General features: G+C 42.7%; 3 protein-coding genes across 12 annotated transcripts in view; 1 reads left to right on the top strand and 2 right to left on the bottom strand.

The window, feature by feature from the left end:
* Nucleotides 1-10173: 10173 nt before the first annotated feature.
* TUB (TUB bipartite transcription factor) lies at nt 10174-152518 on the top strand. Of its 4 annotated transcripts, none has more exons than XM_063158520.1 (13): nt 10174-10293; nt 106161-106212; nt 107545-107707; nt 118753-118890; nt 127238-127405; nt 131668-131739; nt 132640-132761; nt 133535-133726; nt 134302-134414; nt 135408-135522; nt 140274-140372; nt 140774-140945; nt 141360-152518. In XM_063158520.1, the coding sequence occupies exons 1-13, from the start codon at nt 10238-10240 to the stop codon at nt 141491-141493; spliced, it is 1596 nt and encodes a 531-aa protein (XP_063014590.1). In that variant the 5' UTR covers nt 10174-10237; the 3' UTR covers nt 141494-152518. The 4 variants fall into 4 exon arrangements, with proteins under 4 accessions (XP_063014590.1, XP_063014593.1, XP_063014589.1 ...); XM_063158523.1 differs by lacking the exon at nt 10174-10293 and adding an exon at nt 78712-78852; XM_063158519.1 differs by lacking the exons at nt 10174-10293; nt 118753-118890 and adding an exon at nt 104078-104151.
* Nucleotides 152519-156099: 3581 nt separating this feature from the next.
* Nucleotides 156100-173256, bottom strand: RIC3 (RIC3 acetylcholine receptor chaperone). Of its 2 annotated transcripts, none has more exons than XM_063158517.1 (6): nt 173126-173256; nt 167254-167477; nt 166574-166652; nt 165031-165124; nt 160201-160349; nt 156100-159091 (listed from the first exon to the last, which is right to left on the bottom strand). In XM_063158517.1, exons 1-6 carry the CDS (start codon nt 173253-173255, stop codon nt 158604-158606), a joined length of 1164 nt encoding a protein of 387 aa, XP_063014587.1. In that variant the 5' UTR covers nt 173256; the 3' UTR covers nt 156100-158603. The 2 variants fall into 2 exon arrangements, with proteins under 2 accessions (XP_063014587.1, XP_063014588.1); XM_063158518.1 differs by having other exon boundaries at nt 160201-160346.
* Nucleotides 173257-211525: 38269 nt separating this feature from the next.
* Nucleotides 211526-222334, bottom strand: part of LMO1 (LIM domain only 1) — a 62059-nt gene continuing 51250 nt past the window's right edge. For all 6 annotated transcript variants that reach the window (XM_063158515.1, XM_063158512.1, XM_063158511.1 and 3 more), the window contains 2 exons: nt 216491-216616; nt 211526-211973 (listed from right to left, as the gene is read on the bottom strand). In XM_063158515.1, coding sequence (XP_063014585.1) covers nt 211868-211973; nt 216491-216616 — 232 coding nt within the window. In that variant the 3' untranslated portion in view covers nt 211526-211867. The remainder of the gene's footprint in view (nt 211974-216490; nt 216617-222334) is intronic.

Genomic DNA, 222334 nt, shown 5'->3' with positions numbered 1-222334 from the left:
AAATAGGGGTCATGGGAGTGCTTGCTTCATTACTGCACTGACCACAGCAGGGCAGCAGCCTGCCAAAACATGAAGGCTTGAAATTGTCAAGATGGGCTCTTGCTCAGGGCATGCTGGATGGGAAATGCACTGTTTATCACTTTGTAAGTGTGGCTTTTTCTGCCTTCTTACCTGGGTCTGTTGTAAAGTCAAGTTAAAATTGCAGGCTTGAAGCAAATTCTGGATTTTGCTTGGTGGCAAGTAGAAATCTTAATCCCAAAGTTGTGTACACACTTGGAAGGCCAGAAAACTTTAAAATTCTTGATCCTTAAATATCCTTGTAGAGCTCTGACCATGGGAACACTTGGATGCAACAGGTCAGGTGCAGAAATGAGGATGGGGGTATTTAGAGTAGCCTTTAGCTGGGAAGATAAAAAGCTTTAAATGAGAAACCACAGATGTGGAAAAGGCAAGGGATTAAACCACAAGGAAAACTTAATGTTTGGGGACAACATTGTGAATATGTGCTTGGCTTGCTTTCTGTTCTAGACTTTGCTGTTTCTTGCTTGCTATTCTGGAATTTAAGACTTGATTTATTAAGGGTTTGAGAGACTCTTACTTATTTATAGTGACCTTAGCACTCTTAAATTACTGCATTTAAAAAAATGCTTCTGACATTGTAGAGGGAGAAATTAACAAGCAAAGTGCAAACACCAAAAATTGCAAGTAGAGACAGTGATTAAACCTCATAATTCCCTATCTCTTAGAGCAAAGCGTGGATTAGGGTGTGCTAGATGCAGTTTTCACATCAATTAAACCGAACAGAAGAGCAGTGGAGCACAATGACAGCTCTGAACGCCCCGGGATCTCCTTCAGCCCACCACGAGATGGCACCAGGGGCAGCCCTGATGCAGCTGGAAGTGCTGCTCTCCCGGGATCCTGCACACAGCCCAAGTGCCTGCTCCTACAGACAGGGTAGGAATGCAAAGCTGTTGATCTGTAGTTAAAAGGGACCGTGTGTCAGGGCTATTTCAGAGTAATTATTTTCCTTGCATTCTGTAAAATCTGGATGGTCTGTAAAAAAAATCTGGATGCATTCTGTGAAATTACCTGGGGAGAAACAGTGGGTTTATAAATAGTGGTTCTGAAGAAATTGGTTTGAAAAGCAGGAAGGATGCTTCCAAGTCTAAAACATTAGATGTTTGTTAATTAAAACATTGTACAAATTCTTAATTTCTTAATAGTTTGCCAGCTTTTATAGTTGCCAGCTGTGTGGGGAATATCAGAGACAAGGCAAAAATGAGTGATATTTGTGTATCGTTAGTAACAATAATAACAATGAACATACGATTTGCAGTCAGAAAGTTATGTATAAACACTTCATGTTCAGCTAAATAATGCATCCATGATTACTGAAACTAAATTTTGTTTGTAGGGTATCTGGGAAGGCATCTGTCACTGCCTGGCTCTAAGGTTTGGGCTCTTCCATTGCTGCCAGGAGCTACTTTGTGATGATTTCTTTCCAGCAGTATTACTTGTTGAATGTCCTTGAAGGGCTGTGGAAATAGAAAATACACACCTGTTGCTCACTTGTAGCACCAGAGCAACCCCTTAGAACTCCTTTTTTACATCTTGATATTGCTAGGACTGAATGTGACATATTCTAGACCATTCCCCTCTGTCTTTCAGGAGTTAGGTGCTGGACGAGGAAGATGGGGAGCTGTTGCTGGGTGATTTAGTGACAGTAGACACAGTACCCAGATGTCTCTTGACTAACCTGGTTTCTAAGGTCTGTGTGAGGAGGTAGAATGAGGACAGAAGAGGCAGGAGCAGTGGGTAAGGATCAAGGCAAGGGTTATTTTGGAGGACTTGACCCATACAAATGCACAGGGACCTGATGGAGCCCATCCAAGATGGAGAGAGAACCTGCTGATGCCCTCTGGGACATCTTTCATGAGCATCTTTAATGGAAATTCCATTGGGAACTAATGGAAATTCCAGGGAAATTCCTGGTGGCTGGAGGAAAGCAAGTGTTGCCCCCCTCTTCAAGCAAGGCCTGGGAAACAATGTAGAGCACTGCAGGGAGGCATCCTTGCTTCGTTGCATGGGAAGTCATGCAATGAATCCTCCTGGAACAAGTTTTTGGGCAGATAAAAGAAGTGGTTGGGAATGGTCTGTGTAAATGTATGGATTTACTGGAGTCTGCCCCACCTGCCCACCAGGATTGCCCTCTGTGATGAAGTGACTGAACCTGTGGGTGAGGAGAGAGCAGTGTATGCTTTTACCTCAGCTCAGCAAGCCTTTCAGCACTGTTCCCACCCTGTTTTGATATCAAGGTTCAGGGTGTTGTGGGCTGGGTAAAGCACTGACTGATGGACTCAGAGGGAGTGGAGGCCCTCAGTGTGTGCCAGGCTGACCTCCAGGCAGAGTCTGGTGACAAGGGAAAGGCTGCAGGGTCTCACCTGGCTTCCTGAACATTTTCCCAGTGATCTGAAGGAGCCAACTCGGTGCACTCTTAACATGTTTGCAAGTGCCACCATGCTGGGGAGAGCCAGCTGGTGAACTTGGGCATGGGGCTGCTGGAGGAACGGGTCAGTGGGAGCCCATGGAATTTTACAAGGACAAAGGAAAAGACCTTTTTAAATTCAGAAGTTTTCTTTAAAGCAGCTTAGAACTCCAGCAGAGCTCTGTGGCTTACCTGGGGGTCAGGTTTGTGCTTGTGCATGCCAGAAGGTTGTGCTGGACCATGGTGGCTGCCCAGAGCATGCCAGGCTTGCATTGCTGGCTCCAGCTCATCAGAGATCCAGAAACAGGAGCAGTGGCTTGTGCAGCTGATGTGTTTTAGGGGGTTAATCAGATACCTCTGTTATATTTTAGAATGTGTGAAATGCTGCTTCCCATTTCAGAGGAGCTGATTGTTGAGTGGGATGTCAAGGAGACAAATGGTGAAGTCTTGCAGCTCAGGCTCAGAGGTTTTAAGTGAACCATGAAATAGGTATTGTACCTTGTGTGCAGAAGGACAAGGGGCTTTGGTCTTTAATTATGAGCTGCTGCCTATGAATGAGGAATAAATACATTACAAGGCTTTTGCAGTTTGGTTTCCAACTGATCACCTGCCAGAAGATTCTGCTTTAATATCCAGACATGGATCCTCTGAAATAATGCCCTGCACAAGAGCAGACCTCTACTGTGGTTTTATGGTCTAGTGAAGGATTTTGTAATTCAAAACTCCTCTCAGCCTGAGCAGCATCAAATGACTTTTTCTTCATATCTGGCAATTACATTATTAATTTCAGAACAACATTAAAAGCCTGGCAAGCATAAGTGTTGTGTTCCAGGGTGAAATCTGTCACTGTTTTTCACAAACCTGAGATGTGAAAGGGTTGATGGCTGCAGGGAGATTTGTTGATGCTTTTTTGCCTGCTCTACTGAAAATGACAGTGTTTTTTGCCCTTTCAACTGTGGTCACCACCTAATTTTTGGCTTGTGTCCCTACACTGAGGTGACAAAATTCCCACTTTCCAGTAGAGGGCACAGCCTGATGAATGTGGGGCATGTGTCTGGATTTCAAAACCACTTTTTGGTATTTTCATGTTATGTTTACCTAAAGTAATCCAAATTTCTCATGACATTTAAACAATGATCATGTATTTTGTAAGCTTTACAAATTAAATTTTAAAAGAGTAAATTATTGGATTTTTAATTTGTTTTGCTATTTCTGCCCCCCCCCCCCTTCTTTCTGATTCTGATTTATAAAGCCCGAGGAGCCTTTTTTAATGCTCCTGGTAGTGAATTCTTTCTCTACCAAAATGCCTTATGGAAGAAGGTATAATTCTTTACTGTGAGGATGTTGAGGCACTGGAACAGGTTGCCCAGAGAAGCTGTGGTGCCTCTTCCCTGAAGTGTTCAAAGCCAGGCTGGCCTTGAGCAGCGTGGTCTAGTGGGAGGTGTCACTGCCTATGGCAGGGGGTTGGAATGAGATGCTCTTTGATTTCCCTTCCAACCTAGACCATCGTATGGTTTAAAATCTCTGTGGTAGAAGCCAGTGTCAGTCCTTGTTCAGGACAGGCCTGCCTGGCTGGCTACTTAGCCACTGTCTGTGGTAGCTGCAGAAATCTGGGAATGTCAGTATCTGTTTGAAGAGACAACCAAACAAGGCATCAACAGTTTCCTTCTGAATGCTGGAGCCAGCAGGAACCAAGGAGGATCAGGAATGGGAACAACACAGGTAGTGCAGGGCAGGGATTTAAAACACCTTTACTAACACCTGGTTCTGTACTGGGGCTGATGCCATTGATCCTGTAGCATAAGTTGGGAAAAAACCCAACTATTGTCATTTTGTTGGACCTGAATTTCAGTTTGTGAAGCTCACAACTTCCTTTCATGGATAGGAGAATGCTAGTCCAGAGGGATGAATGCAATATAAAAATCCCCAGCAGATGGGGACTGGAATTTCCCAAAGAGTGGCACTGCCAGCTGGCTCCTGAGGGCTTTCAGGGCTGACACAAGCTGCTGCTGCCTTGAGGGAAGCACTGGGAGGCTGCTGGTGTCCCAGAGAAGGGGAACATGGTGGGTTGGAGCATCCTTGTCCAGAGCTGCTTTGTGCCTTCTTTAACACAAGGGAAACTCCACATTGTCAGAGCAATTTTTATATTTCAGCTTTTTATTTTTATTGATTAACAAAGCAATACCTGACAGAAGGCCACTATACTTCTCCATTGGCACAGTCTTGTGTTTTATGTCCCACCATTTCTGTACATGTGGGAAATCAGGATATATTTCAGAGAGGAGTAGAGGATGAAAAGAGCTAATGAATTACTAAGAGATTGCCTTAGCAGTTCACAGTGTACAGATGGATGAAACCACCATACTGTCCTTGCAGCAATATGGTCCATGAGGGAGACTGAGCCTGCTACAAAAATACAGAGCAGCACCCACACTGCTGTGGACTTCCTCTGCTTTAGTAATTATAGTATTTTCTATAGAGCAAGTATAGCATACACATCATATATATATATACATATATATATGTGTGTAGTAAATACAGTATTTTCTTGCTCTTAAAAAGAAGGAAAAAGTTGAGCTCCCATGAATACAGAGCCACTCTCTTACACTTGTGAATACTGGGACTTTAAAACCACCATGGATGGCACGGTCAGGTTTCTAAACACTTGCAGGCAGATTTCCAGAGGGTTGGGTCATCCTGTGGCTGTGTAGGAATGGGGGCATTGCAGTGTGGAGGCTGCAGGGCCAGTGTGGGTGTCTCCCAGGCTGTCTTGGTTGCTGCTAGGAAAGCTGTGCTGCTTCAGGTTCCTTTCTGCAAGATGTAAATTGTCGTGCTGGCTTCTTTGCAAAATGCCTGGAGCCTGACAAATGAAGTTGTTTATTGTATCAGGAGCAGCATAAAATCATAATGGCTCTTGGAAGGAATTTTTAGAAGCTGCATTATCCTTTGAAAGGAAGATGAAATACAGAATTATGCCAGATGCTCTTAAGGATGTAAATACCCTCTTTTCAGGCAAAATCGTTAAGCCCAACTTTCATAAGCTTTACTTTGGCAGGGTAATGTGAGGGAAAGTGGAAAAGCAGACAGGCACGTTCCTCCTTCCTGAGTTCCCTGCATAAAGCATTATGTCATCCAAGGCACTGGCTTATGGAGTCCCAGCAGGGATGCTGGGTGTCCTGGAGTCACCACTGCCTGTCCCATTGCTGTGTGTTTCTCCTCAGTTTAACAAGCTGCTCCACAAGCCTTTTGTACTGTTGTCTTCTTTTTCTAAATTTTAAAATTTTGTAGTGTTTTTTTCACAGGCATCTCATGCTTCTTGTAAGGCAGCAGAGCTCCTTTGGGGTATGCAAGCTCTGCAGTGCTGTTCCTGTGTCCGTGGGCCCAAATCTCCTCCTAAGCAAGGTCCAGGTGTTTGTTCTGCAGGGGAGTGCACTGTCCAGGTGTGAGAAGGTTTGTAACTGGTTTTCCTGGAGGTTTTCCTGGAGCAGTCTTAGAATCTGTCTGGTTACCAAATGAGAACGGGCATGTTTTGTTCAAGCCAGCCTGACTCCTCTGGAGCTGCCTGGCAGGCTGGGCTGCTCTAGTCTACTGGGGTCCCCAAATGTCACCCTGGCACTGCCCCCAGCTGGAGGCAGCGGGTGTCTCACATCATGGGACAGTGGTATTCTCAAAAATCCCCTTACAATGGTGCTTAGAAGACCAAATCTCCCCTATCCATGCTCTCCTCCCACCTCCTCCTCACCTGCAGAACGCAGTTTGAACCCGGGCAGCCCCTCGGGAGGACAGAGGAGGAACTTTTTTGTCGAAGCAGCGGGGCAGGGACATGAATGGGCGACCCTGTGGCAGGGCAGCAGAGCCCGGAGCATCCTCACCTCCAGGCAGCAGCCCCGAGGGCTTGGAGAAATCCCTGCTTGCGTCAGCACTAATTAGCGCCGCTGAAGGACTGCTAATCTCATTGAGCAACTGTTTGGGGTGGTGGGGGCAGCGTCCGTCCTGCAGATACAATATAGAGATACATAATCGCAGAGTGGGCATGCCCAAAAAGCACACTTAAAACCCAGAGTGTTTCTGGAATATCTAATCTGGAGTTTAGGTTGCGTTCTTGACTCTGCACTGTTAAACCTGTTAGGCTCCATGCAGTGACTCAGCAGGTACTTTGGCATTTGTCTGCAGGGAAATGCAGCAACAGCCTGCTTGCTGCAGCCCTGCTGCTGGTTTAATTTCTGTGGTATTTCAACAGCTCAAGTCAGTATTCCAGATGACATTTATTTGGGTGAATAAGTGATTTGCCATGTTCTGAACACCTGAAGCAAGGAAGATTTTGTATCTTTTCAGTGCTCAGTTCCAGTCTTTCTCCCAACTGGGACTGGGATGGGGATTCTGTGGGGCAGCATCTCAATGTTTTAAAAAATAACAGAAATGTTATTACTGCTCCAGCATTGATATGCTGTAACCCAGAAACCCAGTCCCTTGTTCCCCCTGGATTAAACATGCTTGCTTTGAGATGTCCCTGCATCTGCAGTGGTCAGAGGGAATCTCTGGAAGCAGGGAGCAGACTGACTCATTTTGGATGTGTGTGGATGCAGCCATGCTCAAACACATGGTGACACATGCCCTGAGGCACTGGGAGCAGAGCGAATTACAAGGAAACCACTTCTCTCTGACTCAATTCCAGCATGGATCTGAATGACAAGGAAACCATTTCTCTCTGATTGAATTCCAGCATGGATCTCATTTGTGTCACTGCCCCTTGCACGGGCTCGTGAGTGCCCCAGCTTCGCCATCCAAACCTTTCTGGAAAGTTCAGCTTTGAAGTGCTATGGTCAGCAATGCAGGCTGTGGGGTCAGGGGCAGGAGCAGAGCTGGGAAACTCACAGAGCAGTCACTGTCCAGCAGCAGGACCTGGAGCTGCTCACAATCCATCACAGGCAAAGGCTTCACTGTCAGTCACGTTTGACTCAGTTTCACTGTCAGTCTGTTCTGAGTTAGTGAAACAAGAAATTAACACACTCCTGAGCAGATGGGTTGGGAGATGGCATTCAGGGAGCTGTCAGCCACGTGCAGGAAGCAGGGAGACACCTGTGTCCCAGGAGGCTAAGGCTGCTGCCCAGAGTATGTTCCTGAGGACTCTCAAGCTGTTGTTTACCTGCAGCAGAGCAGTGGTGACCACACTTGGCTCTACTCTGGAGCACCTCTTCTGCAAGGATGTGTGTGAAGGGGTCCCCTGAGGCAGGCACAGGCAAGTTCTCCAAGCACTACTCTGCCAAAATTTGATTGGGGGCGGTGGTGGTGGTTTTGATGTGTTACCTGTGTAGAGAGGCTGTGCTTGCCCTGAGGTTCAGAAGGGTGAGCCCCAAATCTTTGCATCCCACCTGCCTCAGCCTGCTGGGACAAGACAGCTCTGGCTGTATGGCTGTGTTTGCACTGTCAGGATGAACCACTGTGGCTGACATTCTCCTGCGCAGTGCTTTGGTCCAGGATGAGTGAGAAGGAGCCTGAGGTGCCAGGGAGCTACACTTTGAATGAGACCTGTGAAGAGGAGATCAGCCAGCCTGTGCTCCTTGCTTTTGTTGATGTGCCTTGAGGGGTTTGTTTCTGACAGAGGCTTCTCTGGGCTGCAGGGGCTCATCAGTATGATTTTCAGCTGCTCCCATGTGGAAAATGTTGGCCTGAGCAATGCCACAGACAAGCAAATGGTTTACAGTTTGCCCATTTCCAAATGTCTCACTTTGAGCAGAGCAGGTAGGTGGAGGAATGGGCTGTAACTCTGCTTTCCAGATGGTCCAGTTCATCCAGGTCACTTCATGTGGATTATGAAAGAGATAAACGGGAATGCACTGTCTATGTATCACATCAACAACAGGGTATACGCAGTTACAAGGAGCAGGGCTCAGGTCTGGGCACTTTAATTGCCATTCCGAGAAACCCTGTTTGATGTTTTCCCTGTTTGAAAGAAGTATGGCCAAATACCACCCTATTCAGGAAGGGTTTGATTTGGGTTAAAAATGGTACATGGAAAAAACTCTTGGGGTTGTTCTGCCTGTCCTGATGCAAAGGGATTGAGGGTTTGGTCTATTCACCCTTTGAAAATAAAGACTGGGAATTTAAAGAGTGATGGCAGATGTTAATTTATTTGACCTAAAGGAACTGAATGGTGCAAGAACGATTGGCTGACTGATGTCCATGAATGCCTTTGAGCTAGGAATGGGAAGTCTCTGTCAGTGGGGTGGAACTCCAGGCATTTCAGCTGCTTTCTGGAGCTCTAGGAGCTCTTCACTAACAGCCTTGAACCTTCAGCATGAAACCCTCATCAGATACAGTGGTTTGTGAGATGAGTGATGGGGCCTGATTCACTCAAGTGCCTTCTAGTCCTTATTTATGTATCCTTGGGATTTGTATACAATTTCTTATGAGAGACCTTACACAAAAGAGCAGGGCTGGGCACCTGGCTGGCCAAGCAGTGATAGAAGGAGCCAGAAGATATTAGCACAGGCCAAAGAGTTGGGACTGTCTGGGAGAGGTTTGAGAGCAGTCCCCCAGCTCTCTGTGTGTCTGTAGCTATCCTGTATTGCCCTGGGGCTGACTGTGCTGACACCTGGGACTGCTTCTGGAAGCTTCTCCTTTGGCCTAGGGGTGGTCATGCCCTCTGGGCAGCCCCATGTGCTGTGGTGTTACAGGAGATGGAGTCACGATCCTGCTGTCTCTGACACTGCACAGCCATGCAGCCAAGCCTCAATCATGGGACTTTGGGAAGCAGACCTGGTTCCCAACACTGGTCAGGTGTGGGCACCTCGGAGCACCACAGGCCCTGTGCTGCCTTCAGCTGAGGGAGGTGACAAACAGAGTGCTTGGCACAGGCCCTGGCACTGGACACTGTCATCTCCACCAGGGATGTGTGTGCAGGAGCTGTCAGGAATGGTTTGGCTTTCGCTCCCAGCTCAGGAGTAGCCACCTCGAGGCTGGAGCGCTCTCACATCCCTGCCCTGGGTGAACTGGGACCGTGCACTGTGCCAAGCCAGTGACTGGAACGGGGAGTGCAAGGCGTTTTTCTGCACTCCGAGTGCCCCCTGCCCACCCCCTGCCATCCAAAGGGGTCGCAGCGGGTGAGGCCGCGGCCCTGAGGGGTCGGGCGGCCCTGAGGGGTCGGGCGGCCCTGAGGGGTCGGGCGGCCCTGAGGGGACGGGCGCTCCCGGCCCCATGGCGGGCAGCCATGGCAGCCGCGCGCCGCCTGGCACAGCACGCCGGCCAGACCCGGGCCCGGCGCTGGGTGGGAGGCGGCTGATGTCAGCGCAATGGGCCCGTATCTGTGGCAACAGCGATAAATAAATAAATAAGGCTCGTGTGCCGGAGCAGGAGGCGCACAAGCCGCCGCGCTCCTCAGCACAGCCCCGCCGAATATCCCTTAAGCGGCTTTAGCGGCCGCGCTCCCGCTTGTTACCTTCGCGTCTCCGAGCCCGCCGCTGCCTCCGAGCGTCCAGCCCCTCGGCGGGGACCCGGGAGTCTCCCCTCCTCTTCATCCCTCCCTCCCTCCTCCTCCTCCCTCCCCAGCACCGGCAGTGGTTCGCTCCGAGCAGCAGAGCTCGATGCGAAGCCGCCGCGGGGCGGTGAATCCCGGCGGCGCCGCGCAGGGCCGGAGGCGGCTGCCCCCGGCGGCGGGGCGGGTCCGGCCGCAGGCAGGTGTGTGAGCGCCCGGCCCTGCCCTGCCCTGCCCGCAGAGCCCGGCCATGCCGGCAGCGCTGTAGCCCAGCGGAGATGGACGGTGTCAGCAGCAACAGGAACATGTCTTACAGTAGATGGAGTTACAACAGGTATCGTCTGTCTTGTTCTGGTTTGCTGTTTTCTTGTTTTTATTATTATTTCTTTTCTTTTTCCCTTCCTGATACTGTAAAACCATCACGCTGTTTATATAAACCGAGATGGGGGAGCCTTCTTCAGGGAAGCAAAACCCTTTAGTGATGCTGCTTTTCCAGTCTTGGGACACCCTGTGTTCCCAGTAACTCCGGCAGCGGTGTTTGATGATGTTTAGCGGGTGTTTTTCTGGAAACCCGGGCAGGAGTTTGACCTGGGGTGGGTGGCCAGGCTGGGGATGCTCCCAGCCCTGAATGCGAATGTTCCCCTCTGAGCAGGGTCTGAGATGCACTGATCACCTCAGCAGTCACCCAGACTTCCGAAAGGTGGTCTGTAGAAACTGCTGCTCAAAAATTTTAACAAATATAAACTAAAGCTTGGGAAAGGGAGATGGCAGGGAGCCAGGATGTGGCTAAGGAGTGATGTTTTGGAGTAAGCACTGCGTGCAGCCCGGGTACCACAGAGCTGAGCGGGCTGAATTTGGGAATATTTCAAATTCCAATTTGAAATATTCCCACTGTGTTTCAAACCAGCATGCATGCTTTTCCTCTTCCTGGAAACAGAAATTTATTGCAGCATTAGTTTTGTTTTATGTGATTCACGGCTGTGACTGACATGTTCTTCAAGCCTGGATCAAGAAAAAAGGTACAAATTTCATACTATTTTAATGGTTTTTGTTTGTTTGTTTATAGGGGGTTTTTTTGTTGTTGTTTTTTTCTGTACACCTGAAATGCTAAGCATAAGTAGTGTTAGCATCTCACTGAATCACCACCACAAGCCACCACGATATTCTGGAGAAATAGCCCTTGGAAGTGGCTTTCAGGGGTTAACCAGGTATTCAGCATTGCCCACGCTCCCTGGATGCGTGGGTATGTATGTTTTATATGTGCATCCAGAGAGTTTCACTCATTTTTGGTGCATTTCCACTGCCTCAGCAGTAAAAATACAGATATAGTGGTGCCAATGGAACAATGTTTTCTTTAAAAAGGAGGTGTATGTGTTTATGTGCATGTAAAACTGAGTTATACAACAAGCTGTGGTTTTATGTGTGCATTGTCCCATGGCAGAGGATCTTTTCCATCTGATGGCACATCCTTAAAGAGCAGCAGTGAGACCCTGAAGAGCTCAGTCTGTCCCATGCAGCCCAAGTTTACAGCAGCTTCAATATTCTTACCCTACAGTAAACAACCTAAACATTTCACAGAAACTCCTCTTGGAGGTTTTCTCCTGGTGCTATCACATTGTGATCTAACCTTATCTATTACTTGCAATCTGTCTCTCCAGTTTTCAGTCTTCCTGACCCTGACAGAGAAGTCACTGATGAGTGTTTGTCAGCCTTCACCTGGGAACATTCTGCACTTGTGTGTTCACCCTGCTTGGCTCTCCTGCATCATCTTGGGGCATAAATACAGTATTTCAGTGCCCAGGCTGGTTTTTTGGTGGCCAGTTCTCAGATTTGGGGGTTTTTCCTAATAAATCTAACTATGTACTGTACATATATATACACACACCTATTTCAGCGCTGTGAGGATGAGGAGTCCTTTGAGGAATCACAGCTTTTACTCAGTCTTCTTCTGAAAACCAGTGCAGAGTTGCTCTCTCAGGCTGAACCTGCCCTTCAACACCCATCTTGTGCCCAGGTTCCTGGCAGAGAAAGGAGCTAACTCCCTTTTATCCCAAAGGATAAAAGGAGAAGGAGCTAACTCTCTTTTATCCCAAACCCTGGCGGCTGATGTTTGCTTTTGGATCATGTCCCAGCTTTGGTCTCGCTCACCAGTGGCCACAGGAGTCCCAGTGGCTCTAAGGGGTGGCAGCTCTGTGGCAGAGACATGTGGGACAGCCCTGTGAACAGCCAAGCACTGTGTGAAGGCCAACATCTTTTTCTGGGGGAAAAAGCACACCCAGGTACTCTTCTGCTGTTGGCATCCATGAATCAGCATTGCAGGAATAGAGGGACAGGGCCAAAGGAGCAGGTGCTGCCTCCCTTACAAACAACTGCAGCCATGATTAAAAAAGAAGCCAGGTATCATCTATTAAATTAAACTGATTAAACAAAGGGTTTGGCCTTTGGACTCCATAAGATGCATGCAGGGATTTTTCCCCATGGAAATGAGGGGAGTTGCTGTGTCCCTTGTGTGTGCAGCTGGCAGGTATTTTTCTAACGGGGTTTATTTGACATTTGTTGTGTGTCTCAGCATTTGGCCCTGTGACTGTGGTATTCCCTTAGGCTTGCTGCCCAGGATATCCACAGGTTGTTCCTGCAGATAATTTGTGCAACCCAGAACAAATCCAATCCCTTGGAAACTCAGGGTGAGGGAGCCCTGTTGAGCACAGCTCCCCTCAGCTGCTCTCCTAACCAAGGGGAAGCTTCCCCCACTCCCCACCCCAGTCTAGACCAGTGTGTGTGTGAGAAAGAAGCAGGTACAATTGGAAAAAGCTCTTAATGATCACATTGGCATTTCCACAGCTGGCTCCAAAAAGCTGGCCTTGTCTTCTGCATATCTTTGCCTTCCTCCCATTTTAGTGCTGTTGTAATTCCCTGGTCATTGTGAACACTGCCAGCTGAAAGCACAGGACAGGCAGCAATTTAAACAAAAACTGGGGATATTTTGATGATCCTAGAAACACTCAGGAGCTCTGGGTTCAGATGGCTAACTTCTAGAGTAAAAAAACCTTCTCTTTAATCTTCTGCTGTTTATTGGACAGTTTACATTCAGTTTCTGTTTGGCTTCTCCTCTTGAGCATCATGCTACCTGCTCATTGTGCCTGTGGTCCCTGGGTGTGCAGAAATACTCATCTTCCAGGGCAGAGTGAAACTTGTTCTCCTCCAAGCTTCCAGTGTTCAGTGCTGGTGCAGGTTTTGGCAGCTGGGCTGGTGCCCATCAGCACTCTTGCTGCCTCCCCCCAGCTTTCTTTGGGAGCCCTGCAGGTCCTTGCTCTTGGAGATGCTTGAAACCTCCTCGTGTTGGTACTATCTGCAAATAGAGGTTGCAAGTGGAGGTTTTACCCAGTGCTTCTCATCATTCCCAGGTGGAAATGAAAGCTCAGAGAGAAGAGTCATTAATATGATAGGAAGGTGAAAATGGGGAACAGTTTGGCTGCTATAAAACTGAAGAGCCATTCTCATGAGCTGGAACACCTGAGTCCTTCCTAGCACTTACAGCAGCTGGTGACCAGATTGTCAAATGCTGAAACCTCAATAGCACAACCCAAATTTGACCACTGGAGGTCAAAATGGTGCTCATGAAGGCTTGAGGGAGCTCTGATACCATTCATGTAGTTGAATTCAATTGAAGGCACAGTTTAGGACAGTGTGCAGAATTCAGTCAATCCATGGGCACAGAAGATCTGTTTGAAATCAAATATATGGGCAAGTACTGCAGAATGGGAATCTGCAGTACACATTTGGAAAAACTGCAAGGACTCAATGGTTCTCCATGATCTTGCAAGGTTTTTTCATGGAGGTGTGGACTGTGCTTAGCTCTCATGGCTACTCCAGAAGGATTTCTTCAGGAGCAGCAGAAGTTTTGCAGAAGGAATGGGTAACCTTCACACCATACCTATGCATGAACAAAGATTTTTTTTTACAACAAAACCAACTAACCAACAAGCCACAGCAAAATACCAAATGTGAAGTCATCCCTCCTTTCTCACATCTCTTCCTGACACCAACACATCCATAGTTTTTCCACCTTTTTCTCTTTCTGTTTTGTCTCCAGACTTACTTTCTATTTCTTCCTTGGAGGACTTCAGTGCAGCCATCCTGACCTCAGTAATTACCACACTGTGAGTGATGGAGGTTTTATCCAGCAGCATTTGGAAGTCTGTTTTGGGAAACTTGCTCTCAGGATGTTTCTACTGTTGGAGACAGCTTGAAACTTTTTTCCATTGATCTGTATTTTTGTTCTATTCTGGATATCAGTGTTGTTTTTTACTTCCTTTTGAAGCTGCTATTTCTGGTTTTGTGGTTTTTTTTAGCCTATGTTAAAAAGCTGACAGTGCATCTGGGTCATGGAGTTGGAGGGTTTCTATCTTAGATCCTTGTTTTTGAAGGTTTTTAGACTCCTCTGTCTTGATTTTTCTGGGACGTGCTTTCATCAATGAGTAAATAGGGCTGTCCTCCAAACTTCATCCAAAAAAGTTCTTAGAGAAACTTAACTTTCTTTTTCCTTCTCTCCTTTGAAGCAGCATCTGTGAAATCCTGAAGCATGTACAGGTTTGCTGCAGTGAGTGCACTTTAACCCCAAAGAGCAGCTCCTCTCTATTTGCAGCCAAGCCACCCTTCTCTCCTCTGCCTTCTTGTGTCTTCAGGTGTTTCCTCCTGGTTGAGGTTCCTTTAAAGCTGTAAGCACTGGACAAAGGATCTGGGAGGGCAGACAAGAAGAGAAAGTTGTTCTGCAGGTCAAAAGGAGAGGTAGAATGAGCCAACCCTCAAGTGGAGCCAGAATAAAACATTCCTGTGACAGATACAGAAATCCTTATACTGTATCAGTGTTGTGCATTTAGTTTTCTGGAATTAGGTTCTTTGCTTTTCTTTCATAATAAAGCATCTTAATTTCAATGACATAGGAGAAGCTAGAATTTGGGAGTGATGTTTCTTGCCTTAAACCAAGGCACTAGGAATGATCTGAGGTGAGTTCGTGTGCATCCTCTTATGCTTAAGGGTGAATGTTTTGTGTTGGTTGGCAGCACATCCTTGGAGTGTGTGAATCCTCCAGAGACTAGTGACAGCCTTGCAGAGATGTGTGAGAGAGGAAACTTCAGCTCCTGCTTCCGTGAAGAAGAAATTTTAAAGCTTCTTAAGCAAAAGTTGACTGAGAATATAGTTTAAACCTACTTAGCTCATGTATAACATGACAATCCTAACAAATGTAAGAATTTCTTCACTGAAGGAGTTGCAAGCACTGGAACAGGCTGGCCAGGGAGCTGGCTGAGTCTCTGTCCCTGGAGATATTTAAAAGCCATGTTGATGTGACACTTGGGGACATGGTTTAGTGGTAGACTTGGCAGTGTTGGTTTAATGGTTGGATTTGATCTCTATGGTCATTTCCAACAAAAATGATTCTGTGGTTAGTGTTTGGAACAGTAAAGATCACAGCCAGCAGCTCTTAGTGAGAGTGAAGGGTAAAATTTTAAAGGAAAGTCAGTGCTACATCTGGTTTTTGGTTTATCTGTAGTAATGTTATATATCCAGGTAACATAAGCTAGGAATTTTCAGTAAGAAGGAGAAAATCACTTGAGTCTTAGCTTGCAATAAAAATTGACACAGAATATACACATCTTTTGTCAGTATGGTTACAGACCTCTGTTAAAGTTCCAAGGTCTCTGCAATGCTTTGTGCTTAAAAATCCTGCCTTCAGGTTGTCTCTTGAGCCATAAAGATAACTGAAGCATTTCTTCAGGATAGAAGGAGGAATAGGAAACCAACAAAACTGTCTGTGAAGAGTGATGTACCACAAGAAATGGCACGTGATATACCACAAGAAGTGCTGCTCTGGGTCTCTTATTAGCACTTTTCTCTTTCCTTGCTCTGTGGTCTCATCGCACGCTCCTTGTGAATGCCTTTTGTTACCATGTCTAAAAGACACGTCAAGTGCCTCATCCCTGGTGCTGGAGCATGGAATTGGCACTCTCTGCTGTGCCTGCATCCATGCAGAGTGCAGGGGAGATAGAGCACTGCAGCTCTGAGCTATCAGACACTCTTTGTGCTCTCACTGCAGCTCTCAGCCTTAGATTATATCTGAGAGAAAAATCAACCGTGTCGCTCGTGATCTGCATTATCATAGAAAGAAAACCCTTTCTCTCTCCAATATGTAATTTGTGTGAATGCCACTACTAGTGGAAGTCTGACGAATAATGTTCATGGCTGAGCACCAACAGAGATGGTTTTGCCCTTCAGAAATGAGTCAGGACAGAAGAGCCATCCCAGCTGTTGACACAGTGGGATGGCCACTGAGATGACCAAGCTGAGTTCAGCCAGCAGCCACCTGTGTTTGTAGAAGAGGGATGTTAGCCAGTGCTTGGATGTATCTGGAATGCTTGAATGCTGAGGTCAAGAGCAGGGGAAGATTCCAGGAGCTTGTATGAAAACAAAGATGCTCCCAGAGGAGTACAGGTCTTTGAACAGCTAATTGTCAACAAATCAGCTCAAAATGAATTTCAAAAGTAATTTTTAATTTGTAATTTGTCTCTAGAAGTATACTACATAGGTGATTAGGCAGGTAAGTCACCTTGCTTGAAAAAAAAAGTATTATTTCTTTATTTTTATGAGCTTGCTGTGTTGTGTGTTTGATTCCTTTTATCCTACTGGTGCTGTGGTGTGTTAGGGTCCTATTACTGTGACAAACTGCCACGCTGTGTCAAACATCCAATTACTTACTTACCTGTCTGGTAAATGTGCCAGCTCAAATTCCTGCACCAATTTGTGGGTCCTTAGGGAGACAAGATCATGCCTAGATGTAATTCCAGAGGCGGTGCTCTTCTGTTTTGGAAACAGTCCAGTTTGTTTTGAAGTTTCACTGTTTCACCCACCCCCAGCACCCTCCTCCTCCACACTTGCATTTCTGCTGCCTGGGAACACAAAGGACTGTTGGGAGGGTGGAACAGTTCCTCATGGCTCCTCTAGGCACAGATGTCATTGATATTAACGTTGAACTATTCATTTGTTCTTGAGGAATTGTGTGCAAGCTCACCTAGATTCACTCTTGTCTTTGCAGAGTTTGATGGCAATCCTTTAAAACATACTTCTCAAAGTGAAACTTTTCCAACTTGAAAATTCTGCTCAAACATCTTCTGCTGGGACTTCTGGAGTATCAAAGCCAATTCCTTACCGTGGCTTTTCTAGATGTGCTCTCACAGGTTGTTTTGCAGAGCTGTAACCTAAAATCCCTGGAAGCCAGGGAATTTGCTGGTTGGTGAAAGATGCTCCCAGAGAGTTTTCTGAGGAAGGCTGTGTAAGGGAGAGGTCTGGAGGAATTTGGCAGGAGCTGTCAGTCAGAGAGTCAGTCCAGGAGAGGCTGGCTCCACACAGACTGTTTTGCCTGTTTGCAGGATGCTGTGGTTTCTAAGAATATAACTCCATTCTTTGAATTTTGTTCTTTTTTAACACAGTGCTGTTTAAGTACAGCTGAATGGGCTTTCCCAAACTGGTTTCTGCTTAGTTTATCCCTCCATCATATTTATTTTCATCTTAGTTAGGAGTAAATAAAAGTGCTCTGCTTTTTAGTATAATTTGGCTAGTTTTAAGAAGAATAATGAAACTTGGGCTTTGTAGCAAGGTCTAGTAGAATGGAGTTAACATCTGGATTGTGAAACAGTGCACTCAGACTAGAAAAGATTTTTTTGTAGGAAGGTGCAGATGAATCATAAGCAAGAAATGAAGAGAGGGGCCAGTAGGGAAACTGGGAGCTGTTCATTATGAAACATTGTAGAGCAGGTGAGCTGATTTTTATGTACATGTGAGGCAGTGCTGTGACCAAGAATGACATATGTGGTCAGTGGGTTTGGTTAGGTTTATTTAGGTGGGTCTGACTAAATCTCAGAGGAGCTCAATTGCACAGAGCAGATTTCTGGAGGAGGGGAAAAAAAGCAGATTTCTAAATAGTGAATAGTTTATAGCTTGTCTTACTAGCAACAAGTGAGCAAAGGGTAAATGCTGAGAGGGAGCTGGGAATCAGTGGGATTGGAGCAGGACTCCAGTGTGTTGGGTGAACAGAGGACTTGAAGGTCTTGACAGTAACTTTCTTTCCATGGCATTCTGTGCTTCAGCAGGCCTAAAATCCAGACACTGATGGGTAAGTGTCCTCGTCTCTTGGAAGCTTGCTGTGGTTCTCCCCAGCTGTGTTCCATGTGCACAGATTCCCTGCCACATTTTCCCAGTAACTGCATTACCCACATCACCACCACCTCAAATTTCACTCTCTTTTCACCTTCACAATATGCTATATACACCTTTGTTTCTCTCTGGCATGCTTCATTTTTCTTCTCACCTTCCTAGAAATCCCTTGCATGTATTTACTTAGCAAGGATTTTGAGATTCAGTGTGGGTCACTCATGCAAGAAGCAGAGGAGCCAGCCTGGGCTATGAACCCTGTCTGAGGCCAAAGCCCACTAAGTCCCTCCTTACAACCCTTCTGTTCTTCTGCTAATCACACTAAGAGGATTACCTCCAGGAGTATGGGATGCTGGATACTACAGCCAAAGATGTTCATATCAGACTCCGGGCTATTTTCATTCATCCTTTTGCAAATGTAAAATGATTCCTGAAGCAATGGGTGTACTGAGATCCAAGGAAATTGTGCTTGGAATGCAGGTGTATGAATAGCAGGGAAAGGAGCTTTGAACTAAAAAATAAGAACTAGTTTAAAATCAGAGCTGAGAATGAATGTTCCAGACTTGTTGAAAACCAGAGATTTTGATTCCACTCTCCACTTGTATTTGGTAATTGTATTACACAGATGTTGCTCTCTCTTAAGAAAATTAATGAGCAACCACAGAATAATATACTGGGATTTTTTTGATGTCTGAATTATAGCTCAGGTGAAGGTGCACTCCTCCCATCAGCTCTGGCTGCAGGTGAGCTGCTCTTTGCAAGAGAGCTGAGGCTAAGCCACAGCTATTTATGTTCGTAATTTTCGGAGCTCCTGGGGCTGAGCTTCAGACTGACTACAGGGATTATTAAATATATCATCTCAAATACGGCATCATTAAGTGCAAATATATTGCTTTTTGCCTCTGAGACTGGGAAGGAAGGTGGTGATATTTTCCTGATATTTACTGTCTCCCCTGGGCATGAGGTCTTGGCTGCCAATAAGGCAAAAGGCCCTGCTGCCTGCAACCCCACTCTTTGCTCCTGGGGAAGTGAAGCCAGGATTTGTCCACTGGGCATTCTCTTGGCCGGGCTGGGCCTGCAGGCAGCTCAAATGTGCCTGGGAGGGAAACTGAAGCTCAGATTTGGTGATCTAACTCTGTTTTGTTCACTGTCATGTCTTTATGATACATTATATGCATTTGATTCATTCACTGGGCAATCAGCATGGAGTAATAGCTTGTTTTAAATTGTAATTCAAGTGAAATACCTGCAGAAGCAGAAGCATTTGTTTTGCTAATCCCTTGCAGTGAGGTTTTCCTGTTGTCTTGGATGAGCTGTAGGTTTGTTAGCATAAAGCAAAGAGATGCTGAGTTAAGAGTCCAAAGAAACCTGGCTCTAAGGGTGGGAGACAAGGATCTGTTCCCATCTCAGTACACAAAAATGCACTTGTTTAGGTGCAGGTTTCCTTGTTAATTAACAAGGGTGAGTGCTCTGCAGTGCTTCTCTGCCATCCCATGTGGAGCATTCCCAGCCAGCCTGGGGAAGCTGTGCTGTGGGAGCAGCCCTGGATTGTGGGAGCAGGGTGAGGCTGAGTGCAGTTCCTATTATGCTAAACTCTCTTGATAGAGGAAAGTATGCATATATTTTTGACTCAAATTGATTTTTTTTTTTGGCATTGATGATTATCTTCCTGCTAAAAATCTCTTTTTGCTCTCACCTTGCCCCTATTGACCTGTGGGATCATCTCCATGCTATGAAGCATGTGCCTAAATCCCTTTCCTGTGGTTCTTATGAATCATGCCAAGAACAACATTGCAAAGAATATTGATTTGCATCTTATCCTTTACCTTCCTGCTGGTTATTTGATCCAGACTTTGTATCAAAGAGAAGCTGCTGGGATTTTTATGCACATATTCTTCTGATGTACTGTGCAGCATAAAAGTGCTTGTGCCTTTTGATGCTCCAGCAGTGGTGTGAGGCTCTGAGTGTATTTGAAACTCTGGCTTCTTTACCAACAACTGCTTTTTTTCCTACGTTTGCAATGTCCAAGTTTATCTTTTTGATGGCATCTCAGTCACAGTGCAGCTGTACAAAAATTCTGAATTCTTTGTACAGTAAATGAAGTATGAATGTTTCAACGTCAATGCTGGAAATATAGAATCTTTTTTTTCTTAATTAAGTTTCTCTTCACCACTCTTGTGTAGGTAGTTGGCAAGTCAGGGTAGATGACTTGGATAAGAATAGGTACGGAGAGAGGGAGTAATAAAACAGATTATTTGGCAGAGAACAATACTAGAGCCCTTTAATGAGCCTCTTCTGAAATATCTCAGATTGAGTCTTTAAATATGGTGCAGAAATTATGCAAAAAGTTTTCTAATGATCCCTGAATTGCGTCCACAAGTACTGCCAACTTTTTTCATTCAAAAGTTACCAGAGGTCTATAAATTATAACTTATGCACCATTGTAACTTAGGCACTGTCAAGTTTTTCTGTGCATGAAGTACAGCAGATTTATAACTTATAACTTTTTTTTTTTTTTCTTTGAGGGGAGACAAATGAAAACCCCTTGTGCAATGAACTATTCAAATATATGCTCAGATCCTGATGTCTGTGATATGAGGAGACTCTTAAATGTTTGTTAGTCTGACTTAAAATTCACCTTTGCCTGGATGCTGTGCATGAGGCTTTGCTAAATGAAAGAGAAAGAGCACAGGTACCAGGGAAAGGTCTCCCTGCAGAGGTGCTGATTGTTTAAATTTGAGTTCAGCTTTGCTCTGGTTACAGCCTTGTGGGCTGACATTTAACTACAGCCTCGTGCTCTCTGCCCTGGCCCCAGATGGGCTTATGAGTACTCCAGCCTATGGATGTAAAAAAGAAAAATAATCTATAATGGAAGACACAGAACATGGCTGAGGAAACAAGAAGTGTTACCCATCATGTTTTAGGGAATTGGATTGCTGGCATCAACCAGCTACCCTCCATCTTTTGCTCAGCCATGTGTAGGAAGTATGTTCCTTACTGGATGTGGAAGGGGGAAAGTCTCTAGAATTAGATGTGAACTGAACTTCACTCCATGACACTCCCTGAGAGCTGCCAGGGTTCTCCTTGCTCTGCCATCTTGTTTGTTCTGTGACTGGGAACTTCACCTTTCTTTGCTGCTTTACAGACACCCTCTGTATATTCTAGGAGATTTTTAGGGCCACTAGATGAGGGTTTTTAACCAAATCCATATTCTTATCCCTCAGTCTGGAAAGGTGTTGGTGCAGGAAATACAGGAAGTTTAGAAAGGTGTTTTGTTTACTTCCAGCTCTTTCAGCTCCTCTCCTTTATATTCTTTTTTTTTCTGCTACTTTACCATCTTGTCTTTTCTTTCCAGTTTTACTGCAGTCACATCATTGGTGATGGACCATAATAAAAAACCCAAATGGGTATTATTTTTCATTCACCTGAGCAGTGGACAAGGCTGGAGAAAATGAGGGAGGATCTTCACAGCTTTTCACTTCCCTTAGCTGTTTCCTGAAGGATGCAACTGCCCGCTGTATTAAATCTGTGCTGTCTCGATAGTGCATTATCTGAGCATTGGCCAGAGAAATAGGAGCTGCTATTTTGAGGTATTTAATCACATTCTGAAATGTTATTACTGTGTGCTGGTTGTGCAGTGAGAGCACAGCTTTGCAGAGCTGAGCCTTGCATGTGCAGTGGCAGGTGAGCAGCCAGGCACCCCTGCAGCACAGGAAAGCCCAGCTGAGCAGATGGAGAGGAGCCCTGCTGAGAAGGATGTGGGGATAACGATGGGTGAGAGGCTGCACATGACCCTGCAATGTGGAAATGTGCACTTGCACCCCAGAAATTCCCCAGATCCTGGGCTGCACCCAGAGCCCCGTGGGCAGCAGAGTGAGGGAGGAGGTTCTGTCCCTCTGCCCTGCTCTGCTGAGACCCCATCTGCAGAGTTGCCTCCAGCTCAGATCCCAGCAGAGGAAGGACATGGAACTGTTTGGATAAGTCCAGAGGAGGCCACCAAGATGATCAGAGGGATGGGGCCCCTCTCCTATCAGAAAAGGCTGAGAAGATTTGGGTTGTTCAGTCTAGAATAGAGAAGGCTTTGGGTGACCTCACTGTAGCCCTCCAGTGCCAGAAGGGAGTCTGTAACAGAGATGGAGAAGGGCTTCTCACAAGGTCATGTAGTGACAGGACACAGGGGATGACTTAAAAATGAAAGAGCTCTTTTATATTGGATATTTGCAGGAACGTTTTTACTGTGAGGGTGCTGAGGCACTGGCAGAGGTTGCCCAAAGGAGTTGTGGATGCCCCATCCCTGAAAGTGCTCAAAGTCAGGTTGGATGGGACTCTGAGCAACCTGGTCTAGAGGAAAATGTTCCTGGCTATGGCAGGAGGGTCAGAATGAGATGATCTTTAAGGTCCCTTCCAACCCAAGCCAGCCCATTCCATTTCTTCTGTGATTCCCAATATAGGAAATTATGTGGGCAAAGGTGCTGATGTCCTGCCTTTCCTCTCCCCACTCTCAAAGTACCTGTTAGCAAAGGGGCAGAGGGAATGGGGAATCTTCCTCCCAAACATGCATACACTTCCTACTCCTGAGTTCAGCTCTGCTAAGCTCATGTAGCCCCCCTGCCTCAAATCCTGCACTTGCATTCCTTTTTCCTCTCTACCTACCTAAATATGTCATATTCACCTGCCTTGCTCAGTGTTGCAAGACATAATTCCTTCCCATTTTTAATTAAATCAATCCCAAAGCTCTAATTAATGGAATAAACACACCTTTCTATTTGCTGGCTTAAGACATTCATCAGAAACAATATTTTCATCTCGAAGTGAGGTCTCTTCCCAGGAGTTTGCATCCTGAAATCCCCAAATTTCAGGTCCCAAATTTCAGGTCCCAAATTCCCAAATTTGAGCTCTGGAATTTTTCACCAAGGATGCCCCAAATTCCCAAATTTGAGTTCTGGAACCCTGAATTTTGGATTCTGACCCCTCAAATTTTGGGGTTCTGACCCCTCCAGTCCCCCAAAATTTCTGCTTTCTCAATTTGGTGTCCACACCCTCCCGTGTCCTCAAATTTAGTGTCTTGAATGCCTGATTTAGGGTCCAAAACTGGGTGGTTTTTTAGGGCCCTGGACCTCCCAAACCCCCTAAAATTTGAGGTCCTGACCTCAGATTTTGCGATTCTGATCCCTCCAATTTTCTGCCACCCCCAGAGCCCCCCAGTTTGGTATCGCAGCTCCCCCAACCCCCAATTCGGGAGTCCAAAGCCCAACAAATCCTAAATTTGAGCTCTTCAACCCTGAATTTTCAGATCCTAGCATCCCAGATTTTGGGGTTCCGACAGTAGTGATGGTGGGGAGGGCAGGCAGCTCGTGGGACATGTCACAGCCATCGCTGGGGCTGCTCAGCACTCTTTGAGGCAGAGCTGCTTGGAGATTTAGGAAACATGTCTACAAAAACTATCCTTCACCCTCCAGCTGCTGTGAAGCTGTGAGGAATCCAGTCTTGGGCAGTTTTCCTGCACATTCCCCCCATTTGGGGTTTTTATGAGCAAGCCCCCGAGCGGCTGTTCCGTTCCCAAGAATAAGTGTTCCCATGAAGTGTTACTCCAGAGTGCTCAGTCACTCTGCACTGAGCCCCTGTGTGGCAAAAAATAGCTTTATGTAGATTGCAGGAGGTACTGAGAGGAAGCTGAATCCCCTGGGGCTCCTGTAGGAGGGGGAATGAAAAGGCTTTTTTGTCCAACTATGTCATACTCATGCAGTCACGCCGAAGCGCAGAGGTGCACTGCTCCTGCTTTTCAGAGGCCTCCAGATGCATTGTTTGTCTCCAAAAAACAAGATAGCTGGAAATCATGGTGATAAATGACAAAGCAGGTTTTCCTCCCTCCCTTCAGGTCAAGCCTTTCCAAAGAATAAGGAGGCTGCTAACATGGGGCTGGGATTTCTTCCTGATACCTGCCAGATCCAGAAACTTTTTTTTTTTTCCTCACTTAGTGCATTTTTTCCCAATAATAGAAACTGTCACCTGTAATTGAGACTATCACATTGAAAAGTGAGAATGGTGCAGAAGTGCACGTAATTTAACTTATTCTGAGCCTGCTCATCCCCCTTGCTAGAACAGACAACATTTTTAGTAACCCTATCCAGTTCCAGTCCTTTCCAGCCAGCTGTAGGTTTTCCTATAAAATCAAGGCAAATCTCCACCACTTAAACTGCAAGGCAAAGGAGGGATGGTGGACACTGGGCTGCCTCCTTCAGTCTGAGCTGTGCCTGTGAGCCTTAGTGGTCATGGAGATTTGCCTTTTTTTTTTATTTTTTATTTTTAAAGCACAGAGCAGCAACAGTGCAGGTGGATGATGCTACATTTTAATGTGCCATCGTGGCCCCAGCACAAACCTCGATTTTTTAAACATGTTTTTTAAAATGTTGTTACAGAGCTTGGGGTTTGTGTCCAGTGGATTTCAGGTGGGATTTGGATAAGCAATTTAATGCACCTGTTACTGTGTGTAACTGCATCAGATTTGGCTGACTGATGTTGGTAAAATGCCATCCCTTTCCTACACCATGTACTAAAGGGCTGGACAGATAAAATAACTAAAACAACAATTTTTCATGGGTTTATTACCACTCTGGTATCTATGACCCAATAGAGGTTTTTTATTAGCCCTCCACAGTGTGCAGATTTAATAGAGTACCATTTTCTTTGCTGAGGTTTCAGTGTATTTCAGATTTCCAAGAAATGGCCCTTGAACTCCAGTTCAGCACTGGCTGCATTAAAGTTGTTTGTTACTAAGTCATTGTGAAGGAGTGGAGGATAACTCACATTCACCTTGTAAACCCTTTTGATTTTGCAAATGCAAAAGGCAGAAAACTTGAAGCAGACAGAAAGAGCATGGCATTGTATTCAAGGCTTGGTGGCATTAACAAAAATGCCACTTTTATCATCACAAAATCATTGAGATGCTTCTGAAATATTTTTTCAGCTCATAATCTCTCCTATGTGGAATGTGAAATGGCTTCTGTTATTTTTATGATCTTTTATGATCTTTTATCATAAATATGTTTGTCAAGTCACCTAGAGCTGTTTGCCAGATACACACAATAATGCTTGTTTTGGTGTTTAACAGCAAACTGATGAGATGCACATTGCTTTACTGTCACTAATTAGGTAATTGCTTCATCTGGGAGATATGTTGCTTATTTTTCAGATGCTTGATTTTTCAGGTGAGTTGACTTTAAATCCAGGTCGCTTGAGTTGACTTTTTTAAACCATGGTTGATTTAACAAGTTTGCAAGTATTGGTCCTGTTTTTTATGACAGATTTCCCATCCTGTTATGATTGATCTGTGATTTAAGCAGAGCATCAGTCTGCTAAACAAATCCAGGTATGTTTTTCAAATTCTAACTGTGGCATATTGTGAGTGCATTTAGTTGATCAATCTTCATGATTCTTGATATAAAAAGCACATGCAGGATTAAAAAAAAAAAGTTAACAAGAGATCTAGTATTTTAAAGGTGTAGGAAATTGGCAACACTTTGGCTGAAGGCTGAAAAAATCCCAATTTTTTTAGAGAAACACTGAAATCCCTCAGTCTCCTGAAAATACTGCATGCAGCTCTTCATGTGTTATTCCTGATGTCATTCTCCTGTGTCATTCCTGATTCTCTGATAAAGAAAAGGTAAGCCTGATACTTGCACACACAGGTTGGAAAGGAGAAATATGAAAATAGGCACAAGTCCTTGTGAGAATTGAAACATAGCAGTACAAGTGACATGGCTGATGCTGTGCTTGGTGGCCTGTGGAGCCTGAGATTGGTAGGTGAGATATCTTGCTATGCTCAGCTGGCTTACAAAATAGACAGAAAAATTATTTATTAAGGACCCCCCAACTCCTTGTAAGGGAATGGCTGAGCCCTGACAGCCCTGCTGGTCAACTTGTAATGGACTTTGGGGCAATTAAAAGTGACTTAAACTGGACCCTTGCACCCAAATAATGATGAGCAATAAGAAAAATTGTGGCAAGTGAAGCTAAACTAGAATGTGACTGCATTCCTAATTCCATAGGAAAATGTTTCACCGAGCAGCCTCTTGCTCACATTAAAAACACAGAGGCTTTAAATCAGAAGCTTCAGTGAGTTTGTGCAGTCCCTCAAGAAATAAGGAAATTTCAATCCAAAATCTCCACTGGAGCAGGACAGATCTATAAGAAAACAGGGCCATGCTGGAATTTGGCAAAATTTGTCAGAGTTTGTAAGAGAGCAAAATAAACCAAAAGCCTTCACCCCAGTTCCATCCCAAATCATCCACATCCTCAAAACAGTTAAAATCCACTTTAAAATGCAGAGAGATGGTAAAGCAAAATAAATGGGTATTTTATTTAATTATGATTGCACGGCTTGAAATACATTGGGGAAATGAATAATTAATATCTTGTAAGACTGGCTAAATTTGGAGGGGAAAAAGTTCAAATATTTTCAAGGGCCTATAAATTAGTTTAAATAAAGCATGACTACATACTACTGTGATTTTCCTTCCTCTCCCCACTCATCCTTCAATACATTTTAGGCATGTATTTTCTTAGAATGCAAATATTCTAAAAGAAAACATAGTGGAAGAAATGTTTAAAATTGGAAAGAAACACAAGTGCCTTGCTCCATCAGGAAATGGAGAGCAAATTCTGCATGAGCAACAGAGTGAACTTCCTCCCACGTTGCGTCAGTGATATCCCCCAAAAGATGGTGACAGTGTAAACAGAGGATGCTGTGTGCAAACCATGGAAGGGCTGCACATAGTCATGTTTTATGGATTCTATCAGGCTGAGACAGGATTATTTCTTTTGCCAAATTCTTAACAATCTCCGTGTGGAGTAACTGTACTCAGCTTTTTGAGGTGGGCAAGTGCAAAGTCACTTTGGCTTTCCATATACCCTAGTCAAAGATTTTATCCCTTAACCTGGCAATTTTTTTGGAGTGTGGCCTTCCGTGTCCGCTGGCTTGTGCTGTTCAGCACGTCCCAGGTATGACCAGAGATTGTTGCCCTGACAATTCACTGCTGCTGAATCAGACTTGTTGTCTTGGCAACTGCCTTCAGCTGGAAAACCATGAGTTAAAAACAGAATCTTAACAGTGTGAGCTCTCCAAGGGTGGCCTCATCAGCACTCAGGGCTCTCCTAAACCTTAATTTTTACAGGTGTGCTCAGTAAGGATGCAGTAAGAGAGCCTGAGGGGGAATATGGCATCAAGAAGGGCTGAGAGATGATTTCCTGCAATGGAGAGCTGCTGCCTCCTCCACAGCCAGGGAGGAGGGGGTGGATCTGACTCCTGGGCAGGGACTCCCGATCCCCTTGGGAGGATGCAGAAGGTGGAGTGGCAACACCAGGTGCCCTCTTGTGCCCTGCAGCTGTCTGGCATTTCACTCAATGATATAAAATGTCAAACCCCTTCCCATCTGTTAAAATTTGTGTACTGGGCAGAGCAGCCTTTTATAAGGTCCAGCACAGACAAGGGAGGTGGTGTGCCAGCAGCTGGGCCTGACCCATGACTGTGCTGTCATACTTTTGAGGATTATAAAAAAGAGGGAGAGCAAATTTTGACATGGGCTGGTAGTGATGGGAGAAGAGGGAAGGGTTTTAAACTAAAAGAGGAGAGACTTAGATTGGATATCAGGAAGAAATTCTTAACTGTGAGAGTGCTGAAGCTGTGGCACAGGTTGCCCAGAGAAGTTTAGGCTGCTCCAGCCCTGGAAGTGTTCAAGGACAGGCTGAATGGGGCTCTGAGTAAACTTGTCTGCCCATGCCAGGGGCTTGGAACTAGATGATTTGAAGATCCCTTCCAACCCAGGCTTTTCTAGGATTGTCAGCAGAGTTCTCAAAAAAAAAAAAAGAGAGAGAGAATGCAGTTTCTGGCTTTTCAGTGTGGATGAAGACAGTGTCCTGCCCCTGTACAGTGCTGAAGGCATGTTCCACTCCCAGTCCTGAGGTCACCCTGGTATAAGGGAAGAGGACAGAGGACACAAAGAGATTTCCTTGTTCTTCTTTGATACACGCATATTCAGAAAAGGTTACAAATAGCCTAGCTGCTCCTAGCATAGTTGCTCATTCAGAATCACATGAAATTAGCTCTGACATGAAAGTTTCATTGCAGGTGCTTTTGAGTGCACAGCTGGGCAGCTGTGAAATAGCATCAGCCAGGAGTACTGGAAAACTCAGTGAATGTGGGTGCGTTCATACTGACCTTTGGCAATTCTGGCTTTGCACTGTGTACCAATGTGTGAACTGATGAATAATAATTTCAGGAATTCCTGTGAGTGATAGAAAAATATCACTTCCCTCTCCTGAGTCTGTGGCTGTTCTGAGGGTGTCTTTTTCCAGACTTGAGCTCTACCTGTGAGGGATCAGCTGTGGGACCTGCAGAGGGTCTGTATGAGGGAATTCATGGGATGATAATGGTATAAACCAGAGGTGCTGGGGCAGAGAATGCAGGTGAATCCAGCAGGGTAAGGAGTGAGATACAGGAAAATGGATGAGCAAGAGCCAAAAAAACATCCAGCATCCTCTTGTAGAGGTTTAAACACAGCTTCCTCCCTGGGGCTGCTCCATCTCCAGGGCCTCAGCTCTTTACTTCTGCCACTTGTAAGCATCAATGGAAATAAAGAAAATGTCTTTTTTTAAGAACCTGCACTACCTACTGAGTGAAACTTCTAAGCTTCCATGATGCTTTGTCCCAGTAAATATGATCTCTCCAAATTTATGCCAGATGTCTGTCTTCTGCATTTGTGTTGAAAATCTGTGTGGCCAGACAGACACTGTAGTATGAGCCTGAAAAGAGAGTCATAAAAATGGAGAAAAAGATGGTCTCTGGGAATAGAATAATAATATTATAGAACAGTTTGGGTTGGAAGGGACCTTTAAAGCCTAGCTCATCTTCTTCAAGCCTCCTGCAATGAGCAGTCTTGAACTAGATCAGGTTGCTCAGAGCCCTGTCCAACCTGGCCTTGAATGTTTCCAGGGATGTGGCAAATAAAATGCGACCACAACTATCCCCTGTAACAAATATTTTGATGTAGACAGATGAGGTGTATTCTGTATAAACCTGTAGAAATTGTTACCTGAGACCTCTGAGGCAGAGCAGGTTTTGCTGCTATGCTTCTACCAGAGCCATCAACAATCTTGGCAGTTTGGGTTTTCTGCTGAAATTGAAATGTTTTGTGGGAATTGATTAATTACTGCTAATAATCTTGACAGAATGCTGTCAAAACATGTTGTTTTGATTTCTATGGAATATAGGAAGCAAGTCAAAATGAATCACTGCTGCTTGAAACAGCGCATTTTGGCATTTTAAATTTAGTGTTCTCAGTTCCTCATTAGAATGAGTTCTTAGCAAAACAAACTTGAAAATTCTGCAATAACGAATTTTTGCCATTTGATTCCATCTCATACTTGTCTTTCCCTCTCAGCTTGTATTTTAAGCAAATATATCCAAGGCATATAAAAGAAAATTTTAAATGGAGATTATTGATATGTGTAAAACCTTTATATGAATGTACAATTAGCTCCAGACTTAAAGCCTTAAAACATATTGGATATTTTAATGGATGCTGAAGTTCAAAATAGTATGTTTATCACATTTAGGGGGGGGAAATAATCATCCTTTTCTGGTCACATCTACTGAAATTTTGGAGGGCGCTCCTAGGAACGTGCTATGCCTGAGATGCTGAGAAAGATTTTGATTCTGCTTTTCAAAGACAGCAGATTAATTTTTTATCTAGAAAAAGATGCTACAATAGACTTTCTCAAATGTGTTGCTGATTTCTTTATCAGGAAAATGTAGCCTGTTGTGGCACAGGACCCCATCCCAGCTGTAGTTCCCTGATGTACTATAAGAGATTTCATGGGATCTGAAAGGAAAACAAAGGGGCTCTCCTTTTTTCTACACTTCAGTGTTAATTTTGCAATGAAATAGGTGCAGAGGAATGATGCAATTAATATTGGAAGAGATGAGGGAGAATGGGAAAATCTAATTGTGGCTGGGAATGTGTGAGCAAAGTGCAGGAACAGCTCAGGACCTGCACCCACAGGGGTCTGCCACTTTTCAGACAAACCCAGGCAGCACCAGCTTGCAAGTTTTAAAAGTTTGGTTCCTTTGTTGAGCTCAGAAGGGTCAGGCTCCCCTTGCTATTTAGAAATTTCTTCCCCTGTTGCACTCCCATGGTAAATACTCCCCTGGCTGGAGTACCTGTGCTCAGAGCCAGATTTCAGCAAAGACCTGGAAGGGTAACACAGGGGTCTGTCTGTCAGAATCTCCCATGTTCCACAATAAAAGATATTTCACTTTTTGGAACAGTGTATGCACTATGCATCAACAAATACTGGATTTGTCAAAACAGAAAGTGCAAAAGGAAATGGTTTGGCTCATTCCACGGGGCTGAAGTCTGTGGAAGGAGATTGTTTATTCCTCTGGGCATGAGGAAGCATTTTGTGCTGATTTGCTTTAGACTTCTGAACAAAAATGACAGAACCACCTGGGTATCACTTTTTCTTGAAAAATCTCCATGAGAAATGAGAATAATTTATGGCAGCATTTAATTGTAACTATAAACAAGATTTATTCAGCATCTTTACAGCCATTTGCCTTTTTAAGACATTTTTGTATCTGTAAACATCTCAATCTGTTTCTGTGACCCGTAAAGCTCACACAGCATTTCCAGACTTCCCATGAAGGGCAGCTGAAGAGGCCAAGCACAAAGATATTTAAAATATCACTGTGGCTCATACAAAAAATCTGCAGGCATTGTGGCAGGGCAGGTATGTTATCAACATGCTCCCTGATGCTTAGCATGCAGACAAATGAATCCAAACTAATTTTCTGCTGCCATTAAAGTGGTGAGGGAGCTATTTTGGCCCACTTTAACAAATACTCTGGCATTCTGCATGCTGTACTAAGGATTAGGATAATGTTTGTCATTGTAATCATAGCAGCCATTATTATTTACATTCTGGAATTGATTTTCCCAGTTTCACTTCATTGCTTGACAGCTTTATTTACTTTCTACTTCTCTGTGTTGTTTTCTAGAGACATAATGAGAATTGTGATTTTCTGGGTTAGTGTCAGTGTGAATTAATCTAAAGGAAATTTAGGTGTAGAAGCATAACTTGTTGGATATTGTGGTCTATCAACTAAGTCAAATTGCAAGGTGGGATGCAGGAAATTTGGTGTACATAGAGAGGAAGGAGAGAAGGAAATATTCTAAAATCCAGTCTACATTTTAGGACAACCCTAATTTGTGTTTTCTGCACATATCTAATGCAAGACTGTTTTAGAAACCAGTGTATTTACATGGAATGTAATCTGCATTCCTTTCAAAATTAACATGTTAGCATTTCTATTAATAGGGGAGAAAATGAGATCCCATATTGAAATATATCAAATATTTAATATCCATATTTTAAATCTCCTTATGCCTTCAAACTCTCCTGCAATGCTCCAGCTGCAGAAAAACTCACTTATTGTTCCAATTGAAGTAAACAGCACTTGTCATTATAGGCAGACTGTGCTGCCAGAGAGTTTTTAGCTGGAGCATTTGCCACTTTTCCTAGCAAAGTTTGGTTTCATGACAGAGTCAAGAGGTGGCTGGGGCAAGCACTCAGGCAGCTTGGTGCCTACCAGTTCATGGCAGGCCCCTATCTGTAAAGCCCATGGAAACCCACAATTCTGGTGGGGAGGGAGGGAGGGATGCTGTGGGGTCAAAAATTGTCACTCTTGTCAGCTGCTGATATCTGGAAGGGGGTGTAAGGGGCTACTTGTTTTATTTGGGACTCCAGACAGTTATTCTGAATGTTAAAAAAACCAAACCCATCTTTGTGTCTAAGGCTGTTAAGAACAGCATTTTGTGCAAACTTCAGCTCAAGCAATTGAAAGGGGATTTTCCCCCTCATTGTTTTCCCTTGGTATTTTCAGAAAGCATAATTATTGTACATAAATACTTTCTCTCAAAGGATTTGTGGGGTTTGTCAAGGTCTGTTTGCTTCTCTTATTTGGGGAAGGGGGGAAAAAGAGAGAGAGAGCCCTACATATGATAAGCTTTTCCTTTCCTCCCAGTTTAGTGTGTCCTTAAGCCTCAAACTGTTTTGTTGTACAAGAACTAGGAGTCAGAGCAAACCAAGCTGGTGGAAGACATGATCAAAACTTTTTTTTTTTTCACGGTTTAAAAATTTTTAAAATTGTTATTTCAAGACATATATTTGCCTTATTAATTTTTTTCTCTGTGTGTCCACGTTTGCTTGTGCTGCAGAGAGGATGCTGAGCATTTCACACTCTGCAGTGTTAGTGTTTCCATGGCTTTTATGGAAACAGAATAACACCCCAGAGGTAGCAGCATGCCAGCATGTGCTGATGTAATCCCTCTGAGATGAAAGGAGCTCTTTAAGTAAACACAAAGTCATGCTCTAACCTAGCACTTGTGATGAGACAGTGAAATGATTTACAGGCCAATAAATGTGAGTAACTCCCAGCTAGCAGTTCTCCTGCAGATATCCACACTTCAGGCAAACCAGCATTGTTCTCTGTAGCTCATAAATTCTCACTGAAATAATAACTGAAAGTGGTAAGGCTCTTACCTGGAAATCTCTGTGTGGACAACAAAAGCTGCTTATTTTCCAGACATAAAGAAAGAATAGCTATTCAACTTGTCAAGTTGGGGAATAAACACAAACAGCATGGACAGAGTGGGATTCTGTAGTGCTGGATAACCCCTTCTAGATCCTTGTGGGCTTTTTCCATGCCTCTGTGTCCTCCTTCACTTCCACCTGACTGTTCCAGTGTCAGCAAGAAATGGTCATGATCTGGAAATAGCACTTGTTCCATGGACAACTTTTCCCTCTCTGCCCCCTTGGTTTGCAGTCTGGCCTCACACCAGAAGGATGCTCACTCACTTTGCTGTTCAGGGCAATTCCAGTGGAATTTGATAGCCCTGTATTTGGAGAGAAAGCTCCAAAAGCACTGCTCAGAGTCCAGCAGGGTGCAATCTGCAAGACTCTGCTCCCATTCATGGTTATTTCCCACTCATCCAAATACTTGTCATCTTAAACCTCTGTGATTAACTACATGTGCCATTTATAGACAAAATGAGTTTATTATTACATGGAGCCTGGCTTTGCTTTCCTGTCTCTTCCATAAAAATAGGGATGAGTGCAAGCAGGCCATAAACAGGAGCTGTTCCCTCATCTTGAGCTCACATTGTGGCTGAAAATACCCAGACACCTCTTTGATCTGCTTTTGGTTTGAGTTATTAGTGATATTTAATCAACAGGTGTGTTTGTCTGACAAAGTATGAGCAAATGATGCATAAATTACTTTTCCAAAAAAAATTAGGGAATATATCACAGCCTGACTGGATAGGCAGGAGGGCTGCTGGTTTGTGTCAGGTGTTTCTCTTAAAGGACTGATTATGGAGGAGGACCAAATTCTGCTGTCTTCACAGGGGTAGGTGGGAAATATGGCATGTTATTCCTGCTTCTCTGGAATAGAAGGATGCAACCTGAGGAGATTAATTGCTAGTTAAGGTATTGAATATTTAAGTATAAAGCAGAATAAATTAATACAGTGCACAGAAGGAGTATGAGAGGTGGAAGAGAAGCAGCTCAAAAAGGTAAGAATATTTGGCAACTCTTCTGGAGGCTGATACCTGGGGAACATCTCACTTTATCCATCACAGGGAGAGGGTTGGCAACCGAGCCCTGAAAATGCAAAAAGGTGAGTTGCCTTCTCTGTGCTCAAAAACCAAGAGGAAATTAGTATCATATTTCCCCTTCTGTTGCACTGTGATTGGAGTTCTTCAAAATGCTTCTTTTGCTTGGTGGGCAGGAAAATACCAGGAAATGTCTAATAATAACAGGACTTCTATACCAAGCTTTTCCAAGACTGGATAGAGATGCACTGGTTTTATCTATGCTTTTGTTATTTGATATGATAACTTCTGTAGGGACAAGAAATCTCAGCTGTGGAGTCAGGTTCTGTTGCCCTCCATGCTTTAAGAGCAGCCACACACAAAAGTTTCTGTAACAGATGGGTGCTTTAGGAAGAGAGGAACAAAAAATAGAAATTGCAAAGTCATGTGAACATAGTCTGCATATTTGTACGTCCTTCTGCCTCTGTGAGAACACAAAAAAAAATCTGCGTTTACGTCTTTTGTCAGGGTCATGGCACAGCCCTTGGATCAGAGGCCAGCAAATTAATGAACTTCTGAATTATGGCCTGTGGGTCTTTCCCTCCTTGTCCCTGCTACAGGAGGGCAGAAGGCTGAACCCAATAAATAAATGTGCTCTTTGGTGCTCACTGCAGCTGTCACAGGACAGGTCATGTCCCACAGGTGCACAGTGATGTGTTGTGATGTGCTGCTGCAGAATCTCTGCCAGCATTTAGCTCATGTGCCTCTCTCAGGAATAATAAAGAATTAAAAGCTGTGACACCAGTAGGGTTGTGGGTCTAAAAATCTGGTCTTTAGCATGTGAGGACATTTTCCTTTTGCTGCAAAGGCAAAAGGCCAATTTTTGGAAGGCAACTCAAATGTTGAAATGTTGTCTGCTTTTGCTTTTATATTTCAGCACTAATTTTTCTTCAGTGTTTATTTGCTGATTTCAAACACTACCTATACCTCAAATGCACCAAAAATTTGAGTAAATTACTGGAAAAATACCGTGACATTGATCAAATTAATGATGTATTAGTGCTGCAATTGGGTGCATTCAGGTATAGCTGGAAAGAAATTGAGTGCCTCCTATGCTATTAGTGTAAGAGCCTACTCTCTTGGCATTACAAACAAATCTAATTCCCAAACTGTCTTTACCACCCTTTAATGCTGTTATTGATTTAGTTCCTAGACACTGGATTATTTTTATTTTGAGCGTGGAGAGGGGGATTTGTTTCTTAAAATTTCACTGTTTTTGAAATTCAAATATTGGACAGATCTCATTATGTCAGCTGAGACAGATGAGAGTTATTTTGAAGAATACACAAAAAAATTTAGGCTTTTTAAATGGAAGGATGTAGGAGCTTAAATAAACACATAAACGTGTTCAGGGGCAGAGCAGCACTCTGCTGTGCTCTGTTAGGGACAGGGTGGTGCTTGTGTTTACAGGTGGATTCGTGGTTACTGTTTGTCACTGGGGAAATTTAACTCATTTTGTCCACAGAAATTCGTGTATGTGCCACTTCATTTGCATTAAGTATTGCATACAACCATGGAAATGACCTTTTTTAATTTGCTAGTCAACTTCAGTAAACCTAAGCTGGCAAAACACCTGCTCTAGCTTGATAGCAATGAGAATTTTACAAATTCAACAGTAAAGTTCTCCCAGTGCTTTTCCCTTGGTTACAAAACACATGCATTTGGGCACTTGCTAGTAGAGAGAGTCAGGATTAGCTGGAGCATAGCTGAGCATAGTTCAGGGCAGCAAATCAGGGACTAAAACTTATGAAATACAGCTGGTGTCACCAGGCATTTGATGGAAGGAGGCTGCAATGCAAAGATGTAGGACAGCTCACCACAGCAAACAAATGGGGTTTTTTTGCCTTGGTAGACCTTAAAGTACAGGATTTAGGATATTCCTAAAGCAGGGTCAAAGGAGATGAAATGGCCAAATGTTACTGATATTGATGAAGCAAACAACATTTAGGTTTCTGCTGTATTTCTTCCCTGATTTCAGTCTTTTCTAGACAAAAGGCAGTGTGTAGCAGCTGAGTACCTGTCTCTTCATGTCCTTCTGAAGGAACACAGATGTTTATTGTAGGGCTGCTCTGCAGCCAAATGCTCTTAGGGCTGACCATGCTTTGTCATGCTCCTTAAATTAATCCCAGCTGAACTGGTCAAGGCCAATACTGTTTCTTGGAAGCAGCTGAATGGGTGAGTCCTTCTTCAGCTGAAGAGAAAGAAGAAAACATGCATCTGCCCTGCAAGTAAACATTTATTTCAGCTTGAACCTTGGGATATTAATGTTTTGTTTGAGTTGTGGCCTGACCTCAGTCACTTTGTGTCACTGATCAGATGGGCACCAGTACTTAACAAGTATAACTTATATAGTGACAAGTGTTTATGGAAAACCAGGAAAAGGAGACTTTTAAAGAAAATGTGTCCAAGTAGCTCTTTTACCTGTATTTATTGAGGGTGCTGTGATGTCAAAGAATATATTTAATGCTCAGGTTGCTGTGGAAGCTACAATGCAAGTTGTGAATTGAGCTACCTGCCTTAAATGTATCCCTCAAAAATGAGAGGGGGATTGGCTGCGGGTTGAACAGTTTTATAGAACAACTCATACTTTCAGAATGGCTATGATGTTGGGCTATATCCTCTTTCAGAAATTGTGTGTAATCTCTTAGGGAACACAGACTTAAGAAATATTGTCTTATACCACACTATTGATTGGAAAAAATACCTAAGCATCAAAAGATGTTGAAGAAAACATATGATTTTGCCAGATAAGATATTGCTGTACTTGGATGTTCCAGTTTTCATGAACTTATTGCTTTCATCTTTTAGAAACTGATTTATCTAAAGATCTCTCCCCTCTCTCTTGTCTTGATTTGTCTTTTCTCAGTGAAGCTATTTTTATTTCACTGTGAAATAAACTTGTTCAGATGTGTATTTTTATCAAAGATTGATGTTGGTAAATAAGCACAGGCAGCTTCAAGCAATTTCTATTTCTGGTTATCTAACAGGTATTACTAATTGAGGTAGGAAAGCGCTGCTAAGAGGGAAGTACTTCAGATGTAAAGAGTGTTTGCAGCTTATATCAGAGATTTCTGCTCTGTGTATTTCAGTGCTTTCTATCTCTTGAGCTGTATGAAGCACAGAAAATTCCTCTAGCTGTTAAATGTTGCAATGCTGATGCTTATGAATCAGCAGTGGGTTTTTGTGCTGTGCACTCATGTGGCAAAAAGCCTGTAGTGAGGTCTGCAAGAGCTGAACTTGTGATTAATGGCTCTTGCAGCTTGAGCACGGCTGTGGATGACATTACAACAGCATGGTAATCCTGCATGCAGGTCCTGTAGTGTGCTGCAAACCAGCAGAACAAACAGCATTTTCTCATCCAGTGTTGGAAGCACTGGAAAATCATGGCTATTTGTAAGATCATCTGCTTTTCTGGAAAAGCAGCCCTTAGCAGGAGGGTGGAAGGCTGAGAATACATGCTATGGTGTGGTGCTTTGCATCCCTGAGGCAGGAAAGGAGTTTCAGGAAAAGCTGGCACGTCTTGATTTTTTTTCATATACTTTCTTGTATACTTTTTTCATATACTTTCTTGTTTTGTGACTTTGAAGATCCAATTATAAATATATGCAACATTTCAGAGTGTTTTTATAGCTGCTTATCTGAGAAACATCTGTCCTTTTAGGCATTCTTATGTTCTAGCCTGTGGTCATGATCAAGTGGCACTTTACAGAGCATGATCGTGACTCAGAAATTTCCTTTTGAAGGTTTCAGCCTTCTGTTACCTGCCCAGCAGTGAGGCAGTGGGAGCATCAAGAAGAATTTATCCTCCTGTACCTGGTGGTGCACAAAGGGAAACTGGAGGTGGCTGCTGCCTTGTGCAGGTTGCTGTTTGGATGGAGGAATGCAGGAGAAGGTGTCAGCAGCTGATGGGGAAATGAGAATGGATGTTTTGTATCTCTGAGCTTTTCTGGCAATAGAATTACAGTGGATTGCACAGAAGGGCAAGGCAGGAGTGGGAGTGAAGGCAACAGGGAGAGGATGATAAATAGCTGAAGACAGGAAAGAAAAACAGAGATGTTGAGACAAACAGGGAGAGATAAAATTAAAAGTTTATTTGCAGCTATCCCCTGGTATCTTCCTGGTTATGTGGTGGGGTTTTTGTTTTGCTTTGTTTCTCCCCTGCAGAAGCTGAGCTGGCTTTGCTCCCTGTTGGCTTTTGCACCTGCTCAGAGGTGTCCCATGCTCCCACACATCCCAGGCACAGACCCTGTCCTGCCCTTGCCCAGCAGCAGCCCTTGTCTAACTCATGTTGGAGTGGCACCCCTGGCTGCCAAACTGCAACTGGGAATTAGTCTCACATTAAAAAAGAGAAAAGCTATGTGGGAGTTTGTCACTTTAAAACATTGAAATGTTACTTAAAATTCTTATAGCAGAGGAATCCATTGCAGGAAATGGTCAAATCAGTCTTCAGCTCTGTGTATCTTCTGCAGTTTGGTTATAATTTTTTTAATAGTCAGTCTAAAGTGAAAACCTTTCCAATCCATGTATCTATTCTTTGTTTGTATTCTTGGAACCAGACCCTGTAAACATTATACTTTTGCTGATGTTTGCTGATCTCTTCTCTTACAAAATCAAATTCTCTAATTATTTCTTCAGCTATCAATTTTTAGCATCTGAAATAACATTGTCTCTTTCAATATTACTAGGTCAAGAAAGAAGTTATTCCTTTTATCTTGTCTCTTTGATTTGGGATATAAATGTAAACTAGGTTGTCAGGACTTTTTTCCAGATTATAAAATCTTTGGCTCTGATGAATCAAAAATACAATTGTAATGTTGTGTCTATCCCAAAGGATTTAAAATTATACATTCGGGTCAGATTTGAGTACTTAGTGAAACTATTTTTATTTTCTGTAAACACCAGTGGTGTTTTTCTGTGAACAGAACTGCAGCTTCAATGTACTTGCAGCAATTTGCCTCCTAGTCCATTTGGGCTAACAGGGTAACCTAAAGTTGTTTTTTTTTTCTCTCAAATTGAGCTATAGGTAGAGTGTGAATGTGAGCCTAGAGCTGTGTGGGACACTCCAGATTGCTTTGATTCACAGCATCCTTGAGCCTGACTCCATGCTTTTCTCCTTTTGGTCTAGTTGCCTTACACTTGCTATAGCTAAATTTAAATTCTGCCCTGTTTCTCAGGGTCTCCATAAGGATTTAAGACCTTGCAGATGGTTAAAAAAAAACCCACAAATGACACCTTACAGTTCACAGTAATTTTCTGTGTGAACTGAGTGAAGATGAAGGAGAATCTCCCAAACACAAAGGGAGGCCACTTCATCCAAGCTCCACATGGACGCACACAAAGGAAGCCAAAGCATACATATGGGAGGGAAACAAACTTCATTCCTAGTGGAAACAACATGGTTTTGTAGGTGAATGGGACTTAGTGTGACCAGGCACTTCCTACTACCTCTGAAGGACATTGGGAGCTTTAATGTTGGAAAGACTGAAAGGTTTAATACATAAAATGTTAATGATAGAAGGGGAGCAGGTGTTTTTTTCTCTCTTGGTAATTCATAATTAATGTTTACAAGGCTTGAGAATGTAGGGGGTTTTGTTTGGGTTTTTTCCCTCTCTTTTGAACTTGGGGAATTTCAGGGCACAGTAAACAATGGGTTTTCCATTCCAGTGAACAAGCTGTTCTGGGCTCTCAAGCTGCAACTTTTAGCCCACGAGGTTGAATTCTGCTGGAGTGATGGATGCTGCAACCACCATTCAGCTGGCAGCCTGGTGTGTCTCCATTCTTAATTAGTCAGGGAAATCAGCTCCAAAGGCAGCAGTTGCCTTGACAGAAGCACTGAGAGAGGCTGGTTGTCAAGTGTTGGGGTTTTCATGCAGTAAATGTTTGGCTCCCAGGGGGTGACAGTTGGCTGGAGCCTGGAGCAGAGGAGGTAGAAGGGAGTGTGAGCACTTAGCCAAGAGGTGTGGGAAATCCTCAGAGTAAGGAGCAAACAGGATTTGGCTCTGGTTGGCTGGCACAAGCCTACCAACCTCAGAGCAGGATTTCAGGAGAATATTGGAGATGGACATGTTGCACTCTGGCCTGGTGTTCTGAGCAGCTGAGTGCTTTCCTTGCTCCAGCACACAAACTAGCTGTGAGATAACACTGGAATTGCATCAGATGATGATTTTTAATATTCCCAGTACACTCCTGGGCCAGACACCAGCTGGTTCTGGTAGTTTGGCTTCATAGGGATCGGGTCCAGATGGTGAATCATTTAGAGATGGCCATATCCTGTGCCCACCTACTCCTTGGCTGCTCTTCGGGAAAGACTGGTCTGTCCCAGCCTCAGCCAGCTGAATACTGGCTCTGAGCACAAGATACTGTGCTGACAGTGTGCTCTCCTTGCAGATAAGGCAAACAGTGTTCTGGGCTGCCCTGGGACTGGGAGGAATGTCCCCAAGCAGACCAGGGGAGGTGTTGATCTCCACCTCTTGTGTGGCCCTGGCCCAATCCAGCTCTAAGGAGGTGATCCCTCAGTAGCTGCCTCTGGCAGCAGGCTCTCTGCTTTTATGTGCCTTGCAGTGGTCAGTGCTGCTCACTCTGGGCTGGAGAAGCATGAGATTGCTTTGCAGGGTACATAAAGGGCTCTGTTTTCTGGCTAGCTGTTGTCTTCTGATCTTCATTCCTTACCTGTCTCCATTTCAGGTCTTCCATAGAGACTTTGAGCAAGTCCCAGAGGGCTCAAGCTCATCTGGTGTAAATTGTTGCACCAGCATTTTGGTTTAAAAAAACCAAAGCCCATTTAAAAAAACGCCTTCCCCATTGTAGTCCCTGTGTAGAGTCCTTGCTGCTGGATATGAGGTGGCAGAAGACACATCTGCAGCATAAGCAAGGCAACAGATTTAACAACCACACTAATTAAAGCAACTCTTCCAATGATGTCTGTCTAAATTGCACTCTTGGGTAATTAACTCTTTATTGTTATTATACTTTTTCCAAAGCATCTCCTCAAATAGAGGACTTCCTTCTGCCCATGTTTTTCAAGACTAATATTCTCATGGATCAGCAGAAACAATTTTCATCCATGTTCTAACAGAAAATCTCCTGTTATTAATCACATTTGGGATTTTTTTGGGGGTGTGTGGGGGGGGATCCTGTTATTGCCAGCTTTTGGACTGGTCTCCAGCAGTATCTTCATACACCAGAGCATGGCTGTTTGTAAGATCATCTTGCCTGTGAGCTGTTGTGAGTGGGTCTGAAGAGACAAGTGGGTTATGCCTGAACTAAAAAAGCTTCTGTCTTTTGGGTTCTTTGCCTTGATCCTTGATTTTTATCAGGTCTTAGTCCCAGGTGTCCCTTTCCATCAGGGTTTTGCACTGCAAGCTCACTCCCACTGCTTGCTTGCTTCCTGCAGCTCACAGCCACACTCTTAAGAGCAATTAAGATGCTGAAGCCTTGAGCAAAGGCCTTTTTAGCTAAGGCAAACTCCTAAATTCTTCAGGACCTCAAGGCAATTTTGCTAATTGGTGCTAGAAACACTCCAGTGAAGGCAGAGAGCCTGACACCTTCTGCCAGAAAATATCTGAATAGCACCACACGTGAAAACACCCAAAGGGCGGTGTAGCCCAGCACACTGTTTTGAAACAAGGAAAATGGCTTGTGGCAATGCTAGACTGGAGCTAAGCAAAGCTGTGAAACTGTCAAGGCAACAAAAGATGGTCAGGCAATGGACTTCCCTGAGTGCTGCCTTGTGAGGCCTGCTGGAAGTGACAGCTATAAAGCCACGCTGTTTGGTGGCAGCTTGAGTACATTTTGTTTGCTGCTCAGGCAAAAAGGTGGCCTTATCATAGTTATAAACGTTGACACAAGCAGTTCACAGGGAGTCAGCAAGACAAGTGCAAACAGAGTTAACAGCAGAGCATACCCAGAGTAGCAGGGGAGGCAGTTCCTTTAGACGATATTTGACAGGGTGACCCCTCGTGCAGGGAGCAGGAACAGCCTGCAGACAGACACCAGGTTTGCAAACAGACTTTGGTAACTACAAAAGCATAAATTTTCAACCCTTTGGTTCTGCTTAATCAGCTCCTGGAGAAAACCAGTCTGTGTCTTTTGTTCCCAAAACTAACTGTTTAAATGTTCATTGCTCACAGTAGGAGCTGCCTGAAAGTAAGGCTTTGAAATGAAATTAATTCTTTCTTATCTCTTTTGTATAAATTTGACTTATAATCCTGTGGTTTGTACATGGATGTTGTACACCACAGCCTGTCAATGTTGTCACCCTTGGCAGGGCAAGCCTTTTAAGCACAAATGAAAACCCTCACTGTAAAGAAATCAACTTCCCCATAGAACTCCTCAACTTTAGCTTGACTATGGCTTAGAGGGGTTCACAAGAACAGTCTAATAATAATCTTTTTTTCCTCCCAGTATCCAATAATTTTTGCAACATTCTGTCTTGTAGAAATGCAGAACTCCCATAAAAAACTGCTTTCCTACAGAACCAGGGGAAAAAAGCTTTCTTAATACAATGTACTGTGTTACATTTTAGAGCACTCATGATTTTTATTTCCTTTTCTGCCATTTATTGAAAATTTAGGAATGGGACAGTATTAGTTTGACAGGTATATTTCTCTGTATGGTGTCCTCCTAAGGCATGTAAAAGGCAAAGAATTTTCCAGAATGCTGGAGTAAAGTAATTACTTTTCATTTAAAATTCACTTTTATTTCTAATTATTGAGACCCTTCTGGTGTTTGTTTTCAGCTCATAATCTGAAGTCTAGAAGCCAGTCTATGTTTTTGCAGCTCCATCCCTAGGCCTTTGTTTATCACTAAGATGCAAGACTGGATAATGGCAGTTAAGAACCTTTATCAGAGGGGGGTGTACAGAAATTTCTGGGAGGCAGCTACACCCTAATGTGCTCAAAGACAAATTTCCCTTTGCTGTAAGAATGAAGGAAGATGCTTCAGTAATCCCTGCTGTCAGCCCGGGCTCTAAAAGGGGACAAATATCGCCATCTTGAGGTTACTGCTCTGTATGGAATGGGTAGAAATACTCAGCTACAGCTAATTTAAAATAAAACACCTTATATTCTGCTTAAAAGGCTCTGATGGAACACAAAAATAAAGTTGCTGCAATAGAGAAAACCTGATTTCTCTGTTGCTGTTCCCTCTTTATATAAAGCAAAAAACATTGGTGAATAGCATTTGTCAGGCTGTCAGAATCCTATTGAAATAGTAAGTGTTCTTTTGTTAAATAAAAGGAAAAAAGCCCAAGTGATATATTAGACATATTTCTTAATTTTAGACAGCCTAACTACCACTTGTACCTTCATCTAAAAATGCTGCATTCATTTTTACAGGCAAAGAACCACAATAGGTTCAGGTTCTTAGCAATTGCTATCATGTAATTTTGTGTGTTTTGACTGTACAAGATGATTCTCTTTTGAGAATTGTAACTGTGTGTAAATCTACTATTCCTAGAGCCAAACACACACAAAAAATGATGATTCTACTTTTTATCACCCTGACACTGATCTATTACACACACATAGGGGTGGTTTGCTGAAGGCCTGAGCTGCCAGGACAGAGCAATGTAGTCTGAAATATATTCCCAATTCTTTCAGTTATTGATTTAAATGATCCAAGATCTAGGTGAGCAAATGGAAAACAAATGTTACACTCCAGCACTTAAATTGCTTGTAATTTCAGCACAATGTGTGTGGGGTTGAAGTCCAACAGGATTTCACAATACTTCAAAGGCAAGCTTGCAGTGCTTGCTTCCTGATGAAACTAAAAGATCACCTGGGAGTGATTTTACAGCTCTTTCTTACGTTCTTGACCTGGTTGCTGGCTTTCTGATTAACTCTGAACCTGTTGCTGAGTGCCTGTGTTCGACCTTCTTTGCCCATAACAAAGATGATTTGCTGCCTGAAATGCATAAATGAGAGGAGATAGGCAGTATGTGCTGAATACAGAAACTGGTCAATTTTACAGTGGAATAGCTTCTCTCCTTCCCTGTGCTCTGCATTCCTCACAACTGATAGCTACTGTGATTTTTAAATTTTTTTTTTATATGGGGAATGGTTTCTTCAATATCCTATTTAGTGCAATCATTTCTGCTTGAAAAAGAAAGGAGGGGGTGGAGGAGGGAAGATACTACTCCAAATAGAAGCCTTAGAAGTCCTGATTTCTGAAGGTTTAGGGCTGCTTCAGGTCACAGTAGAGGTCTGACTAGTCCACTAATTTTTTCTGACAGCCTCTAGGAGAAGATGCAAAGAGAACAGTGTGAGAAGCAGCCAAGAATATTTCACCACCCATTTTTTCCACTCAGGCTATCAAGTCTGCTGATGAAAGAGCAAAGCAGACGTATTCATGTATTTATATTCTCACACACAAGACTCTGGTTATAGAAATAGCTCAGCCATGCCAAGAATCAAAGTCATGGCATGGAATTTAAAGAAAAACACTGGTGCTCTCTGGCAGGTGACTGTAAGTGTGAATGTCATCTTCAAACAAGCAGTGCTGGCTGGGCTGTGGCACCAGCTGGGTCTGGGGTGCACTGGGAGCTCCCTGTACAGGCAGCTAAATGAAACAGCCACTCACAGTGCATAGGGGAGACAATCTGGGGAAAACAGGTACAACTTATGAGTTGAGATAGAGTTCGATAGGACAGAAAAGGAAGGGAAAATAATAATAATAAATGAATGCATAAAGAAGTGATGCATGATGCAGTTGCACATTGCCCACTGACCAATGCCCAGCCAGACCCTGAGCATCAGGCTGACAGCCCCTGTTCAACTGCCCTCAGATTTATTGTTCAGCCATATGCTGTGGAATATCCCTTTGGCCAGTTTGGGCCAGCTGTCCCAGCTGTGCCCCTTCCCATCTCCTTGTGTCCCCAGCTTCCTTGCTGGCAGAAGCTGAAAAGTCCTTGGCTTGGTGTAAGCTCTGTTTGGCAATGACTGAAACATCAGTGGTTATCAACATTATTCTCATCCTATACCCAAAAGGCAGCCTGTACCAGCTACTGGGAAGAAAATTAACCCACACAAAATCAGGACAGCATGGTCCATTCTGGAACTCTCTTTATCTCAAATTGTGTGAAGGGGAGCCCTGGAAGAGTTCAAAAGCTGCATGGATGTGGCACTTGGGGATATGGCTCAGTGCTGAGCACAGTGATGCTGGTTAATAGCTAGACTCAGTTTATCTTGGAGGCCTTTTCCATCCTCAGTGACTCTTTGATTTTTTGTGAGTGCCTGGAAAGAGAATGGAGCAGCTTTTGAGTGAAGGCTCTTTCTTTTGAGCTTGCCATCCCAGATATGACCGAGTTTCTGTGGCTATTTGTCTCAGGAGATGCACAGCCAAGATTAGAGCCATGCCTGTGAAGGTGTGACTCAGTTCTCTCCTATAGCCCCTGCTTTTTTGCTCCTAGAAATCAGAGTGAAGCAGAACTGGCTCATGGTAATGAAATAACACAAATCTGTTGTAATGTGTACGAAACTAAACTAAAAGGATCAGCCCCATTGGTTTCTGTGTTCTTGCTTTCTGTCCTGTCAGGGCAAACTCTGATCCCTCTACTGTTCTTGGATGTTGCTCTCTAGATGGCAAATAAACTGCTGGGTCTGAGAATTTATGTATCAACAGTAAGGATTCTTTGTTTAAACAAAGAAACAACCCTGAGTTTAAAAATTAATTTTGATGCTTTAATTTGTTCCTAGATTTTTTAACACTTTAGAGGTCTTGGTTTTCAAGCATTCCTCCGTAAGCCTGGTGGCAGAATGCTTTATAGGAAAGTGGATCTTCTTAACCAGAAGCCCTTCTTTAAGGAAAAAGGTTAAACATCCTAAGAATCTGGATGAATATGTTGTTGTCCAAGCTTGTAGTTTTTAAGAGCTTCCTCTTTTCCCTTTAAAGGAAATGACACATACTCCTCAGAACAACTCTGCTCTACTTAGAGCTGACTCTGCTCTTAAATGTGTTTGTCCATGTTCTTGGCTGTCCTGCTTGGAGACTTAAGGGGCTGTGCTGAGGGTCAGAGGGATTGGCCCAAGGCTGTGCTCAGTTCCAGCCCTGCCTGCTGCCTGGGTCGTGTCCTGTGCATGCTTGCTCCAGGCTCAGGGAGGAGCACTGAGGATGCACTAATGGTGCCCTGAGCAAAGCTGTGCTGTTCCTTCTTCTGAGACTCCTGCTCCAGCTTCCTGGCAAACCAGGTGGTGCAGAGCTCTGCCTTTGTGGTGAGTTTTCCAGCCCAGAGGTGTTTTCCTCCTGAAGAAAGGTAGCTGGAATTCCAGCTCCTCCTGGCCCCCTGAGAGCATCAGCTGTGCACAGAGGGGGAGGGAGGGAGGGAGGGAGCTGAGTGTGCAGGGCTGTTGGAACTCGTTCCAAGCCACTCACTTTGCATTTTCTCCTTTTCTTGCCAAATTATAGATCAAAGTACAGGCCTGAATATGCATGTTAGGAGAGAGCACTCGGATAACTTCTCCTTAATTATGTTACAGCCCGTTACTGCATTAAGACATAATTGTCAATTTCATTAGAGTTAATTGTTGCAATTTTAATGTCACTATCAAAGTGAAGTATCCTGGCTGTAAGAAGCAGCACATCATCTTCTTTTGTGTAATGGCCCACGTGTTACTACAAGCCTGAGATCAAGACTTGGCCATATTTCTAAAAGACAGATTTGAATTTAGCAACAAACTGTCTGGGGATGCTCTGAGTCTCTCCAGGCAGGAGGTCAGAACAGCTCTCCAGGGCCAACCTGTCTGATTGTGGTGAAGTTGAGATACCTGTGGTTCTTTTTGTGCTGCTGTTCTTTTTTTTTGTTTGTTTGTTTTTCCCTTTAAAGGGCAGCCGCTCAGCTGTGCTAATGTGTTATTAAGCAGTTAGACAAGCAGCTCCCAGATCTTTCCACGGATATTGAATTGCCAACTGGATATTGATACTGGATTTTGTATTCCCAGAAGATGCCTTGGGGCTGCTTTGTTTTTGGATAGTACCTCATGGGAGCAGGAGATGCACTCCCTGAAGTGGCTTCCACCAAAAGCTGCCTCTGGCTCATTGTATGAAATATACAATAATTTGATACTTTGGATCAGTGCAAGATCAAAACCAAGCCATGGTAGAAATGAAATCACATGTTATTTAGACAGGTCAGCTTATTATATTGTATAACCTTATAATTATTTGTAGCATTGTTGACCCTCTACAAAAGACAGAATAATTAGATGATATCTTTGTTAAGGAATAGCGTACTACTACTTCAGCTCCTGAACAGCAGGCAAAAGATGTTAAATATGATTTAGAAGGTACTTAAAATTGTATAGCAAAGTTGCTCCTAGGGGTACCTATGATAAAATGGTCACTTAAGGCTAAAATTATTTTATCTCAATAAAGACCAGGATTTACTCTTTTAATGGCTTTTAGTGCCCATTTCCTTCTCAACTAGGCAAAGAGGCAGTATAGTGGGATGGAAAATCCATCCAACTGAAAGAATGAGCCCAGATGTTCCTGGGAAGGTGTAGGGAAGCTTGTGACTTATTTTCCTTTATTTTTTTCCTTGTTGACTACTTTGGGCATGCACTACTGAGGTGTTCCCCCTCTGGTGAAGTCCTGGGAAGGATGCCTGTGTGAGAGGGAAGGAGCAGGTGGCCCATCTGCATCCACAGAGCAGCATCTCCTGGGCTTTAGCGGGCACAGAGCCGGCAAGATCTCCTGCACCAATGTTTGCATCTCTGTCAAATTTGGATTTATTCAGGCACAGATTTTCCTTGAAATAACTAGTCTAAAGACAACAGCTAAACATAGAGAAAAACACAGAATATTGCCAAGGAAATGCAGTTCCTGTGGGTGGGATACCACTGGCTAACTGGCAAGCCTTCCTTCCTGCAGGCCTGGGTGCTTGCTGCATCGCTTCCTTCAAATCAAACCAAGTGCCAAACTAAGGTTGGGGATTTTTAATGTTGTTTCTTTCTCAAAAGGCTGAATTCAGAAAGCACAGCTTGGCAGAGGGAGGAGGTGGCCTTTCAGAGGGAGCCCTGGCTTGTAGCTAGCCAAACTCCTGATGTCTGGGCAGCCCCAGCAGTCAGTGAAGTGCAGCAGAGCGAGGCAGTGTCTTGAGCCCTGGCAGGGTGTCTCAAAAGCTCAGTGCAGTTACAGGAGGCCAAGTTGCCTCCTCTTGGGAAGTGGGGAACTCTGTGGGTGCCTTCTAGGTTAGGAATCAGCACTGCAATAACAAATCACTTCTGTAATTGGCAGCAATTGCCCCAGACAGCCCTGCCCTAAGCACCCCCTGCAGCACCTATTTGCCTTCTGCAGTTCCCTCCCATCAGGGTGTCACTCAGCCCGAGTCTGCTCTGCCAGCAGCTACACCGTGCCTGGGGATGCCAGCACAAGGAGCAAAGTGGCATTTTGAGAGAGATGTCATTTCTTTTTCAACACTGTAAAACATCCACACATCTGTCACAAACATGTCTTCCTTCCCGGCACTCCGGCACCTCTGCATGTCACACACAGAGTACAGCTCAGCACTTTATCAGCAATTAATCAAGTTAATTTTATTGTTCATATGCCAGTTTTACTTGGGAACTCCAGAACCACCTTCCTTTCACCCCTTTCCATCAGGCTGGGGCTTTTATTTTAAGCTTATCCTAGAGAAAAGAGCTGGAGAAAACACAAGTGGGGAAATAGTGCTGAAGCATCTCTGAAAGATCAAGCTGGCTTGCAGACAAACTGAATGTCCATGTCCTGAAGGCAATCTGCTGTCAGATCACAGAGTTGGAGGTAGAACTCTTGAAGCTCTGTGGAGCTGGTTGCTCTCCACATCCTTCCACAGGTCTTTTTTTTTTTTTTTTTTTGAAACTCAGCCTGGCATGTTTGGTTTGTATTAGGAGATGCTGATCCCTCACAGGAGAAAAGTGACTTGTCTGGCGAGCTGTCACACCAGTAGCAAACCAAGCAATCTTCATCCTGTTCATTCTGGAAATCTTGTTGACCCTAGTTAAACACTAGTTACCCAGAGCAATTCCATTGTTATGGTACTTATGAATAACTTCACTTAAAAACAGATAAAAAATACATAAATACATGGTGCACACAGACACTGTCAAGATCATCAACTTACTGGTTTGCCCAGATGTTGCTGCCAATGTTTTCCATCCAACCCTTATGGCACCTTTAGAAATATTGAGAAAAATTTTATTTCCTTTGTTGGATATTTATATGTGTGCTTTGGCTACCTGTGTATGACTGCTGAGATAGAAATCAGCCATATCAATTCTGGAGCAAATTCATTCTCCTTCTGTCACAGTCACCTAGAAAGCTGGTTTCTAGAAGTTGGATTGCACTTGTCATTCTGGGAGTGCTGCTATTTTGTCAACAAGATAAAGTGAAAACGGGGATTAGTGAAGCTCACACGTGGCTTATCAGATAATTCAGTGTATTCATGTTAGCTTCAGAGAACTATGGAGGATGAGACCAGGACGTTTATGCCTTAAGCCTTTGCAAACTTGAGTTTCTTTGGAGCACTCATCCTGATTGGAGAGGAGAACTCATCTATGTACTGGTGGCTGTCTGTCATGGGCAATGTGTCTTTATTAAGCTTGTTGAGCAGACCAATAGGGCAGCTCCAAAGGCCTCAGGAAGTTACTTCTCCACTCCATCAGCTTTTGGACTCCATCTCATATGGAGGGACCCAATTCCTGCTCTTACAATTCCTGCCCTGAGACTGAGGCGTCAAACCTGATGGCAAACAGTGAGGTGGTTCTGTCACTCCTAAATCATGAAAACTTTTGGCTCTTGATGTTGGAAGAGAGATAACAAAGAGATTCAGCCCTATTTCTCTGATAAGAAGTGGGCATGTTCCATGCCCCAGAGATAGGAAGGAGATGCACCAACAGAAGGCAGATTTTTCTTGCTTTTTGTAGAGTCTGCTGCCTGAAAAAAAAAAAAAAAAAAAAAACAAAAACCCAGAATTGTTTGTATCTCTGAAAATCTTTTCCTGCCAGAGCAGCAGAGGACATGGAAACTGGCCAGAGAGTTCAGACCAGATTGCACTGAGGTTTATTACTGCGACAGTGGTCCATCTGGACTAAAGAGATGGGCAGGCTGTCTTCTTGGAGAAAAAAAACCCCAAAGGACCACTCCAAAACCCCTCGATCATTTTATCTCCACTATTTTAATTGGCATATCTGAGTGATGGCCAGAATGTGAAAATAGCATACTCAGAATTTGCTACTTTTGTAGTAATAGATCTGTTGCCAAACTGCCAGTCAAATCCTGTTAGCTCCAAAGAAAAGTGTGGAGACAGCTTTTCTGCAATTGAGGCTCCATTATCCATCACCTGAATATGCTACCCAAACAATGCAGCATCCTTCAGATGTCCTGAATCCTTTTGTAGGTATATTTTGCTTTTGACTAAATCATCATAAAAAAATTCTAGTCGTCACTGCTAGGAAAACATAATTCTTTTTAACTTAGAGAAGAGGATGCAGCACTCTCACCATCTCAGAATATCTTTAGAGATATAGAAAATGCTTTATGCCAGGTTATTTACTGCACCATTTAATGAACTGTCTGAGGGAGAAATAGAAATATTGATTGTGGGGCTTGATGTTATGTAAGGGAGTACAGGTGGAAAGCTGATGGTTTGGGAGGGAGTAGTTATTTGTCAGGGATCTGGAGTGCAAATATGTAGAAATTTCTGAATTAGGTCTCGCATCTCATTGTCCTCATTGTACAGTGGCCAAGTGGACTGAGCCATTCTGGTGTTCTGGAATGTGATATAGGAGGAAATGACCTTCTACTCAGGACCCAAACACAGTTAATGCATGGCTATGGCTAAATTCTTGTTGCAAATAAACCTGATGCTTGATCCCATTTGATTAAATACCATTCCCAGATTTAAATTCTTCTGAAGGATGATCACTCAGACTTCCTTCAATTTCCCTTTCCAGCTGGTCTGGAAGTAAAATGCTGCTTTTGAAAAATCTGTGTGATTTGGTTCCCTCATGTTAATTTAAAAACACTTAAAGAATGTTTTTTAATTTCGATTTCGGAGGGTGGACAGACTTAATTTGAGAACTTTAATTTACTCCTGCCTAAGCAGCTTGCTGGCTAATTCAAATGCTGAATGTACAATTTAATTCAATAATGACTTCCCTCAGATGAGTGCTGAAGCATGTTATGTTTTAAAAGTCTTAATCTTTTAAAACATAACATGCCTTAAGCTTTTCTAATTTAACAATGAACAGTCTATGTTTGAGGGTTACAATAACTTCATCTGGACTTCAGATGGGGATATGTGAGACAGGAAGGTTGTCACAAAGATATCTCTATCAATAGAAGAGAAGTGGGATTCCACCAAGCTAGGAGAAAAGAAGGTGTATTGTGGGAATAAAGAACTTTACACATTAGTTCAGAAAGCAGCACATGAGAAAGAAGACAGAATCTCCTCAGACAGTCTGGAACTGGAAGCACTGTGCTAGAGAAACAAGTTCAGGGAGCAAGTGTGGTTGTTAAGAAGTAAAGAAGATGATTTTGCTAATGTCAGTTCAAATTTGGTGACCAAAGCTAATGAGAATTCTAAAATTACTCGAAAAAAACAAAGAGAGAAAATGAGATAAAGTTTATAGTGCCCTGTTTCTGTTCTGTTACCCACTTTGCATAAACTGGAAAACAGCAGAAGTTTATTATTCTCTTGCATATTCTATTTATAAAGTCAGAAAATGTGGATAAAAGTCTTGGCTGAATTCAAAAGATCTATTTTCATTCCATTTCTGTGCATCTGTTCAAAGTTGTTGCTCTCTTTTCAAGTGCACTAAAAATTGTTTTCTATAAATATTTTTCATTGTTTCTGGTGGCAGCTGTTAGCATTTTCTCACACACAACCTTAACAAAGGAATCCCAAAGCAATCCTAAATAAGACAAGTTATTGCATGTGTGAGTAGAAAGCAGCTGTTAACACTAGTCTGGGTGAAGATGCTACAGTGATGGAGAGGTGATTAAAATCCAAACATCTTGTTTAGCTTGTGTCAAAAATTGTGTGGCCAGCAGGAGCAGGGCAGGGATTGTCCCCTGTGCTGGGCATGGTGAGGCTCGAGTGCTGTGTCCAGTCCTGGGCCCATCCGTTCAGAAGGACATTGAGGTGTTGGAGCACGTCCAGCGAAGGGAAAATGGGAGCTGGTGAAGTGTCTGGAGCACAGGTCCTGTGAGAGCAGCTGAGGGAGCTGGGGGTGTTCAGCCTGGAGAGAAGGAGGCTCAGGGGTGACCTCCTCGCTCTCCACAGCTCCCCCCAGGTCAGGGGTGGTCAAGAATTAATGGCCTCAAGATGCACCAGGGGAGATTCTGGTTGGACCCCAGGAGGAGTTTCTTCATGGAAAGAGTTGTTTAGCACTGGAATGGGCTGCTCAGGGCAGTGGTGAAGTCGCCCTCCCTGGAGATGTTTAATAAACTACTGAAAGTGGCATTTGGTGCTGTGGTTTTGTTGACAGCTGGTGATTGTTCAGAGGTTGGACTTTATCACCTTGGAGGTGTTTTCCAACCCAAATATTTCTGTGATTCTGTTTTTGAACACTGTGACTTGGCTTTAAATGCTGTGGTCAGTTTGAGTAGGCCCATGTTAAGAATTCTTTCAGTTTATTCTAACAATTAAGAAAACTTGGAGAGGTCTGGTTGGGCTGATTTAGATTGCAATGTAGTTAAAGCAGTCAGTGAAATAGCTGAATTCTTGTATGCCAGACCACAGACTCTGTAGACTGTCAGCACTGAAATACTAGGTTGGGAAATCCTTTTCTGGGACATTCTGATACAGTCCACTTGGAGAAAACCAAGCTGTTTTTTTAATAATTTTCGTCATCTAAGACTATAACATAAAATGGTGCTGCATGGCAGGTCAGGAAAAAACCCTATCCCCATCTTTTTTACTTCATTTATAAAGCTTGAAGCAACATCTGAAAATGTAGACTGTAGATATTTGGAGAGTCGGACAAAAATAGGAATTTAGATTGGAAGTTATTATTTCTGATTCAACTTCTTTTTCTATAGATTATTGAAAAGGAAATGTGAAATGCATACTAATTTGCTATTCTTAGCTTTTATTTTTGAGTTTTGTTCTTGCATGCAATTGTTTTGAACAGACGAACTATAATCCTCCTCCTGAAAATTGTAACTGCAGAGAATTATAACACTTAGTTTTATCTAAAGAATATCCAAAATTACAGATCAGTATCAGCTGAATTATAACCAAAGGTTGTAGACACTTATTGTAAATTGAGAAAATTAGCATCCTGAAAAAAAAGTTTAATTACCTTATCTATGGAGAAACATTTAAAAGAAGGTACGTGAGGAAAATCCCAGAAGGTTTCTGCTGAGAAACAAATCAGAACTAGTTATCATTAGAAACCAGTAATAGGCAGTAGCCCTGTGTAGGAATAAAAGCAAAATTCACTTACAAAAGCCTGTGTCTGGCTTTTCAAGATGCCTGATGCTGTTTTCTTTCCTTTAGTATGCTATTTCCAAAATCTTCTAAGCCTTTGGAATTAAAGGCCATACTTTGGCTGATAGCCAGATTTTTCAAAATACTGCATGTTTCTGAAAGTATCAATATTATGTGGCCAGTGGCACTTTACCATAGGATTATCTAGATGAGGCTCTTGCCACTTTAAACTGAAAAAGCATGAGAACAGCTTGGTAAAGTGATTCCTGATTTATGTATGCATGTCAGCACTTCACAAGTACTAAAATATAGCATTTGCTGATCTGCATGCTGATGCCTGAGCTGGAAGATATCAATTTAACTGCCACTGCTTTATTGGCTGCTGGGTCAAGCTTCTCAATACGTTTTATAAAAGTGAAACTGTTTAATCAGTCTGCTCCTTTTTTTTATTCACCATATGGAAACTAATATGATTGTTCTCTTCAGCACAGTGTCACTGTGTGCATGAGCATTGCCTGAAACACCACACATCTGAATTTTGCAGCTGACTTGGCTCATCTTTGTGTCTAAATTTGTGCCCTTAACCAGCAGTCCTGCTGTTCAGAGTCATGACTGGGCAGGTCACTACTCCAGCTGTGCGGGTATCTTGTCACAGGTTACTCAGAAGCACAGAGTGAGGTTTTCTTGCTCTGTTGCTCCCTTTAGAACTCTGAATACTCCCCAAGGAGGTGCTTTGCAGCAGTTGTGCTGCACAAGGTTGGGTGTGTAATGCAAGAGAGCTCCTGTTTGCTGCTTTTCCAGAAGAAGCCTCCAGATTTAAGTGCTCTGCTGATTTCATTCAAGCACTAGAAATGCTTTCATCTCTTTGGCATCCAGCCTGTTTTTCTCTGCTGTGCCACCTGATGGTGCTTCATCAGGCGAAGGGCTGAGCTGAAAGGATGTGAAGGAGGCGCAATTAAACTGTGCCACAAAAGAGTATGTTCACTGGGCTGAAACCAAGACAGAGATTTCAAAATAAAATATCACCTGGGAGCTGGGGTGTTGCAAGAGCTGGTATACCTTTATTTCTGAGGGAATGCACGGTATTGTGGTTGCCAAAATAGTTTGAGTTTCAAACTCCAGAGTTCAGCTGAGCAACTCACGTGGTTAGAGGCTTTAAAAATGTATGATAGAACAAACTCTACTGGGTGTTCCTTATTTAGAGCTAATTAGGCTACCTTGACCTGCAAAGAAATTAGACTAAGAGTTGCTGGGAACAGAGAAAGTATTTTTGTTTCAGTTTTTGTCCTGGAGGGACAGTTTTTACATGACACCCTTCCATAACATTGATCTTGTTGAATATATTCTTTTTATCATGCATTTATCATTCTGATTTACTAATTATATTACTGTAGCTCTAGAAGGTAATCAAGCTGCCTGATTATTCACTTTTTATAGCCACAGTAGAGTTTGAGAGAAAGAAACAAAACCCTCAAGCAATCTGTAAAATCTTCTGTGCAGTCCACTTTTTCTCTTGCTCCTATTCCTCTTTGCAATGCTGGCAGTGATAAATGGGGAGCAGAGAAATTAATGAAACTGGGTATTTTTGAGAGCTTGTTACTCTCTATTACACCCATCTGGATTGCTTAGTGTGGCAAAAATAAAAAATACTGGGCTTAAACTAGACAAGTTTTAAAAGTCGAATCATTTTACAGTCAATGAAAAAAATCGGAGTGCAATGCAAAGGAGAAATATTTGCTGACACATTTATAAAATGCAAAAAACCAACCCACTAGTAACAATGTTGGAGACTGTATACATACATTTGTAGTGATCTGTTCTCATGGCTAGTTGACCCATCTTTAAAATATGAATAACTTTTTGGCTTGGCAGAAGATGTGAAAATATTTGGGTTTGTGTGTTTTGGGTTCATTGCTTTGATTTTTTGTTTTGATTGGGTTTTTTTTCCCATTTGTCCTTGCTTGGTTTTGTTTTCCAAATTACACTGACAGAGGACAAATTCTCCACTTTGCTTCATTGTGTCTTTTCTAAGAAATCCAAATCCATTGTGGCACGGATTTGCCACAAATTTATATTTTTTTAGCTGTCTTTCACTATTTTTGGAGGCACATAACATCATCATGATAAACATTAAATTATTTTTTCTTAATCAAATTTTTAGAGACAGAGATCAGAAACAGGTTCTAGTGTTTTTAAAATCAAACATTTTTATTTTGCCATGAGGGCTTCCCTTCCAATATCTTTTCCAGTTTGCTGTGTGCTTTTGGGATCAGGAGAGCTAAGACTGAGCATGGTATTTGAAATATGGGTGCAACATATATGGGGTTATTGAGGTAATGCTGTTTGTACTTTCTATTCTATTTATTTTCTTTTAAATTCAAACCATCTACTGACTCCCTCTTTCACAAAGTTTCTTTGAGACTTCACTAATTTATAATCATCCAAGACTACTTGTTGGTGTAAACAATGGATTATTTTTCCAAGTTGAATTCCTATTCTAGGGCTCTCATCCCTGGCTTTTGTGGGCTGTTCTGAAACCCAAGAGACTGCTACATCTTATCTTGTGCTCACCTGAGATTTATTCTGTGTCTAATGGATTTAAAAGCATGGCTATGAACTTATTTATTCCTGAAAGTGTTAGTTAATCCATAAAATTAGCATTACTTTACTTGAGTAACATAAAGTGACTGTTTTTAAGCAAAAACAATTAAGTATTTTTGTAATGCTAATGCAAGCAGCAGAAACTCCTAATGAGTTTTTCACAGGAAGGTAACTGACCAGGAATGAAATTCTTGGCTTGGTGAAGGAAACAGCGATGTTTCCATTGGTCTCTGGGATGTGTTCCCTGTGAGCTGCTGAGTAATTTCAAAATACTAAAAGGGTTTCTGAACTTTGTGGTTGTCAAATGTACCTTTTGAACAAGGAAAAGACAAAATGCCCAAATTTGTCTGTCTCCCCCATGGGCCCGTGGTGAGGGCACTGACAAAGCCCAAGTGAAGTGGTCACAGTGCTCCCCCCTCTCTGTAAACTCAGTTCCCAAAAACCCAATAGCTGAGCATTGTCAGACTGAGCCAAACTGCAGTGATGGGGTGATATTTATTTAGGGCAGCTCTTGGCACCCTGTCAATTTATATGTTCTCCTACTTAAGGATTTGCTCTTCAGTAGAAAGCAGCTCATTAGAACACTATGGGGAAGATTTTGTGTTCTTCTTTGAAACATGTTGAACATTTTGAATAAAAGAGTAATTATAGTTGTTAGAGTCGGCAGAACAATGTGAAGTCATTTTACTCAGAATGATATGCAAGCACTTGTCAGCTTGCCATTCAGAGGAACCTCTTAAAATGCCACAGTAGTTACTTTCTAATTGCATAAATATTAAGTCACTGGAACACAATTAAAACAATCATATTCAGGGAAAGATTCTTGTATTTGGGTTTTGACCACAAAATCTGTGGCAGAAAATCTACGTGTTTCTAGAAAAGCACTAAAATAACATTCTATTTAAGACAGATTTCTTTCTTAAATGGCTGTTAAAAAAAAAATCTCATGCCAATCACCCTCTCCAGTTCTGCTATAATATTGTACTGTCCATACTAGTGCTTGACAGTAACCTATTTTAGAAAATCCTTATGTCAATGCATCCATTGTAGGAATGTCCACAATGTGTAGGAAAAGCTGTATTTTGTTCCAGTGGTTTGAGGGTTCTCTGTTTGCAGTTTGCCACCTGTGATGGATCCCTGCACTACACTGAGCCAGCACTGGGAAGCCCCAGGGTACTGAGCCATGTTGAATGCATTGTGCTATTAGATTCTAAAATGCCTAAATACCAAAATCACTGCTGGCCCTCATTTTCACAAGTCAGGTATTTCTGTGTGGTATTATCCCACTGATTGTTGCTGAGGGCACATAATACAGGAGGATGGATTTTTAATCCCCATTATGTCTGTGTAAATCCAGCCAAAGTTTATTGAATTCAGTGGACTTCCTGGTGAGATTTTCTCTTGTACAACAGGGCAGAATTTGGGTTATGTTCTCATTTCCTGCAGGCTTCTGTGCTGCTCCATGCTGGCTGTAAAAAAGGCACTGCACCGCTCAGATAGTGCATCCCAAAGGCAAAAGTGCTCCTTGACATTTGAGCTCCAGCTCATGGAGGTTTTGCTGCCTTTCTGCTCTCCAGTTTCTGCAGGCTGACTGCAGATCATCAGGATGCTGTATTATAAAAATAGACTGGTTACTAACACATCCATAAGTCACTTTATTTAGGAACAATACATGGACTTTTTTGGTGGGGATTTTGGGTGAGTGGATAGAATTGCATGAGAAAACCCCAGGGCTGTTTTGGTAGAGTATCAGCTTGGCTTTCAGCCAGACACTCCTGAGACTGGAGATGTAAGTAAAGCTGCTGAGCTCATTTTTCTGTGAAATATACTTGAGGTTGTTGGCTCTTTAGAGGATGTTTGCCAAAGCCACTACCTTTGGATGAACCCTTGCCAAACCCACCCTGTTCTCAGCTACACGACATCACGTGCAGTCTTTTCCCCAGTGAAAAAGGAAAATGTGCAGTTCAGACATCCAGAAACCTTTCAGCACACTGTCAAGGCATTGCTGTCATCAAAAGTTAAACCAGCTCCATATCCAGAGGGAATGTACCCTGAGAATGAGGTAGTTATTATGTTTAGTACAGTATTGTTTTTATCTTGAATGGTAGCACTGAGTTACTGGTCTGTATTTATGCGCAGGTGTGAGAGTACTTTTTTGGGGACAGGGTAATCTGTGGGTAGCACAGATAGGTTTGCATGCAGGTGTTAAATATTATTTCTTACAGCACACACACCCCCCAATAAACGTTGACTGCAGGAATGAGGAGGTTCTTTGTGAAAACACGTTGAAAAACTGAAGAATGTCTTCCCATTAGAGAGCCTACAGCAAATTACCTGACACCCAGGCTGTTAATTAGGAGTCTGAAGCAAGGCACTATGTTTAAAATACTAGTCATGATATTACTAACCTATTTTTTCACACAAAAAGCTCGAGGATTTTTCCTATTCACTGAATAGATGAATGAAAAATCATGCAGTTTGAGGTTTACACTCATGCTTTTTTTTTGCTGTTAATTAGAAAGCCACATTACACTTCATGATAATTTTCATAAAATTCCCTGAAATTCAGCTTTAATGAGTTAAACTGGGGCTTAGTTTAAGTTTGTGCTTTTTGGGTCTCTGCAGGAATGTTGGGACAGATGGGAAGGGATATGAGAGCTCAATGACCAAAAGAAATAGAAAAAGTGGCTATGGAAGCAAGAAAATTATTCATTAAAGAACAAAGCAGGGTCAGCTTATCAGGAAGGTCAGAAAAGTGCCCTTTGAGGGATTTGTTTGACAATGGCATGAAGACAAGTCCTTGTGAGGAATACTGAAACCTAAGTGTGGAATGTTTGTACAACACAGCAATTTCTTACATCAAAAGTGAAAATGGTGCTTTTATCTTGGGTGAATGTGTTTTGATTAATCAAATTTTTTCTTTACTTCACTGGCACAGTATCTTTCCACATGGTAAAACTTGACTGTGTTACACAAAACAGCAGGTGTGGCAGGGCATTGGGAATATTCAACTCTATAAAAGCAAGGAAGATCTATAGTTTTAAGCTTTATAAGAGTTCTATGGGGAGAATGGTGTGGCAAGTGTTTCTGGTTCTGGAAAGTATGTGAGACTCCACCATTTTATTTATTTTTTAAATGGAGAATGAAATAGGCAATCTCACAGGTGTAGTCTGTGATTGTATGTAGGGACAAAAAGTGTATCCTGCCACCAACAGTTCACCAACAGTGGTAGATTTATGTATTTAATGCATTGCTTTATCTGCCTCAGGGGAAAGAATATAATAAACCTCAAGAATATAATAAACCTCATGTCTTTAAAAAGAACATGCCTTTGTATTTAGCCCACAGACAATCCCCTGAGGTCTAACTTCATCAGAGGCTTTCAGCTGCTGGAACATTAATCAGGGCAGGAATGAACCCAGAGCAGAACATAAGCAAATGGGGAGAGTCTGAAATATTCAGGGTGTAGTTGGGAAAACAAGATCAATGCTGATGTCTGTGGCACTGTTAGCTTCCCTCAGTCTGTCTCTCTCTTTTTCATGTTTTTTGTTCTTATGGCTTCACTTCAGGTCAGAGAATTCTTTAAAAAAAAGAATCAAAACCTTGGCCAAGTTTATAAAGGCTTTATTTGAATTATTCCTTTAAACAAAATATTGTGCTTTAGATTATTAAGGTTCATGGCCATTCTTTCTTCTCTAGCCTGTGGAAAATTGTGCTGCCTACACTTATTGACCTGTCTGGCATCAGCTCTTTTGGGATCATGACAAGTAAATTCAGAAAGCTCTGAATAAAGATGAAATAGTCTGGTATTGAACATGATATTCCACGTTGTATCTTTGCCACCAAGCTCCTTTTCCACTTGGTCTGAAGTGATAAAACTGTAATTTGGACAGAACACAGCTGGTGAATTGATTCCCAGTCCTAGCTGTGGATCCAAGGCACAGCATCACAGTGGGCCCTTGAGTCCCTGAACTGCAGCAGCAGCAGCTGCTAAAGGAGGCACAAATTCTTCTCCCTGAGCTTGTATGGACATTCCTTTCTGTAGTGCATTCAGTATTGCTGCTCCTCCTGCATATTTACAGCTTCCCTTAAATCCAGGTTACATAAAGCACTGCGCACCTCATTAAATGCAGGAGGAACCAACCTGGTCCTGAGTGTACAAAATGGGCACACAAGGAGTAAAAACTTGTTCAAGGTCAGTGTCAGCCTGTGGCAGAGCCAAGAGGAGAATTCAGGTGTCCTGATGCACAGTGCAGTGCTTTTCCACTAGGATGCAACATCATTGCTGTGCAGATAATGCAGTGAGAAAATTAAAGAGAAAAGATGAATCACCTCTTTTTCAGCATTAGATGAATAGCAAGGTACTGCAACAAGGCAGTGAGGCAGTTGCCCATGCTTTAGGTATGTGTGTTACTGCTGGTGCTTTTAAAATACAGAAGAGAAAGGGCCATGCAGACTTTTCTTGAAGCTTACATGAATATTTTATTTTAATGTCAAGTGCATGTTTTGATCTGTTACAATTCAGCATCCACTTGCTGATCTTGTCCTTCATACCTTCTCAAAGACTGATGGGAATACCTTTTACCACAGTATTGCAGTGGCATCACACTACCACAGTATTCCTGGATGATATTATGGGATTTCAATAAGAACATGGTCTTCCTTTCACTTTTTTTAAAGAGAACAAAATTCAACAAGAGCAACTTTATAGCAGTGATGACATTTAGCCAACATTTTCTAGGCCTGTGTCCTCATCAACTTGACATGCCTCAATTTGAGCAGAAATTGCTCTTCATTAATGGGATTGTTTGAGGTTAACTAAGACAGACCAAAGTATTTGAAAATGACACTGTGGCAGCTGGGTCACCTGAGGATGTCTCTGTCTTTGACCATGTGTTTGTCACAAAGAGACACGTGAGGCCATGTTGTAGGTGCCCCTTATAGTTTTGAGTTTCAAAAGCTTGTGTCCTGAAATGGTCTATGACTCACCTGTATCTGCAATGCTTGCCCTTGTGACCAGAGGATTTTATTATTTTAATGTCCTTCTAAGAGAGCTGCCAGCAATTCTTCTTCAGAGTTTCTCATTTGTCCGAAATTCAGCTGTCTGCTTCCTTGCTGAAATCAGCAACTGTGCCTGTTGTGCTGTTACACGGACAGATTGCCTTTAAGCTGCCCCTTTGTTTTTTGAAGACCTTAATGGATATGCCACTTGGTTTTGTTTATTTTTCTTTGAGCCTTTTGCTTTGAGATTTGCCTTCTAGCGATGTCAGAAGAGTTAAGAACCTAAAGCTGTATTTTGTCTTCTGTAGCTTCTAGGAAATTCATTTACCTTCAACACAAATGTTGCTGTATTCTCTCTGCTCTCTGCCTTACACTCTCCTGCATCTTTCCACACTGATGATTGCTGAATGTGCATCAAGTTTAAATGTAAAACTTGTGCTTTATTCACACTTCTCTTCGACAGGGAGGTGTTTTAAAAACAGTCATTACACTTCCTAATGGTAGAGTAGGCCAGAATAGTCCTTCAGGCCAAGAGTATGAAGTAACCAGAACTGTTAGTTTAGAAAATGGGCCATGAGAGTCAATTTTGACCTAAGTTTACAAGAGGCAGAGTGCAAATGTGTTACTAGAGGTGGATGTTAGCCTCAGAACCTGGAACTTCTGGAATCATTCTAATCTTAGAACAATTTACCGTAATTTTAGAATGTGTAGCTCTTTAGGAGAAGCAAAGTTCTTCTGTAGGATTTTGGTTGACTGATTTGGTAACAATCTCAGGGCTTGGTTTAAAGGGGACTCCGAAATTTCTTATCCTAGAGCAGGCAAGAATTCGGATTCAATTGTCCTTGATTGTTCAGTAGCTGAGCAGGTGACAGGCACAGTCATTACCACCATTCAAGTTTTCTCACTATGTAACCATCTCAGGTGAGTACCAGAAGTGCCCACTGCCTTTCAGGCTTCCTTTGTCTCCTGCAGTTCCGCTCAGCTCCTGCAGGCTTCTCCTGAAGCTTGGAAGTGCCTCAGGCTTCCAGTACTGAGACTGTGCTATCGAGATAAGGAAAGAGAGTAGAACAGCATTTGAACAGCCAAATGACTTCCAAGTTTAAAACAGGAGTGTTGAATGTCAAGATTGGCAACCCTTGGAAATCTGGAGGTGAACCTCTGACCTGCATTGCCTTTGGGGATGCTGGCACCATCGCATTGGTTTAACTAAAGCCTACCAGTCCAACGCCTGCCAGTGCCTGTGTTCTACAGAGCAGGAGCCCAGCTCACTTCTAATTAAAAATCAGGATTTAATCAGAGTGCAGATGAGCCAGAACAGTCTTCTTACTTCCTTTCTACCTTTAGTGCATTTCTCTTTCATTTATTCTCATGGGATCTGTTCAGAGGTGAAGCAGGTGGGTGGCAATCGTGGGATCCCAGATGTGCATTTTATTTGTAAATATTTCCCAGAGTTTTGTTTATTGCTTCATAGTTCTACTGCAGGAGTGCCTCCACTCGGTTTTCTCTTTAGGAAGGGGACAATCAAACTGCTTGGTGAACAGCTGAAGGATGCTTTCTTTGTCAGTGCAACTGTACCCACTGAGAGGACCAGAGCAGATTGAGAAGTGACCATATTTTGAACATGTTACCTATTTCTTTGAGCTGTGAGTAACCTCCTGAGGGGTGACACACTTACAAAAGTAGCTCTCCATCTTTTTTGCCACAAGCACTGTCTTGCTGAAAATAGAATCCTCAGGAAAAGCAGAAGACAGTGACTGCAACTGCTCGGAGCCGCCTCACACCATCCACAGAAAATACAAAACCCACAACGTATGCTCAGCTGCTGGTACCAGCTGTCACATTCATTATAGTAATTGCTGCCATTAGTGTGCTATTAATATTTCTCTTACAAAATTGTTCAAGAAATCGAGTGAAAATGCAAAGTCTGCTCTGTCTGCAACCATTTGTGTTCTTTGTGGGTCAAATCTCACCAGCCACAACTCCTAGCAGTGCTGTCCTCCAAGGAAACAGTTCTTAGGAGGAACTTCATTTCCCTGAGTTGCTGGTGCAACTTTCATTTTGTGCTGCAGAAGAGAGGCAGCACAAAATGTACATTTGGGAGGGCACAGGGATAGCTGCTGCAGGATCTGCTTGTCTGTTGCAGCAAGGCTGTCACCTTGCAACAAGCAGCAGGGAGATTTCTGGGCCTGTTCTGCCTTTGGTGTAGCTTTTTACCACTTGAAGACCCTGGAGCTGGCAGCAAATGCAGCCTTTTACCAAAAGGGCCATGGCCAGGTCTGAATAGGTGGCTTAGCGTCCAGGCTGGAGAGCATGCCAAACCACCCTCAGATGGGGATCTGAGGTAATGCCAATCTGATCATTGTGAAGTACTCCTATTTAGCTCCTCAATATCAACATATTCCTAGTAGGGCTTTGTTGTGGATCAGGATTTGGCCCTTTTTTGGTGGGATTTTACCTTCTCTATCTCTGATCATTCTCATTTCTTTGGGGAAATTCTCATCTATGAAAGTGCCATTGAGTCAGCACCTTTCAGCTCATGAGTGCTAGCACTTGACGACAAGTAGCTGAAAAAAAAATGTTCATTTCAATTTTCTTTTTTGATATGAAATATTACAATGGAGAAAATTGCTGGCCTAAATGACATGTTCATCTGAACTATGAATGTAGCTGAGAAAAGACTAGTGAATTTTTCTAGTTCACTTCACAAGAAAATGCAAAGTACTGGAGAAAGTTGCTATATTGGTGGTTTGTGGTCTGCGCCACTTTCCACTGCTGTGGAAAAAAAGATTTGATCAGAAGTATCTTGGAGGTGAATATTAATTACTTTGAGATCAGTTAATGACTCAATTAGTTAATCAATAACTCAATCAGGTAATGAATTGTCTGCTGTGGAATACATGTGCTAATGCTGCATCCATGTGGCTATAACATGGCCAGTTCAGGGTGACTCTGCATTTGGGTGCACTTGTGCTCTCTTAAGCCTGTCCATTTACAGGGAAAATACTTCCAGCACTCCATGTTGTTCATAAAATGTGAAATGCTGAATTCTAAAGATAAAATCCAAGAGGCAGATCAAAACAGCCTCAGTTTATTGGGGAACAATAAAGTTTCCAAAGCCAGTGCTGCAGCATAGGAGAAGCATGGCACAGCTTAGGGATGCACGGGCTGCTTGGTGCAGCTGCCATTTTCATAGTGCTGCTTCCAAGCACTAAGAAGCAGTAAGTGTGATTTTATTTCTTTTAACTTCTAAGGATGATTGGAGCCTGCTTAAACGGTGTGGTTACTCCTGCACATATAGGTGTCCATCCTTTATTTGGCAGGGATACTGTGTCTCCAAGGCGTGTGAAAGTGCCATTCCCACGCTCTGTTCATTCTCTTCTCCTCTCTGCCTGGAGGGCAGAGGAAAGGAAAGGAAAGCTGGTTCTGGGAGTTACCTTCTTCATTATTCTGGATTTCCCCTCCATCCTCGCCCAGAGTCGGCTTGTTCACCCTCTGGGCTCAGTGAGAAGGAACTTGTTTGCCCATCAGATAACCCAACTCTCACAGGAATTTCATGCACCCTCAGAAGTGGAGGAAGGCTGTACTCAAAGAGACCTCTAATCTAGGACTAGACCTGAGTACATAATTTGTCCCAGCCAAAAAGCAATCACCTCAAGGAGAAGCAAAATATAAAATTTGATGGATTCGAAATGAAAGCAGTTTATTCCAGAAGTGTCATACATAGACCTGATTGAAGCAACGAGGTTTGAGGGAGACCCTGGTTGAGTTTCAGCAGCTCATCATTAGTACTGCATCTGTCATGTTTTATGATGACTCAGTATTACAGAAATAAGGGACCAAGCTCTCAGCTGATGTAAATCTTCACTGCTCACTCCAACTCAGTGAAGTTCTGCTGGTCCCTTTGGAAATCTGGAGTTTTATTTGCAGTTTTATTGTTAGACACAGTATTTTCCCTGCTTGCAGAGGCTTTGCAGTATGTATTTCAACTAATATAGACAATGTTGATAAATTCATCTGAATGCAGAATCTTCTCTGCACATTAATAACATTAATTTAATCTCACCAAAGGAGGAGTACCTCACCTTGCATTGCTAATGCAATTAAAAATACTGAAGAGGTCTTGGTACAGTATTAGCTGTTAGCACTGCAGTTCTTCCATCAAAAATGTAGCATGATGTTTATGCTGCTGCAGAAAATTCAGTTCTATTAATTCCCAAGTTACATCCTTTCCATGTGAGAATGCCCATCAATTTGTCTTTGATCATCAATTTGATGATTTCTGCTTCCTACTAATATTTATGTGCAGTGTCTTAGATCCGAGAAGTTGAACTGATCTGTTCATTTGCAAAATGACATTTGTTTGATGTGACCTCTGCTTCACTTCTGTCATTATATTTTCATCCCACTTCTTCCTACAGTTCGTTGATCTGAGCCAGGATTGTAGAGCTTGATTATCAGGGCACTCTGCTTCTGAGATGGGAGGGGACAGGGACATTGTCAGTCACCCCTAGCTGGGAGTAAAAGGAGGAAAAACTCAGCAACATTCACAAATTTGGCCTAAAGGAGAGACCTGAACATGCAATGGTGTGCCCTGGCAGCCTGTCTTCAAATAGATCACGCCGGTCTTAAATCCAAATCCTGTGTGCCAGCATCTTAGACAAAGAAATTGAAAAGCTTTAGGCTTTAAATCTGATTTAAATTTAAACCATAATTGATTTTTTTTCTCATTTTGATTTTTATGAACAGATGGACTATAGCTAGCAGTTGCCCTTGAGGAGTCTTTAAAAATGTAGTTCTGTGAACTGTTTCCCTGAAGATTGATACAGCTGCTATTTCTTCAGCTATCTCTGAATCATCCTCAATTACTATATGTCTTTATAAAATAATTATAGGTTTTATCCAGGAACTGAGCTTGGCTCTGTACTTTTCATAAAACACTTATGCAGAGTTGGTTAGCAAAAGAGATGATTTAACCCAAGTTTTCAATTGCTTAGCTTTGAATTTTATTCTCTTATTCAATGTTTTGCTATTATGTAGAAGCTATATTTTCTTGAAGCTGAAATGAAAAGGGTTTTGGCTCCTCTATCCATCTCTTTACACTTACTAATTTGTCTGTCAGAGTAAATCACATACAGAATGAACTTTGGAGAGTTATTAGTTCAGATGAAGCTATTCAGACTCAAACGAATAAATAAATTATGATCTTACCCTGCAATGTCTCTGCTCGTGCAAACGTCAGTCCACTCTTCCCCTTTCCCTCTTCATGTGTAATAGGGAAATGCTTTGTAGAAAAAGATCAGCTGTAGGAAAATGCAAGCTGAGAATGAACACAATGAAAGTGCTTGGCATTAGCTGTGGATGACAAGGTGATGGAAGCTGGGGGGCAGCCATGTGAAAATGTTGTACAAAGGTGCAAACTCAGTTCACAATTTCATCTGGTCCTTGCCCCTCTGTACCTCCAGATACATCTTTGACAGTGTCCTGGGCAGTGACAGAGGGGAGGGCAGCAGGTGAAGCCTCTGACACAGTCAGATGTCCAGGCAAGACAGCTGCTCACACATTAAGGCTGGCAGGCCTCTCTCTCCCTGCAGGCACCCTAGGACATTTGGGCTGGAAAGCATTTTGCTAAGAAAATGTTTTGTTCCCTCTGCACCTTCCAGTTTTTTGCTGCCCTTAAGGACATCTTTTACTCTTGGCAGAGATTGGGCTAAAGCACCAATCTTTCTTCTGGAGAAATGTGAGGAATTTGGGAGCCATATAGCTTCCATGAGCCTTTACAGAACGGCACAGTGGGGATTGTTCTTATTTCAAGGTGAGTTACAGATTATCAGAAGTGTTGTCGGTAAAGGAGATTTTCAGCTTAATAGAAGTTGTATCTCCATCTTTGTTTTCTGTATTATTTTGATGCACATAACCTGTAATTTACAGGCACTGTTAAGGAGGATTGCATGTGCTAATCTTTTGCCTGGAGGAATTTTCAGTGTGCATCTCACTGAAATGAAGAATGGAAGGAGTCTAATCCCTAGCTTGCTTTCAGTCCATTGTGCCCAGTGGCTGCTGCTGGAATTTTGCAGGGCTTCTTAATGGAAGTTGCCACTTCCATCTGTGTACAGATGTGTACAGAATAACCTCTGGATTCTGGTGTTTCTAGTATCTGCAGTCCATCAAGAGTGAGTGCTCAAAAGGGACATTAGTGATTTGGGCCTTCCTAAAAACCTCACAGAATTTACTTAAGTACAATGGCTTACAAGTTCATCTTAGCATAAGTGATCCAGTATATTTTCCATGTTTGCTTTTTGTTTGTTTATTTGTTTTGCACAGCTCCTCCTCCAGATAATGGCACTGCAAGGGTAGACAAACACATTTGGGGGCTGTCCTGCATCACACTTTGGCTGCCTTATGTGTTTATGCTGTAAACATTGCACAAGGGAAGAGAGACATAAGGGTGAGGTGCCTTGTTCAAAGTCACATAATCAGGTCCTGGACTCATTCAGCTGAAATTCAATCTCATATTCTCCTGCAATTAAATTGCAGTTTGCTGCCTCCTTTGATGCTTTGCTTTGATGCCTGGAGTTTTCCTACTCTTCAGGGACTACAGGTGTTCATAACACTACCTTTGTTCATTAATATTTTCTTTTAAATAAAAGGGATATAGATTGCTTCAGAGATGCAGCTGATCACAAGATATGAAATGTAACTCGAGCACCTTTAGAAAGAAATATGTGATGTTGAAAATTGGCATTTTTCAGGACAAATATATTGAATCAACTCTGCTCTTGAGATTGCAATTGAGACAGAGGCACATCTCCCTCTGTACCTGCTTAGAATTCATTTCATGTCAGTGGGGAATGAAAATAAGTTATGTTCAGGGCCTCAAACCATTGATTGGTAGGTGTTAAAAGAGCCCAGGCTTTCCATTTTAAGTTTGGTCAGAATGTGCCTGTGTCATGTAAGCAGGCAGGAGTACTCATACCACTCAATATTTTTTACAGCTGCTGCTCTGCAGGAGTAAAGTACACTGATCTCAGGGTAGGGGATATATGCACAGAGGCACCCTCTGTTTTACTGACACCCTAAAATCTCACTGGTGGACAGAGAAGTTTTGTTAAACAGGATCCCAATATGAAAACCTAAAAAAATTTCCAGTATTCTTTTTCTTATTTTTATAAGCCAAAGGTTTCATTTAGAGGAAAATCACATTTGCTGAATCTTTCAAATATTTGAATTCATTAACAATTTTCTCTAAATGTTCAGTGCTAATTGCAAAAAATTAAAAATTGTATAAGGGAAAGATGGCACTTACTGATATTAGGAGAACATGGGGTAATATATTTTGAGTTGGGGTTTTCCTCCTCTCAGAACCCCTACCCTGATCATGTCAGGCTGACCACAGGCTATATTTGCAAAAATAATTCCACCAGTTCCAGTGGAAATTCTGGAAATGTCTATTTATTGGCAGCTATTTCCTTACAAAACATAATTGTTATCTGAGTCTGCCCTACAGTGTCTTCTTTCAATGTTATAATGCATTTAGGTCAGTTGAAATGCCTGCACACAATGTGAGTAGCAAAGGGAAAGCCAGGAACTCTTCAAGTGTTTTTTGACAGCTGGGGCAATCAGCAGGGAAACACGTGGTACTCTGTGGGGCTGGGAACTTTCAGCAGAAGTTAGCACCAAAATATATTTTTTTACAAACTGTTTTGTTTTTAGATGACAATCTGAAGTGAAATCTGCTGTTCAGAAAAATATGCAGTATGTTTCCTTTCAAGGGCTGCTCATTTACTGTATGACTGGCACGTGCTGTGCAACAAAATTCATTGCCATAAAACAGTAAGAAATCAGAAAATAAGATAAGAAAGTATCAATACCCACCAGCTGCTTCTGTCTAATTCACATCCCTTTGCAAAAGTAATCTGTGACACTTTTCTAATTGAATTACTTACTCCAAGATCCTGTATGTGGTATTCTTGGAGACTTGTATTGTTGTAGGGTTGTTGTGGGTTTTTTCCCCCCAGCCTGCTGATATATGGACCTTTTGTGTGTAGTTTCTGTATTTAGTCCATTAACTCCCACCCTGTCTTTTAGATCTGGGTCTCCTGTTTTCTGTGTTTATTTTTATACAATTTCCCTCTCTGTCTTATTCTGTCCTTTCCCGCAACAATTTGGCTATTACACCTTCATGAACTTTTTCAATGTTTTCTGGATTTGCTGAGTTTCTTTCTGTTTCTTCTTGATTTAACTTCCTCCACTGAGTCTTGCTTTTGCTTTAACATTTCTGTATACAGGAAGGCTCTTCTTGTTGAGCTGGGTCTGGTAGAGAGTTAAATAGGAAAACAAGCCAAAGAAGGCACAGAAGAGAATTTCTCCAGGTCTGTGTGTCTCAATATCATCTCTCTCACACTTGAGTACAATGCAGCACTGGCTGCAAACAGGCTGTTCCATTACCACTCTCCTCATGTAAAGGAAGACAGCGTGGACAAGGATCAATAAATAGCAAATGTCAGAATGAGGAAACTGCTCAGCATTTCCTGAGGAAGAGGCTGTGCTTTGGGCACAGTGGGTTCTCAAGGACACTGTTAAATTTGCACTCCATGAGAGGGAGGAGAATCACACAGCAGGTATAGCAGATTATATGTGTGTGTATATATCTATATATCTATATATCTATATATCTATATCTATATCTATCTATCTATCTATCTATCTATATATATATAGATATAGATATATATCTATAGATATATATATATATATATAGATATATATGAATGAATATATCAGGTATAGCCAGTGCCATCCACTACATACAACTGCTTCATTATGGCTGCTAGAGGTACAACACGTACATACATTGTATGTATATAGAACTCAGCTAAATATACTACTGCTTTCTGGGAAAGGGGCCATCAGTGGTTTTTGAACAGTTTCTTAGTAAATGCAGAAAATCTGGTGGCTTCTGTAATGCCTTCTTCCCCCCAGCTCTTTGCTATTCCTTCTTGTTCCTCTTCCAGTCCAAGCCTGCTGACCTTCAGAGGTTAACTGTGCTGTGCAGAGACCAAGAAATCCCTTCCTAAAGACCTGAACCTCTGTCTTTCCTGAAGAATCTTAATTCTTTAGATCCAAGAAAATGGGAGAGAGCTGTGAAAGGAAGAAATGCAAACTGAGACACTCCTACACCAGTCATACAGGAATGGGAATGATGGGTGGTACCAGCAGGAAGGCAGTCAAAGGTTCTGATGTCCTGAGCTCTCATGCCCTTTACCTTTGTCCTCCTCTCCTCAGCTCTCTCACTAAATCCAGCCTTGTGGCTAAGCTTACATAATTATTATGGTTTTTTTTAAGTGAATACATCAGATCTTTTCCCAGTTCAGATCATCTCCCTGGTTTCTTATTCTCCATAGCATGTATCTGTGCATTCACTGAAGGAGAGTTGCATTGTTCTCAGAGTCTCCTTTTGATCTAGTCATAAATAATACATTTTGTGTGAAGCTGGAATCATCCCTGCTTTCAGGCAGGGATAATTTGTAACTTGTTGCACCTGAAGGGGGATTGAAGGGCATGGCTGCCATCGTTTTACCAATGTTATGACCCAGGCTGGAATAACAGTGTTTGGTGCAAGAGTGAATTAGGTACATGAGCACAGTAGGAAGGATGGAAGGAAAAATGCAGTATCCATGCAAGGAAAGTGTAGCAGGATTTGGCTTGGAAGAAGAACAGAGAACTGTTAAAGGAGGTGCAAAGAAATCCCAAAGAGTCAAAGTAGCAATTCCGGAGTCGGATATTAAATAAAATATCCGTAAATATCTATCCACAATGATTTTGGATAAAGTGGATGTTGTCTGAAAAGGTTCTGAAAGGCTGCCCAGCAAAGAGCAGTTAAACTTTGACAGCCACACAGTTTATTTCAGTAAACACTGAAATAAAGCATTTTATAAAAACATGCTGAAACACAGAAAGAAAAGGACTTTTTAGGCTGGACCACATTATTGAACACAGTGTCTCACATTTAGCTTCTGCTGAGCTATTTGGCCACTGCTTCAGTCATTTATCGAGGTAAAGTGAAAAACTGTGTGCTGAAATCAATAACATTAATAGCGTTTGCAAACAGAAATTCTCAGCCAGCAGTTTAAGTTAATTTAGTGTATCTGTGCATTTGAAATTATTACCAGTTCCATTAGATTTGTAATTTAGGGAAACAACACTGAGTAAGCAACGAGCTCTCATCCTGTCCTTGTTCTGGTGACCATGGAGGGCTCGGGAGGCGCCTGGCACGCGCTCCCCAAAAACTGATTTGTATGCACTGGGGATAGGCATTCTGGGGAATCAACTGATCATCCCCAGCCCATCCACAGGCTTTCTGTACAGCTGCAGCCAAACCAAATCATCCAGCTCTTGCCTCAGTGTGTCACCTCTAACGTGAATGTGGCATTTTATGGCGTTGCAAAGATGATGTAAAGTGCTCATATTACAAATAGTGTCACTGATTGGCCAGAAGTGCAGATGATTGCAGTAAGCCAACTTAATAAGTTGCATAAATTCTGAAGGAAAATCAGGTGTTTCCATGGCAAAATCAAATATATTTAGCCCATTCTACTAGAAAGACTGCAGAAGGACAATAATTTAAATACTTATTTCTGGTCCTTTTGAGAAGTTTTACCAGCTAGATCATTTTAAAGACAGAAAATAAAAATAATAACTTGATAGTATTTAATCTTAAATATAATCTGAAGACTTTGAAGACGTTAGAATGTTTTCTCACTATAAAAACACTCAGCTATTCTAGAGCTGGTTTCCAATTTTCCACCTGCTTTGATTCCAAACAAAACCATTCAAATCTTTTTTCTTTGTACAGTGAATTCAACCTCATTTTAATTTGATTGCAGCTCTGTGCTAAAATGTAACGGAACGTTAATTCTCTTAAAATCTGAGGCTTTTTTTAAAAAAAGAAACTGACTTCTTTGAGTAATCATGTTTGATGGAAGAAATCTAGAGGGTATAAAATGAGAAGGTCATTATCATGATGTTCCATCCGAACACCTATGGCAAAGCACTTCTGGTTCTGCTTACAAGTTCTGCTGGGAGCATTTCAATTTTCTGGCTCATTGTCAGGTGAAGTTAACAGCTTTTAAGGGCAGATAAGTCATATCTGAATTTGAACTATCTGTGAAATGGAAACATCCCAGAAATTAGGCAGGATTTTGTCTGCTTTTTTGTTTCACTCTCCCACAGCTAAATATGAACATTTAGAACTAAACTTTCAGCTGGGTAGACAGTTTTAGATGTATAATTTCAATGTTTGGGTGGGTTTTTTTTTTTTTTAATAATAACTGGAAGTAATTCCTATGTATAATTTCACAGAATAGTTATGAAGGATGTGCTTAGCTTTAGGTTAATCTTGGGGTTTCGCAGTACTAAGTACAGATGCTTCCTCACCATGCTGCAAAGGGAGGAGTGTTTAATATGAAGAAACAGTCTGAGATGTATCCCTTTAGCAGGATAAACCATGCTACCATTTGCTAACAGCTTGCAAGAATTTCAGCATGGCTCTGCCAGTCTGAGTTGGAAGATCCTACTTTTGTCCTGGACAAGGACACCTCAGGGTCCTCTACACTTGGGACAAAGGGAGATGCAATATTTTCCCTCTTGCTGGCTGAGTGTAAAATGACCTCCAGAAATGAGATTCTTCCATTGCCATATATCCTGTGATTCCATGAAAACAAAACAAAAATTAATATGATTCTTGACTTTTGGAAGGCAGAAACCTACCCCAAATGACACAATTTTCATGGACAGTAAACCTGCATTTGGTTTCCTATGAATTTACACCTGTCTTATAGGGAAGAGACATGTACTTTGGGCAGGAGGATTTTGTTAAAATATGTCTTTTTTGTTTGGTATTATAAGTGCCTTGATTGATATGTAAATAGTCTAAATGGTTCAGAAAAGTCCAAAGAGCATAAGTGCTAGAAATGAGAGCAAAATTACAGTGCAAAATTTGGTGTAATCATAAATAAAGGAAAAATAAACCTTTTAAAGCAAAACTTAAAAAATAGTATGCTGAAATGGCATAGAATTATCCAATTTTGTATTTAAGCACTGTCATAGAAAATTCATCCTTCATGAACAATCACTTTAGGTATCAGGATGTAAGAATTGTGTTAGAGGGCAGTCAAGCAGGGAGTCTGAAGGGAATATGAAACAGAATCCACTTCTAGTGGCCCCACTGGATTTAGGTAATTGTTCAATGGGACAACAATTCCAAAGATGACAGGAGCTTTGACTATGATGATACCAGATTCTCACTCAATGACTGCATGTACAGCACTGACATAGTTTGGTTTCCTCTCAGTAACAGGATTTTTTACTTACACTGGAAAACAAGAACACTGGATGTACCCAGTGCGAGGCTTTGAGAGAGATGTTGAGTGTGTTACAGGATGTGGCATCAGACTGAATTAAAACTTCTTTAGAAGGTGTTGAAAACAGGCCACCATTGTTGAAATCAGACTACCCACACAAGGACAGTGACATATGAGGTTTGATTTCTAGTGCTGGCAAAGGGAGCTTAACAGCTTTCCCTCCTCAAAAGTTAGCATTTTCTCATACTTTCCTATTCTATAGGAATGTGTAGATGTAGGTGTCAGCTTGATGTTTACTGTTAAAGAAACTGGTATTAGACAGGATCTCCTGGAGCTAGGCAAGCTCAAACTGAAGTGACTAAAGTGAAGAATTACCCTAGGTGGCAAGGGAACTCTGTTCTGTTATTGCAGAATAGATTTTATTTCAGGGTGTTACTGATAAGTATTTATACTTCACAGCCTCACAACAAAGAAGCAGGAATGAACTTATTGGAATGAGAATAGATGAAATACAATAAGAAAAGGTGAGCTTTTATGGAGAGATGGAGAAGATCAACCATGTAAACACTGCAATTAGTCTTTCATGTACCAATCTGCTTCCTCCCCAGAGTTTCATCTCCAAATTGTTCACCTTTACAAAAAAATTTTATTCTTACTATTATTATATTTGACATTAGGATATCAAAAATAATGCCTTTTTATTTTTTTCTTACTAGGGGAACAAGATCTAACCTGGGCTTCTTTCTGTTTAAGGCACAAATGACAGTGAACTTGGTGTAAGCCTCATCCAAAGACCACAACAACAGGCAGAATTACCTCTGTCATGTCTTTGGTATTACTGAAGTGTTTAAGGCCAAAATTACTACTTAGGGCTATGCTTTTTTTCATTTTTTGAGAGGATTTTCTTAGTTTTTGATTTGGGAAAATGTTAACACCCTTACTATCATCCCAAGAGTTTATTCTGTATTTGATTCAATGCATTTTAGGACTCATTGGTTGGGAAAAATTACACTGACCCTGATGAATATCAGCTTCACAAAACCTTCAAACCTTCAGCTTTTGCATCTGGTCCTGGTTAGTTCCACAGTTTGATTTTCAAACAAGCAAACAAAATATCCTATATATTCTCACAACTGATCTGAGCTTTATACAGAAAAATCCATGAACATTTTTAGGAAGTCTCAGTTTGTAAGGAGTACAGATAAATTTTATCTGGTGTGGTTTAACTTCAAATATGATCACTTGATACATTGGAATGGAAAAATCTAAACACAACCACTTCTGTAGGCATGCCAGCATAAACACATCCTTCATTATTCCTTGTCAGTTGGAGCTTAAAATTAGAAAATTTCAAGCCAATAAATGAAAGCTCAGAATCTTTACACATTTATGCTAAATCTGTTCTGTTTGTGCTACTACAAGATTAAAAAGGCTGGATAGAAGTGTTTCTGCAGTGTGCTTGAGCTGACCCAGAGGCAGCAAACTGGCACCTCATGCCCTTTTAAGAGACCTGAAAAGTAAAGATTGTTTTAGTCTCTTATGTGTCTCTTGAAAGGGTTGGGAACTGTGAGTTAGGATGTGTGTTACACCCCAGCACAAACTGAGGACAGGTTACTGAGTTCATTAATAACACTTTCCCTTTGCTAAAATCAGCCTTTGTCCAGGTCAGCTGAAAAGGCAAACAAGGCAGGAATTTAATTCAATACATAACCTGAGTCTATTGTGGCAGCTCTGAGGGGGTAGCAAACCTAAGGCACAGGACGTGCAGACCTTTCTCTCTGCAGCACACGAGCTCTGAACAGTGCCGTGCTCAGCAGTGCAGATGTAACAGTGGGCCTAGAAAGAAATACAAAAGACTATAGCTAGATAAAAACCACTCTATAAAAGATACTCTATGCTCTTTTTCAAATCAGTATATACATTTGCTACTTTTTTTTTAATGGGCTAAACAAAAAAAAAATTATTTCACCATCATGGGAAAAATAGACTTAAAAGAAATGAGTCTGTGCATTTAGGAAAGAGCTTACATCAGTTTCTTATTTTACTGCTTTTTTAGGTTCTCCAGGCTTTCTTTCAACAGTGTTTCTGCTTTGATGTCTTGCTCTCTACCCAGATTGCCAGAAGGCTTTCTGTTGCAAATGCAGGTGTTTTCAACTGTTAGATACAGTTGTGTTGTATTATTCTTCACCTGGATATAAAAATGTATTAGTGGGACACTTATTTTACACAGAGGACAAAACAGGGATAATTGGAAAGATGGCAGACTGTATATAGAGGAAGATGTTGCTTAGTGAGACATGTTTGGCAGTGGAGGAGACAGGTTTGCATCTGCCTTGCTGCTGTTTCATGTATCAGTCCTTGAACCTTTAAAGCACAGCTTTTCTAACAGGCTGCCTTGCCCATCAGGCTGGCATCTCAAACTAATTAAACATGGCTTTTGAGAAGTACAGCTCTATTCACAGAGAGCACCTAGAAATCATCATGGTATGTCAGGGTTATTTGTTACATGCTGGTGCTTTTTCCTGGTTTTAGTGCTTGGTGAAGACCTGTGTATGTGAGGCCAGGACTTCCTTGAGCTGCTGGGAATTACCAGAGATGCCAGTGATTGGATCTGCATGTCAAGGGCAATCTTGAGGCTTGTTACACAGTAAAATGAACACCTCAGTCCTGCTCCTGACAAGGATTTCTCTGTAACACTTGCCCTGCCATTCAGAGATAGCTCTGTGTGCCACGCAGACAAAGCAGAAGGCTGGCGAGTCGTGACCCTGCTCAGAGTTAGAGAAGTGCAATAACCCTGCTCATAACATCGTCAGCTGCAGAGGATTGGTATTCACCTTTCACTACTCTCAGCTTCTTCAGAAATGGAGGCAGAATTTCTCACTCATTGCTGATGAGAAAGAACCAAACCTGGACAGTGAAACTATATAAAACATATTTACCAGAGATGGTAAAGGGATGAAGGAGAATAAGGTGGGGAAGGATGAGGAAAAGGGCTGGGGGCATAAGTAAACCATTCAAAAGCAGATAAAATGCCAGAAAACTGTTTTCCCTTTCTTCCCATAAAATATTTATCTTTTTTCTCCTCTGCCAGCTTTCCCTGGATGGACATTATGCTTGGTGCATGTCCATCTTTCAGGGCACCCTGGCAGTCTCATTTTGAGCACCTGGTAGCTCTGTATGCTTTGTATCTGTGAATCCAAACATGATCTTGGGCTGTTGAATGGGCAGTAAGGCACTTTCATGTTTTGTATCACTCCAAAGTTCAGAGGCATCTTTTTGATGTGTGTGCATTTGCTCATCTACCAACCTTTACACTTGTGGCTTTTTGAAAATAGATATTCTAATCATCAGTCCTGAGAACTTTTGTCTCTGAACACAGGGAGCTCTTCTTTTGTCTTTCATCTCTTCCGAAGAAGCCTCAGTGCTTAAAAAGCAGGCAGCTTAGCACCAGGAGCTGGGAGTCTCTCCTCAGCCGCCTCCTCATGCTAATAGCACTGCCAGGTGGTGATGAAGCTGTTGTTTCACAGCTCCAGGTTGTGCCTGACTGCAATGGAGAGAGGGAGGTCTGTCAAATCCAAAGCAGCACATTTTATTTGTATGGATAGGAGAGAATTCTTCCTTAAAAGCAGATCTTGTTTGGACTTCTGGAACAGGTTTAAATTCTGGTTTCTGGATTTAAAATAGCCTCTGACAGCTCATGAGAGTGAGGAACATGGTAACGTTTGTGTTGCCAGCTAAGCATGCCATCTTCTGTTGACTCTGCTGGCTTCCTGGCCCTGGCCATGATCTTTGGTAGTGCATCCAACCCTAGAGTTGAGTGAAAAAGTATCTCCTTCAATCTGTTTCTAATTTTCCAAGCTATAATAGTCTCCTTGCTTTTTATGCTATAAACCCAAAATGAGGGTTCTTTTTCTGGTCAACTCTACCATTTCACGTACCTCTAAACTCCCCATCTCTATTTCCTTAGATGAAGCTTTTCTTTTTTTTTTTTTTTTTTTTTTTTTTAACTCTCTGCTCAGATGAGCATCTTTGCAGAGCCTTAATCATTCATCTTTCCTTTTAATTCTACAGTCCTTGTGATGGGATAACCTGTACTGTAACCTTCTTCCAGATGAGTTCACACATCAGGCAGAAGAGCAGTGTTGCAATTTGGGTATGGCTTAGCAGGTCAGAGCTTCACATCTTTGTCACTAAGGTGCCCCTTATTATCTAAGCCTTTCCAAGGTACAGTGAGTGCCACATTTAACTATTTGGTTGTTTATTTCCCAACACCTGTTTTGGGAGAAAAGATGACTTCAGTTAACTTGTAAGTTGTCTTTAAATATCTCCCCCATATGCGCTACAAATGTTACCTACAATAGAAGTTGTGAGATACTAAGGTCCAGACTGGCATTATTCAAAACAAATAGAGTTAGTATTTTTCATTAATCCTTATTTTTCACTAATTTTTTTGCTCAGGTCATGTTTCTTCCATGCAGTCAGTAACTGTTTCTATAAGCTTATAATCTGACACGGGATTTACATGGTTTAAAAGGGTTTACTTCTGCTGTGGCTGTAGTGCTGGAGCAGAGCTGGTCTTGCTGTGCAGAAAGGATGGGGTGGCCTGTACTACACCCATCCGTGTAGCAAAAGGTGGGTTCCTCAGGGCGCTGGGACTGTGCTCTGCTCCCGCCAGCCTCAGCTTCCCACTATGGTTTTCCTAGGAGAGCTGCCGGCACTCTCAGCCGTGCCAGGGCCAGCAGGGGCGGCTGCGACCACCAGATCCCAAAAGCTCTCATCGCCGCAAGGCATCCGCCCGCTGTTGGCAAACCGAAACCACGGATTCTGCCTTAAGGGCCGCGGTAAGCTCTTACTGACAGCCCCCAGGCCGTGCTTCCCCGACCATTTTGGGCTGAGTTGCTGCAGTTCATACATTTTGGCGGTGGGCCGGGCTGAGAGGAGCCTGCGCGCCGGCTGCGCTCTCCTCGCACCTCTCCACGCCCGGGTCAGCCGAGAGCCGCCCGGCCAGCGCCCGACTCATGGCTCGGTCTCTGCCGCTGCCAGGGCTCGCCGTGCCGAGCCGTGCCGAGCCGAGCGCAGCCCGTGCCCGTTCCCCGCGGCGGCGCGGCTGACGGGGCAGGGGCGGGCCCGGCGCGGAGGGCGGCTCGGCTCGGCTCGGCTCGGGGCGGCAGCGGGTCCCGCCTCGCCCGGGCGATGCCTGAGCGCGGCGGCGGCAGCGGGGGGGCGGGCGGGTAGCGGCAGCGGGGACGCGGCGCTGCTGCCCTGCCTTTCCCTGCCCGCCGCTGGCCCTTCCCCCGCCCCTCCCCGCTCCGGTGCGCGACTGAGCCGCCGCTCCGGGCAGGGAGGAAGGGCTGGGAGCCGCCTCCCGCTGCCCCCGGCCGCCCCCTCCCCATGCAGCCCGGCCCGCCGCTGGGAGCCCTCCCCGGGGGGATGTTTCTGCGGCCGCTGCCGGGATAACCGGCGCGCCGCCCGCCCCCGCCCCGGACGGAGGATGCTGCCCGCGCCGTGGCGGGTTCCGACTCGGGCAGCAGCGGCCGCGTCCGCCTCCTCGGCTCCGGGCAGCGTCGCCGGGGAGAGATGAGTTCGCGGCACCAGGCGGACTGGATCCCTTACAGGTAGTGGGAGACCCCGGCGGGTGGGGCGGAGGCACCGGGGCTGCCCCTGGGCAGGAGCCGCTGCCCCTCGGGGGTCCCCGCCGGAGCCCGCGGCTCGGTGCTCGGTCGCGGGGCCGGGGCGGCCGGACCCTCCCGGGGCGCGGCGGGGCGGCGGTGGGTCCCGCCGGGGGGAGCGGATCGCGGGCCGGCCCGGGCGGGCGCTCCCCGGAGGGGCACCCGGTCCCGCCTCCCAACTTCGGGCCGGTGCCGCTGCGCGAAGTTCGGGGGCTGCTCTCGGGGCGAGCTGTCAGCCCCGCGGGGAGCGGGCGGAGCGCGGAGCTGTCCTGCCCTGCGGCCCCGGCGGGCGGGCGGAGCGCTGCGCCCTCGGTGGCGGCTGCCGCCCTCGGGCTCGGCCGCGCTGCCCCCGGCGGCGGCGGCTCCGGGAGCGCGGCTGCGGGCGGGCGATGCGCGGGGCGGCCGCGGCCGGCGGTGCCGCCATGGCGGGGAGCGGGATCGCCATGGCAGCGCCCGGCCCGCCGCTGCCATTGGCTCCGCCGTTGCCATAAGCTACGGGAGCCGCGGCACGGCGGCGGCCCGGGAGCCCCGTGCGTCAGCGGAGTGGCCCCGGTGCGCGGAGCCCCCTGCACCGCCAGCACCCCGGCCGGGGCGTGCAGCGGGAGCACCCGCGGCTGGAACGAGGGAATACTTGGTGTCAGACTTGCCGGACCGAGGGGAAACCGAGCCAAATATTTCCCTGCGAGCGGGATGGGCTATTCTAGTAATAGACCCCTTTCCGAGCCTGCTATCCAGAGTACATTAACATTGTGGGCTAGTTTGTTTGTTTTTATTTTTAGTTTTCGTTAAAGTGTCTTTTTCAAGCTGAATTTTTACAGACGGAAATCACGCGGCGTTTAACAAGGCGCTCTGAAAACGACAGAAAGCATGTTTGTTTCATTTGTTTGGTTGTAAGTGAAACAAGGTAGATACAGTAACAAAGAAAACGAGGACAGAGGCTTATGGTGCGCCAGGGGAGGTTTAGGTTGGACACGAGGAAAATGTTCTTCGCTAAAAGGATGATTGGGTATTGGAATGAGCTGCCCGGGGCGGGGGTGGTGGAATCACCGTCCCTGGAGGTGTTTAAGGAACGACTGGATGTGGCACTCAGTGCCGTGGTCTGGTTAACACGATAGTATTCAGTCATAGGTTGGACTCGATGATTTCAGCGGTCTTTTCCAACCTAGTTGATTCTGTGATAAACCTTTTATTTTTGTTGTCGGTAGAGAATCATGAAATTAAAAATATGTACAGAGTGCGTTTTTAAAGAAATACAGCTGCTTGAGCAGGTTAGTTTAGTTTGCCACATTCTCAATGACAGTGTTTGTAGCAGAGGTATGCCTGCCACAACAAATGCAACGTGAGCACAAATGCATTGCTCCTTAATACAGAGGGGGAAAAAAAACCCCAAGACAGCTGCACAAGTGGAAATCTGCTATTTTGGTATGTGCACATCATAGTTCAAATCAGTAGAAGAATTAGAAAGAAAGAAACATGATTACAATGAATCTGAGAATATTGCCACTCTCTCAGCAATAGCACTTTTAGCCTATGCGTTTTGAAAAGATGTAAGGAATTGGCAATAAGGCTTCAAAAATGACTAGTGGATGCATTCTGATGCAATTTAAAGCCTTGTAATGAGGACAGAAATACCAGAGGAACAGCTGTTCATGGCTCATCCCAGCAGCAGTGGAAGAGTTTTTCTGTTCTCTCACTGTACACAAGGCTCTGCAGAGGCCAATGCCAAAACTTTACTGAGGGGTTTCATAGCAGTGGCCCCAAAGAAGGAAATAAAACATCTCTGCTTCTGCTCAGTGCAGCACAAACAGAAGGAGGCAAAGCAGCAAATCTCAGATAAATACAGATTTAATGATACTCATATCTTTTCTAATATGATGTTATTCTTGAATGTTAATGATGTGTTTATGGTCAGAGACTGCTGAAGACTGCTTAAAACCAAATGGTAACCAAACCACGGTTCTGCTCTGAAGTGTCTTTATTTAGGCTTCTAGCAGTGTTCTCTCAAGAAGCTGACTTATTTTTCAGTCTTCAGAGGTAATTCTTGATCTAGAGGTATATTGTTGCAAATCTTATTGGACTTGTGTGCGTAAAGCATCCTCCAGGATCCCCTGAACATACTTGCCTGGGAAGCAGTGGTTTGTGAATGCATATGTGACTGAATTTACACATGAAAGCACTGTGTGAGTAAATTAGGTCAAAGTACCATTTCGAGGGAGTGAAATATGCAAGGAGGAGGAGAGACCTGATGTGCACCCCTTGGAACAGATCATCTTCTCTCTGGGAGCAAAATGCCCCGTGCTTATCTGCCCTCTTGCTTCACATTCCTGTTTACTGTGGTGAGTTCAGTGGTTGCTGACTCTCAGAGCCTCGAGGAAGGTTCAGCACCTTCTTTGTGGTCTGGGTGGCATGTGACAGCCAAGGGTGTCACTGCTGCTCGTGTGGGGGACAGAGCACGCTGAAGTCTGGAAAGATGTGTCCTTCTAGCAGCGGAACATATGTGCAGCTATATATCTGAATTAACTCAATCAGAGAAGGATTGTATTTCTGCTAGTAAAATGTCATAATTTTCCTTTGAAGTGAAATGAGCCAGAGGGAGTCAGTTCCACGTGTGTCATGTACAATTCAGTAAGCAATCCACCTGCATGTCCACAACTCACAAACTTACACTTCCCCTTTTAAGGTGCTGAGAACATTTTGAGTGAGTTAACAAAAAATAGTAATAGTAGGCAATTTTTTCAGTGTCAGTGCTAGCCCGTGCTGAGATCAATAAAAGGTTTGTGAGTTTGTGATTTCAGTGTTTTGCCCTTATCTCTTTTCATCCTCTCTTAAGTATTCTGCTTTTGACATATTGATAATCATAAGATGAGATTTCAGTTCGCTAACATTATGAAAAATAGTTAGGAAGCTGTTTTTAAAAAGTAAATATATTGAATTTATTTTTATGGAACACATATCATAGAAATTTAAGCACATGATTAAGCACTTACTGAAGCTACACATCAGGTACAATGAGCTAGGAATTCTTTAAATTGTATTCATTTTTAACAATGTCTCTGCTCTTTTATTATAAAGAGTCAAAATAGTTTAGATGCAATTAAAAAAATAATCATTTGCAGTCCATGTAGCTGCCCCCAGCCCAAAAGTGGTTTGCAATGGAAGTTAAGAGTAAGATGTAGCTTCTTGAAGAATTACGTTCTCAAGCACAGTAGTGTTTTCCTTTGGTATCCTTCAGCAGTTTCCAGTAGAAAATACAATGCAGAAGTGTCTGGGAATCATTACAAATTCACAGGAGTTCCGGTTTTTTATTCAAAAGTATGTTTTTGTTTCATATCTTTTTCTTGAACTCATTTTTAATTTATAGCATTTCTTAAATATAACATACTCATTTTTATTTTATGCTGGTGTGTCTTGAATAAGTGAAGACATTCCTCATACTATAAAACTGCAGTCAAATAAAACTGCTGCTAGATAGGATGAAAGTATCAGTAAGCTCAGTTACAGTAAGGCCTCTGTCTCTATTATTATTATTTGTTCTTATGTTTTCAGCTGCTTCTTTAACAATAAATCTTGATCCTGTAACTTTAAAAGCAGCATTTACACAACCAGCTAAACTGTTCCATGAGAAATATCTGAACACCACCAGCTGAACAGCCCAATCCACACAGGAATCAATTTAATACAAGTCCCCAGGGTTCTCTGTGAAGTGTCTGTGTGATGCTTGGTTTGTGTGGATCAACCTGCCATGGCCAGAGGGGATCCCATGAACTGTGCCCTGGGGAGGGCTAGCACTTGGCACTGAGGGCACTGAAGGCACTGAAGAGAGCAGATCACACAGCCACACAGCCTGCATTTGCAGTGGCATGATATGTCTTGATAAGTACATGATGGTGGTAATAATGCACATTATTTTTGTTTGTGACAGGATTTATTATGCTCAATTTTTGTAGCTTTCATGAATTTGCTCTGAAGTTTTAAGGCTGTGCTTAGATATTGCAGCTATAAACAGTCACAAGTTATTTACTTGCACAGGGGAGGATTACAGTTGGAAGAAAATTGTGGAGCACAGCTGGGTTGTAAATTCATGAATCATCGCAATTAGGGCAGATAAGAAGATTTCTGAAAGTGTGATGTGTAAACAAGTCCTGGAACAAGAAGAGCCTTGAACACCAAGGTATCCCACACTTGTTTCTGAGCATGTTGTTGAGGCAGTGGGATGTTAGAAACCCTGAAGTTTTGGCAGTGTGAAGGCAGCAGTGCAGCGGAGGCTCACCTTGCTGCAAGGTGCATCTGTGACTGAGAGCATCCCAATGCAGGCAGGCTCTCTCCCAGCCTCCTGCCGTGGGGAATGGCATGGATAATTCACAAGAGCTGCTTTTTTAAGGAAAAGAGTTCAAAGACTGTGTCTGTCCTCTTCTCTGAAACAGGCTGTCTTGTCTCAGGCTATTCAGTGTATAAAATTAGCCTGGTCATGTGCTTTTAAAACATTGAAGTTAGAGCTCTCCTTTAATGGAACTCTGTGCTCTTGCATGGAGTGCTCCTGCAGAGATCAAAGGTGGTTTGCCCAGCATCAGTGTGAGGGAGATGGCAGAGGCAATTGCTACCCCGAAGCTGGTAGCCTAAATCAACCAGGCAGAAAGGAGAGGTGAGGAAAATAAGTATCCCAGACCCTGGATGTTGGGGGGTGTTGGTTTAAATGGAAATGGGACAAGGCTTAAGGGAGATGAGCTGCAGAGCCGGGTGTGAAACCTCGCTGTGTTGTGCTCTGCAGTGTGCCAGAGATGGATTTACAAAGGGGCTGAAGGGGCCTTGCCACCCCTTGCATGGGCATTATGACAGTGAGTGATGCACCAGTTGTCCCTGAGCTCTGCCACCCCCCACCACCTTTGTGGTCTCAGTAGCCAGATTGAGATGAAAACTGATTTTTTCACAGGCCAGTGGGTTTCTGGTAGCAACAATCATTTGCAGGTTCCTGGCAGTGACAGTCATTTACAAGCCATCTGTGCCAGATTTGGATCACAGCCGGGAAGTGGATATGAAATGTAATGTCTCTCCTCTTGCACTTCCCTGAGTTGGACAGCTTTGATTCTCATGCCTGAGGGTGTTTGGACATTCCCTGGAGTGGCATCTATTTAGACATGCAAGCAGCAGTTTTTCTGGAAGGTGGTACTTTTTATTTAGTAACCAAAAATTGCCATTCTAGAGAGCTGGATTCTTTTCACACTTCCTCCTCATTTTTCTTCCTCTCACACTAATGACTTATTTTCTAATTCATGCTTTTCTGTTCTTTCAACTGATGAACAGATTTCTTTTTGCCATTTTTCCCTACATCAAGCTCTTCTTGCCTCTTTTTCTGTTCTCTTCTCTTTCCTACTTCAAGATTATTCACAAAAATAGAATTCTGTCTTGCCAGCTGTATGGTGCCTGCAGAAGATACCCTTCTCTGTAAACATTTGCTATTTAATTTTTATTTTATTGTTTGTAGCTTTTAAAGAAATCCATCCCAACTTCTCATTGTGTTACTTAAGTACTTAGTACATCTGTGATTTTTAAAAGCTGAAATTATTTATTTTGCAGATTATTGAGAATTAATTTCAGTGTTTGCAGTGGTGTATTCAAAGATTAATGCCTTAAGCATGGATATTAAAATTGGTGTTTATTTTGTATCTCACTTACTGTTGAACATTTTGTTCCTGTAGTATGTGAAGGCCAGTCACTGGGACTAGGAATGCCCTTCTTGGTGACAGGTCTGTGTCATGCACAGGGGGTGGCAGGGATGGAAGAACTGTTTTCCCACAGTTTTGCAATCTCTTTTATCTTGATGTAATGTCAGGGTGATGATGATACCAGCAAGTTCTGAACATTCTCAGATGGGAATGTAACACCTCTTTGGGCCCTGCTGTCATTTACATAATGCTAATAATATGCAGGTATACAGCAAGGCAGCATTCAGGCTGGAAAATTTTCTGTTTAGGAGGCAGGCACAAGAGAGGGGCACAAAATGCAAATGGAAAGCTCAGGGGTTTTTGTTGCTTTCATTTTTGAAGCAAGCATATGATCATTATCTTCTTTGGACTATCTGTTCTTAAGAAAATGGGAAGTTAGGGGATATTGACTTAGAGAAGGAAATGTGCTCTCAGGGAAGGGTGTATTGAGTGTACAAAGGCAACAGTGGGAGAAGGTGGAAAGACTGGAATAATTATTTTGGAAGAGTACACATCATAGAAGATGAAACTTTTTTTCCTGGCATAGTTATTTTATGCCAGGTTGTTTCATCTACCACTTGATGGCAATGTAATTTTTGTAGTTTATGTAGCTTTTGTAGCTTTGTGACACTTTAAAAGCTCAGTTTGCTCCATAATTAAATTACTTTTTAGATGGTTTTGTATTTTATTCTTTTATATTAATAAGAAGTGAAATGATATCTTTCCCTTCCCTTTCAGTGATTACAGCAGAAGTATGTTTCATACTTTTGTATTGCTAATAACTTGAGGGATTACATATTTATATATTTTTTATCCCTAAAGAGAAATGGTGACCCAGTTGAAAACACGTCCTCCTTCAGGGTAATGCAGTAGGCCCTAGAGAGCAGAGGACAGTAACTGCTTCTGCCAGGACAAGAACTCTGCAGCTTTGGGTGCTGATTTGGTGCACTGAGACCAGCATCCTTCCCCCTGAAAGCAGGGATGCTGTAGAGACTGAGGCTGCCCTCTGCCATCCGTACACTTGTGTGGTTGCTTGCAGGGAGCTGTCACAAAGAGGTGGCACCAGAGCCTTTCTAGTGACTTTAAAGGAGGTTGGATTGGTGCCATCCCCTTCTCTGAGCTCAAGTTTTAGCTGAGCAAATAAGGGCAAGCAGTGTGTAATGCATGAATATGCCAGTGTGCTTGTGAGTGACACTCTTATCTTTGTTTCTGACAAAGCAAGTGCCCCAGTCATTCTTTCATGAAGTTGAGTTCTAGCTTGGATTCTAAGATGTTTATGAAAATTAAGTCTTGAATTGCAAATTTCAGTGGAAACCTCGTGATCCCTGTTGTGATGCATGTTAACACAAGCCTGTGAGTATCATAATTCATGATTATTGTAACTCATTTGACACAGGTAATGAAACCACAGCATGAAGTTTTTAATGGTAATTTCAATTCCAATCACAGTTCTAACTACCGGCAGATGAGATATTACAAGATGAAGAAATTCCTTGATTAGCTGCAAATGATGACTAAGATGGAAATTGTATTTGCAAGTGAAATACAAGTACATTGGTATTTGATCTACAGTTAGGAAAGGGATCTGAAGAGTTCTGTCTTTCAAATTTGGTATCAGTTGGAAAGCAAAATGAAGTTAAAGGCTAAGTATTTGCATTAGTTATTCCTGTTCCACAGCAAGAAGCATAAGGAAAACAGGTCTGTTTTTTTTCAGAGCAGGTTGTTGCTAGCCCATATTACTACAGCAGCATTTTCACTTGGCTGCAGTGACAGCAGCAAAATCAAATTACATTGCATCATGTAGCAATTCTCACTTCTGAAAATTTGAGGAAATTATTGAATGCACTGTGGAAATTAAAGAGTAGATAACTTGTCCAGACAATGACTGTTCGGATCAGGTTGAGTGGAAACCGAAAGACTAAGACACATACTGTACCCTGGAATTCATCCCACTATTTTTGGCAGATATAAATCCCAATACTCAAGCCAGGAGTGTGAATTTCCATTAAACAGTGTTTTGCAAACCTAGGGATTGCTTCAAGTTTTCTGTGCTGAAACTTAAGCTCAGTTGTACGGGTGAATAATGCTTCTTTTGGGACACTGCATCTGTAGAGCAATGTTAAATTACTTTAAAGGTGCCTCTACACACCATTGAGTCAGACCTTGATAATTGATTCTTCCAGGTTACTGAATCTTAAATCACTCCACTGGCTATTGCTGCAGATTTAAAAAGTAAAGTGTAAGGTTTTAGAGAAACTTTCAGTGCTTGCCCTAGAATAACATTGACATTGTTTCATTGTCTGTCCTTAAGGCAGAGCTCATGAGCCTCTGTGTGTGGCATGCTGTTACATCTCTGCAATCATAAAATCATTTGGTCAGAAAAGATCTCCAAGATCATCAAGTCCAATCATTTACCCCACATTGCCAAGTCCACCACTAACCCATGTCCCCAAGGGACACACCCACACAGCTTTTAAATACCTCCAGGGATGGTGACACCACCACTTCCCTGGACAGCCTGTTCCAATGCTTGACAAATGTTTCAGTGAAGAAATTTTTCCTCATATCCCATCTAAATCTGACCTGGCACAACTTTGAGGCTGTTTTCTCTCATCCTGTTGCTAATTACTTGGGAGAAGGTGCCAACCCTCACCTGGCTACAGCCTCCGTTCAGGTAATTGTGGAGACCAGTAAGGTCCCCCGGAGCCTCTTCCAGGCTGAACACCCTCAGCTCCCTCAGTTGCTCCTCACAGGACTTGTGCTCCAGACCCCTCCCCACCTTTGCTGCCCCTCTCTGGACTTGCTCCAGCACCTCAATGTCCTTCCCAAAGTGAGGGGCCCAGAACTGGGAACAGCACTTGAGGTGTGGCCTCACCAGGGCCCAGCACAGGGGACAATCCCTGCCCTGCTCCTGCTGGGCACACCATTGCTGATCCAGGCCAGGATGCCACTGGCTGCCTTGGCCACTTGGCTCACGTTCAGCCTGTGTTGCAGCACCCCCAGGTCCTTTTGCACTGGGCGGTTTTCCAGCCACTCCTCCCCCACCCGCAGCACTGCCTGGGGTTGTTGTGGCCCAGGGAGAGGATCTGGCACTTGGCCTTGCTGAACCTCCTGCAGCTGTCCTCAGCCCATCGATCCAGCCTGTCCAGATCCCTCTGCTGAGCCTTCATCCCTCCCACCCAGCTTGGTGTCACCTGTGAACTGACTGAGGGAGCCCTCAATCCCCTTTTCCAGATCACTGGTAATGGGCCACATCAGAAATGCACAAGTGATTCACTCCTTCCAGCAATGGTGCAGTTCAGTCTGGCAGGAGCTGGGGACTGCCACATTGAAATTGTTTCCAGTACATGTGTTAGATTGTTCACAGCTAGGAGTTGTTTACAGCTGGGAATCTGCCACAGCACAGTTCACAATGGGCATAAACCTTTTAATGTAGAATTCATTATCTGATCTGAAATAAGAATATTCATTTTTGGCTATTAAAAGGGGACCAGCCACCTATGAGCCACCTAATCTAGGCTTTGGCTTTTCAGAACACTAGGATAATTCTTGGATCTACCAGATATATTAATTAAGAAATACTTTATTAATACCCAGAGAAACTTGGCCATGGTATCAGAACAAAAAGATTATGACATTGCTAGAAGTCTGAGGCATCCTGGAAGATGCCTTTGAAATGTTGCTTATTTCAAATAATGATATACTGTAGTATTCTGGCAGTATTGATGCAGCTTGAAAAATTCTTAATTGCCTCCTTGGGGCTTGAATATCATTCTCAGATTTTGAAGATCAAGAAAAACCAGCACAGGAGAAATTTAATTGAAATTAAAAGTCCTTCCTAACTTCCTTCCTTCCTTTCCTCTGTCCTTCCTTTCCCCCCTTTTTCCTTCCTGTTATTGTTCCTGAGCACCTACTGGTTTTTATTAATTTAATGTTTTTTGCCTTAGGATTTGCAAGATGTAGGTTGTTCTGAGTAGTGTTGGAAGGAAAAAAGTTCTCCTATCCTGTGCACCTTGAGTCAGAGTGATTTCCAGGTTATTCTGTTGGAAAAAATGTGAAGGTATCTTTGCATAAGATGGAAAGTGAGATAAGCAAGTTCAGGTGTTCAAGTCTCTGCTCTTCATTTCATTCTTTAGAAAGGTATTTCTAATACCTCAGATGAGTGTCTGGATTTTCAGGTCATTTGTTGGTGTGTGCTGGGCCTGTCTCCCCAAAATTTTGTTCTGAAACTGTGGAGGTCATTAAGTTTATAAATTAGCATTCTTTTACAAAGACTTCTGGTAAAAGAATCCAGTGGACTCTAGACTTAGAAGAAAATATTTTAAAGCTTAGGAAATTAATTTTCCTTACAATAGCTGTAGTTTCTGAAAGCTGTCCTTTCATTGATATGGTATCAAATAGTGTAAGCTATAACCAAATTGAAGGAGATAGGAAGGCAACTGGGAGCTCACTGGGAATGACTATCATGTTTATTGCTTGTTGTATTCTGTTAAAATAGAAAGGTTATGAAACAGGAGGTTTTAAAACCACACAGAATAGCTGTATTTTATCTTTAGGCCTTTCAAAGGATGGGATAATGTGAACCTGTCTATGGCTGGATTTTCAGGAATGCTCAGATTCTGTTGAAAATACTTAATGTGGTGGAATGAGAAGGGAGGAGGAGGAGGACTATTGTGCTGCCTATTCAAAATGAGAAACAGCATGTAACAGTGTAGTTTTTATGTGTTCTTTGGCAAAAACAACTCATTTTCTTCTGAAAAAGCTTATTCTGAAAAAAAAAAAAAAGTAAGATACATTAGAGGCACAGAGATTTTCACTGCATTGTGTGATGGACTGTAAATATGCCCAGTTGACATTGTGAAGCATCCTCCTAGTCAGTCTCTGTGTGTTGGGGTGAAAATTCAGCCCAAAGGGTTTTAGTTTACAGCCAGCTCCGCAATATTGCATTTGCTGTGGTCTTGGATGAACAATGCCAAACACGAGCACATATTGCAATAAAGAGTGAACAGAAGGTTATTGTTCTGTTCTGTTAAGGGTATGGTTTTCTTTTCACTTTGCACTTGATGACATCTGTCTTGTTGCTAATTTTTCATGACATGGCTATGATACTGTTTCTGTTTTTTGTTTTCATGCCATTAGAATGGGTCTATAACTAACAGTGATCGAATCATTATTAATAAATCCCTGAATTATTTACTTTGGGAAGTGAAGGCATCTGTTTTCTTTTTACGCCATTGAATGCCTGCCTCTGTTTCCTAATGATACTCAATACTTAAGGACACTTGTTTTCCTTGTTTCTGTGGTTCTTTCCTTTTTTGTGTGTGTCCTCTGTACCTGGCTGATGTTGATTTTGGGAGAGCAGTTGATGTGCTGCTGGGAGTGTGCCTGGACATAGTGTGGCTTGTGCTAAATTTGTCAGTCAGTGGCAGTATTTTGTATAATCTTCCAGCTCTTCTTAAATTAAATCTTTTAATAATCACAAAGCAGATAAATATTTGAGCAGGATTCCAAGTCTCTGCTGCCATCCAAGAGATGTCAGCAGCAGTCTTTCTGAAGTAGATTCCAAACTCGGGAGGAGGTCCTTCTGTCACCAGGTGGGAGAGGGGAGAGCAGAAGAGTTTCCTGGACAGCAGCCTGGTTTGCCAGCACACAGAGCTTCAGAAGGGTGGGTGAGCAGTCTCTGGTCACTGCTGTGGGCTGGCAGTCTGAACAGACACCCTGTGCACTCCCCAGTGTGACACTAGTGAAGATAAAAGAGTGTGCACTGGTAGTGTGCAATGCCATCCCACAATGGTAAACACATTTGGAGGCTCTCATGCAGGAAGCTGTTCCTGTCTTATAAATTTCTAGCTTGCTTGTGCCAGCCAGCTTTCTTTCCATAATTCTGCTGAATCTCCTCACCTTGTTCCAGTTTTGGTAGGTCCTGAGTGAGCAAGAAAATGGAGCCCTCTGAGTCTGACAGAATGAAGCTGAGTGACATTCCGTGGATGCTCCTTCAGGCTGAAATGGCTCACCTTGTATCCTGCAATAAACACAAACTCATGGGTTGTGCACTGAAGGATTAGAGCTATGAAACATGTGCAAATAACAGTGATCACATGCTGCATCAATTAGACCTTCTGTGCAGTGGGCAATTAGTGTTTCATAAAGAAAGCAGAAGCTACACAGTCATATGTATTTATCAGAGAGGAGAAGAAAACATCTGCTGGTGTATGTTTTGATTAGACCCAAAGGGGAATCTCAGCTTCACTCCTTTTTAATGGTCCAATAGCTAAAATCATTCTTTCTGCCTTATTTAAATGCATTTGGAAATAGCTTCCCAGAGTGCTTGAAGTGGTTTAATTACATCTGACATGGTTAGAAGAGGTCTCCAGCTTTGTGTGACTGAGCTTCCTCTAGCTGAGAGGATGCGTGCTCGCTGATTACACCTTTGGTTGTCTCCTTTGCCTGGCTAGCTCCTGGTGATTTACAGCGTGGCTGTGGTTCAAGAGCTCAGTGGGACAGGTCCCTTGGTGTGCTGGATGCCCCTTGGCACTGTGCTGGAGTGCACTGCCAGGCTTGTGTCTCACTGCCTCGTGTCCTGCTTGGCGTGGAACTCCGTGAGAAGTTGCAAAGACAGAAATGTATTACCCCTGTGTGACCCTGCACATACAGAAATGTGGATTTTCCAGGATGAAAACTCAGCAGCAAGGTTGGGGAAGGAATTATATTTGCTTTATCTTCCACCCTTCCTTCCCCCAAATATGATTCTCTTTTTTATTTCACTTTTATTGCTCTTTGTCAAATCCAAAGTGGGACAGTGAGAACTATGCATTAAAAAAATGAGCCCAGTCAATTTTCTTCACAGTATGTTGATGGTGGAAGGAATCTTCTTATATATATCTGTAAGAAATGGCCCTAGGATCCATATGAAGACTAGGATCCCTGCATTTTAGAAAGCAGAATTCCTATAGGTGTCCTTTATAATGTTCCCTATGTGGATTCCCATTGCTCAAGTCATATTATGGAGCTGAGCCCCAAAACGTTCTCTTACAGAGAGACTGTTTAAAGCCTTTGCCTCTATCCAGCCACCAGCTTCATTATGAAATATGTTGCATTTAGAAATATTAACAGTCTTTCATTTTAGTTGAAATTAATCAGCTGAAGAAATTATTATAGGTATTATGAATGCATAAATCTTTCTTCATTGCAAAACCAGGCAGGACCCCCTCATTATATGAATTGTCAGTGAAGGAATTTGAAGTTTGAGTACTCTGGTGTAGTTTTATTTTACAGGACCCACAGAAATGAGAATTCGTCCTGAAACTTCCAGAGGTTCCCTGCCTTCTACAATATGTGACATTAACATAGGTGTTTCATGAGAGATAGATAACTTTAATCCTTCTCTGAGAAAGACCCAAATATTTTAAATTTAATTTTAGTTGTATGGTATGATCTGCTTCCTGTTCTAGGAAATCAGCAACCAAGCTGATAATCACGTATTTCTGTTCAGATTTTACCCTTTTAAACTGAAAATATTTCATAGGAGGGAAGTAGCAGGCTTACAGGTGTGTCCAGAGACAAGGCTGTGCATGGCACATCAGTCCCCAGTGGAGATTCCTTTTGCTGTAGTTGTTGCTAACAGGCATTCTACCAGGTGAAGTGGAATAATTAAAATGGCAACTTCAGCCAGGTATTAAAAAGATGAAAAAGGTGGTGGAAGCCCTTTCCTGTGATGGTTTGCTATGGATGCCGCAGCACCTGGACAGCTCTTTGTTCAATGAAAATGTGTTACATCTTATTCTGCCAGCCTTTGCTTTGCAAGTTAAACGCAAGACAGCCTCCTGGCAAGTAGGCTTGTATGTTTTTGCTGTGCCTTTCATATCCACAAAAGGTGTTGGTAAACTTTTCAGTGCAGTTTGTCAACACAACCTTTCTTTAGCAGTTAATCTGATCTACTTCAGCTGTGATCTGCTTAGTTACGTTTTTAAATGGCACACGGGAGCAAATTAGATTAGGCTTGTTTTCTTTGTTGAAAAATGGAAAGCACAAAATCCAAGACCTGTAATATCTTGAATTACCTCAGGACCTGTTTCTGTCACGCTTAAACAAATCTGCTACAAGAGCATGGCTGCATCAGTGGTAGCTCTCTAAAGCTGTGCTGGTTTAGAAATCAGAAATTGAAGTGCATTTAAACAGATTTGTTTTTTATTTTATGATCAAAACATTTGGGCTGGGAAACAATTTGTACTTTTTCTGAATACATGAAGAGTGGCATTTGTTAAATTCTACATTCTGGTTATTCTTTCTATCTTGAAGCTTTTTTATTAAGTTGTAACCACATAGGAGGCAATCATTGTCACAATATAATTGCATATTGGAGATTTGTGTAAGCTCCATACCTTGAATCCACAAGTTGGAGTTCAAAGTGATACTATAGTTCATCTTCCTTTAAAAAACAAAGAAGGGAATAACACAAAATCACCCCCAAAAGTATCCAAACCCAGTGACACCCAATTATGCTCAAACATTTGAATTATGTTTTAAAGAGGAGAATTTGTCTGTTCTATGCAGTGTGAGAGTCAGTTGGTTTTTCCTGTGTTATTTCTTATCCCTGTCTTTGTGTGGGTTGATAACATGCCTGAATCTTAGAGAAAGAAGAAGAAAAAGACAAGGAAAACAGATTTTGTGTTAATTGGTAAGTGAACTGCAGTATCTGTATCTAGCATGAAAGCAGCCATTGGAATTGCAGATTTGGCTACCCATTTTGTTTCTAGGAGCTGACAAATGTACAATTTGCAATCCTATGTAATTATGAGCTGATTCTAGAGTACTGTAATTTCTACCAGTATCTAGAAGTATATAATTTGAGCATAAATTTTTGGTAGAGAATGTGCAGGGATTAGTGACACAACCTTAATGAGAATTACACAGCTTAATTCCTTGGATATGATGCTGGTATTGTGTCCTTTATCTATTTTGAGAGGTCATGTTAAACTGAAAATCTGTAGCAGTACATGAACAGCAAAGGATACTTATGGCTTTGTGTGAGAGCTGTCCATCAGTTTATAGAACATGGTACCCCTTTTGCTTAGCCACTGGCACGTGGTGAGGGAAAAAATGGGTGCTTAACTTAAGTAAAAACAGTTTAAAAAATAGTAGATTGAATAGATGCTGAAGTATTTTTGATCTAGTTCTTTTGGATATTTTGTTACAGTCACAAATGACAGCTGCTTGCCAGTTTAAGAAAAACAAATACTTGGAACTGACACAGCTTTTTAAATCTAATTATTTTATGTGTGCTTTGTTTCAAAGACTAGTTTATTCTTTTTGCATGTAATAAATTTGTGCAAATCTTAGGAGTTTTCAAAACAACAATAAAAAGCATCTTAGTGTCTTCTTTGTTTTTTTTTTTTTTATTCCTTCTTGGTTACTGTTTGATGGCACTGTGAATATTTGACAAGCAGTTTAGAAAGCAAAGATAAAAATGAATGATTGTTTTATCAGCCATTTATTCTGGTGTTTAACATTCTGTGTGCTATAAGTTTTATTGTGCAAACACTTAGCCATTTGAGCAGGTCTAGATGGCAATATTTATGTCCAGCATTAATAAGTTATGTTACTTCAGGATCAGAACCCTAAAAATTAGGTGGTGTGCATATATCAGACCCTATTTTCAGTCAGATTCAAATGAAGTGAAAATGATTTTCCAGAGTCTGAAATGCCTTGCCTGAGGGACTGACTTTGCTCTCAAGCTGTACCACACAGACTGTTATGTGACAGCCTTTTAAAGCCCAGAACAATAATTTGAAAAAGGTGGTTGCAGTTAGAAATATGAATTAGTTGGGTCATGATCATTAGCTGTTAATATTTCAGTAATTTGGTAACTGTGTCAGCTATAAGCTGCATACAGCAGAGGAGATTTTCAGGTGGAGATCCAAGATTTTTGGGGACACAAATTCCATGTTCTCTGAAGCTGTGAGTCTGGATGCTAGCTTGACTCCTCTGCCACAGCCTTTCTCATAATTCTCAATTCTTGCTGGCAGCACACATTTTTGCATTTTGTATACATCTCATAGAGCAAAATTGTATGTCCTGAAAGGAATTGCTCTATCAATTAACTGCCCAACGCTGATAGAATCCAGAATTTGAGTCATACCAGTTAACGATGATAATTTTCCAGACTGTATTAAAAAAAAAAGTAGTAGTTTTCCAGTTTTTCTTTTATGTGTATACATATACACACACACATATATCTATGCATATATAGTTAAACATGAGTAAATAATGTTTCGTCTGGTTCCTGTTGAGACATCAAGCTGGATAGAGCAGATGATGTATCACTTTTCTCAAGTTATCTCACTTCTTAATAATGAAATGCTTTTAAAATATTTTTCCATTTATACATCACTGTGGCAAGGCATTTCACTTAGCTTTTTGCAACACCACACAATGTACTATGAAGTGTTTTCACTTAGCTTTTTGTAGCACCACACAATGTACTGTGAAGTGTTGAGAGAATAATCCTGAGTAATTATTAGACTAAGTGATAATTTCATTGGAGGCAGTTAAAGAGAACCAGATAAGGATGATTGTCAGATGTAACAAAAATTGTCACAGAGTAGTCAAAAAGAAGTATAGTTGGGATTTTGATAATTCATAATGAAAATGGAACTAAAAATGCTGCAACAACATATACCTGACCTGTTTTAAATTTCACTAATTTATTTTAAATACTTAAAGCTGATGTGCTAAGCTAGGTGTATAAATTCAAATCAGTGAGCATAGTTAATGTTTATGAAAAACAAAGATGATTGAATTTTGTGCAATGTACATATCTTAGAATGCTACAAAAAGAGGTGTGTTGCATAAGAATACTGAGACTGTTACTTGATGTGACACTTCAAGTACTTGTAAATGTAGTGAGATCATTTTGCTATTAAAAGGGCTATTTTCTTCAATTTGAAACAGAAAAGGCATGCCAGCATATGTGGGGTTAAATAAAGTATAGCCACAGTAAGTAAATATGGGTTGAATGGGATAAATTAGGTTTTTCCCTGAATGCATCAAAAAGTAAGAAGTTTTTTTTCCTATTGCAACCTATGGCATGTGATTCTGTATAGAATCATCCCATGTTAAGTGTTTCCCCTCCTGTTTATTTTCTCTCTGCAGTTATTTTTACTAGAGAAAGCAAACTCCCTTGGCTGGGAGTTACACACAGATGTGGAGAAAAACATTTAATGTAACAAAAGGAAAGAAAAGCTGAAATGTGTTCAATGATGTTGGAAGGGGCCTTTAAAGGACACATTGGAAAACAGAGCTAGAAAATTGGCTTTCCCTGTACACAAACAAGGTGGGTTCACAGCTGCAGCAAACTCTGACTGTGTTGTAAAGTTTTTCTGCTGCTTCTTAGGTCTTGAGACTAGATTCCATTTACCACACTTGGTTGCACACAGAAGCAAAGGAAAGGGATTAGCTCAGTTTTGAAATGGAGAACAATGCTCTTCAGGTTGTTTACTCACAGGATCATCTTCACAGAAGGAACTGATAAATTGGAAGATTAAATATGTAACTTGTTTTGAAATTATCTTTGAATGCCATAGACATCACCAGAACTGAATACTTATGTCTCACTAAAGGGGAGGAAAATCACCATCCCAGCCTTATTATTACTATGGTTTTCTAAGATTTATTAAAATCTGAGAAAGAGTCTCTTTCTGTGCAGGCACTGTGTATGCACACTGTGAAAATAATCCTCTGTCTTCAGGAGTTCATAATTAAAAATCCCAGCCTGGAGGGATTTAAACATATGCATCTTTATGCATGTGAGGTTAGTGGCACCATTCTCATGAGATTCAATTCATGGTTTTGGGGATTCAGGGCCCAGGAATAAGGATCAGGCTGTATGGAGTACCTCATCTGCATAGAGTGCTGTTAGAAGCAATGACTTAGTTTTCATTGTAGGGAACAAAATAGAGGCCAAATGGTGTTTGCTACTTTTGACAGCCATCAACATCTTGCCAGTCTTGAAATCCCTATCCACGTACTTAGGCACCAGGATCTGAGAAACTCATTTTCTTCTGAAAATACTGTCCAGAATTGTCAATATTTGCTACTAGTGTAGATGGTAATACAGAGAAAGGACTCAAACCAAAATGAAAAATCTGCTTTCCTCAGTTCCAGCAAAAGAGTACTAGGTTGGATTATAAAGATAGTATGTGTGGGGGGGAAAGTGACAAAATATTTTGTTTCACGGTTAGTATTTATCATGAAATGACATGTCTTCCCTTAGAAACTGTATTCCATAGAAACTGTAAAACCACCTGTAAAAAGGAAAAGGGAGCTTAGCTGTTTCAATTCACTAGCATCTATCAGAGTTACAATTCTTGCTGAATTTTTGTTCAGTTTTGATTGTTAGAGCAGCAAAGGTAAACTAGGTAATCTCTTTCACCTTCATGTTTTCAATAAGTGGATAGCTTAATTTTACTATTGCTTTAAAAACTCAGTAAAAACAACTCCATCTTTTTCCTGAACACATGCACAGGCAGTAGCACCCGTTAATACTTTGCTGCATTAGTGAATTACCTCAAATCTAATCCATTTCAGCAGCAGCATGTTTGATCTACATATCCATGCCTGTGTTTGCATGCCTGCTGCAGGGAGAGGCCTCACTGAACACCTGCCGCAGTGACCCTGTCGTTGGCATCAGTGTTTTGTTTGTTAAACACTTCACCATTAGGCTATTATTTTAAAGGCCAGCATTGTTTCTAGGTTAATTACTGTACCTGTGAGGCTTCATTCTTGCTTCACAAAGGTGTTTCCAAGAGGGGTTAAGGGTTGTTTGTTACTCTCCTTTTGCAGGTGTCTTGGAAGGTTGGACTGTGATGTACAATAGGCTCAGTGGCTGCCAACTGGACAGAGCCATGTTTCATAGAACAGGTACAGGACAGGGAGGGAAGGGAGCCAGAAGTTATCCTGTGCAGGTTTTCTCTTCATCACAGTGGCTCACAGTGCTTTCCACATCAAAAAAGCAGAGATCTGATCTGGGTGACACCTTTTACCTGGTCAGCAGTAATGGGATGGGAGAATCATTGTGGTCCAGGCAGGGAACTCTTGTTCTGCAGTGTATGTATGTGTCAGTGCTGTCTCCTTATCCAGACAATACTTTTCCCTAGTTTCTGCTTATTTAATGTACTGTTTGTTGTGGTTGGGTGCTTTGTACATTAAGGGGTTTGGTTTGTTTGTGCATATATTTTACTGTTCTAACAGCTGAGATTGGCTGGGTTTGGGTACTGAGAGAGAAACCTGGCTGCTCGGGCTGGATCTTTCCAGTGCTGGCAGCGATGTGTTTTCGATAAAGGCACTTCCTGAAAGTCATGTCATTTGTCATCTGGATCCATCTGCATTGCAGGTACTGTATCTCCAGGTCACAGTGGGGTTTTTTTTTCCTTCACAATTTGCTTCTGTGCAGGTACTTCTCGTCAAACTACTTTAAATACAATTTTAGCATAGATCACCCAAAGGCTATTGTGTTTTACTGCTCCATCATTCATGTTTATTAAATTCACCTGTCTCTTTTGGGACATAGATTCCTTCTCTTACGTTTTGTTCAGAGTTTGTGTGTGTTGAGGAAGGGCGAGAAATAACCCAGCTCTTGCAGTAGGTGATATTTTCATTACCTGCATTTTACTGCCATATGCTCTCTTGTTCAGTTCTGTGTAATTGCAGAGAATGAGTCTGTACAAATATTAGTTCAACTGATCTTTCCAGGGCAGTAGTGGCAGCCCTGTAGTTCAGTTATTTAAAACATGCAATGTGCTGTAGGGAATAGTTTTGCTTTTCATCTCGCTAGATCTTTTCCTGGCTGCTTATCATCCTCACTGAAAGCTGTCAGCCCAGGCATTTCAGGTCCTAAACTGTAGTTTCTTTTCTTTCTGTGACTGCAGTTTTATTCTGATTTTACTCAAAGCTGGATCTCATTACTTCAAAGCATATCTGAAATATCTGCAGAACTCCTGTTTTTCCCTTCAGCACTGAGAGTCTATTGGGTTATTTGCTCAGTGAATGGTCAGTGTTAGTTTTAATATATCCTGTAATACATCTGCATCTAAAAATGTATTTTCCCTGACTCTGACGCAGCTGCAGGACCTTGCTCTTGGCCTTGTTTAACTTCATGAGGTTTATACAGCCCTACCTCTCCAGCCTGTCAAGAGTCCCTCAGGATGGCATCCCTTCCCTCCAGCGTGTCATACACCACACAGCTTGGTGGTGTTGGCAGATTTACTGAAGGTGTCCTTGATGCCACTGTCCATGTCAGAACAGCTGCACTAGTCCTAGTACTGACCCTGGGAATGTCCCTGCAGGCTGGTCTCCACCTGGACACCAAACCATTGACCATGACTCTTTGACGTTCACCATGAGTGTGACCATCAAGCCAGTTCCTCATCCATGAGGGCTTTATCTGTTAAATCCATGCCACTGCAGTTTAGAGACAAGGGTGTTGTGCAAGACTGTGTCAAATGCTTTGCAAAAGCTCAGGAAGATGATGTCTGTGTCTCTTCCCTCATCCACCAGTGCTGCAGCCCTGTCACAGTAGGCCACCAGATATTTCAGGCATGATCTGCCCTTGCTGTTGCTATGTTTGCTGTCACCAACCATCTCCTCATTTTCCATGTGCCTGAGTTCCATAGGAACTTCCCTGGACTGCCACATCTCAAGTATGATGTGTGGTGGTTTAGCTACTCCTTCTGACAATTCTCTCAGGACTGAGGATGCATCTCATCTGGTGCTGTGGACTCCTGCACCTCTAGCTGCCTGAGGTGGTCTCAAACCTGGCTTTATCCTATGGAGAGCAGTTCTTCATTCCCCTGGTCCCTGCATTTCCCTTCTGCACTCAGGCTCTGTGCCTGGAGCACTCGCTAGTGAAGTCTGAGTCAAAGAAGTCTCTGAGTACCTCAGCCCTCTCCATGTCCCAGGTAACCAGGTCTCCCATTTCCTTCTGGAGAGGGCACATGTTTTCCCTCATCTTCTTTACTCAGCAGTGTACTTACAGAAGCTTGTGTTGCTGTCCTTGACATCTCTGGCCAGATTTAATTCTATCAGGGCTTTAGCTTTCCCAACCTGATCTCTGGCAATTGTGTGGCCATGCTGAGGATTTGGCTGGAATTAATCTTAACAATTATCTACATGGAATTAAGGAAAAAAAATATGAATGTGCTCCTGTTGTTACATTTGCTTTCAGTTAATCTGCAGAACTGTTGCCAGACATAATGAGTGTCATAAATCTTAATGTACAAAGGACATTTAGATAAACCTTACTGGAGCAAATAGTACCAACAACCTTTCGGGAAGGTCTCATTAATTTGCTGATTTTTAAACTAGTTTGCCATCCAGGATTTGAGAAGAAAATAATGCGTTTGGTTCTGTAATTATTTGTGTAACTGCAAATGCAGTCTGCTATCAGCCATCTGCCCTGCAGGCATTACTTTCAGTGCCATTTGGATCATCAGCACAGTGTATGATCCTCTGCATCTTCTGTTGTGTGGCTGGCTTGGTGCTGATACTTCTTTCACAAATTTGTTTCATGTTTCTGCCTTTTTTTCCTTATCCTTTTCCTTATTATTTTCAGTCTTTTTAGGGGTCTTCTGCACAGGCAGAAGAGATGATGCCGTACTCCTGGACTGGCATGCTTTTATTTATTATGTGAGAGTCACAGTGAAATACTTTATTCCTCTGAAGCTTTGCCTAAAGAAATGCAATTTCCATTACTGCAGGAGTTCCTGGTATCTGTAGTTTCCTGGTCAGTTCAGTGGTGACTGAGAGGTGGCCTGTAAGGGTAGGTTGTTGCCCTCTCTACCCTCTGAATGTGGCATAGGAGGAATCCAAGTACTGTTGTTGCTGATCTTTGCAGTAGAAGGGCAAAATAATATTCAATGTCCTTGGGTTGCTCCTCAATATCCAGACTTCTGCTGGTTTAGGTGACCCAGCAAAGCAGTCACTCATTTTACTGTAAAGAGAGGGCTGCAGGTTTTGCTGTAAATCAGATGACTGAGCAGCTGCTTTAGGGTCAGAAAGCCTTGATGATTCCTAGCATGAGGAGAGCCCTTTCAGAGTGCTTTATCTCATTTGTAAGTCTTTGATTAGCCTATGTGCCTGATACAATAATGTTCTCCCAAGTGGCTTCTGGTGTGCTCAGTTTGTGGGCCAGCAGATCTTGTTTTATGTGGGGACTTGCAGGTGTGGGGATTTGCAGGTGTTGGCATTTCTGCTGACTTCACTGCTTGGGAGTTGGTTGAATTTCCCTTGTTTGAAGACCCTAAATGTGTGCCATTCCCCCCAGAGCACCTGCAAGTCCCCACATAAAACAAGATCCCTAACCCCATAAATGGCATTTACAGCAGCATTTCATCAGTGCTGCAGGAAAGCTCATTCTTAAGGACTTAACAGTAACATTATTGAGAGCAGTTGGGCTTTATGGAACTGCAGAGACTTTACAGAGATTAAGAGAAGTGTAATTGGGTGAATATGACAGATGGTATCCAGTCAGATAAGGGCTATCTCTTTACAGGAATTTTATTTCCTGTTTTTGGAGACTGTAATATTCAAATGGCACATTACACCCATTCTTGTTCTTTTGAGTCTGTTGTACTCTTAAGGATCCCATAACCTGTTTGTCTTGACACAGCAACATAGCAGCTTTCTTCACAGCAGGAGTGCATGGAAAAGATCTAAATGATCTTGAAGATTAGTCTGGTATGGTGTATTTTTTTTTCTTTCTATCTGGTTTGATCATCCATTGTTTTTTGAATTGAAGTTCACAATATGGCAGAAAAAACTCAAGATGAAAATACCCCTTCTAATTTTCCATTTGCTTCTGGTTCAGTGTTCTAAATGGGAGGAAAAATTTCTTATCCAGTTCTTCATCTTTTATAATGTGAACTGTTTGTTTCAGGAATTTTCTCTGCCTATGTATATTCATTTTGCTTGTGCAAAGGTCCCTGATTTCACACAGAGTTTTTGGGTGCTGCTGTTCATAATAGATTATAAAGCAACAAAAAGAGGAAATACAAGGGTGACACTTCTCAAACAGTGTGTTAAAGTTTAGTGTTAGTATGAGTCTGCTTGTTTGACCAGCTGCATGTTTTGGGGCTGGACTGTAAAGATGTGCTAGGTGAGATTTTGGACCTTTGTCCTGGTAAAAAAAGTTATTTTCATGAAAAATGTTCCTTAATGAAACAGTGTGTCAGGAAGGAACAAAAGCATTGCCTTGTTCATCAGGCAGAAGCAATAGAGCTGCTTTACTGTGGCAGACTTTTTCTTTAAAAAAAACCCTTAAATAAAAGCAGTGACTACATGCATCTTGGACATTCTAATTAGAAACATTTCTTCTTAATTGTTTTTTCTTGCAATGGCTTCATGAAACACAAGCAGTTTGCATTTTCAAAGAGCAAAGGCGAAGTACTTGCTGTGAAAATAGTTATTTGAATTAAGTCTTCTCAGATTTTACTTTAACTGAAATGATCTCATGTGGAATTACAGTAAAAATTGAGCAAGATATTGACTTACAGAATCTTCTGCCTTCATCTCATCTCAGTGAAGTGTGGAGCTTTCTGTAATCATGAAGTTCCATCCTTAAAACCTGATTGGTCTTGGGTTTCTCATGAAATTTTTTTTAAGGAACAGACATTATTAAAAACTTAGAATACTAAAATTCGTTCACATGTTTTCATCTTTGTTATGACATGCAGTACTTTAGTAAGCCTGGCTTACTATAAATTGAATTCAGTGTTGAAACTGTTTCTGCAAAATAGATTTTGTGTCTTAAAAGGGTGGTATGAAAAAATAATACTTTGACTAAAATGTGATTTTACTTTTAATGTTTTTCCCTTTAAAAAACAGGAGTTGAGATGTTTGACTCAAATGCCTTTATTGAAATTTTAAAATAATGCTATCTAAAATAATACTTAAATCTCTGTGGGCCTTGGTCCAAGCAACTGATAGGAATCTTTACAATAGGCTTGACTTCATAAACCCAGCACTAGTAACTTCTAAATGGGTGGACTGTTCAAGTTCTGTATAGATGGATGTTTTTTTCCTGAATCTGCTAGGAAATATATCCAAGCTCAGAACTGTCAGCTGAATTTGGACTAGACTATTACTGCAGAGCTGAAAGGCTGTTTACAATATTATGTATAGTGTAAAATTGCTTTTTGTTTTAAGTGGGTCAGAGCTATAGCCAAGATGCCAGGCAGATGCATGATCCTTGATCTAATAGGAGCAAAAATTAATCTTACTGGATCTTCAGGATACTTCAGTGTGCTGAGCAGATTGCTAATATGTATGCATGCTCTTCAATAATTCAATTTTCATGAATTATAAAGTTATATTTCTCTATTAAATCTGACTGAGTTTCATGCTGCTCCTGGGATTTTCTAGCATCACATCAAACATGTAGGCAGAATTGTTCTAACAGCCTCTCTCCCTCTCTCTCTGAGATTATTTCCTGCCATCTTTCAGTCACAGTTTTTCTGCTGTACTGGGCCTTTAGTTTCTGACCATCCCCGTTATTTGAACCAGAGTGCAATGAAAAGACTGGGCAGGACAGGCTGGGTCCTCACCACGTGTACAACCTTTCCAGAGGGATGAGCAATTGATTCCTGCTCTTTTGAGGAAGGGCAAAGGCTGTGCTTCTCCTCACACTCTTTTGTGTTTTCCAAAGAAATAAAAGGCAGAAATCCAGAGCTGGATTTCAGCTCTTGGACCCTGGAGCATCCGAGAGAATGCCAGGTGCTATGATGAGATGATCTGCTAAATCTTTCTGCAAGGACTCGGTGAAGTGTGAGAAAAAGGGTCAGTGGCACTTACACACTTCATCTCAGAGTCCTCTGCAGATGTTTTTCAAGGGAGCCAGAGCGAGGGCCTGATGGAATTGCTATGGAAACAGAGCTTATATTATTTATTTATTTACTTACTTATTTATGCATGCATGTATTTAAACCCTGACTTCCCTTAATGGCATATCTTGGAAGGCACCCAGTTTCAGGAGACTTTGTTCATTGGAAATTGGGGAATGTGAAATGTTGGCTGCTGGTCAGCAGCTCCAAGGTCCAGCAGTTCTGCAGAGAACTCTGACAAAGTGCAGTCTGAAAGTGGAGCGCTCTGTTGTTGTAGCAGAATATATAGGCTAAACTGAACCCTTTTTGTATTTGGAGTTGCATAAGTGTTGTTGGACACGAAGAAAGGACAGAATGCAGCTTTGCAGTGATACTGGAACTGAGTAACTGTTAAAATAGATAGAGTTGGTGGTATTAATGCCTTTTTTAACATTATCCTGTGAAGGATTCAGAAGAGTGGTGGGGGCAAGGCATTTTTATACCAGTCCAGCATCCTTGGTGTCAGTGAAGAAAGCTGGAATTCAGTTTTTTTTGTTGAATGTTAAATGCGAGGCTTGTCTTTTATGCATGCCTAAAAAAGGTTGTGGAAAACTACTCAGAACTTTATTAAATATGAAGTGGATAAGGACAGAGCTGGAAGCTCCAGATGACATTGTCATCTGGTTTTCAAGGTATGCTGCTCTCAGTCTCAGCTTTGATTGCATATATTCAGAAGCTTTAAAAAAAAAAGCCTTGCAGTAAGAAGGACAATGTGGAGAGGTGTTTTAGCATTGCAACATCCATAGTTTTTGGATGGAGTTTTATATTTTTTTGGCAGTCCTCTGGTGTATCTGATAGCTGCTTTGCATTCCTGGAATGCTGAATGCAAATCTGTTTGGTGTTATTTAAACTGCCATGTTTACCATGCTACAGCTGGGCATTAAGAGACATACAGCAGCTGTGCCTGAACCTGAATTTGCCTTGTTGTGGCTTCCCATGCAGGCACAGGACATTTTCCTGCCCCCATATTCCCTGCAGTGTGTCATGCCAGGACATGGATGCTGGGATGGTGTGTATGCATTACTGCCTCTGCAGTTCTAGGGGTCTCTGTTAGCATCACTGCATGGTTTTGGCTTTTTCTCAGGCATTGTCTGAAATGAGGAGGATTTGTTCAGGCCATCGAGCCTGAAACTTTATACTTAGGCATCTTTTACTCAAGTTTTTGGCTGAAAATCTCCGTTAGGGTAGTTCTGCTTTCTGGCAGTGCAGCTGATACTGCTGCAGGCGTAGTGAAACACTCTTCTGCAAACCTGATATTGTATACCATGGAGGAATGTGTGTCTTCCTTTTATAACTTCTGCAATTTATAAAATGAAGTATGCTTGGTGTAAAGCAGAACATTGTTATGACTGTGAGGGTTTTTTTTCTTTAATCTTTTTTGTGGAGTATGGGCAATGCATTACTTCTACAGGAGATGGTAATTTCATACCTGAGGTACTTGAACAGCACAGTTTCAATCTGTGGAACATCAGCCTTTTGTAGCATATAACCTAATAAAAATTGTAAAAGGCTGATTCCACCAGAAATGCTTAATTATAGGTCTTTGATAATGCTGGCATTGGAAAGGGGGCATTATGCATGCCTTTATTAGCTGTTCTAACTCTACTAGTGTTACTGTCTCTTAAAGACTGTGAATTAATACATGAGATTCACATTTTAATGCAATTTCCATTGCAGTACTGTTGGTTTGTATGTAGGTCAGAATCCAGGTTTGTTTGTCCTGGATCTTTGTTTTTGCTCTTTTTAATTGTTAAGAGTGAGATAAGAGAAGGGGCTAACATTTTATAAAAGTGTATTGTAGGAGAAAATTAATTTTCCTTGTAAGAGGCTATTGTTTTTGTTCTATAACACTATTTTCCCTGTAGATGACCTATTACTGTTTAAAAGATTCAATTATCTATGTTCAATGTTTAACTATAGTGTCCTTACAATAGAGACCTTTGTTCTCCAGAAAAATAAAGCCTAGTCAGTAGTTTGCTAAAGTACTTTGCAAAAATAGCTTTTTGATTTCAATGCCAGTCTTTAATATCTAATTAATGAAAGTGATTGAATTCACAGGAGCATTCAGTGCTCCCAACAAGCAACAATTAGCAGAGAGAAATATGGCACTGAGCAATGCTGTTCATCTTGCCTACCTCTAAATGTTGAAGTGTGTGGCACAAAGTGTGACTTCTCAGGAATAAATATCCAGGAATATTCAGGAATATATTATGGTTTTCAGTGTGCAAAAGATTAGGTTAATTTTCTTACCATAATTTTAAATACTGCGGAGTTGCTAAGCAGTTCACTTACACTCCTCCCTTTTTCTAGGCTTTATGTGCAGTTTTTCAATTTCAGTGCTCTATGCATTGATGTTTTGCATTAGAAGAGAGTGGAAAAGAAACCAAGTTGTAGACAGTTTGCATTTCTTTCTGAGCTGCCTGATTATATATTTTTGTTGAAGTTTGTGTGAGCCAGAGTTTTGCAATTTTTTGTGGACTGCATTTAAATCCTCTGAAGCCAAGTTTTTTTCAGTTAAGGCAGAGTTATCCATACACTTTTTTATATGGATAACTCCTGCGAGAGTTTCCTCCACTGTGTGCTGTTAGGTGTTGTTTTGAGTGACAAATTTGTTCCAATTATGTACTCTTTGTCTTTGCAGTGTTCTGGATGATGAGGGGAGCAGCCTGCGTCAGCAGAAGCTTGACAGACAGGTAAGATTTTGGAGGAGGACCTTGCTCCTTAAAATCTGAATCCTGGAGTAATGAAAACACTGATAATTGATAGAAAATGGCATCCTCTGATTGGGAGATGCAGAAGAGAGATCTGTGGAGGCTGAAGTTAACTCACAAGTCTAACTTTCATTAAAATTTGTCTTCTGACTGTGGTTTGAGTGATTTCCACTGCCTTGGACTTGTTTTAAGCTATTGTACAATGCATTTATTACCCCCTCGATGGAGCAGTCACACCAGCCAACAGAGGTTAACCACAAAGTTTTTATTCAGTGAATTTAGCTCTTGTGGCTGTAACCTAGTGGCCCTGTGCGCAATGTTGCCTATTTTCTGACTGCATTCCTACATGTGCAAGGGAGTCAGAACATGAAATCTGAGGGAATTGTGTCATCACATTTTAATGGGAGTTGAGGTTTCTGATTTTTTTTGATTTCTGTGGTCCCCTTCTCAAAAAATGCTGTCATTTTTATAGTTAAACCTTGTGAGTAATTTTATCCTTTTCTATTGCCACTATTTCATCAGCTTGCATGTCTAACAGCATCTCATTTTCAAATTCAAGTACTATTTATGCCATAATCCTGTGCTTAATTCTGATTATGGTGGAGTCATGTTGAGGTGTTAACACAACTTAGGGAGCTGAAAGAGTTCACTCTCCATTTTTATTCCTCAGTTTTATTGCATCTCCTTTCTAGAAACTAAAGTATCACTGTACAGAAGCAAGGAAAAGGTAAGGTAATAGATAAGTAAAATGAACAGTTTAGTTCTCTGAGGTTGTGGAAGAGGGCTCAAATTAGGTCCCAATGGTGCCACTGGATGCCAAAGATTTTGGTTTTCACCAGGTCTAGCTGAGAAATTTAAGTGTTTAATTAAAGTTCATCTATTATAGCTGTTAAATTAGGCTTGTGTCCAGTATTATCACTTGATTCTAGTTTGCAATTACCTGCTTTTAATTTACAGAAACTGAAATTGGCATCTCTGCCTCGTGCCCTTGCTTACCCTCCCATTGCTTCACAGCCAGTATTCTCACACTGTTGTTTTCCCAAGGGTTATTTCCAAGCAAGCTCTGACAGCTGGTGGGCTGCTCAGAAAGATGTATTTTAATTATTTGCTGTTTTCAGCAGAAGGTGTTTCAGCAGTGGGCTGGTTGTGGTGGTTTTCTGGAAAGGTTTCCTGTAACCCGACGTCCCAATCTCCTGCCTGCCAAATGCCGCCGCTGTAGAGCCGGGGAAAGGGTAAAGCTGACCGTGGTTTTCCAGGGTAGGATGCTGCTGTTTGGAGGGCAGTAACAGATGCTTTTCTCTGTCTTTTCTCCAGAGAGCACTGCTGGAACAGAAGCAGAAAAAGAAGCGCCAGGAGCCACTGATGGTTCAGTCCAACGTGGACAGCCGGGCGAGGACGCGCAGGACGAAACATTCGGAGGAGCAGGCCCCGCTGGTTGAATCCTATCTCAACAGCAACAGCAGCACCATATATCATGGTACAGAATGCCACCTCCTGCAGCTGTATTTGCTCAGAGTCCTGGTGTGGTGCTCATTTTATGCTCAGGAGAACAAAAGCTCTTGTTTTGCATGTTTCAGTAAATCATTGATATCCTTCACTTGTGTTTGGGGATAAAACCGTCAGAATTTGCAATTGTAGCCTAACAGGAGGGAGCAAGGTACCTAGCTGCCATTTCAGTGCTGAACTGGGAAAGAGACAGCTTGTCCCTTCTGCCATGGCTATTTAAGTGTCTTCAGCCTTGGTTCCTAAGTGGAGCTGATGGGTTCCACTCTGAATGTTCCTCTGCGTGTAATTTTGCTTAAACCTAACAGAGGTAATGACAAATGTGAAACCTATTAACTAAGTTCAGCTAGGACTGAATATAGTAATTTTCAAGATTCTGTGTTTCTCCAACGTCCATTAAAACAGGTAGAGAAGAACATTTCAAACTCGTACAATGTCTCCATTTTCTCATTAAAGATTACAGGATCCAGTAGGAATAGAGTCATTTAAGGCATCACACCCATAGGGGAAAAAATTATGTCATTTCTTTTCAAAGACATTAATAATCAGAAATAAATCCTAAGGAAACCAGGCATTATTTAGTTCTGTCCTCATATTGCCCATGCTTTTTTGGCCCTCTAAAATGGTATGTGTGTACTTTTCCTCAGGATTTCCTAATGGGCAGCTTGGGTAATCCTTGTCAAAAATTTGACTCTTGTAGATATCATTCCAGGTTGGTAACACCTCCCAGATCTATAGAGAGCAGTAATTTTCCAGTTTTCTTGTTTTGCAGATCATTAAGTTGAATGTAATTCATGAGGGAATTCATAAGCTTCAATAGCAAAAGGCTTCCTTCCCTGACTATCGATGAGTTTGTGGGACAGAAGCTGAATCAGTATCTACTGATATTGATTGGGAATGCAGCTGGCAGATTTCTGGCTGGCAATGGTGTTAGCTGGGAGAGTACTTTGGTTTTGGGGTTTACACATTAAATCTTAATATGCTTTTGTGAATCTAACTCTGTTAAAAGAACCAATAACAACCAGTATCCTACTCTTATACAAACAAAAATTTAACCCGGCATTCAGTTCAAATTTCTGTCAGTTTTACTCAACGTGCTGGACATTTTGTCTCCCTGTTGTTTGTTTTCACTTGGTGGTTTTGTTTTCCATAAGAACAAGGTGGGTATTTAGTATACAATAACAAATTCTGCTCTGAGAAGTGCAGGTTTCAGAGTCTTTCCTCCTGGTAAGCAATTGGTGGAATTTTTTAGCTGATTACAGCTACAGAATTTACTGTTAGAATCTGGAAATTACATTGTTTAAATGTTGAGATTTTGGTAATAATGGGCCTTTTAAATCTTTTTTCTATCAGCAAATAGGATACCATAAGTGGTTTCAGATGGAGAATTATTTTTTCAACTTAGAATTATTTTAATTACTTTTTTCTATTAAATATTAAATAGTAACATTTCTCTTTACTGCGTGTTTCTCAGGGTCTGGGATGTAATTTTCAAAGATTAAACTGAATGGCTTTCCAGTCTAAATCAAAATATTTGATTTAGCACAAACATTTAGTGTGTTTATTTTTTAATCAGACAAAATAGAAATTTTCTCTTTTTCCTCTTACACTCAAGAGTTTATCAAAGGTAAAAGCAATCCTGACAAATAATATAGCAGAGAGATAGTGTTGTTTACTAAACCCCTTATATTGCCAGTTGATCAAGGTTTTAATTTTCACAAATCTGAGAAAAAGATATTATCATCACATTATTGGTAACAAATTTCATATATGTACTAACTGAACTAAATTGTACACCAAATTGCACCAGAGTGGATTTCCTCAGTATATGAGTGAGATTAACTGTGCTCTTAAGGTAAAAGTGACCCTTCCTGTCATATTATACCACACCATTCACTGGAATACTTAGATTTTTTTCTCCCTAAATGAGTTTGTTCTAAATTTGTCTCTCAAACCCTTTTAATATTTCACAAGGTTTCAGAGAAGCAAAGAAATATAATGTTTCTCATATTCAACATGACATTTGTTAATCCCTTGGGACAGCTCTCCTTGCAATAAACCATGCAGTTTGCCAGAGCCAGCTTAAAAGAATTTAATTACCTAGTAGGGTGTTTTATGGCCTTGTAAAATCCTTTGTTAGGCACGTTGCTTTTGAAAATATTACAAGAACTCTCGAAGTGTCCTTTTTTGGTGTGGCCTTCTCTGGGAATGTGCTTAATGTCTTCAATTCCCCAGTTTGCAGGGAACATTTTGGGGTTTGATGACCATTTTTAACTGTGGCATTGAGCTTCAGGGCTGGCAGGTTTTTTTTCCCCCTTCAATGAAAACATTTGTATGTGGCAGTGTCGGATGCATGAGACAGCTGGGCTGTTTCTAAAGAACTATTCTGCTCTTTTCCGTTCATTTGTGGCTGTTATGGGCATGCTGATTCCAAATTGAGAATGGCTCTTTGATGGGACTTGATGCTCTACTGAATGAACTACACTGCTTGGATGAGCATGTTTGTGAAATCAATTCCTGTGCTAGCAAATGCTACAGAAAGAACACTTCTTTCCACCTATCATCCTGCTCCACTCTCTCTTTTAGCTTGCACTGGTTCTGTGTAGCACAAAAGTACTTGTTGATTTCAACAAATAATTGGGTGCCTGTGTGGATATATCTCTATGGTACTTTGAGCAAAGTAGGTCAGAGATAGCATCTCAGCAATTCTCAGATGCTGGGAAATTCTCCTTCATACACTGCCACTGCTTATTCTGATGCCATTAACTGTGCTGGGAAATTCTCCTTCATGCACTGCCACTGCTTATTCTGATGCCATTATCTGTGCTGGGAAATTCTCCTTCATGCACTGCCATTGCTTATTCTGATGCCATTATCTGTGCTGCAATGGTTCCCTCATGGGCAACTCTACTCTGCAGTAAAAACTCATATAATTCCAGAATAATTATCAGAGGTTGGAGTAGAAAGTTAGTAATTCTTGTTCTGGAATAGAGCATCAGCCTGGTGAGCTACTTGTGGGTAGATAGAGTAGAACACCCTATTTTGCTAGTTAAGCTAACTGTGGATTGCCAGAAATGCCATATTTTTTTTTCTTAGATGACTTAAAGGCAGAGAAATGACACATTGGTAGAACAAAATGGTATTTATGTTCCCTGCCAAGGGTTGCCAGCAATTCCTCTGGGTACCATGCGTCTTTTAAGGAGATGTGTGCTCTTCCAGTGAGGAGGTGGCTCTGCAGAATTCACCATGCACGAGTCTCCACACAGAACATTTCTTCTCATATGTCCCATATTTCACATACAGATAAAAGTCTTCAGCTACTGTACCTTGTAAATGACTTGAATATAGTGTATATTTTTAAACCTTTTTGTTGTTGGCATAATGCCTAATTAACTAATAACAACAAAAGTTGCCTGTAAGGACTGAGATGAATTAGGCTGAAAAGACCACCATGATATAAAATCTCCCTGGCACTCAGGTCTATGAGGGATTGGTTTGAGCTGGAGTCCCAGCCAGTGCTAACACAGTCATCAGCACCTGCAGGTCAGGTAGGTAGGGTTAGGCCCCACATTTATCTGCCTGCCATTTCAAGCAGTAGGTATCCTTCCACTGACTTCCATGATGTTGTTCTATGGCTCTATTTACAATAAACCTTCTCTCTCTCTCTCTCAATACCAAATGCAGCTCAATTGCTATTTCATCATTATAAACAGCCACGTAAGAACCAATAACAACTTTTTGTATTGCTATTCAGTTTAAATTCTAAATAAAAGACAACAAAGGCATTCATTCACCAGAAGAAATTTAATCCTTCTTTGTAGGAGAGATCACTTACATTGTCTTCTCCTCATGTGTTCTGGTTTATTTTCAATTCAGTGTCCTTCATAAGGACATATTGCTTCATGTTTGCTTAAAGTTTTTTTTTAAATTTTACTTGCTGTTCTGAAATATGTCACAGTTACATCTGCTTTCTTGTTTTCATGTATTTCTGCTCAATTTTGTGAAGTTTGTTGAAAACCTGAACAAACATTTTAGCCTGATTTGACATTGCAAAATTCTGCTACAAATACAGTTCTTTTCAATCTGGATTGCAAATACTGAGCATTCCTGAAGCCAAATAGCATGCAGAGATACACTAATTACTGCAACAATTTAATTACATTATTTAATTACATTTAATGCAAATGCTGAAAGCCCATTTTTACAGAGATTTTACTTCTATGAAAATGGTGAATTTCCACTGGGGAGTGATTTTTCTTTTCACAGCACCGAGGAAGGCAGAGATTTGAATGAGTGCCAGATATGCTTTCATTAATATTGCCATACTTTGTTGCAGCTGTGGTGTTTTTATATAAGACTTGAAATTAAAAATGTTTTCAATTAGATACTCTCAGAGTAATTTCCATTGCAACTTCCAATTTAGATTAACCATGTGTAAAAAGGCAGAATGACTTTTTTCCTTTTCTCCTCTGGCATTTGGCAGCCCATCTAGGTGTAATGGCTGTGTGGTGTGTTAAACAGACCTCTGATGACAATTCATAGCTTTGGTTGTTAAATTTGACGTGTCATTCTGCTATTTACCATGAATGATGAGAGAGAGTTTTTTGATGAGCATCCTTAGCTGTCAGCTTTAAAAGATGACATCAGTTAAGTATTAATTTAAAAAATCATATATTTGCCTGTTCATCAGAAGAGTGCCTCTCCATCCCTGTTTTCCACTGACCTTGGAATGAGCAGGTATTAGTTTATTTTTTGAAGATAGCAAGGAATGTTCTTTGCAAAGGGCTGTTAATATTGAGAGATCAGGCAGCACTCCAAACATCATGTGGGCTAAACATTTAACTTCCAATAAGCAGATATTCTGAAATCTTTATTTCAGCTGCAGTCTCTTCACCTTAATCTTTAAAGCATCTGTTTGATTTGTCAGCAATCCTTACTGCACCAGTGCACTTCCAAAATAAACAAACTAACCCAGCAGCAAGGAGCAGAGGGCAGCGGGTAGCAAGTGTTCCACAGGTCTTTTTGTGGTTTTTGGTATTGAATTCTTTGAGAGGAAAGTTTAGAGGAAATGGCCTGAGAAACTCCCTTCTCTTTCCTTTGATGTCCCACTTGTAGTGTATTTACTTTCAGTTACTAGTGGATATTTAGCTGTTTTCTGTCCTGGGCAGCATCTCAGGAGCCAGGAGGGAGGGTGCCCCCAGCACAGGAAATGCCCTGGCAGGCAGAGCCCCATCCCAAAGGCTGCAGGCAGGGCAGGCAGAGCTGCCAGCAGCATTCCCTGCAGCCCCAGACATGGCAAGGGATGGACCAGGGCCAGGGCCCTGCAGGGCACCAGGCAGGGTGGGAAAGGGATGCTGCAGTGCACACATCTCCATGGGGCAGGTGAGCTGCCTGCAGTGCCAGGATGCTCCCAGGAGTCAGGCTGGGAAGCAGCACCTCCAGCACAGCCCTGGGCTCAGCTGGAGCAAAGCCCATGGGCAGGGTGTGGGTGGAACCCCCCAGGGAGGCTGGTCAGGGCAATTGAAGCCTAGTCCTGCCCTCAGGGCTCCAGTATCACAAAGTAATTATGTAATTTATCACTGTCTTTCATCTTCCTGGCATGGGTTTTCCATAGATCATTTTAGCTTTCCTCATTAGTTGTCTGCTTTCCCAAAGTCTAGTTCATTGCTATCAACTCTCCATTTCACATGCTGCCTTTGCCTTCCCCCTCCCCAGGATTAGGCAGCAGGTATGTGGGGGGTTAGAAGAATCTTTTATTTAATTCCTTCCCTTGTTCTCTCTGAGGAACTCTTAGACCAATGAGCTTTTAATAATGTCCTTAAGCAGCACCAAGTTCCCAAGTACATTGATTCCTTTATTGGAGCACTAAAAAACCCATCCCATTGCACTTCTGAGCATTTTCAGCTTTTCAGCATCAGCCTGGTCATCACATCACTGTTGGAGGCATAAACTGCAAGGTGCCTTAGGGAATTTACTGTCAATAAGGTTTTGGGAATCTGGAATCTGACTGTAAGTTACTAGCTGAAGGAGTAATGCCTTTGATTGTAAGCATTTTGAGGCAGGAGTCAAATCTTTGCATGTGATTAACCAGTAACTAACACACCAAAGTCCTTGTCCTTATTCAGATTCTTGTATTTAACTATTTGTGTGGTCTAGGTAAAACTAATAGAAATATTTAATAGCACTGTAAATGGGTTTGCCCATCTTCAGAATATTTCTGATAGACTCCAGTGTCTTTTAAATTATTGTAGAAATTCTTGACCAGTGCAGAATCTAGGTTGATTGAATAAACTAAAAATGAACAACAGCCCAAATAAGCAGCTAGAATGACCAAGGCTAGAACTTCACAAAGAAAAGCAACAAGCCATTCTTACAGTGAAACACAAGAGCTTCTCAGGCAACAATAAGAAAAAGACATCTAATTCCCCCTGAGTTGTTAAGGTACACCCTGACTGAACTGTAGTTCATCTTTCTTTGCATGGTACTTGTTCTGGGTTTCACTTTTATTGTTGAGAAGATGTTGGTAAATAGAATGAATATTTGCCTTATACTTGCCTCACATACCTCATTGTCTGGTTCAGCCTCTTTCTACTTAAAGTGTTTTCCAGACAGTCTGCACAATTTTAGAATTGTTTTTTCTTTTTGTGATTTTTCATTTACTTCATTCTTTGCATAATGTACTGTTCAAAAGCACCCTTTTTTTTTAGCACATGGCATTTTTATGTGATAGAGATTGGTAAGTTATGATTCATAGATTTTTTTTTCCTTCTCTAAGATCATAAAAGTGTACAAGCACTCATATCAAGAAATATGGTCATACAAATGGCAAAAAGAAATCTGCATTTTCATTCATGCTGCTTTGAAACTCATTTCCTGTGTGAACTTCTCATCATGAAGGCCAGATGGAAAGACAAGACATGTTTTACATTTTCATCCACTCATATAAATATGTGTGGGTAATTTACAGAGTTGAAAAAGAACTTGGGTTGTCTGCATCATAGTTTACTCACATGCTTACAAACTGCATCCTTTTATCTGGCTGTGCATTGTAGCTTTATCCCTGTAACGTGGAGTGTTGTCTATCACAGAACTGGTTCATGGAAAGGTTTCTTTTTTCCCTTTATTCTGAATTAGGACATTGGTGGTGCAAGGCAAAGCTGGGACACTGCCCTTGTCAGCCTTGACAAAGCCCTTCCATACTCACCTGTATTATGTTAACAGACTGTTTGCTGTTTGTTCCTCTTTCTTTTCATCTCAGATCCTGAATTAATATTGCACTGTGCTCCCTTCTGTCTCCTGAAAAATACTTTTTTAATACTCTGTTGAGGTTAGTAGTCAGTACTTGATTTAATGAACATGGATGAATAATACTGAAATTAAAGTCACATAGTTGTTTTATTTGTAAGCATGGCATTTATCTCAAAACCATTTCTTTTACAATTTACTAAGTTCAAACTAGAGTTAAATACCAGGTCTGAGAGTCCAGTGGATTTTTCTGTTTGGAATGCTGACTCACTACAGTACTTGCTCCTCCATTTTTTTCTTGTCTGAATGCAAATTCTATTACAAACAAATAATTCTTATGGAAAAGGAAAATCTCTGGGTTTTTAAGTGAAGATGTTAATGATCTGGGGTGGGCATATGAAGTATCAGGATAGATTTTCAAATCTAGTCTCCTACTGTTTAAGATAACGTCAGTAGGGATTTTTAAAGCTGCCTAAATGGGTAGCTGTACTGAAATTAAAGCATTTTTGAGTGACAGTCTCTGAAATTTCATCCCCATATAGCTGCATTTAAGGTTCTTAATTTATTTATCCTCTGGTGCTGCCTATCACTGTTTTTAACTTTTTGATGTCCAGCAAAGGATGTAATCATATGGTTGTATCAATGACTATTATTTAGGGAGCCAGTTTATCTCCTTTTCCTTATTCAGGCTTTCTTGCAGGGAGCTGTAAATTGTTTTATGGGCTATCTAGAGCCAGTGGAGAACGTAGGCTAGAGTTAACCTGAAGGTTTCCATCCTGCTGAGAAGGGAAATTGTTGTCAGTCTGTTAGATAATGATCCAAAGATGCAGCAGAGGGCAGAGGGGAGGACATTTGATCCCCTGACAACGTGGCTGTGGATAAACACTGCTCTCTGACTTGCTTCATCTCCACAAAGGCGGCCTGGAAGGAATGCTGCTTGGAGAAGTTCAAAGCTGCACATGCTAATGACCAGCTGCAGAGTGAGTACACAGCCCTTGGAAATGGTCCTTCTTCCAGCTCTCCAGGGCAGGAGAGAGCACTGGAGACAGAAAACAGGATTTTTCACTTTGCTCCACATCCAAGGCTGCTGGACCAGCTGAGCAGGGGAGGCTCACAGACCTGTCCCTTTGGGTTTGCAGGCTGCAAGGATCCAAATCCTGGCTGGCCTGTTGACAGGAGCTTGCCTAAATGCAAGGCTGTGCCCTGAACTTAATTTATACAGAAAGCAAACTTTGGTATCTTCACTTTTGGTATCTGCAGACAACACCAGAAAACACATGAGTGAGTGGGTGAGCCTTTGCTGAGGTCTGCTATTTGCCAAATAGCTAAAAGCTAAGAATGAGGTGGTTTTGTGGTGGGGATGGCATGCTGGGATTAAATTTGGATTTATTATAGAGGTAGTACTTTAAATGTAATGGTAATGCTCAGAAATGTATCCTTTGGAAACAGGACATTCTGTGCCAATTCCTTTCATGAACCCAGGCACAGTATCATTACCTTTATGATTTGAATCTTACTTTGCAGCCTCCATTACTTGTGTCTGAAAGGCCCATTTACCACAGACAGCAGCCAAGGTCTCAGAATGGCTCCTGGGCTAAAATCCTGCTCTCTGCCTCACAGAGTAAAGCAATGGAAATATTCTTTTCTCTGTCCTTTGGAGCTCCCTCACTGAACTTACAATCAGATGCCTCTTGCTTGAAGTTTTGAAGCAAAAGTAACTCAAAAAACATCATGGCTTTACTGGTAAAATGAAAGAATGGCTGGCAAGGTAGAGAAGATAAGTCATGAACTTTGCAATTAATAATGTCAGAAAACTTCATCCTTTTCTAATTGATAATTGCTTTGGACCAAGTAAATGGTGCTTCTTTTGAGTGAATGAATACATCCAGATTTAAAATGATTTAGAGAACTGCCTGGCCATTTAATATAGGTCATTTGTAAAGTACTGAATTTAATTATAACATGGATTACCATCTTCCAAACAATTAAAAGAACACAGCTTAGTTTTTAGAGAGAGACTGAGGTAAAAATATAGCATAAATGCTGGGTTGGCAAATCACCCCTTTTTAAAGACTGTGGGGAGCTGACTCTGGTTCCCTGCACAGCCTGAGGCTGCCATGCCCATGGCGGTGGGACCCAGTGTACTGTGTCTTTTATGTGCCATTTCCCCTGTGCACTCACTCCTTTGATTTTGCCCTACTCATTTCCACTCAGCAGAGGGATTGCAGTCCTCTGATTAGTGTTGGACAAAGGCAGACATGAAAAATTGGGTGGTGACAGGCTGTTTCTTTGGACTTCAAGTCTCTCCTGCAATAATTTAATGTATGTTCTCTGTGGAAGGGAGCCCTTCCTCTGCACAATGAGAGAAGGAGCGTGTGTTTGAGTGCCTCAGGTGCCTGCTGTGAATGCAATGCTACTCATAACAGATTGCTGTGCTGGGGAGGGTAGCAGTGGGTTTGGGAGCTGCAGTCTACACAGACATGACTAAATCTGTTTCATCTTTCTCCTCTGAGAATCTCCCTGGCGTTTCTATTTCTATTCGTGCGCTTGAAAGATTTGCTGAAGAGGAAAGTTGCTTCACAGACCAGAAGCTTAGGGAGAATTTTCCCCTTCAGAGAGAGAAAAGTGTCAGTCCACATGTCATTGAGAATCATTTAGTCTTTGGGGAGTTTAAGAAGTTTGTCTGGATATTTAAAAAGTAATTTTAGGGGAACCAGTTCTTTCCCATAATGGTCCTTAGTGGACTCTTTTAATCCTTTTAAAGAAAGTATTTTAGTTTGGGGGAAAAAAAAAGGGTGGGAAGCCCATGTGCCAGGGAGAGAAACTATGGCCACCACATAAAGCCAAGGGGCTTAGCACTTACCAGTGGCCAGCAGCCACCCCCAAAAACTCTTGGTGCCCACTTAAAGTATGGGGTGTGAGGTTTGTGAAGTTTCTTTATGCATTTCAGGAAGGCAATTGTGATATTTATCTAACTTCAAGGTTTGGTCTAGCCAGAGAAAAGAGTTATGGTGTGTATGCTTTCAGAGACTCAAATATTACCCTCAAAGTGTGTCATGCTTTTAGGAAAATGATAAAGCCTCTTTTTACTTTGAAAACAAGGAGCACTGCATGAATTATGGTGACACAATTTATGCCATGCATGTTTTGTAGAGAGTCCTTCCAAGGAGTTAATTAATTTGTGTATGCTACAAAGTAGGAAGAGTTTTTAAATTCAGCTTGGGTATAGTTTCACCATAAAATGCATGGCCAATCTACTCATCATGCTGTGTTGCAGGACTGTGCAAGATGTGCTTTGAAAGTAAACTTCAGATGATTCCTTGTTTAGAGAGTTAGGATGTAGCTTTAAGCATGGATGCTACAAAGTCAAAATAAAATTTTTCTGCCTTCATGCTGCAACTGTTGATGATCATTCTGGCAGAGCTTTACTGTGAGGAAAAATGCTTCCTACAATAGCTCAGTAACACAATAATATTCTGATGTCACTTTTGGACTGGAAGTTAGGAGTTGATATATTATTGTGAGGATGAAAAATGTAAGGGAATATATCTCAGCTAACTTAACACTTTCAGATTTTTACTGTAGCTTTGCAAATTCTGGTTTTCTTGGCTCTCCTCACTGCATGAATTGTCTGAAATACCAAACTCTGCTATGTTTGCTTTCTCTTTTATGCCTTTGCAAAGTTCTCAATTCATTCTCTCGTCTCTCTCTCTCTGTTTCTCTCTTCTCTCTCTGTTTATTTTCTTTTTTGCTGGGGTACCTGAATCTCTGAAGCAGTGCAGGAGGCTGAACAGGAAGATGTAAAGGTGGTACTGGACACCCAAGCTCCGAAACCTACTAAAAAAGCCAAGGCAGCAGCTGCGAGCTGTCAGAGTAGCAGCACCAGAAAGGAGAAAAAAGGGAAGCACAAAGGTTAGCTGCATGCAGCTGCATGTCAGATGTTAAATTCTTTATTTTGCTGTCCATTCTCTCTCTTGTTTTTTGCATAATTTATTTGAAAATCTGAAAATTGTCTAACAATAATTTAATGAAATTTTTCTGAGGTTGGAAAGTGTATGTGACTTGGTCGTGTCTGGGCACGTACAGCCTTGGAGTCAAAAAATTTGTAAATGGACTCTTTTCCAGAGGAGAGTGTTCAAACTGCAGAGGAGGAAGAAAGTTCTGAAGGAAAGATGATGGTGTTTTCCTGCAGTGGTAAAAAGAAGAGAATCATCTTATAAGAGTGTGCTTTTTTAGATGAGCTGAAACTAATCTTGTTTGGAGAAGCAGCCTTAAATTGCAGCTGCTTCTGTCCAGACTCTGAGTGAGGTTTAAATATACAAATTAGAGGTTAAGGGGACATTTTGAAAATCACTTCAACAAAACTGCGATAACATCCTCAAAGGGATTTTTCGAGTTATTGCTTCAGTGTTACTTTGTCCCACCTGGCTGACAAATGGGAGGTGTTGGTGTGAAAAATTTTCTGCAATGACATTGTGTACGATGAGGTAGACGAAAAAAAATGCACGATTGGTAATGACAAAAGGGTAAGTAGAAATGACATTGCCACTCTTAGATTTACAATTTGAGCCAGGTACAAGAAGTAATGAACTACTTTATTGGTAATTAAATATATATATATGTGTGTTTACACACACAGAAAAAGAGAGGCTGTTGTACCACATACAGTTACTTTTTATGTGGTACTGAATGACTAATGAAATGAAATAATTTTCCAATAAATTGCAGTTCTTGAATAAGGCCACTGTAACACTGTGCTGCCTGGGCTGTACTGTATTCCTGTCTTGTGCATGTCCAACAGTTTCTCCACTGTTGCTTCAGTGAGAAAGTAGTGTATATCCTTGACAAGTCTCTGTAAAGATAGCAGTGACTAATAAGGTTAATTATTGAGGTCAATGTATTGGGGCTTATCTGAAGGGATTTTGCAGGACTTGAGCCTACCTTAGTCAAATCCTTTGCGTATTGCAGCTTAATTCTTGAGATCTGAATCTACAACATCTCTCTGTAGCTCTGACTGCAAGGGAAGCTCCAGGTTATACAGGCTTTAGAGCCTGGCCCTGAGCTAAAGGCTGTTCAGGTATTTGAGAAAAGATGCTGTGTGTCAAAGGTAAAATTAACTCAGTGTAAAAATTATTGGCAAAATAAATGAACAGAAAGTGAACGTTTCCCAGTTTAATGTAAAAAGTAATGACATTCCAGCGTGGTAATACAAGTGCCAAGTTTTATTTTGAGGTACATCTTGCTGAAGAGTAAAAATTCTTTTGCTGGTTTAAAAGAAAACCTGAAAGGGAGCATTATGTGAGCCAATACTTAAATCATGGTTATGGCATAGCCTTGAGGCTCTGTTTTATCTCATATAATACCTCTTTGGACATGCCTGTGTCTGTACTGTGTTCAGAACTGAAGATATTGTGCTGCACAGTTCTTTTATTATCCCACAGCAGGTAACACCTAGTATTTTTCTCACATGCCAGTTATAATTTTACTCATCTTCTGAAAAGTCCCCAAGCAGGCAAACGTTAGCCTATGTTAATAAAAGCAAGTTGTGTCAGTGAAAGTGAAGTCACTTTGTGGAGACTGAGAACTTTGGCATGCTGACACTGCTCCTTGTGTTGGGAACTAATATTTTTAGCCCAACAAACCTCAGCCTCTGCTGCAATTCTTACTGCTCATCCTGCTCTGCTATGGGAGCTTTCCCCTGGCCTTCAATATTTGCCCATCAGTTCCAAGTTTTCAGAGAGTGGAGGTGTTATTCATCAATTATATGTCAATTATAGCAGAGAAAATGCTGAGTATCTCCTCTCCTGAAGTTCATGTTGATGATAGGAAGCAAATAAAAGCCAGACAAAGTACATTCAGAGCTTACACATAGCCCCTCATCCACCTCATCTACTTTTTCTGTACGCTGGGATTTAGCTGTTCATTCATGTATAATTTTACCCTTGGAATAATATCTGGTTTACGTTTGACAGTGTTGTAAACTTGGGAGGATTATGGCTGGATTTCCAGTTTTCCATCCTTATCAAAGGTGCAAAATATTTTTTTGTTGGATGTAAAAGTAAAACCAAATGCATCCTTAAAATTCCAGAGGGATTTTGCTGATAAATCCACTACAGACATAGCTAATTTTGAATTTAGGAATGAAGAAAATGCAAGTGATAACAGAACCCTATAGTAGAACTTGTATTAATTTTCAGTTACTTTTAAAAATAGATGTGAATATTAAGGAAAGATTTTTTATATCAGTGTTGAATGGATTTGCTAATAACATCAGATCTAACTATAAAAATGGATGAAGGGGAAGTGGTTTTATGCCATGTTTTAGCACAAGGGATTTTGTTGGGGGAAGTTCATTGGTAATTAGAGTAAATCTTGGGAAATTTTAGATTGTGCTTTTAGCTTTGCCATCACTTCAGGTTTGTCTCCACTCTGAGTGTAACCTTTGTATGTCCTGTAAATGAGCAGGATGAATGCTGAGAGGTAAGTGCACTTAACCTGCTAAAATAGCATTTTAAAGGTTTTTGTTAGTATTTAGCTATAGTGGACCTTCCCTTTATAAGCATAGCCCAGCTCTTTGTGTTTTAAGAAAAAAACAGCACTTAGAGCAGATCCTATGAATAAGAAGCTAATTCAGAGCAAAAATTGTTGAATTATACATGAGTAGCTGTTGAAGCTGTAGTGTAATGAGTGCACTCTGGGTTTAGATGTGTAATGCTTTTTTAAGTGGCTTGAAGAGCGATGAAGCTGTGATCAGAACAATGTGCTGAAGACAAACGTGAGAGAAATATCAGGTTTAATGAGGTTACACTGGCAGAGGAAAAGGAATGTAGCTAACTGCTCATGTCAGTGCACTTTGTAATTCTCTGATGGGTAACATGGTATTCAGCAATTTTTTCTAAATCTGTGATTATTACTGGTATTTCTTACTGGCAGTATGCAGTGTGCACTGTGCCTATTTTTAAAAAGAACCATAATTTTTGTGGGACAGAGCCTGGAACTGCAGTAAATTGATGACATTTTGTAGTAGCTTAGCTCATTAAACTGGTATTTCTGAAAGCTTCAGTCTCACAGTTTATTGCTTAGCAAAATATTCAGTATTGGAAAAAAAAAAAACCCAGATGTAACAAATGCAATGTAAAATGGTTGTCTTTCAAATAGAGATGATGGATCAAATTCTGGTTTGATTTGTGGCAGATTGGGGTGATTCAGGATAACAGTGAACCCAGTGTACAGCATCACTGGGTGGTTCAACAGAAAAATCATGCAAATTAGTGAAAATATTTGCAGCAGGAACCTATGAAAAGTATGCACCCTACATAAATTACAAAACCAGAGCATGTGCAGCTATCAAAGATCTTGACGAGTCTTTGAAAAAGGAGATTCATGAAAGTATTACAGGTACATAGTGGTGTCATTGCTTTGTTTGGAAAGCTTTACAAAGGAGTTAATAAATATATAGGATAAAGTGAATTTTTTGGCTGTGTGCAGTGAATGGGGCAAATCAGGAAGAAAAAATGGAACTTTAAAAATCCCAGAAAAGCATAAGAAACCAGGAGTCAATACAAAGTGAAATCTGATATGAAAATTCAGGAATCATTCAGTGAAAAGTTATTGGTGGTTGGTTGGGTTTGGTTTTTCTTCCCAAAACTCTTGCACTTAGACTGTGTGAGTACATTCTAGGAAAATTCTAGGAGATTCTGCTCTGAACTGCCATAGACAACATAAATGAAGATTTCTTTCTCATCAGTGAGACCAAAAACTGGATGTGTTTAAAATACCAAAATAAACAATAATTTCACAGAAATTTTACCTTCAATGTAAGTGGTACATTGTGTATTTCCTGCTGACTTTCTGGGAGCCGGGAAGCTGAGGAGCAGCTCTGACACACAGAGCTTTTCCTGCCAGGGTGGCTATTCCATGTTTTGATTTGGTTGGCTTCTCCCATGTTCATGTTTCCTCTCTCTTTTTCACGCCTGTCTGAGTGTTTTGATTTGTGCATCCTGTCCCCTTTTCCTATGTAACAAGCAGCTACATTAACACTGGCTGGCTCAGAAAGCAGCAGCAGTTGTTGGGAAGGAGCATCATTCTCACTGTAGCACTTCCTTTCTGATGGGAGAGGGAAGTGCATGTAAAGTAAATTTATCTCAGCTTCCCTGGGCACTAAATAAAAAGGGTAGGAGGAGAAACAAGTGAATTCCTGTAATTTCTAGATCTGACAAATCTTTCAGGTTGTGCTTTGGCAACACATAAATTTAATTGTGAAGAAGTAATTTTGACCTCCTAAGGGTAAAGATTTATGAATGTATAGTTCCTGTTTACTGTTTCAGTTTGCATCAAAGTATGGCGCTTAGTGCTCAAGTATTTGCTTTTATTGTCCTGATTTGGTGCTAGCAATAGTCCAGTGGAGGTTTGGACTAAATCACCTCTAGACATCTTTCAAAAAAGAATTTCTATTTACTCCCTTTCCCTCTGAACAAACCCCTTTGTAATTTTGCAGTTGCTTGAACCCCTGTCAGTGGATGGACAGCCCCTAGGAGAACAGGAATATAATGGGAAGTGGCTTAGAAAGTAATGACAGCAGGGTTTGCTTTAAGCCAGGTTCTCTAAAGGATGAAAACTGTTTGTTCTGGTGTCAGATCTCCCTGGGATTCCCTCTCCTTGACCTCAGAGCAGGCCATCCTTTGAAGGGCTGTGCTGCCATCCCCCAGCTGGAGGGAGAGCTGCTCTGCAGAGGTCTTAGATAGCATTTGCACCCACACCATTGGGTGTTACCCACGTGGATGTGACTCCTTTGTCAGAGCAGTAACTGAGCTCAGGAAATGTGTGTTCTCTTCCAGAGGCCTCTGCCTGACCTTGGTCAGTTCTCCAGGTCTGATCTGCAAAGGGCAGATCATTTTATTAATCATACTCTTAGTCTGTGAGCTTCATCCATCAAACTTGTGCCTTAAACGCTCTATGAAATGAGAACAAGAACTTCCCTGTCCTGCAGCTCCTCATTTTTAAAGCAGTGACAGAATTACTTGTTTTCTATGCTGTGTTCCTTCCCTGATACATAATCATTTTTCCATCCAGGAGTTTCGATTACCAGCTTTTAACAGATTGGTGCTGCCTATTTATAAATATTGTCTAGAAGATTTAGGTCTAAGAGAACACAGGCATTGATGAATAGTAGTTTGCAGGCTATAAATGCCGGCAATGCTCTTTTATTGATGCTTTTCTTTTTTCCCCAGTATTGCTTTGTTTTCATTTCTGGTACCTCTGGTTTTCATCTGAGACATGATCATGCTAAAGTGTACCAAAAGGCCTTTTCTGAAGGGACTGGTAATCTGAGGTTTGTTCCAATCTTCTTTCCTCTCTGCCCTCCTTTACATCTGCCTCTAAAAAATTCCCCTTTTGTCTTAGCAGGTATTCAAGGCCGTCTCTGTCAGACTTTTATCTCTACCTGATTTTAGGGAAGCACTGTAAAAAAGTGCTGACCATAGAAATAAAAACTCTTTTGGCACAACCCACTCAGCTTCTTTGCCTCTTTTGGCCATGTCCTTAAGCACAGAAACTAGAGATGAGTGGTTTGTTTTATTACACAGAGAACCAATCTTCTAGGGAGTGGATGAAAACCAGTCAGTGAGGCAAAGAGGGGGAGAGATGCCCCTTGAATATCATGGTTACACAAGCTTGGAGGTGTTTTCAGATGTTTTCAGACTTTTGGTACGTGGTGGCAAAGCTGCCTTTTGAGCCATGGCTTACAAAGATGCACTTATACCTCATGATATAGAAAAATGTGTATGTATGCCTCCATTTAATTTTACACATGCATGTGTAGCTACAAAGATTATGCACACACACAAGTATTAACTAGCTAAAGCTGCATTTGCACCTACAGTGTTCTAATGCAGCAGAGGCTTTTTTTTCCTCTTTTTTTATTTTTTTTTTAATCCTCTCTGTCTTGCTACATATTTCATTTCCTTAAATGTGCTCACCAGTGGAACCATTCCTAATGCTTAATAACACACTCTACCAGTGATGCACTCTTCAGAACACTGAAATTGATTTTTCTTCTCTAAAACTGTAACCTGCCAGTGCAGCCTTTGTCCTGACTCCTAATAATACACGATGTTCCTGACAGCATGGGATGTGAGTGCAGATGTTCTGCAGGCCCTGGGGAAAAAGCAGCCTCAGTGCAATCTCCAGTGCTGCTCAAGGCATTTCATTTGCTGCAGATCAATGTCTGCTTTGAAGAGGAATAATTAAGGTGTTTTGTTCCTTCTCAAAAGCACTCTCAAAATTAGGTTTGTATCATCCAGTGCTTAATAAGGGGCTAGGTATGATATGCATGAAGCATCTTCTTAAACTCATGCATGCTTAACACTTTTGAAATTCAGAGTATTGAGGTAGGGACCTATCTTTAGGCAGCAACTGTAATGATAATGGTTAATATTGTAAAGCTGTTAAAAATACCACAGAGGATCTGAGCAGCTACCTGTCTGTTCTAGAGCACTTTTGCAGTGGTGCTTCTCCTAGGGTAAATTTTAAGAAAAAATGCAGTTCCTTCACTGCCATATTCTACCTGCAGCACAGAAGATGATACTGTTTATTCTGTATCATGCAGAACTACTTCTGAAATTGTCATCCTAGCAAGGTCACAGAGACATTTCCATGGACTTTATCTAGCCCTTCAAGGTTGGATGGACAGATTATTTATTTGCTGTTAGTCGTTGTTGTTAGCTTTGCTGCAAGTAAATCAGAATTTGCAGGCTTGGTGCAGAAATTGCCAGGGTCTGTGTAATGCAGATGAAGCAATAACTCCTTGTGGTCTTGAACTCTGTGGGTTTAACACCTCTGCAGTGTCAGACTGCATCTCTGTCAGACTGTTGGGTGGTTGCACAGCCAGTGCTGTTCCTGGGGATATGAACCACTCTTCTTCCCACTTGTGCCTCGTATTGCAGTGGCAGTGACAGCAGATATTGCAAAGTACAGTTCAGTGTGCTAAATGTATAATCCAGCTGTCTTTTAATGCAACTTGACAGCTGCTGGCAAAGCAGGATGAAATGGTATTCTTGGAGATTTCTGCTACAGATCACAGTCCAAAAAAAAAAAAAATCCCAGTCTCTGCAGCTCCTTCTCAGGGTTTATTCTGCTCTGTTTGGTGTGAGAAGCACCACATTCCTTTACTGAATTAGCTTTTTGTAGTGCTTGCCGATTCTCCACAATGTTGCTTGCTTATTAACAAAAATTTCACAACAGCAGCAGTATACAGCTCATGCTGTTTATTATATCTATGAAATGAAAATATCTATATCATGAAAATATTACCATTTTTATAGATACAGAAGTGCATTTTTATATGGCTGATTTAGTAACATATTCCAGTTCTGTGTCTTCACTGAGAGCTGAAGTACATTTGCAGTCTGATGTTTTACCTTGCTGTCCTGAAGAAATAAAATGAAGTTGGTTTGTGGTAAGAGCAACCCCCCTTCTTGTTTTCTTTTTCTCTCTTTGGAGGTGATTTACAGCCATAAGGAGGTAAATAAGTTCTTTCTGGCTGTGGTCAGGAGTCAGGATCACAGCATGGGAGGCTGGAGGTGCCTCTGGGCACTGTGTGGTCCCTCATCCCTGCTCTCAGCAGGTTGCTGAGGACCTGGTGCCTGGTTGGGATTTAAGCATCTCAAGAGGATGGAGGTTCCAGGGAATATGTAATATCTTCCTTATGGTTTTGCTTTGATGCATTAACTGTATGGCAATTTTGCTAACTCAAGAGGTGTATTTAGGCTTGTTAACATGCTGCCCCTCTGTTGGATACACTGCCAGATCTACTCTTTTTTTTTTAAGCTTTAAAGTATTTCATGACAGCAGTGGTGTTTATATAGGGATATGGCATAACCCAGGACTCAGGTTCATCTGTTTCTGGATCCCTTGTGTGCCATTATTAAAATTTTACCTGTTTTCTTTGTCAGTTTTCTCTAGTGTGTTTCTTTTCTGCTTAGTTTTCAGTGTTTCTGGTGCATGGGGCAGGTGTGCTTTGGGGTGAGGAGGGCACCAGTGAAATCCTGATCCTCTCCTGGAGATTCTCCAGTGCAGTATGTGGGAAGTAAAGTGTTTGCCTTGGAGGCTAGCTTAGTCTTGTTTAAGTCTAGAAATATTATTGAATGTGAACATCCAGTTTGTGGCTCCTAGAAAAGCTGCTGGTTTTGTGAGTGAGAAATTCTCTTTGCAGTAACTTCTGGACACAAAGACAACTAAGGCTTTTGCTGCTGTCTCACAGGGATTGATGGCCCAGCTGCTTTTCAAGATGATGTTCAGAAGATAGGAAGTCAAGTGCAGATTCTCACTGTTGGACAGTCTAGCCATGATGAAGATGATGGTGACAAAGTGGCTACTGGCCAACCACAGCAAAGCAAGCAAGATCTTAGAACAGCAATGCAGAAGAAAGGTAAGTAGCTAAAGCTTCCTTCATGTTCTCACTGCTTGCTTGATGGCCATTGACTCAATTTCCTATTCTCACTGTCAGCCCTAGCCTAAGCACAGTTTGTTAGTTCTGGATGTGTTCTCCTCAGAGCCTGTTAGGTTCTGTTCTGTTTCCTTAAAAAATACAAAACCCCAAACCTAAAAAAATATAAAACAATGAAGCTCTCTCTTGTCCCAGGGAACACGAGCTCTGCAGTCTCTCAGGGATGACTTCCCCATCTGCAGTGCAGTGCCATTATTAAGGTACCAGGCAGATGCCAATGCTTACATCCATCTGTTGACAGTTTTATACTGCACAACTCTGGAAATCACTTACTTGATGGTTAAAAACCAGCATGAAATAGCAAAATTCAAGCTAGAATATTAATTTCAGTGGTGCAGTCAGTTACACACTGTTCATGTTTTTGTAGTGTCAGTTCAGGGATGCAGAGGTGAAAAGTACACCACATTCTGCAGCATTTCCCACGCAGAGTCCTCAAATGTTCTGGAATTTCTTTTTCTTTTTCCAGAGGCATGCATGCTTTGGGAGATAGACTGTGTATGTACACATTCATGCATCTGCCTCTTCCTTCCTGCACTGTTATCTCCCCTTAGACACCAACTGTAGGAAGGAAAAAATAAAAATCCCCAAACCCTCACAAAGCCTTTTCTGAAGACATTTGCTTTGGAGTTGTTCTTCTTCAGTGTACAGCTTTTGAAGCAAAGATGGCTCAAGCCAAGAGTGCTCTGATGCTTTAAGAATAACCTCTTTGTGTATAAAGAGCAAAATGTAAGTGCAAACTTGACTCGTGTAGAATGGACTATTCATACCTAAATGCTGCCTCTTGTCTGCAGAGCAGTTCTCACTAGGATTCATTTTTTCTGGGACGTTACCCTGCAGATGTGAGCAGCTCCAACTGAAATGGGCAGATTTTCTCCAAGTGTGGTATTTCCTGGGCATTTGAGTCGCAGGGGTGTTGGGCATGACTAACAAGTTCTGATCTGTGTGGTGATTGTGTTGCCTTAGATCATGGCTCAGAATATTTAATCATCAGGCACACTACTAAACTAAAGCTGATTGACTTAAAAAGTACCCACAGACTTTGTAAATTAGGTCACAGCACTCAGATTTTTACTCTGGGGGACACTTCTCATTTTGATGGCTTTTTGCCAGGTTATCATATATTTTTATTCTCCCTAAATTTGTGTTTATTTTTAATAGAAGCAGAGAGTGGAAATTTTTTTGTTTGCATTACTTCTGTATATTCTCAAATAGATGATACAATCTTTTTTACCTGGTCTGAGTATACTCCTGCTCAGAACACACACTGCCAAGAGTGAACCACTAGTGTGTTTCAAGTTGAGGAGAGGAGGACACTTTTATTTAAATGTAAATACTGAGGTTCATTCATTTATATTAACAGCAGAGCTATGCTGGGTGAGACACAAAGACAGGTATTAAAATAATGCCAGCAGCATCTCTGTAAGCTATTTTTATTATGTGTGTATTGTTTGCTGCTTGATACCAGCAGAGGATGCTTGTTTTGAGAAAGTTTTGAGTATCCCACCATTCATGTGTTACTTTATACAGAGATAAAGCTCTTCATGTGGCTTCCCACTGCCACTTCACTGCTTGTGGCATGTCCTTATGGCACGTCACCTGAAAAGTGTTCAGAGTTGCTGTCTCCCATCAGGGCTTCTCTTGCATGGAACAGGAGCAGAAGGAGAAGTGCACAAAGATAAGGCACTGCAGAAAGGGACCTGGGGCCCCTTGTCCATGACAAGTTGAACAGGAGCCAGCAGTGCCCTGGCAGCCAGGAGGGACAGCCCTGTCCTGGGGCCATCAGGCACAGCATCGCAGCCAGGCAAGGGAGGGGATTGTCCTGCTGTGCTCTGAGCTGGGGCAGCCTCACCTCCATGTCTGGGGGCAGTTCTGGGTGCCACAGCATAGAAAAAACATTGAACTGTCAGAGAGTGTCCAGAGGAGGCCATGAGGATGGTGAATGTCTGGAGGGGGAACCGTATGAGGAGTGGCTGAGGGCACATGGTCTGTTCAGCTGGGAGAAGAGGACACTGAGGAGAGGCCTCATTGTGAGCTTCAACATCCTCCAGAGGGATAGAGGAGGGGCAGGAACTGATCTCTTCTCTGTGGTGACAGTGACAGGACCTGAGGGAATGGCCTGAAGTTGTGTCAGAGGAGGTTTGGGTTGGATATCAGGAAAAGGTTCTTCACCCAGAGGGTGCTTGGGCCCTGGGAACAGCTCCCCAGGGCAGTGCTCACAGCACCAAGCCCAACAGAGTTCCAGAAGCATTTGGACAGTTCTCTGGGACACATGGTGTGATTCTCGGGGTGTCCTGTGCAGGGCCAGGAGCTGGACTCCATGATCCTGGAGGTTCTGTTCCAACTCAGCTTATTCTGTGAAATGCTAACTGGTCTCATGGCAAAAGCTGAGTCCCACTGGATTTGCATAGCCCCAGTTCGTGCCTGTTCTGCTCTTTGGCACTGACCTGGTGGAGAGAAACTTCTCTTAGCACGTGTCTCTCCTTCCCCAGTGAGTCAAGCTCTGTAACAAGACAAGAGGTTATAGGCTACCAAGTGTGAAAAGAATATGCCACTTGCAAGAAAATGCCAAATGTTTTATTTGATTTCTCCATCTGTTGGAAATTGCCATCCTAGAATAATTTTCCTCCTGTAGGAAATATTCATCCTTTTAATTTCCAAAGTGTTAATCTGTAGTGTTCCTCCCTGGCAAATGAGTCACTAGGACAGAGTCAGACTTCCATAAGTTTTAACACTGAATAACTAACTTGTAGTCCTCACACTTATCAGTTTCCAATATGTCTCTGTAAAGGGCATGGAATGAGCAATTGGGTCTTAGTTCTTCTTTGCCACCTGAAGTTTTGAGATTTAGGGAGGGGATCAGTTTCATTTCTGGATTCCAGAACAGGAGCTCCCTGAAGCATTTTTCCCTGCAGGTTGTGAGCGCAGATGTTTCTAAGGCTGGCACAGAATTTTCCCCACTAAAGTATTGGTGGTGAAATAGTGAGCACAGGTGTGGAAATAAACCAGTTCTGTCTGTGGATATGAATTATGGCTTTATTGTGCAGCTGCCAGCTGAGGAGATGGACTGTGTCCATTACCCGTGCATAGAGCCTAGAACATGATTGTCCTTATTAAGAAATAATGCTTGTGATTAATGAGGGTGTGATTAATAATGAATGAATTCTACAGGCTTTGAAAATATCTGTTGACCTGTGAACTCAGGCCTCCCTTGCATAACCAGGTCCTATTGAAAGGTTTTGCTGTCGTGCTCTGTGGTGTATGTCAGCACTGGGGGAGCTGAAGAAGGGGATAATGAGAGCTTCACAGGGCAGCTGAATGCAATGCAAGCATTGCTTATGCTCCTGGTTTACTTTTATATCCTCACTCTTATTACTCTGATGGTGTTTCACTCTCCAGTGTGCATCTGGATATTCTAAAGGGATATGCTTTAGAAGTTACTGGAAGCAGCAATAAAAACAAAAAGTATTTTAATGCCTTTTTTGCTGTCTTTTTCTTCATCTGTTTCAAAATTTGAACTGAAGAAAACCATTACTGAGTCTAAGTCTGCTGTTTATATTTCTGTACATCAGTTTGGTTTCCTGTCTGCTTGTTACAGACCAAGTTAATATTTTAGAAGACTAAACTACAATAAAATAAAATCTTTATGCATATCCCTGGAGCTCCCAGAAAAGCAGTTCAGAGAGCCTGATTTCATCTTTTGATGATGAGGACGCAGTAGGCACAGGGACTGAAGCAGAATTTAGGCCATCTGAATATGAATCTGAATACTTCTTACAATGTTACTGACTCAATATTGTGTAGAATCTGTGTGTATCACTTATGTCAGTCAGGTTTGAGGGTTTTTATTTTGCTGGAGTTCCAAAGTAGGCCCAAGCCCCACCATGCAGTGCACATCACGCACAGAAGCACAACTGCTCAGCATGAATGGCGTTTGCTGAAGCCTCAGCTCTGTGACCCAGGACTTTTTCACTTTATTCAAGGTACTGAAAGCAAAGATCACAGCAGGCATAAGCAGGTAGAAGGTGAATTTGATGGTGCAGTGCAGAAATTGTGAATCCAAGCAGCAGCTTTGTGGCCCTGTCCCAGAAGCCTTTAGCCCTGTGTGGAGTCCTCTTGCCAGGTTACGCTTGTTCACTCAATGAAGGGTTTGCAGAATCAAACCCTTGGATTTTTTCCTTTCCCAGATCCCCATGCAAATACATCCTGGTCCTCTTCCACCTCCCAATCCAGTCTTGTCGCCCTGGATCATGTTCCTGGTGAGTACAGAAGGAAAAAGTTAATATGTCCATGCTGCTTGCCTCTGGAAATCTGCATTTCATTTATCCTTCTAAATCGGACTTACCCATAATGGGAGTTCTGGACCAAGTGATGTTTTTTTGGTTTTTTTAAAGGATAGAATATAGCCTGTAATATATGGAATTTAGAGAGCTTGAACTTGGATATGGGGTGGCTTCATCTGCATGATACTCTTTGAAAAACTAGGCCTGGCAAATGTCCCACCATTGATGCTTTTTGCTGCTAAGTTCTATTTGATGTTCAAAGTTGTGTTTCCCTTTGAAATGTCTGAGGTTTTGAATTCCTGTAAAGTCAAATTTTCAAGTGCTGTAAGGCAGTTCCTTTGGCCTGGGCTGATACTATTCTTTACATGAAATAAGATGCAGGAGAATATTCCTTGATGTGAATGTTTCTTCTTGGTCTGGTCTAAGATGTGCTCTTCAGCAGATCACACAGCTAAAAGTGTGCTGTGAAAGGGCTTGTATTTTAATTGTGAGGGTCTCCAAGTGGCTCTGCCAGGTTGTCCTCTCAGCTCCAATTTCAGCTTTATGATTTTGTGTTGTGTTTGAAGTACTTGATTGGATGCAGATGATCTGAATTTAGTTCTGGACCAGATATTTGCTCCTGTATCACTGGGTAACTTGATCCTGTCTGTGGAATGATGTTTCCTGTCTCTTTTACTTGAATGTTTGGGCTTCTCACGAGAGCTGCTGTCTGACCCATGTGTTCATGCTCTGCCTCACACAGTGAACCACTTACACGCACCCCCTCACTCACCTGTGAGCCTCAGGGTGCAGCAGTCTGATAAGTGGTGTTTTACAGCTGGTATGGGCAGCTTTAATCCATCACTATTTCACATAAGTGTGCTGTTTTCTCCTCAGGCATTTCAAGTAGCATGAATTTTGATGAGGAAGAAGATGAGGAGGATGAAGACAGCTCCAGTTCTTCACAGTTAAACAGTAACACCCGGCCTGGTTCTGCCACGAGCAAGAAATCCAATAAGGTAAGGGGAGAGTGCTGAAGAAGGAGTGTGCAAGCTGCTAAGAGCTGCACACACAATTTCAGGCTGCACTCAGGACAGGCCTGGCTCTCTTGTTCTGTGTTTAATATGCACTAGAGTCTCTCCAAGGTGATTTACTGCGATACCTCTCAGGCTTTGCAAGAGCAAGCAATGAAAATAATGACTTGGAGAAAAGAATGGCAAATATTGCCTGAACTTGAATGAAGAGAGAGGGAAACAGTAAATATTTACCTTTCTACCTCCTGCAGGTGCTCAGAAGGATCTTTTGTTTCCATTGACTTTTTCTGGGCATTTTCCCACCCTGTTCTCTCTGCTACATAAAATAAGACTTTAGCTGGTTCAAATATTCTAAATCACAAGCTCTTCCTAAACCAGTTGATGATGTCCTGCTCTTTTATATACTGCACTGACTTCCCATCTTTGTTAGATCTCTCTGGAGCTTAAACTCTTGCTCCCTATCCCATTCCTTCCTTCCTTCCATCAAAGGTCACCCCTATCCTTTCTGACAGAAGGCGTGTGGTGGGATGGGAAGGTGTGAGCCAGGGTTTGCTCTGCAAGTCCTGTACAGAATTCTGTCTGTGCAGCCACCCTGTTCTGCTCCACCACGTGGGTCTGTACACAGAGCACCAGCAAGACAATATGACCCCTGGTTTCACTTTTTAAAAGTGCACCTTCTATCAAATGCCGTTCCTTTGTGCTTATAACCTTGTTGTGAATGGAAATTAAAAAGCCCTGAATTTTGCTTGTTGTTTTAGGAAGCAGCCTCAGCCCCCAGTCCTTCCACAAATGAGCCTCTCATAGATGTGGATGACCTGGAGGAGTTTGCTGTCAGACCTGCCCCACAGGGGGTCACTGTCAAGTGCAGGATCACAAGAGACAAGAAGGGAATGGACCGAGGGATGTACCCTACTTATTACCTCCACTTGGAAAGGGAGCATGGTAAAAAGGTCATAACATAACTTGAATGGCATACCAGTTGCATCTGAATATTAAAAAACAAAATTAATAAAAATCTGGAGAAGTCTTACAAATAAAATGTAATCTTATATTTTGAATACATTTTTGCTTTCTCTAGATTGACCCTACAGGCTTTCCAAAGCCAAACAACATTACCACTTTCTTCCACTGCCTTTCTTCATATGTGTAATTATTGGCCTTAAATAATCCATGCATGGCACCTTTATGTGACTGCCAGCAGTTGGGGCTCTCTGCATTCTGTGGCCTGAAAAACATCTACTTTCAATTCAGCTGAAAGAGCCAGTGCAAACTATAATGAAACATTTAATAAAATAGATCAGATTTAATTATTTAAACCATAAATGATGGAATGAGTGGTTGAGAAGTCATTTTCCCTTACCAGATTTTTTTCCCCTGGTTTTGCTAAATCCCAGGAGATGATCTGCTACTTTGCTAGTGATGCTTGAAGACATAAAAATTGCTTATGGTTTGCTTCTATCCAAGCAGGAAGTGGTGTGTGCTAACCCCTTTAGCAATCTAGAATGTGTTTTTTTGCATTGCTTAGGTGTTTCTGTTGGCTGGAAGGAAACGAAAGAAGAGTAAAACCTCTAATTACCTCATCTCTATAGACCCAACTGACCTGTCTCGGGGTGGAGAGAGTTTTATTGGAAAACTGAGGTAAACACTGACAAGTCTAGGATATAAAAAGAAAGATAATTTCTTTATATAATGCAAAGTTCATTTGATATTAAGAAGCCTGTAATTTACTATGTCTTCTTAGTTAGAGGCTTGGCTACATCATGTGATCATGGTCTTAAAGATCACCAGTATCCAAGGCATGTTTTCAAAAATGTCACAAGTACTTACTGGATCACATTTTATTAAAAGTCAGCAGGACTGAAGCTCTTAAGTGCTCAAAGACCAAATTCTCAAGGGTGTACCGGCACAACTTATCTTAATGGGATTTTCAGAAGTGCATGAGTACATTGTGTCTAGCCTCTACTGATATAAATACTTTGGAATGCACTGTTACACAGTCTGAAAATCCCTTTGGTTTTGCCTGTTCCTCAAGATCCAAATTAGTTATTTACAGGTAGTGGAATTATTCAGAACCACGTGTTCCTTTTCTGTCTTTCCCCACGTTGTGCAGCCAGTCTGCTGTTGATCCCTCCATGGAGCCTCTGGGTGTGTGTTCACATCATCTGTGCCTGCACTGTATTTAGCACTCCTTCCCATTGCAATAGGAAAGATTTGATCTCACTAATGGCTTTATAAAAGTCACTCCCTGTATTCTTACAGAGTTTGGTAGTCAGGCAAGAAAGCAGATGGGTTTTTAGCCAATAAGAATATTTTAAAAACCAAGCAGACCCACAAAATAACCCCACCCAAGTGTTTCCTTACAGCTTTCTTATATTTCCTAGTTTGCAAGATGTTATCAGAAATCTCCAGCATGAAGATAAGGGACCTTTAGTATACACTTCTCTACTGTACCTTTACATTTTTGTCATTTTGGCCTTTAATCCAGGAATTGCCATGTAGCTGGGATTAGAAATAACAACTCTCTGTACCCAATATTTGCCTTTCTTCTGTGGCCACAGTGCAGTAAAGGACAGATGTCTTGGGCAGCATTGCTGACAAATGGTGATTGGATTTTCCATTTTTTTTTGGTAGATCAAATCTTATGGGAACTAAGTTTACAGTTTATGACAATGGAGTAAATCCAATGAAAACAACATCCAGCCTGGAGGCGAGTACCCTGCGTCAGGAGCTAGCTGCTATTTGTTATGTAAGTACTGCTCACAGGCACAGCGTGCAGGAGGGGCAGCTCACTTTCTGAAGCAGCACACTGAATTTCCTTCTCACTTATGATTATGTAAATCAGCATTCAGAGTTTGATGTAACCAGGCAGCTGATCTCCACCAGAGAAACCGGGAGGCTCAGTGCAAAGCAGAGGTGAAAAGTGCTGTACACTGAATGGGGTTGCCCAGTTCTCACCTTTGGTGAGAAGGGGATGTTGGAGCTCTTACATAACCCTCTGAAAAGGGTAGGATCACAGCCTGCTGGTACCACCTGAGGGAACCTCCTGAACTGGAAAGAGCTGTGCACATGGCATTACTGCTCTACAGTATGATTGTTTGTTATGGTGTTTTGGAGGAGGCCTCCCTGATCCAAACCATTGGTAGCTGACAGCTAGGCCTGCAGCAGCTGAGATTGGGATAAAAAGTCTTAAAACTCCTTTTTACCAGGAAAAAAACCCAAGTAAAATCCAAAATTTGATTGAATGAGAGAAACCAGGCTCTTACAGGGGAGTAAGTAGCATTTGTCAGGAGCAATGCAGACAATCAAGACTTGAAACACAGTTGCTGGATGAATAACCTTTTTGGTTATTCTTTTTGGAGAGAGTGTTCTTTCTGTCCAGAAATATTGGGGCCCAAGAAACCCTTCCAGTGAAAACTGGTATGTTGGCTGCTACAGAAAGTTGTCTGGTTTCACAAATCAACAGCTTAGATAAAAATATCCAAGAATGACTTTTCTGAAGAGTTCCTGCCCAGATCTAATCAAGGATGCCTGGAAATCTGTAAGGCTGAGGTCCACCACATACCCCATGTATGCACAGAATGTGTTCTCAGAAGGGTGAGCTTTGGGCTGTGGGGAGCAATGCATCTGGAAGATTTCCATGAGCAAGGAAGCTGAGAGCCATCCCTTCCTTGCAAAGTGCTGGGAGCTCTGAAGGAGGGCAGTATTAGCTGCCAGCACATTCTCTTCCTGCTGCTTAGGATGCAGTTTTAATGTGGCAGATGAGCAGATACATACCCATCCCCTCCTGTTGGATTTGAAATTCTGAGAATTTCCAAAAATTCAGCTTGCAGGATTTAAAATGAGACTCTAGGGTTTGAGGTCACTTTGAAGGTCTCAGTAGAAGCCTAGCAGAACATACATGTTTAATAAAGGTAGTTTTACTGGTTTATATGGGATGGCATTCCCTGGAGCCAGGCAACTAATCTGGTGCAAACTGGAAAGGCAAAAAGAAAACCAAGCTAATTTAAAAAAAGTTACATATTGAGAAGTGTAGGCATTGCTTAAGTCAACAACAAACAATACTTGAATGATGGACAATACCAAATAAAAAGCTGTTGTGGTCAGCAGAGGTAATTAGAAGTGTGGGTGTTGGAAAGAACCAAACCATAGCCACTGTTTGGAGAATGGGGCTGAGATAAGCTGCTTTTGTATGTCTGTAACCAGCAGTTTGAAACGGGTACATTTGTATAAGAAAATTACTTGTTCCATTGATGCTTTGGTACTAATGGAGAAAGGCAGCAGGCTTGCAGGTGTGCTGTGGCCAGAGGACAAAAGGAAATTTGAATTGTATTTCATTTCAAACTAGCCAGGTTTGCTGAAGTGAGATTATTGTTCCTGGCTGCAGCGGGACCAGAGCAGAGAGTGCCAGGAAGAGCAGAGCTGAAACACCCTTGTCCTAAGGCAGTCTTTTAATTCCTGCCCTGAGATTTCCCCTGCAGCAAAAGCTACAAAAACAATACTTTGAAAGCTCCACTATGCCTCTCACTGTCCCTCAGCTCATCTGAGCAATTACCCATGTGGAGATCAAGCTGTACCCAACTTACTGAGCATGACCTGCTTAATCATCTCAGCAGGTGTACTTTATATAGGCAGAAAGTGGTGCTGCATCTGTGCCTGACTGTGGGATAAATGTGGTGAGGGCTTTCTTTGGGAGCTCACCTTAAGATGTGTTTGAAGCCACAGGAACAGAGCTGGGCCAGAGTTTCTTTGGGTGCTGTTGACCACTTATACTCCCCTTGTGTTGGCAGCCCAGCCTATTAATAAACCTGCAGCAGCACCTAATGGCTGATTGCAGAATCGTTGGCAACATTTATCCAGGAGCAGTGAGGAGCAGCTGTGCCACTGGTAGCAGGGTTTTCTGTGAGGATTTTCAGGATTTTCTGATCCACAGGATCTCTCAGTTCACTTTGTGTAAGATTCCAGGCAGTGAGCTCAGCTGATAGATGCTCTGAGGTGTTGTTCAGGTTTCAGTACAGCAGCAAGACTCTGTGTTCCTACTCAGGCCTCAATCACTTGCATTGTGCTCCTCCAGTGTTGTGAGTTGAGCCTTCCTTGGAATGATAATTTCTCCAGAAAATATTAAGGACAGGGCACAGCTGTGTGAAACAAGCCCAGGAAGGGAAATGGCTGCAAGAAATTGGGGGTGATAAAATTATAAAGTCATGAATCTCCTGGGAGCTGCTATTCCAGAATATCCCTATTCACCTTGCTGCTTTTATCACAGCAGCTATTGCCACTAAAGCAACGTGCTTACATAATTATTTGAAAGTATGCAATATTCTAAAGGCAGCCCTGGGGAGAGGCTCTTGCCACCCAGTTTATTGTGAGGCTGACTGGATGGGCTAAGGCAGGGAGTGCAGCAATCCTGGGCTAAGTCCTGAGCTGATCAAAATCATTGGTGTCCTGGTTGAGTCAATAGGCTCTGCCAGTGAACAATATTTGTGTTCCTGTGTAAGCCAAGACTGTCAGTGGCATTAAAATGGTGTGAAATCAGAATTTGGTTTGTGTTCCTCTAATAATACCCTTTGTAGTCTGAAATTTCCACACACAAAAGAGTGGAGGAGGGAAATAAAAGAGAAGCAGGGAGTGAGGCAGGAGGTGAGGTAATTTTAATAATTTTCCTCACATATTCCATGTTTATATAATTTCAGTTTGGCACTGTGAGTTTAGCAAAAGGGTAGCATTTGCCAGTACAGTGTGTGATAATTGGTGATGGTGGTAATGTGCAACTAGTAACCATTGTCTTATCATGTGCCAGAGGTACCAATTTCAGTGTTTCTGAGTAAACCCAAAGAATATAGTCCTGTTTTTTTCCTCTGCTTGTTGGGAGGGAAGTGATTCAGCACTATTATTTAATTTTACCTCCAACAATGTCTTCAACCAGTCAGCATCTAAATTAATTATGTATAGCAGAACTGCAGCTTGAGGAGAAGAAAAGCTTGTAAGGCATAGCAGAGAAGCCCAAAATTGTCAGTATTTAGTGGAAAATAAGCATAAGCATGAATCTTTTCTTAGAACTTGTCCTCTGCTGAGCTGAGTCTCTCCTACTTATAAAATCTGCTGGCAGTCATATCAGTTTTCATCTTGCCATGATGCAGAACCAACTGAACTGATAACACGTTTTACTCTGCCAAAGGAGGGGACATAAATGATTCAGAACAGAGGCAGAATCTTCCCATTAATGTGTAGTTAGGAAGATACATGAATATGCCTGGATTGCTTCAGGAGCATGCAGTAAAATAATCCAGTAGTATTTCTCTTGCATGCATGCAAATCTTTAATGAGTTGTGGAGAATCTCCAGATGATTTGCTGGAACAGGCAAAGTTATTTCAAAAGTCTGATGATGGCAAAGCTGCAGGTATTTTAGGTGGGTATTTTTAGATGTTTCCAGTGGGTTGAGATGCATGGATTTTTGCTTGCAAAAGTAGAGGTGTTTTAATAAGTTTAGTGTTCCATGAAATCAGGACATTTTAATTAAAAATGCAAAAGCAGAGACAGCTGAATTTGTCACTTTTAAATGTCCCAGGGGTAAAGCCACAGCAGCTGCAGCCTTGGGGTGTCTGGTTCTTGGCATCCTGTGGTATGTTGTTGGGAACATTGGGAATGTTCTTCCTGAGATTCCTTAGTGCATCTCCAAAGCCCTTCATTTCAGTTTGGCAGATGGAGAAAAAAATACATGTGACTGAAAAAAGCAATCACAAAACATGAGGAGATGGACTTCAAGGGGTCACTGTTTCATTCACTGGGTTAATGCTAAAATCAGGTTTTACTGGAAAATATTGCTCTTTACTTTTCCTGGTTCTCTTGAGAAAAGCTGGTCAGGAAAGCATCGGATCACTTTTAATGGAAGAATTTGTATTTCCTGTGGGTTTATTTTTGCTGCCCATGTGGTTTCTTTACTTTCCCTGTCTTCATAGCTAGAAAATTTGCCTTCATGCTAATGTGTTTGGTTTTTTTACTGTGGTCATCTCTAAGCAAACTTTGAAAACCACAGCACTGCTATCAGATGTTCTGACTAGCATTTTGTTTGCTTTTGTGCTGGCTCTGGAATAAATGGAGCTGATCCCATATATTTAATTTTATCTCACATCAAAATGTGTGACTGCGTTTTATGATTTTTAAATTGAAACTACTTTATTTTGGGATCTAGCAGTAGCCAAGCAATCTGGTTAATTCATATCCTTTCTTAACAAAGGGATTTAAAAAAAATTATATTAAGGTTGCCGGCAGCCAGTGTTAGGAGTGTTTTTGGAAAGCTCTCTATTTCCATTTTTCCTGTTGTCAGAGATTCTAAGACAAAGCTAGAGTGTTTGGCAGTGCCAGTGAAGGTGGGAGTTTCAAGATGTTTTTTGAGTTGACTAACAAACAAGTTCCCTGGGCTGACACAGTGTCTCTCTGCTGAAAAAAATAACTTTAAAAATAAAGAGCATGATGAAATCTTTTCTAAACATTTTCAGGAAACAAATGTCCTGGGGTTTAAAGGACCTCGTAAAATGAGCGTGATCATACCAGGAATGAATATGGATCATGAAAGAGTTTCCATCAGACCACGAAATGTAAGTCTTACCAGCAGCCAGCACTAAAAATTATTTGAATTCTTTTTGAGGTAGAATTGGGGTTTTTTATTTGCACTTCTGAAGGTCTAGAAGTTAATCAAACAGTATTCAAACAACTGCAGAATAATGGGATGTGAGACTGCTTTTGTGACTCACAAAAGCTCTACAAATAAAGTATGTTGATAACAAAAGGTACAACTAACATTTATCAAACTGTGGAAAGAACTCAAATGCACATTTGCATTTAGATCCTCACAGCTCTCAGTTTCATTCATTGAAGTTGTTTTGAGGGTCGAGGGTTTAGTCTTTGGGCCAGGATTGATGAATTTTTTCTTCCCTGTTAATGTATTTTTTGCCACATGAGCGTGTTAAGCTGAAGCGTGTATCTGTGGTGTGTGCAGGAACATGAGACTCTTCTTGCAAGGTGGCAGAACAAAAACACAGAGAGTGTCATTGAGCTGCACAACAAAACCCCAGTCTGGAATGATGACACCCAGTCCTATGTTCTGAATTTCCATGGTCGAGTCACCCAGGCCTCGGTGAAGAACTTCCAGATTATCCATGATAATGATCGTAAGTAGAGCTCTCTGCCTTTCAGTGTAGGAGCAGCACTGTGTGCACAGTCTGGGGGGGATTCTGCCCTCACAGCTGTCATCTGAGCAGGTTTAATTGAGATCTGTGTAAGAGGCTTCAACAGTCTATACAGAAGCCATCGTCTCCCTGTTCTTGCAGAAAGCACTTTTTATATGTGTCTTTTTTTTTGACACTAACAAGTCTTGCAACCCTTTATCACTCAAGCTGTCCCTGCTTCTCGCTCTGCTATCAGCACACCCACTTGCATGAATAAGTGCTGTGAAGTTTGATGAGTGAGCATGTTTGGGTGGTATTTCGTTGCTCTGGGACAGAGGGTAGGGTTGGATGCCTATTTATTTAGTGAGGGCTGCAAACAGCAGTAAAGCCTTTTGCCTTTCCTGACCTTTCTGGCAGCTGACTACATCGTGATGCAGTTTGGCCGCGTGGCTGAGGACGTGTTCACCATGGACTACAACTACCCAATGTGTGCACTACAAGCCTTTTCCATTGCCCTTTCCAGTTTTGACAGCAAGCTGGCTTGTGAGTAAAGGGGCGTGGGTGAGCATCCTCTAGAAGGAAGCAGTTTGCCATATGATTCCCAATTCCTGCTGGTGTCGCTTATGGTCCATATTAAAAAGGTCAGGGAAAAATACAGTTGTGGAGGACCACTCTGTTGCTGAAGAGAAAGTTAAAGGAATCTTCTAAAAATTCAGGACATTCAGGAAATTGTATTTTCCTTTTTTTTTCTTTCCTGTCATATTTTTCTGGAAGTGACATCAAGTTTTTGTAAATAGGAGTTGTCTCTCATGTCCCTGGCTGTGTTATGGATGTGTGCCATGATATACTGTACCGTGGCTCCAGTAGCACCATGACAGTGGTGTCTTTTTTAAAAATCCAGAAAGGGAGTGAGCACTCCAAAAGTTTCTTTTTACATTTAAGAATCATTCCAAGGCTGCAATCGTACCTCAAGGTTGCATTCCTGCATCAACTAATCAGAGCTTCACATCATCCAGCATAAGAGAAAGATGAGGAAAAAAAAGATGCACCTTTTTTTTTTTTTTTTTTTTTTTTTTTTGATTGTGCAAGGATCTCATGTAGTATAAAGCCTGAAGGTTGAAAACCTCTACTGGACTGAACTTGATGCATTGCTATTGTACATGTAGTAGGGCATGATGAATTTTAATTGCAGTAGGAGGAAATGGAGAAGTGGAAAGCACAAAATAATGTTGCACAAGTCACTTGAATTCTAAGCTGTCATTATGTTTTAACATCTACATGCTTTTTAATTTGTTTCAAATGGAAATGTATTTGCAATACAGAAAGGGAAAACATCTCGATGCCAAGAAAGCATAACTTATGTTGAATTTGGCATTTCATGGGCTGGGAATTTATATCCTTGTATTGCTGTGGTAATTCAAACACATATTTTGTATGAAGTGATATAAACAATTGGATAAAGGCACTCTGCAGAGAGTCTTATTATTTTGAACAGGCTGTGTAAAGCTGAGGAAGGTAAATGGAAATATTTTATTAAATTTGTCTGGCCTTTTGAGCTTTTACAATTTGTTGATTGCATTTTTTGAACTTTGAGCAACAACCACTTTTCATATTTATTTCCCCTTGTAAGAATGCTTGAAATCGATTGAAACTGTGTGTGTTGTTCTCTGATGTAAACGTGCCAGCTACTGAGCTAAATCCTTCTAGGCAAATCTAGTGTATGCTGCATACAAATGAGACACTGGCAGGACACAGAATAGCTTAAAATACTGCAGATTTTGCATCTCCATTTTTCTGATCTATCTGGAATAAACAAACAAATACCATTTCAAAACAAAACACAAGCAAAGAACAAGCCATGGTTATCTTCTCTCCTGAACATTTCAAAAGGCAGGAGCTGCAGCTCTTGAAAGCACATTGTAAAAATAATGGTCTTGCTGCCATTTTCTGTACCATGTTGTCCAGAGTGGCACACAGAGTAATAGAATTTATATGTTCACCAGAAGGGTGTGGAAATGTGAGTGAAGTAGTAGCTTTGTTTTATACTGCATGTATTCAGGCCCTCCTTTTTATTCCTTATAAACTCTTGCACTGCACAACCAGAGATTATGTAATGTAAAAATGAGATCAAATCTGATTGTCTCATAGTTGACAGGCCCTTTTTGACTGCAGGGGACAGGCCATAAAGCTCTCCTTAAGGTCGTGCCATTTGGACAGTGTCATTTCAACTAACAAAAGAGATATGCTCTCTTCACCTTTGCCTTCAGCTCTCCTTCCCAGTATACAGACAAAGGAATTTCAGATAAGAGATGAAAATAAATAATTACCAGCATTTTTTCTAATCTTTTAAACAATCTATGGGAAGAAAGTCCCACAGTGTTTTGTTGATAGACTCAGCATGTCAAATATTCTCTTTAATTAACAGGAAGCTCTCTTTCTTTTTCCCCTCATCTTTTTGCAAGGAGCTTTTCCATGCAATGGTATAAAATGGAAAGACACCTTTTGTTTGAGAGAAAGGAGCATCAGTTCCCTCCATGAATGATCCAAGTGCTGAGTCATGAGCTGCAGGGTGATGCTTTGGCTTTGCACATGAGTGCTTTGTTTGTAGCTGGTGGTTTCCCACAGTTTCACATCCCCATCTGTCATCTCACTTTGGATTTAACAGAGAAGGCCCTTAGGCCTTTGCTTACCTCATCTCAGCTTTTAAAAACCAGCTCCAGTGACCACCAGAATTTTTTGTTTGGGCTACTGCAAAGCCAGTCAGGGATTCCCAGTGCTGTTATTTAGGTGTGATGTGATCTGAAGAACTCTGCAGCATGGGATTGGCTGAATCTGCATGGCTGGAATTCTGTGCCTTGCCAGTCACACTTTAGAGCCTGAGAAAGTGGCACCTGACACAGTTTTCTGCCTCTGTCCCTGCACAAGACTGTGTCAAAGGAGCTGAGTGTCTCGTGGTGCAAACACACAATCTGCTGGCTGTAGTGGTGGAGCTGCTTTGGGAAGGGTTATTTTTAACCCAGATCATAACAATGGTCTGACTCACACCATGACCCCCCAGGGAATTGGCACGAAAGGAAGCTCATGTGCACTGAACTCCTGCACACGGGTGAGAATGAGGGGCTGGGGAAAGGCTGCAAGTTCAGCTTCTTGGGACAGTTCTGCTGCCAGCACATTGTGTAACTTCACTCTCACTGCATGTTCTTCCCAGCCAGGTATTTTTTTTTAACCTGTAACCATGCCAGGAGGAAAGTGGTGACTCAAATTCCCATCATCTTAACAGAGTCTGACAGGGCCATCAGCCAACGAGCTGCTGAGGGAAAAGCTCCCCACGATAAATGGAGGTCACTAGAGGAGGATGTTAACCTGGGACTAGGAATGAGGAACTCTCATTAAATCTGGTTCAGTTGGAATAGGATTTGCTCCTAATGCCCTTTGCCCAAACCCTAATTCCTCAATATTGGTGAGCATGGTACTGGGTTTGATCCACTTGGCCTTCACCATCTGCTCTGGAAGCAGTTTCAGCCATTAATTTTGAATCTATAGAATTTCCGATGGACAATTTTTGCTGGATATTTTTTTGTAAAGGTCACATGCAAGGTGATGCCACAAGCTTTCCAGCTCATCTCTAAATTTTGTCCTCTTAACTTGGAAAAGTCAAACCAAGTTCTGTCATACCTGAAATTACATTTTCCTCACAAAGTTACATTTTCTTCCCCATCAGTAATAAAATCTTGGCACTAGTGAGTATTTTCAGAGACAGATGCACACTGAAGTAACCAAGGAGTAATTAGTGGTGCACTCCTGTTAGTAACTTCTGCTGGGCCTGCATTCAGTGTGCAGCAGGGCATAACCTTGTTTATTCAGTGTGACAAAGAATAGAATGGCCCCGAGCTGTGTATTTCCTTCACACAGTCTTAGTGAATGTTTGGATATGGTAGATTTAGTGTTATTTAAAATCCCAATATTGATGATTTTTTGCATCTGCTGTTGATTTTGGCAGAGTTGTAAACAAACTCCTTGCCTGAATTGCTTATGGGCAAATGTTGCATGCTTTAATGAGAGTTCTTAATCTAACTTGTCACTCTGTTTACATCAAACAGTTTCTTCCTGGCCCTTTATCTAATTTTCTTCATCTCTGATGTTCTGTTCCTTCTCATTCTTTTTACAATTCCTTTATCTGCTCTTCAAGGATGTGCAGCTCAGAAGTGTTTGACAATATTGCTCAGTGATCTCTCCAGAGATGAATAATGCCTTTGGTGCTCATTCAGTGATGCTCCTACAATAGAAGCCTTATCAGAGGGGTGAATTTGGCCCTTTGGCTTTTCAGTAGAGTAAATTAACACATTAAAAGGTAGCAGATAAAAAAGCTTGCCTAAAATATAATCAGAATTTTTCTCAGTAAACATTCAGTTTCCAAAGCATTGGTTGCAAATCAATGAGCAGAGCTGTCCACAAGCCTCAAGGCAGGCTGTTACATTCCCTTTGTAGTGCTGCCTTATTTTTCCTTTTTTTTTTTTTTTCAAAAGGTTGGAAGTGATTTTGTGAGCTGAATTGTGTTGGTGGCCTAAAATAGTTTAGTTTTTAGAAGCTAGGCATCTGTAGGATAATATATGGCACATAAATCAGTAATGTCATAGGCTCTTGTTACAAATTCTGCAGTTAAGAAATCAGTGAGAATGGTTTTGTAATAATTACCGGGCAAATCTGTTGCTATTCAAGTTGCCTTACAATAGTGCTGGAGTTCCCAGCTGGCTGTCCTCATGAGGTCCTAGCACTGAAGGGGCTGGAGTGAAAAGGGCTCTGTAATAAAATCTGGTGGCTGCACAATTGAAAAATATCATTGTGGAGTCAAATGACACCAGAGCTTTATCAGTCATGGGGAACCAAGGCCATCAATTCAAACTTTCTGAGGTTTTGCTCCCTTGTGGTGAACAAAGGAGGGGCTTTAAACAAGCAGAGACATCAGTGAGTTCTCTAAAAGTATTGGGCATTAGACCTACTTTTCTGCTGTTAAAATCTTACCCCTGCCTGGGTGATGCCCTTTAAAAGAAATCAGAAAATCAATCCAGTCCTTACTATGGAAAATCATTCTCAGTTCTTGTGTCATAGCTTTTAACAAATTTTATTATTAATTAATTTGTGATTTCACATAAGGATAAAACAAGGATGGGGAAAGAAGAGTTTTTGCCCTGAAGGGATGATGAGTCTAGACCAATATCAGAGTATTTTGTCTTTGTTTATTGCAGTAGGACAAGACATGGGGTTGCCTGGTGTTCTGGGCAGAGGAGGTTTCTCCTAATGTATTGCAGGTGTCAGAGAGAAGATTTTGGGTTTGATCCTGTGACACTCCAACCATTTGCCCCATACTATCCCATTGCTCTCCTAAAACATCATTTGTGAGATTTTTTTTTCCTGCTTTTACAGAAGCCTGTGCTCACCAATCAGATATCTTTGCTTGGCAATTAAGGACAGCACAGCAGTCACCTTTATTAGAATTATGGGCTGATGACTCAGATTTCTCAAAAGGCCTCCTTTTGATTACTAGAATAAAGTAGTTTTATACATATAAATCTTGCAGTAGAGTTAATCTAACTGTAGGTGCAGGCTTCTCTTGTATGTGCTACTTAATGAAATCAGGTTCCTGTTGTTCCTCATGTACAAAAAGTAACTTCCAGGGTTCTGTTCTGTAAGTGTTTGAAATTAATTATGTAGTTATTCTTCAGTTCTTTTTGTTGCTTGCCAAGGAACTAAGAAAAGAATTTGCACAACTATCTCACTGCTTTGGTGTTTTGCTATGAACTATAGCTCAGTAGCTGATACTCACAAATGCCTGTATATTGGATGAAAATGCATTAAAACTTATTTTGTATGTTGTATTTTATTTAACTGCCTATCCATTTTCAATTCCCCTTTTTCAGTAAGGGTATGTTTATCTGTACCTTTACTGAGAAGATTTGAATTGAGTGGCTTTCCTGAAACTCTTTAATGGAACCACCACTCTGGTTTGCTGAAAGGCTCTAGGAAGAGAACACTGTTCAAAAAATTATGTGTACATTTTTGAGAAGAAACCTTCCCTATTGGATTATAAAATAACACTGGAAGCTTATCATGTTTTTATTTAAGTCTGCAGTGGCAGTTTGAAAATTACTCTGACAAAAGCTTGGTAAGCACATGGACTGTAGCAAAGTCCTGCTTGAGAGTCAGAACCTCACAAGTACCTGGAATACTCATGATCTATTCTGTGCTTGGGTACAGGCAAAAAAAGTCCTGAAGAGTCAAAATCTGTGTTAAAGTCAACACAGCCTTCTATGCTGACAGCACAGGCCTGGGGATTGGGTCACCTGGGCTTTTACCCCAACAGAGTGTCTGACTTTGTGCAAATCTTGGAACCTCTTTGTGCCTCAGTTCCACTGAGTTGAATGGAACTCCTGGGTTTTGGCCTGGCTGTGTCCATCTCTGTTCTGCTGGGAGGATTTCCAGGGGTGCTTTGAGGCTGCTGGGTGACAGGTGGTGTTGCCATGCTCAGAACTCAATTTAATGCTCCCTGAACCAACCAAAATATGAAATTTTCTGCTGCCTGTGTAGAAGCCACGTAACTAACCAATCTCTTAGGATCAAATCTTGACGCTGTTGAATTCCTGTCAGTGATTTAAGTGAGGCTTCAATTTTTTTTACCTTGTGTTATTTTTGGTCCCTAAAAGTGCAGAAAAAACCAGTAAGGACAAACCATCTGATACACTATTCCTTCTTGACAGTGTGTGTTGTTGGTTGTGTTTTACTTCCCAGCATCTGTTGTTTTAAAACTATTATTCCTGAGCACATTACAGAGATTCACTTAATGCAATCACCTATTTATGCTTTTGTGTAGGAAACTGAGACACTTGGCAGTTGTGCTGCAAATTGCCTTTTTGTATTTTTGTTTGCTTTTTTCCTTTCCCTTGGATGTGACTCAGTTGTTCAGAAGTATTGTTACTGCCCACTTTGACTCTGTCATGCACATCTGATTTAAAAACAATGAGCCTCATGATTTCTGACTACCTTTATACTCAGCTGGGATGTTTACAGTGTTTCTCACATTTCACCCTGCATCTGTGGCTTCTCACTGAGGCTGTCCCAATTGGCACAACGCCATTAGAAGTGTCAGTAATTTATGAAGTGTAAGAGTAATTCTCAAAGTAACAGAATGTAGTTTATAAACATTTTTATAAATTTTAACATTAAAATCTAGCTAGGTTTAATGCCTACAGTTTGGATGAAATTGCAAGGAGATTATTTGTTTAAAATTTTCTTTCCTTAAGCTTGGTTTGCAGCTTGAGCTGGCATTTAGGAGATAAAGGAAGCTTTAGGAAGCTTCTGATCCTGCAGCTCCATGCAGATTGCCAGACTGTGACTGCAGCAAGCTGCCAGTGTGATGAGGACACACTAAGTGATGAGAATTCCAAAGTCCTGGCAAGAGTGCACTTCTTAATTCTCTCAGGCACTCTTGGACATCATGTAGGAATAATGTACCTTTCCTATATGGACTTACTTACCAAATAACAGCAGGAATATTTTCACTCCCGTTGAATTTTTTTTTTTTTTTAAGGCCTAGTATCTAGGTAAGTGTAATCTTAACATTTAGTCTTGATGTGCTGGAAAATTACATCATGAGATCACTTATTCTGCCAGTGCAGAAAATCTCACTGGTACAAAACCAGATTGTGTTGGGTGGGCTTTGGCCACTGCTCATGGAATCAGAAAGGTTGGAAAAGTTCTCCAAGGTGATCAAGTCCAGCCTTTGATGTTCAGTGTTCAGACAAGTTTATGAGCCCTGGCAGCTCATAGCAGGAGGTCTTCATTCCAGTCTGGGTCAGCAGAAGATAACCCAGTATTACCATCCTGTTCTCTCCCCTAGGGAGAATCTCCCAGCCTTCTAGAAGCAGAACTTAGTTGATCCTGATGTGTCTTAAAATATTACAGCATTTTTTAGCTATTTTAAAACTGTTTTCAAAGATGTGGTTTAAGCTCAAATAAAATAGTCTTTCAAGTAGTTAGAGGTGTACCAAGTGGGCTTGGTTGAGAGGCAGCTGCTTTTCCAGCAATCTCCTCAGCTGTTGTATGAGCAGAGCTTGATAGTCCCGCTGGAAAATGCATAACATAGCTATTATATTATATATCTATCTATCTCAGCATATTATATAATAATATGCTTTCCTTGGGTTTTGCCCAGTGATGCTGCTGGTTTGTGCACCACGACATTTCTTTCTGAAGGGCAGAATTTCCAGTACTAAATACAAATAAGAACCCTGTTTTCTGGTAAAGGCTCTGCCTCATTTCCTGCTGCCTTACATGTGGTTTGGTATTTGTTACTAAAAATATAAACTTTCCATCCAAGAAAAAAAACCAGGATTTCTAGACAAAATCACTGACACTTAGTGCTGTATGCCTGGATTGGCAGAAGGCTTTTTTTGCCAACCAGAAATGTTATTATTCCTTACTGTTCCAGCTGTTGCCATGGGTGAGCACTAGGAGACAGAGGGTCTCCATTTTAAACTTCATTCTGAAGACTAAACTGTTTCACTCTAGAATTACTGGAAAATCAAACCATGTTAATTACAGAGTTTTCATCAGGCAATTAATTGCACTGAAATTGAGTTTTATGCTGACTAATTTATGAGAATGACCTCAAATAAACATGGGAACACTGAGCAAATGTCAGGAACTGACAAGTTGCTCAGCAAAATATTTAAATCAAGTCCACTGAGTTTTCCTAAGTAAAAAATCCCCAAAACAAATGAGGCTCTATTTCATTCCTAATTGTATTTAGTTGGGGATTCAGTGTTTTGTAATGTGGGCTGAAGAGAAATTCTGTGTACTGTTAATTCTATTCTGCTTTAAAGTAGGGCTGCAGCAGTGATGTGTACTCTTACAAGATTTCTAACAGTGTCACCTCAAAAAGCTGATTGTGGAATATAGCTCTAACTGAGGCATTTTCAAGAGTTACTGAGTCCAGTGATACTATTCACAAGGTTTTTGTTGGTTTTCTTTTCTTTCCAAAAATACCCCTAACCTGTTTTCAAAAGCACTATTTATTCTGTCTTTTAGACTACATTGCACAAGTCCATGGGGTTGCATTCCTATTTGGTATTCTTTCAAACACTTTCTTGCAGGTGGTAGATGCTTTTCAGCTTCTTGATAATCTGTGTTACTGGAATTCCTTCTTTTGCTTTAAGTTCCCTGATGTATTTTTTTTTTCCCACCCCATCTATAACCTTCTCTTCTTTCAAACATGTGGAGGTTTTTCCATATGGGGACACTCCAGAGCACTAAGTCAGTGAAAATTCTATGAAGTCAATATCTGTGAATTAAAGTGTGTTAAATCCCTGTGTATATGTTCTCATTTTGAAGTAGGGTGGCCTTCAGTGCTGGTTGCATAATCTTCCACCTGGGTATTTATCAAGTTGGGCAGTTCAAGGTCGTTGGGGAATTTTAAAGTGCTGAACAGGTTTCAGACCAAGCCCTGGTGAACATGTGAAGGGATTCACCCCTCTGCACTCTCAGGGTGGCTCTTAGGACTTACTGTACCACATCTTTTGGCTTCTTGAACTGTACCTCAAAGCTCAGCACCTGCAAAGTAGAGGCCACATTTCCCAAGCCCTGTTTTCCTACTGCAGCAGTTTTTAGCACTCTCTGATTTTTTGCCACGTGTATGATGAATTTAGGCTTCCTGACAACAGTGTGCTTTCTGCTTGGGATTTTGTGGCTGCCAGGATGCTTTACTAGTGTAGCAGAGCTTGACTCTGGGAGTGTGATGTAAATGATGCCTGTAGAACTAGGTTTATTTTCAGTGCCCATCAGAGGGTACACTTGTTTCTCAGAAAATAATCTTCCTTTCTCTTTTTCCTTCTTCGTTTCTGTCTGCCTGGATCTGGAGGATGAGAGCCCCTCTTAGCATTCATGCAAGCCCTGTCAGAAAAGCACACAGAGCGGGTCTCTCACGGAGCCATGCAGCTCTCACAGCTCGCTGTCACCCTGCCCTGTCACACTGCATGTCTGTCCCCGTGTGCTGTCCCCTACCCTGTGTGTCTGTCACCAGCCTGAGGACACGGCTGCAGAGACGTGCATGGAAGCTTAGCAGAGAAAATGCTGAACCGAAGCCATTAAATCACAGCTCTCCCAATCCTGAAGAAAGAGCTCCTCCTGAAGGCAAAAACTGGGACCTGAGGCTCTTTCAGTCACTTGAACTCTCCTTGTGTTCACATTGCATTTCAGAAGAGAACACCTTTCTGTTATATTTGCACTATTTTGAGCCCTAAGCCCAGAAAAAGGCAGCACAGAATCCAAGGAGTGCAGTTGCAGAGAAGCAAAGCAAAGTGCAAACGAGCTCCATGTGCAGATGGAGGGAGTCCAGCATGCAGGCTGGGCAGGGGGATGGCAGGAAGATTATTTTCTGCCAGAGGATGGATGGGCACACTGCTTGGCACTGCTTGGAGGGAGTCGTGGGTTTCAGTGTTCAGTGACAGACTGATGGTCACTGCTTATGTTGTGTAGTATTGGTAAGAGCTCCATACTGTTTGTTTCTCATCTAAACTGCTCGATTTCTGTACAGATTTCTTCATGATGTCATTTTCACCCATTTATATCCATGTCCTAACCCCAAGCCTGCTGGTGTAACCAATGTTTCTTTCTAATTTCTGTTGTGTCTCCATAATGCCACACTTGTGTGTCCCTGCCAGAGTCCTCATGTCTTCTTGTCTTTGTTTAAATGTGGGCTTAACTGGATCACAAAAATTGGACATTACTGGCATGAACACTTCAGGAAACTGGATTTGGAAGGGAGGCCAAAGTTTGCTCTTACATACATCCCATGAAGACTTGTTGACACACAAAGGGGGGATCTAGAATAATCTGTTGGTGAAAAATGTTCACCTTTTCCATTAAATGTGCTGCCAAATTCCGTGATGTCAAATGCTGCACAGAGCATTTAGAAGAACAAAACCTTGCCCATGATTTAAGGGTGGAACTGAACCTGCACAAGAACTAGCAAATCACAGGGAGTTTCCCTAAGAAACAAAGTCTACAAGGAACAAACCTCTTACAGTGGCTTACTCAAAACCATGTATGAAAAAGAGAAATATTGGAGCTTTAACAATTTTTTATTATCTTAAAAGTGTAAACATCTTTTCTGCTGATTGGAAATAAGTTTATTTCAAATTAAAATCCTGTGCTCAGTGACAGGAAAATCAGGTCCTCTATGCAAAGTATAAAGGGGACATCCATACATGCCCAGCAGGATTGTAAGTTTCAAGTGTGGGATGGATTTAGTTTATGACTTTCCCAACATTTTCTAGGTTTAGATGTGCAAACATTTGTGCACACACACATAAATGTGGATACAGCCTTAAGAAAAGTCCTTTGGTGGTATCTTCCTTCCCCTCTGTTCACAGTGACAGCACAAACCATGTCATTAATTTGCCTTGGGGTTAATCATTGCAAAATATCTCTAAAAGAGTCACTTATTTGAAACCTCTTCTAAAATAATTTTGAGCAAGTGATTTTTTTCTGCTAAAAAGATTACAAAAACTTGTTTTCTCTCATGCTTTCCATGTGAGTGTCTGTTACAGAGAGCCATCTGCTTTTCCTTTGAGAAGACTTTTCAGCAGGATTCATCCACACTGTGAGCCAGTCTCTACCCCATGATCACAAGACTGGGGCTTTTGTTTCTCCTTTTGGAACAAATTCTTACACTCAAGAGCAGGGAAACAAAACAAAAAAATGACTGTGGAGGGTGTTTGTAATTTGTTGCACCTCTGGAAGGATCTCAGACAGTACATACTCCAGAGGTGTTCATTTCTGAGAGTTCCTAGTAGCCACTGAGCTGATTTGGCACTTTCCAACACTGTCTTCATCCAACTAAAGACAGTCTGAAAGATCCAGTGTTTGGGAGCAGCTGTAGAAATACTCATTTTAGAATATGTTGAGATTATATCTGCCTGTAAAGAAAAATAACCTTTGTTTCTGACTTGTTTACTTAAACTTCAAGAAGTAGAAAATGTGCTACATGAATGTTTCTGTCCCTAGAAAATGATGAAGCAGATTAATTATTTTTATTTAATTTTTTTTTAAATTCCCACAGTAAACATTTTCTGATTCATCTCTTTGCCTTTCTTAAATAAACCGATATTATACAGTAGAATTTGAATATGTCATGGTCTGTATTTTCTTTACATTATATGGGGTTTTAAAGAATGGAATATATGAAATTTGACAAAAAATGACCTAATCATGACAACTAACATTTAACCAGACATGTTTTCTCACCATAGCTGTAACATGTCAGGCATGTTTGCACACTGCCTCGGCCTGTTTTGAGTAGCCAGGCATCTCCCTTTTTGTTCAGACTTTAGAGAGTTTTAGATAAACCTGCAAGAATGGGCTTTTGCAAATTAATTTTTTTTTAAAAGAAACTCTTTGGTATTCTGGAGTAAATGTATTTACTTACCAGTAGGTAAATGACTGATTTTAGTGTTTGTGAATACAGAACACTGTGCAGAAATATGAAACTTACTTTGTTTGAAACAACAATGTCTTTCTCTACCCAAGGTCAGAAACACCTCAATAAATTACTTCCGCTGGATATGGAGTTATTTAACATAAGGAGTTTCCAGTGCCATTTAAACTGTATTTTTACAACTTCCTCTGTCAGGAACAATATAATTTGGGTAATCTTGCACTTGGGCAGGTGGTTGATCCCAGCAGAGAGGAGGAGTGGTCTGTGAGCACTATCTAAGCCATCCCAGGAAGATCACTGAGGAAATGGAGGGGTGTCTGTTTGCTTTTCAGGATCTATGCCCCCCAAAAAACTGATGAAGTTCCAAAGCTGAGAAAAATCACTTGAGCAGACCAACCTTTCCAGCTGTGTTTGGGATGCTCAGTCTGTCTGATCTTGCATTCATTTGCTTTGAAATACATGGTCAGTATAAAACCATTGATATATAGATGATTTTCTAATTCTTACCTGGTTTTTCTTCCTCAGTGTTTGTGATATGTGAGGTTAGAAACATAGGATTTTATTATTTTTTTATTAGAATATGCAAGTAAATATTATTTAAATAGAAGATTATTGCACTAGATTGATCTCTGTTCTCAAAGGTAAGCGTAGTTTTCTTATTCTTAGCTGGGAAATTAAAAATCCAAGATATGGACACTAATTGCTAATGAAAAGAGTTAGGTCATAAACTTCTAAGATATTTATCTGTTTTCCAAATACTATTTGATAACTAATCCTCTTTAGAGTATTTTGGGGCCAGCAGGGATCTTACTTTTTGCTTTATCCTGATTCCATGAATTGCCTGAAACAATCTGTAATGATTCTCAGATATGCAGGGAAAACTAAGCCCATTTGTGGGTTTTAAAATCTAATTTTATAATAATATTTTCTTTTAACAATACATGTGTTATTTCTTTTAGCTTTAACAAAAAGTACAGCCATTTCATTTCCCAGGTGGGAAACATCACATGTGCTTTTATAGAGCCTGACTGCTTCCAGTGGGCATTCACCTGGGCTTTTGTGACTTTTTCTCAATTTCCCAGCTTTGCTGATGTTCTGACCTATGATTTTGATTTATTTCATCAAAGTTCTCTGAGAATCCTCATTTTGATTAGCTAAGCTCTCCTTCAAATTATGAGTGTTCTCTAGTAGAAGTGAGCAGGTTGGAGACACATTTGATGGTCCTTTTCTAAAATGCTCCTCTAAACAGACATTTCTGTTCAGAGGGGGCAAAGCTGAGGCAAAGGGTGGAAAGGAAATATTATTCAAACAGTAGGAATCCCAGTTTGAAGGCTGCTGGTGAGCTGCTACAGGAGGCAAGGTTGGCTACGTTCAGAGAGCACTTACTGGTCCCTGGGGAGGGGCTGCCAAGGCCATTGACACCTCAGGGATGAGCTCTTGAGGCTCTCTGGCACCGGGCTGCAAAGAAACAGGAATCCTTTAGCTCTGTCACAGGTGTTAGAAGCAGCCCTAACAGCTCCTAATGTGTAAGGGATTAGAGCCCTTGCAAGGCACGTGTGAAAGGGGAGTTCAGTTCCTTTTTTTCCCCCATGTAAAAGGAGGGTTCAGTCCTTCTTAGTGCTTGAAACGATGGGAAATAGACCTGGCATTGAAAAGGGGAATCTCTTTGCTGAGGTTTTGCAAACCTGGGAGAAAATGTCTGGTACAGCATAACTATTCTAGGAGCACACAATAACACTGTGCCAAGGAGTGTGAAACTCCCATCTGGAGAATGATGGTCATCACGAGGAGCTCCTGATCAACACAGATCCACTTTCCTGTGGTGATGGCAGCTGGTGAGCCAGACCCATAATTCAGGGGTACAGACACTCTGGAGGCTGGGCTGATGGGGTGGCATGAAACGGGGCTGCGTGGTGACTCTGTGGGGCACAGGCCCTTCCCCTGGGCTGCCCCAGCTGTGGTGGGTGGCATTGCCATGGGCACTCCCCCCACACCCCATCCCAGCACTGATGGGAGCAATTCTGTGGGGGCAGCCCCAGGCTGGCACCCACCTTGATGGGCACCCAGCATCTGACTTGGAGCTGGTGCAGAGCAGGGGATTCCAATTTATTTCATTAAAAAACAGTGTCCCAGAGGCCCATAGTGGGTGTGCAGATGCAGTGGGATGCCTGCTCTGTGCTCCTGTCTGCCTCAGAGTGTCACAGCTCTGGTGACACCCAGGGAGCACTTACCAGTCTGGGACAAGCCAGGGAAAGGGTGTCAGCCTCATGCTGGGCTGTGTGCCTGTATCCACAGCAGAGCTCCAGCACATCTCCTACCTTTTCCTTGGGAGTACTGGGGAATGATGTAAGGGCTTGGCTGAACACTGGAGTGAGGCTGACGCTAGACCAGGTTGGTGAAAGCCCCTGCCAACGTGACCTAGAATGTTGACAAGGATGGGGCATCCACACTTTCACTGGGCACCTGCTTCCCCACCACCCCACCCTTGTGACCAGAGGCAGCTCCCTCAGCCTCCCCTTGTGTGCTGTGGGACTCCTCACCATCTCCAAGGCCTGGGCTGGGCCTGTACCCCACACACCAGTACCTTTCCAGGGCTGTGGAGACCAAGAGGGGACAGAGGAATCCATAGGCACTCACCAAATCCCAAAAAAGAGAGGAAGAAAGAAATTTTCCTGTTATTTTTTTGGTTTATTGGTTTGGTTTTTTAGAATTTATTATTTCCCAACATCGAAAAGAACTTCCTATGAAGCAGCTAGAAGGGACCTCCATGTGAAGGCCAACACTTCTTCCTGACATCTGTTGCTTCTCCAAAGAAACAGCTGTCTACGTTCTTGGCTTGGTCTGCTAATATTCTTCATGCAAGGCTGACTTCACTCATCCATCAGGGATTGTTGTTGCCCTCAGACTGAAGAAACCCCACCTCCAGACCCCAGGAACCTCAGTGGCCCTCTTGGGGATAACTCCTGTCACCCCAGCACAGTAGCCTGGTGAAAGCCAAGTCAATTCATGTCTTTCCCTGAGGAGCTCCAGGAAGGGTTGGGTAGGGGAGGAGAAGGAAGGGCTCATATAATGCATAGCAATCAACAAATGAGGGTTGACGCCAGGACATGAATAGGTGAGCTAGTAGGACAGGCCCTGTGTGGAGGCTGGGACTCTGTAATATTCCCTAGCATGTTTGCAAAGAAGAAATTCTTAGGGCTCCATGCTTTCATTATGATAACTTTACTCTTTAAAAAAATTGTCTCAAACTGTTGATGTCATAGCCTAAAAACCTCAGGATGTCAGCTGGCACCAGCAAAGCAGGACAAGGGCATGGAACTGGAAAGTTTCCAAAAAACACCTCCTACTTAAGGGGTCGTGGGAGCACAGGTGCTGTCACCGAAGTACCAAATAAGGAGGAAGGACAGGATTTTCATCCTTGTCTTGTTGCTTATTTTTCAGTCAGGCAGGTGCGGACTTTGAGCCGCCAGAACTCCTGGAGGCAGGCGCTGCGCGTCGTTCTTCGCGCGTTGGCAACGGCTCTCATGGTGCAAGGGCTGATGCTCCTCCTTCTCCTCCTTCCCCTCCTCCTCCTGCACCGTCGATTGTTGCCATTTTTCAGGCCCAGGGAAAGCGAGTCCCCCTTTGGGTGCTGCCGGCCGTGTCTCTGTGCTGTCCCTCGCAGGGGTGGGCCCGGCTCACTGCTCCAGCGGCTCCCCGGCAGGCCGCTGTCCCTGGCCCGCACCCCGTCCCCTCCTGGGCACAGAGCCAAGCTCTGCATGGCCATCACCAGGGAACTGAGAGCGCTGGCACTCATGGCAGAGGGCGGATTTTGTTCCTCCTCTTCCTCCTCTTCCACGGCCTCCTCCTGGCACATGCCTTCCTCTTCAGCCATCATTGTAAGTCCCTTACAAAGCTGGTCTGCCACCTGCCTCGCTCCTCTGGCTTTTCATTCTTCCAGACATTCATCAAGGGCCACTCAGAGCTGGGTGGATGGGGGTCTGCTGCAGAGGGCCCTGCTTCTGTAGTGCCAGAGCACTCAGGGGACAGGTGACATCACAAACAGCCTCTGTGACTGGGCCATGGGTGTGGTGTGGGTTGGGTTATGGTGGGCCTGAAAAGTGCCCAGGTATGGGAGAAGCAGGTCAGGAGAGCTGAGGGAACCTTTCCTGGAGCCCATCCCACCTGCCATGCTGCTTGTGCAAGAAAAGCTGTCCCTTGGGCACAGGGGCCTCCTGCCACCTCTCCTCAGGAGCCCTTGTCTCCAGCACCCTCCTCACCCCATACTTGGAGCAGCTTCAACATGACCCTGGCAACAGCATTCCAAGAGCATGAAAACCCCACAGGTTTCTAGGAAGAAGGAAAAGCCTACCTGCTACCTTCAGTCTGAGGGTCCCCCTCATGCTGTTCTCTCCTTTACAGACAAACCTTAACACTGCTTTTTTGGTTTTAATCTCTAGGGATGTTTTTAGTGCTCTCACACATTGTGGTCCACTTCCTGCAATCATCTGGGAATTTCATCACAGCTAAGGCAAAGTTAAAGCACAACTCACAGAGCTTCAGTCTTGCTCACACAAATAACACAACATGGATTAGGCTACCGTTCCAACAACATGGAATAAATGGGAAAGGTGCTGTGGTGTAGCAGAGGAGCTTGGTGGACAGCAGTTTGTCAAGAGTAGAGAGCAATGACAAAGTTGAGAGAGTCATGTGTGTGACTATGATCTGCTCTGCTGAACAGTTAACACTGAGCTAAGAGAAAGAAGGCATATTTTGTCCTTCAGCATCCCAGTAAACTCATGTATATATAAAGATTTGATCAACTCTCCTAACTGGTATCACACAGATGGTTTTGGAAAAGTCAGAAGAGACATTTGGTTAACTCTGGGATGACAAAGGGCAAAACCCAAGACAACTCCTTCAGAATAGAAAAGGAGGGAGTCACAAATATCTGCTCCAAAATACAAGGCTTCAAAAATCAAGGGCAAAGCACTGTTGGCAGCATCATGGTAACCCATGATGAGTGCATGAAAGAGGGCATTGGCTTCCAGTTCAGGCAGATGATGTGACTGGTACCATGAGAATGCAATTAGGTACAAGGAGATGAACACAGAGAAGTCCTCAGTGGGAACAAAAGCCACATGGATGACAGTTCATGACCTCCACCTTTACTATCCTGATGGTTGTCCCTATCAATCAAGTACTTTGGTGTTGCGCTTTCTCAGTGTGCCTGTCTGCTCTGAATCACTGGGCTTTTGCTTTTCCAATGCAGCATTTTCATTTTCTGACTCCACAGACAGGTCCTCTTGGCTTGTCTCTTCTACTTCACTGCAGCTCTCAGAGTGGAATCCAGCATTCTCTGCTATGACAGCAGGATCATCATCACAGCAGCAGCAGCACTCCCCAGTGCTCTGGCTGGGAGGAAGGTCACTCTTCTCCTCCTCAGCGAGAGTTACATCATTCTTTTTCTGCATTAAATCCTGACCATCCATTCCTGTGGTGAGATCACTTAGCAGGGTTTCATCATAGGGATACTCCTCATCTTCCATGCCCTCCATTCTTTCTGCCAGCTCTTCTGGAGAGGGTTGGCTCAGGTCAGGGTAATCTACAAGGATCGTGTCCGGCTTGCGCTTGAAGCAATCAGAATTATCGTACACAGGATAGGTCTCTTCTGGATAACCTTAGGAATAAAGGGATATGCAGCTTGGAGTACTACAGCATTTAAAAGGAGTCCTGACCTCAGTGGTGGATGCAAAGTTGGCCAGGACAGTTGTTTTTCCTACTGCCAGTGCAAGTGTCAGCTCTTTAATGCCATGTACACATCACACTATAAATCCATGGCAAGAGTGTGCAAAGTGTGTCTTCTTGGGAGATGATAAAAAAAAATTCACTTACTTTTAGGGAGCCAGGATATCAACCCTGACTTTCAGGAGTGAAACCTGAGTTTTGCCGGGAGCTGTGGGGGCTAACACGTAAAAATGGTGTGTCTTAGATCTTTGAATGGATCCTTCTTTTTTTCTGCCTACAGATTGGCTGATGCATGGTTTGAACACATGCTATAAACAGCATTACTGAGAAAGTTGAAAAAACAGATATATCAATGACTTTGTGCATTTCATTTTAGAAATAATATCATAAACTTGGCTTTATGAGCAGAGCTCAAGGGCACTGTTTATGCTTTATGTTTTGAATAATTTTTGAAGCTTTTTAAAAAGCAAGAAATTAAGTCTGCATTTAAAATTATGATACAGAGTGGCTCAACTAAGATGTCTTGAAAACACATTTATGTAGAAGGTAAACACCAAGGAATAGAAAGGACATTAAAATAAATAGTTTTTAAAAGACTTCTTGGAGTTGACTTATTCAATATTGGAGCTAACAAAGAGTGACTAATCAAAAGTAAAAACTGTAAGTTATCTAAAACATGCAGATCTGATTTCCAAGGGTCTTATGATTGTCATGAAATCCAGCTCAGCACAGAAAAGGAAAGATATAAACCTAGAGCAGCCAATCCCCAGCAGCAGATGGAATATATGTGAATATTCATATGCCACTTTGGGCAGCACATAGTGCAGGTTTTACACTAAAAGAAATGTTGGATACCTCAAAATCTAATTTTTTCTGTTATGGTTGGAGACAAAAAAGCCAAGCAACCTCTTGCAAAGTTTTGAACACTGGCTTCTGGAAAAGGAAGGCTAACGTTAACCAAAATTGGAAAAGGTCTGGAACTGTGAGTAATATTTATCCCATTTTTTTGTAAGGGTAGTGGTAAGAAAGGCTCTCGCTTACCTTCCCAATCCGCCATGTAAGGAGCTTCCTCAGCTTCCTTCTCAGGAGAGATGTCATCTACGAATTTTCCTTCTTTCATAACTCTAGTAATTTCTCTGAGTTGTTGAAGTAACATTTTTTCCTGGTCTGTTGTAACATTTTGAGTCCTGCTAGAAAATATTAGACATCAGAATTTAGTCCACTGTTATTGCAAGTTATGAGAAGAGGTTGAACCCAACCGAGCCAGTAGCACAGTCTGATGAAACCTATTGAGGAGTGTGATCCTTCCTCACCATCAGCATGTGCTCAGCTGGGTATAGTTTATGCCTTTATCCAAAAAGCTGCCAATCTAAACAGGTAAAGGAAGGCAGGTAAAGCCAATGTGAGAGCAAGATAAAAGTGACACACAAAAAAGAGTTATGATACAAAAGACATTACAGAAATTTCTTGCCTGTAAAAGTGTGTTAGGTAAGAATTAGGGTGCAGTGCCTTGTATTAAATATTTTAAGGAAATTAAATTCTGAATCAGTGCTACATGTGTTGCTTGTGAGGCTGATCAAAATTTCTCAGAGTGATTAGTCTCAAGACTCTAAAATCTCTCATTATGACCATTAAATGTGCAAGTTGGACAGATCATCATGTCATTATAGAAAGTCAACAATGCAGCCTGGTGGGGAGGTGGGGGGCAGAAACAGGAAGGAAGATTTAAGAATGGAAAGAAGGTATTACAAAAGTGTCACTTGCCCTTTAGAATTACAGGGACTGAGATTTTTATCAGATGGAAAGCAAACTTTTGACTGGTTCTCCACTGCTGGATCTAGTAAATATTACTGCTTAGGTAATACAACTACTACTGCAACAAAAATGCCTCCAACAGATAAGATCATGTAGTCCTTACATGTTATTTTCTCTGCAAAGAAACAAGGCTTCTAAAAATCTTATGGACAGAAGGGTGGTATTTGGAGGGGGGTGCTCTGCAGTCTGCTAACTCAGTAGGCCAGAATGAGAAAGGCACTGGCTGCCACCAGGGGTGAAAACGGTTCTGACCACTGGTGCTTGTTTCATCTTGAGTTTAAAATTATAATATCTTCAAGTTTAAGTCATTCTTGAGCAGTAATGCTAGTTCAAGGCACTCCTCTGGAGCTCTTTTGGATCTGTGTAGGAGTAAGGAGCTGCTGCCCCCGGTTACTTGTAAGGGTGGTCCTTGGCATGCACAGAATGCTGAACTGCAGGTGGGATGTGAGGTCAGACAGATGATCTCTGGTGATCCCTCGTCTGGAGAGCAGACAGACAGACAGATAATGTCCAAAAGCAGATTCACTGAGTAGGCTGCTCAGTGAAGCATAGGGAAAAGATGGGAAGAGAGGAGCTGGAGGCAGATTTTGGCTTTAGGTCATGTAAGCCTCATTTTAGTTATCAGAATTCTAATAAACTTGCAATGTCCTTCTTCAGGTTTTTCTCTTACCAGCTGCTGGGAGTGGAGCAGCACTCCAAGAGGTACTTTGTGCCACTCTGCCTAAATGGGAGTGATGGTGACACAATGGCTACTCCACTAAGGGCAGCAAAGTCACACTGGTTCAAAGTAAGATTAGCATCCTGCTGCTGGTTGGTGTGATGATGGTGGAAGTGCTGATCCTGGGCTGCATATTGTACACAGCTGTAACTGAACTTAACTCAGGAACTGGTTTGATCAGCACCTACCTAGATTAAACTGCTTCCCTGAGATCACTTTTCTGCATTTACACCAAGGAGCACTTTGCCCCACAGTTTGAAAAGCTGATATCCCAACACTATACATAGGTTACACTGATTTGCCCCAGGCAGTGATCCACAAACAACTGAATGTGTGAGACAGCACCTTCCCAAAAGCCTGGCTTATGCAGATGTGGAATCTGAGATGTGAATTAAGAGGTCCTCAAAAAGAAGTGGTTTCACAAGCCTTTGACCAAAGCTGTGACCGAATTGCTGAACTAATCCTCCTTTAACAGACAAAACTGTACCAAATTTGAATATATATCACTTGGCTGAAGACAGAGAGGCCTATCTCTTTAGCACATTGGGCAGATAAGCTGGCTCAGATAACAGGATCAGTCAATGCAGCTGCATCACTGTGGCATTTCATACAGGAAAATTCCCAATATGTGGGATACCCTCATTAGAAAACACTCCTGTCTTATTGCAACACAAGGGCTCTGTATTTCAGAGTATTCCTCCTCCAAATTCCTTGCTTAAAAGGCAGATTTCCCTGCAGAGAGGGAGAAACTAAAGCCCATGTGTTATTTTGACTTCATTTAAGGCCTCTGGGAAGACTTACTGTAGGTTGCTGGCAGTGTGTAAGACATCTGGCTGCCTGCACATGGGAGATTTACCAGGCTATAATGCACTTAGGAATACTCAGAGGATAACAGATGCAGAAGGTTTACAGTTCAAGAAAAGGTCATTATTTTTGCTGTCTGTATTTGTAGCTCCAACACAAGTATTATTTTTCATAATGGCAATACTTACACTTTGTAGAGTCCCAAAGAGCTCACTAACAGGTAAAGTAAAGGCTTCTTATTCTTACTGTGAGATTAAAACATTTCCTAAAGAGCCATAATGATTGCAGAGAAAATAATCTAAATAATCTAAAATGGCATATCAGACATGTTAACTGGTATTTTTTTTTAGCTTCATGATCTTAAGGTAATCACTGTCAGAATGCAGCTACATCCCAAAAAATGGCAAATGGCACCCCACAGAGCCTCTCACTCTTCCATCACCTTTACTCAGTTTATCATAACAAAGAAGTTTTTCCAGTAGACAGCCTGGTAAACAAGACTTTAAAAACAGGTAGGGGATCTGCATTATTTCTCTTACCTAACTATCAGAAACAGAAATTTTTGGTTACATTGTTGAGGACCTGGCCAGGCAGTTCCTCTTTCCTCTTGCTTTCTTTACCTTGCTTCTCATTTTTCTTACAATATGCTAGGCCTCATTAAAAGTACCTGTACTTGTACTTTTTGATAGTTTTGCATTTCTGGAAGGTTGTTTCTCTACTTAACAGTGGAGTAATTCCAACTGGTTTGCTGATTTAGAAGGAAGTCCCCTCAGTTCGTTTGGAGGTTGGTCTTCAACTCATTAAAAAAAAAAAAAAGCAAATCCAAGTTTCTGGCTGCTGCTTTCTACAACACAGGCTGGCTGTTGCTTTGCCATACCTGGTGTAAAGGACCATGGTCTCACCTGGGGTCTTTCAGCATTAGTTGAAGCTTGATACCAGTTATTTCTGTCTCTGACTTTTCTGTGTAAGGGTTTCTGTTTAACTGCAGATCAATAGATAAAGCTCAAGTCATTTTTACTCTCTTATTCTTTCCTTTTTATTTAAATCCATCAATATCCAGATTGAAAAGCCTAGCTCAGTACTCTAACTACACTTTCTAACCATAGGTTTTATTTTAATATTTATCCAATATTAGTGAAATTAATGAGTAGATTAAGAAAGCTTCAGAGTGTTTGAAAACAGCTATTTGCTCCATCAAGAGGTGCCTTTCCCCTCGTCTTCAAGGAGGCAACATACAAAATTCTTCATTAAATTCAGATTCTCATTTCCCCTGAGACCTTTAGACCCATCTATATAAATAGTCTGGCTGAACAAAGAAGGGAAGTTCTGCTAAATAGAGGCTTTGGGCCAATAACACAGAGTAGAACAAAAACTGGATCAGACCCTAAACCGATTTTCTCAGCAAAAAAAAGATTCCATCCTGAGAATCAGCACAATATCTGGGCAGTTCCTAAGCCTATTTCTGTCAGCTTAGAGGAACGTGTAGAGCATTGTGTCAGCTCTCCAGCACAGGGATGAGTGGCAGTCAAAGCAGGATCCTTCTGTTCCACTGACAAAACCAGGGCACTTTAGGGGCTCTCCCCCTGGGACCTGGCTGAACATGGGCAGGTTGGGCACCTTGTCTGCCTGAGACTGCACAGGGCACAGCCCAAAGTGGGCAAAACTGCACTCAGAGACAAGTGGTTTGAGCCACAAATGAACAAAATGTGCATGTTCAGCACAGAATTCCTACAGGATGGATTAAAACAGGCCTTGGTTGATCCAGACAAAGTTAACATGATTTACAGCCAGAACAGTTCTCATTTTTTGCAAACCTCACCTTCATAGTTATGGTATTTCAGTTTTCACACTGCAGTTAAGCAGTGTCCTATTGATCTATTCCTTTTACTCCTTATGAAAAACATAGACTTGTTTCCAGTGTTTCTTTGTAACATAGACTGGTGATATCAGATTTGTAGGAAACATTAATAAACATAATAAAATTTTGAATGCTGATTTTACAACCCTTTGTCTTTCATATTTAGAAGCAAATGCATGAATTTAGAGTGGAACTAAGTTATGTAATCAGATTATTATACAATTCTGCCTTAAAGAAAAATGTTATGGTTATTCTAAAAGGAATTTACATAGATTATAACAGCATTTCAATTCAGGAAAATAATCCATAGAACTGGAAAAGAATAATTCAGGATATTATTTTGGTCACGTAAAACAGGCTGTTTTATGTACTTTAAATGTAGATGGTTTATCTTCTTTTTACATATATCTGTTATTTTCTTCCACACACTGTACAAAGGGAGGAGATAGGGATAATTGCTTTTCTAGTTAAGGAAATGAAGTTGGAAAAAATTATTTATTTTATATATAGATACTGAAAAGAGAAAAACTGCAGAACAAGAATTGGGATGTGTAAAATCAAACTTCTATAATTTGAAGTAGCAACAAAAATGCTATTTTAATATAGATAATGAAAGAAAGTTGAATTTCCAATCAGAGTGGAACCTCTCCTTAAAATACTCTAATTTGAAACACACCTGTCATACGTAGGTCCTACTCTGTTAATTAATTTTTCCATTGCTTCTTCTGTCTCTCTCAGTCTTTCCTGGAGTTGAGTGAGCTCATAGTCAGCTGTAAAACAAAACAAAAAAAATCCCTAGGCGCCTTGAAAATGTATCCCTGTCCCATTATCACAGGTAGCAAATGCTGTACCAAACCAAACTGCCTTTTAGGAAACTAAAACAGCTTAGAAAGTTCTACCTACCCTTCCTGGCCTAAGAAGGTGAAGAATATTACCAATATTACACCCATTTAAGCAGCACAAAGGCACAATGGAACTTCAACATAGTAGGAATGGAGAAATCCATCAACAAACATCCTGCTTTTACAAAGACCTCTATCCTGCACAGATTGCCATGACTTAATGCAACACTGATGTAATTATTTTGCATGTCTGAGACTTTAAAAGAAGAGGAAGGGGAATTGGCAGAGAGAAAGGAAGTTACTTCCTCCAAGTCACTATGTAAGTGGTGACTCAGTCTTCAGGTTCCTAATCCAGTGACCTGTCCCCTGCTCTGCTACAGCTTGCCATGAATGCTTTAGGAATATAAATGAAGAGCTCTAGAAAAAAGGCAGAATAATTTTCACCATTGGTTCTTTGGGATATAATGATGTCAAAGTAAACTTACTGCAAAGTTACTTTCTATCACCAAGCATCAGAGAAAAAAATATAATTACCACTGCTAATATATTGCCCAAAATTGCCAGGCACAATCTACAGCACTAAGTACATTAGGTATTCCTAATATGTGCATTAATGTCAAGAAAATTACAGCTATGTTAAGAGAATTGCCTTCCTGCTACCACTTTCTATAAAGCCTTAAGTACTTTCCTTTCCTATTACAGTTTAGCCAGCTAAACACAACACATTTAAACGCTGTAATGATAACTACTCTTCCAATCCTCAGCAGTAAACTTATTAATTTATCTATTAAGTGCCTACAAATACTTGAATCTATCTCACCAATGTTTAGGAAAAATCAAATTAACATTTCAGAATACCGCTTGCTCTCTTTATTGCATGCATGAAAACTCTGCATTGCAAAAAAGGGACAAATTAGGGAAGCGCCTGATGATGGCTAAGAATTCAACAATTAAAAAAAATTAAACTAGCTTTCATGGTATCTTTCTATGCTCTTACTAGACTGTTAGGGATTATACAATAGTTATAGCTGGACATCCTATTATCCATTTTTAATCATTAGTGACACAGCTTTTCAGCAAATCCGTGCAGTTAATTCAGCAAACCTCATGAAAAGCCATTTCTTCCAGAGGGGCTTGGGATCAGGCTGCTATCACAGCCTCATGGGCTGAATGGGATTAGAAAGTGACAGTGCAGTAATTCTTTTGAACTCTTGCTCATTCCAACACAGAATATCCTGGCTTGGTTTTGGGTTTGTTTTTTTTGGGGGGGAAGGTGGGAGGGAATATCAGCTTTACAGTGCACCCAGAATTCGAAGAGCCCTGCTGGACCATTACAGAGTGAACAGCTACACAGCTCCAGCTCAGAGCCATACTCACTGATTTTCCTCTTCATGTTCCCAGGTGTAGCAGGGGGGCATTTCCGCTCTGCAGGAGTAGTTCTTCCCTTGGAAGCCAGCTGATGAGGACAAGAACATGGCCCTTCTATGAGTCACAACAATAGCAACAGACAAGCCCCAGAGGGAATGGAAAAAAATACAAAAAACTGAAATAGGCCAGAAGGCAGCCAGGGAAAAGCACACCCACCAGCAAAACCATTGAATATGCCTGGAAGATTTTGCCAGCTGAAAATTCCTATCAGACTCTTGGAACAAATAACAACATGTGACATATAAAGTACATATAATATGTAGCCACATATAACAGGGAAAATAATACTACATGTATATTCAAAATTTATCTAACATTACTCTAGATGTGCACATTTTCCAGGAGGAAAAAAAATCCTTTTTTTTTTCAAGAAATTTTTCTTTTTTAAATAGAAATTTTAAGAAGTCAGAGACCAATGCAGGATCAGAGAAATCCTTCCCTGCATTCTTAGTTACAGTCTTTGCAATAGCAAAACCCACAGAATACTCCAATCTTTTGACCACCAGGCAAAGGTCCAGCATAAGCATTTTTCTGAGCACAGCTGAAATGGAACAAGGTGCTGAAATGAGTGTATAAAATTTTTTCCCAAGTTTTTTATTTCCCCGACTTTTCAATTTATATTGCCTTACCTTAAATAAAATGTACAGAATATATAAGAAGATGCCAAATCCATATATAGGGATAATCTGTCCCACAAGGCCTCTTCCACTTCCACCAGTGCTTCCACTGCCACCTCCACCTGCCTTGGCCTTGGCAACTGCTTCAGTGAGGTGAGACCTTGGGAAATGAGGGACAGCTCGGCCGTCGGGAGTGCCGTGGGAATGCATCCTCGGGGGAAAGCGACTGAGCTTCCCTGCAAAAAACCACACAATGGTCATTTCCCTTCTCTTGCTTTCCACCCTTTTACACGTAGCATAAACCTGCAGCAGGTGCAAGTGACCTATTTTCTCTGCTTGTTAATTCACCAGCACAGAAGAATAAGTAACTTCTTGGACTAAGTCTGTAATCTCAGCCCTCAGTCTCTTGTGATGTGCAGTGCTGGGAGTTAGGTTTTACTTAAAGCCATTTACTCATAGCAATTTTTCTCCTACACAAATAGGAGTAGAATGACACAATTAAAATCTCCTGATTTTAAGCAAAGAAAGAGCTGGCAGGGCAATTAACAAAGCAGGAATTTTAATAGGTATATTCTTGTCCAAATACCCAACAGATCAGCATCTCCAGCAGGAAAAAATGCCAGGTTCCTACTTCTTTCTCTCTTCATGATCCCCACACAACATATCAGTTTTCCACTGTGAGCCTGATCTTTCAATACTGCCTAAAGACATTTAATGTATAAATGTATTAATGTCCAAACCATTATCCACCTAACACCCTGACACATGACTGCAGTGTTTGCTCAGCATAGATTTTTTGTTATTGCCATAAGAAATAGTATTTTACCTGATTTTACCAAGCGAGTAATGAAAGATTAAGAAAAGTGGTTTTACCTCAAGCTGTTCTCCTTAAAAAGGTCTAAGGTAAAGCAGTGTGAGACAGGAGATTGAATATAGCCTGGGACATATTATCTTTGGCATTTTAGAGGGAAATGAATTTAGAAGTTTCTAACCTTTCTAGGTAGAGCTAATTTAACAGAAGACAGGAGAGCAAGCATAAATGGATGTACAGATGCCAGAGTAAGACTGCAGAGAGCCTGAAATGGTGCTGCTAATGATTTCATGCAACTGAAGGGCACAAGAACCTCAATAAATTTAAGCTCATGCATTATTCTATTTTCTTGCTGCCACCAATTCAACAGTTTTGCTGTGAAATTCACTATTTTACTCCTCTGTGTAGTTGATATCCTGCTTTCCAGCCTGGATGTGCACCTGCACTCCCTTCCACTGACTGGTGTTGGGCTGAGTTACTCAGCTCCTCTGCCATGGAATCTGGTGGTAGGAGGGGTGGATGGAAGCAAGGATGGGGATTGCCAGGCTGGGCTGCAGCTCAGTCCCTGATCCCAGCTGGAAAACTCCCCCTCCCTGGCACACATGGCCTGGACACTGCTGCCTGGTGCTGGGACAGGCTGCCTGTGCTTGCAGAAAGAAAATGAAAAGCAGGTTTGAAGTGGTGCTGCTTATAACTGACTTTACTTCTGCGAGTATGCAGCTGCAAGTGCTTTTATGAGACACAAGAGAAAAATTTAATTAACATTTGGTCTTGCTAGGAAACACCATCACAGGCAGCTAAATTCCTGAGCACAGAAAATTGCAATAAACACTTACTAGGAAGTGGTATCAATAATTCATGAAGTTCCACTATTAAAAAAATATTTTTCTTGTAGATGATAGCACACATTCCATGAGTTCTTTAGTGTAACTGCCAGGGTACCCTACCACTGACCAAAGCCACCCTCAGATTAGCTTAATTTCGAGGAAGCTGTTATCAGGTACTTAAATTTTAGTGAATTATTCAAAGTCTGTGATGGAAAGCACAGCATCTTATTTACAAGAAAGTCCCCCTGCTCCAGCAGCAATGCCCTGCAGCAGTAGGTCACTGTGGAAACAAGTGTGATGTCGTGCAGAGAGCAGCAGCACCAAGGTGGGGATGAAGCAGCAGGGTAGGTAAACACTTATAAAATATCTTATACTTATGTAAATATTGTTTATTTTTAAAAAAGAGAGATATTAAGAAAGCAGAAAATAATTGACAGAGGTGAAACTGTATTTACAGCGGATAGTTTTCTAAATTATCCACAAGGCCTCATTTGTGCTTTAAAAGATTCAATTCAATTCAATATATTCAGGCCAAGAGGACAGACACTAGACATTTCATTATCAAGATAATTTTAAAAGGGAATTTCATGACTCCTATTTCTAAACCTACCCTATTGATTTTACACTTCTATAATTATTTCCTTAATAAACAAATACTATCTTCCATAGTTTTTTACTGTGAAGAACCCATGCAAATTACTCAGGAAATTGAGGGCACAAGCAACTTGAAAGCAGCATATGCACAAGGCTCTTGAATGCACAGTCTATAAATGGAAAATGGAACAATTTGGGTGCACTGTGACCTGAACAAGATTCCACACTTCCAGGGATGAAACACACCACTTTCAAATGGAGACAATAGCATGTAGGAACCATAACATCACAAAAATCAAGTGACACCTGATGAGCACAGAGGGCATGTCTTGTGTCCTTGTTTGCTGCCCTACCCAGCTGCCAGTGGGGCTGGTGTGTAGTTCAACAGGACATTTTCCTGTTCTGGGAATGCTGTGGGACCACCCTGGTTAGCTTTGAAGGGTGCCAAAGTGCTGCTCTGCTTCTGAAATATTTCTCAACTCCCCTGTGACAGCCTGAGCAGACTGTGGTAACTCCCACCAAGCACACACCACCTGGCTTTGCAATCTTTTAACCTAGTACTTATCCTACACATTTAATAATCTTGTTAGCTTTGATGCTTCAAATCAGCTTTGCAAACCAGCTACAGGGCAAGCAGAGCATGTTTTGTTTTGTTTAACCCAGTCCCCTCAGGAGCTTGAAGTCCAAAAATGAAATGATACCCTAGAAACATTTGTGGTGTTAAAAAATCTGTAGTTTCTGAATGTAGTCCTTAATGGCATTTTCACATGAGAATGACTGTGGGGTTTTTAATTTTGGAACAATATTAACAGCTGAAAAGAAGCAAATCTTAAGAATGGTATTTACAACACAATGAATACAGCAACCAACCAGATGATGATACTCAGATCATTTAAGCATCTTTTTTTCCAGGAAAGCTGTTATGTGTTCTACTTAATGGGTTTTAGGAATTGCTGCTGAGCTCAACTCAACTATTTATAAATTTATTTAGACTTATGTCACTGTACTATTCAGCAACTCTTAGTGTAGGTAATATGTGTCTCTGCCACATCATTTTCTTTGGGCAGGCAACTGATGTGTGCATTGCACAAATTCAAGTTGAGCAGAGGGGTTACCTGAACTGTCATATATTGTTTTTGTAAAGCTGAAGCCACTTGATTGTTTGCAAGAAAGCAGAGCCTGCTGCTCTCAGGGAGTTGTAAGGTTTATCTGAAACTCCCAACTCAGAGAGTGGTTTTGCAAAATGTGTGGCATTTATTTATGAACACTAGACTTAAAACGTACTTTTAAAACTGCTAGTAGGTCTCCCTTTTGCACCTCTTTAACAAAAGATAAACATTCTAATGCCTGTCTAGGAATGTAATACAAACACATTTGTATTACTTACTTAAAGAACTACATAAGTTCTTTAAGTAAGCTGTTATATATGTGAAATTTTTACTGTGAAAAAGAACAACATTCCTATCTGGAAGATATTAACTTCCATAGTCCAATGCTCACCATTTTCCTAAAAGAGACCTCTGAAAATGACTTTATTAGAGAAAGTTCCATTCCCATGCCTAAAGCCTGTTTTGATAAAAAGCCTTCTGGTAACATTGAGTTCTAACAAACAGTACTAAATTTTAAGCATGTTTTATTCAGAGACATTTTGCCCCTAAGACTACCATAAGCACTTTATTGACTTCAAGAATGACATGATTACCTCAAGCCCCTGAAACTCCTGCAGTTATGAGTGCACTGAGGAGGACAACTAATGACAGAGATATGAATTAAGTGGTTCAATCAAGATTTATTCTTCCAATAAAAAAATAACTTCAGGTGAAATACAATTTGGTCTGCAGAGCAGGTGTAATGAAATCCTTGCCATCAAGTTGAAAACACGGGCTATAAACTCTCATGTGAAACCGACCAGCTGAGGTGAGTTATTGCACCCTCAGCCAAAGGCAGGTGCTGGGCTGCACCAGGCACACACAGACCTGTGCTGTCCTGTGATCTCTGCAGCAATGATGGGGAGTATTTATAATATTGAGGATGCAGAGAGTATTTATGTTACCTAATTTAATCATTTAACTGCAGCTGCAGGTGGTTAAGCCACCCCATCACAGCACTGCTCAGAAACAGCTGTGCTAGAGTAGGTACAAACATCATTCATTCAACACATGGAACTGAAAATAACTGGGGGGCACTGAAAATCATTGGAGGGCACTGAAAGTTTGTTGTCAGGATTTTTAAAGCTATTTTCTGTCAGATCAACCTGCAGCCAAAGGAAGGAGCACCACAACATTTACTGATAACTGCTTGACTGCAGTGCTGTGGGAAAATGGAGTGTCAAATTCCATCATCTGGTACCACTGTGGGATCTGTTGGAAGACGTACAGGGGCAGAAGTCAATGGGGAGCCAGGTTCCACCTCCCAGAGCATCTGCTCCCACCCCTGCTTCAGGCAGGTGACTGCACAGTGCTCACCTGGGCTGGCTGCTGGGCCTTTATGGGTTTTTCCATCCTGCAATGGAGCTACACACCTGCAGATCTACAGTTCTGACCAACCTACTTTCAAGTTCTCAAAAATCAAAAATAAACATGGTAACTGTGAAAGGGCTGTTGTGGCACGGAAATCCTGTATTTGGCTTCAAGGTAACACTGTTTTAGCAGTAACTTCAGCCTGATGGTCCTTAGAAAACCCTGAAATGGAAAACTAAATAAAATCCATGTCACTGATGAGTGCAGACATGGAAGAACCAGGCTGTTGGAAGGATGCAGAAGGCACTCAGTGAACGTGAGTCCCCGTGGGACAGCACCCTGAAGAACTGTAAGTGCTCTGTGCTCCCACCAGCCTCATCTCTGGCTTGTGGGCAGCCCTGGGCATAACTCCTCTGCCACGACCAGAGGTTATGGTACCAGCTTCTCTTGTGCAGTGCCTTGAGCAAAAATAACCTCTACAGTACAAGGCAATGGGCATGAAAAGGAAGGGAGATGCTTGTATGAGCCCATTCCCTGAGAACTTAAAGGGAGGACATGCAGAGTGGGAGGGCAGGCACGGGGACACAGCCTGGGGGGCACATGGACAGGACTGAAATAATGAGCCTAAAACAATGCATCACACGGCCACCGCATTGTGAGGATGTGGTGCATGAAAACTAAAGTTTAAAATGCTGGCGTAGGAAACTGAACAATGAAGACGATTCAAATGAATTTTTATTTCGTATGCAACAACAAAAGCATTCCATACACAAAATAACAAAATAATGAAGGGATGTATTGCAATGAAAAAAAAAAAAAAAAAAAAAAACAAACAGAAAAAGTGGAATGAAGATGTCATTTTTCGGGAAGCTTTAATACCCCGCACATAAATAAAACGGTATTTAGAAGTTTCTAAACTACTTAGAAAAACAAGAAAGTAGATCACAGCGGTAACCACGAGTGACTCCTCCGGCACTGCACGCGTCGCTAAGGGATGAGCACGGGGGAGAGACCCGCCAAGAGGGAACCACGCTACGTTTCCATTGCGGGCGGCGGAGCTCCCTGCGGGCAGCCCCGGCCCCTCACGGAGCCCCCACAGCCCGCCCGCCCCGGGCTCACCCCCAGCGGGACCGCGGCGTCCCGGCCGGGGACTGGGGGACAAGGAGGGGCGGCGGCGAGGAGCGGCCTCTTACCCTCGGGCGGCGCGGCGCCGGGCTCCTGCCTGCCGCCGGCCCGGGGCAGGAGGGTGCGCGGCAGGAGCAGGGAGACGCAGAGCACCAGGCAGGACACGGCGGCCACCCGGCAGCACGTCCAGGCCGCCATGGCGGAGCGCGGCGCAGGCGCGCGCAGGCGCCGCGCGGGAGCCTGAGGGGAGCGCGGGGGGAGCGCGGGAGAAGGCGCTGGAAACGTGTGGGGATGGCCGGGAATGGGCTGGGATGGGCTGCGGCCCTGGAACGGTGTGGGGATTGCAGGGAATGGGCTGGGCTGTGGCCTCGAAGGACCCCCCTGAGCCTCGGAGAGCGGCGGAGGGAACATGGAACTTCCCTTCTTCTCCTTCAGTGCCTGAAGGGAGCCTGCAGGAAGGATGGAGAGGGGTCTTCTACGTGTAGTGACAGGACCCAGGGGGAATGGCTTCAAACTGAAAGAGAGTAGGCTTAGATTAGATATGAAAGATGCATGATGTCTTTAAAAACAATTTGATGGGTGTTAATGTCTTTAAGACTCGTTTCAATGTCTCCACTGACTTTGGGTTTGTTGCAGTGCAGACCCGACAGCAAGGGAAGGCACAAGCCTCAACTTCAAAACTTTGGGGTAAAACAGTACGGCCAAGGTGGGATATGTGGGAGGCGGTTCAGGAAGGCTGTGCCTTCCTAGTACCTCAGCCAGTGGGAAAAGGAAGAGGGGAACATGCAGCCAGGAATTGGGATAAAAGGCCGATCCTTCCAAAATGGAGAGGAGGAAAACCCTGCAGGTGTGCCCCAGTGGATTGTCTCCCATTATTCAAATAAAGCTATCTAATTCTCAGATTCGAGGACAAAAACCTCTGGTGTTTGTGCGTTTTCCTCGAAACAAATGCTCTCAAGTAACCCCACCAGGGACTCAAATGACCTCAAGAAACCCGAACTGACCTCAAGAGACCCCAACTGACCTCAAGAAACCCCGGATTCCGGACAGTGCCAGGAGTGGAGTCGGCAAAAAGAAAAACCCAATCTGGACCCCAGCTGGAGTCCGGAATGGAGTCGGAAAATTGGAAAATCCGGACTGGACTCCAGTCAGAGTCCAGATTTTGGCCAGAGTCTGGAATGGAGTCGGCAAAATGGAACGCCTGGACTGGATTCCAGCCAGGGTCCAGAATAAAGTGGGCCTTAAAAGGAAAACCCGGACCGGATTATGTCCAGAGTCTGGAATGGAGTCAGCAAAAAGGAAAACCTGGATCAGATTCCGGCCGGGGTCCAGAATGGAGTTGGCAAAAAGGAAAACCCATTCCAGACTCTGGCCAGGGTCTGGAGTCAGCAAGAGTTTTGTTTGTTGTTTTTTTTCCCCAGGGTGTTTATAGCATCATGGTCTTCAAGATCTCTTCCAACTGAGACTGCTCTGTGATTGTTCCTTACCTCCCATAACCATTTCCCAGGCTCTGGTCCTTGCTTGCTTGTAGCACTTGGAACTTTCTGGGGGGAAAAAAAAAGATCTCCACTGTTCCCTGTTTTTCCCTGCTCTGCAGTGTCACAGCTGGTCTCTGATGGAGGCAGTGATGGGGTAGGTGGGCACAGGGTGCACAAGGCTCGGAGCATCCATGGGAGCATGCTTCTCATTCTCCCTGGTCTGACATGAGGCCAGGACCTTTCCTGTGGCAGGACCGCTGCAGTTCGGGCAGCCAGGCTGCAAGGGCAAGAAGGCAGTTTGGGTAAAAGCACTGCTTGAGGCCATGGCTAACCTGGATTCTCCTTGTGCATTTGTTTCCTTCCTTTGTGCACATGGGACAGATGTAGAAAAGTTCAGACCATATTTAAACTTAAATCAATTTACTTCAACTATCTTAAACAACAAAAAACAGAAATGTGCATATATGTTCAAAAGAGGGTGTGAAATATACCTCTTGTCAGTGCATTTGTTTAGGGTGCTGCTGTGCAAAGTCATCCTGAAACCAGCTCCCTATTGCACTAACAATAAAAGATCAAAGAGGGAAGTTCAGTGTTTGTACTTGTTCATTTTCACCGACTTAAGCAAAAAACTGTCAGTCATGTCAAATTAAATTATATGGTTTTGTATTTCCATTATATTTATATTACACTGTATTACTGCAGTTGAATTAGACTATTTTCCATGGGGTCTGGGCTGTGACTACTGAATTTAACTCACTTTACGCAAGAGCTACCCTTAATTAGACTTGAGCTGAGAGCAGAATTGCTTTGACTAACGCTGCAGACCGCTATGGCAGCAGAATACCACAGGCTCTTAAATTACTTCAAAAGAGATATGAGCAGCTGGAACTGGATGGACAATTCCAGAAATCCTTCTTAGTGAGCACCTTCACTGTGGGAAGACAGCAGTCCTTGGTCAGCCCTTACAAACCAGCCTGGCTGGACTGTGTCCTTTCTGCACCTTCACCCATCCCTCATTCACCAGGTTTCAGGCTTCCCACAGTAGAATTGCTGGGAGTCCCTGCACTGTTCCTGGAAATGGGAATTGTGGGAGCTGTTGTTTTGGTGTCCATGCCTCTTTCCTAAACTTGTCGGCAACTCCTGATGCCTCCAGAGGCCAAGTCAACAAGTGAGGGCACCAAAAGGAGCGTTGCCTTGATCAGAAATGTGTCATCAGTTCACTAACAACAAACAATTCCCTCATTCCATCATGAAAAATACGTTGTTGTTCTCTAGCAGTTTACAATATTCAGAAACAACAATTATGTAGCAAAATACCCTTCAGCCAGTAAAATGGATATTCAGCAGGTACCAACAGAAATTTCCAAAAAATTATTTTTAACTTCTGGACAGGAATGTTAGAAAGTAATTTAATTTTATTCCTATTTATTTAACCCTCTTGTTTTCCCACCTACCTGTCTCTCTGCTATGACATGCTTACTGACTTTTCCAGTTTCTCCTTATTATGGGACAAAGCTTGAGAGGCAATTTAGCCAGTATGAATCAGAGGTGGGGTTTTTTTCCTTATTTTTAAGCTTTTTCCTTAAGGATGTTCTTGGGCTATTTTATTTTGCAAGACAGCTCAAAACCCAGCAAATGAGGGTGGGATTTGTGGAAATTGTAAACGTTCATGCTGCTATCCTGGCTGGCAAAATCAGCAATAAAGCAACCATCCCTTTGCACAAGTATTTGTAACTTATTTTAAAATTTTACCTTTTGTGGAGGAAGGGTCATCTTCAGAAGGCAGAACATTTTCCACATGTGTAGGTAAGGATCTACATGAGCCATAGGAAAACCAAACTTTGGATTGGTATTGAATAAAGCAATATTCAACTGTTCTGAAAAATAGGAAAAGCATGAATGCTCAAGAATGATGGCTGATAATTCAGTGAAGAGAAAATTAATGTGAAAGAACTTGAATGAATCATTTAAAACCTGTCTTTTTATCTTTTCTTTTTTTTTTTTTGGTCTGCTCATTCTTGACTGGCCACGTATAAATTGCTATAAAAATGAACAATCTCTGATATAAATGTAAATCAGGAAGAAATTTCTTAACTTAATCAAACTAACAAATGACACAAGAGCTTCCTCATTTGTCTAGGTTTTGTCAGAAGCTGTGCTACCACAGTTCCTCACCTAAATTAGGGGCATGCCTATGTGCATGCTGCAAGCATTCTCACTGCAGAGTATCTTAGTAGTTGAGAGCCAAACGCTGCAGTAGTAGGCAAATGCTAACACCAGTGAGAAGCTCGGGAGCTTGTTTTGTGAGGAAGAATGTAATTCCTTGGCAATTCCCAGAGCTGTTGATTAGCTGCAGAGCAGGCAGAAATCGCTGGCTGGGCTGTGGAGGCAGAGCTCTCTGGGAAGGTCTCAGTGGTCTGCAGCAGGAACTTTGTGCACAGCACAGGAGCTGGCACAGCAGCAAAAATGGGTCACGTCCTGCGTGCCTCTGGGGGCAGCCTGCAACAAGGGTGTGGTTTCTTGTCTTCTGTGCGAGAGCAAACCTATCTGGTGCCTCTTCAAGTCTTCCTCTTGCTGAGAGCTGGAGGATTTGCCTCTAAATGAGCAGTGTGGACTGGCAGCCCCTAAATGAGCAGTGTGGACTCAGTGGTGAGTTGTTCAGGTAGATCCGGCAGCAGATGGGATTGCTTGCACAGTGTGGTCAAGAACACATCCTGGCACCTTTCTTGGTGTTACTGATCAATGCTCTGATGAATTCTGTGGCCATTCTGTCACAAAAAAAAAAAAGAAAAAAAAAAAGAATTAAAAAAGCATTCTGCTCCAATTAATTAAACAAACTGATATGAATTCCGCGCTAAAATCGCACTTTGCATATCCATAATCTCTGCACTACGTTTTATGTATACTTTACCCTTGGGTAAAAATTTGTGAGCATATAAATGCTTTCTCATATAATCTTACTAAAGCACGCTCTTCCCTATAAATATTCATACCACTGCCAAAACATTTGCAAGCTTTCCCCAAAGGTGAAATATGTGTAATGTACTTTGCCTTCTGGGTATAAATATTATCCAATACATTTTGGTTAATATGAATACACTAATTATTCTTGTAACCCTTTTTAAAAGGGTCATCCTCATGATGTGAATTTTTTAAAAATGTAATTACAGTAATTGGATACTTAATCTAATTAAAATTAGCTTTATCTTTAATGGGAATTTTTCTAAAGAGGCAGAATGACAATTGACTTTCTGATAATCACTGTTTTCTTTCAGCTGGAGGATGCATTTAGTACAGTAGGAACCAGAGAACATGGCCTTTTTACCACATGCCAACCACCTTTAGGGCCAGTTAAACTACAATTTTATCCATTACCAGAGAAAACTTCCACTTTTCTTAGAAATAAAAGTTCTCAATGATTTCATTGTGGCTCAGGTAGAGATAATTTAGGGAGTGTTTATGGTGCTGATTATGATGCAAGGCGTGCCTTAGAGAAGATGTTGTACAGGGGAAGGTGCCAGCTTCCCAAAGCCTGGCTCTGTTCAGGTATGTAGGCACAGTCATGCACAATGAGCTCCTCTGTCTTTGGGAGGTGCACCTGCATGGACCCCAGCACGCTTGGGGTGCATGTAAATTCTCACTGACATCAGCAGAACTCCAGACAATTTGGATCTCTTTATAATTCAGATCAACATTTCTAATGTGCTCTCTTACAGGCACTTTCCATGCAGAGTGACAGGCAGGACTGCCACTGTTCAAAGGGGGGAAATTATTTTGAGTCCACACTTGCATCTTTTACTGTGGGAAGCCAAGGAGAACAAGTTAGGAGCTGTATAGGAAAGAGTGGAGAAGTGGGTTCACGTTGCTGCCTTCAGACACCTGTGACATAAACATTTATGTCTGCTATAAAGCTGCTGCACCTTTCAGGGCCTTTCCTTTACTGGAAGCCAGGCAAGAGAGAAAGGCCTTCAAGGAAAATCAATCAACTGTTTTGTGGGCTCAGCTTGCCAGTGGTGTGTTCATATAACTAAAGACAGACATACATTTCATAGAGGAGTAAATCATAATCATCTACATCTACAAAGTATTTTCTAAAGAAAGATTAGGAAAAAAAAAGATAGATTATATAGAATGGGCCAAATCATGACCTAGTGCAAGGAGACACCTCTGATTCTGATATACCTGTATTTGACTGTCCTCAGTGTCTGCTGGGGGATGATCTGATTGCCAGAAGAGCCTTTTGGGTTTTGTCCCTGCAGCCTGGTCTGTGCCAAAGTGAGACCAGACCCCCTGCAGGATGGCTGTGGCAGTTCTGATAGGAAATCTGTGCCCGTGTCTGTGAATGCTCTCTGTGCCTCTCCCATGGGCCCGGCTGCTGTGCCTGGGGAGTCACCTGGAGCTCACAGACCAGAAGCAAACCAGCATCACATTTCCACAGGAAGCTGTTCTGTGTGCCTAGACATTTTCCTTAGGAAGCTGTTCTGTGTGCCCAGACATTTTCCTTGGGAAGCTGTTCTGTGTGCCCAGACATTTTCCTTAGGAAGCTGTTCTGTGTGCCCAGACATTTTCCTTGGGAAGCTGTTCTGTGTGCCCAGACATTTTCCACAGGAAGCTGTTCTGTGTGCCCAGACATTTTCCACAGGAAGCTGTTCTGTGTGCCCAGACATTTTCCTTAGGAAGCTGTTCTGTGTGCCCAGACATTTTCCCTGGGAAGCTGTTCTGTGTGCCCAGACATTTTCCTAAGGAAGCTGTTCTTTGTGCCCAGAGAGCTCCTGCTGAGCTCAGCCCTATTGCAGCCCCCTTGGGCAGGCAATCAGCCAATGAGCAGAGAGAGAAGGTTGTAATACTCTGCTACTTTTTGGGTCAGGCTGAATAAATATGTGTCTACTTCTGCTGAGCATGTGAGGTAGCAGTGACTGCAGAGCTGCTGAAGGAAAAGAGTGTGGAGGTGATGCTATGATTGAAACACTGTTTCAGCAACAACCTGTACCTGGAACACATGATAGCAAGGAGATTTCTAAGAGAACTACTTATGTACTGTGAAAGAATCATAAGTTTTGGAGTGAAATTAGCACTGATTAAAAGAAGCATTTCAATTTAAAAACAGGTACCAGGAAAAGTTGATCATAAAATGAGTGCACAAGTTCAAAACAGCATCAGAAGTACCAAGGAAGCCTCAAGTTTTATCTCAGAACTGCAAGTAGGCTCAAAGGCTTAGTTTTCAGCTTATGAAAAACATTTGCCATATGCCAAAATGTTGATGCTGAAAATATTGAAAAGCATGTCATTCCCCATCAGTTTGTTTTATCAAAGTGATATCTTTGTGCAAGCTGGACATTGGATAAAGAAATAAGGATATTATCAGCTAGCCTTCACTAAGCTTGAAGATTCCATGTTGAAGCTGAACATGGAGGCAATATTGAACTTTCCAGAGCACCTTTAGTGGCAAAACCCCAGCGCCCTGGCAGGTAAGTGGTCCTGTACCTGAGACACACAGACATGGTGGCGTGGGGAGGTTCTGCTGCTGTTACAGAAAGTGCATTTTTAGGCCTGGCAGTCCTGCAAAAATGCTGTGGGAGGGGAGGACAGGGAGCATTTTGGTGGCCAGCAGTGTGAACTGCCATTTTTCCAGACCTGAAGAACCTTCTGGTTGGTGCTTTTGTTTTGAGGCCATTATTAGCTACTCAGTACAAAAGAGCTGAAAACGCAACAACTCACTAGAAAAATCTGAGCTCTTCAGAAATAAATTTTTGGAGTGCCATAAGAATTCCTGTCCCTATTTCCAAGGCCAGTTCAAGCTACACTTGCAGTAGCTTGTGGCTGAGGAATCTTGGCAGATGCCCATCTGAATACTTAGAAAAACAGAAGCAATGTGGATTCACAATCTGTCTTGGGTAAGATCTCTGCTCTACTGATGTGGTCTCCAGATAGGCTTATTGTGAAACTAATATCAAACACTGGTCTAAGCATGAGAGAAAGTTATTGCTGGCTGAAGGGAATAGATGTGTCCAGGGAGGGAAAAGAGTCTGTTGTCTCTCTTCTCTTTGCACACATGCAAATGTTCCTCATCTATCAGTGGTGCAGTTGCAGGAAGAGACTGCCAAGTAACCAACGTGACATCCATTTATCCTACAAAACCACAGGAAAAGTTTTCTTGCCTAAAAGAAAACTACTCTTGTCTAAGAGAAATATCTATGACAAAGTGTGATGTAAAAATCTTACAGAGGAGATCAGGTGTTTCTAATAAAAGGAAGGCCAGACATGACTTTTGCTTTGACCATAGTCAAAAAAGTTGTTGCCACTTTCCAAAATCCTGCTATCCATAGGAATATTTCAGAGAGCAATTGAACACTATGCACAGTGAGAAATGAGCAGGCTGGGTAGGCTGAGTGCTAGCAACTTCCTTTACAGCAGCTTTGATATCCTACATGCATCACAGGCAGAAAAAACCATATCAGAACCCCCAGGACTAGTGAAAGGCTGTGCAATTTTTGGATGTCTCTGAGGTCAGCATCCCTGCAGCACACAGAGTGTGGTGGGAGCAGGAGCTGTGCAGCTGGAGCTGTGTGTGGCTGGCTGACAGAGCAGCCTATGTACCTGTATTCCAGCACTGTGGAGAAGGGAATGAGCCCTGCTGGGTGTGGGTAATAAAACATGAATAGTTCCCACATGGCTTCTGCCCAGCAGAGAGACAGCAATTGGAAGTGAAATTTGAGTAAAAAAAAATCCACTTGGTTTTGATTGAAAATATGAAAATATCCTGAAAACAAGGCATGGAAAACCATAACATTTGAATAAGAAAACTAACCCAGCACCTAGAAACATGGGAAGTGTGCTTGGAGGTGGGGGAAATCTTTCAGCACAGCCAGAACCACTGCTTAGTAAGTTGGTTCAATGCTTACTATCACAGGGTGGCTCAGAAAAGGCCAGGAAAGCAGACACAAATCTACAATGCCATTTCCTTTCAGATAAAAGCTGCAATAGAAACTTCTTTACTGCTAAAATCCTGTGGGCAGAAAGCAGCTGTTCCTGGGTAACTGAGTGCTGGGGGCATTAATAAAGGATTAATCCTGCAAAATTCCTTAGTGGATGACCCATTTTGTGTTTAGGGTTATGTTTTGTAAAGAAACACCAAACTGCTGGAGCACTTGGTCATTCCCACCATCTCTTTTTGCTGGGAATAGGCCACAGCACTCCACACACCACATCCATTCTTGTTCGTCAGCAAAATCCTCTGATAACAAAGAGCCATGCAGCCATTTCTGCACCAAAACCAGGCATCCCAGCAACACCTAAAGCCTCCAATTTAAGAGCTTGTTGGTTTTTGTACTTAACCTCTCTCTTGCTCTTGAAAAGTTTCTTTCAAGGTGAAAAATTTGGGAGAACCATTTCAGTTTTTCCAGGAGATGGCAGTGCCACTACAGAAAATAGCTGAGTGGTTGAGCTGCTAAGGTGACTGTTCTGTAATTTGCCAGTTTAAAACTCATATATAACAAGTTTTGATTTTTTTTCAAAAGTAGATGATCAGATAATTATACTTCAATGACTGTCAAAAGCAATAATGATAGCACTCATTACAAGTTTAAAGTGTGTCTGAATTCCCAAGGGCTCACAACAAGCATTAATTCATCTGAATGGAAACAGGAGACATAATTGGGCAGTAACTCATTTCTATCACATATAGTATATGCTATAATTAATTTTCACCTCACGTTTTCACGCTGGATGTTGAACTGGCCTCCTTACACCCATCTCCTCTGGCTGGGGCAAGTGCAGGTGTTGCAGGAGTTGCAGCATCAGGTACACAGGCAGCAAACTCTGGGTTCAATCTGAGGAAATGCGATAGCACATCTGGCAGCACCCGGCAAATCTGAAGTAAAAAGCAGGTGAATAAATGTATTGAAAATTAATAAGGAACAGAGCACTGCACCAGATGCAGTGGTATGCTAAGTACTTTGCTAAATAGACTGCAATATGCTAACTAAACTGTCTAAAATATATTCTTGCTTTCATGAACTCTGTGAGCTTATGCCTTTAATTTTCAGGTTGAGCTTGATTTCTGATTATTTTTGTCACATCATATTTCAAGGATTTTGTATTATGATTACCTGTGATTTACTAAAAATAACAGATCAATGAAAAGATGCAGAACTTACTGTGCTTCTCTTTCCATTCACTTACTATATTTTTCATAAGTCTTTCATTACAAAAAAAGGCCTCTATTCACACTAGAAAGGCTACCTACCAGTTCAGTGAGAAGAAGGCAAGCAAAGAGTTATTCTACACCCTGCTAACATATTCATATAAAACTCATCCAATTTTGTTAAGACCTTTTGTGGAGAATCAAAAGTTAGCTAAGATTGTATTGTAATTCCTCTTTCCTGACCTGAAAGTCACACAGCTGGATTCAAGTAGGCCAGAAATATGTGCTTTATAGAAGCACCTTGTGGCTGGGGCCTTTTTTGAAGCTCTGAAAGTTGATGCTGCTGACCCTGCCCCCCGTACCAACGACCGAGTCTTCAGTAGGACCTCATGGCAGAAGACAATTTGTCACAACTGTCAGGTAGCTGGCAGAAGGAAAGATGCTCCTTGTTTCATCCATGTCAGCCCCTACATTTCCCTTGTAGCAGGGCAAGAGTTGCACACTGCTCATTAGACCCCAGAGATTCCGCTTCTGTGGGACACATCGAAATTTAAATACCCTGGAGGAAAATAATTTGCTGCTTGATCCAACAGCACCTTTTGAAGTCGGTGTAAAAATGTTCATTAGCATCAATGAGATTCAGATTAGATCCCTGTTTCATAGTCAGCAGTAATATAACATAATTGGCTGCTCAACATCATATTTTGCAAATCATAGGAATTCGTGGAAAGCCATGTCAACACCAGTCTCATTTGTTAGAGCAGCAGCAGCAGCAGCACATCCAAGCTTTTTACAGCCTGACAGGCACAAATGTTCTATCATTTGCATCCCTCCCAGGTGGTGCTGAACTAGGTCCCAACCTGTGTGGGAGCACCACTTCACTGGTGGGTGCTGGTAGGAAGGACTGGTAATTTGTGATAATGGACATAACTAAGATACAAGAAGAAAATTAAGGCATGGCATAGTAACATTTTATATGTGTAAATTTTAGATCTCGTTGTTAATGATGGTGGTGAAGTAATGATGGTAGTGGTACTTAGCATTACATACATGACAAAAACATCAGGAAATTAATGTACATGGCAGCTAATCTCTCCATTATTTATGCCTTTTAATTTACTGCTTGGTCTTTACAAAAATAAACCCCACATAAATAAGGTATTTAAATGATGATTTTTCAAATATAGCATTCCACTTATTAAACTCTACATCAGATGAGTAGGACAGGGTGACACTAAGAGCTAATCAAACAGGAGCTCAGGTCCTACAGCTGATAACTCTCATGTTAGGGAAAAGGAAATTATCACTCATCCTGATTTCTGACCAAGCAGTGCTTCCACCAACCTCATGAAGATCATGGCATGACTCTGCACTGGTGGGCAAAAGGATGGCTGGGCAGGGCTTGAAAACTGCCCTTTGGTAGAGCCGCCTTGATTTATATCCACTCAGGATTTAATTCAGCTCTTTCAATTCAGCATTTAGCGCAAGCAATGCCAGCACAGGTGTCACAGACCGTGTTATTCAGAGGTGTTACTCTGTCCATGTGAACAATGAGAACCAAACAGGCCAGGTCATGGTGGAGTGTGGGGCACCAAAACCAGCAGAAGGAGCACAGCAGGTTGCTGTCACGTATGAGAAACAGCCAAGTGTGTCAGAGGTAAGACATTTCTCGTGCACACACCTGATAGCATGCAAATGTCTGTAAAACTCCAGCCAGATCCTAGAAGAACATACCCCCGCAAAAAAACCTGATGGAGCTGGAAGCAAACTAGGTGAATAAGACTGAGAGCATGTTCATAGTCATCTGTTGTCACCAAGGTAATTTTCAGGAGTAAAACCCTATGCCTTTGAAGGCACATGCACCTCCCACACAAGCTTAAATGCAACTTGTTCTGGGGTGTGATTCAATGCCATCCTTCTAATGCCAGAAATACATGTGCAGCCCAGCTCCATGCAGCACATCCGTCCCTCCGCAGCCCCAGGTAGGGTTAGCCACCAAAGGACAGGCAGATCAAAGAGCAGAACATTTACCAGGCTCTCAGGGAACTTGTTATTTCTGGGACAGTTACTCTCCATGTGTCTTTACTGAAGTAATTCAATCTCTCTTGTCTTTAATTTCTGCTTGGTTGGAATCTTCCAATTGCTACCAGGACTTCAGCTGTAGTCCCCATTTTATGTTTAAAGCTCAGTTGAAGCCTCTGGGCACACCACTATTGCTACTACTGACAGATGGCTCCCACAAGTGAGGAAAAGAAGAATGCCGCGAGTATGGCTTGGTTTACAAAGTCCCATTCTCAGAAACTGAAGAAACACCCTCAAAGAGAGGCACTGGGCCTACAAACACACCAGGATGAAGGAAGTTTTAAGGGCTTGGCAAAGAGGGTAGAAGTGATAAGTTGTGAATTTTCAGCAATTGGCTGAGAAAACATCCAAGTTTAAATAATCTCTGGATGTGCAGCTGTGGGGACAGCTAATACAGAGTTCCCATTAAAAATCTCTCAAGAGATCTTGCAAGATTAAATAAAATTAGCCCAAAGGCCCAAATTCTGTCTGCAAATCAGGCATCATGAACTGAAATGAAAGAGCCCCTGAAGTGCACAAGGCCAGCCCAGCCACATGGGCTGGCACTCACCCCACGGGTGTCTCCCTGCCTGGCTCCTCACCAGCACCTCTTGCCTCTCCTCCCTGCTCCCTGCCACTCTCACAGCCCACTCTGAAGCTCATGGCTCTGCTGACACACACAGTCACACATTGAAAAGTGCCTGGAGAAAGGGCAGTTGGTTGATCCCACAAGGACCAAGGCTGGATGTGGCTGATACAAGTGCCACTGAAAACCTGGAGGGCCTGGCACCTGCCTTTGGGGTTTGTGAGGGGCTGTTGGGCTGGTACTGCGGCTCACACAGCAGTGACAAATGATGACAGCATGGAAAAATATAGGGAAAATAAATCCAAGAAAGTGTAAAACTCCCAGAGTTATTAACGGGTGTGAGCTGATGGTGCAGGTTTGCCTTTTTCCCATTACACCCTTAGGCTGTGCAGCAGACTATGACATTGTTGCCTGTGATACAACTCTGGCAGCAAGGCTCTTCTGATGGCAGACAGATCTCTGGTGGAACGGCTGCTGAGCTGGGGGCAGCAGATCTGTGAGCCACAGCTCTGCAGTGTGCCCAGCTCATCTAACACACTGGCAAAAATGTTTATGCCAGTCATTACTGCTTGCATTTGGCAAACCCCGGCATTGCCAAGTACCTGCACCTGCAAATAATTCCCTGGGAATTGCTGGCTGCTGGTACAGCTTGGAGCTCAGCAGCCTCTCTGCTGGTCCATTAACTCCAGGAGATGTTTATTATGAAGCAAGAACTTATTCAACCAAATCTCACAACAAATAGAAAGCATAAGAGAAATATTAGGTCAGCACTTGGTAAAACAGTAAAGAATATGCTGTTTAGCCGGGTAGGTCTCAGTGCTGTTTAAGTGGTTGCACAGCTACAAGGCACTGCTTTAAGCAGACTTTTCCTCTCTGATCCACAAGAATACTTCTGTGAGAGTTGCTCACCTGTGCTTCAGTCACTGGAAATGCAAAGCTAGGTCTCTTAAACCTTACCAAACCCCAGAGGGATTCAGGCTAAGGAGTCCTGTGTGCTTGAGGACATTCAGGCGCCTCGGTCTGTCTGTCTGTCTGGGGCGTGGGATGCAGTGCCAGGCACAGATCCATCCTGCTGCACTGGCACACAGTCCAAGATGTGCTGCAGCCTCTCCAGGAGTGCATCCATACACATCCATCTTCACTCAGGGACAGTTTATAGATCGCACGGAGGATAATGGGAGGATGGTAATTTAAGTCAGAGTAGTTAATTGCACGTAAGGATTCCTACCATCCTCTCAGTTTCCTAATTGCTAATATACTTAACACTGATTTTATCAATAGTCCATGATATATAAAATTACTTCATATCAGCTCATTAGTTAATTAATTATAGGAAGGACACACACATCAAAGCTAAATGTAGACTGAGGACCCAAACTTCTCCTTGAGCACAAGGAGCAGCTCCAGTGCAGTGGTGCCAATTCCCTCTGGACTCTGTGTTTTTTCCAGATACTTGTTCACAGCAATGCAGTTTTGCAAAGGACAGGTAAGGAGGAGATGTGGCCACCACGCCAGGACCAGCCTGTCATCTCAGCTTTTTGGGACTTTACCTTTAGGGACAAAGAAGCTCCTGGATAAACCACAGCTCAGAGCTGCAGCCAGCCCATCAATGGCTACGAGAAAGTACAGAATTAAAATACACACACACACACACACATATATATATAATATATAAATTTTATATATATGTGTACCATTTTTTGAACCTCCTCCAAATAGCTGAATGAGTATGCTAAGAAATGGGATGTAAAGTTAATTTTTCTATGAGAGTATCTCACTAAACAAACAGAGAAAAATATTAATTATAATTAGACAAGAACTCTAAACTGTGTCCAATGAGTGCCTTCTCTATGGCTGGTTTTGGTGAGAGTGAAATACTGTACGTTTTTCCTACATTACACAAGAATTGGGTGAACTGAATGTTTCTGATTGACCAACCCAACAAACAAAGCCATTTCAAGCCACCACATTCTACTTCTAAAATAAGTCTAGAAAGGGACAGGCAGCTATTAAACTGATGTGCAACAATGCTCTAAGTGATGGTCTGTCCACAACCTGGAGGTCATCCCACTCCTTTATGAGTAAGGATAGACAGGATTGTTCAGTAATTTGTGGGGTTTTGCCTTTTACTCTCCTGGTCAAAGTGGAGCAGGAGATGGAGGAAGGTTTCTGCTCCAATGAAGAGTTTTTATCACACAGCAATCTTCTCTTTTATTGTCCAGCAAGTCAAAATTTGACTATTTCTCTATTTTAAACATCATTGACAGAGCAAAATGATCACACTTTCTTCTCAACACTGGCAAATGAATGGTTTCAATTTCCTCATCTAGGATCTCTCCCCTTTTATGGGGCTGGAGACCCCTCTGTCCAACCTACTCTCACTCTTCTTCCCTTCAGCTTCTGCATGCAATATATATGTATATAAAGAAAGTGTGATCAGCCAACTAAAGTGAACAATATGAATTTTAGATTTGCAGCCTTTCAATTTATTATTTACAGAGAAACCCAGACTCCAGTGTTTGCTTCATGCTGATTATCCTTCTGGGGATTAAAAAAAAAAAAGTTGATTTTTCTTTTACCCTAATTTCCACATTGCTTCTGTGCACACAGCCTGTACACCCCCTTACATGATTTTTTTCCCTCCTGTTGAAGACCAGATTGAGGACTTTTAGCTTTTTGGAGCCACAGGCTCTTTACGAGTGCCTCGTTTGTCCCATTTCTCACCCCAGCCTGCAGCTACCCCTCTGGTTTCATGTGCTGATTTATTGCTAAAGACTGTATTTTCCATTAGGGGAGAAGAAGGGAGGGAGTACCAAACAAACTCCAGTGGCTGCATTCAAAGTGTAATGCTTCTTATCACAAATAATTTAAAAAATGCAAGAACCCCAATTTGCAGCTAGGAGGCCCACTTGAGGGATCAGTTAAAATTTACTCCTTTATACGCATGCCAACTTTGACTTCAAAAAGACTTTATTCCCAAGGATAAACAACCCAATATTTGTGTAATATAATTAAGTGAAGGCATCTTTAAATGTCATACCAGCTTGTGCCATGCTTTAAATTGTTATGCATCAACAGAATTTAACGAGATGGCCAAGGATCCTGCTTCCTGCGTGAATGCGATAAGCCACAAATACTGTATAGCTCTTTAATAGATTGCCAAAATAAAGCATTTTGTATGCAAATTATTCATGGAGTGGCAAAGCTAATATAGTGCCAAAATTACGCCCACTGGTCCCCTGCAATTAGTAGTTAAGTTGAAGTATCTTCAAACTGCAGAATTTCTTTCAGTGTCTCCCAATACTTGAAACATCTTTTCATTTGTGAAAATAGGAAATAACAGCTTTTATTTTCTCTTTAAGGTTTAGGGTATGTGTGCTATAGCAGAGAAGTGGCAAGAGGGATCTAATCAGAATAATTGCACATAGGCTACCCAGGAAATAAATATGAAAGTCCAGTGACTTGCAAGAAAGTTGAAGGAGAAAGGAAAAATTTGATTTCCCCCTCCCCAGCCTGAAATGAAGTCTGTGAGCACTGTGAAGTGGGTCTCAAAAAGCTAAGGGGAAAAACCAGAGCAGGGCTGAAGAGAAATTACAAGCATTTACCAATAGCTGGGAGTGAATTTTGGTGTGCCCCCAGGTACAGCACCTTCCCATCTCCTCATGGAATATTCCTGTTCACAAAACACCTGCATTCTCCTGGAAGAGAAAACTTCCTTGGGGTGCACCAGGCACAAGAGCCGCCACCATGAGGCCCATACCTCATTTGAGCTGTGGCTTCACTGGCAAGAAATCACCTGAAATGTTCTTTTCCAGTAGGTTCAGGGCTAAGCCAGCCATAACCAGGAGTTTCTATTTTCAGGTTAAGTACACAAATAACCGACAGCCACATCACCTGGGAAATACTTGCAAAACTCTAAATTTTTCTGTGAAGTAGTAATGTTCTGCCTTGAATATTGGTTACAGGAATCCTTTGTCAGAAACAGAAAAAAAGGAATAAACAGGATTTCCCAGTCTCCACATTTCCAGTGAAAAATCTATTTCCCTCTTTTTCTGCTCTCTAAGACAGACATAGGGCTGGTGAGGGACCCATGGCAAGGGGGGAAAGCAGCATTGCTCCTTGAAGGACAAGTTTTTTGAGAAACCTTAAAGTGCAAAGTATCCAGGCTACATTTACCCTCTTTGGTCACTTGCAGCAGCGAGTGGAAATGCGGCTTGGTGGAGAAGTGGAGGGGCAGGTAGGTCCTGTAGATCAAGTCCCCATTCTGCAGAGGGAACTCCAGCTGTATTTTCCATTTACAACCTAATCATCAGAGTAGTGAGGTACATGCCAGGGGCCTGGGATGGTGATTTAAGGAGCCTGTGTCAAACTGCTTGGACCTAGATGGCCTTTCCATGCTAACCTGGAGGATTTACTGCCAGCTAAACAACAGATGTAATTTCACTCGCAAACTGTTCCATGAAATGTTGTGGAATACCATAAACAACCGTATTCAGTCCAGTGAACTCCAAAAGCTGTAATCTACAGCACTCCCATCACCTGGGGGGCAGCGGGGACACCCAAAGCCACTGGACCCACTTCCATATTTTGATATTAAGAGAGGGAAAGGACAGCAGGCCTTACAGCAGAAAGCTGCAGTCCCTTGGAAAAATAAATAAAAGCAGCCACCACCACCACCACCACTCACAACATAGATCTTGCATTTTGTCATTTTTTATAGCGAGGCAGGTTTAAATGTGTCCTTTTTTATGGCCGTGTGGGTTTTAATGTCCGCCCCGCCGAGGGGAGCGCTCCCAGAGTCTCTGCCGGACAGGATTTGGCAGAAGGCACGGGGAGAACACTGCCCCAGCACTTCCACGTGTGCCTGGCCAGCAGCACCCCCGTGCCATGGGCAGCCCTTGCCAGATGCTATTGGTCAGGGTCCCACTCTGACAACTTGTCATCGATTCCGCCGGAAAAAAAAAAAAAAAAAAAAATTAAAAAAATGGCAACCAATGAAAATCAATCTTCTGATGCTCCGCTGCCTTAAATACCACTAGAGCAAACAAACAGCCCTAAACAATACAGCAGAACCCATATATCAATTACCCTAAATGCTCAAGCATTTTTACTTCACAGGCTGCAACATCCGAGTGTGGTACCCGCGCCCGCTGCGCCGGGATGATAATGGTGCCGCATTGTTCCCGGGCGTCTGGCGGCCTGATAAGGGCTGCCTGTGCTTAGATGATAATGAAAGTGGGCAGGCTTAACATTGTGATTGGAAAATTTCTTGGGTCTCAGAAAAAGGTTCTATTAAGCCCACTGACCCCAATTGAATATTAATTAGCTAATTAACAGATTTATTGTTCCACGCAATTTCTGGAGAGGCGATTTTTTTTCAAGTGCCATTATTTTTTTAAATTATTTTTTGCATTGTGTATAATTGAATCTTTGCAGCTGCCAGCATCTTCTGCATGATTTGGCAAAAAAAAGAAAGAAAAAGCACTTATAGCTTTCTCTTTTTTTTCGAGACCCAAATGTTTCCAATCGCTTTAGCGAGTGTTTGGAGGTGGGGGAGGGAGGGAGGGAGGGGGAAAGACACAGCTGATTTATGTTACATTCTACAGATTTATTTATTCTTAAAAGCTTAACTTAAAAATGTCCACACTTTTTTTTTTTTTTTCTGTTATGATTCACTGGTCTGTCTTTTAGCCTGAGGTTACCACACAGTGCACTGTTATTCCCAAGGAAGACACTGAGGTCCATACCCTGCCTTTCATACACATCCTTTTAGGCATTAAACATCTTTCCTCTGCTCTTACCTGTTTGCTCCTGCTCTTTTCTGCCATGCAGGTGCTTTCTGCCCAGCTGGGGAGGGCAGGGGACTTGGGCCAGCCTGGCTCTGCCCTTCCTACATTCCCTTCCATGGACCACATATGGCTCCACTTTTTTTGCAAAGTATTTTCCTAAATACTAAATTATTGGTGAAGAGGGGAGAGGTGATGTTTTAACATATGGATGATTTCTGACCAATTCAAAGAATTTTATTTGGCACAGACTGCTCCAAGAGCTTCACATGGAAGTGAGCAGGGGCCCACAATGATCTGTCACATTAATCTGTTTGTTGGGGTGTTGCAAATTTCTTACAAATAATTTACTGCATCATATCTTTTTCTAAAGGGGAAAGATGTCTTTTAAATGCTATTTTTGCTGTTCAAAGACACTAACATAAGCACTTTTTAAAGTTTCAGCATTAAAAATCCAGATATTCTTATAATGTTACAAGCTGTAGTAGAAAATGTCAACAGAGAACAGCATTATCCTGTTAAAAGTAGAAAAGACAGGAATAATCTTGCATTAGAGAATAGAGAACTCAATTTATATGGTGCAAGAGGGTGTACAGATCTCTGCAGTCCACATGCCTGGACTTTGGGCTACTTCTGATGCCCAAACACAGGATTTGCATAATCTGCTGTAGCAAATGTGGTTCAAAACCTGGACCTGGATCTTCTAACAGTGTCTTCTTTTAGGGCCTTCTATGACCATTGTGCAAGACCACCAAGACAACTACATGTTATGGTTAAAAACTGTAACAAGTGACACCTGATGGGACGTGTGAAAGACCCTCAGGCACTTACAGAAATTAAACTACATTTGCCTTGTGCCCCACAGACAGAAGACAATACAAGAGAGACAAGTTTATACCTGCCACAGCTACAGGGGGATGCAAGGGTGGTGAAAGCTCACAGATAGAAACCAAGGAGGAGCTTTCTCAGACTGATGATTTTTCTTTCTTCTAAATAAAGCTGCCGGTGTTCAATGAAATAATTGATTCGTAGCTTTTAAGCAGTTCATGTTTCTACAGCTCACAGTCATGTTTGGAAACCTGTGAAACAGGTCCTTGATAACTCAAGACACTTTTTGTATCCACAGAAATGCTGCCAGATTAAATGAGTTAAAATACACCCAGTGTCTTGACTGCTGCAGGTGACACCAGTGCAGATTATGGACTGTACTTGCACAGCAGCATAAAACCCAGCTTGTTGTTTCTGATGGGAAAGTTGACACTTTCACTCAATGTCCAGAACTAAGTTGTATGACCCAGAAGAGAACAAGCCAGCAGAGGCAGCTCTGGGCCCTGCCTAAATTTGGATGCAGCCAGTTCACCCAGTCACGGGGAGAAGTGTAGCTGTTGGAATGAGATAACTGAACTGAAATATCAAATCACAGAATCATGGAATTATTAGGGTTGGGAGAGACCCCTGGAGATCATCCCCCTTGTCAAGGCAGGGTTGCAGGAGGAACACCTTCAGTTGGGTTTGAATGTCTCCAGAGAAGGAGACTCCATGATCTCCCTGGGCAGCCCTTCCAGGGCTCTGACACTGGTAAAGAAGTCGTTCCTCAGTTGAGATGGGATTTCCTGTGTTTCAGTTTATGGCCATTGCTCCTCATCCTGTCCCTGGGCACTGAAAAGTGTCTGGCACCATGCTCTTAGCCCACCTTTGTGATATTTTATGCACTTAGGAGATCCCCTCTCAGCCTTCTCTCCTCCAAACTAAACAGGCCCACAGTTTACTCACTGGAGAGATGCTCCAGGCCCCTCATCACCTTTGTGGCCTCTTCTGGACCCTCTCCATGGCTCCTTGTCTCTCTCGTGCAAAGAGCCCAGAGCAGGACACAGCACTGGAGTGGGGCTGGCTGGAAGGGCAGGATCAGCTCTCTCAGCCTGCTGGCCAGCTCTCCCCAGGGTCCCACTGGCCCTGCTGACAACGAGGACACACTGCTGCCTCATGGACACCTCATCACCACCAAGCCTCCAATTCCCCCTCCGCAGAGCTGCCCCCCAGCAGGTCACCCCCAGCCCATGGGGCCATTCGTCACCAGGTCAGGACCCTGTTGAACCTCATCAGGCTTCCCTCCGGCCAAGGTGAATCACAAGATTTTCATGAAGTGCAGCTGACATAGACTCCTTTCTATTCAGATTTCTCTGCCTTTTTTCACAGCTCTACCCAATCCTGAAGTATGTTAGTGAGGGGGGTGGTGTTTAAACCACACGATCATTTACTTAAAAATGATGAAATAGTACTGGGGCTCCAAATAAAAATACCACAAAATGGGATTTCTAGGTTAAGCATAAAAACACAAGGAACGGGGAAAGAGAAACATAAAGCTTGCACTGGGCTTATGGAAATGTGTGAACTGTGCCAGCAAAGAGCCTGGACAAGACTCATCAAAAGGTTGGTTGATACTATTTCATATTGACTTTGACCTTCTACTCTAATGTAATTACTAGGAACAATTTAAATAACTTTCCTTTTTTTTTTTTTTGTTCCCAGAGGGGGAAAAAAAAACATTTTCCATTGCTTAAAACTGGAAAACAAAATGTTTGATTGAGGTCATCTTGACATCCATTAGTGTGATAAATGAAGTGGAATTCAAGGCTGCTCCATTATCAAGGTTCATTTTCGTTGTTCAGATCTGGTTTCCCCCTCCCCTCTCCCTTCTTTTTTTTTTTTTTTAAAACAACATGGCCTCAGACTCAAGGCTGATTACAATAATTACATTTTCTCCCCATAATAGTACAAATGATTCAAGGAGTTATTCAGAATGTTTCAATGTCAGCACTTAGATAAATGCTCCTTCTTTCCCAGGGATTGCATTTTTTATGCAGAATGTTAGTTAGCAGCAGCAGTAACAGTGCAGTTGTCAGAAAACTGTGAATTTACGTGCCCAGTAACTATATTCACAATTGTTTGGTACTCGGCCTGGCAACGAGGCTGAATGGGACACCAGATAATTTATAACTGCTCCCCAACACAAGAAGAACAATTATATTGTGTGCAGTATAAAATGGCCATTATTTAGCTCAATTTTTAAAAATTATTTGAACAAAATGCCCATCCTTTGCAGGGCTATTTTCTTCTTGGATCTAATTAGATACCCGAGGAATACAGGATGTATAAATTTTAGCCAGCAAATATATTTATGGAATTTTAATTCGCTTCTTGTATACCTCTGCCATAAACTTTGTAAGCCTTCCTTGGGAGGTTTTTAATCTTAAAAAAAAAACAACAGAAAGACCCAAGAGCTGTACAAAAGGTAGCTGCTGTTTTTCTGATGAGCAGCAAGATGCTGGCTGTACATTTCTCCTCTTGCACCATAAAATTACTGCTGTTTTATGAGAACAAGTTTGTTTCTGCAGGCTTGACAGATCACCACTCCTGGTGGGGAGGAGCTGGGCAGAGCTTTGGAGGAGCCTCAAGCAGGTTGGGATCCATGGGATTTCCATTTCAGCACTTGAGCTGAAGTTTCCATCCCCAGCCTTCACCCCCTGCCCCGAGCCTCCCCTTGGCTTTCACAATGAGCAGGTCAGACTTCTGTGGAAGGAACCTCTCAGACAAAATTATCCACATAGCTGTTCTGACATCTCACAGAAGAGGAAACAACCCCCAAAACAGTTCATAAGCCCCTGACTGCAAAGATCAAAACTCCCTTTTTCACATGGAGAAGACATGGTAATGGCTACGAGTTATTCCTGGGGATGTTTCAGATCGACACAAGAGGAAATTTTTTCACACTGAGCACAATCAGCCTTTGGAATAATCTCCACAGGGAAATAAATGGTAGACTCACAGACACTTCTAAGATTCAGCTGGGCCTTTTTTTCCAGGTCATGCTTTTGACAAGAAAGATTGGACCAGATGATGCTTGAGGTCCCCTATTCTACAATGCCATGAGTGTGTGACTGCTCATATTCCTCTGAAGGTGGCAGGGGCAGGGAGGCTCCACAGCACTCAAAACACTTGGCTCTGGTACCCGCTCTGCTTTTCCTTTGCAAAACATGGAAATTTTGGTCTAGATGGTAAAATTGATTTCCATTCACAAGGATGGCACTTTTCCTTACTTTGCTCCAAAGTATTTCAGAGATGAACAAAATGCAGGAGTAGGTATTGGAGGAAAGTCAGGTTTAAGCAGCCTCTGCATAATTTATACCTAAACAGGAATTCGGGTAGAGAAGGAACAGACAGATATAAGAAAGCTCAGGTTTGTTAATAAACTGGGCCCAGTTTAAGACATCATCGAAACTTAAATTTTACCAGTTTTGAAAGGAAATTATCCATGCTATTACCATGACGGCCATTCAATCAAAGTCTAAAATTAGGCTTTCTCCTGAATGAAACCTTAAAATATCTGACATATATTAATCTAATCCAGCTGTCTGGGAGTTGATGTCACCCTTCACTGTAGAGCCAGGTCACAAAACATTGCATTAACCCCTGCCTTGGGAAGGAGATCTTTCATGGAGCTGCCTCTGCATCCATCTAACTAAAGCAAATCCAGTCATATGTCTTGCAATGGAAAAATAAAAATAGGAGAGAGCAGGAAGGCAGCAGGCAGGGGAAGGGCTGCAGTGGTGTCCTGCCAGTATTCCAGCTGCCACAGCTCCCACCTGCCCTTTCCTTCACGGAGTCCAAGGGTACGGATGCAGGAGAGAGCTGGGATGAGAGGCTGTGCTGAGTGCAATTAATTTATATCTCTATTTAAATAAAACCCTCTCATAGACGCAGCTTGGGAGGAGGCAGCGCCACTTGGCAAACAAAATTGTATTAAGTGCACTCCACTAGAAATGTTTATACTTTGTCCCTGAGAAATGTTTATGCTGGAGTACAGTATTTAACTTATCAATTTGAAAGTGAATGACGAGGAGAGGAGTACAGAGGTTTTCTTCTTTCAGAAGCATTTGTTAAGTGCCTTTCATTCGTGGCAGCTCCAAAGTCAGGGTAAATCATCTTTGCCTGCAGGAGTCTGCAGTGACCAGAGCCTGTGGGGACACTCCAGCAAATGCACACACACAAAAAATGAATGAAGGTTTGGGGAAGTGTCTTCCTTTCTGATTAAATTCCTTTCTTCTCACCCTCTCCTGGCGCTGACTTGCCTCAGGAGCCCAAAACTATGTTAGAGCAACTGGACCAGGTCTTAAAAGAGAAGACTGTATCCATAAGCATGAATTGAGCAAACCACTGCCTCCAAGTTTGAGCAGGCAGCTGATTCCATCACCAGAGAGGCTGCAATTCTCTGCCTTTTTCCAGGGAACCTGCCTGCAATACTCTGCCTCTTAACACCTGGGTGCACGAGGAGTGTGCACACTAGGAAGTGCTTGAGCCCACTCTCCTGTTTGCTGCTAACTCAGATTCCTCACTGGAGACCCTGTAGGCTTCCTAAGATGAATGTTTTTTTGAGCCCTAAAGGCATTCTGGAAAGGCAATGCAATGCTGCAGAAGATACAGTTCTCTGTAGGAAAAAATTCCCAATTAAATGTTGTGTTCTGCAGAAGGACAGTGCAGAAGTTTTGGGTGTTGGGCATCTTCAGGAGTCTCAAAACCAGGATTATCTTATCAGCTGGCAGCTGCTTCTCCCCCACACCCTAAAAACACCACAAAAGACTGTGCTGCTAGCCCCAGTTGCTTTTGCTTGGTGCAATGTGGGAAAGATCAACTAGAGTGGGGGGAAATAAATGTAAAAAAAAACGAGCAGGAGGGGAAGGAAGATTGCTCACTCTACCCATCATCCATAACATCGTATTTGGTCGTTACGTCAGGCTCCCAGGGAGGCAGAGAGGCAGTGGAGGTCTGAATCCAGGAATAACAACGTGCACTTAATAGTTCTCACTGCATGATGGAGTGTATGACACTGACATGTTACCAATGCATCTTCAGGGGTTAATGAGGGAAAACCTGCCTGGAGCCGACAGCCCAGGACTTGCCAAATGGGAACAGCTCCTTTCTGTGAGGAGAAGAGACCCAAAAGAGGGAAATCAGGCACAGAACAAACCACCTGGTGCAGCTACATGATATTTCAGCAGCCAACAATAAAGAGCAAAGGGAGGGGAACCTGGTGCCGGAGGGAAGGCAACGAGTGGAGTTCAGCATCTCACGGACAGGGAGTAGGAAGAGAAGAAGAGCCACAGGTCCTCATGGCAGTCTCAGCACTGAGCATAATGTCCAACAGGCTCTTCATTGTGTCCCTAATGTATCTGTCTCTGACATTTTTTCCCTCCTCCAAAGATTTGCTCTAGAGTATACATGACCTGGGTGTCTGAATCAGCTCAGAATCAGCAGCACTGTGATGATAATGATAATTATAATAATAATAACAATAATAATACCTTTTAAAAGCCTTCATGCAGAGTGGGAGAAGTAACCACAACCTCTGAGAAACCCAGAAAAATCTGCACCTCTTGGGTACGAGCATTAAATGAGGTTTAAAAGCTTGCTGCCCTCTCCAGCCCATGTGTCAAGACCAGATGTGGTGGTAGAAGATTGAAGGACAATAATTTGCAAGAGAGGGGTGTAATTTATCAAATTCTGGGAAACTCATCACTTTGCTTTGGATGGGAACGAGTGGAAAAAATAGCTGGTAGTGATTAACAGGTTTTAAGAGGTACCTGCTCCAAAAGTGCTTGGTATTATGGAGAAATAGAAAATAATTGTAATTTTAAACTTATTTTGCCTTCCCTATGGTTTATTTAATTTCCTCTCACCAAATGAATGAGATTAACAAAAAAGAAAAGCTCTCTGAGAAAAGCAATATGTGTCTCTGCTGAGAGGGACAGAGCTGCTGCCTTTGGGACATCTTGGTCTAAAGGTTGCACCTTTTTCCCCCAGAGCTTATTTTAGGAAAGCTACACTTCATTGCTAAGAATAGCATTGTTCACCAACAGCTGGAAGCACACATGGGTAGTCTTGAACTACAGGAAAAGTCATCTCCTCCTAATGGCACCTGTTCTGAGGGATGAGAAATCCTGACCAAAAGATCATGTGCCAAATCCTGCAATTATTTCTGACTGTGACACGCAATGAGCTGTGGATGTGGCATCAAATCTCACATCAGTGCGTTGGAGGGGCTTCACTGTCAGCCCTCAGGGCTTTCCAGAGCAGGGAATCCCCCACACACCTCAAGGTCCATCCTGTTCCTAGCCATGGCTGCCTGTGGCACGATCTGACCAGCCTGGTCCAGCCCCATTGTTTATTTGGGGCTTTGTCCAACACAAGACCAAGACACCAAGTGCCCAAAGCAGGCGGCGTGTGGCCAAGGTCAGGGTGCCTGGGGCTCTCCCCAGTGGTTCCCACATGGCAACTGGCTTCCTATGAGCCACCCCATGGCTGAACAAAGCCAGCACCATACCCACAAAATGCCCCAGAGCCCAAAGACAGGCCTGTCTCTGAGGGACCAGCACATCTCCTAAATGTAGGAGGGATGTGTGGCTGGGCAGCTGCCACTGCTCTGTGTCCTCAGCTTTCCTGGCAAGCATCAGTGCCACTGCTCCCCCAGAGGAGCAGAGAAGTCAGGAGAGCATGGAGCACTGCCCAGCTGGCCCCAAGGAGGGGAAGCTGCTCCTTTACAAACCCTTCCCGCCCTGGATCTGGGTCCCTCCTGTTACCCAGAGCCGAGATTTATATGGCAGGAGACGGGGGAGCGCAAGCATACGGGCTGGAGCAACTGGATACCCTCAGATTTATACTCCATTTGGGATGATAATGAGGTGGTTAATACAGAAATACAAGACAGCAATAAACCACTGACTTTTATGGATCTCAGTGTGAATCTGAATCATCATTTGGTGAGCAGGAGATGGGTGATATACAGCAGCCTGTCCCGCCTCGCTCCCTGGGAGTGCAGCAGCACCAGGGAGCACTGAGGCTGATAAATCCTGCCTGCCTCTGCAGGAACAGTGGCCATGGGGTGGGATTTGCTAATGGAATATGGACCAACTAATCTCAATTAAAGGCATGTTCTTGTTGCACTGAGATCCCTTTCCCTCTACTCAAGTTGGGCTCATTTTTAAACCCTTCATTGGAAATGCACGCTGGCAGCTGAAGGCAGATTGTGCTGCTTGCTTTAATTAAAGGGACTAAAAATTACTTGGTTTCTGATGGGCAAGGAACATTAACTACCACTAAAGGATCTACTTTCATGTCACAAAGTCATCTAAACTTCCATCAACCTGCTTATAACTTTGAGAAAAAAAAAATCACAAAACTACAGCACGTGTGTTGTAAACGCCTCAAAGTTCACAGGAGCTAAAACCCCAATAATGTAAACAGCAACGTGACAAATTAATGGCTTGAAAGGCCCCTTTACCTTACAATGTGACACCTCCTTGCAGCTGCCCCCAGAGCACAGACACTGGAGGCTGGACCAATGCTGTGGGCAGATGCACAGCCCTGGATGCTCAGTGGTGCTGCTGCAGGGCTCCTCTTGCACCTGTGCCCTTGGCTGCTCCTGCTGACCCTGCTTCTTGCTTGGGATTTTCTTCTGTCACGGACCAGGAAAGCCAAGAAACCTTATAGAAATAGTTTCCAAAGTAAACCAGGGACTTTAGGGTATGTGGCTTTAACAGCCTGACTGCTGAGAGCAGACACTGTCAGCAGCTCCCAGCAGCAGGGCCATAAACAACACCAGCAGCTTCCCAAAGTGTTTCTCTGGGTGCATGCATGCACTTTCCTGTGAGACAGACTTAGAAGCTGAAGTGATATTTCATTAAGGGAGCTGGAGCTAATCCTTCCCATCCCTATTCTTCCCAGAGCACAGGCAGGCAGGGCTGGGCAGCAAGGTTTCTGCTACCTCCACACCCCAAATCTAGCAGGAATGGAATATAGGAGGATTTTATTTATATATGATGGAAGGAAAAAAAAAAAAGATAAAATGTTAGAGGAGATGGTCCAGAAATGCTGAAATATAAATGAAGGACTGAAGTAATCTACCCCTACTTTATGTAGTGGCATAGATATAAAAAAACCTGGGCTTTATTATTATTATCAGTATTTTTATTGAGAATCTTTTTTTCTTCCCAAGAAAATTGTTTATGTAGAATGTCCCAAGAAGCTTCAATTTTTGTTTATATATCCATATATATGAGTGGTGGTAATTTGAAGCCCTCCAAACAATCACTTGTAAATTACCGCCTTTCTAAGCGGCAATATATATCCACAAATCAGTCCCAGGACACTGAAGCTATATATGCAAAGGTCAATTTATGTTACTCCAGGCAGAGAAAAAAAAATTGCTCAGTTTTATATAAAAAGAAAATTTCTTATTAACATGTACAGTTAATTGGATAATAAAAAAAAAGAAGACCTGGGCTGACTAGAAAGTTGATCTAGTGAACTCCTGAGCAGTGTAATTCACCAGGGCAGTGATCCCACTGCAGGTGCAGCTTCACCTGCTGCACAGCCCAGGTGTGGCTCCTGTGCTCCACACACACACACTGGGAATGTCTCACTGGAGGTGTCTGCACCACAGCAGTGCAATGCTCTGCAAGGAATCCCCAAAAAACTCAGGGCAGAGCCAACAATCTGAGAGGAGCTGGAGCAGAACGCTGTAGGACCAGACCCCTAATCCCAAATTCCTCCTCTCACATCTGCAGCAGGCAGCCCTGGAGCCTCCTCCTGTGTCAGACCATCTCCAGCCACGGGGAAGGGGCACTGGTTTGAGATTTCGCTGATAGGGATAAAACCTGAGCTTGTTTTATTTTTGTGGGGTAGGCAGCCATAACCACATAGCCAATCATGTGCTGCACATCACACCTTGCTGCTGAGAAAGCCCCTGCCAAGTCACCCCCTTGGGATTTGGGACATGGATGGGCAGGGTAAACTCTGGCCAGATGAGCCCTGCCAGTGGTCTGTGTGCGAGGAAATAGAGCAGAGGTTCAAAGCAAGGTGTGCTTGTACCTGCAGCCTTCTCACAGCCCTTATCTGCTGCTGTAAATGCAATGTTTGGGGACAGCTGAGGGGGGAAGGTTACCCCAGTGCTGCTTGATCCTGTTATCAGCCATAAATTGAGTTTCCAGGACCCTGAGCCTCACCACTTGCTGTCGCAGACATCTTCTCATGAAAAATCCTTTCCTTAGGATTTTTCCTCCTGAGAAGATGAGAAGCCTCATGAACAAAATATAAACAATGGTTATCTGCTGCTGTGGAATGCAACAGGTAGATCTGTTGGTTTGTTTGTAATTAATGGCCAATTACACTCAGCTGGCTCAGACTCTCTGTCCAAGACAGAAGCTTTGTTATCATTTTTTCTGATGCTATTCTTAGCTTAGCCAGCCTTCTGATGAGATCTTTTTCTTCTATTATTTTAGTATAGTTTTAATGTAATATATATAAAAAAATAATAAATCAAGCCTTCTGAAACATGGAGTCAGATCCTCGTCTCTTCCCCAATTCAAGAACCCCTGTGAACACCATCACAACCTGTAACAGCAGAGTCCAGATCATGCACACACTTTTTAAAATATGCTTTTCCTCAAAGCAAGACTTTAGGAGGAGCTGCTCACAAAGCCAGCAAATGACATCAACCAAAGGTTCCATTCATCAAGTGGCTTCTTAAGTGGCAGGAGTACTTTATAAGGCCAAAGCATCTATTTGCTGCACCTTTTCCTTCCATAAATTACACTCTTGGCTTCCTCAGCGAAGCACCACTGGAAACATGAAAGAAAACTAACAGTTGTATTGGGTCAAACATAAGAAAATAGAAATTACTAGGAAAAATGCATGCAGGCCACTTTCTCAGACACTCAGGTGAGTTTAAACATGAGCAGCCCAGCTTAGAGGGCTTTTGTCTTCACCTTGCAGCATTGCCTACAGAGCCTTTTTTGTTAGGTGAATATTAATCCTGTCCACACCAGCCTTGGCTTTTGCCATATTTTCAGGGAATTAGGACATTTCCAGGAAATTTGTCCTGGTTCTGTACAGGGAGAGTGCTGGGCTACTCTGGCAGTACCAGAGAGGCAATTGGTGTGAGGCACTGCAGCTGGCCAGCACAGCCAGAGCACACTCACACACCCCAAACCAAAAGGGGAAAAAACCCCAAACTCCATTAATTCTGAGTACCAACAGCTTCAGAAAGAACCCTTTGCAGGGCAGTTTCAGAAACAGCCCCTTTGCAGATATTCAAAAATAGGAGTTGTGCTTGTTGAAGGAATTATTCACTGTGAGTTATTTGCTCTACTGATAAACTGCTTTTCCTCCATGTGCTTGTAGAAGGTGAGAGCCTCCTTGTTCTGCAAAGTCCCCAGAATCACCCCAAATTCCCAACATCACCGGGACAGGAAGGCATCATCCACAGAGAGGGAAAAAGCAACTGGATCTTGGTGGGAGAGAGGCCCCTCTGCCGGAGCCAGGGCTGGGCACCAGGGGCTGTCACAGCACAGGGACCCTGTCCAGAGCCACCTGGGGCCGCAGTCTGTCTGCAGCGGAGCAGGGAACCAGCGGGAGCATGGCTGGGACAGACGGACACGGGGGCACGGGAGAGGGGCAGCAGCGCTTGGAGCAGGTGGGGATGCACAGAAATAACAACAAACCCATTGCTGCAGTACCTCCAGGCCGGGATGGGGCTGCAGGCGCCTGTCCCTGCAGGGGACACTGTCCCAGGAGCACTGTGACACAGCAGCGAGGCAGCACAGGGACAGGTCCTGCACTCTGTGAGCTGTTCTCCCCAAAAATGCACAGTGATGACCTGCACAAGCTTCAGGCTTGAGTCTGCAACCCCTCTCCCACACTGGTGGATTGGCTGGCCAAAATCAGAGCAGAGCTGACACGTTCTGATGTTGGGGAAATTACATCCCCCCCCAAAAAGGGCATGGGGACATCAAATGCCATCAGGGTTGAAAGGCTTCAGTAATTCAAAGGTTTCTGATCTTGGAATAAGCCTTTGCCTAGTGCCACTTGGAGCAGGCTTTGATTAAAGAGTATTTTGTTAATTGATGTTTAAAAGAAGGGAGGGTTTTTTGGGTGGTTTTTGCCTTTTTTAGAGGGGTTTAGTGCTTGTGCCACCCTCAAGCTGCCAGAGCAGTGTGGGCATCACGGCAGCCTGGCAAGAACTGAGCTCCTGGCCATTAATTGCAGGATGGCTCAATGTCCTCCAGCTCCTTCCCCCCTCCAGCTCCAGACATTGATGAATTTTAAGCTAAAAGACCAACTGAATTTATTATCTTCCATTAGTCTAATACAATACAATTTATTTTTAAACAGCTTCGCTCATGCAAAAGCATCCCAAAATGATTCACAGCAGATGACAGGCTCTGCATGCAAATCCAGGCAGTTTATACCCTCCTGCATGAGTTGTCCCACTGGCTGGACCACAACCAGGAGGATTTAATTACCCACAAAATGGCAGCATTGTGCTTTGTCCCACAGAATGTGCAATCAAAACAAGGTAAATACAGGAAACAACACATACAGGCAGAGCCAGGGGAGAGACAAAAGTAGATAAAAATATGAAAGAAAGGCTGAGAAAAATCACACTGTGAAAAAGATGCTGAAGAAGTGGGAGGAGAGGGAGAAGCAAGGGAAATGTTTGGAAACCAGGGTCACAGAAAGTGGAAGCTACTACAGAAGAGCAGGACTCAGAGGATGAGGGAAATACAGTAGCTTGACAGGCAAAAAGTTTATTTGCATTAGTTCCAGTGTCATTTCTGCAAACAACCAACCAGCATTTCCAAAAAACAGAGATTTTTTTTTTTTTTGACCATGCCTCTCCCCTACATTGTGGTCAGAGCAGATTTACTTAAATGAGAGAGGTGAAAAACTCTCACCACAACAGCCTGACTCAGTCTCTCTCCCAAAACCCAGCAGGAGGGGATGGGAGCTTTGTACCAAACGGGGGCATCATTCCCCCCACAGCAGACCTGTCCTCCAGCCAAGGGGATGTGAATCAACCAGTGATTTGACATTCTTTTCCTTACATGCTATTGCAGCTCTTAACCAGAAGCCAGAACAACAGAGCACCAGCACATACCCTGTACCCACCACAAGGCTCACTCCCTCACCCAGGACATGCAGACCCATCCTGCACTTTCTCCAGCCCAAACAAAAGCTCAGAAAAAGCCCACTGACCTGCTCCAAGCAGAGACTCACAGCACCTCACCCCACACCAGCTTCCAGCACCACCTGCAGAAGGTATAGCCCTGATCATCATGCTGCAAACCACCTGCAGCTGCTCCAGCACAACCCCTGGGACAGTTAAAGAGACAGAGGAAGGACACAGCAGCGTGTCAGAGAGCTGCAGGATGTGCCTCAGCATTCCTGGTGAACCTGGACAAGCAGGGCCCGCAGGATGCACGGGAGGAGCAGCATCACTGCCCGTGGGCAATGCAGCCACAGGGGAGGCAGGATCATTGTCTGTGCACAGTGTGCAACAATGCAGTAGCAGCTCAGCCCTCGGGGAGCCTGGACAGCCCTGCAGGTCAGGGTGAAGTGACACACGTGCTAAAGTGACACAGCCACAGCCAAAACAACGCCCTGCCCACGCCAGGTCCCCTTCCCTGAGCCACCACCCGTGCCCCCAGCCCCACTGGGCAGCCCATCACCAAACTGGGACCAGCTCTGGGGACATCATCTGGCACACGCTCACAGATTCTGTGTTTGCTCTGGAAAACAACTCTCCATGTATGATTTCAAGTCAGACACCCCAAAAATCAAAACAAATTAATCCCACATGATTAATTGCATCCCATGGGATTAATAGCATAAAAGCTGTCTCAAATGCCTTGTTTTTTTTTCTCTCCATAAAGAAACAGACACTTATGCCATGTGAGAAATAAATTTTTCCTTCTGATTTTCTCCTTGTCTGTAGAACATTTATAAAGTGGAAAAGCCAGCGGCAAAGCATGTCAGAATTGTCTTTTAAGGGGTTAACATTTGTAAGATGAATGCTGCGAGAACTCTTTTTTTTTTTTAATTAAAAAATATATTTCTGGAGCAAAAACACAAGCAATAAAGAGTGTTTGCCTGTTGGGAGACTTGTTTTGTAATGCGGTATGAATAACCAGCTGACAATCCATTTTTTTTGTTTTCTGTTCGTATGGCCAATGGCCACGAGCCAGCCAACTTTATTGTCCTTGAAATGTCACGATTTTGAGTATGCACAGAATTCTTAACTGCCCAATTTACTGCATAACATCCCTTTTTATTATATGGCAACAATGTGATCCTGGGCTCAAAGACTTACTAGTTAAGAAGATTATGTGTTTTCCTTTTTCTGTTTTGTTAAAGTGCCAAGTCTTGCATTTTTGGCATCTTCTAAAGAATAAAATGTCTTCTGAAATATTCTTTCCAAGCACAGAAGTTACCTCAGAGGAGCTCGGCATGGCAGGGCTTTTCAGTACTTTCTCGCTCTCTCAGAAGTTCAGACGCATTTCTTTTCCTCAAAAGCTTCCAATTTTTGTCTCTTTGTGTGTATTGACAGCAGAAAAAATTGTCCTTCATAAGTTTGTGTTTCTTTACTGATAATTCATTTCTCTCTCTTTTTATTTTTTCCCCCCTTCCCAAGTGTGGAATGTTGGTGTGCGTGAGGGGAGCAGGCAGGAGACAGGCAGGATGAGGGGGGAACGCCTGCCTGCACCTTTGGCCACATCCCTGCATCCACAGCATCCTTGTGCTGCAAAGTTTTGGCCACCGCATCGCCCTTGCTGGGAGAGCACACCCCAAACTGGCAGAGTTTTAGCCAAGTTCAGCTCTGGCACAGACGTGACACCCTCCCTCAGTGGGAGATGGATGTGCCAGGAGTGTGGCAGCACCGGCTCCCCCAGGTCTGGCACCAGGGAGCAGGAATATGCAGCAGCTGGAGAGTGCAGGGTCCATCACTGCTGCCCTGGGTTTCAGTGTGGCAAGAACCAGAGTGACTTTGCATCCCATCTCCTGCAGCTGCCTGGGCTTCCCCGGGAATGGAGCCTTTTAGATATGTTTTCATCAGCTGACATTTAAGTATGAATAAACAACTATTATGCATGCACTAAATATTCATGTTTTACAACATTGCCATTGCACTGAGGAATTATTTATGAGGCTGCTGCTCCCCAGTGGGGTGAGGGGACCTGGCTAAGGGCAGCCAGGAGCAGCCCCTGGGCTGTCACTCTGGCCACGACCGAGCCACAGAGCTGATGTATCTTGCCAAAGGATGGCATTTCCTAGAGCTTCCTCTGAGGGGAAAGGCAAGGGATCCTGCTCTGGAAGATGTTGTGTCCTGAACCTTTGCATTCCAGCTGAGACTTTGGGGCACCTTTCCTCCCCTTCCTCCTCCTCCTCCTCCTCCTCCTCTGTCAGAGGTCATTGCCTCAGCCCCCCAGGGCTGCTGTGACTACACTGTGTGTGCTGCCAAGGCAAGATGCTTCACTGCATCTCTGGGCTCTCTTCAGCAAGAATTTTAAGAAATAATAATTAAAAACACCCTAAATGATGACAAAGATACTCTCAGAAAATCAGACTGCAAACAGAAGTTCCTCCTTCTGAACCCAAGCACGGACCATTAAAGGGGCTACTTAGGTTAAAAACAGATTTTCTGAAAAGCCCTTCCTGAGGGCTGGGGCCCTTCCTGTAGCTGCTGCTGGAGGATGGGGACAGGGACACCTTGGGCAGTGTTCTGAACATCCCCTGCCCTTGGGGCACCATCTGGAGGGCTTGGCTTGAGGAGTCACCACTGTGATGGGACCCAAAGCCAAGGGGAGAAGAGCAATCCAGCCGCTTCCAGGGTGGCTGTCACCAGAGTTTGTCCTTTCTGAGCAGCACTGATGGCCACTCTATTACCACTAAAATGCTTATATGTAACCCCACTGGGAAAGACATGGATAACAAAGTGCATAGGGAAGCATTTTGGGGTGAAAAATCCCCACGTGAGCTTCAGAGGGAGAGGCAGACCAGAGGAAATCGATGCTTTTCCACTGCTGGGAGGCACATGGGGCTGTGGGTAAACCCCAGAGTGAAATGGGTTTTGAACAACGGTATTTTCATTAAATAAAATCACAATTTTCTAGTTTCTGCAGGGATGTCAAGACCTTTAAGAAAATGCCTGATTCTGTTCAATAACAATAAAGCTATTCTCAAGGTAATTTTCTAAGTAAAATCACCCATAAAAGCCCAGGTTGCATTAGCAACGTTTCTTTCCAGCAGTGTTATTATCAAGGACTAAAAAAGGCAGCTGGGCCCTCTGCTCCCCTTCAGGCAGACAGCAGGCAGCACTTCCTTCCTGTCCTCAAATAATTTAAGTTAGCAGTGAAACATTCCTTGCAGGAAGCTCCTGCAGCTTCAGGTTCATGTGGCCAGTGAGCAGGAGAGGCTGGATGTGCATTTGTATTTACACTTCCACTGTTTACATCACTTATGAGGGGCTTCATGGTGCTTCTGTGGCAAACTGCTCTCTGTTTTGGGCACTTGCCCTCCAATCACTCACAAAAATCGCCCAATATTTGGTGCTTTCATCTGCAGCTGATCCCCTGCTTCATTCCACCTTCCTGTTTCCTGCTGTTTCTCTGGGTTTGGTCCTCCCAGCCCTGCTTTCTCTCAGACCTTCACAAAAAACCTCAGCAACACAAAACTGCCCTGCCAGATGTCTCAGCCTGGCCAGAGCTGCCCTTGGCATCCTTCAGCATTTTCTATAAAACCAGAGCAGGACACCCAGACGGGGTCATTCCCTTCCTTTAAGCAGTGGAGGCAGCAGCTGCTGGAGGAGGAGGGAGGCCAGGGCTCCACAAACAAGGACAGGGTTTAGCAATGGGACACAGAGTGAGCTAATGAACAATTAAGTCAGAAGCTTTCACTGGAAAGCCATTTCCACTTCCAACAACTCCACATTCCCTGACCTAGCTGGAATAGCCCCAGGTACTGGATCACTGACATCACCCCATGGGGCATCCCCAGCTCCATCCCCCTGCCCATCAAGCACATCTGGTGCTGCTCTGTGGGGCTGTGGATCATTTGGGGAAGTGGCTTTTGAGTGATTGCTTGCAGGACTTTGCTCACAGCTCGCTCACCCCAGAGATTTGGAAGTGAGGCGCATGGCGCTCCTGCGCTGGCAGACAGACAGACAGACAGACCTGGGTGAGTCCTGGGGTGTGCAGGGGATGGTCTGGGAGCACTCCCTGAAAGCCTGAGGGAGCTGTTGGTGTTGCAGACATCTGCCCCGTGCCCATGGGCCTGCTGATTTCCATGCTAAAGACATTTCCTGGATGTGTGTGCCGCCAGGGAAAGCCGCTGTCTCCGACTCAGCTCTATTCCTGGAAGAGCAGCAGCAGCATCTGTGCTACTCCCAATATTGCATTTCCAGGACCTGCTCTGTGGCTTTGGAAATCCTCCTCCCAGCTCCCCACATCCCCCCTGGCCAATTAGGGAAGATGCCTGGTGGGGGTGATGCCCCCCTCCCCTGTGTGCCGAGGGACCGAGCCATCCCTTCTTGGCCTTGGGAAGCGCGGTGACAGAGGGATGAAATGCAAATATAACATTTCTTGTAAAGTAAATTAAGCTAACAACGAGGTAACAAACCGCTGTTAATATTAGATTAACTTGTTTGGCAAGATATGAAATGGGGTGAGCTGGATTGCTGGTGGCGGAGTGCTCAATAGCGCTAATGCTGCTCAGGGAAGTATAACATCTCTCTGACAGACAGGGGCATGCTCCAAAAATAAAATAAATTAAGTCTGCAGGAAGAGCCAGAATCTGTGCAGCAATTACACCAGCATTAAAGATGAATGGAGACGAAGCCTAAGATTTTGATTGCCTTTAAACACTGGCTTGTTTTTTAATCTCAAAATCAGACTGTGCTGTGATCAGCCATTAGCCCTGACCACAAAAAGAGAAAGAGACAGAAGATCCTAGATTTTAGCATCCATAGTATGAACTTAAAATTCCTCTTTGATGTAAGATAAGGAGGCAAATGGCAGATAATGCAGAAGTTCAAGCCAGTTGAGTGCAGTTGGCAGCTGGGGCTGACTTTGGGAACGATGGAGGCTTGGGCAGAGGGGTCAGTGGCAGTCGTGTCCCCAACATGGGGAATGAGGCACAGGCTTAAATGTCATACTACATGCCAGTGGTCACTAAACTGATTAAGCAGTGGTTATCTTTAGCAGTAAAAAGGCTATCTGCTAATACTAAATTATTAGCAGCTAAAATGCCATTTACTCTGCTCTGATTCCTCGAATGAATATTTATGCCAAGTGATGACTATAACACCATCAAAAGGTTTCCATGCTCTGCTCCGTAGAGTGGAAGCGATTATTCAAGAGCAGGCCTGCACTCCAGCCCTTGTTTCTATTAAGCAAATTTGCAGCATTCAGACAAGAATTCATGATTGCATTGTCCTCCTGGGATTTTTATTTTTAAAGGTGTCCCACTTGCAATGCTCTTTGGGGCACAGGCTGTGGCAGGTAGCCCTTGTCTGCTGTGCAGACACAGAAAAGAGGGACACAGATGCTGCAGTTTCTCCTTTGTATTTTTTCATTTTAAAATATAAGACAATTGGATATTTGCCCCACCCTATTCAGCACTGAGTTGTGTCCTGCCCCAGGTATTCCTCCCATCCACCCAGTCTCCAGCTGGGGCTTTTGCATGAGCCAGCATCATGAAATTTCTCCTTAGGTATCAGGAATCAGATCTACAGCAATGGTGACAAATCAAGAGGGCTGCCCATCAGAAATGAAGCCCCTGCACCCCAGCAGGGGAGCAGTGCCTGCATTTCACAGCAAGGGCAAGTGCAGGGAGGCAATGGGAAGCCACTGCTCCTGTCATGGCCCATGGTGTAACTAAGGTGCCTTTCTCTGAAGTACTCAATTTTTAAACTGGTACCAAAACCCTCCTTAAGAATCTGAACTGAAACTGAACAGCCCCTCTAGCTTGTTTGGTGAGTGGTTTTGGTTTGGCTTTACTGCTCCCCTCCTCACCACAGGACAGCAGCCTTGCCCAGCCATTGTGCGCTGAATTGCAGCAAATCCCACGGGCGGGCAGGCAGGCAGGGATCCATCAATCCAGAGCACAGGCAGGGGCAGGGGCTGTCTGGCAGCCCATTTCAGCAAGGAATGGAAACACTTGGGCAACAAGCTGCTCCTTCCGTAGCCCCAGGGTGGCTGCCTCCAACAGCCTCTACAAAAAGAGCATCAGCTCTACAGTTTCTCAAAAGACAACATCCCCCCACCCCCAAAAGCACTAAAACAGAACAGCAGTTTAAACACCACATATGCATAGGCAGCTCTAAGTGGCTCTTTAATTCCTATTCCATGTTTATGGGAATAAAAAGGGATGAGGCCACACATTTTATACTGGGTCTCCCAACCCAAAACATGTTTGTGAAGCAAAATCACTGAATCAATCTACATGTCTGAGGTAGCTCTAGATGACAGGTGATATTTTGAAGCATGCTAAGTGTCTGGTGGTGTTTTGCTTCTGCTTAGCCATTATTCAGCACAGGTGTACATAAAAGCATTTCATGCAACAGGTAGAGCAGCACCAAGCTGCACTGCATCTGGCATTTGCAATTCAGAGAACACACACAAGCGACCCAGGACCAGCAACCAATTAAGTCACATCAGAAAAAAAGTACTCGGTGTCTATTTATTAAAGGAAAGGGGGGTAAATCTAGGAAAGGAAAGAAGACAAAATAAATAGAATTGCAGCCATCCTTTACAGCTACTGGTGCACTATATTAAAGTGACACTCACTATACAAAGAAATGTGTTTGATACAGTCCAGTGGGTTGCACATGAATTGCATAACCTTGAAAATCATTGCACAAAGCATCGCAGCAGGAACACAGTTCAGAATTCTTTCTCCGGGAGATGCTTCAAATCTGATCGCTTTTATTTCGTGGGAGGTCAAAGCACCTGGCACAGAGTGAGCAGAAAGGGCTGGGAGCAGGGATCTGCTGCATCAGCGCCCGGTCACGTCCCAGCCCTGACATCAGCTCCCGCAGCAGCTCTGACCTGCACAAGTGATGCCCCACGGGAAAACCCCACTGCCTAGCAAAGCCTTGGAATTAATATTCTGATCAATGGCCAGGCACCTGTTGGCAGGGCTGCAGGGAGCCTGTTCCTCGCAGCCCACGCTGGAGACAGCGGATCAGGCAGCCAGCAGGAATTCCATGGCAGTGCTGTGTCTGAATCCACAAGGAGCCTCTCAGCCAGCAGCCCAGCAGGGCACAGCAGCCCTGCCAGCCATGCCCAGGGTTCCCAGCCACCACCTGCCCCCAGCTCGTTCCCCCCATTATCCAGGGAAGCAGGTGGTTGGATGGAAGGCTCCACAACCCTGCAGCAGCATTTCCCCCAGTTATTATGAGACAACCTGCCTCTGCTCTGATCCATGCAGTTTCCAGGGAGCTGTGTACACGTTTCCAGCAGTCTAAAGCACAGGAAATACAGGCATGGCTTTTGCCACACGGGGAAGAAACCACGGCAAAGATGACCAGGAAACATTCATAATTTTTAATTCACACCAGTAATAAAATTGCATTACATTTTTCATAAAATAAATGTTCCAGTTTATATACAGAAAACAGACTGTACAGAGCCCTCCCCCAGACCCCAAAAACTCACAAACATACAGGCAATGCAGTGCTCAGCTAAGCAGGCACAACTGTACATCTAAAATTGTAACTGCTTTGTGTTGGGGGGGAAAAGTACTACAATGTATATAGTCCTCTCTGGACCAAGAATTAAAAAAATATTGCAGGCAAGCTGACAGACGCCCTCGCTGCTCGTGCGGCCAAGCGCCCATCCCACAGTGCTCCAGCCAGGCAGGGGCTGTTATTGAACCTGGGACTCGAAGCTCCCGTTCAGCTGCCCTTCCTCATAGTCCATCTGACACAAGATCATGTTGTTCTTCAGGAAAAATTTGTCTCCCACGCAGAATCTGGAAGATAAAAAAAGTATTGGAGGGTGTGAGTATGACCAGACGTGAGAACGGGGGGAGTTTGAGGCGGTTTGGGTCCAGAGGCGACTCTGGTGAGCAGAGTTTGATTTCCAGCTCTGCCAGTGCCTCCCCCCTTGCCACCCCAGGGTTTTGCTGCCCCTTTCCCTGGCACATCCGTGCTTGGCTCAAGGAGGAGGCTGGGAGCAGTTCAGGGATTTGTCCCTGCAGACAGGAGATGTGGGCTCTCCAACCAGGAAGCCAAGCAGGTGATATTACACCGAGCCTATTTGAAGTTTTTGCTGGCATCCACATTTCCACAGCTCCCTCGGGTGAAGCAGTATTTACACTAATTTCCAGGCAAGGACTGGCTATTAAGTCCTCCCTCACCCCCTTGTGTACAGTGCTGAACAATAAATAGAAATTTCTCGGTGGCTGGACTCCTAACCTTTATCTTCATTGAGCGAAGGGCACTGCTCTCTATATACCATGTAAATTGTTCTGTTTGTCTTGAAGTTGACAGAGAAGCTTGTGATATTTAACAATTTTATTTGACCATTAAGGTCAAAAAAGTTCCACATATAAGATCGGAGAGGTGTGAATTGACAGCCAATAGCTTTTTCCGCCCTGCCTGCTTGCCCGCCCAGGAATCAGAAGCTAATCTTTACTTCTTAAGATAACAAATAATGTTCTCTACACCCAATTCAGGGGCTGGTTTTTGTCCATAACACTGGCAGGGCAGTGACAGACGAGAGCACAGGCAGCCCCAAGGGCTGAGTCTGAAATCAGCCTCAGGCCCCTAAAGCAGAGAGACCCTGGGTCAGGCACTGTGCCTCAAGGCAGCTCTGCACTGAGAGGAAGGGGTAGGTGCCAGCCTCTGGCAAGGCAAATATCTACAGGAAGACCACTGGAGGTGATCTCATCCCCAGGAGACTCAGCAGACCTCAGATGCCCATTTCCCCTGCTCCCAGGCAGAGCTTTGGCACTGCCTACCCCTTGTCTAAAGTGCTTTCATCATCTGTAACTCAGGCACCTTCAGGCAGAGCATCTCCATAAAAATGAGTATTTTCTGCTAAAAGAACAGGACTGATAACTTTAGAGCTTCTTTACAGGCCCAGCACAGGCACAAGTTTTCTCCAACTGGACACCTGCAAATAAGCTGATTAATTTGCCAAGTTGGTACAGAGAGAACTGGCCATTGGTTCACACTTTATAGGATTTCACTGAAGACCTTCCATCTTCTTTCCTCTGTGGCACATGCCCTAGTAGTTCTGAAATTCAACCTTTTCTGCATATTAAAAAGATAAAAATTATTCCTAATTTCAACTAAGAGCTTTTATGGTAAAAACTGTACTGCACACACTCTCCCTTAACACCACCTGCCCCAGGAGCAGGTTTACTCACAATAAATAACAGACACAGCTGCTTGCTTTTCACTACTTATTCCTACCTTAAATGCCATATGAATTTCGAAGAAGAGAAATGCAAAAATTATTCTTGCCACACCTGGTTTTGGGTGTAGAAGAACCAAAGGAGGAGCTGGAGAATTTGGGAGTTGGAAGGTGTGGGGGTGTGTACAAGCACATGGGAACTGAAATGGTCTACAGGGGTACCCTAATGTGATGTGAAGTTTTGGGAGAAGGGTTTGATTCACTGGAAAGGCAACTGTTTCTACCTGCCAGTCCTGCAAACCCACCAGTAAACTGGGATCTCTTCAGCTGATGCATCACAACTGGAAACCTCAGGCCCAGTTTCACACTGTCAGCCCCCAGTGTGAAGGGATATTGGAGCAGGGATGTTGCAGAGCCTGTCTGGGCAATCAAATTCCAGACAGCAGTGAGAAATAGGTGCTGAGCCTACTCTGCCATTCCTTAAGAGTGATTTTCTTCCCAGTAAACCCACACTTCAGATAATGGAAAGAGAAGGACCTGGATTTCCTGCAACCCTCTAACACTGACCTAGCAGCCAGTCACAGCAGTGACCAGCTGTTATCCAGCACTGTGATGACCATGACAACTTTAGAACAGTTTAAAGCATGGCAGGATGTGTGGTAACGCAGGACTTGATGCAAAACTGATGTTTTAGGGAATGAAAGTGAGGAAAACATTGCACACTTGGTAAAAATATTAGAGATTTTGCTGTGATGGATTTAGCACCCTATACAGAGCCCACCTATAGAAGGGCAAGCAAGCTGGAAGAGAACTGAGGAAAGGTCTTCATCATCAAATCTCTTCAGAGCTGAAGAACAAGACAGGGTTTCTGGTGAGGTTTCCAATTCAAAACCACAACTGGCATCCACCTCTGCAATTCTGGCTTTAGGGTTACTTAATCTCAGGCTCTCAGTTCAGCATCCATGCTGTCTGTTACAGGATCACTTCCATTCTGCCCTTTCAAGCCCAGATCTCCACAAAATAAGTCATAAAAATTGGCAGCCCTCTGACCTCAGCCAAAAGCAAGAACCTACACATAGAGCCCATCTTCCAGAACAGCTCAGCCCCTCACAAACTGAGCAAATCCTTTGTGCATCACAATTCTGCCAGAGCTGGGGGATTACCTGCCCTCTCCTGCCAGGCAGTGACAGCCCTGGAGGTTGTCTGAAGGACAGAGTGGGACCATGCTGGCAATTGAAAAGGGAAGGGAGGTGCTTTGGAGCCTTTGAAATAAAGGGTGAAATTTAAAAGAAGTTACTGAAAATGAAAACTAGGCAGCACTAGGATTTTCTGGGAGAGAAGAAGGGCGAGGGAGGGGTTTGATGAGAGACACTCAGCCTGCAGACTCCAAGGCCAAGCAGCACTCCTGACTGTGCAGCCCAGAGCCTCTGAAAGGACATTTCCAGCCCCAGGTTCGGTGTGGAGCTTGGGAGCAACTTCTCCTGCTCGGGAATCATCAGGAGGCTGAAAAGAGCTGATCCTGAGGGCTGAGCCTGGCAGCACCCGCCACACTCCCGATCTGGAGACAGATCCCAGAACTGAGCGTCTCGGGGGATGGGGTGGGATCGCTCAGTGCTCGGGAGTCTCAGAACAAGCCTGGGCAGCCGGCAGGGCCCGCAGCGAGCGCAGGGCCGGGAGCCGCTAGATGTCACTGCCGCCCCGGCTCTGCACCGCGCCCGGGCGGGGACAGCGCTGGCGGGATTCTGCACCTGGAGCGCACAGCGCCGGCGGTACAGCACCTCATCCACCCCCACCCTGCTCTGGCACCACCCTCCTGACACCACATCCACCCCCGGCTGAGCCGCTGGCGGGGCTGCGGGAGCAGAGCCGGAGAGCGTCTCCCCAGCTCGGGACAAGCCGGCAGGGGCGGGCATCCACACACGTACGGCTGCTCCGTGAGAGATCCCACTGAGACTCTTCTCTAGGCTGTTTAAGTCAGGATTTTAGCTTGACTTTTACAGAGTTGGGTTCTCCATCTTCCCACAAGTTTTGTCATCTCTCTCACTCTTTCCCATGGGATGAGGCATTTCATCCTAGTTTCATCTTTGGGAAACACAACCACAGATCCAGAACAGGAACACCAGCACAGCCCCTGATCCTGGCATCCACCTCTGCAATTCTGACTTTAGGGTTACTTAATCTCATGTTCTCTGTTCAGCATCCATGCTGTCTGTTACAGGATCATTTCCATTCTGCTCTTTCAAGCCCAAATGTCCACAGACTAAGTTTAAAAAACTGGCAGCCCTCTGACCTCAGCCAAAAGCAAGAATCTACACCTATAGCCCATCTTCCAGCCACTACAGCCTGACTAAGCAAGCAGTAAGAACTGCAAGCAATTCCAGGTCTATCTTGGACAAGGATGGACACCTGGATGCATCAGAAGGTGACAAAGTAACACATCTGGTTCTGTGGGCTTCCATTCTTCCCATGATGATCAACAAACATGGTGCTTGCTGAGAAGAGTTTTCACAGTCCTCCCAAACTCAAATGGCTACAGGTAGTTCAAGTGAAAACACTGTGCATGGTCCTTTATTATACTCCCTGATGTCCATCTTCCACCTCGCAGAAATAAATAAGCCCCACTCAAAATTATACCACCAAGATCCCCTATTAATTATACAACTAAATTGATTTGCTCCTATTGTTGGAAAGGGCTTAGCCAGAGTATTTTTCTCCTTCCTGTCCCTTCTCTTTATACATCTTCTTTCCCACCCCCAGTTTTGAGCATGTCAAAAACATGATTTAAGTGAGATAATGTCAGTTTGCTAGAGGAGGTCCATTCTCCATCATCTGCCTTCTGCAAAGAGGGCAGCTCCTGAAAGGACGCTGGAGCAGTTTGTTTTATTCAGCAGCAGCTGGACAGTCTGTGTCTGTGTCCTCCCCCTTGCCCCTCCAATTCCCACCAGCTCCAAAGGGATTTGCAGTCAAAGGGCTACAGGTACTCACACGGATCCCCAGGTCAGCCTGGCAGCCCAGCCCCAGCCCTGCCCCCAGGCTGTGAGCCCAAGCTGGGCAGTGTGCATCAAACATTTCCCTGTTTCACTGGCAAAGGTATAAATTAGTTTGTGTGTACAATAACTGTGTCCTCACCGCTGGTTGCAGAGCTGACAGGCAAAGCAGTCCAAATGGTAAACATTATCTCTGGCCCTCATCACCATCTCAAAGGCAGGGATCAGTTTACTGCAGGCAGCACAATTCCCGGTGGTACCAAAGAGCCTGCCAAAGAAGCACAATCATTAGAAGCCATTTTAATTAAATGGTGGAAGGACTAATTAAGTGTAATTAGCAGTATCAAATACTGTATTGCACCAATAAATAGAAGTTGCAGTCTCCATTTCACTGACCAACCAGCATGCAGGAACTTGGGATAAAAATGCCTGGTGAGCAGGCTCCGATCATCGAGATGAAACTTCATTTGCTTTGTGAGCCTAGGGCTAATTTGCTGTCTAATGGAGAAAAGCATTAAACACTTAGAGCACTATTTTGGGGCTCACAAAATTTCAGTCAAAAACTATCTGCCTCTCTGCAGCAGTGGGGTAGGCGCTGGGAGCTGCCCGTCCTGCTCCCCAAGGGCCTGCTATGCTTGGCTGCAGCCTGGCGGAGGGACAGGCTGGCAGCAGGACACACAAGTCCTGCAAACTTTGCCAATCCTGGCAGGCAGCGCTGTAACAGAGCTCAGGAAGAACCTCACTTACCTGCTGCTTACAAAGAAAAAGCACAGTTTCTCTTGCAGTGAGTGCACAGCATTTCACCAGGTATCTCAGAGAAAGAGCAAGCCCTCCTCCCCGGCTGTGCCTCCCCAGCCCTCCCGGGAGCCAGCTAAGCCCTTCCAGGGCAGCCTGAGCAGCACGCTCAGCCGTTCCACTTCAGCTCCCCGTCCTCCAGGACAGCCCTTCAGCACTGGAAGCTTTGGCATTTCCATCTTGGCTTTCACTATCTGTCTCCCCAGATGTCTGCTGCTGTTGCAGCTCCTGCCGGGGGACTCGAGCACGACTGCGGCATCCTTCCCGTGGCCCCTTGCCCGAGGTGTCCCTGCAGACCCTGTGTGTGCCAGGGACTGACAGAACCGAGGTTCACCCCACCACAGGCCACATCCCCTTGGCCTAGGGGATGTTTTGGGGGTGATGAGCCTCAAGAGGTGCAATCCCTGCTGGCCATTAGCTCTGTGCACGCAACGCGCCGCTGCCCGCCGACAGAGCTGGGCTCGCGGTTTGTTTCGAGCCATCGGTTCTGGCTGATTCCACAACACGCAGATGAGAAGCATCAGGAAAATCTATAACCAATTTCTAAACCTGCAATTTGCCAGGCAAATCAATACTAATTATTACTGGCCAGTAATTGTGAATTAAAACACCCAGCAGTGTTACAGAAACCTCCACACAACTCTCCCACCCTCCTACAGTGCTCCCGAAGTCAGCTCGCTCTCCAGCTGTAAGAAAGCCCACCTTTATTTTTCTTTAGAAGTGGTATCAGGGGTCTTTCATTAGCCTGGCTGGAAAATCCCAGGCCTTTCTATGAAGAAACAGCACTACATTTTTTTCCCTCAGAGCTAAATCACACAAACCAAAACAGAAACACTCATGCAGGACAAAAAATCCTCAAAGGGAGTACCAAAATTTCTTCCCCCATGATTCCATCCTCTGAAGGTTGAAAAGCAGAGTGAAATCCCAGCTGTATAATTTGCACCAGCAAAAGGCAGTCCCTTTCTCCCTGCAGGCTGACCCCTCTTGCTCCTGCCCCACAGGCAGGCAGGGCAGCTGGGCACGGGCCTCGGCTGCCCAACGCCAGCAGACAGGACTGCAAAAATGCAGCTCTGAAAAGCATCCAGGTCTCCACCCTGGAACACCCTGGCTCTCATTCAGCACCCACTCACAAATCAAGCCATTACTGCAGACATCCCTCCCCTCCTCAGCCTAGCTGCCCCGTTCCACTTGGGCACAGCAAAGCCTGACAGCTTTTGCCAGGATTTTCCCATTTCCCATAAAACCAGGCATCCGTTTTTAGAGTACCCAAGTCACAGCAAACTCAAAAAAATGAGTCAAATGCATTAGGCAGGGAAACTGGGAGGTTAATCCTAGATTTGCTCTGTGCCCAGCACTGCTACATGCACAAGTATAAAATATCCATTATTCATTAGCATCACAGTTGTGTGGAGCTCAATCTAGATTAAACAAAATAAAGGGGCCCCAGACAGCACCATTTGCATTGTTAAGCAGGTGCTTTTCTTCAGCCTTCAAATAGGAGACTTTTCTAAATGGAAATGATGGGGAAATTTGGACAGATGTTCACTTAACTATTTAAACAGTTAGCTTAAGAAACATGAAAAATGTATTTGGCATCGTATTCACCTGTCTCCTTTCAGGGGTTTTGGGGGTAAACCAATTGTTAAACAGCTTTGACTGTTTGCATAAGATCTGAAGCTTATGTTCTGTCCAGCTGAAATCATGTTGCCTTCTAATGTCTACATAACGTGGCTTCCAGAGAGTCAGAGTGCTAATCTTTGTCTCTTCTATCAAGTTTCACAGTCCTCCATACCCTCCCTTTCCCAACAGATGAACATTTCACACTTATTCTAGCACCTCCTAATTTTAATCTGCTTTTCAGGGCGTGATTTAGAGCCCCATGTATTCACCATGCTTCTAAAAATACGCCGTAACTTGTAGCTCAGTGAACATGACATTTTTTTAATCTGTTGAAAGGAAATGCAAAATGAACAGAATCTTTTGCCCTTTTTTTTTTGTTTGCTTGTAGAAAACCTGCCACCTCTGATATCTCTGATATCTATCTCTGATAGATCCAGAAGCTACTTGAGCTGAAACTTCCTGAAGTGGGGAGTTTAACATTATTGGAAGGAGGGAGAGAAGATAAGGAGCAGGAGGAAAAACCTTCTGCCCCAAGCCCCATCTGTGGTTAAATTTAAAATAACCCCACATGAACAAACTGATCTGCATTCTGTCCCCCAGACACCTTCATAACAGATGCAACACTCTCTCACACATTCACACACACGAAGTTGAAGCAGATTAGAAAAATCTATCAGAAGATGTTTAGCCTCTACTTACCAGCTTGGAGCCATTGGCATAAAACAAGCTGGAAATACAGAAAGTTTTCAGTTTGGGGTTGTTTTGGTTCTTCTAAAAAAACCGTATTTATTCATTTCCCTTTGAAGTTAAAAGGCAACAATTTTTAAGTACAGATTTATTCCCCTTTATGTAACAGGAAGATCCAGCCAGCTTGTAAATAAGCATAGACTATGCAGATTTAAAATTTAGCACAATTAAACTTTTACCCTGTGGTAGTAATTATGTTTAATGGCTCTTAGCCTGAACTTAACCACATCTATTGTTGTCAGCCAGTCTAAAAGCAGGAGTTTGTCCAAGGACAATTTTCTGTAGTTTATGGGCACACTAAAAACCCTGCTATGCCCTCTTCTCATTGGCCATTGATGTCAGTGTGTATAGTAAAAATTAAAGCTAATTGGCATACAGGAGCAGCCCTGAATGCAAATGAATTTATGGGAAAAGAAGGGAGCGCTCCTGGAAGCAGTAGGCAACTGCCAAAGGATGGTTTTTATGTAGTCTTGTCTGGGCTAAAGATCAGTCTTGTGTTTGGTGATCCAGACCTCAGCAACTCTGTGAGTACATCTCAAATTAATTCAAACTATAGTAATGTCAGAGCACCCTGCAGGGTTTTCTTTTTTGTGGGGAAAAAGAATGTTAAAGGGCTCTTACAGTAGGGAAAACAGTAAGAAACTTTTAATGCAAAAATGTTGAGTTTAGCACCTTTTAACAGATTTTTTTGTTCAACCAAGATGTTCAGGGGGCCTAAACTGAGAACCTGTTTGCCTATTTCTGTCTCCACTAGGAACAACAATCTGGTTTAGTCATTGCCTACAAGAAGAGAGTCCCCATTTCTTCTCGCCCCCTCTAGCCTGGTGTCTGACTAGATAGCAGCTTGCAATCAAAAAAGAAGGAGAAAATCTCCCCTCTGCAGAAAGAGCAAAAATTTTGGAGCTGTTGACTTCATATGAGACAAAAAAAGAGGAAGCAGGACAAGCACATAAAAATAACGAATGGTACAGAAAGGAAAGGTTGGCAGTGTCAACCTTTTTGTGTATTTTTTTAAACACAAGAACAAAACAAGTTCAAAATTCAAACAGCTGAGTGGAGACTAATAATTCCCCCCCCCAAAAAAAAGTTTTTGTCAACACTGAAAGACAAGAATTATGAATGGAAGGAAGACTAGGAAGACAAAACACTAACCTACAGATAAATATCTACATTTGTAGATATTATGTATGACTGTATATTTTTCTGCTTTTTCATATATCCAGATTATCTGGATATACAAGTTTCAGAAGAGCTATGGAACTCCATGCTCATATCCTCCCCAGCCAGAAGGTAAAATAGGTTTTCCCCTACACCTATCCTATTTGCTTGCTGCTGTTTATTTCTTAGTTTCATCAGGGCCTGCTGTAGAACCAAACTTGCTTAATGTAATTGAAATCCATCCTCATGAAAAGAAACAGTTTTGCCCCTACCTTTTGAGACAAAACAACAACTGGTTTTTCAGTGAGGGTGGCTCTTAAATACTGCTATCAGTATCTTTCCCATCTGTGGATTTTAGAAATATACTGAGCTACAAGTGTGATTTGACTGGAGTGTTGAATATACCAATAAATGCAGGGAAAGCCTGAACATCACTTAAAAAGATGAAAAGGATAATCTTAAAAGCAACTTCAGATAACTTTGCTGTAATCAGCCTTTGTGTAATATTAGAGAAAGCCTCAGTGATAGGAGATCCTTCAGCATGGTAAATACATTATTAGCTGGTGCACCCTCCTATCCAGGACACTGTTGGCAGTGCTGCAGTGGGAAGTCATGTCAGCTGAAGGAAATGCATTTTGATACTAATGAAGTTGGTCAAGCTGTCCTCTCATGAAGCCTTCAAGTTCAATCCCAAAGAATTTACATCTTGCATGCCAAAGGGTTTGGCATTCAAGGACAGCATAGAGGGGGAGTTGAACCAGTACAAAACAGCCCCTGGCCAAGTGACCGCGCTGGTTCAGAGACTGCTGGGCCTGAACTTCAAGGTTGCTCTAGGGAGTCTGTTTTCTCTTGAAGGACACATCTGAATGTTCAATTATTTTCACTCCTTTGGCCTCTCTCTCTCCATATTTTCAGAGGGTATTTACAGAGATGCTGGGACCATGAGCATGACCAAGTCCTCCTGCCCTGCTCCAGCCTTTCCCAGGGTGTGACTGGAACTGCTGACCTTAAATCCATCCTTGCTCTGGCACTGCTCAACACAAGTGCAACAACGTCCTCTTAGGAGAGTTTAAACACAGCAGCCAGAAAACTGCAAAGCTGAAAGTGCCAGAGGCATGCTAGTGTACCACAGCCAGGCACAATTGCTCCCCATTAGCTTTCCTCCTCAGTGAGAAGTTGTGGAGGTGAATAAAAAAAAGGGCAAAAAGCAAACAAACAAACCAAGTATGGGCACAGGCTGTGAGAAAGTCCTGGACCAGCTACTGCAGGGGGAAAAAACCCCCTGTATTTTAGCATCACAAAGCAATGTTGCCAAGACACATTGTATTTTGAGCCTAAATTAATCCTCCTTAATCTGTACAGACACCAAGTGTAGAAGTGAGGGTGTCCTATGCAGCATGCAAGATGCTCCCCATTGCGAGGCAAAAGCAGCACTTCAGCTCAGTGACATTTTTAGGCTCTGAGCAGACACCATTTGTTCAGCCACACTGCATTTATACCTCTCCTTCCCACACTAAACATGTCCCTTGAAAATCCAGCAGGACATGCTCTCGGTGCATAAACGCACACTGTGCTTCTCCAGAGGGAAAAAATATCCCAAATTCTCTCCTTCCTGCTTCAAAGGTGCTGCAGCTTCTGCAGGTTAAAGCCACATTCTGAGCATTAG

This window comes from Melospiza melodia, chromosome 6, assembly GCF_035770615.1.
Source record: "Melospiza melodia melodia isolate bMelMel2 chromosome 6, bMelMel2.pri, whole genome shotgun sequence".
NCBI classification, from domain to species: domain Eukaryota; kingdom Metazoa; phylum Chordata; class Aves; order Passeriformes; family Passerellidae; genus Melospiza; species Melospiza melodia.
Note: the sequence above shows the minus strand (reverse complement) of the source record. Positions and strands in the feature narration are given on the sequence as shown.

Coding starts and splice junctions, on each gene's coding strand:
- RIC3 (XM_063158517.1), bottom strand. CDS start 173,255: ATGGCGGCCTGGACGTGCTGCCGGGTGGCCGCCGTGTCCTGCCTGGTG. Junction 166,653..167,253: donor TTCTGTACATTTTATTTAAG/GTAAGGCAATAT, acceptor TGTCCTCATCAG/CTGGCTTCCAAGGGAAGAAC. Junction 160,350..165,030: donor GTAGGACCTACGTATGACAG/GTGTGTTTCAAA, acceptor AATATTTTCTAG/CAGGACTCAAAATGTTACAA.
- TUB (XM_063158520.1), top strand. CDS start 10,238: ATGGACGGTGTCAGCAGCAACAGGAACATGTCTTACAGTAGATGGAGT. Junction 106,213..107,544: donor AGCAGAAGCTTGACAGACAG/GTAAGATTTTGG, acceptor TCTTTTCTCCAG/AGAGCACTGCTGGAACAGAA. Junction 118,891..127,237: donor GAAAAAAGGGAAGCACAAAG/GTTAGCTGCATG, acceptor GCTGTCTCACAG/GGATTGATGGCCCAGCTGCT.